At 40.2% G+C, this 243,793-nt stretch overlaps 14 protein-coding genes and 2 long non-coding RNA genes across 31 annotated transcripts; 5 read left to right on the top strand and 11 right to left on the bottom strand.

The window, feature by feature from the left end:
* Positions 1-9,243: 9,243 nt before the first annotated feature.
* On the top strand, positions 9,244-27,740 carry ptprc (protein tyrosine phosphatase receptor type C). The gene is made up of 32 exons (XM_051077256.1): positions 9,244-9,565; positions 13,731-13,757; positions 14,161-14,180; positions 14,770-15,046; positions 15,184-15,291; positions 15,514-15,546; positions 15,803-16,075; positions 16,190-16,429; positions 16,522-16,635; positions 16,927-17,064; positions 17,188-17,328; positions 17,780-17,932; positions 18,922-19,130; positions 19,236-19,296; positions 19,463-19,571; positions 19,822-19,856; positions 20,109-20,218; positions 20,451-20,541; positions 20,989-21,065; positions 21,258-21,294; positions 21,414-21,511; positions 21,901-22,026; positions 22,213-22,370; positions 22,973-23,108; positions 23,779-23,928; positions 24,315-24,405; positions 24,559-24,695; positions 24,976-25,110; positions 25,227-25,349; positions 25,475-25,623; positions 26,089-26,224; positions 26,879-27,740. The coding sequence occupies exons 1-32, from the start codon at positions 9,502-9,504 to the stop codon at positions 27,212-27,214; spliced, it is 4,092 nt and encodes a 1,363-aa protein (XP_050933213.1). The 5' UTR covers positions 9,244-9,501; the 3' UTR covers positions 27,215-27,740.
* A 2,395-nt stretch (positions 27,741-30,135) lies between these two features.
* Positions 30,136-40,105, bottom strand: abhd8b (abhydrolase domain containing 8b). Of its 2 annotated transcripts, XM_018695580.2 has the most exons (5): positions 37,624-40,105; positions 33,483-34,289; positions 32,752-32,922; positions 32,013-32,229; positions 30,136-31,355 (listed from the first exon to the last, which is right to left on the bottom strand). In XM_018695580.2, the coding sequence occupies exons 2-5, from the start codon at positions 34,277-34,279 to the stop codon at positions 31,071-31,073; spliced, it is 1,470 nt and encodes a 489-aa protein (XP_018551096.1). In that variant the 5' UTR covers positions 34,280-34,289; positions 37,624-40,105; the 3' UTR covers positions 30,136-31,070. The 2 variants fall into 2 exon arrangements, with proteins under 2 accessions (XP_018551096.1, XP_018551085.1); XM_018695569.2 differs by having other exon boundaries at positions 33,483-40,105.
* Positions 40,106-40,379: 274 nt separating this feature from the next.
* dda1 (DET1 and DDB1 associated 1) lies at positions 40,380-44,106 on the top strand. The gene is made up of 5 exons (XM_018695602.2): positions 40,380-40,713; positions 41,289-41,369; positions 41,567-41,618; positions 41,813-41,874; positions 42,072-44,106. The coding sequence occupies exons 1-5, from the start codon at positions 40,705-40,707 to the stop codon at positions 42,174-42,176; spliced, it is 309 nt and encodes a 102-aa protein (XP_018551118.1). The 5' UTR covers positions 40,380-40,704; the 3' UTR covers positions 42,177-44,106.
* Positions 44,107-44,218: 112 nt separating this feature from the next.
* ano8b (anoctamin 8b) lies at positions 44,219-81,742 on the bottom strand. 2 transcript variants are annotated; one of them, XM_018695465.2, is made up of 20 exons: positions 80,637-81,742; positions 61,986-62,096; positions 60,873-61,005; positions 57,300-57,438; positions 57,110-57,206; positions 56,710-56,826; positions 56,476-56,603; positions 56,203-56,364; positions 55,953-56,105; positions 55,519-55,645; positions 55,202-55,257; positions 55,029-55,103; positions 54,767-54,892; positions 52,433-52,680; positions 51,875-52,034; positions 51,365-51,778; positions 50,044-50,235; positions 49,649-49,780; positions 48,752-48,862; positions 44,219-48,317 (listed from the first exon to the last, which is right to left on the bottom strand). In XM_018695465.2, exons 1-20 carry the CDS (start codon positions 80,812-80,814, stop codon positions 47,574-47,576), a joined length of 3,603 nt encoding a protein of 1,200 aa, XP_018550981.1. In that variant the 5' UTR covers positions 80,815-81,742; the 3' UTR covers positions 44,219-47,573. The 2 variants fall into 2 exon arrangements, with proteins under 2 accessions (XP_018550981.1, XP_018550997.1); XM_018695481.2 differs by lacking the exon at positions 54,767-54,892 and having other exon boundaries at positions 80,637-81,741.
* Positions 52,584-98,592, top strand: gtpbp3 (GTP binding protein 3, mitochondrial). 4 transcript variants are annotated; one of them, XM_051077318.1, is made up of 12 exons: positions 52,584-52,614; positions 56,734-56,840; positions 84,109-84,380; positions 84,806-84,892; positions 85,757-85,839; positions 86,483-86,602; positions 89,524-89,596; positions 90,583-90,726; positions 92,855-93,020; positions 94,909-95,039; positions 95,584-95,770; positions 96,433-98,592. In XM_051077318.1, exons 2-12 carry the CDS (start codon positions 56,836-56,838, stop codon positions 96,662-96,664), a joined length of 1,500 nt encoding a protein of 499 aa, XP_050933275.1. In that variant the 5' UTR covers positions 52,584-52,614; positions 56,734-56,835; the 3' UTR covers positions 96,665-98,592. The 4 variants fall into 4 exon arrangements, with proteins under 4 accessions (XP_050933275.1, XP_018551057.1, XP_018551074.1 ...); XM_018695541.2 differs by lacking the exon at positions 52,584-52,614 and adding an exon at positions 66,519-66,632; XM_018695558.2 differs by lacking the exons at positions 52,584-52,614; positions 56,734-56,840 and adding an exon at positions 83,134-83,636 and having other exon boundaries at positions 84,112-84,380.
* Positions 98,593-102,135: 3,543 nt separating this feature from the next.
* LOC127143492 (uncharacterized) lies at positions 102,136-107,681 on the bottom strand. 2 transcript variants are annotated; one of them, XR_007814966.1, is made up of 5 exons: positions 106,712-107,681; positions 104,482-104,545; positions 104,200-104,274; positions 103,450-103,511; positions 102,136-102,720 (listed from the first exon to the last, which is right to left on the bottom strand). It is a non-coding gene; the product is annotated as an uncharacterized LOC127143492 (long non-coding RNA). The 2 variants fall into 2 exon arrangements; XR_007814967.1 differs by lacking the exon at positions 103,450-103,511 and having other exon boundaries at positions 106,712-107,653.
* Positions 107,682-108,937: 1,256 nt separating this feature from the next.
* Positions 108,938-114,789, bottom strand: plvapb (plasmalemma vesicle associated protein b). Its single transcript, XM_018695618.2, has 9 exons — positions 114,287-114,789; positions 113,876-114,052; positions 113,499-113,592; positions 113,067-113,268; positions 112,749-112,968; positions 110,636-110,785; positions 110,295-110,423; positions 109,781-109,882; positions 108,938-109,384 (listed from the first exon to the last, which is right to left on the bottom strand). The coding sequence occupies exons 1-9, from the start codon at positions 114,488-114,490 to the stop codon at positions 109,376-109,378; spliced, it is 1,287 nt and encodes a 428-aa protein (XP_018551134.1). The 5' UTR covers positions 114,491-114,789; the 3' UTR covers positions 108,938-109,375.
* A 1,933-nt stretch (positions 114,790-116,722) lies between these two features.
* Positions 116,723-120,740, bottom strand: babam1 (BRISC and BRCA1 A complex member 1). Of its 2 annotated transcripts, none has more exons than XM_018695655.2 (9): positions 120,609-120,740; positions 119,550-119,995; positions 119,388-119,446; positions 119,196-119,316; positions 118,998-119,076; positions 118,882-118,906; positions 118,658-118,787; positions 118,385-118,471; positions 116,723-117,780 (listed from the first exon to the last, which is right to left on the bottom strand). In XM_018695655.2, exons 2-9 carry the CDS (start codon positions 119,979-119,981, stop codon positions 117,580-117,582), a joined length of 1,134 nt encoding a protein of 377 aa, XP_018551171.1. In that variant the 5' UTR covers positions 119,982-119,995; positions 120,609-120,740; the 3' UTR covers positions 116,723-117,579. The 2 variants fall into 2 exon arrangements, with proteins under 2 accessions (XP_018551171.1, XP_018551156.1); XM_018695640.2 differs by having other exon boundaries at positions 118,882-118,909.
* Positions 120,741-121,387: 647 nt separating this feature from the next.
* ushbp1 (Usher syndrome 1C binding protein 1) lies at positions 121,388-131,437 on the top strand. The gene is given in 15 exon segments (XM_018695669.2): positions 121,388-121,607; positions 122,497-122,667; positions 122,669-122,726; positions 122,928-123,089; positions 123,354-123,517; positions 123,705-123,893; positions 124,131-124,378; positions 125,035-125,175; positions 125,373-125,461; positions 125,605-125,740; positions 125,908-126,142; positions 127,325-127,473; positions 128,058-128,162; positions 128,884-129,006; positions 129,117-131,437. Coding segments are annotated over 15 exon segments (2,142 nt in total). The 5' UTR covers positions 121,388-121,601; the 3' UTR covers positions 129,283-131,437.
* On the bottom strand, positions 124,245-148,036 carry LOC108896513 (uncharacterized). 3 transcript variants are annotated; one of them, XR_001963128.2, is made up of 5 exons: positions 147,041-148,036; positions 143,282-143,491; positions 125,586-125,701; positions 124,654-124,715; positions 124,245-124,384 (listed from the first exon to the last, which is right to left on the bottom strand). It is a non-coding gene; the product is annotated as an uncharacterized LOC108896513 (long non-coding RNA). The 3 variants fall into 3 exon arrangements; XR_007814964.1 differs by lacking the exon at positions 147,041-148,036 and adding an exon at positions 143,888-144,464; XR_007814965.1 differs by lacking the exon at positions 124,654-124,715 and having other exon boundaries at positions 124,261-124,384.
* On the top strand, positions 141,454-152,115 carry LOC108896480 (nuclear receptor subfamily 2 group F member 6). The gene is made up of 5 exons (XM_018695630.2): positions 141,454-143,481; positions 144,492-144,586; positions 148,045-148,379; positions 148,504-148,750; positions 149,568-152,115. Exons 1-5 carry the CDS (start codon positions 143,213-143,215, stop codon positions 149,840-149,842), a joined length of 1,221 nt encoding a protein of 406 aa, XP_018551146.1. The 5' UTR covers positions 141,454-143,212; the 3' UTR covers positions 149,843-152,115.
* A 107-nt stretch (positions 152,116-152,222) lies between these two features.
* On the bottom strand, positions 152,223-170,824 carry si:ch73-61d6.3 (occludin). Of its 2 annotated transcripts, none has more exons than XM_018695689.2 (9): positions 170,560-170,824; positions 165,787-166,382; positions 163,832-164,023; positions 162,860-163,027; positions 158,489-158,652; positions 156,376-156,594; positions 155,605-155,776; positions 154,738-154,779; positions 152,223-154,430 (listed from the first exon to the last, which is right to left on the bottom strand). In XM_018695689.2, exons 2-9 carry the CDS (start codon positions 166,360-166,362, stop codon positions 154,329-154,331), a joined length of 1,635 nt encoding a protein of 544 aa, XP_018551205.1. In that variant the 5' UTR covers positions 166,363-166,382; positions 170,560-170,824; the 3' UTR covers positions 152,223-154,328. The 2 variants fall into 2 exon arrangements, with proteins under 2 accessions (XP_018551205.1, XP_050933228.1); XM_051077271.1 differs by lacking the exon at positions 170,560-170,824 and adding an exon at positions 166,464-166,565 and having other exon boundaries at positions 165,787-166,347.
* A 757-nt stretch (positions 170,825-171,581) lies between these two features.
* Positions 171,582-183,057, bottom strand: mfsd12b (major facilitator superfamily domain containing 12b). Its single transcript, XM_018695704.2, has 9 exons — positions 179,746-183,057; positions 178,446-178,656; positions 177,017-177,149; positions 176,751-176,936; positions 176,175-176,267; positions 176,002-176,094; positions 175,581-175,754; positions 174,181-174,275; positions 171,582-173,191 (listed from the first exon to the last, which is right to left on the bottom strand). The coding sequence occupies exons 1-9, from the start codon at positions 180,020-180,022 to the stop codon at positions 173,056-173,058; spliced, it is 1,398 nt and encodes a 465-aa protein (XP_018551220.1). The 5' UTR covers positions 180,023-183,057; the 3' UTR covers positions 171,582-173,055.
* A 66-nt stretch (positions 183,058-183,123) lies between these two features.
* csnk1g2b (casein kinase 1, gamma 2b) lies at positions 183,124-218,277 on the bottom strand. 5 transcript variants are annotated; one of them, XM_018695742.2, is made up of 12 exons: positions 218,113-218,277; positions 214,031-214,831; positions 199,536-199,605; positions 191,898-192,046; positions 191,101-191,335; positions 190,321-190,406; positions 188,337-188,421; positions 188,089-188,234; positions 187,737-187,820; positions 186,174-186,275; positions 184,812-184,918; positions 183,124-184,320 (listed from the first exon to the last, which is right to left on the bottom strand). In XM_018695742.2, the coding sequence occupies exons 2-12, from the start codon at positions 214,256-214,258 to the stop codon at positions 184,266-184,268; spliced, it is 1,347 nt and encodes a 448-aa protein (XP_018551258.1). In that variant the 5' UTR covers positions 214,259-214,831; positions 218,113-218,277; the 3' UTR covers positions 183,124-184,265. The 5 variants fall into 5 exon arrangements, with proteins under 5 accessions (XP_018551258.1, XP_018551232.1, XP_018551241.1 ...); XM_018695716.2 differs by having other exon boundaries at positions 188,089-188,237; XM_018695725.2 differs by lacking the exon at positions 218,113-218,277 and adding an exon at positions 217,870-218,032 and having other exon boundaries at positions 188,089-188,237.
* A 388-nt stretch (positions 218,278-218,665) lies between these two features.
* On the bottom strand, positions 218,666-224,289 carry zgc:101100 (uncharacterized protein LOC445169 homolog). Its single transcript, XM_051077221.1, has 3 exons — positions 222,310-224,289; positions 221,445-221,620; positions 218,666-220,592 (listed from the first exon to the last, which is right to left on the bottom strand). Exons 1-3 carry the CDS (start codon positions 222,485-222,487, stop codon positions 220,074-220,076), a joined length of 873 nt encoding a protein of 290 aa, XP_050933178.1. The 5' UTR covers positions 222,488-224,289; the 3' UTR covers positions 218,666-220,073.
* Positions 224,290-230,465: 6,176 nt separating this feature from the next.
* Positions 230,466-242,357, bottom strand: rexo1 (REX1, RNA exonuclease 1 homolog). 2 transcript variants are annotated; one of them, XM_018695772.2, is made up of 16 exons: positions 241,983-242,357; positions 238,798-240,683; positions 238,552-238,653; positions 236,887-237,097; positions 236,612-236,751; positions 236,261-236,398; positions 235,869-235,992; positions 235,535-235,660; positions 234,693-234,833; positions 234,443-234,556; positions 234,192-234,265; positions 233,612-233,722; positions 233,303-233,418; positions 233,071-233,209; positions 232,789-232,909; positions 230,466-231,632 (listed from the first exon to the last, which is right to left on the bottom strand). In XM_018695772.2, exons 1-16 carry the CDS (start codon positions 242,170-242,172, stop codon positions 231,544-231,546), a joined length of 3,822 nt encoding a protein of 1,273 aa, XP_018551288.1. In that variant the 5' UTR covers positions 242,173-242,357; the 3' UTR covers positions 230,466-231,543. The 2 variants fall into 2 exon arrangements, with proteins under 2 accessions (XP_018551288.1, XP_018551300.1); XM_018695784.2 differs by having other exon boundaries at positions 238,798-240,680; positions 241,983-242,356.
* Between the last annotated feature and the right edge of the window lie 1,436 nt (positions 242,358-243,793).

Here is a 243,793-nt window from a genome sequence, read left to right on the forward strand (position 1 = left end):
ACACTCCTCCACCCCCATGACCCTGTGTGTGTGTGTGTGTGTGTGTGTGTGTGTGTGTGTGTGTGTGTGTGTGTGTGTCTCCCTCTGTCCACACACACACTCACACTTATCTCCAGCCCCTGACCCCCACAACAGAGAGGCAGTGAGGTCTGTACAGAGCTGCTGCTGGATTGACTGGCAGTTCATGTGTCCACAGAGAGACCGAGCCTGTGTGTATGTATTTGTGTGAATGTGTGTGTGCGTGCGCTATACAGGCCCAGTCTGGCAGCAGAAAGCAGGATCTCTTGGGAGGGCCGGATGTTGGGTCAGGAAGAGAGGAAAACAAGAGCGGAGGAGGAGAAGAGGGGTAGGAGAAAGAGATATACATGGACGACATGAATCCATCTCTCTCTCTCTCCCCCCTCTATGTGTGTGTGTGTAAAATGTAAAAAATGGATGCATCCTGCACCTCCTGCTGCATCAGGTATTTGTTTGGCATATGGGAATCTCTCACAGCCACATACAAACATATAGCATAAGCATGTATGTGGGGTGAATCTGCGATAGATTTTGATTTATACATTCATCTTCATGTGGTGTGTATATATATATTTTTGATATTATACATCAACATTTAATGGCAGCAGGAGGGCGGGAGCCAACACATTTTTTCACCCCGGTTTGAATGCACCAGATCTGTCACTACATGGGGGGTAGAGAGAATGTCATGGAGGAGGTATGTCTTTCTTCATCGTATCCATCCACATAGTATTTTAATTGGGTTTTCTCTCCTCCGCAGAAAAAAAAGAGAGTGAACAGAGGTGAGAGGAGGGATGAATCATGAAGGGGTGGGGTGGATGGGTGGGGGGAGAAAACACACTGCTCTGGGTTTCCATCTTCACCTCCCCAGCTATGCCGTCTTATCATTGTGGCCTTCACAGTAACCACACACTGACACACACATCAATGTAACTGCACTCCAACTAGCCCTTAGTACTATTGTGTGGTGTTGTAACGTGTTTGTATTGAACCTTATTGAACAATGGCGCAGCTGACATTCCTTCTGTGTTGGATAAGGCTGCTTCATAGAAACATAATAGTACTGCTAAACCCCGAACCGTCTCCCAGTGACTGTCAAACCCTCCCTCAGCAATGGACAAACTGATTAAGCCTGGGAAATGGGACAGAGAATGTCTGCAGAGATAGAGAGAGGATGTCTATGCGTGTGGATGATATTTGTGTGTGTGTGTGTGTGTGTGTGTGTGTATATAAATATGGGAGTGAGCGTGCATGTACGGGTGTGTGTGTGCGTGAGTTGTATGTTGATGGTTGATGTACAGGCCTGGAGGGCAAACGCTCTAGGCTGCTCTCGTTAAGAACCTGCCAGTCATCGGCAGAGAGGAACCAAAAGGAGTCCAAATCGCAACACTGAGCGGGTGTGTATGTGTGTGTACACGTGTTTGCGTGTTGTGTATAAAATGCATTCAGCCACTTGGCTATTCCCAAAAACAAGTGAGGAGAGAAATGTGTGTGAAAAGGGGAACAGCTGTGGTGCAACATGAAGCCACACTGCCCTCCAGTGGTTTTAAGTTGCCTCACCGCCACAGACACATTGTGAAACTCTGGAGGTGGAGGGATGACTTTGTTGTTCAAGCAACACAACATGAGGCCTGCTAGTTCACTGGTCACATTTGGGTGTGGGAAGTATAATATCAAATGCTGCTCTTAGACAAAACTTAAAATGATACAGCCAATAAAGAGGATGCATAAAGCCTGACAATCTCACAGTATGAAATGACACTGTGTGCTTAAGAAAGCAGACAGGAAGGAGAAAGGGGAAGTGTAAGAGAGGTTGTTCTGACAATAATCTCTAACTCTGAACGCAGCCTTACTGATAAACACAAGCTATATTTCTCAATTTAGCTTAACTCTCTAACAGATATCTGGACAGAATCAGAGATCACAGTGTGAATGTTTTTGTTGTGAATGCATTTTATTCTTCTCTGTGTATGTTATGGTGGATTATTTTAATCATTATGTATTACTCACTTCACCATACTAGTCACTTTCTACATTTTTATTGTGCAAGCACGACCAGTATTTTTAAGACGGGATTGACTCAGTGCGTCTTTTTAGTGTCAAATGGTGTTTGTCAGTGTGTATTTGTGTGATCAGTTAGAAGAGCTGGATGTTCAGTGCTATTAGCTGTAGTAACAGGCTACGTCATGTCCAACTTTTAGCAAAAGATGCCATTCAGAGCCGCTGTATATTTCTGTGGCCAACAACCGCATAGCACTTTGAAACAGATGAGTGCTTTTATGATTTTTCATCATCTTTGACCCAACTTTAATATGGTGTGCTTTCACTACACTAACTTTATCTAAAACAAACGCTTTCAAACTGAATAATGATGACTCAGTTATTGAAGATGTTTAAAAACAGTAGAAGGAGATTTTATAATGTCTGTATCTGCAGAAGACTTGAGAATGAAATTTTTGATAAAGATTTAATCTCTCTTTTTCAAGTTTACTCAAAACATGTTTTCTTTTCAGAAAGCTAGTTTAAACACAAATAACTGTATTACTGTAAAACACAGAAGGATTTCATACATTTGAATCATGGCTTTTATCTTTATAATGCCCATAAAAAACATCTGTAAAGTTTTAAACGTGTTCAAAAAAACAACAGGCAGATGTTGAAAAGTGTACACTGCAGAATGACAGTGTCTGAAACTCTTAACCCACATACAAAGTGTAGGTGCACCGTGCAAAGAGTGGAGGGAAAATTGCATGCATCTGGGTGTAGCACACGCAGAGGCAAACACATGCATCGCTTGCAATCCATTTTTATCTCACCTCCCTGTGGTCACAGCTGTGACTGCACAGAGGAACTATAAGCACAAACTTCAGTAGGCTGTCTGTGGCCTCCCTCCTCTACTGTCCTCACTGCCACTGTAAAGAGCCGTAGACATTTACAGTAAAGAGGAGAGTAGGAGAGGAGAGGACGGGGGGGACAGGAGAGAGGAGTATATGAGAGAAGGAGACAGGAGAGGAAGCGAGATAAAACTTTTGAGCAACAACCCAAAATTGTAGAAATTATTTTTTTTAAAAAGAAAAAAATGGGGAAGCTATGACACAGTTTCTCATTCAAACCACACCCCCTTCCTCAACCCCTACATAAACTTCCAGAGCTTAAAATAGAGGCCATAGATACTTTTACTGTTAATGCCAGCAATTACAATATGTTAATTTTCCACCACACAGAAGCTGAAAATCCATGAATATTGCTTGTCCTCACGCGATTTTCTGTCTCTGCTTATATGAGCTGTCTGACAATAGAGGAAGTTTCAAGTATACTTTTAGACTGATAATTTCAATTCTTTACACACTTGTAGTAACATGAGGAATGTACCCAATCTAAGGTAAGATCAGTGTTTCCCCCCCTGAAATCTTACCAAAGAAAGGAAGTTCTGTTATGTGGGAGGAAAGACACAGTCTAGTTTCCCTTCACTTTGTAGTCTCAAAGGTTTCTCTCTGATGGATGTGAAACAGGGAGATACTAAAAAGAGCTAACTGAGCCTAACTGGGGTTAATTAAGGTTAAATAAAAAATATTATATTATATTATATTATATAAGATTTTAGTTTAAATGCTCGTTTAAGTATACGCTGATTTCCTTGGTGTACCACAGTATAATTATAGTTTTAGGATGCTTATAAGCATAGCGTACAATTAATTGTAATGATTACATAGGATACAATGAGCAGTTTTTGTATCACAGCATGCAAAAAGTACATTTCCCATGTGACATTTGTAATGATTTGTATCAAACAAACAGTAAATGGCTAGTTAATGATTTGGTGAATCAATCCAACACAAAATCACAGTTTAATCACAGTAACATGTTACCCAAACAAACCTTATTCACTTGCTGACACATCAGTCACCTGTATATTATCTCTAGTTTGACCTGACTTTCACCGGTAACCTGTTAATGCAACTGTGTACCATTTCATGCGGAGGCCTTGTAATGACAACAGATGCACATATGGCGTGGGTTCTATTGTTAAAACCATTTATATGAGGTTAATCTGTGGTTTAACATGTGACAGCCTGCAGTGTAGATTCATCCACTTTACCAATAAATGACACTGAATTATCATGACAAATGAGCAAACAGAAGTAAGTTTTTTGTTTCCCCCCTCTTTTCATAAGCATGCACTGTCTCCTCTGCCCACATGTGCATGCTCTGTGTCTCTCGTTCTTGATATCCTCAGTGTTCTTTCTTTCTCTCTCTCTCTCTCTCTCTCTCTCTCTCTCTCTGTTTTTCTCATCGTTACTTCACTTGGATGTCCCACCTTCTGCAGAGTTTTACACTAAAAAAACTTTTTTCACAGTTATCTCATTAATGGGAAAGGTTTCTTTGCATGAATTTGTGACATCACAACTGATTTGGAAGCCAGTCATAGTTGAATATGCAACAAACATAAGTGTAATGAGGAAACAGGCAGCATTCAGCATGCATACATAGAGAACTGACTTTTCAGTGAGGCAGTAGAAATCTCATGGAGTAGATTAAGGAACTTTAATCAATCAAGCTTTTAACCAATCAAGACACAAATTGTTATCCAGAGAAGAGTATTTTTTATGTCTTAAAACATGTCTGGAGGGGAAATTAAAATCACCAAAGCTGGGAAATGTGTGTTCAAACCAGGACGAGAGGAGAAACAATTGTTGCGAAACCACAACCTTTCCCCTATCATGGTCATTGTTGAATTATTAATGTCAGAAGTGACTAATAGTATGAAACAGAATGCAAACCAAAGCTGGCAAGTGCTGATGTCACTGAAAACCATACACAACACCAAACTCAACATCAGTATATGAAGATAGATCAGAGAGCATTGGCATTGAAAACTGAGTTAATGAAGATGAACAGCTGATGCAGGATAGCTGTGTATATATATATATATATATATATATATATATATATATATTGCCCATCAGTCTACTTTCAGTAATCATTTTTTTTTTAAATAAAACCATTTGATTTTTTGCAAATGTATTAAAAACTAAAAACTGAAATCTCTTATTTACGAAACTATTCAGACCAGTTGTTGTGCACTCCAAGACATTATCAGGTCAGGTGCAACCTGTTTTCTTTAACTATCTTTGAGAAGGAGGCTTGAGTGGAGTCCACCTGTGGCAAATTGAACTGATTGGGCATAGTTTGGAAAGGCATACACCTGTGTATGCAAGGTCCCACAGTTCACACTGCATGTCAGGACAAAGACCATCTCTAAAGCTTTGTGTATTCCCAGGAGTACAGTGGCCTCAATTATTGTGAAATGGAGAAAGTTTGGAACCACAAGAAGTCTTCCTAGAGCTGACCGTCAGTCCAAACTAAGTAATCAGGCAAGAAGGGCCTTGGTCAGGGAGGTGACCAAGAACCCAATGGTCACTCTAACAGAGGTTCATTAATCCTCTGCAGAGATGGGAGAACCTGCCGAAAGGATGACCATATCAGTAGCACTTCAACAGCGTCCCTGGGTGGCCCAGCCAATGCCCTGACTTAAACCTTGTACAACATGTGTGAAGAGACCCAAAGATGACACAGATGCGTCCCATCCAATCCAACAGAGATTCTTAACAGGATCTACCAGGAAGAATGAGGTAAACTGTCTAAATCCAGGTTTGCAAAACTTGTAGCGACTCAAAGCTATTTCTGCTTTACAGCTTTGACGCTTAATTCAGTACTTCAGTACTGCATTGGTGGAAAGTACTGAATTAAAGGTCTGAATACTTTTATAAATTATATTTCGCTTTTTGATTCGTTTTTATAAATTGCAAAAAAATCTCAAAATATGTTTTCACTTTGTTAGTATTGATTATTAAGTATAGATTGATGGATAAAGCTGCCATTTTTGCCAGTTTTATCCATATAAAAGTAGACCTACAAAACCACACGACAGGGAAGTATGCAGAGAGTGAACAGGTCTGAATACTCTCTGACAATTGTATGTAATTCATGTGAAACTTGTTTGTGAGGCAACTTTAGAGGGGGGAGGAAACATTTTGAAAAAAAAAATTGATGATGTTGATAAAATGGTTTAAATCATGCAAAGAGACCATAAAGTTCTTGATTAAATCGATAACCATGTAACTTTTTTTCTAGCATCATTACCAAGAATGTATATGCTTCTCAGTCAAGTTGTTAGACAGTGGAGGCTGAGGGACCTGATCTATAGATTGCATCATTCCGTCTCTAGTTGCTCTTCTTTTGTAACATTGATGAATGACATCCAGCTCGAGTTTTAACTCATAGTCATAGTCAACTACCTCTGGACCAAATAAAACCCAGACCTAAAAGTGGAACATTGTTGCTTGGGGATATAGTGGTTAGCTGACTCTGTCCAGTGACTGAGTCATTTGTCACGCCATGTGACTTCTGTTTTCAATTTGTGGTTAGTTTGTAAAACGGCAGTGAGAAAACTAAATGGACAAGTACAACAGTGTGTCATTTTATCATGTGATTCAGACTGAGGAAACATATTCTTTCTGCATTAATAAACCTGAAAACTCATAATGGAGAATTCATTTAACAAAAAGTAAACAATAACATATGCAGTGTTAATGGTTAGTGTGTAATGGGATGATGAACAATTTCTCTGTTTGACAGTGGCACGTTTCTGTTCATTTCAGTTCCCTCTTGGGACTGAATCCACCACCACAGCTGTGGCATTTTTGTCAACTTTATATTGTTGGACCTGACAGTGACACATGGATCACCAAAGTCATTAAGGTTCATCCCAGGGGACCGTGCATGTCTGCACAAAGTTTCATGACAATCCATCCAAGAGTTTGGATCAAAGGTGGACTGACCAACCAACAATAGCAAAGTTTGCTCTTTAGACAGAAGGGTTTAAGGCACCAACCATGAACCCCACAACATCCCCAGTTTGAATCAGACTGTTTGTTACATATCTCCCAATATCCTGTTGTTTCTTTACTGTAATCTCTCTAATAAAAGCATGAAGTGCCCTGAAAATATTTTTTGAGATAATTCCAAAGCCCACAAGCAGCAGTCATCACACCCATAAAATCATAAAATACTGGAAATAGAGGGGGTTCAAAATCTGGGGAGCATGAACTTGCTATGCCAATTTTACAGCAGTTCATTTAGATTTTTATGTTCACTGTATACAAGTAGAACTTTTGGCCTGAGTGTGGTAAAAGAGATCAGTCATTCTCTGGGGAATACAACTATCATTGATTAATTTTATAGTAATCTGACACGGCAGTCATAGAGAGCATGTCACCATGTTTGTCGGTATGAACCCTGTCACTGATTGGTCAACAGCAGGTAGTTGACTTCTTTCCTCTTTCTATAGTAAGTTGAGTTTATGAACTGAAATGAACAACAAAACTTAAGGCTTCAATTAGACTGTAGATGATATTGAAATACATGAAATATTATATAAATTCTGTTCATATGGCATTCTGGCATTCTACTGGAGTACACTGTTATTTGTACATAATAACGACTTAGTTCTTAAGGAGGTTATCATGTTAACAGCCTCTAAGTAGGTTTAAAACTGCTGACCGGCTTCAGAAGAATTTTGGGTTGCAACATACAGCAATGAAGCACTTTGATGTTTGTAGTCTTTTCCATGAGAGTACATGCAGTCAATCAAGGCAGACACTAAGTAACTGGGCTTACTGCTCCACTGTTGTATAAATGTCTTGCTGTTCTTGTAGAGGTTAAGACACTGGCATTTCTAATCAATAAGTCAATGAAAGTCATAAACTTTTGCAGTAAAGCAGTGCATTAATGGTGCTGATCTTTACCTGTTTCAGTTCTATCCAATCTGGGTATTACAGTATTAAAAGACAGTATTAAAAGACAATTACTGTACACAGTTATGTGACTTGACTACGCTGAAGGACTCACACATTAAACAAAAAAGAGTAAATAAAGTTTCACTTGCATTGCATGAACACAATGCTGCTTGCTTCAGAGCCACTTCCTGATTACAAGAATCTACACTATACTCTCAGAAGTGGAAATAGCCAAATACCATGTGTTTCACTGGTTTAGGAGGAAATCCATATTTAGATCATCATACTAAAAATGTGAGATCTATGTCGGAAAGTAAGTTCAAATTAGGTTTCAGATTCAAACTTATTTCCAAAGAAACATTTTATGACCTAAAAAGAAAGCAACCAGTGTGTTACAAACACATTAAAAAAGGTTTGACGTGATTTATGTGTTCTTGTCTGTGTTTTGTAGTCTCATATATCACACCACACCGCATCAAGTCTACTGTATAACTGTGGTAGGATTAAGTTAAAACTTCTAACAGTGCCTAACTGTCTAAACTCAAAAATGGGCCTGCTTAGTTGCATGTATTATTTTCATTTAACTGTGTGAAATAGCTGACTGTGTTTCATCCAGATTCACATCAGCTCACCACCCTGTGTGTGAGGCTCACTCCCTGGAGAGTTTCTCTACTCCTCTCCTTCCTCTTTTATCCCCCATTTTCTTGTGTATGTAAACAGAAGTAAAGCATTTTGGGCTCCAAGGCAGAGAACGATGATCAAACACTGCGCACGATCAATGACTTTGAAGAGATCTAACATCCCTTATAAATGTATTTCACACAGAATGAGCAGCAAAAATGAAGAAATTCACTTCTGGAGCCAATGGCCACATGTTTTGTCTCTTTCGACTGAGAGATGAAAAATGTAGAGAACAAAGTTTAAGAAAGGAAAGACTGCATCTCTTTTCTTGCACACTGCAGTGCTAGCTTCTCATGTGTTTTGACTACACGGCCGAATGATTGTAGGCCTGTAAGCTTAAAAGCAGGGAGGAGTCAGTATGAAAGAAGAGGAGCTCTAAGAAGTTTCACTACTGTATGTCTCGTATCTGAGATGTCAGATTTCTTAGGAAGAGTCTAATTTTGAACAAAAAAAACCAACAGAAATTAATAAAGCTGAAAACATCAACCTTCAAGCCTCAATGTGTGTTAACATCACTATTTTCTTTCATTTCTGTGTACAGAGTTACTCTGTGAAAAAAGGACTAAGTATATGTCAAACACAACCCTTACATTAAAATGCTTCACTCTGAAACTAAACTTCACTCTTTTTTTTCACACTTGAGCAAAAGCAAGTGTAGATTAGATGAGAGACTTCCTGTTCTTGGTGGCGTAGCTGAAATGAAGCTTCCTGTCGCTAAACGTTAAGGTAAAGGCAGGCTCTTTTGGTGTGACATCACTCCCACTTGCTCGACTTGAAACCAGAGGCGAGGTTTAGGGTTTGGGGAACAAGTCCAGGAAGCTGTGTCAACCGATAAGACAGAAACATATGAGGCATAAAATAAGACAACGTTTAGACTTATTTCTCTCTTAGAATTTAGTTAGAATTAAAAATATAGTTTTAATTTGGCGTGATTATCTGCTTCTTGGTGCCCATTAGGACTATACTGTATGGTGTGTGGCCATACACACCCTAACCCCTGGATATGGCAGGTCTCTGTGGTCTCAAGATCCTGCTGCTCTGGGCCTGCATCATCGGATTGAGCAAATGTAAGTAATCATCTCCAATGTTATTGAGTGTTCTTCTTTATTAAGAGGTTGTGAGGGAGGAGGAGGTATTTAATGAAGTTGTGTCCTTGTATCTCTTATCTTTGAGATGTAAAAAAAAATCTGTAAATGATGCAAAACATGAACAATAGCCAGTTGAAGATGAAGTCTCTCACTCTAAACACCTAACATGGCTGTTTTTGAAGTTGTAGCATATGGTTGTTGATCGTGTTTAAGAGAAAAGGTGAAATAGCCCACCACGCTTGAGATAGAGACAAGAATCTGCCTTTGGAAAAGCTTAACAGTTTGCTTTTTTTGAACTGGAAAACATCACCACACTTTAACTGTAATCATTTAAAGTAAAAACGGAGGGCAGAGTTGACAAAACGTACAGTATATCACGTCTTTGAGTTGTGTCTCTGTCTGTGTCACTTTGCGTCTCTTAAACTTTCCAAACCCAAGAACACGAGACAGTACAAGCAACGTACTTTGTGATGTGAGAAGCCCAAAAGTGACAGGTTTGTGAGTGTGCCCTTTGGCAAAAGAATAAGCAGTTATGTTCAATCAAAGGCTGCTGTTAATAAGGAGAGTCTCCTTAAAACAACACTCTAAAAAGCTATGGGAATTTTTGCAATTATGTTTCTGTTCTGCTTTGACATTGCGTGCGTGCATATGTGTGTGTGTGTGAGAGAGAGAGAGATGGTGCAAGTGTGTATATGTATTTGTGTATGTGTGTAAGTGTGTGTGTGTGTGTGCAGGGGGGTGGGGGGTATGACTGTCAGAGATGAGAGTTTTTTTTGGGGTGTGTCCCTACAAACTCTTTACTTCTACTCCAGTGGCTGTGGGTGTTCTATAAGATATACATCTGAGTATGTGTGTGTGTGTGCGTGTGGTTATGTGTGCATGTGCCAAGTCAGACCCAGCTTACTGCCTCTAGCATCACTCAGAGTTCTGCTACTGTTCAACACATCAAGTATTTTCTGCTATTTTCAGCTTAGATGTCTGTACATCTGAGTTGAAATAAACCCCCTCACTCTATTTATTTCACCCTGTTGTCTTTATCTTCAGTCAGTGTGAGTACTTGTCGTTTGTTTCTAACATACAGAACTTCTGAGCTAGTGTGTGAGATGAGTCATCATGGTACACCGCAGTAACAGACACTTGTTATTTACGCATCTTCACTTTTCCATTGATTAGACATTATTTTCCATTATTAAAACACTGATGAGTGTTCCAAAAGCACCTATATTTTACAACCGCATTGAGTTTTAAAGCATTTTAAATTCACTCGATTATCTCAACCTTTACAGCATACAGTATAACCAGTGGTGGTTAGTTACAACATCTTCTCAAGTTCTGTACAGTAGTACCATTGTAATGTACTTTACTAGTACATTAGTATTAGTATTCTAGTTGTATAGTGCATCATACTACTACTAGTCCAGAAAGTAAATATTTTACAGTTTCTCTAGTTAGGACATGATGCATTTTTATACAGTAAATTAAAGCACTTGACAGTATAAAAAATATCTAGAAGTTGTTCACAACTTGGTGTTTACATGTAAATGCATCAGTAATATTTTCCAGTAGCATAATATATAACAACATAGTTTTGTTTTGCCTGATAGAAGTGTGTTGCTGGTGATTCTTGTACTTTTACATAATGTTCAATTCAAGACTCCTATCCTATGATGGAATATTTTCACAGGGAGGTAAAGAATATGTCTTTCACCACTGCATACAACATATGATAGCATTTAATTTAAGTAATTATTTTAACATATAACATATCATTAAGAGGAATACTTCTGTAGAGGGGGAATATTATTAATGCAGTGAGTGTTAATTATGTATATGGTGCAAAAACTTTTTTTCTTAAATCATTTAACAAGGTAAAAGTCTTTTAGTGGGCAAAGTGGGCAGCATTAAAATAAAAATGTTGAAACATACAATAAGTATTTGAGTCACATGAATGTGTCTAATGGAATTTTATCATAATGTCACGTAGCAGACCATAACAAATATAGCTTAGTCCCAACACACTTGTTTAAATTTAACACCATTCAATTTGTTTTTCCTTATTGCTGTTAAACAGTTGGAACAGACTCAGGGTCAGTGAACCCCACAGGCCAAAAGATCATGTGATCACAAGTTTCATTTACTTAAAGTGGGGTGAGAGCTGCGTTGCCCCGTAACAATGAAGATTCTCTATCTTGCTGTAGCTGCAGCGGGGCAAAGTTGTGTGATCAAAAAAGTTGACCACTTCCGTGTTCCATTCTGAGTTGCCTTCATTTCCTGGCAGAGCAGAGCAGATCAGCATGGGCCAAGCAGACTGAGACGAAGCACAAGTAAATGACTTGAGAATGCGTGGAGAAAAAAAAGGGGAAGTGCGGTGTCTAAAATGAAGAAGTGAGGTCAGAAATGCTAAACATGCTGCACAATTAAAGCAGTTTCTGGGAGGAGGGGGCAGAGTGCCTGTCACAAAGCAGGGGATGGTGCTCTGCGGTGAATGCAAAATATGAGAAGAAGGAAGAGATGTAAAAAAAAACACTGAGATAAAACATGAAATGTCAGACAAGTAGATGGATTTAGGGACAGAGATCTTGGGGCATTTGAGTCCTGATTGTCACAAAGCTAGAACTGCTGTCATCTTTGAGAACGTAAATCTCTCTTCCTCTACCTCTTTCCTCCTCTACGTCTGCCTCCCCAACCCTCTCTCTGTCACACTTGGGCAAAAACTGTTAATGTAAAGCTGGTACAACAGTGCAAATATCACAGCCTTGTTTTTTTCTCTGCCTTGAAGATAATGAAAAAAGTACCTAAAAGACCAAGGAGACTGACTTAAAACTAATTTGGCCATTTAAAAAAAAATATAAAAACTTTATATAGAGCTTAACTGGGTTTATTTTCATCATTACAATGGCAGTTTTCATCTCTATTGCACTTAATGTGGCTGCAACTAATGAAGTTATGATGCGACGACATCAGAGTTTGGATAAAGTTTTCTCATATCTGAAATATTCATAGCACAACATTACATCTTTCAAACCTTTCAGTGAAACAGTTCAAATTAGTCACCACAAAGCATGAAGAGGTTGCACAGGGTGGTGAAATGTCACTGCAGAGAGCATGCATCTCTGCTCGATGAAACAATAACGCGCCAAACCACATCCTGAGACTGTCTTGTTTGACTGTCCTCCATCACCTCTTCACTCATCGCTCATTGCTGCCATTACAGAGAACAAATGGACAAATTAATCCTTAAAATCAGGGATGTATTGACACACAGAAACTCAATTTACAAACCTATGTTTACACCATTTCACTAACTCAGTAATACTAATGTAATATCTGAATACACACAAAACACAATGGATTTATGAAGATGTAAATGATTTTTGGTTTAAATTGAGTTCATACAGCATAAAGCAGACATATTATTTAAACAATATCTTCATGACTCTTTGCTTTTATTTTTGCATTTTTAATGATGTAAAAATGAGGATATAATAGAGAAAGTCAGTATGAGCCATGATCTGTCCAAACTGAAACCAGTTTAATAAGTATTGGGTGGTTCTAAGTTTTAGTGCAAGGCAGGAAATAGTGGTTTGCCTTCTGAAATAGCAAGTGGCTCTGTCACATTGTCATAGCAACCAGGTTGTACAGTCGCACACAGACAACATAAGATGAAAATGTTCGCTTTTCCTCTTTTATTGGCCAGATGAAAGTGGATGCTTTTTTTAAAAAATTCACTGTTTGGGGGGCAAATGACATGAACAAACACACATACACCACACAAGGAAACATAAGGAAAAAAAAAAAGCTGTAATACAATAATTTAATGATTAACACATTTTTTCCCTTTTGTAATTCCAGGTCAAGACAGTAGTAGGTGAGTGGCAATACATAAGTCACCTAATATATAACATTTGATTATTACTGTCATGATTAAAACAAAATATATATATATGTATGTATGTAATAATATTTAACACATAGCATTTATGCATATTATGTTATAAAATGATTATTTGCTTGTTCACACAATGAAATGTATTATTTTTGTTTGTTTTCACTACTTTGTTTTTTCCCTGCACATTCATATACAGTATACGCTATTATTACCAAAAATGATTAACATCACATTTTTTCTCTTTTGAAATTCCAGGTGAAACTGGAAATGGAAATGGACCAGGTGAGTGGAAATACATAAGTTATGAAATGCATTTAATGTTTAATTCTGTTAATCATCCTCAAATCATGGGTTATTTTTGCTTGTTTTCACTTGTTTGTTTTTTCCCCTGCATATTAATATACAGTATACACTATTATAACAAAAAATAAACAAAAAAGAGCTGCAGTGCAATGGTAACCCTAACCCCCCCAGTACATAAGTTACCTAATATATAACAGTTAATTATTACTACAGTGAATAAAATGTTTAATTCTAATCATGTCATAAGCTCTGCTATAACTTGTGCCATAACTTCACCTCAGCCTACCATTACCTCATATTCTTCATATTGTCTCATTACTTCTGAGCCACAGCAGCAAGGAGTGATAGAAATATATATTCTCACTCGTTCGTTTGACATCAGACTCTGTTTCAGTCCAGACTGTTAGGGTTTTCAATGAGTCACATTTTACAGAGTTAGTGTGGTATGGAAGTAACTTTTCACAGTTTATTTCTGTGAGAGAGCTGTAGAGACTTGTTGAGATCAGACTCGTCTTTCAGTGTTCAGGCTGAGACTTCATCAATTCTGCTTTGATAGCAATTAGTTTATATGTTTTTTTTATTATTAAGTCAATGATTAGTTTATATATTGACTCAAATTTACTCTGTGAAGAAACTAAGCCAGGTAAGCCTACTGGAACAATGTTATTCCATCATACTCCTGTTAAGGTTGGACTGTTTTGTCAGAAATATTATGATAATATTTGAACTCACAACTACTGCCCACCGTTTTATTTTCCATCAGCTGTTGAGTCCTACTGAGCACCCACAGCTGGACAATGTCTGACTTCATCTGAGTATTTGCACAAAAGTGTAGTAGATGTAAATGAGGAGGAGGACAGATAAATAGCAGCACCATGTTTGTAACAAGAGGAAGTAGGATTTATGTAGTCCGACACATATCACCTTTAATATTGTAGGAACTAGTATTGTGATATTGTGTTTGTCCTAATTTTTTTTTCTTGGAATGCAGAAAATTCAAACCCCTCACCTCCACACACCACAGCAGTTTCCACTTCACCTTCGCTTTCCACTGTGTCTGTCATCTCCTCACCTGCAAGCACGGCAGCAAAATCTACTTCACCCTCAGTACCCATTGTATCTATCACCCCCTCACCTCCACACACCACTGGCAGCAGCTCCTGCCATGTCTTCAGACACTCCAACTGCTGCCGCCCAACCTCCATTCATCTCGTCAGCCCCCACCTCAGTCTCCCCAAATCAGACAAACAATTCAACTACCATGTCTGGTAATGTATTCAGCCTCAGTTTACAGTTTCATGAGTCATGTTAGTTAAATGGTAGTTAAGCATCATATCAGGTAAGACTGTTGGCAGTGAAGTATTTCTACCTGAAGGTGACCTCCAGCATGCTCTCCATCCTGCAGCCACTCCTACCACACACCCAAACAAAACCAACATCCAAACAGACTCTGACAACAAGACCTCACCTGCAGTCACCCAGCTCAACACCACAGTGACTCCTACCACCCAAGGTTGGAATTTTCTCATTCATTATACAGGACTGTGATAAGATTGTCTTATTCATATGAGTATAGACAATGGACAAAAACAGTAGCTCTGCAGAGTTAAGTTATGGAGTGCAGGTACTTGCTGTATATTCAAGGTGCTTTGGAAATTAAATTACTCATGTTGCATAATTATATATTAATGTTTTGTTTTACTCTTTTCTGATTTCCTTTAAATTCATCCTCCAGCTCCTCCAACCACTCCAGCTCCACCTCCACAGTGTGAGTATGAGTTTAAAAGATAATCCATTGTGCAGTTTGTTTTCAAACACTTGTTGTAATTATACTGCCATTCAGTGTCTGAGTTTCTCTTTTACTTTACAATGAATGTAATCAAAGTATATTTTCACAGTGAGTGTAGAGAATGTTTTTTATGGATCCTGTTCAGCATCAACATGAACAAACTCTCTGAGGTTATAAAATGTCACCAGGTGGTTCATCTCACCTAGAGATTTTTTTCTGTTGGTTTTGTGTGCAGGTTCTTACACTGTAAAATCCATCAAGTTTGGCTTCCAGATTAACATTACAAGCTCTACCACTGGTAACTACAACATAACCATTAATGAAGAAGGCCGACCAGATACTGAAAACAAATCCATGGTTCAGCACTCCAGTCAAAACTCATCACATGAAATCAAACACCTGAAACCCTGTACTGAATACGAGCACTCTGTGACATTCATTGATACTAGTGCTGGCAGAGAAAACATCCACTGTAACAGCACTGAAAAGGATAATAAAACAACCAACAATTGAAATGAGTGAGTAAAATTAATTCACATTGTTGGAATGCATCTTGCTTTTTTCATCTAAGAAATGAGACTGTCTGTAAACAGGGAGACATTTCTGCATCACTTGTGTATTTCAGGTAAAGACGACATTAAAGATGCCACCAGCTGCATCCCTGGATATGTTTGTTACCAAACTGATTGGAACATCACCTCTTTACAATCAACACCAAATAAGATTCAAGATGAGCGATGTGGCAGTAAAACACTCTGTGTCAAACTTGGTTACAATGACATTTGCACAGATTTTACTACAACTATCACATCAGAAACCTGTGGAAACTCTTCCTTTAACTTCACCAAAAACATCTCTATCGGTATGTATGAAAGGTCTGCCTTTATTTTGAAATTTATGTGCTTTAGACCAGTTTTACATTTTATGTCTGTTCTTTTGTTCATTTTTCTACAGATTTCTTGAATGTAAGTGAAATAAATCAGACTGCTCCCACTGAACTTCCTGCAAAAATAAACACAACATTACCTCCAAACTGTAAAAGCCTCTCCATTGATTACAGCTGTCGGGGTAAGTGGAAAGACTTGAAGTAGATACACTCTGTCTGACAGCTACATTATAAATGGATTTACATGGAAATAAGTAGAGATTTGCCAATTTCCAATTTTACTTAAAACTGAAGCAATCTGAGTTGACTGTGAACGGAAGGTATTACTTTGTGCTCTCTGTGAATCAGTTGTAAATAGAAGATTTTTTTCTGTCTTTCTGAATGAGTCCGAAATTGAATCTGATCAAAAATCCAAAAGAAAACTTCTCTTAGGCACTGAGGTGTAAATACCTGTCATCCTTCTGTCTCCTCAGAAAATGGCAGAGTCAATGAGTCTAAGACTTTGTCTGAGCTGGAACCTTTCACAGACTACAACTGTACTGGTCAGATCAAGGACAACGATGGCACCGTAAAAAAAACCACAGCTCCTGTTCGGTTCAACATTAAATGTGGTATGTTGATGTTCACTTCACCTCAATGCAATGAAAGATTTTATCCTCAGATACCGTGGAGTAAATTAATGTATAGTACCAGTACTCAGTTGTGTTAAACATGTCTGATGTGTTTGTGAACAGATTTTGATATCAACACAAAGAAAAGCTCAACCAATACATCCATTGAGTTGAGTTCGACCACAACCAGTAAGAACTGTCAACAGGTCCCTCAAAACCTTTTATACAACTGCAGTTGTAGCCGTCATCCCCCTGGTTACAAGAGTAAGTAAAATTCTTTAAACTCCCTGATTGTTTTATTCTTTTACAGAATTTAATCTTTGGTGGAAGTTGTTGGAGATCGTTTTACTAGTCAGTTTACCTGAACAGTGAAATGTACTGTGGACATTTGAGTCATTCATGGACCCACACTGCTCCATGCTAACACAACACAGTGGATGTAAAGAAGCTGAGATGATACTGTATATCAAATCACAGTCTGGTGAAAGAGATTCACAAAATCAACATGGAATATGAAACCGAAATAACACTTTAAGTAACTCAGATCATCATCAAAAATCAATATCAACTTCAGTTTTCATGTTAATTTTCTCACTCTGCTTTCCTACCATCACATAATGTTTACAATAGTTTCAGCTTGCTGGGTTCAAAGCTGGTGATCTATCAGTGACACATGGATATGTAATGGCTAACAGTTTGTGAAACTTTGCTACAGTTACAGCTAACAACCATCCACCAGGAGGAACATGTCATGTTACTGGACTACAACCATACACTAATTACACCTGTGAAGTCCAACCCATCTATAACAACAAGAGAGTTCCCAAATCAAAATCATATTCAGTTACAGAGAAAACTAAGAGTGGAAGTAAGTAACCAACAGACTCTGTAATCTGAATCTATATGACAAAAAAAATGATTCTGACTCTTTTCACTAATTGTATGTTCTGCACATACATGTTAAATATCAAGTTATATTGATATTTATAGTTATACTATGTTAAAATAAGTATCTTTATGAAACACTTTCTTAAGGTCAAACAGAGTTAAAAGTGTTTCATTAAAACACTGAGACCATGTGACATATATATATATACGTGTACAATGACTCTTAAAGGTCTTGTACAAGAAATGTGGTCACTAAATGAAAATTTGAGTTTGGAGCTTCAACACAAAATTCAAAGTAATTAATTACTTTGTTACTAAGCTAATTATAGTAATTATAATTATAAAAGCATTATTTTCTATTCTCTGTTATTTCAAATACATATACGTTATATAAAGGATATAACTTGTGAGATTTTTTATCCTGTCTGTCTAAATGACACTGAATAATGATAATCAGAGCACATCATTCCCTGATGGTAATACCAATATACTTAATGTAAAAGGAAATGTATCCATCACACACTCCAAACCATTGCAATAATGATTAGTTAGTGAAGTAGGGGCCATGTTCACAACATGTAACAGGAATACACAGAAATTATAGACTTTAAATTCCAACATCAGTGTTATTCTCTGTGACTCTGTAGAAATCTACCATCAGTCAGTCCTGACCTGTTTATTTATCACTGTAGAATACAAAGGCTAGAGTTTGGAGCCAGAGTAATTATTGACATTATTAGTGAAAAATCTCAGTTTGTACCTTGATAATTAAAAAAAAACATTGAAGTTGATTAATCAAATCAACAATCACATTAAAGGATGAATTGGTAAAAGGTGAAACAAAAATAATTACACATCATCAAACTTACCAATGACAATAATGTTGTTAATAATTGTTAAAACTGCTAAAGAAAATTGAAATATTGTACAGTACAGTACTGTATCTTTATTTTCTTTACTTTCTTACAGTACCAGATCCTGTTACTAACCTGAAGGTGACAGTTCCAGAGCATAATGTGATTCATGTAAAATGTGATCATTCTAAAAACTCTAAAGGACCTGAAAATAAATGCAGAGTGCGACTTATTACTGGTGGAGTCATTGTGGATAAGACTGACACACCAAATTCTAACCTTGAATTCAGAGATCTGAGCTACTCTACGACCTACACAGTGAAGGTTTGTGTAATTCTACTTTTTAGTTTCACAAGAATATTCCAGATTCATTCCTCTTGTTTCTTCAAATGCTGTAATAACTGATAAAGGGGTTTTCTGTCTTTACAGGTGACTGTTTTTAATGGAGACTTTGAGAGTGAGCCCAAGACAGACACAGTTCACACTCAGTGTATGTGTTGTTTTAATTAATGCTACAAATCATATCATGTTGTTCAGTGAAATCATTTGACACAATTTGTTCTGACATACTGTTCATGCATCCATTTCTATACACTGTGTCTTTAACATAAATGCCACACCTTTGATATTATTTTCTCATGATCATCATTTTACAGATAATGACAAAGCTGTGATTGGGTTTCTCATCTTCCTCATCATCCTCACATCTGTGGCTCTGCTTTTGGTCGTCTACAAGATCTACATTTTGAAGCGCAGGACGTCCCAGTAAGAATTATTCTCTATATATTTGAGTTTGAACATGAGATAGCCTTTCTGTGATTGGTTTTAAACAAATAAACCTGCAGCTTTAGTTCTACTGATGAGGCAGTATCTTTTCATTTACAGTACAGGAGTAGCATGATTCTTGTATTTGAAATACATTTGAGACAGAAACATCATTACTGTCATGGAGTCCTTCTTACTCTGTTCTGTATTCAATCTAATTTAAATTCTTTGAAACCAATTGTCTTTGCAGTGACCTGACTGAAAGCATGATGCTTATTTCACCAAGTGAGTAGTAGACCTTAAATTTCCTGTCTTGATTTTAGCTCCGGGCTACTGTTATCAATTATGATTGTTCTAATAATCGGAACACAGATATATTCCTTATTAGATAATGCAGAAGCACGTTTCAATAGACATACTTTTAAAATCTGTGAATATTCAAACATTTACAATATGGCTAATAATATTGATACGACCAAACTACAAGTTGCAGAATTTCCTGTTTGTATTAAAAATGTTTCCCATTTCTTTCTGTAGATGACGAGGACAATCTGATGCCTGTTGAGCCTATTGTAGCAGAAGTCCTGCTGGAAACCTACAAGAGGAAGCTCGCTGATGAGGGAAGACTGTTCCTGGCTGAGTTTCAGGTAAATTTATTATCTGGATTCATTTTTGTGTGGGGATTAATTTTTGGTATATTTTTCATTATTGGAGATAACTGTGTAATCTCCAGTGATGGTAACAGAAGTCCAGGGCTGGATTTGATCACAGTGGGGTTGGATGTGCAATGTGAGTGGCCTCGGCCAAACAGAGTTGCACTGTGTTGTTTTTTGTTTTTGTTTTTCACTGGCAAATGACATGATTTGTTTCTGCTTTCAGAGCATCCCAAGAATTTTCTCGAGGTACACAGTGAAAGAGGCCAAAAAACCCTGCAACGTCCCCAAGAACCGCTACGTGGACATCCTGCCCTGTGAGTGAGAGTGTGTCCAACAACACATGAAGCTTTTTAGATTTAAGTGTTAAAAGGACTAAGCAGACAGCAAACAGTTAAGAACGTCATTAGTTTGTATAATACCTTGTAACTATGGTACAGTGATATGATCATATATACTGGGTGATGATACACATCGTGGATTTTCCATACCATATATAATATGGAAGCTATTGTTTTATCTCTGGATGTTTTCAACCATTCCACATACTTAATTTTATGTTTTATTTGATATAATCCATAAAGAGTTTCTTAACTGAAAATTTATCATATAATATATATCAATATTCTGATATAAAAATATAAGTAATGTGTTACATATTTTTATGAATATCACCCATGGGTGTTGTGACATCTCTGCATGCCTCCACACACACTCATTCATAAAGGGTGTTTTAAGTTTTACATCTCTCTGTCTTGCACCAGATGATTATAACCGTGTCCAGCTGACCTCAGGAAATGGCGAGGCAGGATGTGACTACATCAACGCCAGCTTCATTGATGTACGGATAACACCCAGATCACACTACTAGTACTTTTCCTGTTAATGCTACCACTGTTGTAACTGAATGAAATATAACATTAATAGCTAAAGCAGCCATGTTAAAAGGCTCATTTGATTTTTAGGGTTAAATCAACCCATTGTTTGTGAACTCTTTCTGATAATACACATCTTACATGTTTTTTTACTGCAGGGATATAAGGAAGCCAAGAAGTACATTGCTGCTCAAGGTAAAGTCATGTTCTTTTATACACTCAAATCAGTTCACTCACAAAACTGGATGTTTGTGGTTGATAGAAAGTGTGCATGGCTGTTTGTATATGCAGTATATATTCTGTGTGTGTTGTAGGTCCAAAGGATGAGACTGTGAGTGACTTCTGGAGGATGGTCTGGGAGCAGCAGTCGTCTATTATCGTCATGGTAACTCGCTGTGAAGAGGGAAACAGGGTAAGAGCAGCAGTGTTTACTCTTTGTTGACACTGGTTAAGATGTTACATTGTTAGAGATGGTATATGCTTTTAAAATTACTGGTTAAAATGGTCGGCTATGTGACAGCATCAAGAGCTGACCAGGACGCCAGAGCCAAAATAAGACTGCTTTGTTTAATTAAAACTACACTTCTGTTGCCTTTCATATGTGACTTACTTGAGTCTAGTATAGCCACAGCAAAACCTCACACTCATGCGTGCACTGTGGTTTCATCTCTCAGAGAGGCTTTTAACATGCACTGACTGCCTGTTTGACTTTTAGTTAAAAGTACTCCATCAGAACAATTAATTTGTTACTGAAAACTGAGTTTTCACTCACTGTCTATCCTCTCTTATGTTGTTTCACAGGTCAAGTGTGCGCAGTACTGGCCGTCTCCTGAGAGAGAGACTGAGATCTTTGAGGAGTTTATAGTGAAGCTGAACTCAGAGGACCACTGTCCGGATTATACCATCCGCCATCTCAGCCTAACTAATGTGAGTCTCCATCAAAAATCTATATTATCTTATTGTAGACCACATTCTGGTGTTACTTTGTGTGCATGTAGCATGTGTAAAAGTGAAAACCAACATATCTATCTATCTTTATCTCATCAAATATACACATGGCATAACAAACTGTGTGTGTGTGTGTGTGTGTGTGTGTGTGTGTTGTGTCTGCAGAAGAGGGAGAAGAACTCAGAGAGGGAGGTGACCCACATCCAGTTCATGAGCTGGCCAGACCACGGTGTCCCAGGGGAGCCACACCTCCTCCTGAAACTGAGGCGGCGTGTTAATGCTTTCAAGAATTTCTTCAGTGGCCCAATCGTGGTCCACTGCAGGTACGTATCAGGTCCCATCCCAGGGTCAACTTATGTTCACTTGAGTGAGTTCAAACTATCAACGTGAACAACATTCAGTGGTAGAAAGTAACTAAGTACTCAAATACAATTTAAAGACACTTCTACTTGAATTTTACTTTTACTTTTTGCACCACTACATTTACAGATTAACAGATAGTTAATAATTACTTTTCATATAAAACATATCACAAGTGTATGAAATACAACTTACAATGAAAGATGAAAGCAGTGGTTGAAACAGGCTAATAGGGGCCTGCTGTCACAAGTTTTGTCTGTAAACTAATTAAAAGTTAATTCCCATCAGATGGTTTAATTTAAATAATTGCTTGAGAGATACAAATATCCAATATTCACAATAAGGGTGAAGATCAGAAGAATAATGAAAAAATGAAAACAGATTTATGCATCAGAATTTAGTTTTTTCTTCTTTCAGCTTCTTTCTTCTCCCACACCCCAGATTGGAAAAGCTAACTAAACTACTGACCTGTAAAAATAGTTGTAAAAATAGCCTCTTCCACTACTGACAACTTTTAATTTGCCATTAGAAATGTATTGACGCTATATCATTCTCTCTTGTCTAGTGCTGGAGTGGGAAGGACAGGCACCTACATTGGCATTGATGCCATGATGGAGGGTCTGGAGGCAGAGGGCAGAGTGGACATTTATGGTTACGTGGTCAGACTCCGCAGACAGAGATGTCTCATGGTTCAAGTAGAGGTAAAATCTGAATTTACTTTATAGAAACTGTTACTTAGAGTGGCCGAATATGTTGGTACATGCAAGAAAATAGACCCAGCTCTTTGCAGTTTTAAATATGCTCACACACACACACTGCAGAGAGCACAGAGGGAAGAAACTAATATACATACTTATATGCACAAGTTAGTGTAACTTGCATGTGCTAGATTGTGATCTAGCTGACAACTATAAATAAAACAACACAAACAGCAGTACAATAGAATGTGTTACACTATGACGTAATATAAGTTCATGGTATACAATATGTGAATAATGCAGGGTTATTTTACAGAAACTGAACTGACACCTGACCATGATTTAACTGTTGGTGCATCTGATGATGTATGGAGTCTTGTGTGTGTTTGTTGTGACACACAGTGCTCTCTAGTGCCTAGAGCAAGAGAAGGTTGTGCACTGTATGTGAATGAGTGCGAGCACGTACACTGAACATTGATGAGGTTAATATTCCATACAGTATTTCCTGCACTGAATCTATGCCAATCACAAAGGAGGAGACAGAGATTACAAGCTGTGGATAACTTAGAAACAGATTTGTGACCTTGAAAAAATCCATGATGTGTGTCCAAAGATTGTGCAGTATATTCTTTGTGTATTTAAGTGTGTATTATGTATGTTTGTCCTCACATAGGCCCAGTACATCCTGATTCACCAGGCTCTGCTGGAGCACAACCAGTTTGGAGAGACTGAGATCACTCTGTCTGAGCTCCACAGCACAATGAACACACTCAAACAGAAAAACTCAGACAATGAACCCACCCTAATGGAGGAGGAGTATGAGGTATGGCACTGTACAACATATTTGTAAATTATTTCTTTATCTAAAAATATATCATTTGTGGGGGCTAAAGTAGCCATTTTAAATAAATGTAATTGTTTGATGTAACCAAAGCAGATTAATGTTTTTTTAATATAAATTACAAGATTTGCATCTATAACCACAACACAATAGTGGATGAAGACAATTATTGTTTACTGCAACAAAAATGTAAATCATCTAAAATATCTTAGATCATGATTTCCAGTCCTTGTAAAATGTATTTAAAAACTCCTATCCTTTTCCATTTTTCCTTCTTGCCTCTTATTACTTAATAAGGAAGAAATTCTAATCCTTAATATATCACTATAAATTACTTAATGATGAAAAATCTTTATCTTGCAATTCAGCGACTCCCCGTCTATAAAAACTGGAGGACATTCAACACAGGGATCACAGAGGAAAACAAGAAGAAGAATCGCACTTCATCTGTCATCCCATGTGAGTATCAGCTCAACACAGGGACAAATATTGCATTTTATTCTACAGTACATCAGTGTGTGTGCAGTGTGTTTATATATGTGCATTCATACACCAGCATAAATGTGTTCAGTCTTGCATGTGTCGTAACCATATCAAACCTGCCACCCTCAGATGACTACAACCGAGTGTTGCTGAAGATAGATGAAGGACGCAGTCATGAAAGTGACCCTGATGAAGATGAGGAGGAAGAGTCATCAGATGAAGAGGATGAAGAATCTACTAAATACATCAATGCCTCCCACTTAGATGTATGTTATATCACTGACACTTTCAGCTTGTTTACTAACCTGTTTCAGCATAAAATTGATCAGGACGCCAGAGCCAAAATAAGTCTGCTTTGTTTAATTAAAACTACGCTTCTGTTGCCATCTTTCCTGTTGCAGCAGGTGTTATCTCATTAATTCTAAATACATTTCCCAGCTTTTATACACCCAGTTGAATTGTAAAACAGGTCTAATTAAATTTATCACATCTTATTTCTTTGGACTGTGTACAACAATAGATGGATGTGTTTTCTTGCCCACACAGGGCTACTGGGGCCCACGTGCCTTCATCGCAGCACAGACTCCTCTGCCAGACACAATGGCCGACTTCTGGTTGATGCTTTACCAGAAGAAAGTGTCCACTATCGTCATGCTCTCAGACATCAGCGAGGGGGATACGGTACCTAACCTACCATGCATGCTACAGACATGTCCCATGAGTACCAACTACCTTATATATGGAATACGGTACTCTTGGTACATAGGGTAAATACATGTGTTTTCTTGTGTTCTCAGGAGTCTGACTCTGTTTACTGGGATAAAGACAAGAAGATATTTGGAGACTTAGAGGTGGAGGTTGCAAGCACAGACATCACTCCAACTTTTATCACCCGCAACTTGCTGGTCCGTCACGTCAAGGTAACACAAGAGCCACTCACTCTGCAGCTGTAACAAAGGCTGCTCCATTTCCACATTTATCAGTATGTGAGATGGTCATTTCAACATCACAAGCTGTTTTAACCCAACACCACTTCTGTCAACAGAGGAAAGACAGTCGGTCGGTGAAACAGTTCCAGTTCCTGAAGTGGGGGAACAAAGAGCTGCCAGAGAACCCTCAAGATCTCACAGACATGATCAAGGAGCTCAAGAACAGCTGTGGCAGCAAACCACAGAACATGGTGGTCCACTGCAAGTAAGACAATCTCACAGAGAATCACCTCTGGACATCTTACAATATGGACAATATGTCATATTTATCATACGTGACCAGTTTTTTTTAAAGCTTTCAAAGCTTCATTTTCAGCCTGCAATCTCTAATGGAGGTTAAAAAAAACATATTTGTGACCATTAAGTAATAAGCATATTTTTTATCCTGCTATTGTACTTAATCCTACTTACAGCAAAGTGTAAAAGCCAAATAATGACATTAATTTACCCAACATCTGCCCTCTTGTTTATTCTTTTAAGAAAGTCTTAATATTCTAATCAGTGATATGTTTTTCTGGAAAATGATGTGGTCAAAAGTCAAATAGAAAATGTCACCTTTAGCAGTTTGATAAATCCAGGTCATGCTGCAGCCCACTGTGGAGAAGGTGTAGAGGGATTCATGGGGAAAATTTCTAACCATTTTGTGTTTGTGTGCTCTCCCTCTCTTCAGTGATGGCTCGTCCCGTACAGGGATTTTCTGTGCTCTGTGCACCCTGCTGGACAGTGCAAAGACTGAGAAGTTGGTAGATGTTTTCCAGGTGGTCAAAACCTTACGCAAGGAGAGACAGGAAATGGTCTCCAGCCTGGTAAGAAAGAGGAACTCGATATCTGTCAGTGCACATGCAAAAGCACCTTTCAGTGTCTGTCTATTGTGATAAGGGATAAGGGTTGAAATGCTTTTTTATTAGTTGTTACACTACACTGTAGACTTAACATTGATAAACTAAAAAAACATCTCTCCAGTTCAGTTCAGTTTTTTGCTCATAATGCAACGAAAAGGTTCATGATATTCACTTATTTCTGTCATTGTCAACAAATCACATTAAAGTACCAAAGCCAACAATGTGGTAGTTCATCTCCCAGTACTTTCTAACTTCTCTACCTTGTCTGTGACTCTCAGACCCAAGCCCACAAGTTCCTACTAAAGATGTAAATCGTCTTTTTTTAAGTAATTTACATTTTCTTTGATTTTTAAAAGCAGCATCTCTTAAATAAGTGGTTTTATGCTTTCTGATTTTTGTTCATCGTGATGAAGGAACATGTCACCAAGTGAAATGAGGAATCAGATAATATATAAGTGTTTGCCTACACTGATAATAGTAATAGTAGGATCAGTTCAGTTTTTTTTTTTTTTATTTGTTTTGTTTTTTTACTTATCACTTTTCACTGAAAGATTTGATTTAGGAAAGTGTGTGAGAGTGTGAGCTTAAAATCTACAAATCTGTCTGCGTCTCTCGCAGGAGCAGTACCAGTTCCTGTATGACGCCCTGGAGGGGGTCTTCCCTGTCCAGAATGGGGAAGTGAAAGCAGTACAGGCCTCTGCAGCTGACTCCGTCCAGATTGTCAATGAAACCAAAGCAGCGGAGCAGCCAGCTGAGGAAAAAGCTGAGCAGCCAGCCAGCGCTGCCAGCACTACCAGCAATGACCAGCAGGCGCCGGCAGAGAGCACCCCTCTGGTGGCCGATGCAGGGAAGGAAGACAAAAAAGAGGGGTCTGACAAAGAGTCCAGCACTCCCACAGAGACCTCACCACTGGAGGACACCAGCAACGGTCCCACTGTCACCGTGGAGGTCTGAGAGTGGTGGCAGGTGCATAGCTGTTTTACTTTAGGAAATAAGCGCTTTGAATGCTTTCTTTTGATTTCTTTGTGAATGTATAAACATTGTAAAGCTTTTGGTGGTTCTGTATGAGACTTGTTAATGAATTCGATCAAATATTTTCATGTCAATTTCCAAAAACAAGTTAAGACTAAGTTATAAATATGGTAAAATGTAAGGGTGCAAATAATAATCTGTGTGAGCAAAGTTTACTAGAACTGCTGTTATCAAACTAGGGGCCTTGAATTCACTGTATATTAAGATATATCTAAGAACTAAATTTTAAATATACAGTACAGTAAGTAAGTTGTTTTATATCCTAGTACAAGTGCATGTTGAATTTGAGTTTGCTTATGTTTTTTTTTTTTTTTTGCTAAATAAACAGATGTTATAGTCTCCTTTTATAAATATATATATATATTTGATATACCTGAATAATTTAGTCATTAAGTACAAAATTTGTCATGTGATACTGTCATTTCATTAAAAGAGACTTACAATAAGAGTCTTATTTATGCAGACTACTTACATAGTAACCACTGTCATTTTCACATTTTGTTTTTCAACATAGATCAACTTTATTAGACTGGATTTATTTTATTTTTTGCTTTAATTATTTCTTATCTAGATATTTATTGTCATAGAGAAACATCTTTCATGTCTCTATGTGCCTATCAATCAGTGCAGTTTTGAGCAGGAATGTTGCAACTGGATCCTTTCTGTTTAACCAGAGACAGCTGTTTTAATGCTACAACACTCCTTTGATAAAAGCAGTAATTTTACCTCACAGAACACGGGAGTTGCTGATCGACTGCTGCCTCGATCTGTTAATTTGTTTGCGTTACTGTGTGAGTTTCAGTGGTGGAGTATTTAGATCCTTTGCCCAAGTGCCATACAGTAACCTGGACTCCGCTCTCAGGTACAGTGTGAATGTCAAGAGGGCTGCTTCTGAAAAACAGGGTTCATATTCAGCAAACCCACAGTGGTAAAAAAGTAAAAATAAATAAATACATTTTTAAACAAATAAAACTATTGAAAATTCACAACATATAATAATTTACTTTGATAAATTGAATATTTCTATATCAGCAGTTTGTTTATGTCATCATTGTCAAAGGCAAACAGATACAAAATTTAAGACACACAAGATACAAAATGGACAGTTTTCCTCAGTTCAGGACAGTCACAGTCAAACAGCCTGTTGAATTTCTCTGATCAGAGCTGTATCTTCAACTGACTCAGTGAATTCCCTGCTACAGCTTCTTATAAATCTCTAAACATCCATCACAAATCAAAGTACAATGTATAAAAAAATCTATTCTAAGTATAAAAAACATTGAATACAATGAAACCTGTGCTTCGTCCACACCTTCTACAAATGAAACCTTTGAGTTTTGTGAACGTCATAAATACCTGATCTATTAAAGTTCTAAGAACATGTCAGCTACCGTAAAACATACCCACATTTAGTGGTAAAAACAGTCACAGAGGGCGTGATAGATCCTAAAACTGTCTGACAGCCCTGTAGAGTTACAGCACAGACATTCACAATAAACTGTAAATAGATACAGAGTGTGATGATACATGGACGCAGTCAATGCACTGCACGAAGACACTTACCCTCTGCCTAACCCTTGGCCTCTCATTTTCATACTTACAAATACTTACAAATGTGTCAAAATACAGTTTATGTACTAATATACTAATGCATTTACTATATTTACTCCTCAAGGTAAAAAAAAAAAAAAGATCATTGCAGTTTAGTATTATTTGGATGAGGAATGAATGATGATCATTTACACAGTAATTAAAATCTGCATGAGGCTGTTACCCAAAGTAAAACAGTGATTTATGAAATAATTATTTGCTGCATACATAATGTCTCTTCTCTACAGGAGCTTTTTAAAGTGCTAACACTGTAAGTAATTGTCAATGACCTTTTATTGTAGTGGGGATTTTAATGCTGCAGGAAATGGCTACATTAGAAAAATAATGAATATTTCCTTGGTGCACTTTATGTTGACTGTTAAATCCTGCTTTTGCACTTTTGCACCCCCGGTGCATCTCAACACAAGCCCTCTTACTATGGATTTAACATGCACTATCGTACATTGGATTTGTGCAAAATGTTTTGGCTCATTCTGTCAATATAAGGTTATGATTCACATCTGAGCCTCAGCTATTGCTAAATTTAACGGGACACACTTGACTGAACACACATTCTAGGAAGCAGCGAGTTTGCTTTCACTTCTGTTCTTATCAGCGCTTGATCATTCTTCACTTTTTTCAGCTTGACAAGTCACAACGCAGTCACCCACGAAAACACCCTCTTCTGTGTTTCTGTTACCCAGAAGCAGCTATTTATTCCTATGATGAGTAGGAGGAAGGGCTACTCCTTATCTTGTAGACTTGTACTGCACGGTGCAAAAATAATATTGTGGCTCACTTCTGAGAGGAGTGCTATTTTGTGTGTCATGGCATTTTCATTTTGTCATGTCAATTCATCACTAAGTGCAATGAAAACAATCTAGCTACACCCACGCACACAGAGACAGACTGACATTTTACAGGCGCGCGGTGAGGGAGATGTTGTGATGTTTCTCCTGGGGTTAATCTTCCTGTGACACAGTTGAGCGTGAGCTGAAGGGGGAGCAGACGTGACGGGGGGCGGCGAGGAACCAGCCCGGGTCGAGAGTCGAGACGAAGGGACGGGTGTAACTGAGGCAAACGGCCCCCCGGTGACCAGAGTACGGTGGCTGACCGCTGCAGGGGCGAGCACGACCGAGTGGGACTGAGCGGCCATCCACAGTCACGGAAGTTTGGCAGCAGACTGTCCTGTGATCGGTCCGACGGAGAAACGAGAGGCGGCGCTGTGGGACCTGCAGACAGGTGAGGTACGCGTCACCTCTCCTCTCAGATAGGAATCTCTCCCTAACCCTGCACGATCCCAGAAGTTTTGTGCTAGCCACCCATAGCCACTTAAATCTACCACATACGAGGGCCAAATTGCATGTTTTGTTTTCTTCGTTTGGTTGTGATCACATGATCTATGTGTTCCTGAATTTCAAGTGTCTTTCTGAATTCTACGTTAATTGACCTAGTGCATGTCACAGAGCTTATCCCCGCTGTGCTTTTGCGTTGTTTATTGAGTCACTGTTAGCTGCACTTTACTTGGACTCTCTACACCTGGTCACTACCTCCAGCTACTTGAACCACGTGACCACAGATTGAAAGAGACTCTAGACCTGGACTGCTTTAAGTATTATATATTTTTTTATTAGTGTTAGTGTATTACTGTTTTTTTAATCTGTATTTTGTCTGGCAAAGACACAAACCTGTGTGCTGTTTGTCAGAGTGCTCCCCAGCAGGACAGGCTAAGAAACACACGGGGGGGGGGGGGGGTTTGATCCTGTTACACATGACTGTATATGACTGTTTCCTCCTCCTCTTACTCTGCCTACCTTAACATCATCACCACACATCACGTCAAGGCACAACCATATCTTCCCTGCTGTATGTAGGACAGGGAGTTGAAGCTGAACAATGGACCATCTTTGTTTCGTTATATTATTGGAGCTCCTTTTCCTCTGTCCTTGAGCTTTGTTGCTGACATGACTGGAATCAAATTTGAACTCCCTGTAGTGTCCCATTTCCAGTAAGTCCAACCTTTTAGCTGGACCATTTCTGATAACTCTGCTTTATTTGGCTCATCATCAGGTCAACCACTTCCCACCAGCTCAGTTCCCCAGGACATACAAAGTGTGCAGTCAGCCATGATTTAGTGTAACAACCACTGGAAGTTTCAGCTTTAATCTGACTCGGCTTTAATCTTCAGTCATTTTTTGGCCTTGCTGTCTGGCTTCTCCTCTGCGCCGCCGTTTGATGAGGTTTGCCTGGCAGTCGCAGGTCGGACCTTGGCGGGCTCAGATGATGCCTTGGTGTTGTCAGACTGGGCTTTGGCAGTCTCTGGACGTGCTTTGGACTCTTTCTTTGGCGGTGGAGGGGTGGCTGGCTCCCAGAGGAAAAACTCATGCAGGAGTGTGTTGACAGTCTCAGGACACTCCATCATGATCATGTGACTGCCATCCTCCAGTAACTTGAGGAAGGCCATTAGGAGGATCTGACAAGTTAAACGCAAAAAAAAAAGAAGTTAAATTTTGCAGTCATCAACAAAACTGCCATTTTATATTTTGTGCCAAAGGTCTGCCTCCAGACGTCTGAATCTGTGCCCACATCAGCAGTTTTTTCATTTAATTATCATGTCTCAGAGGTACTAATGTAGCAGGAGGAAATTAAGTTGTAAGTTAGTATGGCTTGTCAAGTCAGTTTGAGAGGAACCCCTATAATTTTAAGGGGAGGCATGTTAACTTGTTGAGGGAACAGCTCTGGAGTCTTTTGTCTTCTCTAAGAAAGTGATTCTGAACAGGAGCCCCAAAAGCTCAGGTAGTTTTGAAATGTTTTAACCCATTAACTACATTTTTTCCTTTACTTGATGGTGTGCAGCTGAAATACAGAGAGGAAATACAGGGGGAGGGTGATGGGACTCAAGCCCACAGGATTTGTGTTAGTCTGTAGGGGAAGTTTTTTTTTACCTTTATACTTATTGACTACAGACTACTGTTGATTAAAGCAGCAGTTTTATTGATTTCTTATGTGTTGGGTTCTCTCAGGTCACTGTAACCAGAAGTTTGCCTTATTCTGTAACAGCAGTGTCTTTAGTAGGGTCAGTTTCCCAGCTTGCATCCTGAGCTTTAGGCAGCTGAAGAAGCCCCTTTACCTCAGCCATGCGCTGGTCTTCTTCAACAGGAACAAACTTGTCGTGCATGCCGTGAACCAGCAGGATGGGCACTGTGAGCTCAGCGTGGTAGACCTCGTCCCCCTCAGGCCAGTACTGCCCGCTCATCATGGCGCGCAGCACAAAGGACGACACGTTGAAGGCATTGTTCTCTTTCAGCAGCTGTTTCTCCTTGGCACCCTGCCGTGCAAAGCCAGCCCTGTAGGGGGCAGAGCAGAGGAGATTTACCTGAATTATGCATTACTGACAAAAAACAAAAACAAAAACAGTATTCTGATGACATCAAACTGTGGGTGATATAAACACACACAGTTCCACATGAAGTGGTACTGATGCATGAGACACGGTCAAGACGTCAGCCACAGAAAAACATAGTTTTTGCTCATTTTTGTCAACCAAAAGTAATTATTTATTTTCATTACTTCTAAATAAATGTTAATCTCAGAATCTTACCTGCTGCAGATTTTACATTCTATTGTATTTTATAATAAAACAATCAATAAGACACTTTAGTTTTAATTAAAAGCTGTCTCTGACCAGATTCTGCACATAAAATAGCTTAGAAGAGGAACTTTATGTTTATGAGAAAATGCATGGTAACTATAGTGGCAGGTAAAATTCTCTGTAGCAGTTCATTGTTTTTAGCCCACTAATTCATGGACACACCAACCAAAAAGAACATTTTTGTGTTTTGTTATTGCTCTGTTGCAGTGTGTCATACTTGAGAAAGCTCCAGGCCAGCAGTGGGGAGAGGCAGTGAAGCACACAGGTGGGCAGATTGAAGATGGAGCAGAGGCTGGGCTCCAAAGCTGTGGGACCACCTCCATTGATCATCACCATCTTGTGGATCTGATCCGGATACTCGTGGGCCAGGAACGTACAGAACGACACACTAGGGAAGCAGAACAGGAGACTGGTTACAGGAAGGCAGAAACAAGGTATGTTTGTTTTATGGTCCTTTAATTATTAATGTATTGATCTAGAAAGTATGTTGGGAGTGAAAATTCTGGCATGTTTTTTACAAAGTATTTGGTGAATACACTGTAGAGCATATATTTATTCTTCAGAAGAATACTGCTGCCAGTTCATTTTGTGCTATTGAGGGAAAAAAAAAGTTAAATGACTAATCATTGGAGCACTGTGACAAACCTTATCAATGTTTTAATTATACCTAAATAAGAAATCCTGCTATGCTCACATTAACTTTCTGGGCCTCTCAGACTTCTTAATACCAAGGGAAGCTAAACGGAAATGTGGGCAAGGGAACCAAAATGTAGATTTTTGTCTTTGTACAATATATCTTTTTATAGAGAGAGAAAAATCTCTGACTGAAAATGTTTAGAAGTCAAAGTGACATTTAACTACTTTTGTTAAGGACATCTCCTGAGGCCTCCTGCTCTCTTTCAGTTCCAGTTTCAGTGTTTTATGTGAATGTTATGATCTTCAATTTACCCATAAGAATGTCCTATGAGAATATTCCTCTTGCGTGCATATCTTTTGAAGATTAGTCTCATATCCTCTGCCAGGGCGTAGAAAGTGTATGCTGCAGCTATCTGCGGTGCCGAGCTGGCTCCGTGACCTGCCAGGTCCGGGGCAATCACTTCGTAGCCTAGCCGAGAAAAGTAGTCCAACTGGCTTCCCCAGATGTCCAGCGAGCCTCCCACTCCGTGGATGAAGAACAGAGCCACATCTGCATGCGTCCCTTTACAGGCTGTTATCTTCCTCTCACAGTCGATCACCACAGTGCGTTTGGGCTTCCGCCGGCGCTTCCTGGGTTGCTGGGACTGGTCGGCGTGTCCAGCAGCGGGTGCCTCTCCTCCTGCTCCTGTCTCGGATACCCCGTTGTTTCCAGCTGTGATGGAGTCTGACCTGCCCTCGGGGATGCTGACAGGCGGCGAGGAGTTTCCGCAGTCTGTAAGTTCAACCTCTACTGTGCTGTTAGGTTCTGTCCCTCCATTCTGGCAGCTTTTCAACTCTGCGCTCGCCCTGTCGCCCAAGTTCTCAATGAACAGCTGTCCGTTACGATACACTGTGATCTTTCGTTTGCAGCTGACACTCCCACCCTGCCCAGCGGGTTCCTCCACCACTGGCCGGTCAGGGATGATGTGTCGAACCCGCAGGACCCGGCCTGGTTTCACCTCCACAAACTCGTAGCCATCAGCGGGTTCTGAAGTTTCTACAGGAACCACAACGTTGGCAGACTTTGAGGTCAGGCAGCAGAGAATACCTTCCATAAAGCTGGTCAGCATGGCTGCCAGTCTGGAGGGAATACATTCACATAAAAACACACAAAAATCAGCAAAAACTTGCAAACATGAATGAAACAAGGTCAAAGCAAACCACAAGCACATAAATTATAAAAGGAACCACAGTTACAACCAAGCACACTATTAAATTAAAGCCATATAGACCACAAAGACAATAAAAATTGGTAAAATATGTCATGTCTAAACGACTACATCAGGTGAAGTGTCTGTTGAAGCCCCACTCATAGATATATATCTGTGTGCCTTGGATGTTTCATCAGAAGAAATCAACTTGAAACTTGCACTTAAAAGTTAATGCAAATTCAGGTTAAAGAAAAAAGAAGACAGCCTTTAATAGAGGAAAAAAAAATCTACCTATTTTATCAAAAATGAGCCCTTGAGAGAGTTAAAACAACATAGTGAATACATTGGTTCCCAGGTGATAGAGCTCAGAATATTTTAAGTTCAAATTGTGCATGTCTTTGTTGTAACACTGTTGGTGAGATGAAAAGTTGCACATCCATGTATACTAACTTTAAAAAAGAACATCACTTAATATATCATAATATTCTCATGCATTCAAAACAACTTTAACGCTCTACATTAAATGAGCATGTTTGAACTTTATCTGCACCATTCAAAGAGGTAAACAGGTTCTTGTGCCCTTACAATCTGGTGTCTAATTACAATTTAAACCCTTGCGACTTTCTGCCGGACGTAACTGAGCAGCGTCTTCCCTCGGCGTGGCCTTTGGAGGTATTAATAGACGGGGACAGTAATAGCTCTGTGAGTTAAAGCTGTCCACCATGTGATCACTCTGCAGCAGCACACACTGCCATACTGTTGGTCAAAACCACACCATGACCAGCAGTAATTAGTGGAACTTTATAAGTTTGTGGACTAGTAAGGATTGTAGAGATTAATATTTTGTAAATCTTATTAAAGAATAAAGGATTGTTAGGTTATTATAAAGGTTAATATCCAAAAAATGGATGAGACCATGTATGATGCATGTCTCATAAACACTACAGACTCAGTATCCAGTATATTAGGTTGTCAGTTGATTACCAGCCATGGCAACAGCAGAGCAGCCAGGCAGGGTCTGCAAGTTTCTCTGCTGGTGGCATTATCCTACCTTCCTGTTGCTCCCCTCCCTGCTGGAGGGGATTATTCTCTCTGTCTACACAACACAATCTGTCTGTCTCTCGGTGAAAACAGTGACACTGTACGGCGACAGTTTCACCCTCTGTGTGTTTTGTTGCATCTTTTTCTATACTTGCAAACCCATCAGCTTCTGCTTTCATCTGGGGATTATGGACACAATGTAATACCGAGTTCCTGCTTTGCTGGCTATTATACTCTTTTTGCTTATACTTGCACATCCTCTATCCAGACAGCAGTGTTGCGCAGTGCTGTATGTGTACTGACTGAAGGAGGCTGAGCAGGCCATTTTGATATCACTGGGGGGACGACACATTCACCTCTAATATCATCAAAACAACAACATCAAAATCAACAATAACCTGTTCATTTCCATGTTAACACTGGCATGAATAATATGTTTTACTAATATTTATCTGTCTCTCATCCATCCATCCAACCCCCTGTCTCTTTTAAAGTACTGTAAATATTTAAATCAACTTGAAAACAGATGGATTCTTTGTGATGGCATCCAAATACTGAGATGGTGTTGTATGATGAGATCCTGTTCTGCATGAATGTCATTTACCAGTATTTGAGCACAGTCTTTTTTTAATCTAGTCTGCATATATTATTTAATAAGGAGGAGGAGACATGGTGTTAGATGTTTTTGTGGTAAGAAATGCTTGCAGGCTGGCAAGCAGAGCAAAAGACTGGCAATGGCAAAATGGACCACAACTGAGGCTGAGGAAGTAGGCAACTGGATGCTTGTCCCACTTATAATACTGCATGTCATAATTCATTCAAATAATCACACTTGGAAGTAACAAGTACTGCTTGGAAGTGCTACCAGTGTTTCTGTGTTGGCCACTAGAGCAGTGTTTAATGTCTCATTTAAGAGCATCTCATTGGAGGGTGATGAGGGAGAAGCAAGTGCTTCCTGTCTAATTTCTGCTCAGATTTTTCAGGCTGGCAGCCCTGACTAACTGTTCAAACTGAATAAGTATAGAAAGCACTGTTTTGTCAATGTGTTTCATAATTGTGGGTGGTTTCCTCCTCCTCCATGACGTTTACCATTCACACATCATATGATGCACTGCTATCACCCCTATCTGTGGGTTTGCTTCCTGTTGCAGTCTCTACATGGCCTCTGCCATCAGTGGATGCAGGAGGCTGTTACATAACGATTCACAGGTCAGAGACAATCACAGTGGGGAATGATGCCCAGAAAAGAGCAGAGACTGTCATGGAAAAACAAGTACAGCACTGCAGGTTCAGAGTTGACAAGTCCCAGCTTGTTAAATTATTTATCACTGAACATTAAAATTAACTAGGTGTTTTTCTTTTAAAGATCCTTACTGTGCTCGCTTGGTAGTAAACTATAATGTCATCAGTGAATAGCTCTACCTTTTTACCTGTGAAATCTCTCTTAAGAACTTCTGCATGGAAAAAGATGCAGCAACTGAACTGAATTACAGCACTGTGTAAGACACATCTTAAGTCATATAAATCACCACTGTCTGGTTGTTGCTTTGCATGAGGAAAAATGATCTACACAGAACTAATGAAAAACACTATGGCTTTGAATGAGATAAGTCAGTTATGAAGCATTTAGCCACTGTTTTGTTAGAAAGCTGCGTCCTGTTAGAGAGTGATGTTCTGCACAATAGAATTTATTCAAAAATAAATATATTTTGAATCATTTGAGACATTTAGTGAAAAAATGTAATGGATTATTCAAAATGGAAATTTATAGTGTCCATTCAGCAAAATGTAAACGCGCACACGTGCCTAGTATTTGGTAATATGACACCAATTCAGGGAAAAATGAAAATAACTTTTCGTTAAAAGAATAAAAATAGGAGTAGTAAAGTAAAACATCTTTTACCTGGTATTTTCAGTGAGGCCCATGACCCAATCTATTCAGCAACAACAATGAAAGTGAGTTGAATAGGCCACTCACTGTCGTCTAATGCAGCAAATAAAGCAAGAGCCAGAATGTTGTCTCTTTTAGTTTAGACTGTCGCCAGATAAAATTCATTTCAGAACTCAATGCACTAAATGACCTGTTTGCCTTGGTTGAAAGCGGCAGAATTTATGTAGCGACCTACTTCATGTCTGCTGCCAACATCCATAGGCTGTGCTGATCAAAACAATCACAGTACAAAAAAAAACATTATTTAGTTGAAGTAAAGTAAAATACCTACCTTTATATTTGCGAAAACTCCGCGTGAAATATGATCAAATTGATGTGGTTTTCTTATGAGGCATGGGGGAAGTAGGAGAGCTATAATCTGTTGCAGTCAATCCAATAATCTAATTTATCTGGGTTCTGCTGTCGTGTAGGTAGCCTCCACATAGCGGCCACTGTCAGCCTGCTGACAGTATATCTGTCTATGGTTCAGAGGTAGATCCACATATCTGCCTGCTCCAGCGCTGGTGTGGTGACCGCGCTCGGAGACGCACCGGAGCTCAGCGGGACGTCAGGATGTTTTAATTCCATCAAGTGTTGGTGCGACTGAACCACTGTACTGTTCAGTTTGTGGGTGTGAAGAGCTGCCCCCTGCTGCCATGTGACGCCAGACAACCAGTGGGTACATGAGTGAAAAAAACGTGCTTAGTGTTAAAAAACAGAAACAAACAAAAGAAAAATACATTTAATGTATTTTTGGTGTTAAGTGTAGCCCAAGTAAAAAAACAACAAAACAACTTCAGTTTAAATAACATAAATAAGTAAACAACGAATGTGCAGCCTTGCTTCTCCAAAAAATAACCTTCCTCTGCTCTGTGATCTGTTCAGATGATGATAAGTCTGCAAACCCTCAGGTCACCATAATTAAGGCCCCTGTACATTCATTAATCGACCAGTGATTTTATTGGCTTTTACAGTTCAGTGTAGCTCTGTGTTCATAAACCTAATGGCCTGAGGTGTTGCCACAGTGCTGTTTATAACGTCTTTATGAGCTGTAATTAATGGCTTTATTGATGGTTAATAAATCATTTTGTGCTTTTGGCCAGGTTGTTAAAATATATATATATATAATTATTACAAATGAAAGGGGCAGGTGGGAAAACACCCCTTGATCGTTTATAGCTGCTGATTTAATGAATAATTGTGAAAACCCCAAATAACTCATGTAGTAACAAGTGGTTGACAAACTTTTTTAGCCCTTTTTATAGAAGTCAGAGTGGTTTGTTAGAGGGACTCTGTAGAATTTGTTTTAAAAAAAGACAAGCAAAGATGTGCTGGAGGAGGATTTTTCACAACAGTTGTTTAGAACTGAACTACAAAGCATTAATGCATGATATATTTACATAAATTCTAACTTATAAACCCTTTATAAATGTTGCCTTATCAGACAGTAAGTCTGTTAAGTGCGATTAGACTTAATCTGGTTAATTATCTTAACAGCAGCTTTCTACGATTTAGGCTTATAGGCTTGTAAAAGATTCATATGTTAATTTTTCTCGTTTCATGCTTTCAGTAAAAGTCAGTTGCATTTTGCAGCATTGATTTGGAAGACATATTGTGGTCTGTAGAAATGCATCTCCTCTGCAGGACTCATCATTATTTTGTCTTAAAATCTTCAGAATAGAGTCTGTAATCAGTTTTACCCAAAACCTCTCCAGTAAACATGCACTCCCTCCATCTTATCAGCATTTCATTCTCCAGCATTATAAGTAGCTGGTGCTGTGGCAGTTGCCATGGCTGTTGTTGCTAGGTAACTACTTGTAAGGAGTCCAAGCATGCATGTGCCAGGATGAGGTGAGAACAGACCACAAAAATCAAGACCCAGTAAACCCATTGAGCCGATGGCTGGATTATTTAGGTCTCCCTCCAGCTGTAACACTTCAAGGTTTATCTTTAGATACTTTAATGGCCATAATCTGTGATATATTGATATCAACAATACTATATCCTTCAGTTGTAGTGTGAAATAACTGCAAATAAGTGCATGCATGAGTTTAACACTAAAAGACTGTCTTCACATTCATCTGCTAAAGGCAGAATCTTTCTCTGTGCTCACCAAAAATCTAAGAGAGTTGAAGTGCACTTGAAGATATGATTCATGACCTTGCAACTAGTTTAGAAGCCAGTCCTGGTCCAATATGCAACTAACACAGGTGTGATTTGGAAACTTGAAGCCTGCATTCCACATACAGTACACTGAGAATGGTCTTTCAGTGATGTTCAAGACATCTTGTATGCAGTAGTTAAACTTTTGACATCAACAATATTTGCCACTTCATAAAGTTTGGATTTTTTTTTCAATGAGTGAGATGGAGTAAATGTAACTTTAAGAATTAGAACTAGATAATTGAACTTTGTTGAAAAAATATGTTTTAAATATCAGCCCATCTCCAGGTTTTAGCAATATAACACTAAAGCAAACAATGTAACTCTCTTCAGCTGTATGGAACTGCAGTGACTGCTATGCTCTTTCACAAGCTGACCTAGACATTCACAGATAAAACATGTACTGATATGGTGAACTCAACAGTAAAGTTATAGTGCTGCATATGTTATTATCTAATTCTGAAAACTAAAGAAAACCAAGGAAAAAAACTCCAGTTTTGACAGAATAGAACATAACTCCTTGATGTTTCACGTTTTGTGTTGTATTATTTGTAGACCAGATTTTTATTCCCTGGTCCTCAGAGAAATTATATTTCATTCAGCTGTACGTTTTGTATAGTTGGACTGAACTTGAGAATAAGAACCCATGTTAACTTTTCCAATGACTTCACTGTGTACAGATAAAGATCAGTACACGCAGGAAATGCATGAAGTTAAAGCACTTTCCAATCTGATGGAGCAATAGCTGCTGATGTTTTTTATAATGAAGCTCATCATGTGCAGAGTACATTACCGAGCCTGTGTTGTTTTTAATGATTGGCTGCCTGGTCGAGCTGCTACCACGTGGTTGCGTCAGTTGGCCAATGGGCGTTCTCGGGGCGTGGCCAAGAAAGCATCGCTACCATCATGCTAGCTGAAGGAGTCCTCTGTGATTAGCCTTGCTAACTCATGCCATGACATCTTGGGTTATTTTTTCTCGTTGTGGTATCCCTTTTTTCATGGACACTGAGATATAGAATGGAAACAACAACTTGTGCGTGAAGGTCGTTGTTTTCTTTGCCAAGAGGACCCGAAAGGACAGTTGCCTCGGTGAACTAGCCAGTAAGCTAGCGCGGCTAACCGTAACACACACACTGCCTGCCATCACGACCAGCACATCAGACCCCAAGTCAAGTCCACAAGTCGGCGTGTCGACGTTTCTACCATTATCATGGAGAAGGTACTTATCCCACACACGCCACATTTGTAACGTTATCTTAATAAACTGCATTACAGTTCACAGAGGACATATGTTAAGAGAGAGCTTGCTAAGTATGGGTTACAGTTAGCTGTTAGCCACACCTGCTCCTCCTCTAGGCATTCATTTACCAAGGCCAAGCCGGCATCGTTTTGTGCTCAGCTCTGACTTGCTAATTTGAAACCACTTGCCGTACACTCTATCTGATATCGTCACCTTCCGTTACTGGAGGTTACCGGGGACGTTACAGGGAGAGCAGCAGGCCCGTTGGCGTGCAGGGGTTGCTAAGATGAGGGAACGCCCAGGAGCGACCCAGTCACTGTTATCTTGCATCCATAGTCATTTATAGGGACACCTCCGCCTGTCTAACATCTCTATTAGAGAGTTCTTCACACTTAGACTGTAGTTATGAAATGCCACAGGTGAATAACAAGTCTGTTTGTTAAGACTAGAGTCTTTGTGGAGGGTACATCGACAGATGGCCTGAAACTTGCAGTCTCGTATTAAATGCAAAATGAAAGAAAAGACACTTGGCAAATTCAATCCTCTTCCCACAGGCTGATTTCTTGAAAGGACTTCCCGTCTACAACAAGAGCAACTTCAGCAGGTTTCATGCAGACTCTGTTTGTAAAGCATCTGTAAGTAGCTGATGATAATCTTTATTTCCTCAGACTGTCATTCATCCCACTCAATAATTGCTATGAATTAGATGTTAAATAATTGTCTAAAATATTTGCTCATATACCAAGACCAAAAATGCTGTGTCCATTCCCTCAAGTAAACACAAAAAACAGTACTTGTACAGTTGGAAATTGTAACTTCTCTTGTTTTACAGAATCGGAGGCCCTCTGTTTACCTCCCAACACGTGAATACCCCTCTGAACAGAGTAAGTACAAAACTCCCAGTAAATAGTATGAGAGAGTAGTTATGAATGGAAGCCTCTGTTATGGTTGATCACTGAGTTGTTGTCAATATTTTTTTGCAGAGTGCGTGTTCTCTAAACTAAGCAACATAACCTGTTATAATATATATATAATAATATATATAATATATAATATATTGGCTGTGTTTGTTCTGTAGTTATTGTAACAGAGAAAACCAACATCCTCCTTCGTTACCTCCATCAGCAGTGGGACAAAAAGGTGAGCATATAAAGTTCTTTGGAGTGAAGTCTGGCTTCATTAACTGACAGTAATTTTCTGAGTCTTTATTAGGTCTCAGTTAATTATGATCCTCATAAAACAATAATTAATTTCTGGTCTTTGGTGGCTTGATTATTATAGAAGGAAAGTGTGTGATTTGACTGACTGACTGTTGTATTATCCTTTGTGTCACACAGAATGCAGCAAAGAAAAGGGAACAGGAACAAGGTGAGGGCGACAGCCCGGCACCCCCAAGGAAGATTGCCAGGACAGATAGCCAAGAGATGAATGAGGACTCATAAATATGTGAGCGTGAATGTGTGTGTGTTTGCGTACACAGGTTATAGCCAATATAAACTAACAAAAACAAAGGGTAGTCCCACCTGAGTAAAGACTTCTGACCGTGCTGCTGTAGTGTGACAGGATGCCTTTCCTGGCATGAAATTAAGAATTGCCCATAAAGAATTAAGGGAAATTCCTGCAGACAAAGCAGCCGTTAATGGTGGAATGATTGAGTGTAAAGATCTCAAAGTCACTGTTAGTCTCTGACTCTGACAGATCAGGGCCATCACCTGGGAGGGAACCTTATACTGGAGTCTCTTTAATTAATGTTGGCTATTTCCTGTGTGGGTTAGTATACATGTATATGTTCGTATGCATGCCAAGCTGTGAGTGTGTGTTTGTTGTGTGTTGTACTGTGCGTGTGAGGTGAGTGAATAGTTGAAAAAGCGTCAGAGTAGATTAAAGATCAGAGATGGACTTGACAGATAAAGTCAGACACTACCCTTAAAATCAGTCTCATAACTGGTACATGACTTGTGTAGCCTTCTGGGGAGTCTGTCCTGATTTGTGCAAAGATAACATTTTGTTACTGTTTTAATTTTATTATAACTATTATTGTTTATGTATGGCAATGAGCTTCCTGCCAGCCACAGTGCCCGCCCTCTCAGTTTCACTGCCCACTCTGCAACCACAAGGGGGCATTGCAACATTTCTCCACACTGTTTGAATCAACAGAACCAAGAATGCACTGTGAAGAACAGCACAAAGTAGAAGCAACTCTTCCCCTTAGATGTGTGTTTATGGTGAATATGCATATCTTCATTCTATTCTGGGACTTGTGCTTGTAGGATCAATGTTGTGTTGGTGTCTCTGAGAAATATTTTTACATCTAGCACCACCCTCTGGCCAATCAAAGCCAGTAAGAGAGAGTTGGCCTTGAGTTTTAGCTTTTCCATCATCAAAGGATGTAAAAGAAAAAGAAGGAAGAAGTTACGCCCAAATATGAAAATGTTAATCATATTGTTGGATTTTCAGTTGCACAACTTGATAACAGCACAGATAGTGAAGAAGAATATGTATAGTAATGTATGGAAAAGGGAAAAAGAATACATTATGTTGTGTGTAAATACTTACCAATACCAGAATTAGTTTATCCAATGGAATATCTTTGTGTCTGCCTTTTTGTAAGATAATACATGCCCGTGGATACAATAGAAAATCACCCTTGTGAAAGTGAAGACAAGAGCCCCGTGCCCAGTGGATGTAATCTTGCCTTGCATGTTGATGTTTTCACGGCTGGGTCTTGTACTCCTGGACCTCTAATAAAACTTAAGGGGGTGTTGGGGTTGCGGTGTTCTCTCACATAACTGTGGAAGGTATTAGCCTAGAGGCCTTACAACCTGTCGTCATGGTTCGGACCCTTTTGCTCCCCCAGCTCAGGGCCCGGGGATAGCCGTCCTGTTAGCGCTGTCTTTGCGACGGCCCCCGCATGGTTTTTTTTGTCTGAGAGCTGGCTTAGATGAACACAGGGGGTTTAAAAGGGGGGGGTGTTGTATTTTCAGCCATAGAATGCACAATAAGCATGCACAGCAAAGTGCAGTCGCCATCCTGCCTTGTCCCAGAGATTCAGTTTGTATTGGTGTCATATACTGTACAACACTGAACAGAGCTTTTTATTAAATGTTCTTACCACTGCCCATCAGTCACATCAAAGCCTCCTGTCCTTCCCGTTCTTTTATCAGTCAATGCTGCAGTGTGGGTTGACAGTGTGGTTAGTCATCTTCCTACCTACAGTGTAAATACCCTGTCTGTTTCTGAAGCGTAAGAACCATGTTATGCTTCTGCTCAGATAGACTGTTCTACTACACCCTAAGCCTTGCCCCATCTCATGTGTGTTAGATAAGACATGTTCTTTTTAGCTTTGCTGAAATAAAACTGGATTGAAACTGGGTTTTTGTCATGTGTTACTGAAAATGCATGATTGTATGTTTGAAATCCTTGACTTCAAGATTCAGTGCTCAGTGATGGTTTTGTAGGAACAAGTTGGTCACAACACATAAAATGCATTTGAAATAGTTTTATTAACTATTTTTCAGGTCTTACAAAAATATGACAAAATAAATTAAAAGAAATAAATAGTCCCATTTCCCAGTATTTTTCTTTTAAAAGTTTTTTTCCCCCTTTTTTTTCTTTTTTTTTTTGTACAGTGGTACATTGGAAGAGCATATGATGTTCAGTGAGGCTTCCATGAAAATGAATTATCTTAAACTTTGAGGTTAGGGTCAGGTTTTAATGTAGCTGTGGTGAGAGTCACACCTGTTCACATCCACTCTTAAAGTCCATAAGAGAACCTTACTGAATCCACCCGGTCCTCTCCCACTGATTTCACATTACGCAGACTCGACTTCTAAAAGAACCGTTGCTGCTTTGATGTTGAATTAAAGGCGGCTGATGACTGAGTTGTCTGAGCTGCTGTCCTAATGTGAGGGACGCCTGTGCTTGGCCCGTGAAAACGGTGACTGTGCTGTCATCGGCGTGGGATTAAGTTTTAAAATGAAACCCAAAACTATTCAGCATCTGTTACTTTACTTCAATTAATGCTTATTTTAAAGACCTCCGTTATAACAATATGCAAAATTTGTTGCTGCTGCCAAAGAGTGCAAGGATGATAGAAGTGATAAGTTGGTTAATGGTTTCCATTTCTATTCTACGAAAGTTGTAAGTTTTCCCTGAATAAGGAGGAACTACGAACATGGCGGCAAGACCTAAACTCCACTGTGATATGCCAGTGTCGGCAAATGCCCTTATCTCTGCCTTCTCATTAAGTTACCTCTACCAGGACTCCAGCTTGCCCTCTCCACAAAAACTTTCAAATGATGATAAATAGACTCTATTGCATCAGGGCGTCATTCACCCCTGAAATCCAAGTGCTGCAAAAGGTTTAGATGAGACTATGTTTAGCTACGCTGCACCATCCTGATCTCTGTTACACTGTTGTTCTGCAGTGAAGTTTGCCTTTAACAATGACCAGCCTGTGAGAACGATGCTCAGACACTGTAGATATTAAATTTCTCTCGGCCTTGCACTTCTCATTTTCCATATACATATGAACAATGACTTCCAAGTACACAAAAGAACGCACCGTAGATTCTGAGTAAAACGATACTGTGACCACACAAATGTCCTATTTCCTTATTGCATTTAATGTCGCTAAGATCTTTTTGCCTTTCTGCGGAAGTATATTTTTGTATTTTCTTTAGGCATGTGATTGAAATGTGGACTTTACTTACTGTGAACAGAAAAGAGAGGAGCAACAGAACATAAATTTGTGTTATCATCACCCCTAGAATAGACAGATTCTGTAAACACAAAGCAGTAAATAAATGAGGTTATTGTTATTATTTTTAATTGGGTCTCAGGAGAGATTCGTCACATTAAATACGAGACGATGCTGAGAGAGCTGTTACTGAGTGGACGTTGTGGGGGCACAAAGAAAAGATGCATAGAGTCTGGCTGGGGATAATGCAGTAGGAATCGTTGCTGCAGGTGGGGAGGTTAAGTCTAGTCTCATAGTATTACATGCTAAGTCTCCTACAACTCAGTTATTGCCAAAATCCTTGCCAGAGGTGACGGTGTGGAGATGCATAGTTAATGTTTCTGTCTCTCAACATCCAGTACAGTTTTCTCACTGTATACGTTGTTTTATGACCCCATAATGCATTTCCCTTTCAGTGTGCTCTTCTACTGCAGCCACACACTCTTATTCTGCTGCCCTGGCTGTATACTGATGACTAGACACTGATGTTATGGGTAAATAGTCAACAGTGGTGAGACAACACATTTTTTTCTATGCAGATAAACTCTGGCACCACCTTGTGGAGACTCTGCAGAAGTGACGCACCGCTGCAGATGATGATGATGATGATGATGATGGGCATCGCTTTCTTTGTTGTTGCTGCTTAGACAGTGTTGAAGTACACGATTAACAGAATATACATACATACATATTATCTTGGGATAACAGTATAATCCGAAAAAATAACACTCTGTTTAAAAAAGGAAATCAGCAAATGGCGCATATAAAAAAGATAATGAGCTCAACACAAATAAGAGCAACTATTGTTTTTTTTAAAAAAAAAGCCTTGTCTGAATATTTAGGAAAACCCCACACTTGCTGAGAGCAGGGACGGGTGAGGAGATGATGTGTTCTGTGTGAAAGGAAGAAAACAATCCAGCTTTTGCATAATGTTATGAGGCAGGCTGGTGTCAGCTCTTTCTCTCTCTCTCTTTCTTTCTCGCAGAGAGAGATATGTTTCCATGCAGGGCGTCAGGGTTTAGTGCAAATGTTAACTTCTGTAACTCTCCGTTCATTTTGCCAAGTCTGGTTAGAGTGTGTGGAACGGAGCACCATCTGTGTTTACAAGGTGCTCTGTGGGTTTGGATGGAGAACAGCACTCAACAGGCTTCCATGCTCCATTTTTTCCCCCCGAATCACCTTTTGTCTACTTCTGCTTTTATTTATTTAGTTTTGCTTTTTCTTGTCTCTCTTCCACTTGCTCTCTTGGAGGGGGGGTGGGGAATACTGGCATGTAACAGCTCGACTTAGTAAGCCTGTTACTTTGTTTTGGAACAGATCTGATTCTGCCATGGGGAGGAAGCGTACAAAGCTCAGGCATCACCTCTGCTTTGAAAATAAAGCTGGTGATGTATCAGGGATGCTTATTAAGGAAGGGTTTATGTGATGATTGATAAGAATAATTAAAACACTGACTGATATTGCTTTTCCATTTTTCCACTTCAATACAAAAGTGAGGGGCCACCGAGAATTCCTCACGGTTAAAAATGCGACGGATATCTAATGATCACTTGTGTTGTGACGGCTAAAGAACACTCTCAGTTGTTATTTGATGATCGGTGATCCTTTCATACCACTGTATTAAGTTTTTAAAATCTTTTTTTCCTCCACAACAAGCTGTCCTGGCGGGAGGCCACCGAGATGCTTACAATTTCTGACTAGAAGAAATCAAGAAACACAGTTCTCTGCTTTAAAGGCTTAAAAATATTAGAAACGCAGCTCATGCATTTCTTTATGTATTGCAGACAAGGAAGGATTTGTATGTTTGTGTTCGTGTGTGTGAGGGAGTGTGTGCGTGTGTGTGTGTTGTTTTTTTTTTTCGGTCATGTTAGGAAGGCTTACGTCTTTCTTATAAAGCCTGTTTTGTGTCTCTCAGCAAAAAAGCAAACCAAAACAACAGTCACCTCTCATCTGTTTCATCTTTTCCTCTCCCTCTCTGCTTCAAGTACATCTACACATGGCCTATGACAATACAGAGGGTAGGTCAGGCCTTTCCTCACAGTAAACACATCACTTCTTCAGTTGAGATGTAACCAAAGACAAGTTTTGTTCTCTGGAGCTACTAGACTTTAGAGCCGGCCGAGTCCAAGTCTGTTGAATGTCCGTTCTCGGACTCTTCCCCTCCAGGCGAGGGGATCTCGTCCGGAACGCCATTCAAGTCAGACCTGGAAGGTTGCCTTTCTGATGTCTGTGATGTCGATCCCTCCCCGGATCTGGGCAGCGGGGCCCCGTTCACACACGTCCCTCCCTCGGACTTCCCAAAGTTAAACAGTTTCCCAGGGTTGAAGGCTTTGCTGGGTGACTGAGAACGCTCCTGAGAGCTGCTACCTGATGATGAAGATGACGATGACGATGCTGTTGCAGCGGAACTAGCGGCTGTGGCAGCAGCTGCCGAAGCCGCAGCACCTTCCTTCTTATTCTCAGGTGACTTGAGGAATTTGAAGCTCAGGAAACCGGGCAGCTTTGGCTCACTGCCGGTGGGTGACTGCGGGGAGCGGGCGCCACCCGAGGAGAACTTGCTCTGCAGTGGGATGATCTGTTTCAGCTTCATCACATTATTGTTGGCCAGCAGAGAGCTGGGCCTCTTGGGTTTGTCTGACCCACTGCCCCCTCCTCCTCCACCCCCGGGGCGCGATTTGCTGCCGTGACTTTTGTCGTGGTGGTGATCCCCGGAGGAGTCACCCTTGCTGTCGTCCCGCTCCCTCTCCCTGCGGGCCATATGCTCCGCCTGCCTCTGCCTCTCCTCCTCCTCCCTCTTCCTCCTCTGCAGCTGCTGGTAGTGCTGCTGTGCCTGCCGCTCATGCTTCTGCAGAGAAAGGGAAACATTCCCACAATGTATTTACTAGAATCAGCACTAACCCAGCTAACCATCACAATACTGCAGTGCTACCCATCTACCAAATCCCTTACTACAGTAAGAACCTTGCATTAGTACTGCAGAGTCCACCACTGTTTATGCTCCTTTCTATGTCCTACAAATAGTATTTCTCAAAAGTACTGTTGCTAAAACAGGCCATTAATCTCTAATATGAAAGCTGCAGTGCTACAGTAGAGTCTGTTTTCAACAGAAGCTTTGGCTCGTACATCTACAGCTATAGATCTTTTTCCAATATCACAGTACTCTGCAAAAAACGAAGCATTCTTTGGAGGGCCTGTTCAAACTGCCTGAATAGTTCTTGAATTTGAACTTTATCCCTCTCAAATGAATGTTTCTAGGTCTTACATTGTGTCAAAATTTACCTTAAAGGCCTCCCTGCGCTGATAATCCAGTTTAGCCATCTCCTCACGGACCCATGTAGGAATGTCAGGTATGGCCACATGGATTATGTACTTCAGGAGAATGGCAAAGTGCTGCAGAGAGATTCAAACAAAACAACAGCTGCCTGAAAATACAATCCCAGTCAGAAACAGTACACAATGCTTCAGAATATGTTACTTGAACTGATTCTTTGAATTGATTCTTGCACAACAGCATTTAGGCCGTGAAATTCTCCTTCTGATAGGCCTGACTTCTTTACCAGGTCAAGGCAGAGCTGTAGGCTGTTTACCTTTTTCCGAATATAGACAGTCACAGAGTGCAGAGCAGACAGAACCAGTATCAAACTATGTTACAAGTAGTGGGAGAAACATGGGGGGAGCTTCAATCTATTGCTTCAATTAAGATCCATTAAGATTGGCTCCATTTCATCCACATCATTTTTATCAGTTTTAACAGAATTTGTGGTTATGCTTCTTTCAGTCACTTGGATAGCATAAGAGATAGTTGTTGCAAGAAACCTTCTTGTTTAAGGATAAACCCACAATAACAGAAGCTAAAATGCTCTGTTATCATTACAATGTGTTCTGTAATTATCAGAGAGAAACAGGTGACGACATGTTTCTGTGTAAAACGGTAAAATATCTGTAGCATTTGATGAACCATCTTTGCAGGTAGAAAAACACACACACACACACACACACAGTAGTAAAGGTGTTTGCAGCCTAAATACCAGGCACTTTTTCTGATTAGCATAGATTTTGTGCTGGGTCATAAGAAAAAAGGGTGATGTTGAAAATGCTGGTGCCCAGAGAAAAAGTTTGAAGAAAGCACTGCTCTAAGCACTTCAGAGACTGACTAGCGGGAACAAACTGTGGTACCTCAAGGATGACGATAGAGATGATGGCCATCTCAGGGCTGAGCCACGGGAAGAGACGCTGCAGCTGACCACACTGACCAATCAGGTAACAATTCACTATGATGGCAATCAGGCCCATGGCTTCCATTGCCGTCTGTGCAGGAGGAAAAAAAAACAGGTTTCAGCCTTACTGTTTCTTAAAAACTGAATCATTTGAATTCAGTTCCTCTCATTTATTTCAGACAGTTATTAGCAACTGATACATTTAATGCCATTGTTAAATACAGTAGTAAAGGTTAATGCTGTTTACATGATCATTGACTCTCTTTGACTTTAAAAGCCGGTGAAATGCAACTTTCACCTGGAAGTTCAAAATCTAATGTACTTGTGTTAACTTTTTCAGTGGGCGTCACGAACCTGCCACTGGCCGATGCTCTCCACTCTGATCCCAAAGGGCCTCTGCAGACCAGTGCAGAGCTTAAAGGCATCGCTGCGGATCTCAATGATGTTGTTGATGAGTGCGCACATGGCAGCCAGAGGGAAGGCTGAGGAGAAGAGCACCACATATCCAAACTGGACAAACATCTCTTGGTAGTCCTGGAAGGTGTCCTGAGAGGGACAAAATGCATCATTACACCACAGCTCTGCCAGGTACGTACAGTCTGAATGCTAGGATTTGACAGCTAGAGCATAAGACTGTGTTTCTGTAGATCCAATCAATGTGCAGTGGTACCAAGTAACAAAAAAGATGGTGTTAGCTGTGTGAAGCTTTCATACAGTCATTTATGACTTTTTGGAACATAACCCAGGGTTATTCAAATCAGGCATGTGGGGTGTTGTGTAACTGTGAAGGCTGAGGGATTCTGTTGGATTCATGTTGCAGTGCTGACCTAAGTATGAGACAGTCAAGTGTATATGTTGCCAGACAAGCTGGCAACGTATATGGCTGAGTTGTTTACTTTCTACTATGCAACATTTTACAGCTATTTCTGATCTATTCTGACTGAACCTAAACCATGTCCAACTGTAGGTAATGAGATATGTAAATGGTTATATTCTACAGGGGATCTCTTAGCAAATCAGTCTGGGTGTTATTTGCATGCTTTTGTCTATTATGAGTACAGCAAATGAGAAAAAAATCTACTCATCCGTTCTGGAAATTTTGTGAAACAAGGACTCCTGCAGCAACTGTGTCAATCAGGTCTCCAAATAATTTACTTTAAGAGAAATCATCTCAAACCCCTTTTGGAAGCTGATGATAATGAAACACAGAGCACTCCCCCTGAAATCCCTCTAGCTGTTGCTGTGAATGTCACAGAAAAGCCAATCTACTTCCTGATCAACTTGCCAGCTGCCATATTCATGCACACACAGCAGTTTGTTTATAGCAGTGCAACGTTGTGTCTCACTCTCAATTTAGCCTCCGTGTATGCTGGAGAATTAGTAATGAGAGCAAATGAGAGTTGATGATTTGCAAGTTTTTAAATTGCAAAAATAAAATGACATTGTAGACATTGCGCTAGCTTTCATTGCCTGCCTCTTAACAATGAAGCAATGCTCTACTAATTGCTATACAAGCTCAAAGACAAGTGTTTGAGAGGATTTTATCATAATAGACAAAAACATGAGAGTAACACCCAGGTTGACAAATACTGGAATTTCTCTTCAAAAGGATGCAAAGTACCATCCCTTAAAACCCTGTGCACAGTTTACAGATTAAGTATTAAGTCCTTCTTACTGCGTAAGTCTGCATGCAGCTCTCCATCTCAGCCTGAGTGAGCGTGGTGCTCTCTCTCTCTTCTGGTGGGTCCATCCATGATTCCCTTTTTGTTTTTGGCTCGGGTCTCTCTGTGCTCCTGCCTCTTCTCCTGTGTCGCAGTGACGTGCTGCTCTCAGACCCAGAAGGCAGCGGAGCAGCGCTGGCGGTGGCAGCAGCAGCAGCGGTGGCACCAGCAGCGGCATTAATTCCCTCAGCCACACCTGTTCCTCCCCCACCTGACTCCTTCACATCATGGATGCCGTTGTCGTCGTCGTCGTCACACATTTCAAACACAGAGGCAGGGTCCATTCCCTTTTCCACCATGGTGGGGCTTCCCTCTTCTAGGAAGCTGTTGTCCAAGGGGGGGCCACTGCAGACTGGCCTTCTGTCCACCTGAACAACAACATCACCAATCAGCAACACCAAAAAACAGTATTACTACTACAAAAGTGCTACAGCATAAGTTTATGTTATCACGCTGTATTGTACCTTCTCTATGAAGCTGACTTTCCTCAGCTTCAAACCACAGTCGATCAGACTTTCCTCCTCCGTCTCTCCTTCGCTGAACCTCCCGCTGTCAGCCTCATCCCTCTCACCTCCCTCTTCTTCGTCAGGCACCCCGCATCCCCCATTTAAACACTTCTTCTCCCTGAGAGGAGTTGAGGAGACCAACAGACGTCAGACAAAACGTGCATGTTCACTGCTCACAGTGGTGTTCTGGCAGTCTGTTTGCTCAGTGTCTGACCACCATGAATCATAACTGCATGCAAGTGCACAGACAATGGCAGAGGCAGATTAAGTGGCTTTCTATTTGAACCCAAGCAGGGCTGTTTGTAGTGAATAGTGCTCTGAGTGTTGGTGTAGATGACAACTGTAAATGCATAAATGTCACTGTTCATCATACTGATGAGTGTCAGTTTCTGTAAAAGCATGCTTTAAATTGCATTAGCAAAGGAGTCATTTCATCTGTTTTTGACTTGCAAATGTTAATACTTGCAACCCTACTGCATTTATTAATCAAATATGAGTTTAAATAATGAGTTTGACCTTCTTTCTGGCTGTCCCACCCCAGGCCTGGTGCCCCTCAGTCCAGGTCCCGGCATGGACTGGTCACTAGGAGAGACCTGGGCTTTTCCAGCTGCCAGCCGGGCGTATTTCAGCAGCACCGAGAGCAGCAGGTCCCACACAGCTCGCAGTGTAAGCTCGCCCAGCTTGTGGCGCTCATACAGGTAAGGCTGCAGCACCTCCTTCACATTTTGAAGGAATTGGCGAATGATGAGCAGAGTGGCCAGCATCTGACAGGGGCAGACAGAAAAAAAAATTAGCTGACACACTGAGTAAACACAAGTTACTAATCCAACAAATCAGAGAAACGTTTCCCTGGAAAAGATGCAAACAACTTGGGGTGCAAGGGCTTAGAGAGAGATAGATGGAGAGCCAGAGGACCAGGAGGACAGAGGAGAGGATATAACCATAGGCTGAGAGAGCAGTGAGGTACACCCTCATAAAACAAATGCAACAAATCAATCAAAACATGATTATATATGCAGACCCACAAGCAAATCACTTAAGGCAGAAAACTGCTGTTGAACGGTTCCCAGTGCATTAAAAATTTCATGACTGGGATGTGTCCAGAAGTGCAATATGTCTGAAAGAACCAACAGGGAGCAGTGCAGCTGCAGTTTTATGCTCCATCGAAAGCACTGTGGTTATTCCCTTCAAGACCATTCAAACTACATTTCAGTGGCATATGATGCACTGAGGCAGATGACTGATGAACATGGGCACTGAAGGCCTTTCAGTAATACTCATACCTTGATGAACAAATGGAAATAACACACTTAGGGAACTACCAATATGCATAACTCGGATAATTCAGTTTTTACTACTTGGCTCCATTTTCATAGCTTTGAGCTTCATTACTACCCACACTTTCTATGGTAAAGAAGTCAGTTTGTGGACTGACTTCTTTGTTCAGCTTATTATTATTATTATTATTATTATTATTATTATTATTATTATTATAGCAAGTAAAAAAACATCAAAACCTATGAAAATAGAACCAACGTACACCAGAATTATCCTTTAACACTCAAAATCAAGCAGTGAGTACGTCTTCAGCCCTTTGATATTATACACAGCCATTTTCAAGAACTATTCTCCTTTAATCTAAAAGCAACTGTCTTCAAGTCAGATAATGCTGATGTCCAGGATGCAAACACAGAACCACGACAAATTCCTGACAAAGACACGGGCAGAAAGTTATTTTCAGTCAACGATGGGAGACCTTGGAAATGGAGAAAAGGAGATACTGTTCTCCCACTGCTTCATACTGGAACAGTCAGCACAGATACGTCAGAGTCAGACACTGGCAGAATCAAGCTGACAACACCAGATGGTTTTCATTTCAGACATTTCAGTGTTTTTGCATGTTTTACCAGGTTATTCTTATGTTTGAGGCAGCTCTTGGTTTCTATTTATTTGACGACGGTATGAAGATTAACTGAATCCAGGAAAAGTCATGTCTGCTCTTATTTTCTAAGGGTTTTTTTACTCTTAATGCAGCTCTGTAGTAACTGGACTGATGGACTCAGCCGGAAAAGTAAATACACTCTGACAAATACTTACAGAAGCTAGGCTGTATTAGTCCGTACTCAAACATGGGAAAATGATGAAGTCGGTGATGTTAACAGATTATGACAAGCTCAATGAGGTGGCACTCCAGCTGAGAGTGGAACAGAAACTGACAGACTGAGTGAGAAATTGAGGTACGAGTGGTGATAGCAGTATCGGAAAAATGATTCACACAAACTGCATGGAAGTAAAAAGCCGATAAGAAAATCCACATTGAAAACGCATACCCGTGCCGAACAAAAATTGAAAAGAAAATGAAAAGTACTCAAAGATTTTAACAAGGGATGATGTTCATCTATGCAGGTGAGGTGGCCCAATGGAAGGAAGATGGAAGGATATGGTGTGAGGTTTCAGTCGGTCAGAAATGAAAACATCAATCATTTAAACAATGAGACACTTCTCCATTTTAAAATATCAATGATTGAACCAGCCCACTGTCACTGCTGTCTGGTCAATGTCTCCAAAATATTGTGTTTTCAAGACAAAAGAAAAACAGCATCATATTTGACACAGTGAAATTATAGTTTGATGTTGTCAAGAGATATGTAATCCTTTAAAAACAATGACAGCTTGAAAAATATCAAATTTGGAGTTTCAGACTTTCACCAGACAGAGACAATCATGAGACAAATCACAATACATTTTACAGAGCAGGCTACTCGTCAAAATGTGGCATGCAAAAGGACGACGGGGGTCGTCAGAAATGGACCTTTGACCTCCCACATAGAGGATGAACAGGGGTCATACTTTGGACTTGAGTAAAGCCCGTGAGAACCAAGGAACAAGCATCTTGATCTTGAGGAAGAGGGAAGGCAGCACATTGACCCGGACCTGCCGCTGCAGACTCCTTAACAGAGACAACACCAGCAGCATCTTCCACAGATGGAAAAATGGACGGATGGTTATGGAAATCAATGCATGGTGAGCAGACAGAGCAAAGCATTTAAGGATGGGAGATTGGAACAACACGTGTGTGACGGAGAAACATTAGAGCCGGGACGTCTCTTACCTCTTTCAGGCGCTCCATGTCTTTGAGGTAGAATCCAATGTAAAAAAGGCTGAGATAAGAATTTACAAACTGAAACTGCAAGAGAAAGAAATGTTGGGTTTCATTAAGAAGAAAATTGTATGAAAAAAAAGACGAAGATGCGTATTTCAGATATGTAATAAAAAGCCACTCACAAGAACCATTTTGATGATGAGATTTTTCTCATAGGCACTCTGGAGTCTATAGTTTTCTGTGGAAACACAATATAAAATCATCTCTTATTCTACCTCCTGAACCACTCATAAACAATGTACTATTCTGTAAAATTAAAAGTAAATTGCTAATTAGAGTGATCATAATAGAACCATGAGGAGCATTATTCAGAATCAGAAATACTTTATTTATCCCTTGCGGAATCTTGGATTATAGTGATTTTATTGAGATTATGTGAGAGATGATGTGCTCTTAATGAGACTGTAGATTGGGATCAGCCCAGAAGCTTGAGTCTTACCCATGTCATTGAGCCAGCAGGCAATTTTCCTGTACACCTCGTCACATGCAGTCACAGTGATGGCGAGCATAATTTTGGGGATGAAGCGAGCTAGCCGAGGCATTTCCTTGATCCCCATCACAAATTCCTGCGGAGAAACAATCGCAGCTTTGTTCATCGCCTCCAAGAAAAACATCAAGGGTGTGTGAGCAGCTGTGTTCAGCTCTATGACCAGCATTTTGAAGGAGAAATTGTTTTCTCTCACTTTATTCACATTAGGTTCTGCTCATCGTCTGTGTAGTCTATAGTGCTGTTACGCTCATCACTACAACCATCCTTAGTAGAAAAACAACGGCAACAAACAAGTGTAGATGCAGGGAAAAAATATTTTTACCATTACTGTTACATTCATACAAGCAGCAGACATGTACAACAGATGCTGACAGCTGACTGACCTGCAGCTCAAAGCAGATGAGCATGACCAGGAAGACAAAACAGAGACAGAGGATACAGATGGGCAGGCTGACCAGCCACCTGAAAACACGCCTCCGCCACGGAGGATAGTAGAACTCCTCGCATCCTGTTATGGGACTACAGCGCTTGACTCCCTGCCAAGAGAGAGAGGGAAATAGAGAGAGTATGAAAGGTCTGAGCGAGGAGAGGAGAGGAGAGGAGAGGAGGACAGAGGGCTTTAGTTTCTCTCACCCGGAACTGAGGCCGTGGTTCCTCCAGGGATTCAGCAGGCGTGTCCAGTGTTCCCCACTTGTACGCCAGCTCAGCCCCCCTCCTCTTCCACCGCTCCAGAAACAGAGTGGCCCACACCACGTTGAACAGTGCAAATACCACACAGCAAATGTCACGGCTGGTCTGAAACACCCCAAACACAAACACACAGATGCTTAAGACTATCACCAGGACGTGTCATTTTTCAGTTTGGTGAGTAAAGCCGTTTCAGGCTACGACAGGATCTCTCCTCACCTGATCTGACTCAGTGAGCATCCACAGCACAAAGCCGATCACAGCAGGATACAACATAGAAGTGGTGTAGAAACCCAACCAGGCAAAATACATGGCAATCTTCACCCCAAAGTAGTCACAGATGTCATCTGTAAATATCATTGAAAAATAGAAATCAGAATGTAATTTAAGTGTCTTGTGGTTGTGTTATATTAATACAAGTGTGTGTCTGCATTCATGTTTTGCTGTACTGACCTAAGGGCTGTTTCTCACAAACAGCCTGGACCCAGGACTTCATCAGCTGACTGAGGATCCTCTGCTCATGGAGAGGAAACACCTGCTGGATCACACCTCGCGCACTCAGCTCTGGGACTGCACAGAATGAGGTAAGATGAAATTACTGTAAATTTAATTTTTTTCAAAGAGGGAAACACAGATAGATAGATCAGAGCAGGATAATAGAGTAGATATATAAAGACAACTAAAACTAAAAGTATCAACTGCAGTAAACCATGAGATTTGTCTCCTCATTATTTCATACCCAAAACAACTGAGGGATTATATCCAAAGCCTGCCAGGGAACTGCCCTCTGTTTAATGAAGACAAACATCACCAAGTGTCTGGTAATACTGCACTGATAAAAGGAACAGCTTACTGATTGGCTGGCCCTCCAGGAAGTTGATATTATGGAGCACCTCCCCATGTTTGGCACGTAGATTGTCCAGCCAGTATTTAATGATGCTCTGCCTCTCCTGCAGCAAACAAGGAGTGAGTCATTGTAAGGCCTCGAGAGCATGTTTTACCTGCATATGTGTGCACGTGTGAATGTGTGTGTGACTCTGAACCTGCGAGGTGAAGAAGCACAACTCGCTCTCAATGTTCTCATAGATGTAGTCCTCCTCACAGGAGAAGCTTCTTGTTCCTCCTCCAAACTCAGGCTTCACCGCTTTCCTCAGTCCCATCTCCTCAGCACCTCGCAGCAAACTGCAGGACAAAGAGAAACCTTTTAGAAACAAAAACACCCTCTCCACCATCTTTAGCTCAGATTTCTGTGCTTTACCTCAACTTGTCTAGATAACTTTTGCTTCAGTAAGTGATATCAACATATCCCCAATAACCAACAGATAATGTACCTCACCCTACTGCATTCAGCTGACAGTTTTAACATTCAGCATGTAGTTTGATATGGCAGTACCGATGATGATTGCATTTCCTGTTTAATGCTGGTATTAATGGGCAACTGTTTTAATAATTGTTTTATCTTTTAAATAATTTAATAAGCAAAAATGTCAAACATTTTCTTGTTACAGCTTCTAAAAATAATATCTTTACTCTTTTCGGGCTTTGGACTGTTGGTTTGACAAAAAACAAACTGAAGTGACTGTGTACTCTGGGAAATTGCGATTGGCATGGACATTTTATAGAATGAAATATTAATGAATTTCTCAAAGAGAAATGTTCATTGATTATTTAAAATAATTGTTAGTTGCAGTCCTATTGTGTATAGCAGAACAAATTTCTACAGAACTCAATTTTAGCTGTGTAGAAAACATTTTAGTGTAAACAGTTTATTTGGCCAGTTTCCACAGGAATAAGAAAACCTACAGCAAACAATAAAACTAGCAGAGATGGATGGTCCTTCACAGTGTTAAAGTCAGCTCAATTCACCTCTAATGTCTTAACCTCATCACTCTCTCTCATCATCTCATTTCCCATCAACCCCTCCTCCATGTCTCCTTTCTTCCTCCCTCCTCCTCCTCTCCAGCCATTCTGTTTCCTCTCCCCTCTATCCTGCTCTCTCTCTTCCCTCCCCCTTCACTCTCCATCCTTTTTATCTCCCCTCCTCCTCTCCTTTGTCTCCCTCTCCTCCTCCTCCTTTATCCCATCATCCATTTCTCCTCTCCCTCTGTCCTTCCCAGTGGCTTTGTGCTGAAATCACAGTAATAATGTAGCACCACGCCCTCTGTTCCCTACAGGCTGATAGCTCACCTCTCTGTCTCATATGTACGTGTATATATAGTCTGTGCACACACATACAGGAATTCGGCCTAGGTGGGCCTGTAACATCCATCCATCATGTAGCTCCAGGCACTTGGAGGAGCAGGACACTGAAGTATGTGCAACACTATGATGGATTACAGCAGAAATGTGAGGTGTAAGCTTCTGTATCACTGCTGAATACTGCTTAGTGTGCAGCACTTTCACAATAAAGGTCCTTTTCTGAGGAAAAAACAAGGCTGTATCTGTTTAAACCAACTGTTTAGTAATCGAAGCCAATAACTGCAAGGCCTTTCGGAGGTGTGCAGCTCCTGCCACTGCCAGGAATCTTAATGAGATTCCCCCTTTCTTATTTAATCAAAAACTTTATTGCCTTTTACACTCTCTGCCCAAATTTAAGGAGTCTTAATTTGGAGGTGCAGTGAAAGGCAGCGTGTGGACAAAGCTAACCTTGTAGGAGAGCAGAATACTGCTGAGAGGGAGCACTGCACGTAAGGTTTATGCTAATTTAGCAAATATCTATCAGGTGTAATGTAGGAACTCAGCAGAACAGGACGGCATGCTGTAAATTGCCCAGTCAGAGCTGAGGAGTGAGTAATGGATTGTATGTCAGGAAAGAAAGGAGGAAGTCACACTGGGTATGTTAATTGCCCAAAATTGTGCTCTCTGCTAAAGCTGTATTCAAAGCAATAAATGGAGCCATTCTGAAAATAAAATGCAAAACAGTACTGAAGCCCAGTCTCCAGCTGCTCTGATGCTGATCTCATACCCTTTAACAACACAGGATTTCTTCACTGGTTACTCATCTCTTTTAAAACAAGCTGATATTATAATAAAACACAAGCCTACATGCGGTAGATGGCACACCTGGAGCCCTCAGATGGGATTCTCACATAGCTAATAGAGGGAGGGAAAATTCTCACTGCTTCAATATGCAGAGGGAATGACTATCCAAGGTGAGAGGACAGAATAGTTTCTGGGTTATCGTTTCTATCACATAAAATGTAGGTCAACCTATCTAACAGCAGGTGTGTGTATGTGTGTGCAGAAAGAGAGAGGGGGAGAGAGAGAGTGTGTGCTTCCTGTCACACAGCAATCAGTTTTCCTAGAGCATTTCTTTTAAAACCCACTGGCACAGTTTCAGAAAGCACTCTCTCTTCATCCTCCCACCACATTACCTTTCCTCACTCCTTGCTTTTCCTTTCTGCCCTCATCCATCGTCTTTTTTTTGCTTATTCTCTCCACTTCTGTCTTTCTCTGTCACTCTGTTTCTCTCTCATTTCCTCCTGGCCATCTGTCCATTTCTGTTCCATTCATGTGTAAAAGGTTTGGTTGAGACTCACATTTTTTTCAGACTTAAATGCACAGTCAGCAGAGAGGCCTCATCGTTTGTCAAATGGTGAAATACAGTATGGAACAACGAGTGCCACCCTGATCTCCTGGATTGTATTTCTCGGTATTTATACACCAAAGTCAATGCTGAGATTAAAATGACCCTGGGCTCATCCCCAATTCCCCTGGGGATTTTTTCTTTTCTTTTTTCAAAATAAGACTGAGACTGTGTCTGGGCAGTATAATCAGAACAAATACAATCCACACAGTTTAGCCTGACTCTAACCTTCTCCAAAACTTTAAATAACCTGCAGCACAGCAGCCAGAAGCAGAGGAGTGGTGCTGATACACCAGGCATCATGGCAGCTTCGCTAATGATTCACTGTGTATGAGCTAAACTGCTGTGCCTACTGTAGCTGCAGCTATATATAAAACCGTGATAAACGAATGTACCGTTTTACCCCGGCAAAGAACAACAGGGATATTTTTGTCTCAACTTGCAGTCGTAGCATTTAAAAATAACTAAACCTCAAACTACTAGAGGAAGTGATACACTCTATTATTCATCAGTATGTTCATTTCCTGCCTCTCTGGAGGAAAGTTACAGATGTAACCTCTTGCCTGTCTGGGGTGACAGGGTGATTAACTCACACAGCTACAGTAAGAACAGCAGTAACAGCACTGATGTAACAGGTCATGGGAGCAAAGCAGCAGGTTATGTGTGGGAATATTGTGAGAAATGTGCTTATTCCATTTTGATATCTCTGACTGTCAGAGCTTAGGTGATTTGTTGCTTTTAACAATTAACTGATGGACAGAAAATTATCAAAAGTTGACTGATTAATTGTTGGCTTAAATCATTTATCACATAAAATTCTCAAACATTTACTTGTTCCACCTTGTTCAACCTGAGAATTTGTTGCTTTTCTCTGATTTATTTAATTGAAAACTGAGTGTTTTGGGTTTTTTTGACTGATAGTTGGACAAACCCTGACATGAACATCTTTCACTACTAGTTGATTAATCACAAAGAAATAATTGACAGATAAATTAACGATGGGAATGACTGGCGGCAGTAGATTTCTTACTTTTCATACGTAGCAGTGACGAAGAACGCGTAGACTCGTGTGTGCTTGTGATGTCGAATTTGGATGATGAGCTCTGGGATTCCCAGCCGGATGTGGTTTAGTAGCCATAGCAACGTGTGGTCATCTGTAGTGTCTGTGGCAGGAAATGAAAAACAAAAATACATCTTCAACCATACCCACGCATCACTGTACACAGGAGCTGCTGAGTACTCCCACAGTCTTGTACTATTTATTCCTGAGCAGCAGCTGGAGGTTAAGTGTCATAATAACAAACACTTAAGACTGACTTTTCTTCTCTGCTTTCTCGGCTGGTTCAGAGATTCAAAGTGATCGTAAGCCTGCCCCTCTAATCTTTAGGCACATAATCATCTGAAATCTATTTAAATGGGAGAAAATAAAGGAATAAAAGAGAATTGCTTTCTTCTTAGTAATCCTGACAATTGAGAAAATACATTTACAGTACATTTACAGCTTTGTAACTGCAGTAACACCAAGTTCACATTTTATTTTTAGGGCAGCAGTGAATGTTCAAATGTCAGCGTAAAAGGCTGTTTCATGTGTTAAATTGTGTAATTTTAACTTTGTCTGTGTGTGCTCTGTATTTCTAAGGAATTATATTTTAGTGTGAGGAAGCTGGAAAGTTGGAACATTACAGCCTGTCCTCATCTCTTTACAAGGCTGTCTGAGGGTTAAGAGCTGGTGTTAGTCAACTGAACAGAAAATTATTCTGCAGCTATTTCAATTCAAATTGTCTGAGTCACTTTTCAAGCAGCATTTACTGGTTCCAGCTTCTCGGCTGTGAGAATTTGCTGTATGTATTTTTCCTATCAAATACTACACTGATTAACTTTAAGTTCTAGGACTGTTAGTTGGACAAAACAAACATATCTGAATGTGGCTCCAACCAAAAATCCAAAAGAGTCCAAAACCCAAAGATATTTTTTTTACTATCTTAGAAGACCAAGATTATTAAAAATGAAAATTTCATAGCATAGGTTTTTGATCTGTGAGGCCAATAGAGCCTGTCTGAATTTGTATTTGACTGAGGATGTCAGTGACATCCTCACAAGTATAGAAATACAAGCGTGTGTGTTTGTGTGTTGAGTGCTTGACCTGCAAATGTCATGAGGACATCACAGTTCTCTGTGGGCACCGTTTTCATCCAAGACTTATGAGACATGATGTGTCTCCCAGCCTGCAGCAGCCGCTTTCCAAACAACTTATCTGAAAGACAGAGAAAGAGAGAGAGAGACAGACAGAGAGAGAGAGAGAGAGAGGGAGAGAGAGAGAGAGAGAGAGAGGAGAGAGGAGAGAAAAAAGAGTCACCTTTTCAAAGTGAAACAGAGTAAGAAGCAATGACAGCTCTAACATTTTCGACAACCCCCCCCTCCAAAACTCTTACCCCTGCTGCCCCAGCACACACACACACACACACACACACACAAAGTCATCCTTCTCGATGGGACAGATTTAAATGTCACGCCCCTTCGCTTCACAACACGAGACTGACAGAACTAATCCTGCCCTGCCAAGGCCAGAAGCCACACGTTGTCCACACTCTCTGAATTGTCACATACAGACACTCAGCTCAATCAACTCAACATGTTACTGCAGCTATTTCTCTGTGTAGTGATGTGTCTCAGGGACACTCACATACAAGCCCTCTGTAATAAAAGAATCACTCTTCAAGGTTTAAAACACAATGGATAAAAGTTTATCTATGTAGAATATACAGCCAAGCACTCACCTCCTGTATAGAATTACCTTGTCTCTATTCCTGAAGTCCACAGCGCTCCAAAATTAGCTCTACTGTAGCCACACAGTAATGTCACATTATAACACAGTCGCCCTTAATGCAGCAGACTGAAGGTAAATAATGCACAGTATACTGTATACGTCCTCTGTGGTGGATACTGTTACGTCATGGAAAAATTATATTTTTAAGACAACTGCAAGTTTTGTCTCTGGGCCCAAATGAACTCCATCTCCACTCTGACACCTCATTCATCAGTCACTGACCCTCTAGAGTCTCACATTCCCACCCATATGAATTTCAGAAAGGCAGCAGAGCTGATAGTTTAAACAGGACTAAGTGTTTCTGTGTCCAGTGTAAACCCCAGACCCTGTTCAGCTGTCAGAGGACAGCTTGTAGAAAAAACAGTTTTCCGGGTCCTGAATAATAATGACGGTAGCTGGGAGAGAATGCCCGTCCCACAACAGCCCTGTGATCACTGAGGCGTGGGTCGTCAGAGGAGACAGAAAGTGGGGCACTTTCCAGAGATCACACACAGGCGCGTATAGTATCACAACATTCATCAGAGAATACACTAATTGTTTATTTTCATGTAAAAAAAAAATAGAAGCAAAAGAACAAAACCAAATTCTAAAAAGCTAAATATGATTTCAAACATGATCTTACTGTATATCCGGTTGCTGGTTTAGGTATTGATTACAAAAGTGAATGCACACATATGAAGGTCAAAGCCAGGCAGGCTGTAAATTTAACCATGGTATCACCACTACTGGCACAACGCTGTAAATCACACTGTATCTGTGCTTGTTCTGTGGATCCAGTAAACACCTGTCACATAAAAACATCATTGTACTGCAGCTCACTGTGTCCCTCCACTTCCTGGAAACACAGCAGTGACTGAAGGACAGAGGGGAGATTCCCAGAAACATTATTGACGGTCCTTTTCAGAGAATATGCTTGATTTCTATGTTTACACTATGTATGCAGAGATGTATCAAAGCAACAACAAGCAACATAAAATTGTAGCACAAAGAGTAACTGTGCCATTTTCAACCAGTGCAAGTCAGTTTTTTTGCACTTGGATTTATTTTTAATATTTGGTATAGTGTGTTTTTAAAGCAGCATTAACTGATATTTTTAATGTAACCAATGGAGAAAATTACTAAGTGTAATTGAAGAGGGTCATTAGTAATTATGAACCCGCAGAGAATTATTACCCAACTCTGCAGCATCCTCCAGTTCTACTGAGCCTTTTAGTATATTTTGAATCAGTGTTTTGGTTTTCTGGCCCGTAAACTCCCTCAACCTAATTTCCAGCCACAGCAGGCAGCTGTTTTCAGCTAAAACGTTGTAATAAACCCAATCTGAGCTGCCTGTTCAGCAGCAAACAGCAGACAGGCAAAGTCAGCAACAAGCTAGTGAACCTATGGAGCATTTAGCTGATATTTTCTGCAGGAGTTGGTTAAAAAAAAGGAGGGTAAATATTGAATTTGCGCTCATCAGGTGGCCAGAAATACAGTTCTAATGAATGCTAATGTTGCTCTGTGTTCGCTAGATGTGTAAATAGGCAAGTGTTTGCTAACACAATTCCCCAAAGTAACTTCATTATGTGATCAAAGTCAATGCAGCATTAAATTTTGCCTCTAATCCCATTTTTATAGATCTGCCTAATAGTTTTTTCTGCTGCACAGAAGTCACATTCCTCTGGACTTAATGACAGTAGTTTAGAATCTTCTTTTACCTCACCTAAAGCTATTAGAGACACAGAGACAATGCCAACACAATAAAAGACTTGCCCGGTGTACTGTATCTAAAGACTTGTCTACTCGCTCTTAAAATTCAACTATAAACACATTTTGCTGGGGATATTTTCTGTCAGGATTAATCTAAACTTCCAAACTTGGACCTGCAAACAGGACTTGACTTGGAGGTAGCATTATTATTTAAAGGATCTCTCTTCAGTACTTACAAACAGGTTGTGACAACATTATCTGGTTCCACACTGCTCTTCCCCTCTGAAGAACATTTTCCAACATTGCAACAGGTCCAACAGGAAACAGAGCAAGGTATTTTTTGACTTTTTAATCTTGAGTGGTACTCCTAGGTACTGAAATCTGACTGGCCGCTCCAGTGTGCTTCGGATGAAATGCTGCAGGCTGTGCTGCGACATGACAGCAATTCTAATGAGTCCCGTATTCTTTTGCTTAGGGCAACACACACACACACACACACACACTCTCTCCTGGAACAGCCAGCAGATTGGTTTAAAAACTTCCACAATGCTTCAGTTTATAAACCCCAATACTGAGCGTGTGCTCAAATGGTTTGCATGCAGTTGTGTGTTTGTTACGTTGTTGAACATGGACAGTAATTCATACATCAAACATCAGGGCTTCACCACGCACACTAGCCCACTCTGTCAGGTTTGTGTCTGTGTGTTTGTGTAAGACTGTGCACCACACATGTGGAGAAAGGGTTGTTGTTGCTTCCAGTGAAACAGTATGTAGATGCCCACTGCATCTGGAGGTAACAGCGGTGAGAGTGAATCAGAACAGTGAAGCTGCAGGCCAGAAAACCGGGGGAAAAAAAGAGCTGAAAAAAGCTATAAAGCTCTGTATCACTGAGGTAACTGCAGAGTCGAGTGATAATTCTGTGTAGGTTCATCACTACAAAGTGACCTCTTTTACATACAAACAACCATGTGATCTGTTGTTATTACAAAAATATTATTTATAGCAGTTTTTTTCACCATATAAGCTGCATGCAGTTAAGTGAAAACAGAAAATATCAGGGGCATCTTGTTAATTTTGAGTGATAGTCCATTACTTCTAATCTTTTTTCACCCATTATCTCCATCTCTCCTCCATTGATTTAACAAGAGTAATCAAATTGCATTGATGGCTTTTAATTAATTTTACCTCATCAGTGTTCATCATTAAAAGAGTGATTGCCACAGATGATTACATGTAAAAGTATTGTCTTCAAAAGACTGATATAAAGTAGAGTTACAGGTCTTAAAGAGTTTACAAAATCCATCCAGATATGTGTCCTATGTGTATCAGCAACTAATTAGGAAAATGATCCCAAATGTTGTTTATGTTGGCAAAAATAAGACAATTTGAAAGCCCCTTTTGGCCCCATAACAGAAATCAGGTCGCTGTAGAGCAGGTTTGGCCCAGGACTAGCAGTGATACAGATAAAGCCTGTATTACTCACGGCCTTCACAGTCAGACGACTGTTCCAGGGCTAATGCTTATCAGACAGCAGCCAGGCAGTCGCAACAAGCAGGGTGTCTTTCTCTGATCTGAGTTGCTCTCTGAAGCATTTCTGTGGGGTGTTTATTGTGTGTGTGTGTGTGTGTGTGTGTGTGTGTGTGTGTGTGTGTGTGTGTGTGTGTGTGTGTGTGTGTGTGTGTGAGAGACTGTGCAGGTGTTTGTGAGCCTGAGATATGAAGTATGAGATTAATAGGGTGTAAGTCAGTTATGAAACTCAGGCGAAGCACTAAAATGAAGGTCACAGACACTTAAGGAAAGACTTGGTGATGCGTTCACTGTCTTCGCTAGCTGTGTGAGTCTTTTTGATAAGTGCCTGCTCTTTGTGCTTGACAGGAGCAACTTCGGTCAACAAAGATTTTACTTGGTCAGGGAGAGGTTATTCATTGTCATTATTTATTAATCTTACTTAAAGTTTTCTTGTCATGATTGTACATTTATTTCCTGTTTTATTTTGAAATCACTTTCCTTGTGTGTCTCTTGTGTATTTGCTTCCTGTTTTTGTGTGTTTCCCACCTGTTTTCTGCATCACCTGTATCTTATTAGTTAATCGTCTCTTGAGTATTTGTAGTCTTTTTCCCCCTTGACGTTGTGTTGAGTATGTGTTCACTATATTTCTAGGTTCCTGGTGTTTGCCTACCTTCCCCGTGTTGTGGACTTTTTGCTTTTTCTGGACTTCAGTCTGTTCCCCAGAGGATTTGTTTGCCTATCTACTATTGCCTCCTTCAGCAACCAGTAAGTCTTGTGTTCTTCTCCTGCCACTAACTAAATCACTGCACTGCTAGCTCTGTCTTTGTCTCTGTCTCTGTGTCTATATCTTCCCTGTGTCCCGAGCATCAGCCGTGAAATTTCTCCTGAATCTTTAAGCAGCTCGAACAAAAGTTTGGTTTTGAAGAATACATCATAGTTGCGAATGTCAGTCAGGTCAACGACTCATACTTTGAGTGAGTAAAGATAATTTATTTTATATATTTTTTGTAAACATCTTTTCTCTGGCTTAAATCAAAGGTCTTTATACATGATGTTGGTTTATTATTTATGTATGTGGATCTGAATGTGTGAATGTGAAGGCAGAAGGCACAAAAGATCAAATCAGTTGAACCTTGCTAAACAAAACAAACTAGATGATGCCTTTAGCATCAATGGTTTTTCATTATTAAAAGAAAACGACCCACTTCATGTAGATAAAGTAGTGATGCATGAGGAGGTGGCAGCAGAAATATGGACTGCTTTAATAATAAAGATTAGGATTCTTCACAAATTGATGAAAAAATAAGGAAAAACATTCAGTATAAAGTTACCATGGAATCCACAATTGCTTTAGGGTTTTGAACAGGAGCCAGTCATGAGTCTTTTCTACCAAATATACTCTGGTTCTTGAACCAGTTCCATTCAGGATTCTTGGAGGCTTGGTGCTACCTAGCAAAACTATTGTAATTGAGGATGTGTCATCAATGGACAGCACTGCATAATGCGTGGTGGATGGTATTAGTTACCATTTGTTCTGCTTTTACAGACATTTATTTTAATCCAGGAAACAAGCTGCTGTTGTCCCTTCAGTTGTTACAAAACACATAGTATCGAGTTCTTTATGAAATATTATATATACACCGGAGGAACTCTAGATTTGGACTGAGTATTAAGTTCCCCTATTTGTTTAACCAAATATCCAGTCATGAGATGGAAAGCGTTTGCTGAGTCACAACCAACAGTCTATAATTACAGGTATAATCAGGTGATCACTTTCCCTGATGAAAGCCTTTGTCTGTCACTGTGCACATGAAAGGACAAAAAAGAAGATTCATTCTTGACATCACAAGCAGTATGTGGGTAGAACAGCAAATGTGGAATTGATTTTTGCTTTGGTTCACTTCAGGTAAAAATAACAAAACACTAAAATACTTTTCCTTTGCTGCCTGTCATGGACCAGCCGTTAACAGTGGCGTCTTGATGCGTACAAACAGTTAGCATTATTTAGGAAACAAAATGTTTCCCTTTCTGACTTTCTGAGGCCTGCAGTGCAGATTTACCGTACTGATATGATGCTGAGGATTTGTACTTTCAAATACACCTCGAGAAAAAGATGCCTTTGCTACATATGCCTGGCAGCAGCATGTATTTCCTGGGAGGCTGCAGACTAGAACAGGATTTATATCTTTGCAGCACTGAGTCATTTTGAAGTTTGATTTTTATTTAGCCTGTCTAATAGAGAGAGAGAGAGACAGACACCAACAAACAGCCATAATGTAATAAAGGCAGAGAGACTGACAGAAGTCCCAACGGACAGAGAGGGCGGATCACAAATAATAAAACCGGCAGAAAATATTTCCATTGTCACATCTATTGAGTGTGTGAATGAAACAAATGACCCTGTTAGAACGATTACATCAGTAAGTGGGACACTGAGACTAATCAGGTTCAAACACCCAACAATTTCCGTAATTAGAATCATCTCTGTTGTCGTTTCTGTACCTCGTAGTCCTGTACAGACAAGTCCACACCCAGTCACACTACTAACAGTGTGTCCTTTCAAAAACCTGTTCCCAACTTCACGGCTGTCAACACACACACAGGCATGCAAACAAACAAAAAAAATATCACAGCATCCGTCCATACAGTATAGAGAGGGCCATCAACTGTATGCATACTGAGTCACCAAATCATGCAGCTGAAATGTCTGAAATAAATTCCAAATCAGGCCGTTCCACCTGTGAAAGATTATGTGAATCAAGCTGTGGATTCTGCAACTGCAGCCTACATGTCTTGAGGCAGAAACACAAATCATAACCCACCTCTCCCCTTATCTGTCCCTTTCTGTTTCTCCCACTTCTCCCTCTCTCTTGCTTTCTCCCAACTTCCAAACACTGACTCACTTTATTGCTTGTCGCAATGGCCACCTCACCTCTCCCTCCCAGTGCAAAGTGCTGTGCGCAGTCTGCATACATTCAGGCACCAAGTCGACAAACACAAACACTTCCAATTCCACACTGCATCTTTCTTCTCCACTGGCAGCTGCACATACAGATGTGTTTTTAGATGACATGAAAGCCCTTCTTCCCACTGCAGCAGAGCACTCCTCCTGTCTCTCTTTGCTTTCTTTCACCTCAGCCTGCTCCTCTCTTCCACACCATAGCCCTCTAAGTCTCTCTCTCTTTCTCTTTTTATATCTTTTTGCCACTACCATCCCTGCCTCTTTCTCTCATCCAAATCCTCTCTTTCAGCCCCCCTGGGCAGAGTCTTTCAGTCCCTCCTTTTCTCCACGCTTTCTTTTTTATCTCTGTCTTTCCCTCAGCTCTCTTCTTCCCTCTCACTCAGACTGTCTTGAGAGGTATTTGTCATCTTCGTGTACATGGAGCTTCTATGGATGATGTCTTCAAACTAGACAGAGGGAGAGAAGAGCGGGAAGGCTTGATAGTGACACAAATAAACCCTGGTCAATTATTGAAAGACCTGAAGGTAAACACACAGATCACCCTGTTAGTTTTCTTCTACAGACAGCAAGGTTCAATATCAGCTGTGTTATGCAATTTTCAAAAGCATGTAATCAAAACGGGTTTCCTGTAGGGTTCAAAGCTATACTGCAATCAGTCTGCAATCAGGACCTGCCTCTAATTAACTAACTTCTTTCTCCAGCCATTAATAAATACTGCTGAGACGGTCTTTGCATGACATTTATCCCAATTATAACCGACACAGGACAGCTTCAGTGTAGTCCTCCAAAAGAAACTGAATTGTATTTTTAATTTAAAACAGTAAAAGAAAGAGATGTCTACAGCCCTGCTAGTGACTCAGTGAGGTTGTACATCAGCATGCCAACATACTCACAATAGAGCTAGCATGCTGATGATTAGCAGGTGTGATATTAACTATGTTTACGAACTTAGTTTTAGCATGTTAGCATCCTAACAGTTGTGAATTAGCAGTGCATTTATTCAACACTGACATGATTAGAAGAACAGGGAAACATCCCTATGCTACCTCTGCTAGCCTTGTAGTCACACCAGATGAATATCTTAAATTAGCATCTTTTGTTGTGTTACATATTAGTAATTTTTTTGTGCAGTGAACTCAAATACAAAACAAGTGTGGCTCCTTTAAATTAGCTGACTGTTTGATTTTAATTAAATAGAACTTCCAGTAATGGCAGCTTTGCAGCCATGTTACCGGCTGTTTGTCGAAATGTCTTGTAGCTCTCGTAGCTCTCAGGAATTCCTCATAGTTGGTGGCTGGATTTAACAGTTTTCCCACTCAGATGCTCATAATGAAAGTGGCTGAGATTTCATTCGTTTTGCAGGTTTTTGTCACTAAACAAAATATTGGAGAGATTAGAAATCTGACCTAATGATGGCGCCAGATGAAAAATATAGAAAGAAGCTAGATGAAAACCAATGTTATTACAGTCTGTCCTGAAGGGGGCATGAATGTCTGTACCAAATTTCAGGGCAAATTATCTAATAGTTGTTGAGACATTTATCCTCTGGGGACTGTGAATGCAAAACATCATGGCAATCCAGTTATTGAGATGTTTCAGTATAGACGAAAGAGATGGACTGACATTGGCATCCCTAGAGCCATGCTGCTAATGTAGCATGGCTAAAAACATCAGTGGAGAGAGTTCTGAGATAAGCGAACCTGTATGTAACACAATTGAGATTAGGGCTGTTTTTCCAACGGAGGGAGATAGGAGGTGTCTGTTCTGCCTTTGTGACAAATGGGATGAAGATGTCAATGCTAGTGGATGTCAGAACTCTAGTTTCCTCATTAACAGGCGCAGGGAGGATAATAGGGACTCGTCCTTGGCTTCAAAATAACAAAGATTACATGTGACACCGGAGCCGCCCGTGGCTGAGAGCCAAGTGAAGGACGAGGCGAGACCATGTAGGAAGAAAAGAGCCACAGTGCTCACACAGCAGAATAGTTGAAGTATCACTTTTCCCCATCCCATCTTCTTTCTCTGCTTCACATCACTTTTTGTCTCCACTCCCCACTTAGTCTCACTAAATCTGCCTCCTACATTTCTCACTCTTGCTCTCTTTCTTTCTGCCAAGTAGGCTAATCGTGGTTCATTCTGGGTTAGCTGGTTAATTTGGGTGAGCTACCTCAATGAAGAAGCAAAGAAGCAGGGATTGAGCTGTCATACATGCTATAAAGGTGGGGTTAAATGAGGAAAATGATGTTGTGTACTATTCAGTCAGGTAATAATCATGAACGGAAGCCAGTGTTGAATCCTTTCATGCGCAGTCGATGCAGACTACTCCTTCAGACAACCACAGACTGGTTATCTAACTGGCTGAATTGAGCATTGTCAAGGGGAGGGATTACGAATTATGAATAAGCAAGTGGTGATGATGAATATAGTGGAGTGAATAGCAGCCTTTGTGGAGGAAACAGACCTCCTTGTTAAGCAGTGGGCAACTGCCAAAGTGGAGAAAGGGTTTTCTGATGAACACACAGAACAAAGGGACATGAATTGCCGCAACAATGCGAACGCACACAAGTGGTCAATTCAGTGTTGTAAGGTCACCGCAGCACCAATGACATTTTTGAAAGGTACCACATTTGGAAAAAAAGCAAAATTAAGATGGAATTCATGACATCTTAAAGGAACAGTCTGTTTCCAGTCATTATGCTAAGCTAAGCTAACTGGCTGCAGGCTGCACCTTCATATTGAACACTCGACATGATGACGTAATCAATCGTGTCATTTAACTCTCAAATACACAACATATTTCCCAAAATAAGTTACTATTTCTTTAAAGTTTTACCTAAAGGCAAGGAGGCAGGCCTGCTGCACTATAATGCAAATTTAGTCACTATGGCACAAATGTTTTTCTTATCCAGAGCACACAGAGGGTCATATGGAGGACCTACCAAGTCAGGCATTCAGAGAAAACAGACTCATACATTTTTAAGCAGCTTTAACAGAGAGCATTAGCGTCTAATGTTCCTGTTACTGTACATCTGACTGTACAAGGCTCAAACCTAGCATTTCAGAGAGACTCAGTCCTTTGTCTGGGAAAGTTGTGCTCACAACTATTTGGTGGAGGTTAATTGAGTTATGGCTGGAAATATAGGGGTGATACTGCTTTCATCAAAATTGAAGGGATTCAGGAGGTCATTCATTATTATAATCATTATAATCAGGCGCTCAAGTGTAGGGAGACAGTCCAACAAACGTCAGGCAAAGTGGGTATTTCTACTTGCGTCCCAAATTAAGCTAGGCACTACGGCAGTTGAGGAAGATAGGGTAACGGGAGAATGAATTTTGAGAGAAGATACTGTAGCAGTGAGTCAGTCAGTCTGATGGCTGTGGACTTACTGATCTGTGTGATGGTACGATATTCTATTCCTGGACAGGAAAGATGGGAGGGAGGCTCCGAGTCAGATCAATGCCCAAAGGAACCAGTGATTATTGTACATTACTACTCCATTTCTCCCATTTCCTTTCATGCTCAATGACAAGCAGATGAAGACGTTTATTAATGACTAAGGATTTGATTTCTCATGTCTTTCAAAAAGAAGATCTATGCAGTATTTCATCCTGATTTATTTAGCTCTGGAGTTGCTACAGAGTAATGTTAGGAAGGTCAGTAACACTCTCATACAAGTAACAAAACAGAAATAAGATCAGAAACTGATAAATTTGCAAGTACAAGTAGTAGAAGCAGTATAAGAAATGTAGTGTATTTATTTTACTAAAGTATACAATGAATGATTCATCTGACACTGATGCAGAACTTGAGCTACTGATTTTACAGTTTTCAAAGATGCTGCATCTTGAAGTAAGTGAAGCCTCTTCAGTTTAAAAAAAGGCTAAAATTAATTACACTACTCTTCTCCATGTGAATGGAGAAACTCACACTCAAAGACCTTCAAGCAAACAGCAGGCTGTTGACTCTTGTGCTTCAATAAACACCGATCAGGAGGAAAGTGAAAAAGTGGAGATATTTCTCTCTCAAATGCAAATATGGGTGTTAGAGCAGTGGCAATGCGGTTTATTTTCCTTGACAGCCAATTTCTTCAGGCATCATCAGAACACTGCACAATCACAGCCTTCTCACTTTGCCAAGGGAAATGAGCAGGAGTAAAAGCTGCAGCAAGAAATAAACAGGATACCAGAGTCATGATTTTCTGACCATTTGACAAAAAGGTGTATAAGCTAACAAAACAAACATGATGCTATAGGCACATAGAGTATATGTTCTTTTATATGGACTGTATGGTAAACAAAAAGGAGAGAACAGGAACAGGAGGCTAAAGGCAGAGAAAATATATGAGCGAGAACCACAATAAAAGGTTTTCATCAGTCAACATGGGCAATGTGTAAATATGTGAGCTGGAACAGAATGTTCCCCCTCAGCTGTGGACAGACTTTCACCACATTCAAATTGTTATTAAAGGCAGGAGCTTAAATCTGACTCTGAAATTTCAGACAAGGAACAAAAGATGCAAACCATAACTAACCAAAAAGCAGAAGAGCAAAAACTTCCTCAGTGCTAATTACACACTTCAGCCTCTTCACTGATTGGCCCATTAGTCAGTACAAGCTAATGCTGTGCAGCCAAGCTTTGTTTAAACCCACAGAGCTTTATTTTAAATTCTAGTCAAAATCCCAACGTTTTCAAAGATACCAAATATGTCAAGCTGCATTTGGGGGAAATGTGTATAAAATGAGGTACAAGACAATAAGAATATTTCCACTTGACAGAATTGTGTAGCCATAAAAACACAGAGTTTGGGGTTTGAACATTTCACTCAGTGTAAATACGACACAGCTTCATGATAAATAAAAGAAGAAAACTGGATTTAAAAAAGGGCTCATCTAAGGTGAAACAGACTCCATTAATCTTTTAGCAACATCATTTTTTCACTTATTAAAGTAGGTTCCAAGATGTCATTGTATAACCTTAATATTTTTGACACTGAACTGTTTTAATAATATAGAAATTGGAGGGGCATTTCAGATTAATTTATAGTAGTCATGAGTAGTTTTATAGCTCTTCAACACAGATCTAAAAACTACCTGTAATTAACTACGACTTTTTATACATTTTATGTATCACAGAGGTTTATGCATCGTTGATTCCTGACGTAGTGCCCCAAAGCAATATACTTTACAGCTATGACAAGGTTGGTCCTTGACTCCATGGCTGGTTTTTGAAGGTTAATGGCATTGACATTATAGAAAGCCCAACAGGGACGAATAAAAATGCAGTGCCTTGGTGACAGATGTTTACTCTGGCAATTGTGCTTCTCACATTGTACGAGATGTGAGATCTACATAAGCTACATCAACAAGGCAAACAAATTTAAATAAGAGGGCTTGAGAGGGGAAAACATAGGAGATTTACTGAGGTAAAAGATTTACTTTTCCTCCGTTGCAGAGCTACAAATAAGTCATTCTCTCTTAACACTTCAGTCGGCGATGAAGGGTAGAGGCTGATGAACACTGATTCTGTTCCTTATACGCACTAAACAAGCTCCCTTCCTGCCCTATGCTCTTCCAAAACAAAATAACAACACAGAGCCACGCAGCACAAAGAGGGTGAAAATTAGCTAAAAGAGAAAAGCAATACAAGAGTGACTCCTGAGTTATGTAGTCGCCATCAGAGAAAGCCTGAGTGCACTGCAGCATTTCTGCATGTGCATTACTTATTACTTACATACAGATTATGCTGCTTTCTACTAAGGTTTAACTTTGACATTCAGCCTGCTACAGAGGGTAATGAGGAGGGAATGATGAGGACTGATTGCACCTCTATACCTACAGAACAAATCTAACAGTATAGTGGCTAAACAAAACGAGTCACAGGAGGGTATTAAGAGGGAAACAAGAATGATAGAGAGGACGAAGACCTACATTACAGACAGCTGGTGGTTTAAAGCTCCCATGCTTATCATCGACCGGCTCTGTGCTAACACTGACATGGATAATATGTCTAGTTATTTGCTGCAGGAGAAAGAGCTTTTCTCCCCCATGTGTTGTACGTTACACTTTCATAGCCCCTTAGCCTTCTCTGGAGGCTGCAGAGTGGCTAATGTGGAGCAATTCCCTATGACTGAGGCTAAAAACAGCATTCTTCACCATGGTCATTGTATTTCTCCTGGCTTTGCTTAGCAACTACGGCGGAAAAAAAGAAGAAAAAAAATCAAATCCAGGCCTAGTCAGTGCAGTCAAAGAGTATAAAGGACAGGGTGACCGAATGCACTTCAATCCTACTTTTTCCTTCAGGAATGCAATATCAGTTACACACCGGTGGGGGCTGGTTATTGACTTCACTTTGATCACAGAGAATGGAGCCTAAACTCACCGATAAGGTCTCTGCGACATGTCACTGCTTCCACACAAGGCGGGAGACAGGCAACACCAAGAGCACTCTCTCTCTCTCTCTCTCTCTCTCTCTCTCTCTCTCTCTCTCTCTCTCTCTCTCTCTCTCCCCGTGCTTGGAATGCATTAAGCTCTGGAGTGTGCATTATCGTTTTCTGCTTACAGTTTGATAATCTTCATGGCTATAAATGGAAAAGTGTAAACTTCCAGGGGCCATGAAAGGGGATTTAGAAGATGGTTGGCTAGAGGCAAAGAGGCATTATGGGTGATATGATTAAACCATTTAAAACTTGAGAATCTAGGGCGAGTGAATCACCACTCACAAGACAGATGGTTTATCACAACTCAGGGAGTGTTTGTAACTTCCTAAATCATCCCACATTCAATAGTTGAGTGTACAGGTACCTACACAGCTGCATAGTCACGGGAGGGTACCATCCCCCAAAGGTTTTTGATAGGATCATCTCTGCATGTGGAAACCCAAGCCAGCAAGAGTCAGGTAACAAAAGGCACCGCAATTGGACAGAGGGTGCGGCCACACTGTTCCGTCGCTAAACAGATATAAATTCAGCCGAGCGTGCTGCTCTCAGTTTGCTTTAGAATTTAATTGATTCAAGAAGTACCTCCTATAATCAACTCACTAAAACACATTATGGCAACTGTGTTATCCAACCTTTCAGACCCCAAGACTCAGTTTATTTCCTGATACCAAGCCCTGATCTCATAATCTATCTTTCCCTTATTTAAAATCTACAAACTTGTCAACTCATTAAGATCATTTCTACACAAGGTAACATAAGACCAGGGATTGCTTTGGCTCTGAGTACTGAGTCAACAACCCACCCTGACTGAACGACTGTAACACTGAATCCTGACACTGATGGAAGAAACTGTATTTATTGTGTGTATTTATTCATGGCTGATACACAGCCTGCTTTATCAGATTCATCAGATTGGCATTGATACTGATCAAGTGTTTTGGATCAGTGCACTTTTAATCTTCGCAGCAATATAAGATGATATGATCTTATGTTCCTTGCAGCAAAAACATCAGTTTGGGTCATTAGCAAAAGCAAACAAAGCCACCATGAAACAAGTACCAACCACACAAATATCAACAACAGAAAATCAATGAAAATGATTGGAGCACAAACTGCAGTGTTTACCACCATCTGACCAACACCTATTTCACTGTAATGATCTAAAATTAACGCCTATGAAGTGCTATCACAGAGTAGAAATGGCCACAGGCCAACCAGTGGCTGAATGGTCATACTACACAGGCCCATACACCTAAAGCAGCAAGTCCCTGGCCAGCCCTACTGTCTTCCCCATCTTTCCTGTAGGCCTTTTCACTATCAGCTATAAAGCTAAAAAAAAAAGGAGTTGGTCACTCAATTTTATAAACTGATGGTCAGCTTAATTCTAGCATGAAATGTCATCCCCCTCAATAGCTGGTTCTAGACAGTTGTGCGTTTGACCAATCAGGTGAAGGTTAATAAATCTCTGGCAAGGTCACCCGACATAGAGGAGGTTTTCCTCGATCACTAATGCAGCTAACGTGCAGCTCAGCACTCACTGAGGCAGAGAGGAGAAGGAGGAACAGGACATATATCTCCGTGGAGCATGCAATGAGTAAGAGTGAGACAGGCAAAGAGATCCAGAGAGAGAAGCATTAAGTTCAGAGTCATTAGACACAACACACTGCTGTCATTATATCATACTGCATTACATTCATCAGCCCCTTCATTTATGAAGCTGTGGGAGGGCACAAAACCAACGGCTCGGTCTGTCTGCTGCAAAAAAACAGGCCTTCTTTTAGGGAAGTTCAGCATTATGCTTTTTCCCTCTCATCACTGTCCTGCCTCACACTGCTGTATTTAAAGCAACCTGTGTGACACTGAACCTGACTAAATCTGTCTGAAGCAAAGCTGAGGTATTCTACTTGCTTAAGAGGCAGTGAGAGCGAGAGAGCAGAGACCTGGCCAAGAGTCTATGGATGAGTGCAGAACCCTGCTTAATACATTTTTCTCATGCATTTTGCAGACTGCGAAGTGCATTTATTAATGTCAAGCATCGGAGATGGAGTTAAATAAGTTTACGTAGATAAAAATGGACCCTTCAGATCTCACCCGCTGTCTCAGAACAGACTCGCGCTTTCAGATCAGAACAGGGGTGAAAAAAGGGTTTCAACAGTTTTAAAAGCAAAGCCTGTTTAATCTTATATGTTTTATACAGTGAAGTCTAATTTGTTTTCTGTTGCAGATACAAAGCTAAAAAAAAAAAAAGATACAGTCAGTCAATGACACTGATTATCCTGGAATCACAGTGTGATGCAAATTTTAATCATGAAATGTTTTGTAATAGGCAATTAAGGGCTAGTGTACCAGCTGTTGTGAAGAGCACTCATACGTGAGGCTACAATACATTCGTTACTGAAGTATGTCCTGATGTGAGAAACTATACGGTCGTCGTCTCTAAATCTCATTAGGCCCCAAGTTGCAACGGCACAATGAAAACAGATTAAAACAGAAGTCATTTCAAGTATAAAAGGGAAAGTTCAAATCAGATCAGATGGGAATGTATGCAGAGATGCAAAATTTCAGGTTGCAATCCATCATCATCATCAAAGTGAGAATGAATCTTGCCATATCCTAACAAATGTCCTAAATCCTAAACCTCTGTGCTGGCTGATTGGGCAACCACAAATTACATGACCTGATTTCATAACACAGAATCTTATCAACACTGGCCTCAGAGGGAACACAAACTAATTGGTGAGAGTTTTACATTGCTTTCTCTAATGATGGGCGCTTAATTAATCTTTGAAACGCTGGCTTGTTGAGTGTTGGAGCTATAAAGGAAGATGGCTGAGAGGATCAAAGTCATTCCACTCTACTGTGGAGGGATTAGGAAAATATGGTGGAGGCATGGAGACAATCGAGCATCCAAAGCCTCCAGTGAGGAAAATCCTCACAGGCTGCAACCAAAATCTTAGCTGGAGAAATCACCCCGACTCGCTGCTGTGCCGGCTGACTGACACAGGACACGTGTGAGGGGAGGTTATGTGATATCATGGTAATCCCACTGACGTCCCCAAACCCAATTCTTCTCTCTCGTGACCCACGAGAGGGAATACGCAGACAAGTGGGAGCATGAGGGTTCAAGAGGGCAAGACAATCACTGCTCTTAACATTTCTTGACACACAGCCTTCTCTGACACTTTCAAACAGCAAATTGCTCAAATGTGATGTTGATAACTCTTATTGTCTGGGACATATGCAGTCCTTAGTGTCAGTTTAGATATTTTACCATCCCTAAGGTTGTTTACACGTTCACTGTCAGATATAATATTCTTCAAAAAAAAACAAAAAAACAAAAACAAAAAGCGAGGGAGGACACTATGTGTGGATCTGACAGTAAGCAAAGCAGGGTAGGCAAATACTGGCCACAAAAACCACAGTAGTGTATATGTACTGTATACTGTGCATGTTGTCATTATCTTATTATTATCTGCAAAATTTGCGCACATTCAGTTAATGATTACAGGTGTGATGAGGGTGCTAGACATGTGAGACTGAGGCTTGTAGTTATACTATCTACTTGTCTGTGTGTGTGTGTGTGCGTGTGTGTGTGTGTGTGTGTGTGTGTGTGTGTGTGTGTGACTGAAAAAGACCAGTGTGCAGTTAATACATGTTGATCCTCATGTAGCTACATGCTTTAAACAAAGCAGTGTGAATTCATTTTCTCTCTTGTGGACATAATATTTTTCAGTTTAGTGGTGGGATAAAACACAGTCTCTCAAATGTATTCATGTCACAGAAACCCAAGAGGAAACATTAATGTTGAATGTCTAAAACACATGCAGCCATACCAGACCATTGCCTAAATTAAATTAGCAATTTTTTGACTTTAAGTCAGGAAATATCTGACCAAGGAATAAGGAAACAGGATAATGCATTTGATCAAAATCAGTTTTCATTCGGTCAGCAACAGGAAAGTATTGAGGTTCGACACTCAATACATTTCAGACCACTAATCCCCACTTATTAAGAGTCTAGTATCAGTGGACTCATGTGAGTAAATGTTTATTGTCTTCCTCCACCATTGCAGGCGTAGACTCCCAGTCCCTCTCTTTGCCCCAGTACTGCTTCTGGCCGACCCTCCAACCCTGTAACCCATTCAAGGGCCTGGACTGGGTGCCACCCTCTTAACAGGATGACATCAAGCTGCTCTTCCACTCGCAAGCAGCCTGCTCAGGTTACCTCGACCAAGTGTGGAAAAGAGCGCTCAACCGCTGACAGCCCACTGCATCACTCTGCAGCAGTACTAGCAGGGAGCACAGGGGCTGTCTGTGCAGCCCGCACACAGGAAAACAACCCTGGCTCGGCAGCTGAGGCTCTCTCTCTCTCTCTCTCCCTCTCCCTCTCCCCAGGCTAATATTGTGGTCTGGTCCAAAAATAGCCTCACGCAATTCTTCCAATGAGACAACTATGATATGGCCTATTCAAATCCACTATCAGTGTCACAGAGTGTAAACAGAAAGCGTGTTTGTTCTGCTTACCCTTTCTAAGGTGTTTATAATGTGATGATTTTAGATCACCCCAAGGAATAATACAGGGACAACAGTGAAAGGAAAAATACAGTTAAATTTAAGGAGGTAGAAACCACACCACATACCAGACCGGAACAATTTAGGGGCATATTATTATGAGAAGGACAGCCTTTATGGCTTAACCCTCATTAAAATGACAAAACATGCACCTGCCCTGTTATTCAATAGCATGGCAACTGCTTCCGAGGCACTAAAGTAGAAGTAGACAGCGGGCTGTAGTAGTCTAGTCAGGCTTCAATAGTTTAGAAATCCCTGGATGGCATCATGAAGTTATTGAACACTTGGTTACCAGGAGGAAAGGCTGGCTCATCACACACATAATACAGAACTGGACTGAAGTCCCTTTGATAAAAACTAACAGCCAATCATAGCCTACAAAGATGCAGTGGGAAACTATAGCAGCAATGACTACAACTGCCCGTAGGAACAGAGTGGCTTGTGATGACAGGAGGTAGGCTAATATAGTCTACAATAACCGAGAATAAGGTCAAAACCGGGCACTGGGATGTGACAAAATGAAGCCATTTTTCTAAAGAAAGGATAAAACAACAGTAATTTCGAGTAGCCGCTGCCATACGAACATGCGATAAAAGTCAAAGCCATTATTTACAGGCCTGTGGTCTAATCAATTGGTAATTTTGGGACGCCCTCGTGGAGACAAAAGAACGGTGCCGCGAGGTGTCTGATGGTGCGGTGCACGTCTCGTTCCCCAGCATCACGTTCACCTGTTCTCTCTTCCAGTATACGCTTCCTAAACCGCGTCGTTCTAAGAGGGAAAGATGCGCTCCTGACTCACCCAGTACACCGGAGGAGGTCTGTGGTGCAGCGGCGCCCGGCTCCGGCCTCTCCGCGTCTCCCTGCTGCGTTCGGTGTCGGTGCCGGGAGCTCTCGGGGCCGTCGCCGACGGTGGTCGCGCCACCGGCGGCAGCCGCCGCGGCGGCTGCGCCTGCCGCTGCCGTCCCCGTGTCGGGCATGCTCTCTATCAGCGAGGAGCGACGGAAGATGAAGATATTCTCCGGGAAACTGTGCAGTGGTATCGCATCTCAGGAGGAGGGCAAAGCATGGGGGGGTAGTGCGGGGGTCCGAGTGAAGGGTTAAATGAGTGTGAAAGTGAAGTGAAGGTTGTCGGTGACGGTGCAGCGGCGGATCATCCTGTTAGTGCTCTGGAGCAGGATGCGCGGCTAGATGGAGAGCGCTCCTCCGACGACTATAGAGGAGGGACAAAGAGATGGAGGGCGGGGGAGGGGAGGGGAGGGCTGGATGACACACTCACACACACACACTTTACAACAATCCACTATGATAGTCTGATAATTTTGTCAGGATTGTAGCTTCAGCAAAATTGTTTGATTTTGGGGGGAAATGATCAGGCGGTTATTACATTCCCACACCGGGCACAGTGCACTTGAAGGCTTTCAAACCCCATAGGAGTTTCTTGGAAGCATAGTAGTAATTTTTCATACATGCATGTCGTGCAGTCTTGTCATCCCCCAGGAGAAATTTATATTTATTGCCCTACAGTGACCTCTGCCAGCAGCCAGGCTTCAAATTGATGGCAGAAATAGAATCTGCTTGGCAACATTAAGGCATAACTCAGACAAGATACAATTCTATGGCAACATTACCTGATTGGTAATATGCCAATTCATGTGGTCACACACATGCTAGTAATTCTTTTTCTCTTCGTCATTTATCATAAGAGATTTACAGACTGCACCTACCTTTAATTTCAAACGCAGTAATCCTCTCAGCAGCAGGTATATTAGGCAGGTTTCTGCAGTCCAGCAGGTAGACTGTTGCTCCCCTGTGAGTGTGACTGCACTACACCCTGTCCTCCATGATTAAATAGACTATGACTTATTTATTAATGCAAAAAATATCCTCATATTAAATTTTTAGTGACACTCAGGTCTAGGGACAAGTGATGTCTCCACTCAGTCCACCGGACACAATACACACTATGTATGCAGTTGCTGCATAATATTCACTTTTATTATTTAAACTGTGGCTTGATCTACTGCCATTTGATGAGAAACTATAAGCATGACAGCTGAGGCTACTTTAAAGTGCAAACTGTGTTGTCATGTCTGCTCACACTTGTCATATGTCTTTCAAAATGTGCAAACAATAGTCAGTCAATGCCAAAGTGAGTCTACACCCTACACAAACTCACATGTCTCAAAGTAAACACTGATGGTGCAAACTCAGTCTGATGATCCTCTGTGGAGGAGTTGTTAAACTGTGTGCGAGGTGTGTGTGTGTGTGTGTGTGTGTGTGTGTGTGTGTGTGTGTGTGTAAGGAGCCTAAAGATAATTTGTTCTTAACAAAGAGAATTTCATCATCTTTAATCAGATCCACAGCCTGGTTAACAGCCTTCTTGGTCAGAGGAGACAAAGGTGTTTGTGAATTGATGGTGCTCAACAGCTGTGAGGTGGCAGCTGTCAAGCTTTGTGCACATGCTGAGCAGTCTATAAATTATTGAGATCCCAGGTTAAAGATTGCTCCCCGGGCTTCAGGCTGTGCCTCTTTGGTGTGCACACAATCTATCTCCTTGCCTGGCCCTCCTGGATGTTGTGTTTCACTGTGCAGCCACACAGGCAGGCTGGCAGCCCTCCCCCTTCGTATGGCTCAGAGCTCAGAAGCTCCTCATATGCAAGCAGAAATTGTGCTTACTCACCACCCTCTGGGCTGACAGCTGCAAGAAGCTGCAGTTGAGCACACACCACGGTGCACATGTAGTTTATGACCTGTGTTTATATTCTGTAATATGTATAGTATGATGTATAGGTCATGAAGAACTGGAGATAATAGCATTGTTAATTTAAGGACAAGACAAAAACACACAACCACAGCAACAAAACAACAAGTTAATTTGTTTCAAGTAAATGCACTTTTTTCATGCTCTGTCATGCTCTTTTTTCTGCCCTGTCCATTTTTTAAATTAATTGATAATAGGCTACAAATTTAAACATCTGCCACTATGTTAAGAAAGAAACAGGTTGACATCTGTCCTGCACTATATATTAGATGACTGTATATAGATGATTCAGATTCAACTTAAATAAATACAAAACTAAGTGACTACTCTTTAAATAAGTTAAACTCAAACAGCCATTTACATTTGGGAAATACTTCTAAATGTTCAGCTCTACGCAAATGAGATTTACTAATTGAGAGTATGATTTTTTTTTCAGTTACATGACCACTTTTATTGAAAATAAAACAGATTTGTCCAAAACTTTACGTGATTAAGATAGATAGATAGATAGATAGATAGATAGATAGATAGATAGATAGATAGATAGCTGTAGCGTGATTAGCGACGTAAGGGCAACTGTAGCTACACGGACTAAATTTAACTGCGCACAGTGGGCGGGTCTTAGCTCAGATTGACGGGTCGCGAACAAATGGGATTTCAGAACTCGCCGCTGTTTTGGGAAACGTTAACCAATCACAATCAGCAGGGGGAGCAACAGACTCATCGTGGTCAATGCAAACGGTTGAAGAGTGAAGATGTAGAGGCATGAGTTCGTAGACGAGGCTTTCACAGAGAACAAAACAATTCACGGATAATTAATTGTCTTCATTTAGCAACTGAATTAATGTTCGCTGGTTATCCCGACCGTAAGCTCACAGGCGGAAAACTTAACATAATGACTGTCAAGGACAGAGCATGTTTTGCAGCGTCAGTCTCTAAAATCAGCCACACGTGTAACGTTTGTTAGTGTCCTCTAATTATGCTTCCATTCACCTGTCGTGGGATATGGAGAGCTGCCGTCCACACACTTAGGACAAGGTTTGTCACCAAATTTCAACCTCAGTTTCTGTGTACTGGCCTCTATGGCATCTTTTCCTTGTAGTAGCAGATGGTCAAATAGGCTAAGTCAGTACAATAAACAGTAAACAATAACACTGTAAGCAGAATGTTATTACTTCTACCTTCAGGCAGTTTGGAAACAAGCTGATAAAATATGTTAAGATTTCATGTGTTTACTCTTCTACGCATATCTTATACTCCCTATGCAAGTATAAAGTTTTATTGTTCGTTTTACACTCAGTTTTCAGTGACAGCATTATTTCTTAATCTGTTCAGTTACATTTCTTACTTGTCTGCAAACCTTTTACTACCCTTTGTCAGTTTTGTGCCACTATACTAAAAAGATTTGTCTTTAATAATACGGGTTGTAGGATGCTACAACACAATGGACTTAATTAGTAAAATATATAATCAGAGATTACAATGGTACTTATTATTTCCTTATCTCTAGCAGAGGAATGCCACCCTGCAGACTCCTGTCCACCTGTGATGGAGTCCCACCTGGCCTGGCTGATGCTGAGACCATCTTTGCACTGTCATCGGGTCATGGCAGGTGTGGGGTGGCAGTGATACGAGTCAGCGGTCCAGCATCGGCTACAGCACTGAGGTGTATGGCAGGGCTCACACGCAGCCTCCCTCCTCCACGCACTGCCCTGTTACGCAGCATCACAGACTCCCAAGCAAAAGAAGTGCTGGACCGCGGGCTTGTCCTCTGGTTCCCGGGTATGTATACACACATACACACACACATGGGCAAAGAGTGCATGAGGTGTTTACTTGAAAACATGCAAAAACTGTCCACTAGTGAGGGAATGACGTTACCTAAAAATGTGGTAAACACTCCTGTGTGAGCACCTACTCTAGTCAAACCAGACTAGCTTCTTTGCTCATTATTAATGCTAATGTCCAGTCTTTTAGTGTTTTAGATAATTTTCTGCCTCTTGAAATTACTAACCTGCAAACTAGAGCATATATGTTTTGTCCAATCACAGTATTGAGTCTCGTGAATATCTGAAGCTCAGATCACTGTCACCCATTTGCAGCAGCCTGAGCTTGATGAAAGTATTCCTAAACATTTTTCTCTTTGATTGTTTTTAAATGACTAAATAATATTCAGACTGTGCTGTTGTTTCTCTTGTGTTCATCAGCTCCTCACAGTTTCACAGGAGAGGACAGTGTGGAGTTCCACATCCATGGTGGTCCTGCTGTCGTTACTGCTGTCTTACAGGCTCTAGGTAACATCCAGAAGTCAATATGTGTATTATACTGTGTTATAAAACTTACTATAGTGCAACATAACGCACAGACACACAGTCTCATCTGATGCATCATTACTTTGCAGGGTGTTTAAGGTATATTTGTCTTCAGAGCCTTTAACTTCCTAAGCTCTAAGCCTGCATAAAAATTCTAAACACAGCATCTAGTTGAGTCATGTGACTGTCCATCACTGCAACTTAAAAGAGAAAACTGACACATGCGCTCCTGTTTCTGTGATACTTATAAGATGCGCCTGGGCAACCGTGGCAATCCCCCTGTGACTGACAAGTAATATTTTTACTGCAGTTCTCACTTTGACCTTCTAGAGGGCAGTATTGTATAAATCAGAGCAGTTAATGAAAGCTTGTCACCACTTCATGTAAGGTTATTACTAATTAGGACTAGTTAAATAAACAAACACAAACAAACACCATGACATACAAGACATTTTTTTAATTATTCTTATTTTTCAAAACTATATGAAAATTTTTGACAGTGTTGGTGAGATGATAACCAACCAACAGAATGTCAAATAGAATATTTTTCTCTAGTTAACAGATCATGACCCCCATTTGCCAAATGGTTTTGTGCTCACCATTGTCTTCCCCTGATGAGACTTGAAAAATGGTTTAGAAAACAAAGATAATATAACCTCTTTAACCTGCGCTGTTTTGCCTGTTTTCATTCCAAGTGAACCCTGAGTGACATGTTGACCCTGTGTTTGAGCCTCCTGTGTTTGTGTGTGTGGTTGTGTGCATATGTGCTTTGTGTGCATGATGCATGCCCTCCTCGTGCCTCATACATTTTTTCATGTTTGTATGCTGTGTGTGTGTGTTTCTCAGGAAGTGTGCCTGGCATGAGGCCTGCCGAAGCTGGAGAGTTCACACGGAGGGCCTTTCAAGCAGGGAAACTGGGTTTAACAGAGGTAGGTCTAGAAGAACATGTCAAAATTCACACAGAGAGACGTGCAGATTTGTGTATCAGAAGTCATTTTGCAGAGTAAATGTGGAATAAACAAGGGTCAGAAACACTCAGGGGTTTCAAGTTCATGAAATGCCCTTTAAATCTTTTGCACTTTGCACTTTTCTTTCATTGAGGTGTCAAACATTTATGCATGAATGCAGCTACTGGGCTGCTGTAGGGGAATTGCTTTTTACAAGTAGCCAAGTATTCAGCTTTAAGTATTAATAAGGGTCTCTTGTGGGTACTCTGTGTACAGTATATAACATTCTTTTATTATTCAGAGTGAGCATATATTATATATACAGAGTTTAGCATAGAAAATGTAGTTTTTATTTCTAAATAGGCAAATGTATTTTTTTATTTATTACAATTCAATAAATTTGCTCCTGACAATGATCATAATGCCTCCTAAAATCCCAGGGATCAAATATTTTTCCTCAGTAAAAAAAGAATAGAAAACCTTATAAAGTCATGTAATCATCTCTATAGATAATACAGAACTCACACACTAAACAGATATGTGAAGATAGATACAGTGCGGCATAAAATGCATGATTGGTACTTTTGTTTTATCAGATATTAACTGTTATTAATGCTACTTGAAGGTGGAAGGACTCGGAGATCTGATCCACGCTGAGACAGAGGCCCAGAGGAGACAGGCTCTCAGACAGATGTCAGGAGAACTGGGACGCCTCTATCAGGACTGGAGCCATAGACTGAAACGGGTACGTTGACTGGTGGTGTAGACGGAGGTTTTCATACGTGAAAGGCAGGTAGACGTGCAGACAGACAGATGTTTTCATCTGGATTGGAGCTCTGAGGTGAAGGTGGTAGAATGTGTGGCAAGAAGAGAAGATAATATTTGAGTGTCTGATAACAGATCTCTAACTTTTTACTTTAATTTTACTTTACTTATATATTATTTTTATATATACAAGTAATTTCATATGTACTGTTTCTCTTCTTGCTTTTTGGACTTGACCTGTAATCACACTTAATCACACATTTGCTGTGGCCTTCAATGTAACTCAGTATCTACCTCCTTTGGATCTCATAGCGGCTCAGACCCACCCAGAACTGACAGGTGAACAGGGGGCCTTTAGACATTCCTCTTGAAAAACAATGTTCTGTCCAATTCTGCGATAGCTTGACAGCAGAAACAAGCCAAAATCCTTTAGCTATCCCCGGAGAGACTTTGTCCATGTTCATGTCTGGCGTGTCTCCGAAAACAGTGTTTTGGAAAGTACCTGTCTGTTCTGTGCTGTAGGTCAGGCCTCAGTAGTTTCACAGCCAAACAATGCTCTCTGTTTTTTTGTATCTCTGCAGCTGCTTTGGCACCACACCGTTGATGGATTAACTTATGGAAATCTTTGGCTTCCTGTTTTCCTGTTACTGTAGCACGTGTAATGTGTGTGCCTTCTGTTCAATACTGAGAATCAAAATTCTAATGTGTATGGTACATGTCGATAATTCTCTTACATCCTGTTTAACACCGGATAAAAACATGTTAAAAAAGAAAAAAAAGAAAGAAACAAAAAAAACAAAAGAAAAATGCAGTTAAGTCTGAAGGAAAAGGAATAAATTAGATGTAATTTCACTTCCATCCTGGAGTTAAGAGGACACATGGCTAATATACTGATCGTTTGAGGATATTTTTTCTAAGGCACAAATATAATTTTTATGTCAAATACTTAACTCTATTCAGCCAATCTATCAATTTAGACTGGTTGGCATTTTTTGTAAATTATATTGACCGAAATATTATTACATCTGCTACCACTATTAGTAAGTAGTAACTAGTACAGTAGTTTTTAACAGCAAAATGTAATTGATCATAGAAGTGTAAATCCCTCCCCATAAACCCTCAGATATAGTTTTATGCCCCAGGAGATGTGAGAAAGTTTTTTTCTACAGCCATAATGTTTTTTCTCTACCAGTTCTACTAAAGGACCAAATGTATCTAATTTGTTAAGAAAGTTCAGAGGCCATTGCTGTTATTATGTGATGATTGGAGTGGCTGATGGGATCAGGTCAATGACCTCTCATCAGTGCTGTGAGTCTGTTTAGATAAGTCTTGTGAAACTCTGTAACTCTTTACTGTCTTGGCATCAGAACTGAGTCTCTGCTGCTCAGAGACCTTGTTGAGCTGTTAATTTGGACTTTCCTGAGGAAAACTGGTAGTAAGCATTCAAAGACGCATCTATTTTTGACTTTCAAAGAACAAGAAGCTTTAATAAGCATCTTCTGTGCTTTAACGTGCTGCTGCTCCACCTTCACTCAAGTGACAACTATTTAATGTATTTTCCATCTCTGAGCATCTGGCTTTGCTTTGTTTTGCAATGGATTAGGTGATTAGGTGAATTATTACCAGACAGGCACTCAATCAACATACTGATATGTTCTGTGCAGCAGTATTGTTTTTCTTATCTATACAGTATCCTGTCTACTGTACATATGAATAGGTATTAGAAAGTTGAGTCAGTCTTGACGTTAAGATAAATTAGAGTGGTGGACGAATGAGTGCAACTGTAAAATTCACATTAGGCGTTTGTGACATTGCTTTTGTTGGATTTTCATGTTTGCAGTGTGTTATACTACTTTAATGACCAGACCAGGACGCATGGTTGTCCTGCACCTCTTGATGTCTTAAGTTTACTTGAACCAGCTGTTCAGAAATTTCTTGCAGCTGAAGTTGAACTTTGTTGTGTTTTTCACTTTGCAGCGACTCAAAGCCCCCCTCTGTATTTTGTGGTAACTATCTGCATACAAGCTGTTTGGGAAAGACACCTTACTTGCAGCAAACTGCTGTAGTTTTGCATTCATTAAAATTCTGTGATCCTGCCAAGCTGTAGGATACTCATTACTCTGATGTGGATGGTATACGTGATCTTAGCTCTGTCTTATTTACAACTAATCCTGAGGCTGAGGTTTCCTTTCACATCTTGTTCAGAACAGCAGGTCACTGACCGCATATGAACACTTCAACTCAGTGGATTGGAGCCAAACCTTCCTGTACTGTAAACTGTTTTTGATATAGAATAATGTTCTTGCAACACTTTGGCACCAGATCACACCAACCACTCCAGGTGTTCTCCCTTGAGAAACTCTGTTAAGCTGCTTCCCAGCTAAGACAGTTCCATACCATCTGTATGATGGTATGGGTCAAACCCTCGTCTGACACCCAAACAATGCTGCTTTTTCAACCATTGGCTTCCCACTTTTGTGAAAGGATTAAAGTATGGGAATCTGACGCTTCCTGTTTTCGAACAGCTATACCACTACTGTGTTTATGCTCCGCTGTGTCAATCAAGATACTGATCGGTGGTGTAGTTCATACACTGACGCTTTGTAGTCTACATTCAAACTAATGTAAAAAAAAGAACAACATGTTTAGTGGACTAATTCATTAATTCATTTAAGTATTACCAGCAGCACAGTAATGTATCCATGTTTGCTACTGTAACGCTAGCAAGATATATGTTTCTTCAATATTTCAGCTCACAGATAAACTTTACAGCATAAATAGAAAATATGCAGCAAAAAATGTATTTAGATGTTTTCAGGGGGTCCTCTGTGTTAAGTGGTCTGCACACATATTTATTTTAGCCTCTTCTCATCTCTCTTCTCTGTATTGCGTGTCTCACAGTGTCTGGCTCATGTTGAGGCTTTCATCGACTTCAGTGAGGATGAGCTCATTGAGGATGGCGTCTTAAATCAAGGTATGCATGCAGTTTGTCCTCTGTGCTGTAGAAAAATAACAGGACAGTCATCCCTAGGGTTTTAGTGGGAGGCGTGGGGCTCTGGGGTCTCTGCTTCTCTCTAAAGAGAGAGGGGTCGGCTGCTTTCCTGTTTGGATCTTCAGCTGCCATCATGTGAGTTTGCTGCACAGTAGGGAGAAGCCATAGACATCAAAACTGCTCAAAAGGCAATTTCCTGTAGGAAGTGTGCATAGAAGGCCAGGGGGACAGTAGAGGCATTTGTCTTGCCTTCAAAGGCTACCTGGCATGTCACTCACAGGAATAGTGCTGTCAGCAGCATCGTCTTCAGCCCAACTGTTGCCTGTATGCCCAGGTTTCCCATGCTCACAGCGTATGCGAGGTTGAGTGTGTAAATGTGTGTGCACAAGGGATGTCCCCCCTGAGTCTGTCGCCTGCCGTCTGGCACTGGCAGAGCGCTTCAGAGAGCTTCAGATGTTGGGAAGTTTTGACACAATAAAGCCTGGGAACTCATGTTTGTTTTGGTGGCACGGAATGTTGGCTCACGCCTCCGAGCAGCAAATAATAATAGACTGTGGTCTGAAAATAGAAAATGTGGCATAAATACTTTCTATTGCCACCTGCAAAGATACAGCAAATTTCACTTTTTATGTTATATCTGAAGTCTTCTCAAATTTCATTCCACGTTTAATACATTTAATATGCTTAATACAGTCAGGACCTTTAAGGAGTTAAATGTGTTCGCTTGAAGAAAAATGTCTTATTATTGATGCATTGTATTGTCAAAAACATTTTTCCGCTTTAGTCATATGCGGAAACAGACAAGTCCATGACCCATTTTTCGTCTAGACGAAGGGTGTCACACGCCAGAGGACAGGCCTTTTTCCTTCAAAGGGCAGAAATTCCTTTTACAAGGCCATGAAAGTGAAGTTGAACACGAAACCTTCGTCATGTCCTGTTCCCTCCTCTGTCTTTATCTCCCGCCACAGTTGACAGATCGGTGTGCACTTTACAAGCGGAGATGGTGAGACACCTAAAGGATGAGAGGAGGGGCGAGCGGCTGCGCAGCGGAGTTCAGGTGGTCATCGCAGGAGCTACTAATGCAGGGAAAAGTAGCCTACTTAACACGCTCTGTAAGAGAACCTAGAAAACCAGCACGCACACACACAAACATGAACACAGTGAAGGGATCAATATTCAAATATGACTTACTGTCTTGTAAATACAGACCTTACGGTTGAATCATACCACTGTCAGCCATGTTTTTGAAGAAACATCTGTCATACCAGAAGCAGCAGAGACGTGCATGATTCTTTTAAATGCAAATACTGTGTTCCGTGCACAGAAGGTGAGAGAAGTACACGTGGTTGACAAGATGGGGGAGACAGATCTAGAAACAACCACTTTGAAATACGACAGATGTCAATGTCCATTAGCAGCTGTCCTGGAGCTTTCAGCTGAATCACACATTCTTCCTCAGCAGATGGATTTTGCCCAGTTGTCATGGAATTGTAGATGTTCAGATTTCTATTTTTTTTCTCAGCACTTTTGGGCTTTATGATCAAAAACTCCAGCTGCTAAGTTTCTAATGCACCTTGTGGTTCTGCTGCTTCCAAGGTGTTGTATTTGCCTAAATGTTACTATTAGAGAACAATTTTAAAAATGTAAAAGACAGGAAGACATCTATTCAGTAATAATAATGATGATCACAGAACACCGTCTGTGGTCATCTGAACCAGCTGAACCTGTTCTTGGTACAGATGAATTACAGTATTTTGACTTGTCCTGATACATATGTCATTGCTTCTGATTTTGATTCTTGCCATGCTCCAGATGGCACTGGAGTCAAAGTCTGTGAAAAAAGCAGCTGAGAATGTAGTAATGAATAGTTACTGTATATAAACATGGAAGCAAACACCTTATTCTCCATATATATTGTTAGAAGGTTTAAATTCTCTCCCTCTTAATCGCTGTCACCCTAATGATGCCCTTGTTTATGATGCAAGGTTGTGTTTGTTTATGATATTGTATCCTGAAACCATTACGAATCACATTATATAAACTATAGAGAGTGGAGCCTTGGCTGAGGCCCCACATAACTTCCTATCAGAATAATAGGAGTATTTATCAAACTTAAGATAAAGTTCTGTTATTCTTTCCTGTTCTGATTAGTCTTCCCTGTAGCCAGTCAGCACAGACAATAACGAGCTGTCAGGGACTCATTGGAGAGGTCAATCCATGAAATTCTTGAATAAAGAGTTAAGAATAATGAAAGGCTGACTTATGACTATTCTGTCTGGACAGTGCACAACAGCAGTGCAGTAGGTGTAGAGATTTCTATATCAGACAGTGCAGCTGATGTGTTAGAGACTTTATGTTCTGTTATTCAGTTACCACAGAAAAATCTCTCTTTATTAATGTGCAAAAAAACAACATAATGAAGAGAAAACATTTTTAAGTCAGTCTAAGGTAAGACATCAAAAAAGAGAGAGAATTTGATCAGGTAAGATAAGTGAGATTTTTTTTCCTGTTTTGAGATTTTTACTCCAACTTTTAAAAATGTCTCTAAATAAATGAAACTAGGGTTAGGGGATAAATGGGATGAATACAAACATAAACAGCGACTTTTTTAGAAGGATTAATTCTACAACTTTATTGTTTTTCACCATTAGCACCCCTTGGATAATTTTGATGTAACTTTTGTTTTTGTCTTAAGGGATGACTCTTGTGATAGTTTTTCTTTCTGTCTGCAGATCCCATAAAAAGACCAAAACCAACAGCAGGTTGATACTACTGCCAATGTCTAATATGGCTTTTTGCTCTGGCTCATAGAGTTAAAAACACCAGTGAGCCACACCACTGCGCTAGGCAACATGTTCCTTCATTATGATTAACACGGATGCTGGAGTTTTCAACTGACTCTGTCCAACTACCAGAAATACTCATTAGAGATTTGTGGAAAAAATGGGGCTGAACAAATAAACAATCTACTCCTGTTATACTAATATTTCCTAAAAACGACAGTGCTCTGCTGAATTTATTTATCCTTTTTCAAAAATTAAGCTATATACTTGAACTATTGTTTAAGATTAGTGCGAATGGATAGCTTTAGGAACCATAACCATAGACTGGCTGTGGAAGTCAGACAGTTTTGAGAGATTTACTAGTACATTGATGATTTTGGCCCTTTCATTGGATTTTTTGAGAATGACTAAAACACAGAGTATCACCAACCTTGTCCGCTAACCTTTTTAAATTCAGGCCAGAGACCTGCTGCCATTGTGTCCCCCATTGCTGGGACCACCAGGGACGTAGTGGAGACGGCACTGGACATCGGTGGCTTCCCTGTCCTCTTAAGTGACACAGCCGGCCTCAGAGATAGCCTGGACCTGGTGGAGAGAGAGGGGGTCCGCAGAGCTCGGGAAAGGTAGAGAACAGAAGCAACTAAAAACTTTTACTCAGTTACATAATTTTCTCTCAAGACTGAAATGAAGCAGGCCAGCAATTCTAAGAAATCAAGGCTAGTATTTTGAGTGTTTGACTTCAGGATACAGGACAGCAGTACAGAACAATAGTACACGCAGAATACTGCTTTGCTGCCTCAGCGACTGTTTGCAAGTGTATAATATAACACAGTAAAAATTAGCCTGGAGTGTATGTCATTGAAAACAAAGAAAGGAAGAAATAAGTCATTGCTTTTCCCCTGTACATAGTGCTGTATTTTTGTCATGTCTGCGCAACCTCCAGAGTTTATATTATTGCCATGGCATAGTTATAAATACATGGGACAAACACACTCAGGAGGTTGCGTAATGAAGAGACACCTTCCCTCGTTGTAGAGTTTTTACCCTGAAGATGTTCTTCATGTGAATGGACATATATGGCCATTCATTAACAGCTGCTTCCACTGTTTACACCATGGAAGAATAGCAATACTTGTAACACTCGTTATTACTGCTTTACCAAATACAAACAGAATGGACACTGTCTCATACACACACTATTAAATCAACTTTGATACACATGCATGTGCAGTGAGATCTTTTATCACATGATTTTAGAGTGTTAGAGAGCAGAGAAAAAAGGATGAGCCCAACAGCTCATTGATTATTAATTGATTTATCAGTGAAAGTTTCCTGTCTTTGTAGAAAATGACATAAAAACAACAGCTGTAAAAGTAAAACGGCTCCAAGTTTTAAGACAACTCTTAATGTAAATTTTAGTATGTAACCAGTACAGTGTGTTGCTGATACTTGGCTGAAAGACTTCAATTCACATAACTGCAAGATATATTCAGAATAAAGTAAACACAAATGTCAGGTATTTCCTAAAGTACTCTTGGCAGTTGGAAAAGCCTCAGACACAGTAATGATGTGTTAAATTATAACATACCAGTGAAATTTGTTAAGTGGTAGAGAGATGTAGAGTGAGTCAGCCCACTTTTTTGGTGGGATATGATATTGTTGGACATGCTTTAATTAATTTTCACATTTATTTACAAAAATAAAAAACATGTAAATCTGCTTACAAAAATACTATTTTACTGTTGTACTGTTCAAATGTATAGGAAGGGAGGGTAGTCTGCCTTCTATAGGGAGCTTTTTGTGCAGGTCAGAGGCTTGTGACCTGGGTCACTACAGGAAGGACATGGTAAGTACAAGCATCCGCTGCTGCTGCCACTGCTGCTGCCGCTGCTGCTGCGATCTCACAGTGGGACGGAGGTGCAGGAGTATATTTAATGTGAATACTGTTTAGGTAAATTAATTAAAGATATGAAACCCATTATTCATTCTGTTTGTGGAAAATACTACACAGACCTTTTCTAATGTGAGACAATGGAGAGCCAAGCCTCTGCTCTTAGATGTCTCACTGATGTACAACCTGCTGCAGTCATAGGTTTTGTATTTCTCAGGACACCACCACATGAGCTAAATATGATGATAGTTCTGCTAAGTTACAAAGTAGAAAACATACCCAAGTCAATATAAAAATAAAATCTTTATTCTTTGACAGCCAATGGCATCTTCTCCACGGTACAAAAACTGAGTATGGTTCTTCCAAAATGAATATAAGTAACATAGATATGATAGTGTTATTTTAAGCAGTTGAATGTGTTTAGAAAACTGCCATTTAACTAAATTATTACCTTTTAGACATCATGTATTATGTAATGATAGTGAAAATTTAAGATAATCTAATCTAAGATCATCTTATCTCCTGGCTTGTTCAAAATATCTATTTGAAAAGTATAACATTTTGACAAAATACAGCTGTTATCATATTTAATTACAGCCCAAAATGTTCCTTTTTTCCAGGGTGGAGCAGGCAGATCTGACTTTGGTTGTTGTGGACTGTGCTTACCTCCCTACTGATGTTCAGCAGGCTGCAGCCTTCCTTCAGGGACACCTAAAGAGTGTTCTGCAAACCCAGGAGCAGCCTGAGACAGGTATCGTATCTAGGCATCCTCTGCTTCTGCTTCTGTTGCACTTTTGATGAGATTTTTGATGAGACACTTGAAGGGAAATAACAATAAGACAAATATGTTTGACTTATAATTACCTCCACACTCCCTGACAAAACTACTGTGTCTGTAAGTGGCACAAAAACAAGTCACATTGAACAGGTACTGTGGCATTATATCATGATCTGAATTTTAACTGTTCAGATGATATTTGGCTCCAGGATGTAATGTGTTGTGGCAGCAGTCAGTCAGTTACAGCTCCATTTTGCATAATTAAATGGTTGGGTGGTAGGGTAATCCAGGTCAGAGCGTATAGGCCAGAGGGAGAGTTTTAAGTGATTAAGAATAATCAAATAGAAATCTCAGTGCCTGAGGGAGTCATGCTGAGTCACTGGAATTGATTAACAACTTTTTAAAAACCCTGTGGAAAATACTGTGGTGATTTTCTGCCCTGGGGCATTAACAATTTGACTTTTTTTATCATTATCATTCATACTCATTTAAATCTCCTTTTCTTCATTTGTGATAGCACTTCCTGCAGACAGGTATCTCCTGGTGCTGAATAAGACTGACTTGGTGCCTGAAGATCAGAGACAGAAGCTGGACAGGGAGTTGAGACAGGTCTCTGGGCTTCCTCCTGTCTGTCTGATCTCCTGTCACACTAATGAAGGACTGCAGGACTTCCTCACAGTGCTGCACAGCAATGTCAAAACTCTGTAAGTAGCAATAATTTATCATGTTCTCTTGTGCCAGGGACTACATGTTTCATTTTAAAGTTCCATCAGAAGGACTTATTTCTTGCGCAAGACCTGTGATGCATTTATATGACCTAAAATGAATGTTAGCATGGATTAATAATAACCAGTCATTGGTTGTGTTTATGAATGAATGGTCTTGGTAAGCCAGGTTTTCCAACTATAAAATGTGATTACTTGAAGTACATAAAACTTTGCATCCAAATCATTATATTTTTATGTGGATGCAGCATCTGCCTCACAGACGTTTTTGCACTGTTTGCACGTTTTTCAGGCTCATTGTTTTCAGTTTTAATTGATTAATATAAAGAATAGACTGTTTTGTGAAGTGGAGTGATTTAAACCGAATCAGTTGCAGCATGCATTGCTGTCTGCAGCAGTGTCTTTTTTGATACTCAGTCACCAAAATCAGAAATGTTTAAATCCTGCTAAAAGGGGCTTTAAACAAACAAAAAATGAAACAAAAATGTAGAATGTTTGTGGTGTAATTTCCTTAAAATCCTGATTTTGTTTTATGCCTTTTTGTAGAGGGTTTTAGGTCTAAACCAAAAACACAAAATAAAGCTCAAAATAATGGGAGTTTTATTGCTCTGGTTCATTTTGTTCTCCAACTTCCTTTCTAGGTGTGGCGACCCTCTGTCTGGTGCCCCCACCCTGACCCAGGCCCGCCACAGGGCCCACCTGCAGCAGTGTGTGGCAGCCCTGGCTCAGTACCAGCGCTACCGCGATGCCGATCTCGCTCTGGCAGCCGAGGGCGTCCGCTTGGCTCTCACCAGCCTGGGCCGGATCACTGGACGGGTCGGGGCAGAGGAGATCCTGGATATCATCTTCAAAGACTTCTGCATTGGAAAATAGTCAGATAAATGGGAGTGAAAACATGAAATCCATGTGTTAATAGCCCACTCGGAGAGGAAAGCCATGTTCTTGTGTCGTCCCAGAGTATCAGTAAAGACACAGGACAAAAGAGCACAGCCTCGGCACTGTGCCAGGCTTCTAGGTACAGCCAGAGTGAAAATAATAAAATCCATGTTCTTGGCTGCAGAATGTCTTCACTCCCAAGACACAAACATGTTTGTTTTCTGTTGATGCTTTTTAACAGACTGAAAGAGTTTCAGCGTGATGACAGGTGTCTCAGAGGTCTCATATGCTAGACAAGTGTTCGGAAAGTCTTGAGTCGTAATTTAAAAATAGAGCTCAAAACCCTTTGATAGGTGAATATTAGTCTCTTGGGTCGCAACATAACAGCCAAGATAATCTAAAATAAAGCCAGCTGCAGACCTCTGCAAGGCCATGTACTCAAAGTTTGGATGTTTACTTGTACTGCAAGACAATGAGGAATTTGTTTTAGGGAGCAGCTATCATTTCAGCCGTACCCGTTTGTGTGTGTTTCCACATGTGATGTGATGATCAACACAGTGACACCAGAAACTTGTTGCGATAACTCAAGATCCTTGAATGGTTTTAATTGTATTACTTTAAATGTTTGGACAGTTGTTTTATGCATAATTAATAAATGTCACATTTGGCGTTGTGTTTCAGACCATCAGACAAATTTAGGCCAGAAATGTGTTTTTTCCCATAAACCTAAAATATTACACATTCTTACTTACTACATTCTAAGATTTAATTGTTTAGGTCTGTTTTTTTTGCTATGCAGTAGCTGTTGCCACATAAGGTGCAGTCTTGTGTGGCAAAAGTCAGATCGACCCAGGTCCCCTCTCTGCTCTGTGGGAAAAGTATGCTTTTGGAGGCAATGCTGTCTGTGTCCTTTGTTCTCCTGTCAATCTGGCCAAGATCAAATATTTATGTTTCCTTGTTGAACTCCTCACCCTTCTTCCCCAGTTGGTTTTCTTGCCTTCCAGTCTCTGACGACATTTGCCCAGCTGTACACCAGCATAACTGCCCATCTCCCTGCCTTTTTGTCTCTGTCCGCTCTGTCTCTGCTAACTGACCTTTCCTCTTTCCACGCTGCTTCTGTAAGCCTTTTTGTCCTCTTTCATGTTCTTCTCTGATTAATTACTACATGAGGAGGGAGGGTTCCAGCTAAATGTGGCACTTGCTGTCATACAAATTAGAGGCAGTAAATTTTGGGGGCCTGCCTCATGTTTGAAGTGGTGCCTATGCTTGTGTGGTTAATATCCTGTGGCTTGAGATGTTTACCACAAATGAAAATCAGTTGGACACTAACAATCACTAACAGTATAACAATATACTTTTTAGAACCTTACTTTCAGAGATGTAATATGTTTTCACCAAATATCTCAGCAACTATTGGATGGATTGTCATGGAATTTTGCACAGACGTTCATGTTCTCTTAAGGATGAATTTATTTAACTCTGGTGTTCCCTCTACTTTTGGTCTTGCACCAGGGCAAAATTTTAAACTACCTACTACCTATGTGTTTTCCTTAGCAATAACTTATAGCTGTCATTACTGCTGTTCCACAGGGATTGAAGCCATTATTTTTCTAATCTTGATAATCTGTGTCAACACATTAACTAAGGTTGTAAGGACTATGGTAGTCTGTAGTACTTGTTGATTTTCTATATGACAAATTTGTAATTTTTATTATTTTGGGATACTGTGATTTTGATATACTGCTACAATTGTTGCCTTATCTATTGTACCTTGTTTTAAGCCAGATGAGTTGGCAGTTACACTTAGTATCAGTAATGCCTCTGAAGTTGTTTTTCTGTTCCTGTGCAGATGACCATCTCCACATAAAACAGCTGACAGGAAGCATACAAGAACTGTTAATTAAATAAAAAAGTCAGACTCTTCAGTCTGTTGTTTACATGTTCTTTTCACTCTGAACTTTGATGGCCACACTGCAAAGCAAGATGAAGTTATTCTGTGACTGTGCGCTGGCCACAAGGGACTCGATGGAGATTATGTTACAAAGGAAAGGAGCCATGTTACTAGTACTATTACCACTGCGTCCAGGCACAGTTTTACAATGCGGATGCTGAGTATAGCAACTATAATGACATTTTTATTGAAAGAATTTAGCAATTATCTGATACCTAAAGTTGACATGTAATACCAAAGCTATCATACTCTATATTGTGACTAAGGACTGTAACACCTCCACGCTCGTATATTCCAAGTTTACTCTTATCGATTTAATCAGGTGAGACTGAGACTAACCAATCAGATTTCGAGTTGACGACACAGGACGTCAGCATTTCCGTGTGATTTGATTGGATGGTCAGAGAGCATTCTGGCCAGAGCTAACAAACCGAATCTATAGCTAGTAGCGCAAGCTAAAACATGTTAGTGACTGTTTTTTTCAACCCACAATGGCTGAAGAAGGAGATAGCTAGTCAGCTGGAAGTTTATCAATCTGACACTGGATAGTTGGAATTAATTTTAGCTAGCTAGCTAATTCACTCAGATGAAACGAATTAGCCGGCTTTATGAGATATGACCTTCTGGGACGAGCGCAGAGACACGGAGAAACGAAGTCAGAAAATAGATTTAAACCAAGTTTGAATAGTTCTCTCGGTTTGTCAGTGCGGTGAGAAAACCTAATTACCGAAGAAGCCTGAGTGCTAAAACAAGTTTTGGGACTGCTTTTTTGTCGAACACGAGGGAGGCTGGAAGCTGAACACACCTGCGGCGCCAAGGTAAGGCTAAGGAGCAAACTAGCTAGCTGTTAACGTTAGCATCTGCGTCAGTGGCGAGCGTTAGCATTAGCATTTTCTTTTAATTACATATTTTGAGGGTATTTCCTTTTTCAGTCGTTTTTATCGCGTGGGTAAGAGTGTGTTTGTGTTTCTGTGACTGAGCCGTTCCTTTGTAACTTTGTGCTCCATCCTGGTCATTTTAACTCACTTTATAGCGGTTTATCATGTCGTTGTCATGTTGTGTCTATCTGTGGTCATTTTGTATTTATTGCGTCTGGTCCTGGTTGCTTTACACCTGGATGTCAGCGTTAGCATTAGCCCTGTCTTTTAACGAAGCCTTAGGGGCTTTCTCCTTTTTGGTTGTCGTTTTTATTTGCGTGGGTTAAAGTGTGTTTGTGTTTCTGTGACTATAGCATTACTGACTTGAGTTGTGGGCACCTTACGGAGGGAAAGTAACTGTTCAGTAGTCTGTGTATCTTATTATCACGTCGTTGAGATCGTTTTGTGTCCATTTGTTGTTATTGAACCATTTTGCTATCTTGGCTACATCTGTTTATGGTCAGCTTCTTTGTAGCTTTGTGGTCGTTCTGCGTCTCTGTAGTCCTGTGTCCATTCGTCATACGTTTTTTGTGGCTTTGTAGATTTATGGCAATATGCTGTCCATAGCTATCTTTTGACCCACAGTTTTCTATATTAGTATATATTAATCCGGCATTCAAGAATTCAGAAATTGACTTAACTGATAATGTTTATTAATTTTGTGCAGTTCACAGTACATTCTTGACTGTTTCAGTGATTAGTTGACAGACACACAATTAACAATCATTTTACTTTTTCCCAAATATTTGTTGTTAGGTCTTCAGGATGTGATGACAGTCAACTGTTCATTTTCTGAAACAGCCCTCTAATGTTTGTTAAATGTTGTGGTTCAGCTGTAATGTTGAATATTTATCTGTGTTTTCATGGTTAAACTGTTGATGAGGAACAGGTAGTAGTGTATTGATCATTTCCTTTGTATGTTTCTCTTGATTTCCACCAGGCGACACCACTTGGTCCATGACATCGTCCATGCTTCGTAGAGACCTGCGCAAGAATCGGCAGAGACTGGGATCACCGATTTGACAGTATTGCCCGTGTCACAGAGACGTAGTCCACAATCAGAGAGTCTTCGTACAATGAAGAAGTTCTTGTAGACCAGGACAGAGGCCTCCAGGTAATTCACAAACAGCTTTACATCAGCTGTCCAACAAGAGCACTGACATTAAACTGTTTATGTTTAGTATTTGATCTTCAGTCTGAATAGTTCATTATTTGTCAAAAAATAGACTTAATCCATTAGTGGTTTATTTACATAGTTCGAATAAAAGGAGGAATTTAAGGATAAAATGACTGTTACTGTAAAGTATTGGAAAGAAAATGACCAGTTATGCCTTGTTAGTAGTAGTTATTATTGATTAATGTTGTCTTTGGAAAAACCTGGTTGTAAACAAATGTTCTATGTGTTTCAGATGAATTCACAGAAACAACAGGATCCATGAATGGTTAAGGTAAGAAAATATATTTATTTCAATAAAAAACAGATCAGTAAATTTTTTTCTGAAACATCAAATAATTTATTCAGTTATAGAAAATATAATTATGAAAGTAAGAGACACTTGAACTGTCTCTCAAATGTCACAGAGCTAAATAAAAACCATGTAACAGAAGTACTAACATCAAAAAAATGTAACAATAGAAGTAATCTGCAACATAAAAATAATGAAAGTAATGTATTAGTAATCTGTATTAATAGAAGTAATGTAAATTAGAAATAATTAGTAATATTGGACAAAAGATGTAATAGTTATCTGTACTATAAGAGAAGTTTGCATCACTAAAACTTATCTGTAAATTTAGGAATAATATGTGATAGAAAAGTAATGAGTAATATAGAAGTTGTCAAAAATATAAAGGCATAACATGGTTAAATATCATGAATGTAAAAACAATGTCACAGAAAGGCCAGAAACCATCAAAAAATGTCAAAACATGTCACAGTATATAGTAAGGAGTAAGAATATGTCTAAAAATGTCATAGTATAGTGTATGTATTGTATAGTAAGGCATGAAAAACCATCAAAAAATTTCATAGTATAGTAAAGCATAGAAAAAAATCAGAAAAATGCCATAGTGTAGCAAGACATAAAATGTCAAAAATGACTCCTTATAGGAAGGTGCAAAAAGCATCAATAAGTGTCAAAGTATAGTAAGGCGTCAATAATCCTCAAAAAATGTTATAGTACAATAAGGAATTTAAAAAAAAAAATCCAAAACTGTCATAGTATAGTAAGGTGTGAAAAACCATCAAAACATGCTAAAGTATAGTAAGGCTAAAAAGTCCTAGTGTAGTATGGCATCAAAAATGATCAAAAAAATGTCATAGTAAGGCATTCAATGATATAGTGTGGTAAGGGGTCAAAATTTGAAAAATGTCATTCAGAGTAAAAAAAAAATCATAATATAGTAAAGTATAAAAATGTCAAAAAATGCCATCATATAATACAGAGTAAAAAAAAATGTCATAGTGTAGCAAGACATAAAAAATGACTCCATGTAGGAAGGTGTCAAGAACCATCAAAAGATGTCGTAGTTTAACTTTTGAGTTTCTCTATTTTTGAATTAATATCACAAAAGTGATTGTGAATTAATGCAAAAATGCCAAACATTCTCTACTTGCAGCTTGCAATTAAAATGTATTGAGGCTAAAATTCTAACCTCTGGCTAAAAATATTCACGCTCATACAATATTAAACAGACCAGCAAACTATTCAGTGTTTAGTATTAAGTATTTATTTGAGTAAGATCCTTTATCAGTCCCACAGCAAGGAAATTCAGTGTTGCAACAACAAAAATAGAAAAGGGTATTAAATTAACAAGACAATATATATAAAAATTATAAACAATATGAAAAGTATAAACAGGACTATGTACACAGTAATACACTGGATTTGAGTACTGACATTGCATTGTTTAAAATAGCAAAATACCAGAATGAAATGACAAACACAAAATCTAACTTAACCCACAAACACTGTAGAGGTGTCAATGTGTGTGTGGAAAACAAAGGTAGTTCCTATGTCTTAAGCTGCATGTCCTAGTATATAGTAAGATCTAAAAAAAAAAAAAAAAAATTAAAAATTTAAATAGAATAGTATGTCGTAAAAATATTTAGATTTACTAATCAGTTTCTGTGATTAATACTTGTTCTTATCTCTGCAGAAGAGAAGATGACAGCAGTTGAAGACCTGAAATGGATGAAAGAGAACAAGTGTTACAAAGCTGTTGATTAGATGAAAGACCTCCACCATCTAACTGCTGTAAATAGTGTTAGTTTCCTGTTCAAGTGAACTCTACCATCTATAATGTTGTTGTTTTCCAAAGACTAATGTGTGAGAAGAATATTCAACTGCTTGTGATACAACTGTTTAATAATTGTATCACAAGCAGTTAAATGATCACAAAGATGCTTAGTAGACATATTCACCTTTAGAAAATGTGCTCATAACTACATTAACCCTATCCCCTAACAAGTGTTTCCTTATGGTCAAATGCCTGCCATGATCTTTGCTGTGATTTGAGCTGAATTTCTATATTTTGAAACTGATGTCATATAAATCATTTTATTTTAAGAAAAATGTCAGGATTCTTGTGTTTTATGTTTTTAGATCTGTTATTTTTTAACTGGTTTTAATATTTAAAGGTTTTCAATTTATTAAAAATTTTATACTTATTTTTTTAACCTATTTATCAAAAGAGTTTCCATTCTATTCTATTCTAAACTAAAGTTTTATATTTTCTGGGGGGGTTTTGCAGCTACATTGTTGAAAAATACTAATAACTAGTTAAAACGGATTTTAACTAGTTTTAATTAGCTTTAATTTGTTGCTATTTGTTCCAGATAAGAGGTTTTAAAGTGTCAAACTGCAGCTGAGATAATGACAGACTCCGACTGAAAAGAATAATTTAACACTGACCTTCTGGAAATGTCTTCATGTCTGTCTCTTCTCTCTGTGATTTAATGGTTAAAGTCTGAAACCTGAAAACAACAATTTATATAAAGATGTGACTTTTAATATTAAAATAAAAAGCACAGCTCTTCTGGGTACTGAACTTCAAACAGTTGAAAGATTAAGGAGTAAGAGTGTAGACTAACTGTTTCTGGACTAATCAGTCCAAGAGTTGCATTTGTTTTTACACAAAGACAGAAGAAGCTGCTCTGACTCCACCAGCTCCTGATATTCACACCACAGCAGTGGATGGAAATGGTTGTTTCTCCAGTCAGTCAAAATTTGAACTAAATTTGGTTGATAGAAGCCAAAATGAAGAAAAATTAGTTTCTAGTGTGACCCTGAACTGAATAAGTTCTTCACATTTTTTTTTATTTACTGTACTTTGGGCTGGGCAATATGATTTTTAATATCATGATATAAATCAAATCACTATTTCTGTTGAACTTAAAAGTTCCTCTTAACTCTTACCATCAAGTCAAGAGAGAGAGAGAGACAGAGAACGAAAGGGGGGAGCAGGGTAGAGACAGCAGATGTTTAAATTCTTCATTTTCTTTGAACTGTACATTGATGAACTTTGTAAATAAACTTTACTAATGAGTGAAGTCTTTTTGTGACCAATCCAACTATTCAGACTTCAGATCAATTACTGGAGATATATAATTTAATGTCGGTGCTCTGTGTTGGACAGTTGATGTAAAGCTGTTTGTGAATTACCTGGAAGCCTCAGTCCTGGTCTCAAAGAACTTCTTCATCGTACAAAGACTCTGATCGTGGACGAAGTGGTGACACCTGGAGGAAATAAAAAGAGAAATATACAAAGGAAATCACAATCAATACGCTACAAGTTATTCCTCATCAACAGTTTAGCCCAAAAATACACGTAAATATTCAACATTACAGCAGAACCAGAACATTTTCCAAACGTTTGAGGAGTGTCTCAGAAAATAGGCTGTATAACAAGTTTTTTCAGACTGGGTAAATCTTCATTACACATACCTGTTTGGTTTGTAACGTGAGAGCTGGTGTTTCTGTCCCGGCTGCAGCAGCTGAAAGAGTAAACCTGGAAAACACAAGTACAACACATATATAAAAAAACTCAGTAATAAAGAATAGTTCACCTCCAAAACATGAACAGTGTAGAAGAATACAACACTGGAAAACTAAACAAGAAAACCTTGACAATCACACTTAAAGGTTTGAGGTGAATAAATTATATTACTAGAATATGACTTCATTGATCTCAGAGAGAAATTTTTGAAATAGTTTTTTCTAACAGTATTCATACATAGTGACCTACTCCTGAGGCTTAAAACTTGTGGATGAGCACAGACTTCAATCTTGTTTTCAAGCTTGTATTTAACACAAAACTGAGCTCAATAAAGTCAAGTCACCACAAACAAATTTCTAATCAATAATATACACAACAGGGAATCAATGGCTGGGTATGGACAGATTACTACCACAAAGCTACAAAGACACACAAAATGACAAAGAGACAAAAAACTGAGTCGCAAAATGATCACAATGAGATGCTTAACTGCCACACTGAAACACAAATACACGTTAAATGACCTGAGCAGTTTATGTTCCTGGTTAACTCGATTTTTATCCTACATAAGTACCGCCCCATAGGTGGAAGAACCAATCTATAAGACCTAAAGACCGTCAGTCTCCAAAAAGAAAAAAGAGTGGATGGTAGAGATATGTGGACCAAAGGTTGCTACGCTTTTTCCATTTCCAAATTCACTTTTAATTTGTATTTTTTTCTCACAATCAAGCGGCAGAATTTATCATAAGTTGCATACTATCGATTTAAATAATCCTTTAAACGGTGGTGGGGGACATAATTGTACCGAAAGACAATATAACGGGCCGTTGTAATTGTACACTAAATACCAAAACATGCAGTTAAACGATGGGAAATATTAAAGCGTACCACTTTATAGAATATACATTTCATCCTGACTTGCTGCCAGGTTCAGCTTTCCACTGAGGCTGCAGCTAAAATTATTGTTAAAATAAAGTTCATACTTAACAGTATTATATATACAGCCTGAGTGTTCTAGGCAGAACTTCATTAACAGCGGGTAACAGGTCATTTTCAGAAATATGACCCATCGTGTAAACTGTAATCCAAGTATCTGTAAAATGATCACACATTCTACGTGTCCTTACATCTCATATTACAAATTATAAATCCAGAGAACCTTTGACAAGTCTCCCTCGCTTTGCTGGCAGCCGCGGTTTTACATTTTGCCACTACAGTCTCTTTAAATTACTCCTAAACCAACGAACTCCTATTAAATTAGCGCCCACTCAATTTACCGCCACCTTAGCCACCTGTCCTACTACCGTTTAACGCAGATTGAGGCAGCCAGGGTCTGTCAAGCCGAGCTTTCTTTGATACCCCGTTTTAAATCAGAGTAGGTTAAACTCCCTTCGTAGCACAGGACTCAGGAATAGACAGCAAAACTACAAAGATGATGACTACCATATGATGCAAAACTACCACAAAGAATCTGACCATAAATAGGTGTAAACTGGCCAAGCGATGACGCAAAATGATACAGTACCACTACAAATAGACACAAAATGATCACAAGAAGCAGTAAAATGTCTACAAAGTAACTGTAAAGAGATGCAGACAGAGTTGTAAACAGATAAACAGACTACTAAACAGTTACCACCCTCCACAACTCGTGTCAGGGATGCCTTAGTCACAGATAAACAAACACAGTTTCAGCTCATAAGTAAAAACCACGACCACGAGTTAAAAGATAAGGCTAAGGCTAACGCTCGACGCTAATGCTAACGCTAACATTCAAGTGCAAAACACCATGGAGACACAAAATGATACACATGACCACAAATACCTCCAAACCAATGACAAGGACACGATAAATCACAATAAACTGGGTTAAAATGTCCGGGATGGAACACAAAATGACAAAGAGAGGCAAGTTGTCCTAAAGTGAAAACAAATATAAAACGGGATTTACACCGGTTGTGTTTTATCATCCGTCCACGTTAGGTGCCTACAACTCATGTCAGAGAAGCCTCAGTCACAGAAACATAAACACACTCTTACCCACGCGACAGAACGACTGAAAATGGAATTAAAATATATAATTACAGGGTAACTGTGACTAATGCTAGCGCTCGCCGCCAATGCTAACGCTCTCCGATAACGTTAATGCTAACGCTAACCGCTAACTGTTTGCCTTACCTTCGCGCCAAAGGTGTGTTCAGCGTCCAGTCTCACTCGTGTTCAACAAAAAATCAGCTTCAGAGCTTGTTTTGGCATCCAGGCCTCTTCAGTAACGACGTTTTCTCACAGTACTAGCAAAGAGAAGCAATGATTCAAACATGGTTTGGTTCTGTTTTCCAACTTCGTTACACCACCTGCTCGATCTGTACCCATTAAGTATGGTCGATTCTGCGCATGCGCTGGTTTTGGCGCATGTGCAGAATTGAACCTGTTTTAAGATTACGCCCGGTCCCACGCACGTGCTGACATATGTTTTAAATAGCCACATGATAGCTTACATTTAAACATCAATAACGCTCGAACGTTCTGGTCTAATAAATGTTATTTATTTAAAGGACGACTAAACTCTAAAAATGTCTGCTTAGACATATCGGAGTCGTGCTAAATTTTGATATGAGAGTCGAGCCAATTCACTTGACCAAACACTCTATGAATGAAACAGCGGAAGTAAAACCAAACCTTCGCATAATATGTTATAAGGGATAACTCCGTTATTTTTGAACCAGGATGAACCAGGAGCTGCTGCGGTGCACATGTCCACATTAGACTACATTACTAAATCCATCTACTCTCTCCTGAGATGTGGAGTTCATGTTGCCAGATTCACTATAGCCAGTCCCACCCTGTATCCGCGTGTGTTAGTGTGTCCAGGTCTATACATAAGACCGAAAACACTTCATGTTAAACAAAGGATTTCCTGAGGACAGGAGGGAGACTTACTCACCTGTAACACTCACATCCATCAATGCAGTGAGCCTGGGAATTTATCCTAATGTGCTTTCTTATGCAACATGGAAGGTATCTCAAATATATGTTTAGTCTAGATGAGGGTATAATTTTTCTGCCTCTGTCTCAGGCTTGTTACAAATTGTTCTAAGCGAGTGTTATTGTGACGAGTGTTATTCTAAGCGAAGATGTCAGATTTTCTACGGCATTGTAAACTTTCGTAAAAATTCGTTATTAACATAAAACAGAATCTTATATCATAAAGAGTAGTTGAAATATTACTTTGCAAATTAATTGTTGCAATCTTCCCCAAAACAAATGCTGCTCTTTAGTCACTGGCAAATGTGTGTGAACATCAACAGTTTTTGTAATTAAACTTTCAGATTAAAGCATGTTTGAATCTGTGGTCAAAATAAAATAATACATAAATCAGAGACACTGCATGAAAAAATACAAAAGTTGAAAAACAACCAATGAGTAGAGGAAGGGTGTATGGTTTGATATTTTAACTTGTGAATAAAAAGTGGTAATGAAAGTAAGTATGTACATAAGAAATCTACTACAACTAATTTCATTTGAGTGGCTTTTTATATGTCATGTTTTTGTAGAAAAGTTCATTGCAGAATGATTGCACTACAGTGACTTAAAAAAAACAGTTAACATAAATTCAGATGTTTATGTGATTTGAATAGCTTTTCCAACCCTTAATAACTACAGTCATTCCTCTCAGACAATATTACTGACTTTAATGGCAGTCACACTTGTATTAATATGAACAATGTCTACACAAGAAGTGATAATGATGCAATCTTCCCTTCAGATCTCTAAGACATAAACTGACATCTGGAACAGATGGAACATCTACCTCCATAAATAATAAAATTTTGTTATATTATTTTACATTTTTACTTCTGTTTTCTCTTTTTTCATACTTTGACATGTTTTTAGGAATAGTAAGTGAATAAATGTTTACATTACAGTTCCAAGAAAACACCAGCTGTCTGCAGCCACAGTACTCGATGTGCTCATCGCTTTGTGCTTATGAAAGGAAAAGGAAGTAGTAAAGTTTGAGAACAGTTCATATAACAGTGTCTGCTCTTGTAAAAGGCATAATAAAAGTGGTAATTAAACTTGCAGTCTAAATCTTTCTATGTTGATTTACCCACAAAATCTCTAACTTTTAGTCTAATTTATGCCAGATTTTTTTCTGACTTGTTTTTTTTCTATACTCTACATTGTTTAGGACTACTAACGACCCTGTGATGATGTGTTTATGACTTGGCGGATGTGTGTATTGTCATCCGGACTGTGATAAAAATTTGAATCACTAGGAAACATAAATGCAGCTATTTTAAGAGTATTCTGTTTATTGCAGACAAGTGAGCAGCTGCTGCCCAAAGTCCTGTCTGAGTTTTATTTTTAATCCCAGGAAGACACAAGAGACTGGGGTCAGAACAGTTGAGGAATTTCTTTGGTTCATTTAATCTTAATTTTATGATAATACAAAAGATCTTCCAGTGACGGTTCCCTAACTACGCAAACCACTGAGTGACACACAACAGAAAATATTTACACCAGTGTCATGGAAATTTTTTACATTCACCTGAGTATAAAGATACAAAGGCTTTTCACAGTAAATGTTTAAACTCAAACATGAGTAAAACACAAATGAATCTTCAGTTCCAAGTTCCAGTTCCAAGCTAGACAAAGCATGCACAAAACAACAACAGTAACTATGTATTAATATTAATATGGAAACGGAGTATTTACAAGTTGTGTTTGATGAAGTGTGTTGTATCAGGAATATTTACATGTCCTTTGAAAATTCTTTAAAGATAAAAATGTTGATCACTGGAGCACCAGTAGTGCCTTCAGTTTTTAATTTGGTGATTCTTTTCATCTCACCTGAAAGACAAAACATTAACAATTATAATTAACTATCAATGACAGCAATGAGGTGACAGAGAAGGTGTTCAGAGTAAAAAATTTCAATTTCAGATGTCCAAAATTTACATTTGTCCAATCCTGAATGACAAAACACCTTCAGCTGTAATTTGTACTGTGCTATTTAACAAATGTTAGCATGTTAAAATGCTAAATTACGACAGTGAATATGGTCCACATTATATCTGTCTAACATTTGCATGTTAGCATTGACATTGCAAGTGTGTTAGCTTGCATTAGCAATCATCAGCTGCTAGCATGGCTGCATCTTATTTCATAATGAGGATCACCAATGGACTATCCTATAAGATTGATAAATAGTGATATGATAGGTTTCTATTTTAAAATAAACTTTACCGTTGGAGTTTTGCCGATGCCTCCAGTAGAGGGCCAGTTAGCCACAGTCTGTTTGTCCTGCTGTGGGGCTGCTTGGAGGCCGGGAACTTTAGGAAAACCAGGCTGCAAAACAAGATTTATTTCAGTATAACATTACATACATACACCACATTTGTAGAGCCTTTTCTGACTATGCATGTAGTCTTTTGTTATAATGCCCATCCATCCTTCCTGCTGCTCCAGCCCTCAGATTCTGCACTGATATCCACATCATCAGAAGAGTGAATCTAATTTAAGAGCACAGGTGTGGATGGTACTCTCAAAGAGTCAAACACAACTTACTTAGATGGATAGTGCTTTACGAACATAGTTTGCCAGTTTGAATCCCCTCACTGACTTAGAGAATCTGGAACAGCCTAGATTTCTGTCCCAAGTGAATGAAGGTTACAAACCATTTGTAGGTTCTTCCTTTGTCTCATTCCCTTCATATGTCTGCACAGAGCAAATGACTGTGACGATGTGCTCTGTGTTTTACCTTAAAATTGGGTTGGGCAGGGACCATTTGCTGGAGCATCTTCAGTTCTTTGTCCTTCAGGGCCAAACTGTCTTCCTGTAGCTTCTTCTGTTCTCTCAATCGGTTCTGCTCCATCAGTAGTTTTTCCATCTGGGTAAAATATTCATTTGTTTTTTTTAAAGGGAAACAATATAAAAATGTTCCTCTCACACCTTCACTTCTCATATGCTACTGTATGATTTAGGCTCTTGTTAAAAAAGATTTAAAAAGGAGTAGATTGTCATATATGGTAAATTTTACAACTGCAGTCATAGTTTTATAACCAGCCACATACTGTACATCCCTGCTCAAATATGATCTACCTGGTCATCATGAGTCCTTTGCTTGAGCTCTAGCTGTCTGGCAGCCTCGGTGACTGTCTCACTGCGATTGCGTTCACACTGCTGCAGGTCGGACGTCAAGTGTGAATTGCGCACCTCCAGACGACTGGACAGGGCTTGGATCTCTGCTACCTGGAAGAAGAAAATAATTGTTTTTTAAATAAATGTAGAACACTTATCATCTGCCATGGTGGGACCTTTTAAATATAATATTGGCTTTCTTAGGCACTGCAGCAGCAAGGGGCCGGCATGATTGCAAAGAGTGACAATGAGCTGTGGTTGAAGAACGTGTCATACTCTGCTTTACCAACTGTGTTTCCAGATGTGCCTTTACATAATTGTACCTGTTTTTGTTTACCATGTGTCCATTTCTATCTGAATCTTGACAATGTCTTTGTTTCTTAATGTTCATTTTCCTCAACGTCATGCTGTATACTGAATGTCTCCCCCCAGGGACCGAGCCTATAGGTTAATGTTGTTCTAAATTAAACATCAGCATCCTCAGACACTGATGATTGCCATGATGTTTTACCAAATATGGAGCTGAAGCACAAGAATGTACATAGCCATACAATGAAAAGGTTTTATATGTTTTAATGCGTGGTTTGACAACTCATGTTATTTGGCTTTTCTTCCAGGGTTCAGCCCAAGTCAGAGGCTAAATTTAAAGATTAAATGACAATGTATTAAACAGGTTTCATTTGTGTAGATTCCGAGCTTAAATTTGAGAACAATGTTAAAATAGAGCGATAATTTTGGCTATAAAAACAAACTTAGCATATGTACATTTGAGATAGTTCCGCATTTTTGGCCTCCTTACATATTGATGAATAAGTATCAATAAACCAAAAGATATAATCTATATGATACTAGAGTTACTGCCTCACAGTTGTATGCTGATGCCATCATATTTTAATCAGTTCATCCCTCAGTCCAAGTGAATGTTTGCGCCAAATTTCAAGAAATTCCCTTAAGGCACTGCTGAATTCAGAAGAATGGGATGGATTGACAACCTAAAAACATAATGCAGCTGTCGCTGGCCTGGAGGCAAAAACAGTTTACAAGAACCACCTTACTTCTGACAACAAAGGAGACAAAAGTAAGGTCAATTAATTATTATTTAGAAAACTTTGCATAAGTGTCTGAGTGAACAAATTAGCATGAACAGCCAGAGATAAGATCCCTTCCAGCATTAAGGCAAATAATGATTCTGGACGCTACAGTGAGTCTGAATCCAAATGAAATATTGTTTTAAAGATACTTGCTGAGGGTGTGTGTTTCTGTCATCCTGCACAGAGCTGCTGTATCAGCAGACCCACACACTTCACCTCTGCTTTGACCCTGACTTCGCCTCAGAGGATGTCTGTCTCTTTAGCTGGATTTATCACAAATGATGCAGTGAATAAACTTCCTCCCTTGAGAAACTGGTTTTCCATTCAGTTTGTTCTTTGGAATATTCCATCAACTTTGAAGAGACAAAGAAAACTAAAGGAGTTTAAAGGAGGGTTATCAAGACTAAGTAAGTAGGCACATTAACACAAGTAATGCACTGTACAATTTCAAGGTAGCTTTAATTTCAAGTTTCCATTTTATGCTACTTTATACCTCTACTCAACCACATTTTAGAGGTGTATCTGACAGCTTCAATTTTAATAAAAAACACACAACAAGCTTATAATGTATTGTAAAGACTAAGCTGGCAGTTCCAAACGTTTTTGGCTTGTGACCTCTTACAAATATCATGTTTAAAATGTCTATGAGTTGTTAGCAAAGATCTTTCTCATGATCCCTCAGACTTATCTTGTGACCCTATGGAGGGGCCCAACCCTTAATTGAGAACCACTGGACAAGATTTCCTAACTGTATATAAAATAAAACTATTTGTAACCTCACCAGTTTTAGCAATTAAAAGCTTTTTATACACAAATGCATCAGTATTACTGAGACTTATGTATCAGAACTTATGGTTGTAGAGGAACTGAATCCTGAATCCTTCTTCCACCTCTGTATAGAAATACCAGTATACCTGAGCAGGTTTCCAATCCATCCAACTATGATTTAAAATGATAAAATCAAGTCAAAAGATCACACACACCTTGTTGCCCACGTTGTCCAGATACAACTGGAACTTATTCTCCACGTCTCTGGACAGGTTCGTGCAGCTGTTTCTTATCTTTTCCATTTGTTCCTGCTGGCTGTCACAGGTGAGATGAAAGGTCAGCTGGTGGGGAAACAGGTTGTTGATCCGGCTCAGGAAATCCCTGGTCACGGTTGTGATCCCATCCAAAGACTTAGTAAAGTCCTCTTTGCACTTCCTGGTTAAAAAAAAAAAAAAGAAAATCAACCAAAAACTTTAATGTATTTAATCTTTATATTTTCAGTTACACACAGCAAGCAGCAGACAGTACTGTACCTGGTGTAGCTGGTGAGCTGCTCTTTCAGCATGGTGTTCTCCCTGCGTAGGGTGATGGCATCCTGGTGGTGTGTGTCTCTGTCTTTGAGGGCGTTGTCCCTCTCTAGGCTCAGGTACTGAACCGTCTGGGTGAAGTTTGCCTGGATGAGATTTATCATAGCTTTCTGCTGAGCATTGAGGCTCTGCAACGTCTTTAACTCATCTGGAGAATTGAGAAAAAAAAAAAAAACATTAACATGGGAAATCTTACATTGACACTTAACTCTTTTATTAACTCCTTCATTTTCTGTATTTAGGCCCTTGGGCACATCTACTGTAATTCTATTTTACACATGCATTAAATATTGCCAGAGTAATCTTTCACAGGGCTTAAAACATTAGATTGGAGCATTACATTAAGTTTCCCACAAAGCATGGTACTGGAATACATACTGCTGGTAGTGACCAAAGCAGGGGCTGGGATCGGAGGGCTGGGACGGTGTGTCATCATGCGAAGTGTCGTCGCACTCATTCTCTCACAATTAGCCTACACGTGGAAAAAGATAGACGGGGTGATTCATGACTTGTGGGTTATATTTTATCACCATGGTGACTCAAAGGATGACTACAACAATGCCTAAGGAAATGAGGAAACAGTCATTATCTACAATTTGCACATTGTTGTTACCTTTTAACCTTGAGTTATCAATGATGAATAGAGATTTTTTTTGGAAGATGATTAAGAGGTGCTGACAGTTTTACAAAATGACCTCAGTGCATATTAGCACTATTCACTTTTGTTATCTTTTTCATGTTAATCTTTTACTTACTAATTTAATTTTTAGCTGAAATTCTGTGGTATTGGCATCAGTCTTCAGCTTCTCCATCTCTTTCTCCAGAGCAGCCTTCTCAGCCGTGCGAGCTTCCAGCTGAGCTCCCAGCTCGCCTTTCTCCTTCCTCAGCTGGATGTTGACATCACTCAGCTTATTGAAACTCTGCTCCAGATCCTTCAGAATAACATTCAGATTACTCAGCATCATCATGACTATCATATTGCAGCTATGAGCATGGTATAACAACATAATGCTGTGAAATAGTAATATGACGGTAAAAAATTCTCTAACAACACATAACTAGTGATGACTGAGGTTGCCTGCACAAACACTAGGAGCTTGATACAGGAATAAGTCCACCTCATTTTTTATCCTTATGGATTTTCTGAGCAAGAAGAAACCACTGACCTCAACTCTCTTCTCCTCTGCAGACTTCTCCGGCTGTCCATAGATGAGGAAGAGCACCAGACCGACGATGATGAGAGACTGGATCAGGGAGGAAAAGAAGAAGACGATTCTCATGTAGTAGCCACAGCTCTTTCCTTTATTCTTGTGCAGGGGCTCCCTTGCCTCCTGGCCAAACTTGGCCCGGGAGTAGCTGGAGCTGTACATGGCCGTTGGAGGTGAAATGGTGGCAGCTGGCTTTTGGAAGATCTAGACAAGAATTATTTGGTCGCAAAACCTCCAGAAGGTTTCTTCCTCTGATGTGATCTTCCCTTGCTGATTAGGTGCTGAGTCTTCAAGATGAACCGAACTGTCAAGCAGAGAAGGTAGAAACTCAACAGCGAGATGTCTGTTTCTCTCTCTCTCTCTAGCTCTCTGCTCTCAGGGAGCAGAAACATACAGTCAGAAATGGCACGTAAGGATGGATGTAAACAATGACCCTTAGGTGTGTAAAGGGGCCATGTTTATAAATGCTGCTGGAGGCACACTTCCAGTCCATCCTGGCCCAGCCCTCACCTCCCCTCTCTTCCCTCCCTCCCTCAGCGACCTCTGTCACAGTTACAGCCTCCAGCTGTACCACTGCCAAAATGTTTACAAATTTTCCTACTGTTTGGAACAAAAAGAGATTCCTGCGTGGGAAAAATACTCTGCTTGGAACAGTAATTTGAGTCAGGTGTAGTTTTTCCTTCTGTCTCATTGAAAAATGTTTAACACATAAATATTGTTCTTTATGTAAGTTTTACTGCTGGACAAAAAACATCTCTTACTTCTGAAAAGTCATTTTTTGGCATACATACAATGGGGAGGGACAGAGTACTGATATTACTTAGTCTTGTTTTGAGTATGGAGACTTGGCTGAATACCAAAAAAATGGACTAATCTCATGTTAGGCCACTATGTGGGCTAAAGGATATTCTTCTTAGAGCTACAATATTTCTTTTGTTCAAGAAAATCACTGAATTTGTTGAAGAGTTTGCATCACTAAAATACAATGTTATCTGAAGTGGGTTCTGTATTGTTACCTGATCTTTGTGGACCTGTCTTGTGGAGGGGACCTGGTGTCAAAATTTTGTTTTCAGACCTAATTTTAGTTAATAATGTGCTTCCACGGGGCCACATAGTACTCCAGCATAAGGGCAGTTGTGAGCAAACAGTGAAGGAAGGGCCCAAAAACAGATTTCTGTCACGGGGCCTCCTCACAGGAGGTGATAAGACAGGCTGTTGGGTATTTTAATCCTTACTAATGTATCATATAATTTAGATAATCAAATGGTTCAAATGTAACTAGTTACTATAGAATCGGGTAACTGTAGTGGAGTAAAAAGTACAGTACTGACCTCTTGAAATGTGGTGGTGAAGAAATCTAAAGTAGCATCAACAGTAAATACCCAAGCACAGTATGAGTATCACAAAACTGTACTTCAGTACAGTACGTGAGCAAATATGACTAGCTAGGAAAATCACCCATTAGTGTCACATTTAAATATAGCTTCTACAGACTGTTGCAGAAATCCTGATCATATTCCCCTGGTGCTGGATGAACAATGTAAACCATGCAAGGAGTAAAAGACGAAAAAAAACCAACCAACCAAAAAAATTTCCACCATATCCTGTTCCAAGCAAGCACGGAAGGGAGTCATGGCAGTGGAGGAGTGAAAAAATGAAAACAATAGGGACCTGTCATTCTTCAGGGATGAGGGAATAACAAGTTCTCCCTGCAGCACAGATGAACTGGATCCCCCCCCCCCCATGCCATTATCTGTGGTGATGACGCGAGGAACCATCGACTCTGCTAGGGAAGGGTGTGAAAGGGGAAAGGTCCTCTGAGCCCGAGGTTTTCCTGCCCCCCATTGTCCCCCTGACAACCTGTCCTCACCGGAAAAAAAACTAATTTATGAAGGTATGTTAGAGTGACACAAGATGAGGCGTCAGATAAACTTCTGAACAAAAACAGGAAACCTAATGGTTGTAGACTAAGATAAAAAAAACACCTCTTAAGTCCAGGCATCTATGAGGAGACAGGAAAATATATATTTAACACTGAAGTAATATCCCTGCTGTAGGTAGATAAGAGATAAGGTTTTAACAGTAGGTGCAATAACTGCTCAATCATGCTGTCATGTGGGCCTGTAAATTCAGAAATTAGAGTGACAGTGATTATAAATACAGGCAGTTTTGACTTAAATTGAAAAGTTTAGCTAAATCAATTTAATACTTAGCCATTTAGAATATTAAATATAGTATATATATATAAAAATATGAAACTGCTCCCTACTCTGACAGATGACAGTGGCACTTTGACGAGGCCTTTGAATTGAGATGTAGCTTTATCTCATGAGGGAATTTGCTGCCATCTCCTGACAAAAAAGTGGAAAGCACAACACAAATCAACATGAAAAATATGATTACACGTCTTTTTTTAATACTCAGAATGAGCTTCAAAATTCAGTTAATCTATATAATCTATTTCAAGTGCAGCTCGGCCAGCCATACGAGGGGCCTTTTCCACAATCAAACCATTGACTCCAGGGGGATCATTGTCAAGGAACATATTTAAATCAAATGAAGCCTCATCTATTTTACTGTACATTCTTTCTTTCTTTGTGTAACACACAAGAGTGACAAATGAACAAATGATTGAAAACAACCCCTCAGAAAATAAAAAAAATACATTAAAAACAGGCAACAAAGTTGGAAATTATCAACTAAAGAGGGAAGGGAATATTACAGAAGTTTTAACCTCCATCATACAGTATGTTCATTACTTCATCATCCCAAAAGGACCTGGCATGGAAAACTGTCATAGCTATTGTCACTTATTTGATTTCCCCCTTTAAGACTTCCAGAAAGATCAGTGTGTAGAAAAAACAAATGGCAAGGGAGTAAGTTTAACAAAGCCTGATGCTTGTGTCCTTGTCTGGACTCACTCATATCCAGTTCATTACCAGGAAACTTCCAGCAGTTTTAACACTTACAACCTAGATCGGTTTATCACTTCCCCAGATGAGGACAATAAATGGCTCATTCATACTCTTACAGGAAATCTAATAATTCAGTTTTAACATTGTCCTCCTGAATTCATATTTTTTCTTCATAACTATGACAAATCTTCTTACCAATTATTGCTCAATAGCAGGGAGTGGAAATAAAACATCAGTGATAAGGTGTTCTTGGAAAAACCCCCTTGCCATTTTTTTCCCATAAACTAAAGTGTGCATATTTCACAGAGAAGCAGGGCTTTGTGAGTGAGATTGATTTTAGACTGTTGCCTCAATGTCCTGAGGGTCTTCCCCCTCCAGCAGGCTGTACGATGCATGGCTCTGGAAAGGTCTCTGCAAAGGGTGAGCCAGAAGTTTGGCCATGCAGTTGTGCAGCTCGATAGCAGGTCCACTCAGGGAAACCTCAAAGCGGTAGCACATGCCCTTTGAGTCCAAGTTGCAGAAAGAGGTATAGTTGTCCTGGACACAGAAAATGTCAAATCAGTGAGTGCCAGAGAAGCATAGGTGCAAGGGGAGATTGATACTAAGGTAGACAGTACTGACTTGCAATTTTCAATTACTTGAAACAGAAACTCCACAAAAGTTAACTTTAAACTCTCTGCATAATCATGCAAAGATATGAACTGCACAAGTATGTAACAAGAGCTGTTAATTTATCCCCCTCTACCTTAGGCCACAAACGTATTAATCACCCTTTGTACCATAAAACACCTGGGGCAATATTCAGATTAAATCACATAGAAAAAAAAGCAGTAACATTTAACTCCACTCTTAGAAGGATGGACACAGCCACAGCCACAATGTAAAGTGTAAGAAGTAAAAGCCAAAAAAAACCAGCATATCCTGTTCCAAGCAAGCACAGGGAACAGAGTCATGGCAGTGGAGGAGTGAAAGAGTGAAAACGATAGGGACCTGTCATTATTCAAGGATGATGACAAGTTCTCCCTGGAGGAAAAAGTGGACTAGTCCCCCCCCACCACTCTTATCTGTAGTGATTTAAACAACAGCATTTTGTCATATAATCACAGTACATGAAACCCACTTTATTAGCTGTTCCACTCACCCTCCAGCTTGTCTCATCCCCCTGCTCGTCCATGCCATTGTGTAGATAGACCACATCAAAGAAAAAATAAGGCGACTGCAGCATTTTCTGTTGCAGGACACAAGGACAAACAAGAGTTTCACTTCAATGTAAAGTTAGAGTGCTGTTCATAGCAGCTGTCAACATATTGAAAGAAAAAAGTGTCATTCAGAAGGGAAATCAAATGCACATTGAACAAAACAACTGTATAAAGCTGATGCTAGGTATGAAGTATCTATGCAGTGTTGTACTTACACTAACAGCCTCAGAGGGGTTGAACTGGAGCTGTCCCGCATGTCGGCTGTAGATGAGCACGGTCCGCACCACATAAGGAGGTGGGATGGTCTGAACGTTCTCCATCAAAGGTAGCTCAATCTTCTGGCGACTAGAGATACAAGAGAAGAAGAGATGGCCCTTAGTGAAGTAACTTTTCATGTGTTTTATGGGGTCAAGAAGGTCTGTAGTCAGACAGTACTTACATTACATTTAGAAGATCTTCCAGGTCTACAGAGGACAGTTAAGGCTAATTCTACAAATCTCTTCATGGTGTTCATGTGTTATGTTTTCACTGAATTTGTTGTAAATGAAAGGATACTGAAGGACTCGCACACATTGGTCTCCAGATCATATAGACAGCTGCATAGCTCCCTGGGATCAGACGTGAAACCTGACAGCTGACAAATACATGTACATAAGACAAAAGTATTCTAAAAATGGGAGACATGTTGCATAGATACATCATGCAGACACTGTATGTAATATTTGGAGGAGATTAAAATGCTCCTGGACTCACCCATAGGGCATCATCATTGACTACAACCAGGGCAAACTCATGCCGTTTGTCAATCTTGTGTTTAGTTCTGACAAACATCTCAATCATCTTCTGAGATATGTTCAGGGCATTTGTTTTAGACCTAAGTGAAAAGACAATCAAATCAGGCCATGATGACAAACATGAAATCTGATTCACTTAACTGTAGCTTACCCATTAAAAGACTCTAACTTTGGCAAAGACATCTCCTCAGAAAGGTCTAAGCAGATAATCTGTGTAAGAAAGACACCATCAGATGTTGTAAACCTTAAGACTGAAAATACATTTTGATTGTAATGTGGATATGGATAAATCAGAACTGTCATGTAGGCCTACCACTTTCTCTGGGCAGTTGACGCGGGGGACTCGCAGCTGGTACTCTGCTGGTGGAGGGATGGTGGTTGTCAGTGTGGGCTGTTGCTGCGTGGGCTTTGGCCTCTCTTTGGCTGCAACAGCTGCAGTAGACAGAGGCACCGTGGCACTGCCTGCAGCCGCCACCGCAGCTGCAGCGGGAACTACAGTCTGAGCTGCAGCCGTCGAGACGGTCGTGGTGGTGGAACTTGAAGGACTGTCGCTGGTTGAAGCCTCACCCTCCCCCTCCACACGGCTGCCCACTGCAGGCTGCGACATGTTTGGGTTACTGTTGCCTCCCAGGCTGCCCGTGCTGCTGCGACGGTCCTCAGCACCCTCTGGGTTGGAGCGTGTTCGAGGTCGCAGCTCCACCAGACGTTCCTCTCCATCTGCTGGACCAGGCTCTGGTGTCTCCATGGATACAGCAGTCTCTAAGGAGGCGTAGATAATGAGTTGATGAGTTAACTTGGCCACGCAGAGAAACTTTTAACCAGAATTTCCTTAACATAAACTCTGGATCACAACCACTAGTATTACAACCTAATTTACAACCTTCAGAAAATACAAACATCAGCTGCAAGTACAAGACAGTTGTTTTTTCATCCTCAACAATAGCTACTTTTAAATCACAACACACAAGATGCATAAATTACCCCAGGCCACTCAGTCTATTCTAACTTCATAATCATACTTCTAATTTCAAACACATGTCAATGCACAATACATAAAAGTACACACTAAGGGTGCGAGTCTGTTCCTGTGAACAGTGAGTGTAACGTGTAGGAAACTGATGTAACAAAATCTGTGGTAAACTTTACATAAGGCACTGAAGAATGCGTCCTGAAAGTCTGACGTTGAGTCTAAGTGGCAAACAAATATTTTGTGCTGAAAAAGCTGGGGGGACCAAGCGTATGATGTTTGGTGACAGCGCAGTACTTAGCTGTTAGCATTAGTTAGCTTTAATATACACTAGGCGTTCAAGCAGACGAGTAGGGAAATACGAAACATGTTAGCGTATATGTTTAGACAAAGATTCAGACTTACGTGAACAACAAGCACGACACTTCTAGTATTTAAGAAACGTTAAACTCATTGAAAGTTGCAAAATATTTAAACGAAGAGCTAGTATCTGTTTTGAACGGACAACTTCCTAACCGGAAATGATCCAATCCGGAACTACGCGGTCTCGTGGTATTATGGGAAATGGAGTTTATGGGGGTTGTATACTTTATTCTTGCTCCTCCTCTTCCACTTTATTTTCTGCTATTACTACTACTACTACTGTGGTAATTACAGTAGGAGAAGCAGCTGTAGCAGTGGGAGGATGAGTAGAATATGAAGAATAAATCTACCCATGAATGATGCTAATTCACTGAATTCATTTGCGCCATATTGAGGCATTCTCTCTTTTGTCACGACAGATACACCAATACAGTTTCTAGGGTGAAGAAATTTAAAGCAGAGATCTTATAAAAAAATTTGTTATAATAACATATGATAGATCCTGGAGCAGCTAGCTCCAGGATCTGAACAGAATTGGTTTAACCCAAATCTTTACAGCAAACAGGCATGTCCAATATATCATTATCTCCACTCCAACGTTGCTGTAAGTCCGTTGTCATGGTCCCTACCGACTGCCACTTCATGCATGTTTCAGATTACATCACATTGCATATTTATTATTTTTGTGTGCAGAGCAGTTTCTGGATATCCAGAGTTCACAGCACTGGTCACAGTCTACTACTAAAAAGGCACAGACTGTGGACATAACAGGAAAGGACACGACGTGACAGGGAATGGGTGGGGATGACTTTCCAAGTGTTTTCCACTTACTTCATTCATCACACTAAACAGGCACACATGCAGAAAGCAGACTGTCGCAACTACTGACTGACTACTGGAAAATATAATTACAGCAGACAAACAAACTGGCGCAGAAGAAGAAAGCACTGCATCATTTTGTCAAATGTTGAACTGTAGGCAGTAAACAACAAAACAGGAACAAAATCACAGTTGTAGGCATCAAGATCAAGAAGCATGGAGGTAAGTTATGATGAAGTGTCTCCTTGTTTATTACCTTGAAAATATGTCACTTAAGAGGTGTCGCATGACCTGGAGCACAGTAATCCCTGTAAAGTTGACAAAGTAACAAAATCGATGAAGTTCAAGTCTGTCACATTGTGAAATGTCTTAGTCAAATGCTGCCTGTTGTCCTACCATAATCTATAACAGAATGACTATATATATTCATAGCAGAATTATGGCATTTGATATTAAAGTCATAACTTTTCTGACAAGTGTGAATTAGTAGCAGGATTTTTGATGCAGTGATATTTCTGACTGTGAGGTTTCAACAACTGGTTTGCACATGAATTTGAGATGTTAAATCACCAGAAATTGTAAAGTAAGTGTTTATCTGTCAGACTATCCAAGGTGCTTTATTTTTGCCCCAGTGCATGTTACGATAATAATGGGAATAGCTGGGTGTTAGGTGTAAGGAATTTGAAGTATGTTGCTATCTACTGTCTACACAACTTACTATACATTAACATTCATGTGATTAAAAGATGAAGCAAACTGTATCATTTTGGAATATTTAGTTATCATATGTAGTTTATGGCGGGGTATAATTGAGACATTTTGTTCTTATTTCATGTTTTGTATTTTAGGCTTTTGGCAACCTTCTTTGTGTAAAACAAAAGATGGTTTGGTTCACAAATATTTGCTGGACAGGAAGTCGGATCTCAGGATGTTTTAGCTTCCTCCTTTTCCGCTGCTCAAAACAATAGCCGCTAAACAGTAAAGCAGCAATGTCTGGTTCAAGAGCATAACAGACTCTTAATGTGGCTACGTACTGAAGGATTATTTTGTTTAAATTTAATGATGAGCAGCTCTTTACTGGATGATTATTCACGTCCTCATGTTTCGGCAGGACTCCTGCCTGGTCAGATGCGACAGCCTGGATGCTGGGTCAGCATGTGACAGGGAGGTGATTGACCATATGACCTTTGACCCTGAGGGCTCTGACCCCACAGCAAACCTTGAGCCTTCACCGGCAGAACTGGCTCAATGTGAGGCTGAAGTGGGCACGCTGCTCAGCATCAATCGCTGAACTGAACAAGAAGATGGGGTCATTAAAGGCACCAAGGTAACATAAATGAAGTGTCTGATGGGATGTGAGAATTTCCAGCACCGATGCATCTTGGACTCTAATAATATCAGTAAAACTGGTCTGAAATAATGTGCTTGGCTTCTTGGCTTGGCTGAATAAGAATGATGATTGAGTACTTTCCCTTCACTAAACAACATGTGGTTCAGCTGATAGCTTGTCTTAACATAAACACACAGGTATTTACTGACAAGAATGTTTTCTACTTTCCTTCTGCAGTGACCCAGGTGACCTGAGACCACAAGGACCATCCAGACCTTTGGTTCCTGACCTTCTGTCTCACAGGCTGGTCCGAAGCAGCCCAGAGAGACACATCGCCTCTGCCATCACATCTAAAGCACCACTGGCTGACCGAGGTCACTGTATAACTTTGTCTCTGTTCAGTAGACCTCATCTTTTGATCCTGTGCACCTGCACTGTATGTAGGGTGATCTTTCCTCCCACCAAGCAAGACAACAAACAATGTTTTGTGTCCATTGAACAACTGGTGCATTATTTAAAATATTCATTCAAGTCTGTATAATACAGCAAAGATATTCCAGCATGTAAAAAATATTAAACTGCCTCTCACTTTGTCTCAATCACCGCAGTTGACCGCACCTCTGCTTTTCATCCTCTAGTGGGCAGTGGTGTAGTCTGGACAAAACTGCAGGAGGTTTTATCATCTGTGGAGGACTCCATCAGCTGTAGAAGAACCTGGGCTGCCCCCATCACAGCTTCTGACCAGGACAAGCACAAAGAGCATCTGAGAGCAGCGCAGGAGAGCTGGGTTAAAGCCACTCAGGTGTTAAAGCATGAGTAAATTCATCATGATTCAATAATGTGTTTGAATTTTTGTTATTTCCTCTCTAAATTCAACAAAAAACTAATGTTGGACCAACTTGATCTTGTTATTGTCTGATTAAAAAAAAAAAACACCAGGCAAAGCTGTGTCTGTCTCAGATTTAATGGATCGGTCTAACTGATTGCAGATATTGGAGGAGATGGAAAGAGATTTTGGGATATCGTGCCCATCTGCTTTGCCAAAGGACCAGTATCAGGGGGACATCCTGGATCTGGAGAAACACGACTCTGCTCTCAGAAACACCTTGCACAGTCACCAGGAGGAGCTGGAGAGAGCACAGAACTCAATCTGCCAGATGGAAGAGGAAAAGAGCAAGGTGGGAGTTTGCCATCAGTTTTGTTTACGACGGGGGAAGGCAAAAAGATGAATCAGTTTAAGACTACAAATTCCTCTCAGTTTATGGAGTCAAAGAGTAGAACTTATAATATAATTAAGTATAACCAACCTGTGTTCATTGATGGCTAGGAAAGTGAGTCATAGTGATGTTTGATGTTTGGTTGATTCTGTGTGTTCAGACAAGAATAAGTGTAATACCTCCACTCTTGTCTTTCAGCTGGTGGGTCTCCATAAGGCCTGGAGGTCAGGCAGTCGCTCTCCTTCCTACCGACCCACTGCCGGGACTCTGAGTCCAGACCTGGCCTCTCCTCCCTTTCCTGGTTCTCCTTTACTCCGCAGGAGGACAGCCAGAGGTCTAACACCTCTGTCCACTGGTGGGGATGGCTCCCCATTGGGCTCCGTTCACTCAGGCAGTCCTTGTCCCAGCCCTGTCAGCCCGGAGTCCGAGACAGAACGACTGAACAGGTGAGTCTGAGGAGCAGACCAGGATGAACAAAAGTCAGCTCCAGCACACTGTGGAGACTTACAATAAATTGAATGAATGACTATGTTTTGGTCTAATGACCAGTGTCAGGTCTTTCACTTGTAAATAAGTCAAAAAGTAATGACAGTGGATGGGAACTGATTTTTGTTTCTGTCTGTATAGAGGTGTGCAAAGATAAATTGTCTTAGCACGGGGTTTTTAAAAACTGTATTCATATAACCAATTAAGTATCCTGAGTTATTGACGAGGCACTCACACAAATACTGTGTAAACCATGTGAACGGGTAACCGCCTGCAGATCTTAGGGCAGAGTAAGGCCTGATACAAAAAACATACAAAATAGTAAAAGTTTTACTAGTTGGTCCAAGTGACCATCAAATATTTATATCATGGAGAAATACCAAAAGTAATTTATTATAATGCAATTTATATTTTGACCTATTCAAATTTGACAGTTAATTGACTGGAATAATTACACAGAATATTTACATAGCCAGAAACCTGACTACTTGAGGCTTAACTCAGCCAATAAAGTGTTTCCTCCTCCACAGCAGCTTTATTATTTGTATAATTAAATCTATTTGTGAAACAAAGCAAGTGCTCTTAACCCCACACATCCTCCCTCCTTTTATCCCAGGTACATCGAGAGGCTGAAGGCCAGAAATGAGCGTCTGACTGCAGCTCTGGAGAGGAGGAAGGGAGAGTCGGAGCAGATCAGTATCACGCTAAACAGACTTGAGTCCGACTGCTCTGCCCTGCAGATGGCTCTCAAATACTGGTACACACATAAAACACACCTGTCACACCAGTGCAAAAGCCTGTCTGCACATATTTGTATATTTCTTGTCAGTGTTACAATGTTGTCTGACATGCATCAAGATAATGAAAGTGCACAGGTCAGCAATCTAACAGTATTACTCTGGGTTCTGCTCATCTTGTGAGGACATATTTTCTCTGTGTGGTTGTGATTGACAGTGAGGAATGTGAAGAGGCCTACAGCGAGCTGCTGTCAATTTATGAGGCCAAGAAGCAGCAAAGCATTCCTCTGCAGACAGACTCAGCAGGTGTTTGAATACCACTTTTTAATACCACTGACAGCTCAGTGCACTCAGATACTTGTATATACAGAGGGTATGCATGTCATTCATTCACACACACACACACGCGCAAACACACAATTGTACTCACTGTTTTTTCCTCTCATCAGAGGCAGCTGGTGACAGGCAGCAGCCTGACAGTCCATCATCTCAGCTCAGGAACATGGGAGGTGAAGAGCTGTCCACCTCCTTCTCAACAGCAGGGGTCTCAGAGGTGACGGAAAAACAGAGTTACACAGGGCAGAGGTGATGTTTTAAAGCACCCTTACACAATCAAGCAACATAATAGGAAAGGCTTGAAAGGAAAATACGTCAGTGATGACTATAGGTCAGACTTAGATTGCAGACAGAAAGAGTGGACATTTCCTGGACTGACTTTTATGTCGAGTCTTTCACTGTCCGTAACCCAACAGGACACCTGAGCCAGTGAATCGAGAGGCCGTTCTCCGTCAGCAAATTGAGCGTCTGAAGAGGGACCGGGCGGCCATTTGCCTCCCTAAACCAAGTCCAGCAGCAGAGACCAACCTGAGCCCTGATACCGGTCACCCAGCTGGGTCAAGAGGGGGACATGTGACTAAAGATAACGTCAGACCTCCTGATGCCAAGAAAGAGAAGGCTTCCCTCTTCTATGAACTCATCTCTGTCAGGGTAGGAGCTGTGTGTTCACGGCCCGTATGTAAAAATGACAAGTCATGCCAAGTCCAGAAAATGAAAAAAAAAAAAAAAAAAAAAGCAGCTAAAACCTTGCTGCAAAGACATGATAACAGAAAAGGTGACATTTGTCCTGATGTCATTGTTGTGTTTTGCATTATCTTTACTACATAACACTGACCTTAGCCTACAAGCCCAAAACACATTGTTTGGAGTGTACATATAGTAAAATGTTAATGTAGAGTCACTGCTGACAGATCCCTGAGGTCAGTGAGTTCTAGTAAAGCATGAACCTGAGTGATCCTTTATTATCAGTTTATCAGCAAAGGCCGGACATTGACAAACATATATTTCCTAAATTATTTAACCCTTTAACAGCAACCCCCCATTGGAGATACCATATTTATAAGGTTCAGTTGTACTCTGCCGTGCATGATTGTTACAACTGGGAGTTCTTGTGTTTTTGGTTTTTTTTAAATAAGAATCTAACATTTCAATCTAAGTTTAAGATTTCAATTATTTTCTTTCTTTTTTATACTTAGAGGCAAGAATCAAAATGGGAAAATGCCAATCACAACACTGTTAAATTGGCCAAAATCACACTGTGTTTAATATAGCAGCCTATAATTACTGGAAGTCATTTTATTTAAGTGTCCGAATACTGAGTGAATAAATGTATGCACTATATAATGCCCTGAGTTCCCACAATGCAATGATGACATGCATCATCTTCTGTTAACAAACAAACAATGTAATGTGTCACATTTTATAGATGCAAACATTATCATTGCATGACATTACACCTGTGAATAATGCCAAAACCTTGATTTACTCCTCACTATGCAAACTAGTGAGTTTATATTATATGGGAAGAAGTGAATACATGAATCAATGAATTCATATATATTAAATACTTAGGGAGACCAGTACAGGATTTAAAACATTTTTTGGCTTTGGTGAGTCCTCACAGTAGTATTAAATCAAAATCATATAAAAATACATGCAGTAGGGGCTTTGACCTTCCACAACAGCCTCAAAAGTAGAGATAAATCTGATAGTTGTGATCAAATTTCTACATCTTGTGCTTCTACCACATTCTTCCTGAAAAGCTTTACTTATGTTAGTCCTGCGTTTAAATCTTAATAGACTACGGTCTATGGTTTAACTGTTTTGGTTCAGGAGGAGATGTCAGATCTGCGAGCTCTGATCCGCCTCAAAGAGAAAGAGCTGAGGTGTCTGGAGTGGAGCTTAATGGCCCAAAAGGCCCAGGAAGCTGCGGGAGTTTTCATCCCAGAAAGCGTCAGAGAAGAGCTGGAGGATCGGAAGACCTGAACAACAGGTAGGACAGGCTCTTGCAGCAGCACAGCAACATAAGCTTTTATTTTTTTAATTTTCAAATAATTCAAAGTCAAGGTGAAATGAGCAAGAGGGAGCAGGACTTTGGTCTACTGTGACAAACCCGATTCAAATCTGGGTGTCCCACACGGGAAATCACACATCTACCAAAGCAGAATCCCTCCAGGCCAAGAAGGATATTTTGGTTCCACAAGGTCTTCTGCTGGGCTGTCCTGTCGCTGCAGCACAGATTTCCACTGCACTACGCACCTCAGTCATTGCCAAATGACGGAGAACAACTGCTGTAGGTTAACACAGATTTCTGTCGAGCTCTCTGTCACTTCAGACCCCATGTTAGGTCTGAAAGCTACACATCCTTTTGCATAAAAATGTCCCCCTAAAATTGTCTTCTTTTTATCATTAATATTTCTTTAATATTGTTTTATCTTGATGTGAATGGTCCTGCTCCCTTCCTGATTTCTAATTTGTCCTTGGGAACCACTGCTTTAGATGTCTGTGTATGCCATGTTCTCTAATAGATAAAACTGAATGGAGAGGGCTCTTAGTCAAATGTTATGTTTCAGAGGTTCTGTGAGACAGCAGCCAAACTGGGCAGTGACAGTGACATCGCTGGACCTCGAACCAGGCCCATTCTGAAAGAGCTGCAGGCCGTCCTGCAAAGGTGAGTTTTCTGTATGTCCCAAATTGTGCGTTCACATTGGAAAAGTCACCACTTCATTACTTATACCAGACAGCATGGATACTAAATGAAGCCGATGTGTGGGAAAAGTGTCGACACAAAGGTTGCAAGACACTTTCAGAAAGATCATGGAAAATGAATGTAAACAATAATGTTCTTACGCTATAAAATACTTTCAATTAAATTATCTATCAGTGGGAAAGTATAATAACACATTAGCGCTCAACAGTAGAGAATAACTGAAAACAAGGTGATGGATTACTTGTAACCACTCCAGATGAATACAGTGTCCCCTGGTAAAATCTAATTAAGATTTGAAAAAGGTACCCAATGAATGTAGTCATTGTTAAATGAATCCTTTAGGCATCTGTCGCCTGGTTTCAGTGGACACTGTTGGCTTTGATCTGTTGCTTAGGAACCATCTCAGCAGAAATGAAGACTTTGAACATAAAGAGCTTCTAGTCCTTTCTCTCCATCAGGTGCTTCAAAGGGCGTCCTTTTTCTCATCTGATCTTGAGTTGTGAATACTTCTAAATAAAGTAATGTGTGTATATAGGGTCAAGGACACACCATTAAAACACTTATGATTCTTTACATAGATTTTATATGATTTCTCTGAGAAAATATCTTTAATGCCTCGAGCAAAATTAATATCTTGACTGGTTCTCCTCTCTGTTGCATCTGATCTTACTTTTGTTGTCAGGGAACAAGCCCTGAAGAAGAGGTTAGCTTTAGTCCAGGACTCATTGAACACAGCTCTCTCAGACAGTGCCTCACACAGGAGGGACAACGGAGAACAGATTGCACGACTCACACAAGCTCACAGGTAAAACTATGTTATTGTCTTCGTTCATCAGCACCCCAACATCCAACCAGAGGCTAAAAAGCAAATGCAGATGTGGTAAAATGGATCTCATGTGTGTCTTTTCGTTCCAGTAAAGCCTTGAGCTCGTACCGGCAGATTCGCAGGAAGTACCGGGAGCAGGTGTGGAGGCTGGAGCAGAAAGTAGCGGCCATGATCGAGAGTCACCACGACCAGAGCGGAGCACCAAAAGCTGCAGGGGAGGCCTTGGAGTGGAGGAGGGAAGAAACTGTCCTGTGAGCCTGAGATTATTCAGTCAGAGAGTAGGTCATCTATCAGCCATACATCTCCGCCTGTATGCTTCATCATTGCTGCATGTCTGTCAACCTTGCAATGACATCAGCAGCTGTCAGTTCAGACATTCATTGGCTCTTCAGAAGTAAAAAATAGAGTATGAAGGGCAGTAGAACATGGAAAACATTATGAATTCTCCCTGTTCAACCACTTGTGAAATAGTTGCCAATAAACTGAACAGGATTCCAGAGCTTAACTTGTCTAACAGGACTCACACATCACAAGACACATTCCTTATTTCAGAGAAACAGCTGTCACGCAGTCATGAATGTGTAAGGCTGACTCAAGGACTGAACCCACTGAGGACCTCAGGACTGACCTCGACAGCGCACATGTCCTTTTTCCCATACAAGCAGACGCAATAAAAGCCTCCCCTGGCTGGCCGAGCTGTTGTGAAGGGGGGTACTCCGAGAAGGGGGGATGGGAGGTGGGACAATGGCTGATGTGCACGCAAAACGTGCCACTAGCCCATTTTTCTTTTTGCATTTTCATATTTTCTCCATCTCTCTCGCTCTCTGCCTTTCACACCACTTAGGTTTCTCTTTAAAGGGTCAGTTCACCCAAATTATTTAAAACAAATTAACTTATCTGAGTATTTTTGAGCCCTTGGCTTTGTCAGAGGTTGCATGTCTTTGAGTCACATGCAGTACAACTCTCAGATTCATGTAATGTAGCATCATTTTATCACAATAAAGAAAGTGAAGTGATTTGAGAAAAGTCTGACAAAGCGCGGTTGAATATGTTTATTTTCAAATTTCCAATCTTGTTAATAACCTCAAAACCACATAGATTTAATATGCGACCTTTTGACCCCACATTGAGAATCACTGCAGTAATACTGGCTTTGGTGATTTCAGAAAATATAGAAATGCTGTGAGCACCACAAATGGCAAATTACATTCACCTTGGTTGTACTGGGTAGGATGCAGATATCTTAACATATGGACAAATCCAAAAATCTCTACACCTCAAGAGGTATCTAGACTTTAGCTCATTTGTTTGTTTCTTTCTTTTGGGTGAACCAACCCTTATCTCCTGCTTTCTCACATTACTTATCTTTTGCTCTTTACATGCCACTGACACCTCTGTTTCTCTGCCTTTACCGTATTCCCTCCATCTTCTCCCCTCACTCATCTCTCAATCATCTCTGTCCCCTCTCCCCTCCCTCCAGCCGACCCTGTGCCCTGACCTGCCCGAGCCGGTCAGCTGCAGCTGTGACTGGCGGTCAGGAGGTTAAGGCAAAGGTTGAGTGTCACACCCACAGGGTCACAGCGATGCCTGGCTGTTGTGTTAGCCTGTGAATGGAGGGTTCAGAGCGCCAGACGAGGTGGCGAGTCCCTGACGCCCTGACTCTTGCCTGAGCTTGCCCTTTCCCGAGCAGAGGTCACCGCGGAGGGCCTGTCCTCTGCACTGCCCCCATACCTCCAGGTCACCATCGCTATTGTTGTAATAGCTGCCATTAGAGCAGATGATACAATTATCGTTCCATTTTGTGTTCCCTCTCTCTAAGGTCTATGTTGAGCCTCTGAGTTCATCAAAGGTTTTTTAGATGACATGATTCTTGTAACCTCAGGGTGACTCTCATATCAAAGGGAACAAAATGTCTCACAGAAAGAAAAAAGGCATTTTAATCATGACTGTCTCAGTGTTTGTGCATCTATACAGTGGTGGGAGAAGTACTCTGATCTTTCATTTAAGTAAAAGCACCAATACCAATGTATTAGTCAAATAGTCAGCATTTTATAGTTGTAGTTTGTTGACATGGTGCAAACTGTAACTGCTTCATATACAGTTAAGTAGTTTAACCTGTAACAATGTACTGTATTTTATAAGCTCATTATGATTATTTATGTAAAATCCTAACATGCAAAGTAGCTTGTAAGTATAGATGTTGAATGAATCCGAGTAAAAAGTGAAAAACTGCCTCTGAGTTTTTCTCAGAGCAGAAAAATGGCTACTGTCTGTGTGTGTGTGAGAATGAATGAATATGGATTATTTGATTATTACTACTGATGAACAGATGTGTAAGCAGCATTTTGCTGTTTTGCTGTAGGTGGTGGAACTAATTTTAACCATATTAAAATTATGTATTTTTATGATACCTGCCTATTGTTTTTACCATATTATTCTTTGTTGTCTCAAAAAAAAAAAAGAAAAAAGAAACAGAACAAAAAAAAAAAAAAATCACTCCCTGACCAGAAAGAAACAAGAAAGACAGAAAGAAAGAACAAGCTGGCTAAATTCTTAGCTAAATTGGCTAAGAATAGCTAAATTCTGTTAAGCTAAAGTTGTTGATCACTATTCTAATAAAAATTCTGCTATAATGCTGATTTATACAATGTTTGGTTATTTAATTTATGACAATGCATCATATTTTATTAACTTATCATTTGTTTAGTTTGTAAAACTACATTTTATAAAGAAACTGAAGCATATATATATATATATATATATATATATATAGTAATAAAAATAGAGTACCTAAAAATTGTACTTCAAGACAATATTTGAGTAAATGTACTTATTCCACCACTTGAACTCACTAAAGTGCTACACCTTGGTTTAACCTTGATCCCACATGAAAGTGTAAAAGGTCTAATCTAATCTTGCTCATGATTAGGTTCCTGCTGATATATCTGTGATGAAATATGCACTGAAAGGCAGTTTTGTAAATGTGCACTAATGAATAAGATAAGAAAGTTAAACAAAGCACATGAAGTGAAGAAGTGAAACGACTCTGGTATTTAAGTGGGTATTTTCGGGGGTGGTATAAAGGCTGTAACAATCTCATCTGTTAACTTTTAAAGTTCCACATTTCTGGACACGTCTACCCCCACATGAAACAGCCAGAGCTCGAGCCTGTGGATAGGGGAGTTTTTCAGTGCCTGGGAAAAATACCCAAAGCATTATTAGACAACGACAGAGGCTGTCAATCAGTGTGGGGGTGGAAGCAATCACACACACACAAGCACAAGCAGGGAGGGGGTCAGTGACCCAGGGGTTTTAGGTCAACTCATTTACTCTCTGCATCCGTTCCTCATTTTAATTCGTTGTCCCTCTGTAAGCTGTATAAAGAGATCACAGCCTGTGCCTTCATCCCTGCGTCCTTTCTTTCTCAAAGCCATTAGCTCACCTGTCACAACCACTCCATATCCCCTCTCATCTCCTCATCCTCTCTATATAGCTCTCTGTTCCCTGCTCTGTGTTGTGGGACACTGCCACGCTGACCTGACACCTCTCTCCTGAGCTTTCTGACAACAGTCTGCCCATGGGGAGGTCAGGACGATGGGGTGCTCTGGGCATGGAGAAGTGCGAAAAGAGATTTGACCTCAATCAAACGGCCTATCACATCCGCTTTGTGCTCTCACCCACTCGTATAATAACAGCAAACAGCCCGAACCAACAGGCCACCTCAGCATCACACTGCCTCCAGATTGAGCGTGAAACCTTGCTGCATATCATTATTGTCTGGTGAAAATGCACAAGTCCAATTAAGGTGATTTCCATGCTTACAGGATTGTGTGCACGCTTGTCAGTGGGTTTAGAAAGTTGTTTGATGCCTGAAATTCACCCTGTTGGATCAATGCTAGAATTAGCATCTTTAAAAAAAAAAAAAAAAAAAAATTCCTGAAACATTGTCATTTTAAGGTAGACTATGTGGCGCGATGACATGGGAAGTCCCTTCCTAGTCATTAATACTGGCATCCATGAAATAAGTTAATCAGTAAAACTAAAAAATTGACATCATATATAAAGAAACTGATGAATGAGATTACCTAAAAAACAGTGGAAGAAATTCCTCAAATAGATTTAAATCTATTCTGATGCAGGGCTTATGTTATTTTATTAAGAATATAGAGGGGAAGCTTACTGGTCTATATTGTATTTATTGACAGGATAGTTAAGGACATTTTAATGTAGTGGGTTTGTTACAGGACGTTTGATTACATTACAGTTTCATAATGTACACCATTTATTTATTTTACAGTCTTTTAATTAGTATCTGTTTTACACATAAGTGTGTCCATTATATGTGTGCATATATACTGTACATGCACATGTATGTAATATTACTTTCACTTTAGGTGTTTCTTTTCTATGAATTTCAGGGATTTTAGACAAATGGGCAAGAAAAGTTTAAAAATCTGGAAAATGTGGGGAAACATAACAAATGTCCCTGTGCTAAAAGCACAGGGGATAATGTGTTTCAGCTATGCCTTTTTCAGTATGCAGCAGTTTCATGGTTGGGTAAATTTTCACCAACAATGAGTCATCAACAGGTGCACAAGCTCCAGTCAGAGGCAGGTGTCCTCAGATCCGCCTCACTGAAAACCTCACATGGCCCATGTGTGTGGAAAACCTTTTTGAACTTTTCAGAATCAAACTGTGGAAATAATCGTTGATCATCTGCACAATCACATTAAAATAAAACAGCCTATAGTCTTTTGCAGGATCCTTTACATGTGGCTTTCTCCAAAGAACAATGTCTCTCTTTACATGCCTTTAAATAAGCCATACTTCACAATATTGTTAGTCTTTTAGATTTCTTCTGACATCTTATGATTTCATTAGACACTCTGACAGTAGGAGAACAGTAAGAGAATGATATACAACAGTGGTCACCAGCCAAATTCAAAGCAGGGATGTTGCAATATATAAAACTCCTTCACCTTCAGGGCACTCCAGCTTTTCAGAGGAATGTATGTTTTTCCATCTTACATGCATCCACTGGTTCCCATTTGTTGAGACTTGCTTCAGATAGATTTCTATTTAGAAAATTACCAAATTTGCATTGGAAAGTATTATTATTTGTAAGTTTTCTCTGCTGCCAAATGTGGTTTCTTGCTGGGAGTGGGTGGTGGTGATGCTAGCTGGTTGGCATGCTAACTTCAGTAGAAATGAAGATGTAAATAGATGCAAAACACTGGCATTGTTTTCCACCACTGCAGACAGAGTAAAGGGCAGGCGAGTTAAGGAATAAAGTTTGTGATGAACTTGCAACATACTGGTAAGTGAACAGCTGTTAATGCTAACATTAGCTATGTAGAAATAGCAAAATGCACATGTAGCACCTTTAACATAAAGTTTATGTTCCTTGCAGTAAAATCAACTGAAGCATGCAAAAACATTAAACTGTTAAACCTGACAGCCTGAACTCACACCTGAATGAAACTTAGCATTTAACTGTGATGAATCTTACATAATGAAGCCCCCCTGTCGTAGGAAACTCACTGTCTGGGTGTTTTCCACTGCGAGCTGAACACACCACAGATCTGTGTCCGAAACAAAAAAAAAAAACAAAAAAAACCCTGCAGAGCAGATGAGCTAATGAGGTCAGTCAACTCGTCAGCTTGAGAGCAGTAGCTTACAGCAATAAGGTGTTTAGAGGGGAAAGATGTCTGTGGGAGTGGCCTTGACCTAATCCTGTTAAAGCATTTGAGTCGTCTTCACTGAGCTGATTAGGTACATTTTCTGTCATCCTAAGCACCTTAGATGACCAATAGGCCATGTCTAGCTGAAAGCAGAGGGCACAATCAGGGAGCAACAGATTGGACACAGATTTACAAGAGATTGAAGCTGGCGATTGGGAACAAGATCAAACTGTTGTGGCTGCAAAAAGCGTTAGGTTAATGCCCTGTCTGAAAATATCAGGCTTCTTGGATGCTTAAAAACAAAGAAGTTCATCTTTCAAATGGGCTATCCCGCCAACAGCATATTGACAGTCTGTCAATGGTAATCATTTTACATCTGGAGCAAAACCCAACAGATCCTTCAGCTCATCCATGGTCACAAATATTGCCTGCACAGTCTGAGCTTTATTTCTAGAGATACCAGAGGTCATGTTGAATACACCTGCACTGAAAGCAAAGAAGGTCAAGCCTGTGATTATTTTGATGTATTATTCATAACATTATGTCACGATAAGAAAACAAAGCATTAAAGCAGTTATTACCACTGTGGCATTCCACACAAATCAGGGACACATATAAAATGACAGACAAGTGACCTCCAATCTTGCACTTGACGTACTTGATGGGCAGCCATAGGAAATCTGCATTTGAATATTTAAAACTCTATGTTGATAAGTAGGAACAATAGCATCACAGTAGACAGAAGGTCAAAATTTGCAACTGGAGTCTGCTGAACTTTCACTTATGTTAGGCAGTGAACATATGTGCTGCCTGGTGATGATTCAGTACTTCTTTCTGAAGGAGTCTGCTAACACTGGTAAACAGTAATTTTGTATTAATAATGGGCCAAATGACAAAGTGTTTGTGTGGAGTGAAAAGTGTCACTCATGGTGAAAAAACCCAGAGTGTTATCACCTGACTCTGCAGTTTCCTCTCTACTCTGAGTATTTCAGCGTCTTTCAGCTCGTTCTGTTTTTGTCACTGCTCATTAGCTTCTCTTTTGGCCACAGCAGGCAACTGTTTTGTGGCCAAAAATCACCTGCTCAGCACCAAACTGCACACAGAAGAAAACAATTGGCTGGTGAACACAGGATGCACCAACCAATTCCTGCCACCAAGTCATCACATACAGATGCTTGTACAGGAACCCAGTAGCATCACGTTTTACCACACCGGGTACTCCCCTGGTGTCATTTTTCAACATGCAGTGTAGTCTCAAAGACTTGTAATGTTTTCTTCTCTGACGCATGATTCAAGCAGACTGTGGCCTGTTGTCTGCTGACGTATATGGGACAAGAGCACGTTATGGTGACAGTGAACTTTCTCTGTAGTAAACCACACCACAGTCTTTCCCTGAACTTAACCAAGTAATGTAAGTGTCTACACTAACCACGGACTTGACTCATTCATTAAAGAATATATAAATAAATAAAATAAAATAAAAATACCTTTCTTCTGGATGTTGAAAAATGGTACTAAAGTGGTACCCAGTGTGTTCAAAAGTGACGCAAAACAGCAAGAAGTGAGCTCTTGCAGCAGTTTGGACAGCAGCACTCCAGATTCCAACATGACAATACAACATCAAGCAAACAAATAAAACAATGCTAAAAACCAGGAGACATAAAGGCTCAGTAAAGCTAAGAAAAAACTGTAAATATTAAGAAAGCTAAAATGAGCTGTGTGTCTGCTGGATGTGTGAATAAGCAACTGTCCAAAGTTCAAAATGTTGACAGCCTGAGTGGTGCTGCCAAAAAGTGTGGAAAAAGACATAAAAGTGGAGTACTGTGAATAACAGGGATCATGTGGTTGAGTCGGAGAAAAGCCAAGGCTTATTTTGTGTTTCAGTTTAACATTAGCCTCATTCAATAATGTATCTTATCTTTACAGCTAACACACAGGGAAAAAAGGCTCCGCTGCCATTACAGTAAATACTTCTATTGACTCCTCTACAAACAATGGGTTGATACCTCGTTCAGAGCGAACACTAGAAAGCTGATTTGAATGACAACAACACACACCAAATGGGAAGTTTCCCACCACCTCCAGCAGGTCCTGGGTGGAGGAGGGCAAATATTGATTGGACACCATTGGTGTTGCTCTGGAGTCACCCCAACAGATGTTTTTCTTTGGCAGGTTCCACTGCCCTGTTTATTTTAAATTGCTCCATCATTCACTCGAGGTCAAAGGCCCGAGGATGGAGAGAGTGTTGTGAGAAGGAGGGTGAGAGGAGAAGATGACTTTTTCTTCTGGCCTCTGGGCCAAAGGGCAGCGGGGCTAATGAGGAAGGAGCAGGGAGTCATGTGCTCTCGCTCTCGGAGTTCACCCGGAGTTACTCCTCAGAGTTAAAGTTTAACCCCAGTTTTCAGATTCCTCTGCACTTCAGCTAATGCAGTTAACACACTTCCACACTAATATTCAGTCCAACATTTACAGAGAACTGATTCAGTCATCTTAATCTAAAGGAACCTACAAAGAAAAAAAAAACAAAAAAAACATGAAATGCCAGTGGCTGTTAAATTCTACCCTGTTTTACTGACTTACTTTTCTGTCATTCTCTAAAAGAAAACAGCAAAGAAGTGAGCTCTTGCAATAGTCTAATCTTAGCAGGGGCGGACGAGTTACCGTTTTATATACTGTGGAGTTTAAATATCAACCTCTGACACAAGCCTCCTCTTTTCAGTTGAGATTATAGAAGCAGAAACGTGAATCTCTGCTAAACAGGTAATCGCTGTGAAGCCTGCAGGGTTTGAACTGGTTAAACCTATCGTATCACAATAGTATGTCTGTCTCTGTGATGTATCATGTTCTGTTGCCATGTCTACAGACATCCTGTATCTCTGAACAACAGAAGCTTAATTTTCACTTCAGTCCTTGATAATATAAATGCACAATTTTAGCCATTTAATTACTTATATGTGGAGTATTTTAATTCCCTGATTCTGCTAATACCCATACTGTACACTGACAGACCGAAGGTGACAGCATCTTTACTGTATGTACCCAAAAATAGTATTCTAAACAGTGTTTCAGTCCAAAGAGCGCTCATTTCTGATGCATATTTAATCCACATTGACCATCAGTTCTTAGCATAGCCTGGAAAAAGTAGTTGTAGTTATTGTTTTATTATGTTTTATTATTATTCCAATATAATAGCATCTACACTATTTTCATTTGATGTAAATGTGCAGCCACAATTAGTTTAACCATCATATATTATAACTCAAGCAGGAACAAAATATTATGAGAAAATTATTTTCTTTTTACATTAAATAAACCTAAGGAGAAATGTAGGCAGAAAGTTTGGATTAATCAGGTGTATGTTCAGGTCTCTGTGTAGTGTTAGTGTGTGTGTGTACATGCATTGTTCAGGTGAGTGTGGTGAAGGTTAATCTGCCTCACTGTGACGGCTCTGGACTCCTGACTGTGTTGAGAATGCACAGACTCCACCACAGTCGACTTCACGCTGAGAGCAGCTGCATTCCTGACCTGCAGTTCAAAGAGCAAAGAACACACACACACATGCCAGAGAGACACACACAAACGCACCTACTAACTCCCAAATATGTAAGGCATATGTACTCAGGCACAAGGGCACATGCACACGCTATGCCACAACATTCAAACACACAGCGATACTTGTGCAACTGCTACAACACACAGTCACACTCAAGCTCATGTCCAAACAAACGTGCTGTGTTGTTCCTTCAACAAACACTGCAGCTGACATAAAACATGAAAACATGAACACTCATGTTCTGATCTCACACTCCAAAGCTGCAAAAAAAAAAAAAAAAAAAAAGGGCAGGGAAAAAAAACATGTGAGGACAGAGAGGTCAGTGATCTGACCTCTAAGAAAGGTGGTTTTCAACTTACTTTCTGTCAAGGGGACATAATGTGGTCTGCTTTTTATGGCAATCACACCGGTTCTCTCAGGTTATTGCCAGCAATCATTTGACTTTATTCTACAACCTACTCATTTCATTTTATTCCACATGTCTCAAAGCTTCAAAAGGTTTTGTTTACAAAATTCAAAGATTAAAGATTAATGAACTCCGGAGCACAAGCACAACAACGCAAACTTTACAGGATCTGTGCTAGTTAATTAATAGAAACATATCAACTGTGTTTATCCACAATTAACATTTCTTGTCAGTGAATGTCATTTTGGTATATTTGTCACTTTTAATGTTTGTTTAAATCAGTCATCAGAGCAGTCTAAACCTGAAAGGAGTTAACTTTCCAACATTTATCCAATCAATCAGTTTGGTTGTTTGGTTCCAAAGTTTAATTCTGGTTACAAGGAGCGTTACACAATTTTATTCCAGGCTATAGCATACTCTCAGTGATAAACATGTATTGAGCCTACCTGGCAATCCCTAAAATCCCCATAAAATAAACATGTTCCTAATAAAGAGTTCCTATAATGGCAATGGTGGACATATTAATCATTTTCTCAGGACAGTGTTCACATGTGATTTGGAGCTGTTCTAAAACATGACAGACTTCAGATTAAAGCTCCACCCTACACACCTCTGCACATATTTAAAGTCTTACATGTTACTATTTCATCAGGAAATATCAAACACTCCTCCATGTGGTCTGACCTCTGCTAATACACATAGACAGAGGCTTAAAGGAAAGCACTAATTCAACTTACAGCAGCTTAGCTCAGCCCCTGATAACCTCTTAACCAAACAAAAGGCCTATCCATGCACAATGAGTCTCGCTGTGACGGATGTGGGTTAAAGTTGCCTTGTGCTCACATTTAAAAGGCTGCATTAACCTTACTGACGAAACTTGTGTAAGACAACTCCTTTCCAACCTTTTTTTTTATCAGCTTTTAACTCTTTGCTTCTTTGATATTTCTGCATTTTTGTGAGAGGGCGAACTCTTTTGAAGCTTCCTGGGACAGAATGTTTTGTCATTCAGGGGGAATTCCTGTAAAACCATGTGATGAGCAAACAGTTTTTGGTACATAGAGGTTCTTTTAAAGCAGACGTGCTTATAAGCAGCAGTGAATACCTCCTCTGTGGGTTTTTTCCCCCCTGCGTTTGGAGGCTGTTATTGGAAACCTTGGTTGCAGGCTCCGATTGTTTATTTTGTCCTCCCTTTTTTCGTGGAGACCTTCACATGACAGTGCTGTCGGTATGACAGACAAAGCAGGCCAGAAATTCCACAGGAGCGCTGCCTACTGCCAAGACGATGGATGAGTTACACAGCAAATTATGACTGGGCTTGTAAAACAGAAGCAGTATACATGTACATACAGTATTACAATGCTTTTGTTTAGATCATGAATAACTTACAGTCTAAACTTACAGTTAAAGGGCCATTCCATCAGTTTTACACATGAAGAACAGTTTTCTCGTCATGAGACGTAGGTTACTACACACTGTCAAAACATAATTACACATAAATTATTTATACATAATTAATTTGCAACAGGAAATATGTATTAAAGGAGACATAATGCCATGCCAATGTTATGTTAATTTGAATTAACATGCATAAATATATCTGCAAAATGGTTCCGGACAATGACACTTCATAATTAAAAACAGCTTGCGATTGTGTTTAGGCAAGTTAAAGCACATATTTAAGGTTAGTGAAAGACTGTGGGTATGGTTTGACACTGAAATGGTGGCTTAATGGTGTTTTTTTTTTCACAAAAAACATGATCTTTCTCCAGTCTTTTAAGTAATTTTGATGCCTAAACCTACAATTAAAGTCTTGCACTTAGTATGTTCAACACCCCCCACATCTGTGTGCAAAAACTGACACAACATGGAGGAAAAAAGTGACAAAAGGTGAACATTTCTGGCAGTGTACAACATATAGACGGTGTAATTCTATGGACATAAACAGGCTATCAGACTGGCTTTAGATCTGGTTATAACAAGAAAGATTGTGGTTATGGTTAATTCCCTACCCCAATCTCCACATGCTTACTTTCTGCCTCACTGCATGAAGAACAAACTGTTTTCTGCATCTACACTGAGCATTGGTATTTTAAAAAAAAAATCATGAAATGTAGGATTGTCCAATACATATGTAAGTTCTACAGATGGGCTGGTCTAAAAGACGTGGACTAAAAGTTATGATCGATCTCTGCTTCACCAATTTTAACTCTTTCTTTAGTTTCTTTTTTTAAAATCTGTCTCTTGCAAGTCCAACTTTATGGACATACAATACTGACTCACAAAAGTACATTCTGGTCATACAAAAGTGTAACCAGTCCCATCCAGGACCCAGCAGTTGACCACGCTCTCTGGCATCCTTAACACTGACCTGTGAGTATGTGCAGCAGGTGTGAAAAGGAGCTGGTGGCGTATCATGTAACCTTCTGACAAGCTGCTCAACAACAACAGGCCCTCCCTGTTATTATTGGGTCAACAAAGTCGGAGGAAGTCTTACAGATTAGAGTGGAGTGGAGAACATGAGCGTGAGTGCCATGCGCTTGCTGTGTGTCGACCCGAGACCCCCACCCCTCTTTGTTGAGGTTAACTCACACACCCCCCCCCTTTGCTCCCAGGCTGGCCCGAGGTCAGGGGGGAAACAGGCAGCCAGTCAGGCAGCCAGGCATTCTTTCTCTGTGTGTGTGTGTGTGTGTGTGTGGCTGCAGCCCACTCTGTGCTCTTTGACTCCGCTGGCCTTATAAGGCATCCAGTGTCATGGCAACGGCAGGGCTTGAATAGCAGTGTCAAATCCCTCAGCACACAGACACACGCTCACTCTCCCTAAAGGAGGGAGCGAGGCAGAGACACAGAGAGGGGATTGAGAGGAGCAGAAGAGGAGAGGCTATCTCCGGGCTGCTCTCCACTGCAGCGTCTGGCTTTCACTAAAAGGTCCGTGACCGTGTTTTTCCTGCGCTTGTTTGCCTAATTTATTCCTGCCAGGGCCAGCAGAAAGAAAGGCGGAAAGAAGAAGAAGAGGAAAAAAAAAAAAAAAAAAGGACGGGCAGAATAGTAAAGAGTGCAACAGTACACCCTGACTCGCTGACAGGGAATGCAGAGGAGAGGTTCTGGCCTCTGGTTGTTACTGCTGGATGGACAAGCACTGACAAAACAAGAGAAGAGGGAGAGGGAGACAACACTTTGTGGAGCTTTGAGAGAAGAGAGAGAGAGAGAGGCAACTGCCACTAAGGAGATTACTCAACAGCTTTTGTTTTGGCTTGTTTTTTTTTTTTTCTCCTGTGACATTTGAGCCTCTGACACCACAGACTCTGAGGACTTGGACGAGCCACAAGAAAAGCATAATTTCACCGCAGACAAGAGAAGAGGACGACTTCTTTGATGAACTCTGTCGCTGCACAAACCACATTTTTCTAGGAGTGAAAAGAGTGTATTGTCTTTCTAACCACTCTTCTAATTTTAATATCAAGTGTGGGATCAGTGTCTACATGCGGTTATTTTGAAGACACAAAGGTGTTGCTGAGCCAAAACGCTAGTTGTGTATAAAAGCTGAAGAGACACTGAACTCATCTACTCTCAGAAAACCAAAGAAAAAGGACAAAATCCAATTCCAAAATTACCTAGACGTCTTCTTTTTTTTTTCTTCTTTTTTTTCCTTTTGGGACACGTGTATGACCATTTTCAGAGCAAAATACTATCTTATTTTCCTCTTCATCACTAACACCTCTGGTTCTGTAACAGCCTCGACAAGTCAAGAGTGCGTCTGGACTAGAACTGCCTCAGATCAGCAGATAACACCTCTGCACGCCAGGAACTGGTTGGACTAGTTTATAAGTTGGAGGAGAGGGCAGGGCAGTTTAACCCTGCCTGAAGGAGAGTTGTGTTTTATTTTCCTCCCACTTGCTTGTCCTTTTGGGAGAAAGTCGTGCGCTGAGAGAGAGAGAGAGACAGAGAGCGAGAGAGGGGCTGAGCTTCTTTTTTATTTGGAGAGCGACTCTACTTTTGTCCCCTCGCCACTTTGCTTAAGGATAGGTGAGGTATTTTTTTTTCCTCACTTCTTCCAGTCAGGGAGACAGAGAAAGTGAGAGGGAGGCAAGAAAGAAAGAAAGAAAGAGGGAGTCAAAGTGTAATTTATTGTTTCCTGTGAAAAGAGCAAGGCTGCACCCTTTTCTCCTGCTTGAACTCTGAACCACTAAATGTGTGCCAAGTTTTCTCAGACCTTCGGAGCCATTGATCGGAGGTCAGGGCAGAAAACGCACGGGTGAAAGACAAGAACAGAGAGCAGAGGGATTAAAGAAGAGAGAAAAAAAGCACTGAGAAGGGCCTCTGGGTCAGTCCGAGCAGACGGCAAAGGGGAGAAAGGTCAACGTGTTGGAACCCTGGACAACTCGTCTTCAGATTTCTGGACAAAGCCTGCCTTGAATTACAAAACCTGGAGTCACTGTCTTTTGAGTCTGGAATCAGTTTGTTAAGACTTTGAGGGTAGTTGGGAGCTGGGGGACAGGGCGGGTCTGTGTATGATCCACTCACAGGACTGCGTGTCTCAGAGAGAATATGGCCATGGTGAGCGGGGGATGGGGCAACCCCAACGGGGACACTAATGGACTAGGGGAGAAGGCTTACCTGAGGAGGGAGGAAGAGGACGGATCGCCCCAGGCTGGGAGCAGTGATGTGGACGTCGGGGATGAGGACAAGGCCTGCGTGGTGGACTGCGTGGTGTGCGGTGACAAGTCCAGTGGGAAGCACTACGGCGTGTTCACCTGCGAGGGCTGCAAGAGCTTCTTCAAGAGGAGCATCAGGCGAAACCTCAGCTACTCGTGCAGGTAGGGGCTGCTGGGAGATTAAAGTTTAAAGTTTAGTTAGAACAGTATATGTGGAGATTAATGAGGCACATTTCATTTATTTTGCTCACTTTTCTTGTTGAGCAAACTTGTCTTCTTGGTCACACTTTACTTTAAATTTGACTTTGACTCAATGTATTTGACAACAACTATAATTCATAGGGGCACACATAACCAGATGCAGCTGTACAAACAGAATGGGAAACAATATAGTAAAGCACAGGTGTAATAACATAAAATATAATCATATATAAATCTGCCCAGAACTACATAACAGTGTGTTATTTAACATTTATAATAGAGTTGGCATCTTTTATATACACATTCACATTCATGAAGGAGACAACAGATTAGGTCCATTTCTCTCTCCAGAACGATTTGTTCCAACCTTGGATGTGTCTCGCAAACAGCCCTAGGAAAAAAAATAAAAGAAATGAAAGCCCTGAAGGTCAGTCATGTGAGGATGGATTGCCTCAGAAGGTCAACGTTCCCATTATTCCTCGCCGCAGTCAGGGAACACAATGTTGCAGCTCAATTCTCTGCTCTTACACATGGCTCTCAGCTCCTGAATATAGTTATTTCTTCCATCTAGTAATGCACTAACACTGAATGGAAGGTGTCTTTGTAGTCACTTTGCTACATCCAGGACTGAAAAGGGCTCTCTCTTTGAAATGTTGGCAGACCTCGTTCTGCTGTAAATGGCAACACAAGGGCGTGTAGGGCTGATGATTTACAAAGGTCACAGCCTTGATAGCTTTTCAGCCACGCCAGCTCACACAGTTCACTCATCATAGGGGTCAGTGAGAGAGGGGGGGTGGGAGAGGAGGAGGGAGAGAGGGGAGACAAACATGCAAATGAAAATTTCACTTCCTTATTGGAAGATACTCAAAGCTCTGTGAGCATTTTCCAGATTGCTATCAAGAAGTATTACAGCATATCAAATGTTTTTGCTCTTAAGCTTAAGTGTTTTATCTTTTGTTTCCTTTGTGCAGATCAAATCGAGAATGCCAAATCGACCAGCATCACCGCAACCAGTGCCAATACTGTCGGTTGAAGAAATGTTTCCGGGTTGGGATGCGCAAAGAAGGTAACAAAGTCCTGTCGTCCACATACACAGCAGGGTAAAGGTGTTTTTTTTAGAGTTAGCAAACGTCTCATGAGTATCTGAGGTTACTGTTCCGGGTTAAACAGTGGTGGAAGATCCTTTAATAAAAGCTGCATTAATCAATATATTTATATTAAGAGTGGGTAAAATGTATGTAAAGGGGATTGTTCACAGGGACAAAACCACAGGGAGTTATCACCTCACTCAGCTTCCCTCAGCTTCACTTAGCTCTTTCAACTCATGGTTTTGGTTTTACAGCCTACAACTTCAGTGCTCTAATAATGCCATTTTCTTCTGTAGCAGGCAGCGGTTTACAAGAAAAAGCTCTAAAAATGTGCTGTACACTGAGACTAACTCATGAACATAGTGGAGCATGTAGCTGCTGAAGAGTCAGATAATTTTCTCAGTTGGTAGAGACCAAAAACTGAGATTTTAAAAAAGGTGAATACTGGGCTTACAATCATCAAGTGGCCACAACCCCAGATGTCATTCCATAGCTGGTGGATGTGTAAATAATCAACTGCTCACCAACACATAATGTGTCAGCTTGCACTGCCAACAAGTAGCCAAACATTAAAAAATAAAAATCAACTAATGTAGGTTTCACTAAAAGTAAAAAATACTACAGTGTGGAAATATTACATTTCAAGTAAAAGTTCAGCAATATGTCACTTAAATTATCTCAAAAAGTACAGTACTTGGACTATGGTTTAAAACAGTATCCTGTCCTTTACATACCAACAACCAGAAATGCCCAAACACCCTGAGGAAAAACAAAACCACACAAGCTCGAATACTCAGAAACACACATACAAATAAATATCAGAAATGGGTAATTTGCATAGAAAACACCCTCTCTGAAACAAACAGCCACTGACATTTGCTAGTGATCCAAGCACAATATTTATACTGTCAACCTAAGCATGTTTTCACCCCAGTGCTCGACTCCCTGCAGCTGTTGGGCCTCAGGGACGAGGGAGCCACTGGAGGTGGCCATGTTTGATTTGCATAAGAAAGAAAGAAAGACAGAAAGAAAGAAAAGAAAAATATCTGCAAGTTGACAAGTTTGGTCCAAACACACTGAGGTGTTGGTACTCTGGTAACCGATTAATTACAGTGTCTAATTTTTCTTAATTTCATCATGGCTGATTAGGATCACAGAACGACGATTCCCATTTGGCCTGGTGTAATTATTTTCATTTCACCAATCAAACCCTCATTATCACATGACAAAACATTTCAGCGTTTTAATTTACTGCCATGTTCAGTGTGAAGTCTGTTGACAGTGAAGTCTGTAATCATATTCTAGTGTAACCTAACCCCTCTTGTATTTCAGTCTGTGTCAGTGGATACCACAAGTTCTCCCATACATAATGTGCACTGAGGTGACCGTGTGCCAGAGGTTATATTGGGCCTGGTTATTAATGAACCATGCTGACCGTGGCCGTGACGCAGGTCACACTGTTTCCACATTACCTGGAAATGTCTGTTTCTCCTTTAACCCAGTCAGGGGAGCGAGCTGAGCATGATTTCGTAACTACACTCAATGCTCAATTTAAGATTTAACAGCACTGTTCACTAAGATTTGGGACAATAAAAGCAGCTGTGCATTAACTTCAGCAAGAGCACTCACAGACAGACAGAGAGAGAGATGTTCCTGTATGGGTTGAGAAAATGTTCCTAATTCTCAGGTAAATCATTTTTTCATCTCAAAATGAATTATCACATAGCTGCTAACATTTTTTTTAAATAACACAGACGATATGTTCTTGAAGAGTTGGAATGATAATGAGCTTTTCATTCATTTTATGAAATGTAAACCCATTTTCCACAACCTTCAAAACACCATTCAAATGAAACATTTTCATATGTACTTTATTAAGTCCTTGAATCAAAACTGTAGAGAACCAAGGGCTTGTTATCACTTAGAGAGCACAAATCTCTACCAAGGCTGCATAATCCACTAAATGTGATATTTCTTTTAATTATAAAGGATGATCAGACATTTAATTATCTGGGTCTTCAATGCAGGACAGACTGTAACATGTATCATTTAAGGTGGTGCTGTAATTACTGAAATAAGAGTACAAGTGTGAAGAGAAACCGTCTGGAAGAGTAATAAAATGATTTGTGTGACCCAGTGCTGGAAGGAAATGTATATGTAACAGCAACAGCCCCAGTTCATTTCTAGCTGAGGACCTTTGTTTCTTCTCACATGTTTGGTGTCTATCTATGCTAATGATGGAAACCCACACAAGTATTCACTCACACCTGCATCAAAAAGTAGTCATGGATTCTGTGTCACTCTACATGCTGGGAGAACAAATTCCGACACAAAGGCAGGAACAGGTGCAGTGCTAACATCAGTTTTCAGGCTACATGGCTACTTAGCTCCTCAGCTGCAGCGCATCAAGCTGCACGTTTAACGTAACCTACCTGCAAACGTCACCTGGGCCCGGTGAGACGCCGGTGCACCACCTTCTCAGTTCCACCGAGAACCATACAGTCTATGGTGAGAGCACGCTGCCTGCCCGGAAGTTTCTTTAGTTTGTCTCGTGAGCGCACCTGCTGTCAATCAAACACCGACCCGCCCCCTGCAAAAGGAGCATTTCTAATATTTTCTCAGACTTTTTTCTGTATGGTAATAATAATGTCCTATGAACAGAGGACTAAATAACTGTCACACCCCCTGTCCACTGCCATTGTCAAAAATAGCAAATTAGGGAATATCTTTTTTTTTTTTTTTTTTTTTTTTTTTTTTTTTTTTTACAGCTACTGCATGATTTATTTGTGGGATTTTCAACACACAAAAAACGACAGCAGCAATACAGCTCATAAACCCTCATAAAATAAAAGACTCAATGAGAGAATATGTTATGGAAGGGTGTTTGTTCCTCCAGCAGAGTTACAGAGACTTGTAGAGTTTATGCCAGGGACCATTGTAGCTGTTGTGGAGGTTTACTGAGACACCACATGCTGCTTTTTCTTTTAATTTGTCACCCTGTCTGTATGTCTGACAAATGTAATGGCGTAAAAAGTACAGTATTTCCCTCTGAAATGAGGAGTAGAAGAATGAAGTAAACACGCAAGTAAAGTATAAGTGCTTAAAAATGTGCAGTACATGAGAATCCATATGTCAGAAACACCTTCAGTGAACAGTCTGGATTTATGTGTGTGAGAGGTTAATGATCGGTGTTGATTTTCTGCAACCATGTGTGAGCAGGCTACTTATGCCCTTAACACAACACACCAACACACCCAAATGTCTGCAGAAACACTGATGATGGAGTAAATTAGACTGTAATTAGTTACCTTCCATCCTGCTTCAATAACGCAGGAGTTTACTCTGAGCTTTTCTTTGGAACAACAAGCAGTTGTAGGAGACGTCAAGTGTTTTTCAGGCCCTTCATCAGATTCTCATTCTGTTTCCTCCTCTGCAGCTGTCCAGCGGGGTCGGATCCCTCCATCTCACTCAGGTATCAGTCCAAACTCCCTGGCGGGTGGAGTTGGAGGTGCAGGGCCCGGTCACATCGGGACAGATTATTTCAACGGGCAGCCGGTTTCAGATCTCATCTCCCAGCTCCTCCGGGCTGAGCCGTACCCCAGCAGCCGTTACGGGACCCCTTACAGCCAGGCACAGATGCAGGCATCTGCGAGTGGAGCCTCGGTCATGGGCATCGACAGCATCTGCGAGCTGGCCGCCCGGCTCCTCTTCAGCACCATCGAGTGGGCCAGAAACATCCCATACTTCCCAGAGCTGCCAGTCTCAGAGCAGGTCAGTGAAGACATACCTTTACTTGTTTCCTTTGGAAAACCAGATTAAAGTTTCAGTGCAGATTACATTTTAATGTGAAAATAAACAGTCAGTTAATGACCCTTTCCCAATTTCTTTCCCACAGGTGGCACTGCTTAGGCTGAGCTGGAGCGAGCTCTTCATCCTGAACGCTGCTCAGTCCGCTCTGCCCCTGCACATGGCACCTCTGCTGGCAGCTGCCGGGTTTCACTCGTCCCCGATGTCTGCTGAGCGCGTGGTGTCCTTCATGGACCAGGTCAGGATTTTTCAGGACCAGGTGGACAAGCTGAACAGGCTGCAGGTGGACTCAGCCGAGTACAGCTGCCTCAAAGCCATTGCGCTGTTTTCACCTGGTGAGGATTTTCATTAAGCTATCTGAGTGATGGGAGCTACTGTAACTGGATGTCCTAACTGTAAATTAGACCCAAGTGTCCTTATAGAAAACCAGAACAAAGCTGTGTGAACTTTTAGGGTTAAATCCCTACTGGTTCTAGGGAACCTTTGAGCGTGTGACCTCTGACCTCACTGAAGGAGGAGAATCACCTTTGAAACAACAGTTTAAGGTGCTTACTTGCTTTCTTGCTAAGAGTTTTGTGAGAAGATTGATACATGATACATGAGCTCATGTCTGGAGGCAGTTAGCTTAGCTTAGCACAAAGACTGAAAACAGGGGGAAACTGCTAGCCTAGCACTGTGCAAAGACAACAACATCCACCTACTATTGCTAAATCTCACAAATTAACACATTATATCTGAACTTTATGAAAAGTAAAGTTGAAAGACAAGTTGTGGTTTTAAAGGAGGTTATGGAAGTACTTTTAGGCTGACCAAGTTCTGGTGGGGGGATATTAGCTTTGGACAGAGCCTAAGTTAAACTAACTAGCAGCTGGTTTCATTTTTATCATACAGTCTTGGAACTGGGATTGATCTTCTCGTATAACTCGCAGCAAGAAAGCAAATAAGATTATTTTTCCCAGAATATTAACTATTCCTTAAAGGGATCAAATATTAAAGTGTAAATTTAGCATTTAAATTTTTACAAAAGATTAAAGAAGACACCATGGTAAAATAGACATTTCTAAGAGACAGGATTGAAAATATAAACATGCACAAGCAATGTAACATAAAAATTTAAGTAGTGACAACATCCTGTGTGTCTTTGCTTTACAGATGCATGCGGTCTGACAGACCCAGCCCACGTAGAGTCCCTGCAGGAGAAGGCCCAGGTTGCCCTGACAGAGTACGAAAGGTTGCAGTACCCCAACCAGCCTCAGCGATTCGGCCGCTTACTGCTGCGCCTCCCTGCTCTGCGTGCTGTGCCGGCCAACCTCATCTCCCAGCTCTTCTTCATGCGGCTGGTGGGCAAGACGCCCATCGAGACGCTGATCCGAGACATGCAGCTATCAGGGAGCTCCATCAGCTGGCCCTATGCACCGGGACAGTAAACCCCAGTGACTTCCAGAGTGAGACGAGACAGAGATCAGATGGGGAGGATACAGAGCTCACAAAGATCACATACAAGTACACACTGAATGTTATGAATACAAACTAGGATCCTATTTGTGAGTGTAGAGGTCAGTTTTTCCCCACATTAGCCCTGTAAAGTTTGGTGGTAGTCACACCAAAGCTGCTTTCAGGGAAACAAAAACGTATGTTTGTCTTTATGTTTGCTGCACTTGACAGTTTTCTCTGACCTCCTTCTGATCTCTCTTCGTCTCATTCTGGACAAAAAAACAGGGCTTGAATTGAAAATGCAGACTCTAACATGAGGCCATGTGCCTGTACTACCTCCTCCCATCTCACCCCTTATGTGACTCAGTTTGAACCCAGGCGCTGTGTGTTTTCACTCTGCTTTGTTTTTGAGTCAAAATGAAGCCATAGCAGTGCCACTTTTACAGACAAAGCTTTATACATCATCACAACTGGGACATATTGTGCACGTTGTGTAATGTTTGATACGTGGGATGAAATATCAGACTTTGTTACCAAATGTATTTGTGAAGACTGTAGTCTGTATCACCTTGTACAGCATTAAAACAAAGAAGAGGCATGAGCATTGCATTGTATATTGTACTATATGAAGTACAACCAAGAAATATTTTGTATGTTATATACTTAAAGGGATAGTTCAACATTTTGGGGATTGTGCTCATTTGCTTTCTTGCTGCAGATTGATACAATTTTTATGACTGTGCAGTTAATATGAAGCTAAAGCCAGCAGACACTTAGCTTATCTTATCTTAGCTTAGCTTAGCTTAGCATAAAGACTGTAAACAGGGGAAAACAGCTAGCCTGACTCTGACTGATGCTAGCAAAATCCACCTTCTAGCAATTCTAATGCTGTTAGTTAACACGCTCTATCTCTTTTATTCAGTGTGTACAAAAACCAAGTTGTGAAAACAACAATTTACCGTTTTAAACAGGGTTATGTGCCAGACTATTTCTTGGCTCTGAGCAGTTGCCAGGAAACCAGTGGAGACTCCAGAAAGTTACTGGTACATGCCAAGAAATAGCACATAACACCTGTAAACCACTGAACTGTTGTTTCCACGCTTCTTGTTTTTGGTCAGAAATATAACCCTCACAAACAACCTTCAGCAGAGTATATTTTACCTTGCACAAAACCAGGCTAGCGTTTTCCCCGTTTCCAGTCTTTATGCTAAGCTAAGCTAACAAGCCCCTGGTTCCATCTTGTTATTTACTTTCCAGAACAAGTAAGCAAATGACTGTATTTCAGAAAATGCTGAACTATTCCTTTACGATAGAAACAATAACTTTCTTGCAGTAGGAATCAACAAGAAGTGGAGGTGAACGTGTTCAGACTCACCCTGGCTCCTCAAACAGTCACATCCCTGTCTAACATTATTACCTCATGTTTTATACATCAAAGATTGTATCGCGAACTGTTCATGTACTAAAGTTAACGACAAAGGGATCAAGTTATCATTATCACAGAAACCATAAATAATAATATTCCCCTAAAAACCTGTCTGTCCACCAGATGTTGGCCAAAATATATTTGAAAATGTTTTAAAATGTAAAGTTTGATGTAAGAGGACACCTCAAGTTCAACAGATTACTTACAGAAAGCTACAGAGTCAAATAACTCTGGCTTTGCTGCTTAATCTCTGCAAACTGGACGCTGTTTCTTTTGCTTTTATAAGGGTAGAGGTAGTTCACTTTGATTTTTTTTCTCACTTTTTTGATCCTCTTTTAAAAGCACATCCTAACGGACAGAGGTCACTTTCAGATCATTTCTACACATATGCAAGGTACTCTGAGTGTTGAGGTGTAAAGGTTACGGTGTTTGTTGGTACTGAGATAAAGGGTACTAAACAGTTCATGAGTGTTGGTGCCATGAACTGCAGGTCCATGTGACAAACGTTTGTCTTGCCAAATTAATTGACTGAAAGACAATGTCAGGATAAACATGTTTTTTCGGTTTAAATGTATGTATTGCCTGTCATTACATCATCAAAATGGCGACAACCACCATGATCCCTGATGCTGTCAAACAACTTCGTCAGCAGCTCAACATGCTGTCCCTGAATCACTTTGTGTTACTTGTTGGGATATAAACTATAGTGATTTGACTGTGTAGTTTTATGTTGTTTCAATGACCATGCCAAAACTAAAAAAGAAATTACAAAAGAAGTTCATATGGCTGACTGGTTATTTTTGCATTATTGAAAATAAAAGTATGCACATTCCTTCTGTGGATGACTTGTGTATTTAAGTGTAGAACCTGTGCACATCACTCTCCCAGAAACAACTGGTCAAATAAGAAAATTAATCTGCAGGAATTTTAATAATCAGTTCTTCAAGTCTTTTCATCAAGCAGCATATATTTTCCAGCTTCATGACATAATGAATATATGATCTTAAATATTTTTGAGTTTGAATGGTTGCTCAGACAAAACGAGGTGTCTCAAGACGTGGGCTCTTAGGACTTAGGACTTGACATTGGACATAAATACTGCATTAAACACAAATGTTTACAGTGACATTAGTTTTTCCAAACTGCCATAAAAGCGTCTGTTATTCTTCGTTCACTATCAACTACTTGTTCTGTGCTTGTTCAACACACAATACTGACTAACTCTTGTTTAAACTTGAGAGTAGCTGAGGCACCCATTAATACTTAAAGATCAGACCTGGTTCCCACACTGGCAGAAGAACATTTGCTGATTATTTTCTATGTCATTAAAGCGTTTAAAGAAAGTGCTACCAGTGGTAAAAATGATAACTTCAAAAATTAACATCATGACTTTTTGTGGCAAATCCTGTAGACAATTAGTATGATATGGAAACTAGTACAATAGTGTAATATAACATGGAATTTGACCTGAGTGCTGAGCAGCTTTTGCTCAAGGCTTTCAGTGATTTTTACCAAAAGAGGGCAGTAACAGCTCACCTTCAACTCTCAGGGATCAAGAAGTCCTCCTGCTCTCCCTGCTGGGTGCACACTGCAGATGCACAGAGCTACAGATATCTATAAACCAGGAAGGCCAGAAAAGAGGGGTTTAACTAATTTTTAGAGAATTAGAAATGTTTATTACTGACTGAATTCAATACTTTTTAGACACCATACCATATGGAAGTATACAGTTACAAAAAATGGTCTTTTATAATAGCATCGAAGAAAATAAATTCATACAAAAATAAATGGCTCGCAAATGGTTTGTAAAATGACAACAATGTACTTCATAAAAATACAAACGCATGAGAAATCAAAAGTGTGTCTGAACAATTTCATCACGTACAGTAGATCGTAACACTTTGCACATGACGTGGATTAATGCAAAAATTACTGATGAGGGTCTTTTTCATTGGTGAAGAATCAAATGAAAAGATGAGCTTAGCTTATAGACAGAAACAGTGACACATGTTTTCCAGTTTGTTGAGAAGCGTGCATGATAAACAATATAAAAATTGTCTAACTATTCTGCATAGCTTAAGCATATTTTGAATGACCACTGATTAAAAAACAAGCCACTATGGGTGGTAGTATGTACAAATAACAGACAATGTCACAAATACTAAGATATCTGCTGATTCTAATAGACTGATACGTACTGTAAATTTGTTCTTGGTGCATAGTATGAACAAGATTCATTAAACGTATATACAACACAATAATGTCACATGTATCTCATTGGCCAGTTCATCCCCTTTTTGGTCTCGCTGCATCTACGACAATCGGTATCAACGTCTTAGCTCAGACACAAAAAAAGCCAGTATGCGGGAAAAATACACATGGTCCCAGCAGAGAGCAGTTAACTCCACTGACACTGAAGTTAGTTACAAACACTGACGCAGAAGATGAGAAAAGCACGACTAAAAGTTCATTTGAGACAAAGATAACATCATGCCAAGGGTTAAAAGAAACTGCATGTTTGATCCCAGCGACCTGTCTCGCCCATTACTACATTCTCTACAATACTGTTCCACCTCTTTATCTGTGGAGAGATAAAACAAAGAAAAGTTGCCAATCTGGAGAGCAAACAGAGCCGCAGAAACCAGGCACAGTGTTATCACAGGTGACTGAAGGTCAGGTCACTTTCAAACAACCTTTCAAGTGGCTGCACCCTGCAAACAATGAGCTGGGCCTTTTAGAGAATGGCAGTGTTTGCTGTGGCTACAACTGAGGGTCCTGCTTCCATTTTCTTCTGTAAAAGCAGTTATTCAGAAATTTCTGATCAGGAAATGAAGGAAACACAAGTTTAGATCATTATTATCAAAACAAACAGTATGTTCCCTATGTGTGTGTGTAAATGGGGCCCTCTGTATCCAGTGTGTGTTGGTGCTGTGCAGGTAACTTTGGTCTCAGCATGTCACAGAGTCTTTGCAGTATTTTGGAGTGTATCTTGGCCCGTGTCTGTGAGTGTTTGCTGTGTGGATTATAGAGCTGAGAGTCAGGACTCAGTGGATTCACGAGTGGTTCCTGTCGTACTCCTTCACCATGCGTTTGATGTGGAACAGTTTGTGTCTCAGCCTGCGACACTCTCTCTTCTTAGACTGGTAGTCTGACGTCTACAGAGCAGAGACAGCACCAATGAGTCATTTAACTCTTACACAGCAGTGTATACATGCACATTCACTGCCAATGGCACGGTGTTATTCAATAATACTAGAGAGTGAAAATATCAGGGCAGGGACAAGGTTAGAAAGAACTCAAAGCAATTACAGAAGATCTATGAGCAAATGGAAAATGGAAAATAAATTAAGTGACATTTTGAAGCTGAATGTTTCGCACAAAAACTGTAATAATAAATCCACACATAATAAGTCTTTATTAAGTTTAGTTTAGAGAGTGTCATCATCAGAGATGTTTCCTCACCTGCTTCAGATCCTTTAGTTGATTATATTCCTCTGCTACAGCCTGAGGAAAAAATGGGGAAAAACATTGGTTATGATCATGTCTCCTTTACATCCATCCATCATCTATACTCCATATCTGTTCACAGGGTCACAAAGGTCTAGAGCCTATCCTGTAGGCAGATCGCCAGTCCATCACAGGGCCAACACATACAGACAAACAACCATTCACACTCACATTCATACCTAGGGGCAATATAGAGTTACCAGTTACCCTAACATGCATGACTGTGGGAGGAAGCCAGAGTACCTGGAGAGAACCCACGCAGGCATAGAGAGAACAAACCGGGACTTGAACCCGGAAGCTTCTTGCTTTGAGGCGACATGTCTCCCTTACATACAAACAAAAATGTTGTATTTTACATGTGTTTTTTTGCACATGTTGATCAATGATTTTTGGACTAGAACACTGTGACACTCAGGTCAAAGTGGCCACATTTGACTTTTTCCTGCTGCTCATACCGCACAGACAAATGATATTTTTTTCATTAAAGGTAAAATAATAGCATCTCAGTTTCAGTGGGGGAGGGGAGATCCCCTCCTTTGCTTGCTGGCCTCATTTTTTATGGATTAAAGCTCATTATGCTTTTTACCTCCACCACACATTAAATTTTGGTGTGGATCTTGTCAAAGGGACGGATACATCAAATAAATAATCAGCTTACTTCCTTTTTCCCTCAATTTTTCTATTATAAGAGCTGGACAGACATGGAGGATTGTTTGGTTTTGCCATTCTAGTATTACAAGGTTTTTATTGGATAGGGGCAGGAGAATATTTGAAAACTAAAGCTCTCGTGACTTTCAGAGGTGAGTGCTGTGCATATCTGACCTGGTATTTGGCAGAGGTGTCATCCAGTGTGTCCAGCTGCCGGCTGAGTTTGTTCATCTGATCGTTGATGTCGTCCATGTCAGCACACAGACGCTTGTATTCCTTCAGGTCGGCATCAAACTCTCTCTTATAATCGTGACGCTGAGCATCAGAGGTTATCTCCGGATACATGCTGGAGGAGGAGGAGAGCGAGAGGGGAGGGGGAGACATCAGCATCAAGAGATAAACTTGCATCAGTCACTAGAAAGACCTGAGGTTATCAGATTTACTGCTGAAGCACGGGAACACACTGCAGAGGTTAGGGAGGTGTATGCTGTAAGTGCTTGGTTTAATAATGGTGAGTCCAACCACGGCCAAATAAGAATACTTCCTCATAAACTACACTGACTCCCATGTTTCATACCTTTGGCCCAATTCTCTCATTATGCCTCAGCACAGTCCATGTGAACCAGCATGCCTCAGAGGATTAGCTACTCTCCTGGACAGAGCAAGGGATATACAGACTGTAGCATTTTCCATCCTCTGTTGTTTAAGCATCTATTTACTCACAGTTTTATGCTTGAAACTAAAAGATATTCCAGCTGCTTTTCTCTGTGAGTTAACTCATGTGAGCTTGATTTTCTGAGCTTACAGTTTCATTCAGATCAGTGAATTTAGGTCTGGTCCTGAGGGAGCGACAGTATTGACTGCATCTACATTCTGAGTTCTTGGTTAATGACATTTCCATCTCTAATCCAGAGATACAGCAGCGTAGTTGTGGTCAATTCTCACCTCTCCCACTCTTCTGTGTCGAGTTCATTGCCTGTCTCTCCTCCAGTGGTGTACTCCGTCTCATACTGAGACTCGTCCAGCTCCGGGTTACGTCTGCGTCTCTTGCCCCTGTTGGCGGAGGGCTTGCGTCCCCCGCCTGTCTCCTCTGAAGGGCTGGAGCTGGTCCCTCCGCCATGGGAGAAGACCTCCGATGGCCGGCTGGTGGTTCTCTCTGAGTACCTGCAGGAAAGCGACAAAGACATCAGAAAATCATTAGAGGCAGCTTCTTCAACTGGTCTACGATAGGACCAATGAAAGAGCTGATAATTAACTGGTGATAAGTCTTGTTCCTGGAATCAAGAGAAAGACTGAGGTTAAGTTTAAAGGCACTGAAAACATATTTTTACGATCAGCTTTTAACCATAAGTGACATAAACACACAGTTAGGGTTACTTCTCAGTAGACATTTCTGAATTTGTGTTTTTGACCTTGCTCTTCTTTTCTTGTTTGCCTATCTTTTTCTTTGACTTCAATTGTTGTTAATCATGAATATTTAATGAGTGATAGAAATACTTCAGTTTCCAAGGACATTACAATATATTCTTCTTCTAAAAAAAACAAAAAAAAACAAATAAACAACATTTTTTCTCCTAGAAGAGCAAACTGCTCCTCTTGAGAGCTGCTAAACTACTGGAACCATCAATTACTTGGTGTTTTATGTCTTTACGTGATTTTCATAGTGTACAAAAGTACAGTTAAAGTACATTAAACCTCTTACAACATGTCACACACAACTTTAAATTTGACTAAATAAAAGGAATAAATAAGAGGAAGAAATGAACCTCCAAGAACATCATGACCCAAATAACACCAGGAAGTGTAGGAATGGCCCAATGTGAGAGGTGAATAAACAAAACAAACATTTACTGATATGGCCCAGACAGATGCCATATGGGGGAAGGTAGACACTTTGAACCACTAATGATTATTGTTGTTCACACCCTACAATTTGACTCTGTGCCATGTGGGACACCTCTCAGTGACCAGGAGGCAGGTACAGCTCTTTCATAACAAGAGGGGGAGACATGCTCAATTTTGTAGGTTTGCAGGGATTTGCAGAGGAATCTAAATCCACTGGAGCAGATATTACAAGTTCTTACAAAAAAAAAAAAGGGGGACCACATTATGTCAGCAGCAGAGGACAGGGAAGGTCTTCAGGCTTACATTCTTCAGCTTATGAAAATGCCAGCTTTTGTTTACTTTGTGAGGGAGGAAATCATCAAAATAATGATATTCTATGCTTAGAAACAACTCTGAATCTCAGAAACTGTACACTCTGTTCTAAGATCTTTCTGAATATATCTGTCATGAAGTGAACTTGTTTTTCAAAGGTTAACAAACTGTAAAGAGCGGTGTACTTTAGACACATACACACACACACACACACACACACACACACACACACTGAAGTGCTGAGGATATTAATGCAAACGAAAACAAGGTCCTTCAGAAAATCATTTCTAGCTCTGAAGAAAAGCAAATACATTTGTTCACAAACATCCTGCTTTTTCTCCAGAGAATTCAATGAACATGAGAAAAAAAGAAAAACAAGGGAAAGTTAATCCAGTGAAGGCTCAAAGGTCACACGCACACACAGGGCAGGACAATATGGTTTTGTGGGCTTTTAAACAGAGCAGTGATTAGATATTGCTTGTGTGTGTCACATGTTTGAACAGTTGATTGTGTGGATCTTTGCTTTACAGTGAACAGAATAATATGTCGCAGTCTCTATCTTAATAGAAATTTAATTAAAAAAGACATTTAAAAAACACCTGTTGGTGAACCTTCCACACATCTGTTTGACATTCATTCATTGCTGAAATATCTCTTAAAAGATAACGCCAATATTTTATTTTCCCATGTTTGTGGGTGTAAATTATTGATAGGGAATCAGTGCAGCACTGAGCAAGAACAGTGTACCTGGACACCGCAAACAGCTGCTGCAATGTAATCCAATGGGCATTTGTCCACAACAAAATATGTCACTACCAGGCTCCATTAAGAAAAACATACACTTTCAACAATTAAAAGTATAAAAAAACAGAAAAGGGGCTGAGAAAACAGGGTCACCCACTCGTTGTTGTCAAAGGTGTCTCCGTTATAGGAGCTGCTGTCCACCTTGGCCGGGGGGTAGGAGATGACGCTGTTGGCCGAGGCGTTGAGCAGCCCGCCCCCCTTCTCCGACACCAGCAGGGTAGGGGCGTCCTGAACACTGCGGCTTTCCTCCACATTGTTCACCTACAGCAGGCAGGAAAACAAACAGGAGGAATGGACTCAGCAAACGCAAACAAACAACCGAACAACACTCACAAAGAGCAGGATGCACCAGCAGGCTCATTCGCTGAGTGACATCCTGTTAAAGAAACCATTAATATTCTCCTGTCTTACTTAGCTCTTAACCTTAGGAGGGGAAAAAAGCTATCTCGACACCAGAAGCAAACATATGGTAATTAGTGCTTAAAGTTTGAGAGAGCAGTGAGGCATGTAATTGGACGGTAGAGTCCAGCTCCTAAGTGAACTGTGGGTTATCTGCTCGGTTCACTGTGCTCGAAAAGGTCAAGAGAATCAAAACAAGGCTGACTAAAGGCTAACTGTAAAAATAAACACATTGAGATTGTAATATAATATCATTCACAGTTTCTTGTTTACAGCATTTGATAGTTTTCCCTTCTGCTTCTGACAGCCTTATAGCCTAAAACGATTAGTTAGAGGAATATTATACACACACAGAAAATAACAGATTCCAGCTTTGCTTTCACTTCTACTTCTATTCTACGTCTTCATGAGCACCTGGAACGGATGTGCTCCTCCTTTCTTTCTTCAAACAAAAGGAAACAGTGTCTGTCATGTAAATAAGTTCGCCTTAGTCTGTATTTCCAAGTCCTTCCTGTGAGGTCAGATGGCCCACACGAGGGAATTCCTCACAATGAAGGCCACAGGGGTGGGCAGTGTTTCTTCCAGTAAGTTTATCAATCATTAGATGCCTTTTACTAAACCGCTACATGAAGCAGAGGAGTCGAAACTTCAAACAAGTACTATTGTTCTTCTGCTACCTGGAACATTAACTGGCCTGACTCTTTGAGTGTGAGTTGTTGATTATTAATTGTATAAATGACTAAGCAGGTTTTAAGTGAAGCTCAATATGTACAATATCTGCCTTTGTACACAAAATAATCCTGAAAATGGTTGGTATGTGCAAACTGTGCAGGGCAGGAGTAATGTACATGATTATTTTCCTCTGAAATAAGACATCTGACATCTACTGCCTTTGCACAGGGACGCTCCAATGTGCATTCAGCACTAGCCCTTGGCCAGTAAGGAAAAAATTTCTTTTACTATTTCCCCGCCGTTCAGAAGCCTTCCAACATTCTCCTCTTCTGGTTTCTTGGGTGGTGCATTAACTGAGCCATCTCCTAAATTCCTCACAGTGCAGGAGCAGATCTGTACACCAGCCTAGCCCCCCAAAAAACAACAATCATGGTGGGTGGGGTGGGTTGCGGGTTTTGCTCTTGTTGCAGCTGCAGGAGAATCCTGTTTGAAGAGTGCAGTTCATACAAGAATCTCAACAATGCCCTCTCAGTGTGCAGCACAGCAGCGGGCTGCACTGTGAGCAGAGCATGTAAGCACAGTAAGAATGTCTGAGAGTCTCAGACCTGCTCGAGCAAAGTCAGGAGGCTGAGAGAGAGTCATGGAGACTGAATGGTGAATGAAGCAGAGAGGAATGAAAAGTGTAGAGAGGGCAAAAGGAGGGAGATGTACAATAAAAGAATAATTAGAATGAAGACAGGTAGAAATCAAGGAGAGGTGGTATAAATGTGAACATGAAGCACTGTTAAGAGTGGAAAAAAGCAAACATCAAGATTTATATAAGCTGTAAAATGTCTACTTGAATACCAAAAACCACTCTTAATTGGAGGCATGTGCTTCACCAGAGATGATGGCACTTGGGTGTTGTGAAACTGGTGTGAACACTTATAACAAATTAAGATTGGATACAGTGAAACTATTGGAAACAGCTCTAAGCTAGGGTTGAATGATTAACTGCTCTTGTATTGAAATCATAATTTGGAAGAATGCAATTTTTACATCACAAGTGGCAGTTTTAATGTTAATTAACGTCATTAATGTCTTCACAGACTTTTAAAAGTTTACTGATGGATGTTCTACTACTGATTAGAACTGCATTTGCTCTCTCTACAGTAAATGGATGTTTTAATGCACGTCTATGAAACCAGTGCAGGATGCTTTCATTCTACATCTGTGCAGCACTCCAGTGTTTCCAGTGCAGACTGCCCTGCAGAAACCGACTCTGATGACCTCATGCAGCAGACACAATGCAGCCCACCCCCCCTCCGGGTGGGCTGAATGAGGCCAGTGTGTGAGGTCATCAGAGCGAGCCAGACCTCCCCGAGCTCAGCAACAGAGACGGGTCCAATCTCAAACCAACCACTGCCTTAGACTGTCACTGGCCTTGTGTTTAAAGGAGCCAAACAAGCCCGATGAGTCATTCTGTGGCGCAGATGCAGGTAGCGCAGCAACGAAGGACAGAAAAAAAAAAACTGCAGAGTGGATTATTGGAAATATGAGGAAACTGAGGGCAAGGTGGAAACTCTTTCACACCAAGAACCCTGTTTGTTTAACCTGTTACAAAGATAAAAATATGTATGTCGGCCATACAGTAACATGACGATGCAATAATGACACACTTTGGCTGACCTGCTTTTGTGGAGATATCGTCTCCAGGCAGCAAAGTCATATATGTTTCACAGCCTACACACAGCACATGTTTTAAAGTTTGAATAAACGAGTATCTGTTTACAATGATCTTTTCTCCAACTTTTATAATCCTGAGCACATTTCAAGGTTTGTCAAGTTTCTAAATACAGCAGCAGCGTACAGTTCATCACTACAGTAAGTCTGACGACGTCAGTGAGCATGGCTCCATTATTAGACACCAGTGGTAGTCATAGGCTTCACTCTGAGCTTGTCTCATCTACTCTGCCCTGCCTGTGCACCTCTGTGTGCATGATGCCACGTCCCAGACAATGACAACCTCTCTAAAAAAACAAACAGCTCTATATAATCCAACATAACACCATGCCTGTTTAGTTTTTCTTTAGTAGAGCTAAGCTACAGATATGTATAACTCCCTGGCTAGAGCAGGGTAGCTTAGCCTTTCATCAACTTTATAAAATCCTGAAGAAAAATCTGCTAAAAGTTTAAATGTTTGAACACGTAACAAGTATCAACTTAACATTAGCAGTTAGCATGTTAGCATGGTTAAATAGAAGGTGTTCTTGAACTCACCCGCACCATGTTTGAACAAACACTGGATGTTGACACTCTATTGGGGACGATGCATCATTGTGTGCTCTAATATATATTATAATATATATATTCATCAGACACGTTTTAGGTTACAAAATAATAAATATTGCCTGGAACAAAGTGTACACAGTGTTTATGACCATTGGTTAAATTTCAAACCTAAGCCTCTGATGTTAACTCATTGTCATTCACAGTATGAAACAAGCATAATTTGAAAAGAGGAAGGTCAAGTCTCAGTCCATATCTCAGGTAACAGTCACAGATGACTAGTGTTGACCTAAAAAAACAAAAAAAAAACATAGGTGGCTCTCTAGAAACCAGCCTGCTTACTATCTTCTCAGGTGGTTAATGATTACTCAGAGTGAAACCAGGTGGCAGGCCACGAGCAAACAATCACCAACTGCTATCAGCCCTGACCCTGAACAAAGTCACTCAGTCAGAGGAAATGCTCTGAAGGCAGTGTGACTGACGAGGATCTGCACGTATGATGATTCTTTTGGACTTTCAGCTCATAAAGATGAGCAATAAAAACATATGACAGATGTAAACTGGTGCACAACATTACAAAGTCTATTCGGACACACAGCATGGTTACATGTTAAAAATAGCAGAACAAGAGATGACCCAACCATGGGAATGTGCTGGTCTCAGCTTGGGCTATTTACTGCAGCTGCATCACCACAATCACCCAACCTGTCTTTATATAACTGATGACTACTCAAGTGGGATGACTACCTCACTGATGACCTACCTACTTACCTACTTTGTCTTGTATAAACGGGTAGAAACTATCCTGAGATACAGCAGCAAGTCACGCAATTTGGTGACAGAGGGGGCAAAGCTTATGCCAGGAGAGTTTTGGTGGCTGAATTTTCTATGCAGAAAGAAAAAAATCACCAAAGAGAAGTTGATCGTTCTGCCATCTAATCAAATCTGTCTGTGAACATTGTTCCTTAGGCTGGATTTAAACTCTCTGTGACCCTGTTCATTTGGCTGCAAGCTGTGCATGCACAAACTCCAGGTCAGTTTGGGTCGAAACATGATTTTTTTTTTTCTTTGTAAATCCCATGTAAACCCAGTCTTATTAAACTGTGACTACCGTCCTGTTGTTGCTTACCCATTCCTCTACATCTCTGCCCTCTGAGGCCTTCCCTCCGACCAGAGGCTCCTCCCAGTAGATGTTTGGTTTCCCATAGCGCCAGATCTTCCCTCTAGTTCTGTGTGCAAAGAAAGCTGCAACACCCAGAGCGATTACAACCAGGAATCCACACACCATGGCAACTCCCTAGAAAAGCAAAAACATGGGAATGAAATTTGAAAAAGTTCTGCAGTAGATAAGCTCTGAGATAAAGCTGGTTTATCCTGGTACAAGAAGTACGTATGTGAGGTCACTGAGGAAAATACATATCACAATGTGTAGCTGCATGTACCACAGATGTAGCAAAAGCTTTGTAACAGAAACCATTACAAAACAGTACAGAACAAATCTCACATCTCCATCATTGGAAGCAGCTTTACGCAGTACTTTTCATAGATTTCATACACATAGATTCCAGTCATTTTAGTGCTGAAACAATTAGTTAATCAACAGAAAACTGATAAATAATAAATCATTAAAGTAAATAATTACGCAAAACCAGAGAACTTTTCCTTGTTACATCTTCTAAATTGTCAGGATTTGCTGCTTTTCTTTGTTTTACTTACTGTATGTTGAATATATTTGGGTTTAGGAGTGTTTTTCAGACAAAATAAACAAAAGTAATTTTGTTTGAAGACATCACTAATACTTCTAATAGCCATTGTCTGACAATTTATAGACCAAACAATAAAAAATAAGTTATTGAAATTGATACTCGCAGTCATAATTAATCTATCTGTAAGCGTTCACCTTGCAGTCTATAATAAATGCATATTTTGTGGCCTTTAATGCTCATTCAACTAATCTTCCATAAAACTATGACAACCAGAGCAACATGAATTTAAAACAAATATTCAAGTGAGGCCAAACTACTACATGTAGATGATTATCCTGGAATTATCCTGGAGATTACACTCATCCAATCTTCGATATGTAAACAATATTACAAACCTCCTGTGGGTCCACAAAGCAGTAATGGTAGAGGTACTGGTTGTACATGGGGAAGCCTCCCACTCCTCCCATCTGTGAGTAGCTGGTCTGGTAGAGGTTCTGACACATCATGAGCATCGGATTGTACATCATACTGGATGAGCTCTGGGCCATGGGGTTCACTCCGACGATGTAGACGATGTTAATGATGCCCTGAGGAGAGACGTGAAGTTAATACATTTTCAGTCAAAGTGATATTTACAATTATAAAATCTGTCAGTCTCTTATTGAAAAAGAATTAAAGTTGTGCTCCTCTGTATTCAAATGTGACTAAGACAACGCTGTAAGATCAGCAGCAGCAATCATATCACCTCAGTGAACATACTGTCAGTGTGAAGGGTACAGTACAAAGACTCTGCATTTTGCACTAACAAACCTCAGATGAATCTCTAGTATTTTCTATTCGATCTGTGATAAATGCTTTGTTGGAGCTTAATCAGCTGGAAACATCTGAAAACATCCACATTTTTACAGAGGCTTGGTGTGTGGTACATTTATCTACACTGAATCTGATGATGTGCTGAGCAAAAATAAACTGTAACAGCCCTGCAGGGTAAAGAAAAAATATAAACTCTATTTGAATTAGAACTTACAAACAGGCTGGAAGTATTTAAGAGCAGCAGAAAAGAAAAACCCTCACATGCAAAAACTAACAACCAAAGTCCTGCTAACTTATGAAAATTTACTGTAATTAAAATCTCTCTGTCCATATATATATATAAACTCTAAATCCCAATTAGGTTGGAAAATCAACAGATTAGGTCCCGGAAAGACCAGTATCTTTTCAAATTTGGATCTACAGTAGTATTATATACTAAACATAGTATAAACATCTGGCTGTGGTCTTGGATGAACATCTGTATGAATGTGTGCTTTAACCAACTTCGCGAGTCGAACACTGAGATCTGACCAGAGTTCAAATGTGCACACAGACTTCTGTTTCAGATTATATTTCTGGTACTTAGGGTTTTTGAAAGCATGCACATTTAAATACCGTTCATAACAGAGCTAGGCGTTAACCACAGTTTTGACTGTTAGTTGGGATGTGGGACTTTAAAACAATCTCAAATATTGGACATCAGTGTGAGATGATTCAGCAGGAATATGCTCATGCTGCTAATGTAAGGTACAAACCAAGATTTTCACATATTATCATAAAAAAGCTACAAGAGGATAAAAAGGTAAAATTGAAATAAAGCCCAATATGTGTGCAACATGTGATTTAGGTGAGACTGAAAATGAACTGCGTGTATTGTCCTCCACCTAAATTTCCTTTAGATGGATGATGATAAAAAACTTGTTTTAGGGAGTGGGTATCTTTTGGCATATTTGGTGTCTAAAGGTCATTGGAGGAGATAAACTACTTTGTTATTTTGTAATGTGGTAATCTAAATGCACTGTATACAACATTTCTGAAGGGACAAGTACACAGCATGGACCAATGCCACGATCCCCAGCCTGAGCTGAGCCAGAAAGGAGCAGCACAAAGCACAAAACTTGACAATATATACACACATTAAAGCATGATATGCAAAACTCAACGAGAAAATACATACACCAACAATTTACAATGACATGTTAAAAGTACCATTAAACAACATTGTTGTACTGTGACAAGCTGTTCCATTTTAAATGTCTGTACTCTTTTGTTTATGTTTATGTCATTCACCTGCTCTGGCCACATGGGCTCAGTAATATTTGCACTATTGATCCCCTGTTGGGAAATCTTTTTAGCTCTAATGACTGAGTCACCACATTACCACTGTCATGTTTTATGACATGTTATGACAGCGCAGCCTGATACCAACAGTGAGGCCAAATTATAGGTCAAATTATCCTTTGACACTAAAACTGGGCTCACTGCTACATGAGACGACTCCATTAGTGATGGAAATGTGGGAAAAGCTGGGGTTTACCTGCAGGACAGCCATGATGATGCTGGTTATCAGGAGGGCCAGAAAGAACTTCCTGGTGCGCACCATGTTGGATTTAGAGAAGCTGGCGATGAAGAACGCCAGCGCTCCTATGAAGTTAATAGCTGCCATGGCAATCATGGCAGTTTTGGCTGAGTAGGGTGAGATGTAGGAGCCATAGTAGTTGCCATAGCCTCCATAACCCCCATAACCTCCGTATCCCGAGCCGTAGCTGCCCCCGTATCCACTGCCGTAGCCCATCCCGGAACCATAGTAACCCATTCCCATGTATCCGTACTGGTAGTCCCACATGAGAGTGGAGGCCACGCAGGCAAATATCGCCACGCACAGCACTATCACCACAGCCATCATGGCCTTGATGATCCCAGGGGGCGACAGCCATTTGTAGAAGTGCTGCGGTCTGTCCTCAATGTAGTAAGATCCCGGCGGAGGCGGATACGCGTTGTAATCGCTCTGAGGGCCATGGAAGCTGCCTGGAGGGCCAAAGCCGTTGTTGGATGGAGGGGTGAACGGAGGGCTGTAAACAGGCGGACTCTCGTAGTGCTGTTTGTCAAACATCACTCAGAGATGTCAGGAAACTGTAAACAGAGACAACAAACCAAAAAAAAAAAAAAAAACAGTTTATGAATAGCCAGGAGAGCAAAGTGTACCACACAAACCTGGGAAGAGCTGTCCAGCTCTGTGTTTTCCAGCAGCAGTGATATGAGTAATCTCATTACGTGCAGAGATATGGGAGAGTTAGGCGTGACTGTCTTTGGTAATGAGGCTTAGTAACAGACCAGTGTAAATGTTTACTTTTTCCAAGGGAGTGTGATTTAAGAGGGCACATGTTAGGGCTGTTTGTGCAATTTTCTCTTTCTGTCAGGTTGAGTAAATCTGGTTTCACTGAGAAAAGACAGTTCATCACTCATCATATCATAACTTGCTTTCCTAAGTTAACAGGTAACAAAAATATTAGAGGAATGACCTTGGCCTTGAGGTCTGAACCAGTAAAATCAGAATCACTGTGGAGACGTCGGCACCAGGACGGAGAGCGCAGCCAAACAACAATACTTTCCTTTTTGCCTCTTCACAGGCTGTAGGAGTCTCTCTCTCTCTCTCTCTCTTCAGCCTCCACAACATCCAGCCAGACTTTGAACATTTCACTCACTCCAGCTAAAAAATTTGTTTTCTTTCTGTTACAAATCTTGCAGAGGGACATCCAAGGCCACAGTGTATACGACTTAACAATGCCCATTCTTCTACACAGAGCCCCACAGAGAGTGGGCTGCATACATGCAGGCATGCAAACAGCAGGACAAAGTTACTGTTAGAGGACACAAAATGAGAACATTTGACGTTTTCCTTATTTTCCGACTGTAATCTCAGACTGATATGAAGTCAATGCTGTAAACTGAAAACAGACTGTAACATGTTAGAAGAACTGATTCATGATTCCTGGGCTGCACTTAACAATTATTATTGTTGTTTATTCTTCCCTGATAAAATATCACTTAAAATATCAAAAACTTTAGACACTTGAACACTTTAAATAAAAATTTTCACTGCAAAATTTTCTAGTTCCAGCTTCCAAAAAGACATTTTTATGTTGCTGTTACTTCATTATCTTTCAGGTCTTAGACTGTTGGTTGGACAAAAAAGTAATTTGAATTCATCACCTAGGATCCTGTGAAAGGCATTTTATATTGTTTAAAGAAATTTTATAGACAAAATGACTGATGAAGAGAACTGACAAGGGTTTGTTGCAGCCCATAATGTATTATTTAATTCATATCTTTTTAATTTAGTAATGATTAATTCATAAATTAGTTGAAAAGTAACCTGCCTACTGAAGTCTATTTTCCAGTGGCATCACAGGTCTGATTTTTAAAGCCAAAAGCACATCTTTCATCTGCATCTTTCTCCTCCTAAGGCATGTTGTGAGGGAGGTAATGGCCATTCAGAAGTTTAAAGGCACAGTACAGACACAGAGAGAGACACAGTCCCTGGCACTGCCCACAGTCTACAGTCCTGGGTAATAACTCTCCTGTCTTTATGGGACTCTGGCACGCACTGCAGCGGAGGTCTCGCCTCAGGGCCTCCATCCCAGACACCTTCCCATTATCCCCTCCCTCATTCCTCCATATCCTTCATCCCCCTCCACAATTCCCTTGTCCCCCAACTCTCCCTCTCCCCCCTCCTGTCCATCCCTCCATAACTTCTTGCCTTTGTTTTGGGAGCAGGAGGGGCAAAAAGTCAAGGCTGCTCGTCACAGGAACAGTGTTGCCATGGAGTCAGGGTAAAAAAAAAAAAAAAAAAATTTGGGGCACTGTCTAGGGAGGATCAAACAAGGCTTCCTCTGTGCTGCTCCTGAGTGGAGTAAGACGGAAAAGAGACAGAAACAGGGGAGGACAGGTGGATGGGTCACATGTGCGCAGTGGTGTCAGGTGTCTCTTATTGTTGATCAACAGCCTGTCCCCTGAGCCACTGGAGTTTATTTCCTTCTGCAGTGTTTGATTATATCGATAACTGGCAGGAAACAATCTGGGGGTCAAGGTCTTTTGCAATGCAGTTCCACAGATAAAGCTCAAAACCTCACAACTCTGTTCAACACTCAACACATTGAATATTTTCTACTTCATTACACCAGGAAACGTGCAGTATCTCAAGCCTAACCTGTCTGTTCTTCAGGTGGCTTTTCAGAGGCTTTAAAATCTTCAAAATCTAAATCTTTAACTCCTCTAAACCTGACAAGGACAATGAGAAATTTGGGTTCAAAACTTTGTACTTTTCCAAATGAAATCAGGTGGGAATTTTTAACAGTAAAGTGATTTTTTTTAGAAGGAAGAAATCACAGATGAGGTTTTTCTAAACTCAGCTAGAGCTGCAACAAGTAATGGTTAAAATCATTTATCAACCAAAAATGATAAACATTAAATAGTTCCTGTTCATTGAATGGAGAAATTTGCTCTTTCTTTTTTGTTCTAAAATGATAATAAACTGAATATGTTTGGGTTTGGGACTGTTAGTCGGACGAAACAAGACATCAGATGACATTAACTTGGGCAAAAACTAAGATGCTGATTTCTCATTGTTTTGTGATAATTTATGGACCAAAAGATGAGTCCATCAGTCAAAATAAGAATCAGAGGCTTATTTTACAATGAAAAATACCACTTATACAAGAAATTGAGGAGAAGTGTACTGTATTTTTACTCAAAACACTTGTATCATAGTAATAATAGCAGCAGCAGCAGTAGTAGTAGTTGTAGTGATTGTAGTAGTTGTAGTAGTAGTACAGTGATGTTTGTCTCACAAAATTCATTTTCAAGCTGGACAGAAAGCTCAGCGCTTGGACGACCGTCACAGGTCAGGTCAGACACCCACCAGCCACAGCCTGAGCTCCACTACAACACAGAGACTCTATCATCTGCTGCCGACAATGGAATTCCAGTCATACAGTCACATGTCTCACATCTGTCAAAAACAATTAGGCCCCTGCCCCGTGTAGGCCGGGACCCACTGGCACACACACACAGGAGTCAGCCAAGACTTCCTGACCCCCAAAAAAACAACCCACTGAAAAATCTCCTGAATCATAAAAAAAACACAGTGAGATTTGTGGAAATAAACACACGGATGGACATGGTACACCTCTAATAAAAAACAAAAAACAAACTGAAACTGTTTTAGAGAAGTGTTGATTTGACTTATTTTGGAGACTTGAGTGTGCGGAGCTGTTGACTTGTACCGAGTTATACGATGCAGTGTTTTAACAGTTTGTAGAGCTGAAACAATTAGTCGTCTAACTGATTAGTCAATTGATGAAAAAATAACCTGTAACAACTTTAATAATCTGTTAACCCTAGATTTTAGGTTGTGAATAAACATCTTTGGGTATTGGACTGTTGGTTGAACTAAACAGTGTTAATACATCAGTCTGGACTAACTGTGATATTACACTATTTTCTTTGACTTTCTTTCTCATAAACACCAGGCGATTAAATCAAGAGAATGACAAACAAAATATCCCAAATACTTTGCCCATCCAAATTATACTGACATGCAGAAATAAACAGAAACACCTATCAGTATAATGTAGTGTCATAAAATTAAGCAAAACCACAAACTACAGCCTCCACAAAGCTGGATCAACACTAATAAACTGACACCTGAGTGTCTGTAACACATCACAAACCTCTGGTCTTTAATGTCAGAGGTACAGTGATGCCACACTGAGTCCTAATCAGTCATTTTTCTGACCACACACACATAATCTGACCAGTTTTATCTGGGTTTACAGACACGTTCAACACCATCATCTGCAGAAAGCTTCAGGTTGTGAACCTGTGTTGTGATTTTCGGTTGTGGGACTACTCTTTTGTTTATTGTTGCTTTAAACGTGAATTTGTCACGTTACATTGTATTCAAAGCCACAATTAATTCAAAAAGACATCAGATTTTGTAAATAATAATACAGGCTACAACTGTTATGATCTTTTTTCTTGGTGTTCTTCGGGAATAAATCGTCTTAAACTGATTCCTTTGTGATCAATAACAAACGGTAAGTCAGCAGCCAGTGCGTAAAATGATTTGGAAACAACACGAGGAATCCACCTGTCGAAGTTACCGTTATTAAAGCTGTGTTTACAAAGATATTTCAGGATGTATCAGGAGTACAGTTTAGTAAAACACATTCATGCAGGTTCAGTTTGATAGAATAAGTTCACATGCTGCTTTTAAAATAACTTGTATCCACCTTCAGTGTTGTCTTACCTGAGAATCGCTGAGGGGAATGAAGACTTGAGCTCTGCACGTCCCTGTTTCCTGTGAAAACTTCCCAAACTGTGGAAGTTTGGAAGCAGCTGAGGAAAAATATTATGTCCGTGAGGAAAGTAGCTACTGTTTCTGATTTAACTTCAGTGTGAACTTCTTTAACGTTAAAAGTCGTGACTCCGCTTGGAGATCCTGTCCCGGGCAGAGACAGAGACAACGGTTTCCGCACAGACCAACAGCCTCTGAACAAGTGCTTTGTCCCGCCTGTCCGCGGTGATGAGGCCCACCGCACAACACCACCGCACCGCCGCGCTTCAGCCGCTAGAGGTCGGCCTTTTTGCGGTTTACACATGGACGGATTATAAGACGATGGGCCCCAACCCCTGCAACATTAGAGTCCCTTTTTATATTACTCCTGAGTATCTTTTTAGTAGTTTCATATTTCTGTATATTCATTCTGAGTCTCCTTTAGGCTGATTTTTTGTCTTTTTGTGGTCATTTAGCATCTTTTTTGTGGTTGTTACAAGTCTCTTTGTTGTAATTTTGCATCTCCTTGTAGACATTTTATGCATCTTTATAGTTTTGAGTCTCTATGAAGTTGCTTTGAGTATCTTGGTGAGTGTTTTGAATCTCTCCAAGGTAGTTTTGTGTCTCTTTGTGGTCATTTTGAATGATATTTGTTTGATTGTCTTTCTAACAAGAAGTATTTCAGTCACTTGAAACAGAGGCTCCAGCACAGTGATCCTTTGACCCCTTGGCCTGTGCGCAGTGTGCATTATGTAGACAAAAGATGATCAACATGTTTTATTATGTTAGCTTTTCAGTGCTGAACTCTCATCTTTTCTAAATCCCTGGCGTTTTCTTTCATCCTCACTGATCACGAGCCCTACTTTTTGTTTCTTTGTACAGTTTGTATTTATTTTGTCACCTCTGTTTCAAAACAAAGTTGCAATGCAGTGTGATTAGTTTGTTTCGGTGTATAAGTACACAGTTGGTTCAGAGACAAAGAAACTGAGCTGCACTCTGATTTACTCCCAAGCAGAACAAAGAGGGAATTTATTTCTTAGTCTTTCTATTTTGATTTTCTCGGTCAAACTAAAACACTGAGGCTACACAAAAACTAGTAACTCATTAACACAACATGAAACCTGAAAATCTACAAACCTAGCATTAGATTAATTGTGGTTCTTATTGTGGTTCTTAAAACCTAAGAGTAAAATACAAACTCTTGCCTAAACTACAGTGAACCAGTGAGTCTTCAGGAGCAAACAGGACTCACAGATGATGGTTGAACCTGCTAGCATTGATTTTAAAACAATTTCCATGACAATAAGAATCTAAATCACAGAAGTGTGTAGTTTACTGATGAGGTACATGAGCCACACAACAGAAAAAAATAAAGAACAAAGATAAAGGTGAAGTGTGTGAGCATTATCAAATGATTTTAAAATTTAAAGGGATGTGGCATTATAAAGGAATTAATACAGTTTCTCTGCTGCAGTTTTCCCCTCAGATACAGTATGTGTGCAGTATATTTTCAAATTTACTTTATCCAACCAACCAGTGTTTCTCCTGCAGCACAGTACATGATCAAAGCAAGTAGTACAAATAATAATGGTCAGGAAGGTATGACCTCTCATGCTTACAGTCTCTCTCACTCTTTCTCTCTCTCTCTCTATCTCTCTCTCTCTCTCTCTCTCTCACACACACACACACACACACACACACACACACACTCAAATAAAAGAAGTCAAGTTCACCCAGTTCACCCTGGAACAGTGCCACAGCTGCTGTCAGGTCAACTGAGATATTTGGCTTCATTCACAATAGAAAACTAAAGCAAATTTTCTATTAATTTCCAAATGTGAATATCATTATGAAATATTCTAATGTGTAGTATTCATGAGTCAATGTGTTTCGATTAAAATATTTCAATTTCTAAATTCTCCATGACATTTAGTTCCATTCAAGGACCTTTTCTTAGTTCAGTTTTTTTAGTTCCATTCAAGGTGAATGCAGTTGTTAGTAAATTAGTCATGCATCAAGTGGAATCAGAATCAGAAACCTTTCACATGGAGCTCTTAATATACTGTAATGATCAGTTTTAAGAAACTTTCCAAGCCCTTACAGTAAGGCAGTGTAGTTACATATTTACCCACTAGATGGTGGCATGGCTCTGCACCATATCCCATGTCCAACAACAAAACCTCTAAAATGAGTAAATATTTAGAAAAAAAAAAAAGATCAAAAACATTTTTTTATATTGATAAGTCTCGTGGAGCTTAAATACAACTTTTATGACATTTTGATGCTGGTTTAAGCAAAAAATACACAGACAATGTCAATAAAAATCCAAAATACACCTGCCTTTAACATCATGTAGTGAGTCATTAAATCCCTGATAATGTGAGTGTTTATTTTTCTCTGTGTGTGCAGGTATGAGGACAATAAAGACAGATGAGTACGGTGTATATCCTTATATATCATTCTTGAATCCTAATTTTTCCGTATCCTGATTGGCCAGATGAGAATTGTGAGCAGGCACAGTGCTGCAGCCAAAGCGACGCCCCCGGTAACTGTCGCCATGACGTCACGATAGAACCAAACGCAGGCCGGGCAGCAAGACTCTGTGCTGTTGGAGAGAAAAGAAAAGAAAATGGCAACAGCTTTTGTTAAACTGAGATGGGAAAGCAGGAAAAGTTACTGCGTTTGAGAGGAGAAAGTTAGAGTAATCTTTTCACATCTTCAGATTAACAAAAGCTGCTCTGGGTCAAAGGATCCCAGTGGTTGATCCTCTGCTCCCTCAGATGTTGCACTAATATCCCCAGCAGGACCTCAAACTGTCCCACCAACATCCTAAAATATGTCTAGAACTGACTATGGTAGAGCTTCAGGCGAATATTTTGTGTTGTTCATTAGTCATGACCCCAGTGTGTAAAGGCCTTTACTGTCAACAAATCACACGAGAAGTTAAATGTATGTGCAACAGTTCATTAGTCTCAAATAAACCAAGTCACAAGTATATAGCCTCTTTTTTTAAAGGCTCAGTAATTCCTTTAAACAGCTGGTTGCTGTAGCTTTTAGTAAATATCATTGATGGGAGTAAATACTACATTTGTCAGGGACTATTTTCAGCTGCGGATTAATACACATTTGGTACTCTAGTGAGTATTTCGCGCAGCACGCCAGGGTATGTAGCATTAAAAATAAACTACAGTGCCCATGTTCACCCCGTGTGAATGTGGCTCTTTTATGTGTTTTCAATGGTTTCTGACAACAATGAAGGTCTGTGGCACAGAGGAAGTGAAACAGTCAAACAGGAGAGAATCACTCTTTGACTGAACTACTCACAGCTTATGACAAAGGGTTAGACTGAGATACTGCTTCATATTAAGGAATCAAGAGACTGGGTGAAATATCCACATAAATTGATTCTTTGTATTCTGACGAGGTGGAAAAAGTCTTAGTCTGTCTCTGGGGGGAAGTGAAAACTGACAATGTTCTGTGGTTGATCTGTCTCTGTGGGAAAACACCAACATCTTCTGGGAGGGTTTCCCCTAAACTTTCATTTTAAGGGAGGGTCAGTTAAGGCAGCTGGGTTTTAGCCACAGAGAGACTCACCTGCATGGTCGGACGCTCTGGATGATGATGACCCCCACGCCATTAGCCACCTTGTCTGTGAGGCTCATTGATCCATAAACAAAGGCTCCACTTTGCTGCCAAACAAGATGGAGATCAAAAGATTGTTACAGTCACTGCAGCAAAGCACAAAGGAATGAACTCTATCTAGAAAGCCTCCACAGTTCACCACAGCTTTTTTTCTGTAAATAAGATGCACAATCGACCCTCTGTCTGCATCCATCCTGTATTTTCATTCATCTCTTTTCAGGCAGCGTGAGTGAAGAAAGGCAGACATGAGAAGAGATGTGACAGCGGTAAAAAAACATTTGATTCAAACAACACCACAGCCCCAGTAATACTCTCCTGTGGTTTGACATATGATTTTGGTACTCGTTCCTCAAAAAGCAGCATCTGTCATGCTGAGTGGACTGGTTATAAACTTTCACAGGTAACACATTTAAAGGATAAAGCAACAAATCAAAAAAATCCCAGGAAAAGGCCAAAACCAACAATATGTTTGTCTGTGGCTCTCAGTCCTAAGCCCATTCATTCCTACTGAAGATATGTGACATTATAGAAAGTCACAAATATATAGTTTCATTTTTAAAAAGGCTGAGTAATTTTCTTAAACAGCTGGGCACTGTGGTTTTTAGTAAATGTCACTTAAAAAGAAGTAAATCATGAATTTGTAAAATTGACAGTGTTGACAGTATTTTTTTTTCAAGTCAAGTCAAATTTTATTTATATAGCGCCAATTCACAACAGAAGTTATCTCGAGGCACTGTACATATAGAGCAGGTCTAGTTCCTTTAAACCAACAAAATGTAACTTTGCTGAGCAACAGCTGCCTCTACAGCCATGACTAGTAATGAATTCTGTTGGCCTCCAGGTCCGAGCAGTTAAGTAGTTTTCTTGTAGAGAAAACAAAGCCTATCAGTCCCTTGACTGGGGCTTCTAGTGCATCTCACTCACTGTAGTGAAACAAGGTCAAGTGATATATATTCCCCATGATCCCCGGCTTACAGAGCCAGAGGTGATGTTGCTGTAACAAACACCAAACTCTCTTCATAATTCTTAGTGTTTTAAAAGCTTCCTTTCTGGATATTGGAGACGAACCCTGATTTTTAATGACATCTATGTCTTTTTAAGTGATCTACAGTTTCGGCATTAGTGTTGAACATGCTCGGCCTGATTCTGGCTGGAGATAGTACCTCCTCACCAAAGTGTAAGAGCAGGCGTTCACAGGGCGTGGAGAGGGAACGACAGAGGCTCCATTCTCCCTATTACAAGTCAGAGTAACATCAAAATGATTCTGATATTTTAAAGTAAAATTGTTCCATAATGTTGTTTTAAATTCCTCCATGCAACAACTACAATGCTGTCAGCTGTTAGTTACCCACCGTCTGCTCTCCGATGAGCGTGGCCGTCATGGACAGAGACATGACCAGGATTGTAGCTGAACCGGCTCCCAGCAGCACTGCCGCTCCATAGATGCTTTCAGCTCCCATGTGTTTGTCCACAAACACCCAGGTGGCAAAGCCAAGCACCAGCAGTAAGCCAAACAAATAGGTGATCTGAAAACAAACAAATACATCTCAGTTGATTTGTAACTTTTGCTGTCAAATAACTGATTTATCTGTCATGTAACAAATATTAAATTCATAACACAGAACTCATACACTCACTGCTTTAATCCACTCATGTTACTTCTATAAACTAAAGAAACATTCAACTGAAGGAGACTAGAGATTCTCCTCACTGCCTGCAAATCCACAGCCGGATAATAAACCAAGTGAAATCCATGAAAACCGAGACACTCACACTGATGCCGATGCGCTTGCTGACTGGTTTCATGACCAGAGAGCACACAAAGCTGCTGACGTAAATCACCAGAGGAATGATGGCAATGAAGTTCTGCGGAGAGAAGCAGGAAATTAGAAGAATTTCACAAACAGAGGCAACATAATGGCTGAGTATAAACAGCGTGGCCTTACCTTTGGTAACATCAGTGAGTTGGTGAGGTAAACGGAGATGTAGGTCTGAGACAAGTTGACTATTAGTCTGGTGCACATGTACAGAAAAGCCACCTGGTTCAAACACAGAGGCAGGAAACACGAGTTAAAAATCATTCAACTGTTGTTTGCTTTTGTTTTTTAGCAGGTTTGAGCTCGTAGAAGAGCTATGATACTTGACAGTTCACATCTTTATGGACTGTTGTTCCTTATATGCAACTAAGAGCAACTATGACTGAAACATCTCAACTACTGGATGAAGACCGAAGCACCACTGTGCTTCACAGAGCTGCCAGGATAACCCTTAACTCTTGTTTCAGTTCCTATCACTGAAGAATATAAACATTAGATCATATTACTAATATTACTTTGACAAAAGTGTTCGTGTTCACTGTGACTGATCACACAAATTCAGATATATGCAACATTAAGTTCCATTAAAAACTATAACCAGTGCTATTATGCCACTTCAGATTTCACTGTGAGAAAGAGGAAGCAAAAAGGAAAGGAAACTCACAGAACAGGCAAAAAGTTACCCAACAAAATTTTAGGACTGACCTGATAGAAGGAGGGCTCCTTTAACCACTGCTTCCACTGAAATACAGGACGAGTCAAAGGCTCCTGTATCGAGGAAGATTCAATCAGCCGATTCTCTCTCTCTGAGGCTGAGGGACCCTCTTTTGTACCAACATGGAATATCAGGGAGAATAAGGCCCCGATGCCCAGCACAATGAGGGCCAGCATCTATGGACAGAGAGAGAGCTCTGGTGAAAACACTGATTTCGCTGAAGTGATTTCATCTCTCTTCATCTCTCTCATCTTACCCTGAACAGAGGGATGTCCTCCTGGCTCAGGTTGTCTGCAATGGACGGATCCACACTGTGCTGAGCCTGGAAGTGAAAGAGGAGCCAGGCCACAGTGTAGACCGTGAGGTTGGCCGCCACAGTGAACGCATACCTGCACAAGGAGTAATATGGTCAATAATTTGTTTTTTATAATAGTTTTAGAGCAAATATCACAGTGGACTGAGGGCTGTTTGTCCTGATTGTGCAGCGCAGCAGATATCTACTTCCCTTTTCTTTGAAATACGAGTTCCTCTGTTGTTTTTTTAAACCAGGAATTTAGGTTCTATTTCTGCCCAGTTTTTTTACTGACATATACTCTCTGAGAAAATAATCACCTCTGACATCAATCTGATGTTGCAACTACAGTCACTGAGCACAGACACTTTCCTCAGTCCTCATAACTTTTTAAAGATGGGAGTGAAGCCTGGGTTGCTCAGAGGGGGAAAAAGAGAGATTGGGAAGGAAACTTGACAGATGAGAAGAGCACAGACAACAGAAGAAATAATCATATTGTGTATATTTTCACATCCAGTCAGAAGACTATAATCATTACTTTGAACAAGGATCATTTTGCTGACAACTGCCGTAACATGTTTCATATTGATACTGTTGCTCCTCAGTAACTGTAACGTTCACTACGGTTTCTAAAGACTGTGAATCATCAACAGGATTTGTTTTTCTCAAATACAGCATGACGGTCATTTTATCTGTGTTCCACTAAAGGAAATCTGATCAGAGATTGAAAATGTTTTTGGAAAACATTCTGGTCACACCAGCTCTGTTTCCTCCTGTGTTCAAGAGGGCTGAATGGGAATATGTGACTCAGAGCTCCGTAACAGCGAAACTCTACATCAGAGATTCCTCGTAAAGACACAAGCAAAAGACAGCAAACACTCAGTGACTTGGTGGCAGTGTTGGCAAGAGAATGGACCTCACTTTAAAACAGAAATTAATGTTGTTTTTATCAAACTGTGTCTAAATCTCTACTCAGAACAAACAGCACAGAGACAGTCTGTAGTGATCATTTCATCTTAAACTTATTATGTTATTTTATGCTTTTTATTTGTAAGTGGCCGTGTATAATATTAAACATGAATGTTGGTATTTGATGTATTGTGCCAGAGATAGTTTATAAAGCAAATTTTCATCAGCAGGTCACAGTTAAAACACACACACAGTGGCAAAACACCACTAAATAATCAGGCAAACAAGAAACATAACAAAGTTACACAGTAGGACATCACAGGTGTATGTTAGACAAATCAAGATTTTTAACAGAGCAATGTAAAAGTGTGAGGGCTGTGACGGCACCAAACCATCATGAAAAAATAATCAGCAGATTAATCGACAGTGAAAATACTCACTAGTCGCAGTACCAGATGTGATGTTACTGGGACAATCACCTCACCTGTACGCAGTGAGCTCCACCTTGGCGCTCTCACTGGACACCAGCTCCGGGATGAGAGAGAGGTGCGAGATCTGAGTGGCTGCCCAGCCGAACTGGAAGATGATGATGAAGGGAGAGAAGTAGAGGATCTGAGCCCACTGAGGAGTGTTGTCGGAGCAGGCCAGGCACGGGGTGAAGATGAAGGGGAAAGACACCAGGACGCAAACGATTCCTGGAAAACAGACAAGGAAATGTTTGGGAACGTTGTTAAAAGCGGGTGGTGGTACGCTGTGGCAAGTTTTGGGACATGTTGAATCAATGATAAATCACATCAGTGCTATAACATGTTTGTAGTGTTTTTAACAACGATGGCAAGTAACAGAGTAAATTTACTCAAGCATCTTATAAGTACATGTTTGAGGTACCAATTTCTACTTAATACGTCTGCCCTACTGCAATTCAGAGGGAAATACTGTACTGTTTTTACTTCACTACATTTATTTAACAGTTATAGTTACTGGGATTTTAGATACAAAACAATTAATTTATAAGGCACTGTATACCCACATATGTACCCATTTATCTTGTTGCAGAAGATAATAACTTGTGCACATAAAAAAATAATTAACATTAATTAATTCACACACTGATCAGGGTGATTATTCATAATGAATTACTTTTGTTTTTGATGCTTCAAGTACATTTTCCTGGAAACAGACTGGAAATATATACTTTTGCAAAAAGTTAAAATTTTGACTGCAGGACTTTGACTTCTACTGTGTGTTATTATTAGTTTTACTTAAGTTAAGGATCTGAATACTAATTCGACCACTGATTTAAAGCACTTTATGCTCTGCTCTGAAAGGGTTTAGGTAAATAAAATTGTCACTATCACCATTATTATTGTCACATTTCCACTAACTACAACTTATGATGGTTCATTTTGGACTTGGAATCAACTAATAAGCCACAAAAACATTCCTGTCAGGACATTTATCATCATATTTTTATTATATTCCTTTAACACCAGCAGGCTACAAGTACCTAAACATCTTTACTGTACAATTCTGAGGTATTTCACTGAAGTTTTTCCATTTTTTTGTGCAATTACTTCTAAGTCTACTACATTTATTTAGAGATACTGAATATCAAACTACCCAGTGGTATAAAAATTAACTCCACTTGGATCAGCTACCTTAAAATAGTGCATCTCAACTTTTATTTCCAAAAAGAGAAGCACTGATTTAAATTTGTTGCAGGACACACCTGCATTCACCTGCGTGTTTTCTCAGTCTGATGAGAAACACACTTAAACACTTACCCAGGAGATGCCAGGTTTTCCTCTTGCCGTACCTCAGCACGCCCTGCGTTCTGTCGGACTCATACCCAACCAGAGGCGTACACACCCCGTCCGCTATCTGACCAATCAGCAGCATCACACCCGCGTAGGTGCTCTGGAAGCCGAGCACGGAGTGGAGGTAGACCAGCAGGTACGTGAACCACATAGAGGCGCACAGGTCGTTCAGGAAATGTCCCGCTGCGTAACATACCCGCTTGCAGACTGACAAAGACCGATCAGGAGACACAAACTGCTCCATGACTGACTCGACTCCTGTGATAAAACTTGCTTTATTCACAATTATAGATCTGATGTTGTCATATTTACAAGTACATGAGGCAAAGAGTTACACTGACAGATGTTGAGCAAAAATAAAACTCAGTGCAACCCTGGTCTGAGCATCTCTCCACAAAAATCTCCCCAGTTATTATAAATCATTATGAACGCAGTAGTAATGGATTACGGGTCCCAACGCTGGTCAGCTGAACCGGTTTAACTTTCAGTGGAATAATTTAAATGTAACGCCAGCTAAAGCTCTGTCTGAGCTGTGCGCCTCTTTGGATACACCGACGATTTCACGCGTAAAAGCGCGCCGGAGCATCTGGTTATCTGTTTTCTCTTTAGGTTCTTATACAGCTCCGCAGTGTGTACACGCCTCCGATGTATCCAGTATATATTAGATGAATAACCGGGCCGTGGTTATGAGTGGTTTTAAAACTCGTGAGTTACAACATTGTTGCCAAATGTAGCTGGTTCTTCTTTTCTGTTCTTCACATGGCGAGTGATTCAAGCAGGGAACCCACTTTAGTCTTCCGAAAACAAAACTGCACAAACACCTACTACCCTTAGGATTGTAGAGTTTTCAGAAGCTAAAACATGAATTTCATAATAGCTGACTGACTTACATGCATGCCAAATGTCTCTCAATGAGATGTGATTTAAAATTGCAACTATATTCCTCGGTTTTACAGTTGTGTTTGGATGAATTGTGTTGAAACTGACACTGAAATTACATAAAAATCATAAAAAGTTAGACACATCAACTGGCCTCTGCTGCCAAGTATTTGTTCCCAATCTATCATACCATATGGATTTATACATTTGCAGTTATTGTTTCAGAGCCAAACCACCTAAACTTCCTTTTACTGCTTCATGACACATATGTTCACATGGTAATCATCACTCACATCATACACTGGTGACATGCTGGTCACTGGTCAGTCTTGTATTGACACTTTAAAGTTAAACATAGTGGCCTATATGGGGGTTCACGTGAGTTTTTAAAGGAGCACTCCACCGATTTTTACACATCAAGATTCGTTCAGTCATCACCAATGTTTGACCCATACACTAGGGACTAAAGTTGAATGTATGCAGCATCCAGGAGTGCCACATTCAATGTCCACTGGAAACATTTCAGACGTAGAGCATCTGTCCTTTTGTGAGCACATTAATAAAACAGTTCAGAGTTGTTTTGCTGACATTTTTCATGTTTAACAAGCAAAAATACAGCAGCTCAGTGGTAACAGACGGGTTTTGGTTCTGTTGCTCCTGACCCTCTATCATCGCTGCACAGCTGTTGTCTTTGACTTGTATCTGTTTATTTTGTCTGAGAATGTTGTGACCATAAAATAAGATTTTAAATGTTCACATGTGAGAAGCTGGTACAAGTGAATTTTTGGCATTTTGTAGTGACTATGATGACTAACCAATTATTTTTAAAAAATACTGCCAATTAATTTTCTGTCAAACAATTTATTAAGAAATACTCTGGATTTCTGTTGTGCCTGCAGAGAGAATAAAATTGCCATGTATAATGGAGGCCAATAGGGACCAAACAACTAAATTTTTTCCCCTGGGGTCCTCTGGGAAATTAATCCAGCCATGCTGACAACAAACAGCTTTATGTGTGAAACAAATAAAATGCTTCATTAAACATTAAGTCAACTTCCAATAAATAAAGGCAATTTAATACATTTGAAAGTGAATTTCACGCTTTAGATGCAAGCAGCTGTCGTGGAACCATGGTGCAAAGCAGCTGGATGCTATGGACATTAGCGGTTAAAGTCCGGGCATCTTGGCTCTTGTGGCTGTGGTTTTGGCATGTGTTCTTTCTTTTTATCTGCTTATTAAAACTAGAGGACTGGACTCTGAATGGACATCAATTACCTTCAAATGAAATCTATCAGCACCAGGTAAATCCCTCTGTACGCCGCACTATACCAGAGTTTAAATCTGATGTCTGTGGAGACACTGGTGCACTGGTAGCAATGTTTTTGAAGTCAACCGGCAACAATTAGTTTGTAAACAGAGCTGAAGAGGAGAGCAACCACAGCATTGGAGAGTATGGAGGAGTCTATGGCTGAAAAACCAAGGGAGCGTCCATGAAAAGTTACTGATGCACCAGATTAAAAAATCTCAGTGGTCAGAGGAAGGATTACAATCTAAACAAAAGAGAGTGATCAAAGTCGGGAACACAGATAACCATGGCTTTTCCTTTGCATTTGTGTAGTTATTCTCATGGCCAGAGGGGGGAGACAAAACTTCCACACTGCAGCTTTAAGGAAACAAAATATTAAAAATCACCAGAGTGCTCCTTTAAATACCTCAAGGCCATAAAAGGTGAAATCTCTGATGACCTACAAGCTTAAGGGGAGATTTAAAACTGGCTGCACACAACCCTGAACACAGCAGCAGCAAGCTGTCAGACATAAAGGACACAGAAAATAAACCACTCAGAGAGAAACATGAAACTACAGTTGTTAGCAGCAGCAAGGATTTCAGAAAAGGAATATTATTGTTGTTTTTCCGATCCTGTGCTTGTTGAATTAGGGAGGGATTTTTTTTTTCTTTCCAGGCTCAGAAATAGAAGCTCATTCATTTCACAGACACGACGTACCTTATAAACAAGTAAACCTCAATGAGCTGCGTGTCTGTCTGCGACCTCCTGACAAAATGAGACAATAGTTCAAACAGATTTGGGTTGTTGTCTGTTAGATGTCTGAGCTACACGCACACTCACACACACACACACACACACACACACACACACACACACACACACACACACACACACACACACACACACAGTCCTGATCTCTCTCCAAACACCACCACTGTACAGATGTGTTGATTGTCACAGCAGAGGGTCGGGGAAACGGATGCACAGTATACTGCTTATAAGTGATAACAAGAGATGTGTAGTCATGACACATGTTCGCTTACAAAAATCTCCAAATTCTCAAGCAGAGACACACACACACACACACACACACACACACACACACACACACACACACACACAGTAATCCAGTGAGCATTTGGGACAGATTAGATAAAATGTCATTGCGGGACACTCACTTGAGCTTTAAACATTTTACTTAGAAAGGCACAAACTATGATTTCCTGGTAAATTATTTTGATGTAAGAAATAAAAATCGAAAGACATATCTTTTTTTTTTCATGTAAATCGACAACATTTTTCGGCCATAACTCAGATATAAGCGTTGTGAAGGACTCTGCCTAGATCAGTCTTTATTAAGTTGTTTTCTTAATTGTTAATTTCAAACCTAAAGTTTTCCACTGTAATTTTCTTTTTTTCCCAAAAGTGCAATAATAATAAGAGAGCTTAATATCTGTTTCTCTCGATCTTCCACAGTACCTGAGGCCAGTGACTGTGCTACAAAGTCCACGTTGACAGACAAAAAGAAAGCCAGAGTGAGGAAAAGACTTGAACTCCAGAACACTACAACATAAAAATAAGTTTTCAATGTGGGGATTTGACTTTGAAAACTGAGGATTCAATTACAAAAAAAGAAAAAAGAAAAAAGACAGAAAAAAAATACATAAAATTCTGTTTTATAGATGAAATGCTTCCTGTGTCTCTCAGATATAACATCAGCATAGTTCACCTTTTCCTCTTTACCTTGATCCCAAAACACACACCAAAGGAAGAAGAAAAAAAAAAAGAAAATGAAAAAAAGAATAAAACAATTTCCTATGGAGCAGATTTCTTTCACTTGAACCACTTGCATGGTTCCCCCTGATCAACAGCTGACTGTTGGAACAATACACGTTCTTTATGGAATCTAGAATACAACAACTGTTTCAAACAGTATCTTTTTTCATATTCACGCCACGGTACTCGAGTTTCATTGTTACAGCTTTTTTAAACTTTGTCTCAAGCCCCCCGTTGTAATGCAGGTACGTTTTATTTTTCGTCGATAAAGGAATCAAGAGTCTGTTGTGGAGTCAGTAGGACTGCAACATTCCTTTAACTCGCCAGTAGCTGGGGGAGCACTGAGAACGAGAAAAGAGAGAGAGCGCGAAGGGGGTGGGGTGGGGGTGGGAGGTGGAGGAGGTACAGAGTGACAGGGGGAGTAAGGTGAGAGGGGTAAAGACGTGGGGGTGGGGAGCTTGAAAGAGATAAGGGTCTGTGTAGTTGCTTCCATTTAAAACTTGACAGTGACCACAATGTTTCAAGTTCTCTCCATTCTCTTCTTTCACTTGTGCCTCTGGAGGGCTTTCCTCTTTCTCCTTTTGAAGAAACAACAGCACCTGCAGGAAAAAAAGACACAATATTGTTGTATTAACACAATGTTTAAAATAATATTTAAACATTGTTGTAAATAGGTTCTAGTTTGCTTAGGTTACATCCATGCTAATATGTAATCTTTGTTCTGAATGACCATTCGCATACACTGGGCGTACGCCTTCAGGTGTAAACAGGAAGCAGACTGTCTACTCTACAGTTGGTTGCTTAATTGCATAAAGTACCATTATGGTGAAAAGTAAGAACAGAGATTTCTTTGCTTGGACCAACAATGAGGCAGAAGTCATACTCGAGGTAATATGAGTATTAGGCGGTCATGGTGGCATGTTATTCTTCTGTATCAAATACATTTTATATCTTCTTTCATTAAATTTTAGTGACTTTCAAAACTAGATTTGGATCTAATAAAATGCCAATGAGTCCAAACCCCTGGAGCTAATGGCACTGGTAAAGATCAGCCAGATGTTTTCTGTGCATCTGGACAGTTGTTTCATACTTGGTTTCATCAGCCACTTCAACCTCAGTGGGAGCTGTGATGGGAGCGTTGGAGTGTCCGGCTGTGGGATCATCAGTGTTCAGCTCGCCATTCGTTGAACTCATCACCTGCATGAATAGAAAAAGACACCAGCCTGCTCACACACACACGCACACACACTTTAAGCCACTGACTGCAGGGTGAAGATGAACATTCACATAAAAATATGTAACCTTGATTATCTATCAGCCCTCTCAGATAAGGACAGGAGTTTAATGCGTAAACCTGGAATGCCCAAACTAAAGCAACTTCATAGAACATTAAAGGATAGGTACACATTTTTCATGTCTGTTATAAAACAGAAGTCAGGTGTCAAGTTCTGCTGGCTGTAGTTATTCATCCTATTTATAGTGGCTGTTAAGTTTCTTCTAATGTGCTTAAAGTGAGGGGAGGCAAAATGCACAGTCCATAATCTCTGAAAAAATACATTCTGAAGTTTAGCTAATGTGAAGTTTCAGAGGTCTATAACATCAACTTAGAAACACCAAGTGACAAGCTTTCACAGTTACAGTCTTTTTAGTATGAAGGTCCCTCTCTATGTTACCATCCTTTCACTGTAACTCAGCAAGGAAACAATGTCACTGGAAACACAAACAGGGAATTTCTAGTTCAGAGGATTTGCTGCAGGCTCATTAAATACAGATGAACTTTGGAATACATTCATGTCTAGATGGAGGACTGTGAACTTTATCCCCCCATTGAAAGCATATTATGACAGCACACGAAACGTGTTTCACTGTATTTATGGGTATGAGAATGCTGTTTTCAGAGACCTGAAAAATGTGACCCTTTCCTTTAAAAGCTGCAATTCCATTACCAAACACTAGGTGGCATATCTGTGCCACATTTACTAAGGAGGCCACTGATTTTTGGTGCTACAGAAATGGCCTTTTTGACATAATTTATATAAGGGAAATAGAAAAAAGATTTTAATTTACAGCTTGGATTGCTCCTCTGTATTTTTACTACTAAAGATCTACTGGCCATTCTATTAGTTCCGTGTTTTCCGAATGAGACAAGAATCTGTATTTCATGGGGTTTGCATAACAGTTGCTGCTGGATGTCATCTTTGCATGGCCCTTCCTGTGAGTAGCAAACAGCAGATGAGGCGAATGAGAGCAAACAGAACAGGCGGAGCACTGACACACTGGGATTCAAACAGTCTGATGCAGACACACAGAGAGACAGAGCACCTGACAGAGCAGCTAGTGTGAAGTCAGTGAGAAGAGGTGGTGGGGGGGGATGTAACATCAGACACATACAAAACTATGTGGCTTCATGCATTAGCCATCTGAGCAGCAGCAGTCGCAGCATCAGCAGTACCTGAACAGAGCCCCCCAGCCGCTCAGCTGTGAGGTGCGACCCCAGAGTCTCCTTATTGGTCACGGGGGTGGGCTGAGACTCACTTCCTTTGGGCTCAGGCGACTTGACGCAAAGAGCAAAAAGAGGTGGAGGCAGGTGGTGGTGGTGAGAAGGAGGAGGGGGGAGGGGAAAGAGGGTTGTAGGGTGAAGGGGTCGGGGAAGTGAGGGTGAGGCAATGTGGTGGGAGGGGGGTGTGAGGGGGTAAAGGAGGGACAAGAAGGAGGGGGAGTGAATAAAAAAAAAAAGAAACAAAAACAAAAAAATTATAGAAGACATCTCCCAAGCAGAAGCAGGCTTGTTAAGACAAACTATGTTAATAGAGGAGTAGAGGGAAGCAAAAATTCATGTGAAGCACAGATCAACACACTAATAAAGTCATGCAGAAGTAAAAGAAAACAGCCTTGATCACCTCAGCTAGCACTGCATAATAAATACAACACACACAGCTACCTATGGTACCAGGTATTTGCATTAAATGGAGGCTTTACGATCCATAATACTAATCCATAATGCTGTTTTATAATATTTCCAGTCTGCAGTATATGTCTTTATTTTTTAAATGTAAAACTTTTCCTTCTCTCCTAATCCCTGCAAATATAACCTGTCACTGCAGATATTTATTTTCATCAATATGGCCGACTGTTTTAACCAGGATGTTACAGTTTTTTTTTTTATAGCCACAGCAATAAGAATGGTACAGGGGGTGGTGCTCTGTGAGTTTCAGAAGGTGGCAAGTTGTTACCAAGCCAATCACAATAAATAGAGAGCAGTAAAGAGGCTAGAGTCCAAAGTAATAAGTCAATCATAAAATCTAATGCACTCCCGGTATGGCTTTACGGGAAACAATGACTCATCAAGTACCACAGCACGACTTGCACCATGATTTCTGTCCATCAGAGTGATTTCATAGTTGTTTTTATATAATAAAGGTCTTGAATTATTTCCCTCTTAAAGCTAACAACACAAGGCTCGGATAGCATGCTAATAAAAAGGAAAAAAAAAAAAAAAAAATCAACTCTACACTTTGTCACACACTAAGCATGTAGCTTGTCATTACTGGTATGAACAATGCAATTTTTTTTTGCATTTTCAACTCATGCATGCAATGACTGGAGCTTAGAGTGGCAAGGTGTTAAGAATAAATTGAAGCCAAAAATGGTGCTTTGTTTCACAGCCAGAGCCGCAGATCTGCCTCTTGACTGTGCATTCGGTTAATGTACTACTAAGGCATCAATTTTCTTTCTTTCTTTTTTTTTTAAGTCTTATTGTCTAACAAATACTTTTTGAGGAAAGATGACGTCACTGTGAAGCAGTCACACTGTAGACAGGAACAGGAATAAGGGAGAAGAGGAACTGAATGGCAGCCATTTTCTCCAGGAAGTTGCTTACAGTTGGGACACAACAGCAGTAGCCTGGCAGAGGAAGTTGAATGACAGGGTCGGCCTGTCGGCTGGTTGGTCACTCGGTAGGTGGATTGGTAAGTGGGTGTGGGTGTTTGTGGTGTTTTAATGCTGAGGACCTCACCTGGTTTTTGGTCTGCTGTTGTGCTTTGTCTCTGCTGCTCGGCTGCAGGGGTGTGTCACTGGGGATGGGGCCTATCGGTGTGGGCTGAAACATGAGGGAAAACAACTGTGGTGTCAAAACAAAGACGATTTACAAGTAATGAAATATAGCAAAAAAACTATGATGTTAAATTCCAAGAAAATATTTATGACCAACAACGTGCAATTTCAGATAACAGGATTGACAAAAACTGTCAAACAATCAAATCAGTCATGATCTAGTGACAAATGAATGCAGTGAGAACAATAAAGCAACTGCTTGATGGGCCAATCAAGGAGGGGGAGGACGAGTCGATTCAGTAAGTGGCACTCACAAGAGATTTGCCGACCCAGTCATACTCATAGTCAAAGACGTAGCCGTTCCTATCAAACAGATCAGTGAAGAGCTTCCTCAAGTAGTCGTAATCAGGCTTCTCGAAGAAGTCCAGCCTCCTCACGTAGCGCAGGTAGGTGGCCATCTCTTCTGTAACCAAAGAGAACACTTTGTCAAATGAGAACAAACTGGAATTCAAATAATAAAGAAAAAAGAAAAAAAGAAAGGAAATTGGTTGGTTTTACTGACCAGGGAAGCTCTCACAAAGCACTTCAATTGGTGTTGCTCGTTTGGTGTCCCCAATTTTCTGATACCTCTCCTTCAAAGTGTCAGCCTAGGAAGGAAAGAAACACATTATACTCAAAATTGTGAGTGAATTACATGGCTGCAGGTGGTGTGAATGAATAGGTGTAATATTCAAATGTAATTTGTATTGGGCACTTGAGTTGCAGACAGATGCAAATCTATCAGTTAGTCCATCTGAATTCTTGAGTCACTATTACACAGATATGTCCCGCACTGGAGTGCGGTGAAAACCAACACAAGGCTCCAGTGAATACTTGTTTTTAAAGCTATGTAAACAATGATGCTTTGTACAAAAATCCCCAATGTTTTCACATCAGGGGATTGTGAGGGTAAGTTCATATCCACCATGACACCAAATGGGTTCTCCACCTTCCCAGGATGATTCTCGTATTACCACAGGGAGCATTTTCTTGTGGAAAGTCCCACCTCCTCAGGGACACATGATGGCAGTGAATGGATATTTCTTGTGTGTTTTTCAGTACTTGGCACCAATGAGTCAAGCTATAGGCATTAAGAGACCCACTGTATTCCTGCTGCATGCCCTTAAAATGCTTTACATCACCTCAGCTGTGGCACCTCATGGTGGATTGTCGTGTTGTACTGTTTAGACTGAACCAACAACTATCAACTTCTAACCTGGATTAATTAGATAAACCTCTTCCACTCATCAGCTCCTCAGTGCTGTATTACACCTATCAAGAACCAGGCACTCTTCAGGGCTGTATCCATGTTTGATGACTGCACTCGTTCATTGTATTTTGATGATAACTGTCATGTTGTGTGTTGGTGAGAACTTGTTTTGGCCTGAGCCACACAGCATCCCCCACATTCATCCATCCCTCACATTCATCCACCAAGAGCTTCCTCCTACATAGCAAATGTTCAGAATGAGGCGTCCTGTCTTCTAGTCTGTTCTATGCACACCTTTAATATTGATGCCTTTAAAAAAAGGCCCATCAGGTCTGCAGCCTGCTATATCCTGCCCTCCTGGCACCTGTGATCACACCTGTGTTTTTTCATGCTTTAACTTTGTTCCCAGTAAACTGTTCAAATGGATAGCAAGTGTGGCAGTGATTATTTTATGGCATGTGACTGTTTCTTTTGCAACATGTTTGGAAGCAGAGCTTTTGTTTCTCAAGTAGCCATGTGTATAAACTTGATTGTCAACATCTAGTGTGGATGCCAATTTTACAAGAGAAACACAGCTAGTGTGACCTTGATATACAGAAATCTATGACAAATTACTTTATAAAAAGGAGGGATGTACTGTAAATTTGTAATGAAACCCAATTTTAAAAAGAGTTTAAAGACTGAGTCAAACACTGTGGGTTTGGGGTGATTGTGAGGACCAGTTGTACCCATCTCTGCCATCAGCTGTTCTAACATGAGCAGAGGGAAAGTAGGAAACATATTTCATAAACAAGTGAGATCAGAACTTTGTTATATAAAGCAAATAAATTGATGTGATGACATGTGACAGTTTGTTGGCGAGGGGCTATGCCACAAGTGGGACAACAACACACCACACTTTGTGTCTGGTGGTTAACCAATGATAATCACTACATAAGCAAAATACAAAGTAAAAAAAAATCTTTTCTAAGGCGCCACAGGAGACAATACTGAACTCCAGGGTTCAAATAACTTACCCGGTTATCCCCTATGTATATGAACACCTAAGTATTGTGAAGTTCATTTGATGCAACAACAGTGAATTACACAAAGAGTACTGAATATTTTCAGTACAGAAACAGACACATTCAGGGAGAGACCTTCATGTGAGGCCATGTGGATAATAGGCATGAAGAGATGCTGTACTGACGAGTGCAGCAAGAACAGGTTCATCTCTGTGTTAGGCATTAAGAGTATTACAGCATTCTAATGTAAATCATATGTGCCAACATGTGGATGATGTCAGACACTTCAGTACCTTTAGGCCCTGCCACGGGAGGCTGCCTCGGAGGAAGTACATGAACATGTGACCCAGTGCCTCCAAATCATCCCTTCTGCTTTGCTCTGGAATTAACAGAACAAGACAGAAAATTGGGTTAGCTGTGAGAAACAAATTCATTTTTTAACCAACTGGCAAGAAAAACAGGCAGCTGGACAGTAGACAAACACAGCACAAATGCACAATTATCTGGGAGTTGAAACTGGCCATGTACATTGTAAAAGGCCTCGATTAATCCAGAGCAGGTGATGGCCAAATCATGTGCCATGGAGATTCAACAGTCTGCATGTTTTCATTCCAACAAAACACTCGACCCACTCATCACCACTCCTTCAAAAACAAGGGAAGAACTAATCAGTGAAATCACCTCCTGAGGTGACTGATTGGATTGGCAGACTGTTCACTCTCCAGTGACACGTGGTTATCCACCGCTGCCATGGACGAAAAATCACAGAGCAAATGAAGAGAAGGTGCTCGAAAACACCCTAGAGATGAAATTCTACATCAATAAACTCTTAACAATGTACGAAAGACAGATGAAAATTGACAGCAAGCCCAAGCTGACGTTGCTGAACTCAAGAAACACCTTCTGTGCAGTAACTTCCAGACAAATAATCAGCTTAACAGTCTTTGTTTACAGTGTTGTCTGCATGGTGGTGTTGTATTTGTAAACAGAGTAGAATATGTCCATTAAACTGAATGTAACTATGACGTAAATTTGGCCATGTAAATTCAAAAGGCGTCTCAAGACTTTCTCACCCTTTCCCAGGTGTGTGTTGATGCTCATGTAGCGTGCTGTCCCAGTCAGACTCTTGTGCTCCCTGTAGGGGATGTGTTTTTTGGTCTCGGGGTCTATGTACTCTTTGGCCAGACCAAAGTCAATGATGTGGATGGTGTGCTGCCTCTTGCTTCCTGGCCGCCCAACCAGGAAGTTCTCTGGCTTCACATCTCTGTATATCAGACTCTTGGTATGGACATATTCCATCCGCGTTATCTAGACAAGCAATAAAAAGATCAAGGTTAGCCTTTGGGAACTTTAATCACTCAGTTATCCAGTTTTTAAACAAGAGGACACAAAGTATTCTGAGTACAAGGGGGATAAAAAATTAGATTACTCAGCAAGATTTTACCTGAGGTTACACTAAAGACAGACTGATAAACATGATAGATTTATCACATTATTACTTTCAGCTACAGTTAAAAATATTTTTGATGACTTCTAAATTCAACCATTTACTTACAGTAGAGTGAAAACTGCAAAAAAAATTCTGGGAAGAATATGAACTAAAATTAGCATATTTATTGTCACTGTTCCAAAACAATGAAACACCAAAAACTTCTGTTCTTTGGTTTGTGTATTTTTTTAACCCCAAATCATCCAAAACCCATAAAGACCTGATGTTTTCGCTTTGCTTCATCGACATCATCTGAGCATTCCCTCCAAATAAAAAATAAAAAATGTATTCAAAGTTGCACTATATTTTCTGTGAAGCTTAAAATCACAAATGCTCGCTTATCGAAACGTAGAGCTGCTGTCACCCTCCTGCAGGCCTTACCAGCTGTATGGCTATCATGAGGACGGTCTTGAGGGAGAAGGTGCGGTCACAGAGGTCAAAGAGGTCCTCTAGACTGGGTCCAAGCAGCTCCAGCACCATGGCGTTGTATTTCCCGCAAGGACCAAAGTAGTACACCTGAGGGATTCCCTCTGTGTAGAGAGACACACACACACACACACACACACACACACACACACAAATAAAGTTAGATCTATATACACTTATAATTAGAAATACAATTGCTGTTATTTCTTACATAGAAAAAAATCTATAATACATTTTCTATTTTAAATGTTGACTCACTAACGCGTTTCACTATAATCTTGACATCGTATTATGAATAAACACTGAGGTCACTGAGACTTTGTCATGCAAAGCTGTGGTCAACGCAGTGTTTCTCAACATTTTGTTGCATAAGCTCCTTTTTCTTTTGCGGCATCTCTGCATCATCTAAACCAAACCGGATTATCACTTTGTAATTCACATGGTACAATGCTAGTGTAATACGTAGTCAGAAACACCACGAGTCATGTGAAAGGTGCCTCATTTTCTGATCTGAATCATCACTCTGGTGTGTTGATAAGAAATGCATTGTGGGTGGAGACCTTTCACTCACACTGCACCAGTTCTTACAAATTACATTTCAGTTTGCTTTCCTCAACAGGTTTGTTGGAAACAGGTGTGGTTTGCTGTTTCTTTTGCTTTGAAGCAGGTTTAAAGGGAAAGGTGTCTTAAAAAAAACACAAAAGCACAACGTCAAAGAGCCTTTGCTACTAGAAAGAATGTGGATGGATCACCCTGGCAGTATGTACTATCTTTATGCATATCAGTGTTTAGACACTGGGAAAACTGGGGTGTCTCAAAACACAACAATATGTCCTTCTAATGGAAGAACAATGCACATACTAAGAGTGATGGTAAAATATTTATAATGTTGCAAAAGAAATATCAGAGCTTATATTTGAAAGTCAGCAGGGCAAATTATAACTCCTTAAAAATACCATGGGTGGTAACAAAAATAATTCAAACACATGCAAGAGTAACAAAAAAAAAACACCACCACTTACAAGGATGCCATCATTACGCATTTTAAAAAAAATATATAAATGCAATACAGTCCAGAACATCCACATTAATAATCACTTTGAGCACAGACAGGACAGAAACTGAAAGTCTGCTCACTGATTCATCTGCACTGTTTGTGTTGACAAGACATCAGCCTTATATCTACACACAGCTGCTAGCTAGCCTTAGCTACCTGGCAGAGACAGACTGGATAAAGTAGCATCCACTGTTCATTTGACGAGATAGCCAGAGTTAGCTAATCATCCTGAGTCTGCCTAGACTTAGGAATTATTCACGCCACCTTCCACAAGACCGTCAAGACTCATCATTTACCATAGTTTAACAACCTTTTGGGCACATTATAAGACTTTTGAACTGAATCACTACACATTCACTGAAAAAATGGCAAAAATGCAGAGACCAATTGAGATGAATTCCAAAATGTATTGTTTTATCCATACGTACTAGAAAAAAACTAAAAAAAAAAAAAAAACAGCTGTATCACAGTGACCTGAAATTGCTGTTTCCTAATGTCTGCTGGCTACAGACTTAACAGCTTTCTCACAACAAAAGGAACTGCTGAGGCCTTAGGAACCAGCGTCATATTACACAAACACTCTTGAATAACATGCAACATCTCACTGGAAAAAAAAAAAGATAAGTCATGCTACGTAGACACAAAACCCAGACTCATTTATCTGGTATTTTTGTCAGCCCTCCCCGATTGAAATTTCAGAGGTAAAGGGTGTGTTTGCCTGAGCATGTATTCGTTTCAGATCCACTGTCAGAGGATTTGTAGCCTGTAACTTCTGACACAGTCAAAACAAAAATGGACAACCTTCTGGCCCAGTCCCCAGGTTCAAAGAGTTCTGGGTCAGGCTGTCCGTGATGAGTTGGTTCTGTTGCCAGGCAGCCATCCTGGGACCTTTGAACCATTCTGTGCTGCCAAAGGCGTAGTACAAACCAGCCATATCCCTGAAACCCCACTAATCGTAAGATACCACATCAGTGCTGCTGCGTCTGCTGTGGTAGCAGCACTGATGTGGTGTGTGTGAGAGAAAAAGACAGAGACACAGACAGAGAGAGAGTCTGAAAGATTAAAATGCAGATTAAAAAAGGAAAAGAGATTGAGAGAATGGGTGAGCACATTTCTACTTGTTTGTAATAAAAACTAAATAAATGTGAAATAGAAATAAATGAGTTTTAGCACAACTCTGTGTGCACAAGTTTGGACTGAGTGTGTGTGTCAGAGAGTTTAACCCTTAAATGTCAGTCCAATAGGGTGACAAGACACAATGTGCATGAACGCATACAAACATACAAACACACAGACACCTGTCTGCACTTTAGTCTCTAGGATTTTCCCAGTAATGACCATGACAGATGAGGCACTGACAAGAGATCACTGGGAGGCTGACTCATCAAAGCTTGGCCCAAATCTAGAGGGCATTCAAAGCATAGTCATCAGAAGAGGAGAGCACACTGTGTATTATAATCTTTGGCTGGTGGATGTGAGTAAAGATTGGTGCTTACAGAAGCTGTTAGCTGGTGGAAAAAAGAAAAAAAAATACCCAGAGCACATTTTGGGGTGATATCTGTCTGAAGTTGCCAAGAATAGCTGTGCAAAATAGGATTTGGGAGAATTTATACGACTGTCACTAACTCAACCGTAACAACAAAACAAAACGCTAAATTATTCTCCTATGCAACACATTTTCTCTCCAACTGGAAACAGTGAGCACTTCAAAAGCAACAGAGTGATGAGGCATGACTGCCAATCATCATTTTGATCGGACAATAGTTATGTTCTTTCCAAAAGCTAAAGGCCAAACAAACCATTTCAACAGAATGAAACACAATAATCAAACTCGATCACCTCTGTCAGGCTAAATATCCGTATTATCAGCTATTACATAAAGTTGTGTCAAAGCATTGTGGGAAATGCTCTGCCTTTTACTGCAAGCCAACGTAAGTGATGCTCTGACCCCTGCTGTCTTGACAATTTGAGACAATCCAGCCTATTGTATCTGCAGGCGGGCCCTCTCAGGCGACACAGTGTAAGAGGGAAGGCTGCATCATGGCAGCTGAAGACAATGTAGCCCCACAGTGAAATGTCAGAGTTAAGGGCCAGAGAGGAGAAGGCTAGAGTAGAGAGGGGACGGCTGGAGAGGAGAGCAGAGGAGAGGGAATGCGTATTAAAGATTTAGATTATGGAGTGGAGTGCACTGAGAGGAGGAGGAGGGGGAAGAGGAGGAGGAGGAGGAGGAGGAGGAGAAGAAGAAGAAGTGACTTCCATTAGGCCCAGTGCTCTGGAGATGTTCTCACAAGGCTGAAATGTGATCAGTGCTCAGGCTTGCACAGACTGAGCCTGGAGCTACAAATGCAACATAGCTCATGAGCACAACACTCCCACAAAACGCCACAGGGCTGTATGCTACTCAACAAAAAATAAATAAAACAGCTATACTGCTTTTGTTCTTGTTAATTGTTAAATGTTTGCAGCTTTTAACATCTGTAGCTCCACTTCACTTAAGCAATGATTTGTCTGATTTCAGAAAAACTAGGGCAGTTGTTCTATTTTTTCTGACTCTACACAGCACTCTCTTCATTCATGCGTGCGTGTAAACTGGTAAGAAGTAGGCTAAATTAAGTTATTAAGTCTTGTCTGTTTGTCTTTAAGATTAGTCATGAGAGAGCTCTTGTCATTCTCCACCAAGCAGCACAGTGGTTTATGTAATGTTCCCCAGTTGGCCTAATTTGCTTTATTACATTGCATCCCTGTGCAATGTGACCACTGGACACACACACGTAGATGCTGATATTATCCATCATCCAGCCCTATGAACATACACTTAAAATTCAGCCAACAATAACAATATGTCATAGTAAAATAAATCAGTTTTAAAAAATGTTATCATTTATGTCATCATTTATGTCATCTTGACATAAATGTCAATATAATGAATTTAAATCACACACATTACTCTGGGGAGCACATCATCAAAAAATGTGCGCAGGTTTTATTTCTATGACAACAATATCTTGACAATATATCACCATCACTGTTGTATGATAGACTAGAATAGCCTCTTTAATTTTTATTACTAGTTATTTATTAAGTTAAAAAAAATTCTAGAGTCACATACACTCTCTACTCATTGAGAATATTTTAAAAAGCACTGGCATTCAGGAAAAAAAAAAACAGTTACATGGACACATGCCCTTAAGAGTTGAAATAATCTTATCAATCCATCCTAGGATAATCCAACAACAGCAGTAAACACACCAACAGTAAAAATTATCCACATGCCATGGATACAAGAGCCCATGATTTGCATGAAATAAAAAGACCTACATAGATCCCATGTCACTGGCACATCATATCATGCCATCAAAAGCCTTAAGGCTCATGAATATTCTAAGGCACGCCGATACCCATCAGTGAATAATATTCAATTCAAAAATTTTATTGATTGTATGACAAATACCAGTAGTACTGCTTTTGCTACCAAGACCAACTAAAATACCAGGTTTATTGTTAATTTTCACAAAAATTTGTAGAGTGGAAGGCAGTATTCCCAACAGCTGGGATGTGTTCAGGACAAGAGAGAATTAACAGTGTGCAGATAAGCTCCTCCTGGGCGTTAAGCGCTGAGTAGTCCACGCAGTGACATATTTGAGGCTCCCGGGTTATGCAGGACTAACAGGGTCACATGTCCCCATTTAGCCAAGTTGACAACATAAGTAGATTTAATCTATCGCCTTGATTCCTCCCATTCTAGACAGTCAAGTGAGCTTTCCTGTCATAGCATCATGTAGTGACCGGGCATCAGCTGGAGACAAGGCCTCTGCACAATTGTTTATTATAGTTAACCTACAGACAGTGGTTCTCTCTCTGGCTCACAAAAAATCTTTACATCAGACTGACTCACAATTGGCTGAATCCACTGTAAATTATTTTGCTTTAAAGATTAAAATAGCTTCATTTTGGATGTAAAATACTGACTCCATGACAAAAACAAAGTGGGAGGGACAGGTGTCATTAATTGTGTCCCTTACTCTGTGTGAACATCACACCACCTGTTGAATCTGTTTTCATTTTCTGATGATGAAAAGAAGTTAAATCTGACCAGCTGTTTGATCTGCACTGAACAGGTCTGATCAGAGATAAAAAACAACATGTGCGTCTCTATTTTTAGAAAACAGAAATACAGCATTTCATGTCATGGTCATGTAGGCGTAGCTTTAAGTGGCATACGTGACCACAGGAGGAATAGTTTCTGTTTCAACAAAGCTAAGATCCTGATAAATCAAATGTAATCACTGTGATACAGGGTGTGCGCACATATGTGTTACCTCTATGGATTCACAGTAAAGTATGATAGAGATATTAGATACTTTGTGTTTCAGTAGAAATATCATATCCAGTTGAGTTAAGGCTGTGATCTTTATGGCATTTTTTACATTTAGTAGGATGTTCCTACCCACCCATGAAAATCAGAACAAGTTAGGTGACTTGCAGTATACATCTGTAAAAGCTTTCTCCATTATCCTACCGAAACAAAATTTTACACATTTAACAACCAGACCTCCTCAATACATGCAGAGCTGAAGGCCAGCAGTGGTCTCAGTGGAAGAAGAGATGGCAAGAATATATTTATTAAAATGGAGGAAACAACCAAAGGCAAAGAGAAACAAGCCTTGACTGGAGGAATCCTCTGCTATAATCAAGGGAAATGGCATGGGAGATGACAATTACAGTTACTGCTGGGTTTATGTATGTGTGGGCATGCATTGTGTGAGATCAGCTTGCAGATCAGACAGACCAGATTAGAACAAGTATAGCCATACAGAAAAATAAGCCACACCCTGTTAGCAAGGCATGTTGGAAAGTGTCTCGGCACTCTCTGCAGGCAGCACGCAGTCAATCGGGGAGGCAGAGGATACTGTGGCTAGGGAAGCTATCCAAATAGACACACCATAACGGCCCAACTGCTTGTAGAGGGCCATCTATAAATAGTCAAGGACTACCCTAATGCCCCACCTCCTTATCAACAGTGGAGGCTTTTGCTCTGGCACAAGGAGCCAAGAAGCTGGCACGTGTCACTAAATTAGACCATGACAGACTCACTTGTCAGAGGGGCAGGATCGCTGCAACAGGACTTGGTCTGGGATCAGGGACAAAAGAATAAGTGATTGGGACATGTGGGTGTGGGTGGGTGCAGCACAAAAAGTGGTGGCAGCAGAAGACAGCACATTTTGTCTGTACCTTATGCTCTTGTCAGTTTGACTAAGTGGTGGTGATGTTTGCATATGACTCTGAATTAACGACTGAGCACGGCTGACAGGTGAGCCTCTCCAAACAGCCAGCCAGGAAGTGCTGTGAAACAAATCAAGTCTCAGTTCCTCCCAACCATCTGACTCTGCCACCTCTCTGACCAGCCAGACCAGATCAAAGAGCTGATGCCCTGGAGCCACAGCTATGCATCACAGCACATTAGCATGTTTTGGGCAGTGCTGTAGGAGAATCAAGACTTGGGGTACTGATGAGGAAGCAGGTTTCCACAAGATCCACTGGCTCCCATAGATGTAGAAAAGATAAACAAATCTGAATGGAATAGAGGCCCTATGGCTGTTTTCATTTGTCTGCGTCCCCAATGTTACATCCCTCTCCATTTTTGCTTTCCATCCACACAGTGCTGGTTCCTCTCCTGAATAAATATTGTAAATCTTAAATAAAAGAGGTCTCACACTGCAGTGCAGACGAACACAATCTGTGCTAACTGAATGACTACAGAGGAAGGTAAACAATTAGATTTGTGCTAAAAATGGAAAATCTTATTGAACAATAGCTGCACAACAACTAAATTGCAAACCTGGCATGTAAAGATTAAATTAAGTGTTCACCCCAGCCCCTTTTTTTCCAAATAAGAGACAGAATAGAAGGATTATATTTGTTGCAATATGGTATAAAATCCTCGATGTAAACCAATCATCTCACACAAGCTAAATACCAGTGGCATGGCATAAAAAAATCCACTCACCCAAGTGATATCAACATACTTAGCCACCTCAATATCAGTGTCAACTCTTTTAGGGATTAAATCTTTGTCCTCCTCTCTCTCTCTCTCCCTCTCTCTCTCTCTCTCTCTCTCTCTCTCTCTCTCTCTCTCTCTCTCTCTCGTTTGCGTACTTACTCTCACAAAAAGCATCCATTTCTATGCTGCTATTATTCCTTGACAACCCGAACCAGCCCTTTCACAAGCAAACCAGTCACACTCACAAGGCCAGGCGAGACTACTGCAACCTGCTCAGTCTTCCACAAGCTCAGAAATAAGAATCATTGTGATAGTAGTACTGTTGCCTTCTTTAACATCTCCATCAAACAAAAACGACCTGAAAACATGAGTGGAAGTCATTTTCATATGTATACAGTGGACACGATTATCCGTCTATTTCTTAATATAGTATGAATATGAGTTTTTCTACTGTCTAAAGGCCCATTCACATTCAACTCATTATTATGTTGCTGTTTACTGGTGAATAATAATCTACAGCTGGCATCTCTCTTACCTGAATTTCCCAACTGTTTGTAAAACCTATACTCCAAATGGAGCTGTGGTGCCCTGGACTTTATAGGTTCCTGAAAGAGAAAAAGACAGAAGGAGAGTGTTTAATATTACATAGCACACAAACCAGTTTACGCACAACATCAACACTGTTTACAGGGTTCAGTGCTCTTAAAACTCTCTTTATCTACATGACACATTGGCTGTTAACCCTGGTTAACCCTGCCAGGAAAATTATTTTCAATGTAATAAACATAACGTGATGTATTTGTTCAAAAAGAGCTTGTGTGAAGTTATTTATAAAACATCAACACTTGCCTGGTTTTCACACAGTGAAGGGAAATTAGACTCACCATAACAGTGCACAAATGACTGTGTTAAGAGTCTTACCCTTAGGGAAGAAAGCATGTTGTGAGTGACAACCTTGCACACACATCATTGCTATTACATCAGCCTGCAATTAACTTAAATATGTACAGTACAATGTTTTCCTTATTTCAATGCCTAATAGAAGTTTAATTAAGTCTCAGACTTGTGGGATGTGAGAGGATAAAGAGCAGTTCCAGCTGGTGAACAGCAGGCTTTAGTGATGACATGGCTGATAATCAACCCACCAGGACATATTGTTCATTATATCGCTAGCTTCAGCTTTACAATCTAAAATGTAATCTGATTAGTCCCACTCTCATGATGACAAGGGCATTATAGACAAACGTGACGAGGAGAGAACAAACACACATCCAACTTAATTCCTCTCCTTAATCTTCAATAGCTGTGCCACAGCCTGTGCTAAAACCCTTCTCCGCAATGTTAGTATGCAGTCCCTTTACACAGTCACTGCCAACCAAAACTGGCTTTACTAGTCCAAAGATATACAAGGTAATGTACATATCTGGACTAATTTAAGCTTGGATATGCCTGACATTATCAAACAGTCAAAAACAGGATTTACCTCTGTTATAGGTGAGTAAAATGTAAATGTTGATGTTTGTATTAAAGTGAAACAGTGGGACACAGAGCTGAAATAATTAATTGAATATTTGATAATAATCGTTCATTCAATGTTTTTCTTTGTCAGCCATAAACTGAGAATTTTCAGGTTTCGGCCTGTTGGTCAAATTGAACAAAACATCTGAGGACATAATTTTATGCTGTGGGTAATTAAAACAGAGATTTTTTTCTTTTACCATTTTCTGACCTTTAACAGACAAAACAATGAATTAATCAATGTAGAAAATAATCAGCATATTAATGAATGAAAATCATTAATTTCAGCCCTCTGTGTTTTCAGGTTCCTACTTTGCATACAAAAATATTAAATTAAAAACTTTATTTAGCCTAGCAACTTATCAAGAGGTGCTTTGAAGTGACATTTAATCTTAAAACTTGTTTCCCATGTGCATCTAATTCCAAAGCACTTCTATTTTAAATTACATAAACTGAAAGCCAAAAAGGCTGTTAAGCTCCCACATTCACTCCATTAGGCCTTTATCAAATCAGGATCATTTTCTCTTCTGGTGCCCTGCTTGTACGTAGGAGTTCGCATACAAAGTATGAGCCGTGTTCAACACAGAGAACACCTTTCCATCCTTTTCTAATGAGCGTTCTCAGTCCGATATAACATGTTCTGTGTTTTTTGTTCAGAAGTCCATTGGAACGTGGTTTAGTAAAGGTGGTAAAATTGACCGACCTTGCTTAACTGCATACCCCCGTGGCAAAATATCCCCCACATAGCTGCTGATTTTAATTAGTGCTCTGAATTGTGGAAAAAAACTATTCTCAATTTTCTCACTGCCTGCCGTCTCCCAAACAATAACAGCTGATTAATTGATCAAAATTATTGATCTACTAGAGAAAGACGGGAACAGAGAGCCTCAACATTTCTTTGTTTTTCAGCTGGTGATCAGTTTTATGTAACCAGCTGCTATTTTTTGACTGCATGATCCACTCTGGATTGTGGCCACCACATATTTCTGTGTACACGCAGGTTATCTGCTGTGATGTGTTTATCTGCTGTTAATCTACTATGTCAACACTATAACACAACACAGAATAAATGTGAATGTAACGGTAGGCCGACACAGAGAAGTCATTTGGGGAAATATTGACAGAACCTGCAATCTTTGTTTATTTTACCAAAAGATGAATCAATGAAGTTTATCCAAAAGTAGTTTTAGAAAATTTCAATACTTTTTGTCAAGTAGGCACGAGTCAAATAAAGTTAGAGCTTATGAAAAATGCCAATACTCTGACAAACACTGGAGGAACTACGCAGGTTTTTGGTTTTTAAGCAAAAAGAAGAAAGAGTAGCTATACACCGGTGATGTAGTTGGATAAAGATGTGCATAATAATTTGAGCAAAACCACAAAAAATTAATAAAAGATGACCAATGAAACGACATACACTGGGTTTTTTTAGGTGCAGCACCTGAGCCATTTTGGGTGCTTCACCTAAGCCGAATCAATGTAAGATAAGATTTATCATCTGTTCTAGTTTTTTCTAATTTTTAGTCACAGGTATGTTTTTTTAATTGAAAAACATAAGTACATTCAAACCCCCTGCCAAATACATGCACCTAAGTCTTTCACAAACTTAGGGAAATGCTGCACACATGCTTTTCTACAATTGATGGGAGAACAGATAAATGCTCTTGTTCCCACGTGATGTGAAGGTGGAAAGTTTAGAGTAAACTTAGTCTCACATACACAATACAAACATGTTTTTCTACAATCTATGGAAAAAAAAAATATTTCATCCAACAAGGAAGACTGCCAGAGCCACTGTGCATGCAAGGAGGCAGAAACGGAAAGCAGTGGAGAGGAGGCAATAAAGAGGAGTAGAAGCCGGTGGGAGGAAGACACGTGACTGGTCTGAGAGGCGGAGCGTGGAAACTGCTGTAACGTCAACCACCACCTCCCACACGAACACGGAGAGCGAGCATGTCTCACACGAGTCAGGCCGTGCCAGGGAGGAAAGGGAAAGAAAATATAAAATATATAAATAATGAGACAAAGCAGATGGCACCAACCCGCAGGACCCTTTAAAACAGCTTACAATAGGAAACAGAGGCTTATGGCAGCTTTACGTACTTAAGTCATCTCTATTCCCAGCAGATGGGCTAAGCTATGGCTGTGTAAATGACCAGGGCCAAGCTGCAAATGTCTGACATAACATATTTGCATATGACAAGGATTTTTCTCAGCTCTTGCACATATCTGATAGATTTTTTGATCAGCTCTCTGGGCTGGCGTGGCCCAAAACTGAGAGCTCTCCCCCAACATAGCAGGGTTGCACCCACAGAGACAATACGGTCCAAGGGAATAGTGTTTAACGTTTGTTTCTCCTAAACCTATACTCACAAATTAGAGTCAGTTACACCCTTCACCTCACTCCCTTAGATCATGAAAAACTCCTGTTGCTCCCTCCATGAAGACAGTCCTGCAACATTTTCCAGACAAAGTGGAGGCAAAACAACTTTTTCTTAAATCCTGTCATTACCTGGCCTTGACATCACAAGTCATTTTTCAGAATAAAAAGGCCTTTTGATGGCTTTATGATTCACCTGTAATGTCAGCTGGTTTGTAATGCTTAACTGAAGTGGAGTAGAAGTTGTGGTCACTCTGTGTGCTGGCCTGTGTCCAGGACAGCTGACCCCGCAGGCCAGAAGGGCCCTTCCCTGTCTGACCTGCTGCTACAGTAACCTCTCCACCTCAGCTGTTCCATACCACAGCCGTCTGTGTTTCTGCACAGCTTTGATTCTGTGCGTCAGAAACCAAACTGTCCTTATGTGGTGGATCTCTGCATGAGACTAGCGACAAGACGTGTTTTGAATCAAGCAAAATTTGAATTCCAGCTTTGTGAGAACCTATTTTCGAGACCACAATAATATGCTCCAACAAAAGTTGCAGCTGTTGTGCTCTGATGGAGTGACTCAGTTTTTCTAGTTTATTAGGTTTAGGAACTTAAATGAACCTTTATCAGGTACTGCCATGAAACTAACAACTAGTACTGGAAGAAACAACCAATGCAATAATACTGTATATCCTAATTTACCAATTGTGATATATTTTGTTGCAAAAATAAGGCTTGGGTGTTTCATTAAAACAGACATTTTAACTCTTGTTTTCAGGCTGTACAAGCTTTTAATTTGATATGACAAATAAAATCAGCTAATACTCTGAAGCTAGAGAATATCTGGCATTTTTCCCCATTTTTTTGTATTATATGATTGAAACAAGTAATTGTTTATCAAATTAGCTACATCTTATTTTTTATTTCAATCAACTAATTGACCGATTGACTAATCACTGCAGATCTACATGTTACTATTGCTTGTAATCTAGGTAATTTATTACATACAATTACATGTGAGTTGTCAAAGACAAATTGTTTATCTGTGTCTGTGCATCCAATTTTTGTTTGCCATTAAGTCTGTTGAGCCAATTACAGTTACTTTTTTAAAAAGTATTTTTTGGGGTTTTTTTGCCTCTATTTATAGGACAGTGAGAGAGAGACAGGAAACAGGGAGAGAGTGGGGGAATGACATGCAGTAAAGGTCCGGCCGGATCGGGAGTCGAACCGAGGTCCGCCTGCTCAGACCACTAGGGCCCACATGGTACGCGCCCTAACCATTTTACAGTTACTTTTAACTGCTATACAAATCAGGAACAAACTTAGAAAACTTAAAGGCTGCCAGAAGTGTGGTTTTGTGCATCTTTATCCCATATTCACATTTATGGTGGACGTAAACAGGAAACATTACGATCAAAAATGTTGAGCCAGCCTTTTCCAAAGCACAAAGACCATGCACCATTACTGGCTGGCTCAGATTACAACGACTGCAGCGACAATGGACAAGAGGGGCACAGGAACAGTGATAACTGATTTCCAATAGCTGCTTCTCACAGTTAAAAAGCTTACAGATTTGTTGATAATAGCACTCTGGTAATCCTGTCGCTGTGGATGGGTGTGAGATGAAATGTTACATGCCATTTCAAGGATCCCTCTTAGAGTGAAACACTTGTAGCTTGTACACATATGTGATTATGTCATCTCGGATTAGGTGGTGGTTTCTGTATTTTACCCGGTGGCATACCCTGTAGACTTGTGGGGATGGAGCGAGCCATCAGCGCCACATAAAGTCCTCTTCCTGGGATTAACCAACTCTGCATATGATGTCATCTCGGCTAAATCTGATCTCTGCTCCAACACAGCTGAGAAAGATCAGAATTGACCTCAGTGGCTGGATAGAGTAATGACCACCAAATGAAGAGGGAAAAAAAAAAAAAAAACAGTAAATGATAGATGTAATCAGAGGGGTGGCAAATAACAGACCTGCTCAACATCAGTGAACCACAGTCATAGACTAAATACTGTGTGTAGCACATCTAATATCTGGTCTAAACTCAAATTATGAATTCAGAACAAAAAAAATCATAGAAAAATATAAATCGTGTTGTATTGCTGATATCTGATTAAAGTGCACTGAGCAGTCAGTGTTTATATTCAACCAACAATTACTTGTGAAGGAAGAAGTTCTAAAAACTTTATGTTTTTGGGCCATGACCTTCAGTATTTGGATCAAGGAGCTCATGAATAATAAGGTGTCTGATTTAGTGAGCTACAACTGTTATTTCAAAGTGTCAGATAAATATTTAATCAACATTTAGATAAATGCTGGATCGGAATCAGACCAGGGCTGAAAAGATAACAACAAAAATCTTAATTGGGACAATAACCACAGTATTTAAAATGAATAAATTTTGATATTGTGTTTATAACACCCATATGATCACCAGTTCATCTGGTTGCCTTTTCGCTATCCATTAAGTGTAACTGTTCTTTTTGAAGGTTCTTGTATAGTCTGAGATCATAATTCATTTGCCAAAAAAAGAGCCAAAACACACAATAAACAAAGATGATTAGATTAAAGATGATTGTAACTGATAGCATCATTAGTATTTCCCAAATTTTCTATAGATATTGAATTCATTATTAATCAGGCAGTGAAAATCTGGTATCATGACAGCCCTAACTGGGTCATAAATTTAAATAAGTCATCTTAGATTCTGGCAACTTGAAAAGGGCATTTTCAGTATTTCAGTATTTTATTAAAACAAAACAATTAATTAATCATGACAAGAAAAGGCAGTTTAATCAATATCACAAATAATTGTTAGTTGCTGTCCAACAATTAACAATTTAATAAATGATTACTATTTAAAATTAGTCATAGTAAAAAAACTAAAAGACTGTACTTTAACAGTACAGTAATGTAACAGTACAGTAATGTAACTCATAAAAACACATTTGTGTTGTTTATTAAAAGCCAGTGTGACATTCAGCGTGTGCATATGTATGCCTATGTGTGCCACGTCCAAGGGAACAGACCCAGCATTATGCATAGGGACCAGAATAGACCCTGACCTTTGCCTGACTCCGAGTAAACCATTTCATAAAATGCAACTGGCAATGTGACTCATCTCATCTTAGACAGATCAACTCAAATGTCAACATAGTGCATCTCTACTTGGCAGTCCTCATGGGAGTATTAATGATGCTAACTGTAAGACAGAAACAAATGGACAGGACTGAAGTGTGTGTAGTACGTGTGTGTGGTTCTCTATTAAAGCCGTCTTTATGATCTGAGGTGTCTATGGTTGGGAGGTGGTGTTAAGGAGGGAGTGGTGTCGGAGAGCAACAGCTGGCCTGTGTCCAGCACTTCTCCAGTTTCAGCTCAGATTTAACGCACCGAGATGGAGCCGTCAGCTGCCTACCAAAACCCAGTGTGATAATCAGTGACTGCTTGAATTAGCCAGAATAAGAAATCAATTGTACTGTATGGTCTACAACATTTTTGTACATGACTGCAGTGGGTTAATTTTGACCTTTGACCTCAGTTCACATCATGCCATTTCAGAATTGTCACGATTTAGGCCAGGTGATTAATTTTCTTTGTGTAGGCTGTGGGAGAGGTGTGGTATGACTAAATGAATGGAGAGACAGCATCAGGACAATTAGTGGTGTATCATGTTGTCTCATTGTCAACTCTGGCTCCACAGCAGTTGGAATACAATGTATGGTATCATTACCAAGCACTGGGTACATTTTATGGCAGCAAGAGAGTTGCCATGTACCTCTAAAAAACTGGATTTATTCACATTTTGATGTTATAAATGGAAACAGGTACTGACTAAAGAAGCCTTTAATGTTTTCCCCAAATTTATTTCCATGACAGTGCTACAAAAAAAAAAAAAAAAAACTTATAGCAGCCATCTTACATGCACCCGTGTAGTTGGCAGGTTTCAAAAATTCTTTGAAAATTGGACTGTTTCTTTAAAACTGTGCTGAACTCAGCTCCTACAGTCAGAAGAGGGCAAACACAGCAACACAATGTTGCCAGTGATCCACACAGTCATGGGAAGTTCCACTGACATGAACCCAAGAGGCAAGTCTCCTTTGTCATTTAACAGAGGAGCAAGGCGTGGTTTAAGTATAATGTATTGTATTGTGCACTCCCTGATTTGTTTAACTTCGAGCCTGTACCCAGTGTAAATTGTTCTGTTTGGGTCCTGACATAGCTGTAGTAATGACACAGTGCAGTCACTAAACAGTAGGACAGCAAGTTATTCCCATTGTTTAACATCATATATTAGGTTAGGTTTTTAGCAACAAGGTTAGGGTGCTCATTTTGTCACATACAAAGAGGATGAACAATTTATGAAGAGAAAAAGGTCTTGAAGCAAGCAGGAATGCAAGATGGCTTGACAACAGGCCTGGCAGATCATCATCAGAGAGGATACTTCCGGTCACAGATATTCATTATCTGCATTTTCAAGCAAATTTTAATGAGTCCAAAACATGCTGCTCCCCTTAAATTAAGGTGTAAGGGCATGACAACCTACTATTCATCTGATGTGGCTGAAGACTAAAGCTGTCTGTATAGTCACAGGATTATTTCACAGCAGAATTTTTGACTTGCCATAGCAGGAGAAGCACAGGTGTAATTAATACCATTAATGGAGGCTTTGTTCCTTTTAAGTGTGTCAGCAAGCCATGTCTGTGAGCCAGCATGCAAAATAGTAGGTCTCTGGGGAGGGTAAATGGATAGCAACCTTTACTAACATCATTAATTATGTTACCTATTGTTCAATTTCAAAGCTCAGATGCTAAACTAGCGTCAACGCAGCAACAACAACAAAAAAAATAATAATAAAATGTCACTGTCATATTCACTCTGTCCTGTCCTATCCCATCAAACCCAGGCCATGCAGCAGCATATTTTAATTTCTTACATGGTATGAAGCTGCTTTAATTCTAACCTCAAGCCTTGCCATTTTGTCTTGCGAAGCAAACTCTCAAAATAGACCTGAGGTCAATTTGGCTTCAGCTCTTTTTAAATTACCATCATCTGATTCTGGTTTGGTTCTTTTGGCTCTAGTTTACCACTTCAATTACGATGCTATAAAGAAAGTTAAAACAGAACAGTGCAGTGTAAAGTCATGGCAGTCACCATGATCAGAAAAAGAGACAATGTGAGAAACCAGTTAAACTCCTGCTGAAGCCTTGAACATTACATATAATTTAGAAAATACAAGACAGATACAGTGTCGGTGTAACTCCTCAAAAAAAACATGACCAGTGCTTTGCCATGAAGCAAGATGTACACTTAGAAGATACAATTACACAGCACGCACTCCTTTACAGGCACACACCCTACACCATATCCAAACCTATCTTTTGTGCAGTCACAATTTACACTCATATTTCTACATAAAACACTGACACGGCTTTTGTGGCTATTCCAACATTTAGACTTTCCTGTGCAGGTTATATGACTGCTGCTAAATCATCCTCAAAGGAACAATGAGTGTCTGTGTGAACATGCTGCTGGCTACTGATTCATTTGAGGATTAGTTGGTTGACTGAAGGTAGGCTTTTACATGCAGTTGACATCCAAGGATTTATTCATTCAGCCTGCCCAGCATGCTCTCTGGAGAGCCCGAGCAGGGTAGGGAAGAACTTAAATCGTCAAAATGTCACTTTAATTCCAGCCAAACATGCTGATAGAGCTTTTGTGCCTCCACAGTCGTTCGACAACTGCCTCGTGGCGGGCTGGTGTAAGCTGCTGAGTTAGACTGCAACAAGAGCTGCTTATCAAGCTTCAGTGGGAGGCAGACAAGCGAGTTGGACACAACACCTCAAATTTCCTTTTGAGAATCACGACTGACCAGCACTGTGAGTGGTTTTGCTCATATGAACTGCTTTACTCTTGTGCCTCTGCATCAGTGACTCAGGCAGAGAAAACAAAAAATCTGCCGGAGGCAATCTGCTCTTCACCATACATACAGTACAATTACATACAGTGTGTAGGTTCTATTTAAAAACAACACACGTATGAAATACTTGATCTTTTTTTCCTACATGGGAAAATCACAAAGTAAACGCTGCAAACATGTTTTATATAATGCCTTGAAATGTTACTAACATGTAATGAGTACCAGAGTACCAATAAATATACTCTAAGCCCAATTTTCATTCTTCTTCTGTTTAGGTCTTAACCAACTCCTGAGAAACACATCTGAGCTCCACTATGTTGGAAATAATGCTAATGAGAGTGGTGATAGTGAACAAAATGGTAAATTCATGCACCATAAAACCAAAACAATGAGCTGAAAGAGACTAAAACAATTCAAAGAGCTGAGGGAAACTGCAAAGTTGGATGATAATTTAGTAGGTTCAACAATACAGGTGACATCTTTTACCTTACACATTGTTATATGACCTGATGCTCACATTGAAACATTAATTAGTGCAGCTTTAAAGATTTAACTGAAATTCTAGTTATCTTTTATTAGCCACCAGTGGTCATTCACACATGACTACAAACTTAGCTAGCTAATTAGGCTGCCTCAAACTAATGCGATGCACTCTGCTAGATCATTTCCCTAACAACCTACTCTATTTCTTTTCCTGAACAGAGAGATAACAATCCAATATCTAAGGAGTGGTGTTTCTTTGTCTTTGTAAATATGCTTGCAAGTGTAAATGGAACAGACATCAGCAGACAGTCAGTCAGACAACAACCAAGACTTTAATTTTGTATTTTGGCCAACTCGTAGAATTACCCTTAATTAGCTTTGGCGGATAAAGTCCACCTGTGAGATTTGTCATTTCAGCCGGAGCAATTGAGGTCACGGGCTAAAAATAAGATGCCTGGACTATGATTGTATTTTTGGGTGGCAAAGGACAATCTCATTTTCAAGTCTGAAATCTATCCTTGCTTTGAACAGACACTGGCAACACACGTAGGGTAAAACACTGCTCTGTATGTACATGGCTGGCACACAGTATACAGGGAGTCTTTGTGTTTACTGTGTTCATCTCCCTAGATGGTCACTGCAGTATCAGCCCCCTCTCCCTGAGCTATAGGGAGGCACCGTGTTGTACAATAAGTCTCAACACTATATCATAGACTTATTACTCTCCTACCATGTAGGGGAAATATTACAGCCAATTGTCATGGTCAAAGACAGTCATCACAACAAAGAGGGGCCTTAAACTGATTTATTACTTATTGCTGATAATACTAGCTTTGCAGGCGCTATGTCTCACAGCCACCTCTTATCTGTCAATAAATGACTGACTACATCAGAAGGGGTCGTAATGAAATACAAGCTGTAAAGTTTTCTAACTCTTAGCGTTAACAGTGAACTGGTGCAAACGTCAGTGAAAACAGATGGATGATGGGTGTGTGTGCATGTCCTGCAACTAAGACAAAAAACAATGATGGGGTTAAAGAGGAGGTCGTTGACCTTGGTAAGACAAAACCCTGAAGATAGCAGCAGAAAGTAAGAGCAAGAGAGAGAGAGCACTACACAAGATAGCAAGAGTGTTAAAATAAAAATAGTATAACGCAGTAATGTGCAAAATGTTTTTTGGGAAAAAAGAGGATTAATTTTTTTTCCTGAGTGGAAGAGTTATGTCACCATGCCAGGGAGTGTACTGACAGAGATGGTGGTGTCCCTTTACCCTTTAAATGAGGTTGATGAGTGCTAGTTTCTACAGTGAGCCTCGACAGCAAGCAGACATTAAATGCTGCTGTTTCTTTAAGGCACTGGGATCTCCCCTTGGGTGTAAAGCCTGCAGTGTACTTACAGCAGTGGCTATACGGTCCTGCCTCCATCACACAGGCGTTTGTCAGTGTGAGAAAGCACCCAGCTGAACCAAAGACTGAACCACTGTGTGTCGACATGGCCTGCTAACAAAGACGACCTTTCAGCTCTCAGCAGTTTCCCCCTTCTCTCTTGCTTTTCGCAGCAACATTCACAGCAGTTTCTGATCCACTGACAGAGGATCTAGTGCACTGGCCTGCCATGCATCTTTATCTCTGCTATCACATGGTGATGCAGGGTGACACTGGCATTCACCTTTGTCCCAGGTGCAGGCAGGCACCATCCAAACGCCCAACTCGTTGAGTCTGTACACAAGACACTCAGCACATAACGCACCAGCTCAGCACTTTGGAATCACCAAGTGTCGTAATTTAAAGCCAAACATCTACAGTTCATTAGAACAAGTGAGAGATTAAACTAGTCTTAACAAACCAGATATCAAATTACACTCTGCTATTTAAACAGAGCTAGATTTTTACCATTACACTGCCTTATTAATTTCCTGGTAGATCAACAACCTTCATTCAACCAGTCACAAAGTAAAGCTGACATACTTACTTGGAGTTTCACTGAGACCAACAATTAGTCAGTTAAGAATTTATATTGACCCTAACTGCCTGTCTACAAGGGCTGCAACTAACAGTTGCTTTTACAACAAAACTGTTACTACTAAACTAAATTAATTATTTAGTCTATGAAACAGGGCAGAACAATTTATCAAAATAGTATGTAAATTGTGGCCACGTGCAATATCCATATCGCAGGAGCTGCAATTTGATATAAAGGCAAAATACATCACAACATCCCATTATAAATGAAGTATTGTGGTGTTACAGAGATGCCCTGGTCTACAAATCATAATCTCCAGATGTGAAGGAACATGCTTATCCCAGCAAAAATAACATCATTATTTTTTTTTCTCCACTGAACATGAAATGCAAAAATTACCATTCCCACTTAAACTGTGACCCATATTGTAACAGCAGTATCTGTCCAAATAATCACAATGAGTTTTTTTTCTCTTTTTTTGGCATATTCTTCAGCCCCATAATAAAATGTTGGTCGAGAAAGATATTCTGTTAACTATCTTAAGATGAAGAAAAGCATCAAACCCTCACAAAAAACCAAAAATGTCAAACATTCTTTAATTCCAGCTTCTCAAATGTAAGCATTTGCTGCTTTTGTATTTTGAATACAATTATAAATTAAATATCTTTAGGTTTTGGACTGATTGTTAGGGGGAAAAAAACAATATGAAGACATCATCTTAGATTCTGGGATATTGTGATGTGCACTGTTTTACTTCTTTCAACCTTTTACAGACTAAATAGGTTATGAAAATGAAAACAATAATCACTAGATTCATCAATAATACACATTATCATAAGTTGCATTAATATACAACTTTTCTTACTGGAAAATGATCTTTGTACAGTGTATAGTAATATATTTATTTATATTTATATTTATTCCTATTCTTATTATACGTCTATAACTGAGCAGTTACAACTAAAGTGGCTGACAGACAACAGAGGCGGCCCTACTCATGTCCAGCATGTGTTAGCAGGTGGTCGGTAGATAACAGGGCTGTTATTTGTTTTAGTCCATAGGCAGGAGCTCAGTAACAGCCTCTGACAAAACAGAGGCCCCACTGGACAGGCAGCGACATTCACTGGGTTACCCCGGGGAGCTGCGAGACCAGGGACAGACAGAAACATGTGGACAGGCAACTGTGCTAGAGCCTGGGATAGCCCCGAGAACAGACAGGGGAGAAGCCATCTCCATGTAAGGCTCAGTAACACCAGTACACAAGTCAAAATCTACTTAAACAGTAAGAATCCAGTTTGACTGGTTCACGTCGAAAATGTTGCCTAAAAGTGACAATTCTTGTGAATAAAGAAGCAATTGAGTTATCATTGTAGTTACAAAAATATAATAACAACAAGAAAAATATGAATCTCCATTTGAAATTAGCCCTAAAATTAAATCCTTAATAACCCCAATTCCTCACAATCAGGTCCTACTATTCGCCAGGCCTTGTCAAGCTTGTTTATACCATTAGTACACTTCCTCCTCTCACCATTATACATTCAGATAAATGCTGGGTCCAGTGGGCCACAAGATCCATGGAGCAGTGTTATGGTCCTAATGCCAGATCCAGATATAGCTGGACACCATGTGGATAAAAATACCCAAACAGATGGGAGGGTTCACAGGCAAGGGGGGCAGAGGCAGCAAGCACAACTAAAGATTTCAGAGGAGAGGAGAACTGCAATTACAGCTGTTTGCTAACCTCTGCCTTCTATGTGGTTAGCAAAGCCTTCAGTGGATGCCCATTCAGAGATAATGACCTCCCTGGGAGATACAAATGTAAGGATAATCATACACAGACCGGCGTAGCTGTGGTGGCAATGACGCCTTGCTTCCATCAGTTTCAGCATGACTACTTAACTAGAGTCTGAGTTAGGCCTTGCTTACATTGAGGCATTGTCACAAGTGCTACAAGTGGAAACACATTTATAGAAAAGAAAGATGTGAAGGTAAAGGTTTACGTGCAGAGGAAATGGTTGAGCAGTTGCTGGCTGCCCTAGAATCAAACATCAGTAAACAAACAGGCCTTGACATTTCATGTGGTTTTTCACAGTCTAAATGCTACTAAACCAGTCGCAGTGGGAAAAAAAAAACACTCATGCTGACACAAAACATAGACACAGTAAATTATTGATTGTTCATAAGGTCTGGTGTGAGCTTATTAGAGGAGGAGTTTCCACATGATATAACATTATCTCCACTGACTGAGGAAAATTTTACAAAGAAGATTGTGTTTGTTTTTTTTTGTTTTTTTTTATAAAACCTTTAAAAGGCATCAGTTTCACCCTAGAGGACAGCAAGTAAGCCTTATCACACTTGTTTAGACCGAGTTCAGGGAACTAAAAATGTTAGTGCTGGAAAAATATTGTTTACTTTCAGTCATGTACAGTTTATACATATTATATAGTCTATTCTGAACTTACTCTTCTTCATCTCTGATAAACACAAGCAGAGCATGGTTGACTCATTAACAGTACATGAGACCAAACTGTGGGTGAAGGAGTGGGTGGGGGACAGTTCCTATTTACTTCCTGTGTCTGTCACTCTTAGGTCAAAGAGTCTGCTGCACATTAAAACAAACCTTTAACATAACTTTAACTGCTAAAAGTGCATAATAAACGTCAGATATGTAGGATTCTTCATATCGTGGACTGAAGTTGGAGATGTAACAACAGTGGTGTGGTGCATACATGTCATTTTGAGTTCATAAACCAACCATGAGGATGCACTTACCAATTTGATGGCCACATATTCATTAGTATAGAGATTTTTTCCCAGCCGCAGCTCTCCAAAGTTCCCGCAGCCAATTTTTTTACCCACACGGAAGTTTGGGCCAACCATAAGAACTCCAGAATTGGTCCCTGAACTCCGGCCCCCATGTCCAGTCCTGCCGCCTGCTGTCTTAGACATCTTTTTCCCTTCCTCTGTCTCTCCCTTGCCCCCTCTCTTGTCAAAATCCATAAGCTTGTGATACCCTGGCCTCTCCACGGTTATTCTCCAGCCATGCAAACCATAGAAACTCCAATAACAACGACAGAGGATGCTTTAAGGAGGGGGAGGGAGGCAAATCTCAAAGGACAGAGGAAAGGTGGTGCTGCTAAAATGTGCAGTGGTTCACAAGACAGTTAAATGAGCTGAAACTACAGCTGATGTGTGTCAATCAGACAGCTCTTTTGTTGAGTGCTTCCCTTTTTTCTTTGTGTTCCTTGTTTATCAGAGGGGCTCCTTGCTTGTGTGTTTCTCCAGCTCCAGTCTCAGAGTAGCATGCCCCTGCCTGAGGAATAGGCAGGTTGCGCTAGTATGTGCCCACAGACGCACATACAATACTAGTCATAAAAATGCACTCTGAAACCCAGCTACTGCATCCACAAGGCCACTTGGGAACATCTCCTGGAGTGCCTCATTCCTTCTGGTCAGCCTTCAGTGACACAGTGGACAGACTCCATGTTGCAGGGCCACAGCATACGAGGCAACCCAGGGTTACGAGAAAACAGCAACGAGAAAAAAGCGAGATGGGCTTGATGTACTGGGTATCTGCCAAAGCAAAAACAGACAGAAATCAAACCATAAGTTATGATGCAGAGTTTCATGTGTGGTGTGTAGAGTGTGGATCATCTGTCACACTAAAGTTTGGCAGACTAACCTCACTCGTCACTCAAGTTTACAATATCTTGCAGCTTGTTTAAGATTTTAAAACAACAAAAACTCATTATATGCTTCATGTTTACTAACTGCAAATGAGATTACCTCTTCAGTGCCTACCATGTTTTACATGTTCTTGCAATGAAATGCACTGCCAAATACTATATATGCATCGTCTGGGAAGAAATTGATAGAAGTCAAAATATAGAAAAACCAGGCAAAACAATCATTATCTGTTTCCATAAAACTTCATGGCCATTAAAAGATTAAAATTGTCATGAAAAAACTTAAACCTTTTACTTGAAGATCAAATTATGTCTACTGTGGCCGTTCCTTACTACAGCTGAAATGAGATCTTGCTCCAGACCGGTGCAAAGCAAATTCAATAAAGTAATCAATATGAGCGGAAATATTCCACAGTGGACCCCAGACATGAGAAAAACAATATCTTTTACAATTAAACCTATTTTTTGAAAGCCCAATGCATAGTGCCTTACATAGATTTTGTAAATTACAAAGTTGTGTTTTAATATATAAAACTAATGTATGTAATGTTATGAAATGTTGAGATAAGTTTCCGGCTCATCCGTCAACAGCTTTTGCAGATGTGTAGATCCTCAGATAAACAGATAATTACAACAGTGGAAAGGGATCGGCACAGGCCAGGATTAGAAACAAATACATCTAGTTCTTCACTTAAGTGTAAAGATATGTAATGATGCACAAAGTGCTTGGGTTAAAAAGTGACAAGATAGCAGATTACACTATTATAGAAGCAACAGCAGGCACAAACAACATCAACCACAAACATAATTTCAGTTTTCATTGGCCATGTAATTTGACCATCTCTGTGCAGCTTTTCGCAAACAATCACATGCAGACGTCTCCGTCCATAGCAGCTCTCTTAACTCCCACATGTCCATGATCTAAGATGTTGGTGATGCTGAAAAGAGCAGGTAATGCAAGCACTAGCAATGGGCAGCTACTCTTTCCTATGGAAAGGCACTTACATGGATCAATGACTGCTGTAATGCCTCATCTCATCATAACATTTGCATCATTGGGGAAGCATATTATTGGAAGGATCTGGATACAGTCTAGTCTACAGCTAGCTCAGCTGCATCTGACAGACCAAGAAACTACTATAGTCATCACAGGACTAAGATATACCATTATCAGACATGGGCATGTTGATGATGAGTGAGCATTGTACCATGCTAAATATTTATCAAAATCATGTGCTCATATAACACTTTTGTGAGTTTCATCTGCTCTACACACGTTTATTCCACAAACAATGGAAGAGACACATTTCCTCGAGGAGACAAAGCTATATCAAAATAACACTAGCTACCAAAACTTGAAACAATCTGACATGCATGTATGAGTAATTGACAAAGCCCACGAAAAAGAAACCAAAAAAAAAAAAAAAACACTGAAAATGTTGTGCATGTCTACATTCTGACTACTGCAGTCAGCACGCCTGAGAGAAAGAGCGCATTTAAGAGCCAGGTATGCAGTCAATCATTAAGCTCTCATGTCTTCCTTGTATCATGACGATATTATTGGACATGAGAAGAGACTAGCCCTACCTGGTCACAAGATTAGCTGTGAAAACAAGGTGGGTAAACAACAACAACTGAAATAGCAAAGTACACTATGCCAAGAACTTCATTTCTCAAGGTGACCTAAAAAAAACAATACTAGTTCGTGCATATAAAATAAAAATATGACCATGTTGGAATATACAAAAGCATAAAAGGTATACCTCGAAACAATATAGATCTAAGTAACTTACTGTCTTAGGTGCCTTTTTTGGCAATGCAGGCGAAATGTCTAGACTGTCTCATTTCAGGAAGTTGTGTATTGTTTTTCATGTCAGCTGTTTGGTATAGCTACCAAGCTGTTTCAAACATCGAAAGTGAGAAGCTATATGTTTCAAGCATTAAAGTGATCTTTACAAATGCAGAGCTATAAAACGCTACGAATGATATCTCGTAAAAACTGAATTTTGAGGCAGACATTGGCTCAAACGACAGCTCGTCACAATCATCGTCAATACAGCTAGCTAGCACTAACACGACGCAAGACGATTTCCAGCGATCAAATATGAATCCGACCACAAAAGGAAAGCTTCCAGTTGATATTTAATAGTAGTACCCAAACTAGATGATAAAATTTTATTCGTCCGTGGTGTAAAATACCTGCCTTTCCAAGCTTATGTTAAAGATAGCTGGTGGCTAATAGGCTACGGAGTAGTACCTGGCAGCTGTCATTTCGCGTTAGTTTCGGGTGATCACCTGAAACTAACCTGCTTTCTCTCAGTGTTAGCACCGAGTTTGTTTCCCTATACGAGACGAGGGATGGAAAATAAAATCTTCAAAAGCAACACCCCGTCGATAAGTGTTTTCAGAAAAACCAAGCGGTAACGTTACACACTGGTTCGGCGGACAAGGCCAGACACTCTCAGGCTACCCTGGCGTTAGTTAGCAAGCTCAAGTCAGCTCGGTATCGTTCAATCGTTGCCAATTTGCTTCTGTTAAACCGCTTTATTGTGTTATATATATGCAGCATTAATAGCAAATTAATCTTAAGTGGAAGTTTATGTTCGTGTTGTAGCTAAGTCGACATGTCACATAGCTAACCTGGCTAGCACCTACCACAAACACCGTTCCTCTCGGCCCAACGCCTGATAAAAACTGACGAAATGTTAACCAGTCTGTTAACAACACAAGCAACCAACGGTTAATGAACTAATGTTAATGCAAATTGAACAAGTCGATGAAGGACAGAGCATAAAATATTCATTGATTGACTTTCCCTACGCTAGCTGGTTAGTTAGTAAAGGCTTAATAACAACGTCTCTGGCGGCGTTGTTACTAATGCTACCAACTGGAGTAACATTATAATTAAAGGGTTATGTGTTTCACCTGAAAGTATCGCTTTTGAGTTCAGATCCCAGCTGTATTCATTTCCCCTGGCCACTGCCGGGCAACTCCTTAATCCTAAACAACCGACTGCTCACCAGCGGCAGCCGGGGATCTCTTACCGCTTAGCTCACTAGCTTAGCCACTTAGCAAGCTAGCACACGAAACACCAGCGAGAACGTTAATATGGCGAGAAAAACCAACTGCTGTCGGCTGAATTTCTGTCACCAAAGAAAAGTGTGTTACCTTTAAACGTTAGCTATCGAAACGCAGTCGAAGTCATGGTTTTCCGTTGGCAGGTATCTTTCTCATTTCGCTTCTCTTGTCCTCAAGTTGCTATGATTTCGCTGTTGTCTCTTTAAGCCTCCCGATACCAGGACACAGCGTCACTGCGCTACGCTGAAAAACTGACGCAGCTGGTTTGGAGAATAGAACAAAACATCAGGCGTGCGTAGCTCACCGCGTACCTGCCTCACACTGATAGATTGTTTAACAAATTAGCAGTTTTCACACACGTGAATTAAAGATGGTGTGAAGACATTTAAACATCTACAACCCAGTGAACGTGTGTAACGCAATTCTGTTCTTTAATTTGACAATATAAATATAATATCCACAAACATGGATGTTTATTCCACAGGTGGATCTTTATTGTGGCCACAGTCAATGTTTTGAGTCAAGTGTTGATAAATCAAGTATTAACAACTGAAACCCTGATGTGAAATTTAAACCAAATTTATTCAACAGCTATTGAAGTTTTGTTCATCTTTTGCATCAGTTAAATAAACTGAAGATTTCACCCATGCCACAGAAAAAATGTCAATGAAATCATTTGTCAATAAACCAGCTGATCGACTGACAGAAATTAACAGATAACAAGTTTGGTAACTGTTTTATTGTTGAAGTCATGTTTTAAACAAAAATGCAAAGAATGCTGGTTTGGTCTTGGCCCTCTGTGTTGAATGTGTCAGCTTTTGATGAGCATTCTTTCACTATTTTCTGACAGTTTATAAACTAAACTATGAATCAATAAGTTCATAAAATAACTCATAATCATTAGTTGCTGCCATAACTTAAGTCATATCTCAGACTAATAACAGAAGACAGGGATTTTGACCTGTATCTTCTATATAATCAAAGCTCATTCATTTCTCACCTGCTTCCTGTAACGTTTGAACATTTTGGGAAAAGTACAGATGTCTTTCGTCTCTTCTGTCAGCTCTTTGCTTTCTTGCAGCTTATGAACTGTACCACAAAACAACAAAATCCATGTAAAACTTCTATAAGCAGATAAACCTTTTGTTGCTGGTAACACTTCAAAGTTAATTTCTTCACAGGAATCAAACTGTTGAGTTGGATTATATGGTTAAAATCAATGTCATAATAATGACATTTTTCCACTATTGATATGTATTATGGCAGAGCAAATATGTACAAAATCAAACATAAAAGTAATCAAACTGACTGAAATGATAACATGTTATGATTGTGTTATTGCAATACAGTTCCACTCCCAGTACATGATAGTACTCAATCATCCAGCCTTATATCAAATAATTTGGATCTTTTTCTTGAATGAAACATTCTTAATGAGTAGCTACAAATATATGATCTTATTCTTGTGCTCTAAATGTGTTCTAATGTATAATTTAAGTGGGTGAAACACATCCTACCGTCAGTGCAACTAAGAAAACAGAGAATTTAGGGAACAAATAATTTTATTTTACATTTCTATGTTGCAGTGCTTTGTTACAATAAGGAGCTTTTCTCAAATGATTTTACCATTATTATAACCATGTAGCTATATGATGCTAAATGATGCTGAAGGAGATAATAATATCTGTAAATGTGGTGTTGACATTGATTCTTCTCTGGAACCAAAACGTGATGGAATAAACAACAGTGTCCTTCGAGCAAAAAGCACTGGCAAACTAAAACCAACCTGTAGATGTTATTTAAAGCAGATCCAAATTAGACTTTGTCCACTATAAAAAAAGTATGTGACTGTACAGCTTTACATCATTTTAGACAGACAGGGGTTCAATAAAACTCACAAAATAAACATTTATGTTCTGTGCACTGTCAGGTTTACAGGAGCAAGGCAGCAGGTGTTTCTCTGCCTCGATGCCACACAGGATTTCCTCAGGTGTGCCACAAGAAGGGGGCAACCTCTGACTGTATGTGTCAGGTGTATAAGTCCACATCAGTTACAGCCCCAGGTGAGGGTGAGGCATGGCTTTACTGGAACAAGCAGTCTGAAGGGAGAGGCTACAGTTTTTAGTAACTGATGATGGAGGAACCCCCAGGGCAGAGCTGTGCTGCTGTACGAAGGGCCAGAACACCGAGGGGAGGGCGAGCTCCGTCGACAACACTCCTACAACAGGCTGGTGAGGCGGGCGGCTGTAGCACTCCCCCGTCACGAAAGGGAAAAGCGGGGGTGAGTGCAGCCGCAGGGGAGGGCACCGGGAGATATCAGAGTCTGGAGGGGTGAGAGGAGGGCACACATCTCTGACATGAGGAGGAGGAGGAGGAGGAGGAGGAGGGGGAGGAGGAGGGGGGATGTTGCTGTCAGTGCATGATGTGGTGACGTCCTGTTTGTCTTCTGTCCTGACTTCCTTCTGCCCCACCTTCCTGCGATGTGACGTCTCCTCCAGACTGTTGTCTCTGGAGAGTGGGGGGCACTTCTGACCTTTGCGAAACTTCGCCCTCCTGTTCTTGAACCACACCTGGAGGAGAGAGAGTAAACAGCCCAGGTGAGGTTATTTATTTGAGGCAGTTTCAAAGTGCTTTACAAACATTTAAACTCTAAAAGGACCTGGAAACAAACTTTAAGAGACATGTGTGTACATATAAACATTTGTAGGCAAAAAAACAAAATGAAATCAATAAACATAACAGTAGAAGGCAGAGGAAATAATGAAATACTGTGGCTGAATTTTAGCAATACTTGATTATTAGCAGAAATCAGTTCATTTGAAAGTCATAGTATACAGCAGCATATATGGCATCGTCTCCCTGGGGTCCACACAAACACAACAACAATGAAAACAAACAACTTAAAAACGGACGGTCAATAAAAGAAGAAAAGGTAATACCAGCCAAATATAAAGCTCTGAAAACAAGTGAAGTAACGCTACGTTAACAAAAAAAAGGCTGAGAACAGAAACTTACAAGGAAAACAAAAACAAAATGGTCAAAATAAATACCAACAAAAAGAAAATAAAAACAACCCAAAAGCAGCAGTAACATCTAGTTGTATAAACTGTATTATGTATACAGTTATATACAGTATACTTGTACCAATGTGGCACTTTGCTTCATTAAAATGACTCAGATGAGTGTTAAAAATGACTGTACACCAAGTCTATATATACACATAAACGTACAAGTATGTATAGATTTGCTGTACTGAATTATTTCTGAATATAAGAGGTATCTGTGCTCCTACAATTCATATTATCTATTTTCTCCACCTCATTAAAGTTACATGGCTGAGTGACTACATGTTCCCCACAGCTACAGTCCTGCAGTGTTGGTTTCAGGTTTACAGTCAGGTGCTGGGTGGAGCGTGCTCTCACCTGAATGCGAGCCTCAGGCAGGTTGATGCAAACAGCCAGCCTCTCTCTCATCCCGACGTCTGGGTACTGTGTCTGTTGGAAGGCTTTCTCCAGAGCCTGCAGCTGGGACACCGTGAACGCCGTGCGGCTGCGGCGTTGCTTCTGCTGGTTCCCGTAGCGAGCCTCCAGGATCAGCTCTGATGGGATGGAGAGAGACAGCAGAGGGGTCTGCTTTAAGTTGACAAAGAGCATCCTGGGTAATTTGTTATTTTAATTGGTTGAGGTGGATCTAGTTAAAGATGATATTCTATATGATATGATATTCTATATGTTGATCACAGTTTTGTAGGGAAATTGCTAATTTGGAACTAATATCTAAAGCTGTCAAATAAAGTTGAGCACCTCCAAATTATATTTAAGTATAGTATTTGAGTAGCTTTAATTTATTAAGTTCCACCACTTCCTATTTATTATAATGTCACTGGGTATTATGGTGAGACAATGAAGGTGAATAGGATTTCAAAAGATTTACTCATAGATCTCACCATGAAATGTCCCCAACTGACTACTTAGATTAGGATAATATATATATATTTTTGGAGTACGATGTTTCTGAATTTTTAAGTAAAATATACCCCAAAAAACAAAACAAAACAAAAAAAATTATCTAATTAGATATCCACTCATTTGCATACATTTCCAGAACAGAAAACTGAATATTGGAGAAAGCCAGATTCAAAATTCTCATTTGATTTTGTTGACATATTAGAGTCAAAGACTTTTACAATCACTCCACAGGTTTTGCCATGTTTTTAAAAATAAACTATACTGTTTAGATTCTATATGCTCACTCCAGGGTGCGTACGGGACCCTGATGATGACCCACCTGCCAGCCTCTCAGCCACAGACAGGGTGTGCACTGTGGGACCTGATGCTGCAGAGTAAATGTGGTACTGCTCCGCCATCTGGTGGCGCAGGTCGAACAGCACAGAGTTGACACCGTGGAGAGGATACACACCACCACCACCACTGCTGGATGTCCCACAGAAATTCAAGGAGTTCATACTGAATCTAAGGAAACAGAAAGATTAATTTAACAGACTGAGGGGTGCATTTTCAATATGGATATTATTACAATAAACTGAAGGAGACATTTAGATTTTTCTCACTCTTAAACCTTTGGAAAAGTCTCCCTATGAGCGACTGAAGCTTTTAAAATACTCTTGCTAACAGATAATTTCATTGGGAAAAGGCAGAAAATTATTGAATAAAGAATAAAAAAATATATTATTAATTGTTAATCTGATAAATTGTTGATCTGATAGGAGAGAATTAAAAATCTGAGGTCTGATCACTCCTTTCCACAACTTTCTTTATTATTGTCCCTTTTCCTTTCTGGCTAATTTATAACTCGCTGCTCAGACTGTTCTTTATAAATTAATGAAAAAGTCTGCATAAATTTGTAAAGATTATGTTTGGGAATAAGGATTAAATATATTACATTAAAATATACGGGGTTAAATTGAGTGTTCACACCCTGCATCCAGTTATTAGCATCTTACAGCCATAAAGCAGCATTTTGAACTCAAATGTTACAACAAAATAAATCACTCCCACTGATGAAAAAACCGTGAAAACATAGTGCAGGGTGTTAAGTTTCCGTGGGTATTTTACCTGAGATCCCGACCCTGAAGCAGAATGCGCGAGGATCCAGGTGCGTCTCCCTTTTACGCACAGAGGTCGACCCTGGTGAGCTGTAGTCCAGTATTTCCTACTAGTCCTAGTTTGGGCCTTATATCCTCGCAACACCAGCTCTCCCTCTCTCTGTGTGTCTCTTTGTCGTGGTACGGATCTCATTCTCCGAAACCATTCTCACCCACGACTATTTAAGAAGCATTTACCCAGGCTCCCCTCAGCCATTAGCCAATAGAAAGAAAGGTATTAGCCGGGATTAGGTGGGATGAGGGAAGAGAGGGGGGCTGCGAGGGGCTCAAGTTTTTTGAAACTATTGAACTTGAGAGATTTATGCCAGGGATCCCCCCCTATAAGCGAGCGTTTCATTCCCTCCCGTTAAAACAATTAAAACAATGTGGTCGGCTAATCTCCGAGGCAGGACAGATTAAAATAACAGCCTTTGATTGTCCTCTCCTTCTCAGCCCTCTTTCTCCCATACCGCTGGCTCTGACAGAGGGGGTTTTCTCTGAGGGTTTGTTTTGCTAACAGGCGCCATATTTTGCCTGTAAACTGTCACCGTGTGAAGTTAATCTGAACCCTGCTCAGTGAGAACTAGTTCTTAAGATGCAGCTGAGCTAAATGAGAAATCTGCACAGGAGAAGAGAAACACCAGATCAGTCCTCTCATGGTAATTCATCATGTTCATCACCGGCACTTACACATTTTAGAAACCATACATATTAGTGAAAAGTAACAGCATATAAATTAAAACACTGTACAGCTTTGAGTCTTTACTTAAGTATTTCTGCTTTGTGCTGCTCTACACTTCACTTCTTATATTTCAGAGGAAATAAGGGTGTTTTTTATCACAATTATCTCAACTATAGTTACAGTTATTTTGTTGATAATATTGCTGTGATTTTATTTTAAGTAAATTCAGAATGCAGAAACTTCAGAAAATCAGAGGCTGAAACATTTATTCAGTCTCTGGTAATATGGTTTAGGCTTCAAAAGCACTCCTACATGTCCCATGATGCAACTCAGTAGCATCTTTCATTTGCCGTATTCTGCCTCCTGTAAACCCACTTCTTTCAAACCCCACACTTCTTGTTTATAAAGCAGGTTTTCTTTTATAATTTTGTCATTTCAAGCTAACGCTACTTTGACCACTGCAATACTTTGACACCATCCAACTGTCATGTATAGTTTAAGGACTGTCAGTAAACTTCCCTGAAGTTCTGACCAACCTTGTCCACTCACACAGATGATAGGAAAAATCATAACAATCATTCAAATAATAAAATTATACTTCTGGTTAAGAGAATTGACTTTTGTCTCTAAAGCTCCAAATTACAAATTTGTGTCAGAGGGCTTTAAAGTCTGTGGAAAATACAGCAGGCTCTGTCCTTAGCTGCTCAATTTGGATTTGAAAAAACTCCACAAAAAGCCTGTCATGGGAAAAGAGAAGAAAGGAGAAACCAGAGAGGAGATTAATCTTCCAGGATATACGTGATGTAGATTAGACCATTAATAGTGCAAATGGTAACACAACAAACAGGGATACTAAAGAAGAAGTAGATGTGACTTAAGTCTGAATTTCAAGAATGAACATAATAGATGCTGCGTGATAAGGATTTTCCAGACAATTGAAGCAGGATGGAATACAAAATGTGGAATATAAACATTGAACACTATAAAATCTGAATATTTGATCAAACTTTAAAAAAAATAGTTTCTTTGAAAAAGGTAGGAAACCATTAGTTGCAAGGTGTGTTTACTTTATATCTACTTGTTAAGTGTAGTAGTGGAAAAGGCTTGATAAAGTGCAGTAAAACAAAAGACTAGATAGATATCTGGATTTGGAGTGTTCAGGTGTCTAAAGGGATATTTAAAGTGTCCAAAGTAGGTATAAATAAATGATAATATATAATATAAATAATTTAGTCTCTAGTTTCTGGGACCAAATAAAGTGTGACAGTGGTGAAAATAAACGTTCTCAGCCAAAACAGTAAAAATGGTGGAATCTCACATGAAACCACACTGCCAGTTTTTAAAGGTTCTAATGTAAATTTAACTTGTTCTTTCTGACTTTAAAGTTTTTTAAAATAATGGTTTGCAGTGAGCATCGTACAACTTGCTGTGTATCCTCTGGTATAAAGCACTGCAGGTCACATCCTCATCCAACAAACATGCACAGTACGATGCTACAGGTACATTCCTGCACCGAAATCAGCTGCATAGGAAGAAATTGTTATTTTAAAAAATATGTATATTCACAGAAAAACATGTGAGACATCTCCACTGCTGTGTGTTTTGAGGGTGTGTTGGCCAATAACCATGGTTCACTTCTTCCTCTCACACAATCAACAGCTCAGACTTCCAAAATATGTGAAAATGTTTGTGCTCTTTTTTTTTCCCTGGCTTTTTTTTTTCCTCCTCCTTTCGCTGTTCTTGGCTGTCAAGCTATATTAGTGTCCGATAGAAATAAGTCATTTAGAAGAGCCTCTGTCGGCCAGCCCCTCAGTCCCACTAAAAGCTCCAGGATTAGGTCCCAGAGGCCTTTGTCTCCGCAGCCCGCAGGATTAGGGGAGATTTACTGCGAGGAGAGAAAAAAAGTAGTTATTTCATGGCACTTTCATGATGAAACCTGGCCAAAGCTGTGTTGGCTGGGGGGATTAGAGGCACACAAAGAGTGTGGTTGTGTGTGACCCTCCCCATCCCAGAGCCACCCCCTCCCAACTCCTCCAGATCATTTCCCCTTCTGCGGGCCAGTGGGGCTCGGTCGGGTTCACCTTCCTACCCATCAAGACGGCCAGGGTTCAGTGGAAACGAGCGGTGGCCTCTTCAACTAGCTCTTCATCCGCAACTTGCTGACTGACACAACAACCCTAAACAAGGCTAACGTCATATTTTGTTAGTCCTTATGAAGTGAGAGCCTTGGTGCAGCAGGTCTAATCACCAGGATGTGAGTTACGTTGCATTAAAAGACTAAGGTGCAGCAGTAAATGAGAAGTTACTGGATTTTAGTCCCTCCTGTAGTGTTTAAAACCGCTTGAAAGGACTTATCCTGCTCTTAGAGGATCCACTTACACATGCATGGATTACAGTGAATAAAAGACAAAAGGCTAAGCCACATCACTGACAACAGTCTCACCGCTGAACAGGTGAAAGCTCACACAGGTTTAATAACTGCTGTCACATAGCAGAGGGAATTAAACAGACCTCACCACTCTCCTCAAAGTAAAATAGTCACTGTCAAAACATCCAGAGTCTTTGTCCTGTGTGACATCAAATAACATGAAGTTATTAAAGTACCTTACGCAAACATATAGTGGATCATATTTAGTTCAAAATGAAGAGTTTTAAAGGGGCAGTGAAAAAAGCAAAGTGGCAGTTCTAACTAGAGACATTTGTTTGCTCTACTATTTTTGGTTACCAGGTTATTTGATCATTTTATTATTTTTGGAAGCTTATGGATCCTACAAAATACCTTGTATTACAACTTTTAACAAGGCATCCTTTACTAAGGGTTTCACAAGCTGTAACTCAGGGTTTTATTAATGGTTAGTAATTCACATTTTCACCTCTGTATGGGCGACATATGTAGTGTGTTAAACAGAGAGAAAAGATGAATAAACTGGATCAACTGTTGAATAGATCTGGAGCTTCAGCTGTTCGTACCCTGGCAACATATTTGCACCTGCAGGAAATAATTTGACTGGTGAGAATGTGGCAAAGTGGGAGCTGTCGTTTTGTGGTTTTAGAGTAAATATGTGGGTGCTGGTGACACATGGACTGACTCAAAATATTGAGGAAAAGGTCCATAGCCTAAATTGAAGTCGTTTATGATCATGTAAAACAAAGTAAAGTGACAAATTCTGACAACTGAGAAACTGGATCAGAGAATTTCTGACATATTTGTGTGAAAAATGCTAAAAAAAATTGATGACTGAGCTCTAGACTTGATACACCTGTTGTTTCATTTGAAGTGTGTTCATTCGTGGAGTATTTAGAAAGTTATTGACGGAAAATGTGAGGCTGTTAAGATGAGTGAGGGTGCAGGGGGAGTAAAATTTCCTCTCTTTTTTGTCATTAGGAAGTTTTTGTTAATGTCTCCTGTTTAACAGATGTTTTAGAAAGCGAAACCCCTTATGTTCAGGCTTTCTTTAATTACTTATCAATAGTGGAGATTTGTATTGACAAGGGCCTGTCAGGAGGGGACCTTTGTAGTTGTCAGTTATCTCAAAGGAAGGCCCCCTCGGACACCACCCGGATCGATCGGCACGCAAAACACAAGCGAGAGGCCTTTCGGGGGCCTCGATGTTAGTCCGTGAGCATGTGGGCCGAAGAGGGGAGCGCAGGCGGAGGAGCTAAAGACTTCTTCATTGGGGGGGGAATCAATAGGGCCGGCTGGCCTTTGACCTGAGGGAGACAGGGCGAGCGAGCGGCAGGTCAGTTGGTCTTCTTAAGCCCCTCTGAGTGCCAGGATCACGCTGTGAGACCTGACACTGGCTATGACACACTCAGGGCTTAGAGTGACATTGACCTGGCTGCAAACACAGCAAGTCCACACAAAAATCTCAAACATACACACACACACACATGAAGATGGCTTCGGTTCAGAGTGAGGAATTTAAATGAGAATATCATTTTATGACAGCTGGATGCAAAGTAACTTTAGGTGAACAAAAGAGTCCATTAGTCTGATTTGATCGATCATCAGACTATAAAAATTCTGCCAATTAGCTTCTTATGATCTACTGCAGGGCTCTTGGGAACACAGGCAATAAGCAGCTACACCAGCAGATCAATATGAAGGACTGAGCAAAGATCAGTCTCTTAATTGGGCGAGAGTGCTATAGATTAAAGACAGAAAGAGAGGGACAGGCAGCTGTGGGTGTCCTTGGGGGTCAGGGGGCACCCACAGTGGGTTAGACCGGGGTGCTCACTCAGACCACAGAGAGAAAACAGGACCCTGGGCCTTTCAAAGCCAGGCGATAATACAGACTGTGCAAACAACGATTTTTGTTCCACTTCCGAGCAGGTTTGAGTTTCATTCAAACTAAAGAGGAGCAAAGTTACACAGGAAGGAGCAGAGGCACTGAATATATTAAGTGAGAACTGATTTTTTCTGTCTATTATCACTGATCTCTGTGAGGTTTCTCAGTCAGGACCATGTAGATCTACAACAAAGTCCATGAAGTTACATATTTATAATGTCTCATGTTCTCCTCATTAAGTTCAAAGATTCTTTAAATGCATTTTCAATCATTTTCTGACATTTACAGTTAAATGTAAATGTCAGAAAATGTCTGAGATTACTTGCTGCTTTTCTTCAACTTATATGACAATTGGGATAAAACAAATCATTTCAAGATGTCAGTGTCAACTGTGGGAAACTGTGAAAGGAATTGTACAACATTGACAACAGGATTTAAAAAGTTTTGGGTTCAAGGTGACGCCAGATGTCCAGATCTCAAACATATTCAGTTTATAATTATAGAAGGCGCCAGAACAGAAGCTGTGGACAATGAATTTTTTGGCATTAATCAATTATCAAAAACAGTTGCCATTAAATTTGCGGATAACTAATTGATTAGTTGTTTTAGGTCTAGTTAGGATTAATGCAGTAGTAGTGAAGTGTTTATTTGTTCAAGCTCTCACAGAGATAACGCAGCTCTCCGTCTCTCCCAGCATGGGGTCAGTTATGGGGCCCCAGCTCGGAGCTTCCCCCTCGTAACCCCCACTAGTCAAAGGTGATCACGGGGGAGAGAGAAAGAGAGGCACTGATCGAATTTGATAATGAAGACGACCTCTCTAAGCTGCTTTGCTCCACATGTTCAAAATCTCTGCAACACTCAATAAACACTAGGAAGCCCCCCTCCCTGTCACTGGAACATTGTGTAGGTATTGATCCCGGCTAACTGGCTCTTTTAATACCTGGGGTCTGTGGCCCGGCCTGGGGAAATGCATACTGACATGTGACGGGAGGAGCTTAATAGGCAAACACACCGAAGAAAGGATGGGCCTCTCAGTTTAGCATTTCTCTCCCATTTTTTCCCAATTTACACATCTGCTGAAGAAAGGAGAATTACGGCCGCCGCACCTGCTGTTAAAGGCACATATAGACCACAAGAGGCCCGGCACTGTACCGAGAAAAAGCTGTCACACTGTCAAAAACTATTTGTGCAGCAGAGGTGGAAGAAGTCTCCAGATCTTACTTTTATTGTAGTGAACGTACCAAACAAAACTGTGTAATTCATGTGGAAGTAGCATTTTACTTGTTGTAGTTGGTTGGGTTGGAGCCAATTTTCACTCCTGCTTTGTAAAACATCATACAGGAATTTAGTGAAACCAGCTGATCTTTTCTAATTCACTTAATATACAAGTCAAGTTTATTGATTTCAAGTTCATTCAACCATAACATTCATCCTTTTTATTTTCTAATCAATCAGAACTTATAAACCTGAGTTTTTACGACTCGACTTCACCAAACTTGCTAAATTAACTTTGTAAAGAAACATGATTCAAAATATATTAGCTTACTTCCCAGCTTGTTAAAACTCCCCTAACACTCGTCTTTTTCATAGTTTAGTTTACAGCTTACAGTGTACTGGGTTTCGGTACTTTAGATGTTTGGATTCTTATCCATTATATAACACCACCAGGGAGGCATCTGATCAGTCAATTAATCAACTAATTCTGCAGCAAGACATCAAGTCCAAACATACAGCCACAGTCATAAAGAACTATCTTCAGGGACAAGAAGAGTCCTGCAACAGATGGTCTGGCCCCACAAAGCCCTGATCTCAGCATCATGGAGTCAGTCTGGGATTACATGAAGAAGAAACTGAGACAGAAGAGTTCAAGACCCGGTTCACCCGGTGCGTTTCTGTGTGGAGTTTGCGGAGTTTCCTCCAAGTACTCTGGCCTCCTCCAACAGTCCAAAGACATGCAGCTTAGGTTAACTGGTGACTCTAAATTGCCTGTAGGTGTGAGTGGTTGAGTGTCTCTAGGCTGGCCACCTGTCCAGGGTTTATCCTGCCTCTCACCCAGTGTAAACTAGGATTGGTGACCCTCATCTGCTAATGGATGGATAGCCTAATGTAAGCCTAATCTGTAATAATGTGTAATATTTCATACACTGATCATATATTCTATATGAAACATATTAATAAGCAAAAGAACCAGTAACAAAAGCTGCCGGATAAATGTATCAGGGTAAAAAGAATCATATTTACCTCTGAAATGAAGAGAAGTACAAGTATAAGGTACAAATACCCAAAACTACACTTAAGTAAATATACATAGTTACATGGCACCACTGTTATGCACAGAGAGGTTGAGACGTAAAGAGAGAGCAGCATCTTCTTTTAACTAATACCTTTTAATAGAAAAAGATAAACAACCAAAAATACAAAAGGAAACTGCATATTTACAGCACTCTGGTATTTTTTCAGTCATTTTCAACATAAAACAGCACGAGTTAGCTGATACACACTAAATGATGTTTTTAACTAATAAACCAGGCCTAATTCAACAATACTGAACCTATTTGTCTTTATGGAGGAGTAACATGTCATACCTGCTATCACCATGATTCCTGTAGTTTTATATTTCATGCAGTGCACGACATAGAGACAGTGGTGAGTATAATCTGGATTTTGTCTGAACTATATAAAATACAGTGATATCTTCCACCAACTTTACCAAATAGGTAGTAGCAGAGACTTTACACGTCTGCTGAGGTTCTTTTTAAATGATCAAGTATTATAGGATTAGTCAGGTTTGAGAGCCAACCAACAAAATTAACTTGATAAGAGAAGCTGTATAAACAGAGCATCAGTGACAAGAAAACGAGGTGCAACGTGAAAAGTGCATTTACATAGCAACGCTCGACAGACTAAGACATCAATGCACTTAAGTGTAACTCAGAAAAAGTAATGTGTTATTCATTAGAAGTGAATGCATCATAACACAGATGAGGTACTCAGACTTGGGCCCTATACAACAAGAGCATTTCTATAGTGCAATTTAGGCTGAGGACACAGCCTGGCATGAGTATCATATTTATCATTGTCGTTCAGCGGACAATGCCCTGGCATTTTAAGTAGTTCTTCTATAGAAAGGTTTTACTCACAAACTGTTTGAGGCCTTAAAAGACACCGTTCAAATAAACAGAAATACTTTTAAACTAACAATATTTAGAACTGAAATACCAACAAAAAAAGAAAACACTGTTAATTCGGGCTCCTATTGCTTTTGATGGGGTTTACTTTTCTCTTCTCAGATACAGTGGGTAATAGCAGCAGTCAGCTCTGCTGAAAACTTTCCACCGTGCTGAAACACCCCCCCCCCCCCAAACTCTGACCTCAACTCCTCTGAGAGCAGGTGCACGCCTCCTGAACTTCCCTCTCTCTGTTACCAACATGAAGGGGGTCGGAGGTCATCTTTTGACCTTTGCGTCCTCCTTGATCTTCCAGATCATCAGCTCCATGCAAGCAGTCGCATCTTCGCTGGAGTCGTGGCCCTCCACTGGAAACATGTGAACAAATGACCGTAGAAATTATTCATTGACAATTTAAATTTGGCTGATAAAGATAAATGGTAACCTGTAACAATGCACAATATAAACAAATTAAAAAGAGTGTTGTTACGGATGTTTTAAAATGATAACAGTCCTGCTGTCAGCTGCACTTAGATATTTACTAGGATCCTCAAACCACCTGAAATTTTAACTTGATTATGGTGGTGAAATACAATTCATCCTGAGGGAGACATGAATGTGTGTATAAATGTAACCACGATCCGGTGACACACGTGATAGAACAACAACAGAGAGACGTTAAGGTTGAATGATGAGGAGAGGAAGAGATGAGAGAGTGTAATATTGTTTAAGTTTCCACAAATCATGTTTTCACCAGTCTTGGACAGACCTTAAAGGACCAGTCTGTGGACTTTAGTAGCATCTAGGGGTGAGGATGTGAACTGCAACCAGCTGAATATGATGTAAATCACCACACACAAACACATTTTTGAGTTTTAATTTATGGTTCAGTTTAGTTTCTTCTTTTCTTTTTTTATGTCAAACATATCTGGGGGTTTAGTGGTGTTGTGGGCCAATTAAGTCTGTCCATTAAGTATAGTACTGGGCTATAATTTGGCAGGACTAATTCTGGCTATGCTTCAATGAAATGTGCTCGATAAATAAAGATTAAGTGATGCTGCCTGATCAGTCTCTCTTTAGTAGTTGTTGTCTTTTGCATGTAATTTGACATGAGTCTGTTACAAATGGAGATTATGTGGTTATGCAGAAGGGCATAAATGTGGTCTGGATACAGAGGAGAGGGTTTGTTTGTGTAATTAAGGCTATTTTAATGTCACAGGGGATTATGTGGTGTAATGGGAGGGGGGTTACTTATTTAAATCCTAGAAATTTCACAACATGCTGGTTAAGAATTCCTCTGAGCTTAAATATCACTCGTCAAGACAACATCAATCTGTTGAGCGTGTGAATGCAAATAATCTTATATCGTGCACTAGCATGGCTTTAGTGTCTATAATCTTTGGACAAACTAATGCATCGACACAAAATTTAATATATAATAAAACACAATTTAAACAAAACTCTTATTATGGAGCTTGTAAAAAGCAACAACACAACTGATGCTAGTTCTGTGTGTTTTCTTACCGTTGTCCTGGATGATGCGTTTAAGGTGGTCAGCCATCAGGTTCTTCAAGGCACGTTTGTAGGGTAAGCCAAGGCGGTGAGGGAACACAATGGCTGTGTCTATGACTGTACTGTGGATTAGCTGGAAAGAGAAGGGGACAGAGAGTGGATAACATTAAGTGTTTTTCTTTTATTTCAGTCCCAAACTCTGCAGTGTGGATGGTATCATAGCTAGTATCACTTACAGACAAATCCAAACTGCTACACAGAGTGTCTTGAAAATGAATGAAAGCACCACGGTACCTTCAGAGCGAGGAGGTCGCTCTCCAAACTGTGTCCTATGAGAATGGATTCAGCACTGAACATACTGAGCAGCACGGCCTGAACATCTCTCAGGGTGATGGTGGCGCTCTCTAAATCCTCCTCCGTCACACCTGAAAATCTGTGAATCGTGTATGAGCCTTTACAAAACTGTGACTGTTTCAAAGAAAGTAACAGCAGACAATTATCTCCAATACAAGCTGCACAAACTCACCGTGTGTTGTAGTCGACCACTTTGCTTTCGGGTTTGACAAATGTGTCGTAGATAACTTTCATCTCTGAGTCGATGACCGTCACCCTTGTCAGCTCCAGGCCCTGCTTTGTGTAACACTGTTTCCAAGGAGACAGATAATTTCTCACAACTTAATTTCACCCACTGGAATGATAATGTGCAGTAATAAAAGGATGAGCTACGTCTGAAAACAGACCTACAACAAATTACCTCAAGGACGAGGGTTCAAGGCCAATTGTGCAATTACATTAGAGCTTTTCAGTGAGTAAACATTCTGTCTGTCTCACTCACCATCTCACAGTCCAAAGCAAACACCCCTCCGTTACCGTCTGGTGGAAGAGATTTACTGAATGTTGATACATAGCCGTCTAATGACTCTTTACGCCCGTCCTGAACATGTTGCTGTGGGAATATGAAACGTTTGAACTTAGATAATGATCATCAACAATTAAAAAATATATATATATAAAAATATATATATATATATATATATATATATATATACACACACACACACAACAGTGTCTATCAACTGGAAGGCAGAGAAATAAAAGACACAGACTGACCCCTAGTGGTTAAATGGCAAACTGTCTTCAGAACAGTCAGTGACTTTAAGTTACACAGAAGATGTAACTGTATTTCTGATATTGACACACATGCCATAAACCCATCCCACTGAAGAGAAAACAACATTTCGCAAAGAGAGGTAAAAAAGAGGGAGAAAGAAGAGACTGAAAATAATAGAAGTAGCTGCTGAGACCCAGCACAGTTCAAGGTTTTATGAAATCTGAACGATTCAAATGTAACACGGCTCAAAGAATGCTTTCGCTAGCACGTTGTCATTTTATTCTGTGCTATATTCTGATGATACCTTGGCAACCTGGCAACCCGGAGAGCCCACAGCAGCAGAGCAGCAGTTATAGTTGGTCTCCCAGCCTCCAGCGACTGGCAGAGAGGGACAGAGACGACAGACAGGAGCAAATAACAAACAGACAAATAAAGGCAGAGTGAAGTAATCGAAAATGGGGAGAGGCTGATTTAGATTTGACATTTACGACACAAAAAAAGAATAAAACACACATTTATCAACCTTTTACACTAAATAAATGTGGACAGACTTACCTTTATGTCTACGTAAACGTCCCCAGTGAAAACTACACTCCTCTTTCCGTACACAGTTGCCATTGACATTGATCTTATATTCTGTTCCACATCGGCAACATATCTTGGTGAACGCTGGAAAAATATTACAGAGCCTGTCAGCTGCAAGTCAAATAACCATTAGACTGTATACTGTATATCCATTTTATTATAATTTAGAAATGAGTAATTATCAACAGTGATAGAGCTGTGGGGACATGCAGATACTTACGATCTGCGATGACCTTTTTCTCTGGGAGGTTGTATATGACTGCCTTGCCAGCAGCCTCCGGGTGTGTTCTTGGGTATCCATGCTCCTGGAGCTGCTCCTCTGTCATCAGGTACGTCTTCAGCTTCCTGTACAGTGTGGCTCCTGCAGAGACACAAAGCAACAAGTAAAACAAATGCTGTCTTTAAATGATAATAACACATGAAAAGTGCACTGAAATTCTTAAAATGAAGTCTTTATCTTGTGTTGTTTAAATTATAATCAATCTGTTCTTTAAATTCCATGTCATGTCATGTCAGTGGTTTTACTATGAAAAAATCCCACTGTATTTCATAAACCGTTAACAGTTAACTGACATTTGATGGTTAATGTGGCTGACTATCGATAAGAAAATTGCGAAATATTTGTTTCCCTAGTTACACAACTATTTTTGTCACTTTGTCACTGAGTGCATCAGACTGCACTGTCATCTCCATATGTGTAAAACAAGTTACAAGAGCCAACAAGACAATGTTAGAATCTTTAAGTTATTTCTTTTGTTTGGTCTGCTGTTTTGAATTTATTATGACATAAATAAGACAAAAGGAAGCACATCTTTGCTTTTGAAAAATGTTTAACGAGAAGGATTTGCCTCTTCTGCCTGATTAAGAACAGTTAAAAGGATTTCCTCTTGACAAATGAATGGCCTTTTCACCAATACTAATGTCTTGTAAACACGTCTCCTCTGACGTCACGTAGTTTGCAGTAAACAGACCTGAAAGCACTGAAAAAGAGATCCTTTGTGTCACCATGACTAAGGGGTTAGTGCAGTACAGAACAAAAGAAAAATGGAACTTATCTCTCACCAGTGAGTTTCTCCTCCTGCTGTTTACCCATCCTGTTGACAGTGAAGCTGGTTGTAGCAGCCAGACGACCCCCCAGCACTTCCTCATGGGACTGGGCCCTCCTGTTACCAGCTGACCCCGGTTCCTCTGGAAACAACACAGATACATACATACATTGGTTAGCACTGAAATTTAGTCCATTACATCTCTTTTCACATGCTTGAAACTAGTTTCCATGCTCAATCTGATAGCAGCATGATCTAATGTGTTAATGTTCAGTGTCTCATAAATATCACAATATGCTGGTCTGAGATATTGATGCAGTTTCTGTGTATAAGAGACTGAGGTGACGTACTGGTGACAGGTGACGGACAGGAGCTGCTCTTGCTGCGCAGCTTCTTCAGAGTGTTGACAGCTACGTTGAGGTAGATGTTCTTACTGCTACTGCGCTCATACACCAGCTTCTCCTCGTCAAGTGCCTGAAACAAGAATTACACTCCTGTCACTGTCTAAACTCCAGCTTGTTCAACTGGAAAACAATCAAGTCCCTAAGGAATAAAAGGAGAGGCGTATTTAACGTCTGATTTTTTTCTGAGGAGAGATCTTCTCTCAAACAATTTCCTTTTAGTTATTAGATGTGTTAAGACAGAAGAAAATTACTGATAAGAAAACAACAAATCACTCTGTTAAACAAAGTCAGATCACAGTTCAAAGTGCAGTTGCGGTAAAGTAGGTGTTCATTCATACCATCTGGAAGGCAATTTCCTCTGATGGGCAGAATTTGACACATTCATCTATGAAAGTGGTGAGGTAGCGCTGGCGGATGTTGGTGGGAACTTTGGCCCCGAACTCAGTGGGGATGACGGGACGCTTCATCGAAGTACTCTGAAAAAGTCAAAAAAACAGAGGCAGTGTTGACAGTAAATCACACTTTATAGATCAAAGGGACAAGAGAAGAAGTCCGCCTCTGCCAGTTAATGGTCAAGGTTATGCAGACACAGAAACACAAATAAAAACACATGCAAAAAAAAGATGACCATGAGAAAAGAGCACTAACTAAGTGACAATAATAGGCTATAGAAACCTCTGAATACCTACCTTCATGGAGGGTGTGTGCGCCACTCTCTTCGACATTACTGTGGACGTGGTCTTGGACAAAATACCAGCTGTAGTTTGAGCCTTGACGGTCTGATGAGTTTGGCTGGGGGATAACCCTCGACTGACAGCTGGTTTAGCACCTGCAGAAGTTAGTCAGACAAGTACATGCACGTAGATGTGATTTCAAAATGCGAAAGTCAAAACAGCTCTACTAGCGAGAGACAAAAAACACAGATAAAGCTGAATTCTGCTCTGAGTGGTGGAGGTGCTCATACTTGTTTTAGAGGATGTTATCTGTGGGTTGGGACGGTGAGCTATTCTCTTCCTCTCTCCAGAGAAGCTGGGGCTGGAGCTCTGCGAGGCAGCTTTGACTGAAGCAGAGAGCTGAGCAGCTTGCTGCTGCGCCATCTGCATTCGCTGGTAGCAGACCTCCTGGGCTGTGGGTCTCTTGTACGGCCGCACCACAGTCTTAGAAGGTGCGTCAGTCTGAAAAACAGAAACAAGTTTTATTAAAAAGTGACCACTGTGCTATTAATTTGAAAAACATGATAATCAAATGGCATGAAATGGAGTCATGAAGTCATTATTTATAAATATCAAGACATTAATTGCAAGACGGTTGTAATGGGAACACACAAAATTTGCATATAAGATACCTTCCTGTCTCTGTTAGCATACAGTATAAGCTACCTGCCTGAGGCATCTCTGACTGAAAGTCAGTAATATGCAAAAGTCAGTCATAGTAATGAAAATCAGAACATAACTTTATATATCTCCTCTTTGACAATGCAAATAATTGGTTACAAAAGCTTACACAGAACTGTACAAGAGTTTTAGGGCACTGTAGATTTTTAGACTCTTACAGATTACACAATACCATCAGGGAGGTGTCTGATTGGTTTTGAATTCATTCTGCAGCAGGACAACAAGCCCAAACACACAGCCAGATTCATTAACTTGATTATATGATAAAATAAAACCTACAGACTCTGCCTTTAATAAAGCTTCTAATGATGCAGTCTCGAAAGGCCACACACCCTCAGAAAGTACTACCAACAGCTCACAACTAGCTCACTACCCCTTTGGAAACACCTACAGCTGGTTGTTTACTGTCAAGTCAGATCAACTGGAAAACCCCAATGCCGCCCCAGCACTGCCTCAGCTTACAATAATATCATATCATGCTTCCTTGTCTGTTGTAATGCAACGTGCATAAGCTTTTGGCAATTGTTTTTCTCTCTTTATAGATGTATTGCACATTTTCCATTACATTCAGTGTTAATGATGCATTATAGATGCAGAAATACAACATTTCTTTCTTTTTTTTTCCCAAATGCACTCATATAATTCATTACAGAACAGCAGCAAAACTAATCTGTTCGGTTTTTAGCGTCACTGAGCTCACAACAGCCTTGTGACCAAAAAATAAACGGGGAAAACTTGTCAAGTGCAACAAGGATCATATACTCACAATAGCTTTACTCAAGTCAAACCACGTATGTTATCAATCTAACATCATATGGAGTCAACTTAAGCCAACTTAACTTAAGCATCATAGCAAATAAGAACATAAACTACTCAGTGAGCTTTTTACAGCCTCTCCCTCCTTTAAGGAGAATGGCAATCGACTAAACTCTGATGAGAACATGTCACTTCAGTCACCACACAACAACAACAAAGTTACAGGTTAGAGCTAAGAGCGATGGCTCATTTTGTTCCTAAGAATCAGGGCTATTGTCATGTTGACTGACAAAACTGCAAAATAGGCCAGTAGATTAGTGTACAAACCTCACTTTAACACTGGGACTAATTTACACAAGTGCTGTATAAATGACTGAACTGTGTGCAGCTCCGGGCAGATGTTTTTCCTCACGTGATTAAGTTGGATTTACATGGTAACAGCATTGTGGGGAAGGACAAAATAAAAGTGGCAAACTTACATTTCCTTTGGCAACAAAATGGGAGACTCTCTTCTTTTGACCAGGGAAGAGAGTAGTTAAAGTGCTCTCTGTGCTTTTCTCCTCCTCTGAATCCCTAGAGGGCTGAGAGGGCACGACATTGCTTATGTTTACTCAAAGTCCACTGACTGACATGAGCAAAATATGAATCTAATAAGAAAAATAGCATGTAGTAAATGAAGACAATCACTACAGTGCAGCAGTATGGCAAGAAATAAACGCCAATACCTGTTTAATTTGCCTTCCTTTGTCTTCCCTCTTCACGTCCTTGGATTCATTGAAGATCCGCAAACACTCCTCCATGGGATCTGAGTCAAAGTCCAGATCATCCTGGAAACCGGAGAGGTCGATTCCAATGTCGTTGACTTCGTCCTTACCTGTGCTGTTTCCCACCATGACGCAGTCACCCTCATCGTCAGAGGAAGACGGCGTCAGTTCTGACGCTTTCCTCTTGTTTAGACGTCCCCTCTTCAGAGCATCAGCTGATTTTCTTACCAGAACTTCATCCGCGTCATCGTCGTCATCCACCTCCATCGGCTCAGCCTCATCTGGACTCTCATCTCCGAACAGATCGGCGTGGCTCAGACTCAGACTTTGCCTTTTGTCCTCAAGTTTTTTCCCATTTGACGAGTTGATGTTTTGCTTCACCTTATTGCTGTTTGCAGAACTCCCTTTACTGTTACTGCTACTGCTCCCGCTACAAGAACTGCTTTTACTCGTCTTCTTCACATCCTTTTCTCTTCTACTACTATCAAGTTTACCGTTTTTATGTTGGCGGTCCTTATACTTGTTGTGTTCCTTTTCCCTGTCTAATGTTTTGGGTTTCTTGCTTTCCTTTGCACCATTTTCTGACTCTTTATCTCGTTTGCTTGAGTCTGTTTTAATTTTTTCCACAGCTTTAATTTTACCATCACTTCTCTTTTCGTCTCTGCCCTCCCTATGAACTTTATCACTTGTCTTATCCTTCGCTGCATCTTTTCTATCATCTCTCTTCCCAAGACTCTTGTTCTCCTTTTTTGCAGAGTCCTGGTTTGAGTTCGTTATTGAACCTTTGTCCTTACTACTACTGCTGCTACTCTTACTACTTGATGTTTTGTTTCCGTCTTTTTCAAGTTTATGCATTTTCTCAGATTTGACACCTTTCTCGTAGCTAGTTCGACTAGCCACCTTCTTTTTCTCTAGATTGTCCTTTCGTTTAATATCTTCCTGGAAGTCCGTGTCCTGTGCCAAGTCCTCTTTATTCCTCTGTGTCAGTGCATTTAGTACACGCTCAGTTCCCTCTTTTCTCTCTTTTCCAAAAGCGTTACCAGCTGAACCAGTGTTGCCTTTTTTCTGCTGGAGATTGCTAAGAGAGGTGGGTCGATACTCTGTCCCAGAGCTCTCCCCATCAGAGTCAGAGAAAGTGTACTTTTGTGTGTCTACACTCTGCTGCCGTGGCTTTTTCACAGCCACAACATACTCCTCGTCTGACAAATCAGACACGGGTGGTTTGTGTGTCTTGCTCCCGTCTGTCTTAACACCTCTGCACACCCGCGCACCATCGACCCTCTTGCTTTTCGCTGCGATTCCTGCCGAGTAGTTAGAGAGTGGGTCGTACTCCATGTCTGTAGACGGTCGTGAATTATCCACAGTGTATTTACACTTGGAAGAGTATGCACTGTTTGAATACTTTGGGCTAGGGGGAGGAGACGGGAGCTGGTGAGCGTGTGTCCGATTGGGAGGCTTTTTCACTGCAGTGGGAACATATTCCATGGAGTTACTGTTGTTCCCCTGGTTGTCTGAATCCAAAGTGTACTTGCTGCAGCCAGGGGTGGGATTATATCCTCCCGTTGTTATCTGATAACTCCCGGGATCATAGGCCATGTGTGAAGCTGCTGTTTTACTTTTAACAGCACCAGATGAAGACACACTGCTACTCTCGCTGGGATCATATGGTTCATCCCCAATCCGAGAGAGCTTCCTCTTCTCCCTCTCCACCTCGCTGCGGACCTCCTCAATGGCCTTGTTGACCAGCTCCAGAGCCCCACTGAGGTCTCCAGAGGCAGCGGGCTTTCCATTCTGCTGTTCCTGGGGCCTCACTACTTCTGGGTTGAAGGGATCATAGCCTTGTTCTGCTGGGAAACAAGGCAAATGGTCATAATGAGACAGAACTAAAGCTCCACGTAAGATTAGAGCTTTCAATTAGGGAAGCACCGATCCAATTGGCCCCTTAAGCTGATTAGGTATTGGGTATGATGTGACTGATGCACACTAAATTATTTTATTTGTCCATTATAAAATTTGCTGTTCCTGTTATAAGTTACAAACATTCTGTGACAGTGGACAACAGAATTTGGGAAAAAGAAAGAAATGGTATTGGATGTGTATGTAAAAAGACACCCTAAATTTAGGTGCCATAATCAGTATCCCTACTTTCACCCATCTCACAGTCCCTCTCAGCAGATGGAATTTAATCATCACACAACTAAGTACAATATCACAAGATACTCTCAGTTATCTCCATGACAACTTAGCAAACTCCACCGTCTGCCATTGGCTGTGATTAAATGTGTTAAATGTGACGAGGGTAGTTAAGCTTCGTCACATTTAACAACAGACTTTCCCACTCAAACTTTACAAAGCAAAAACGTACAGCAATCATGCAACTACAACAGGCTCAGGTAGTCTATAGAGAAGTTTTATAAGGAAATATTCTACTTCTAATGTTGGTCACAAGTCTGGGAAGAAGCAAAATAATCCAGGAGAGATTTTTTTTATAACAAAGGGGGAGAATACTCTGCAAACCAAAACAACCAATGGAGAACAGATCAATCACAATGCTGCCTTTGCATTTTAACACATCATTCAACCTTATGTCTCGCAATACTGTTATGTGCAGACACAAGATACGTTACTTTAATTACAACTTCCTCGTGTCCTCACTTTGTGTGTTGCCTCAGTTGTCAATTTATTAGGTACACCGATCTAAAACTAATGCAGTCTAAAACAGCAGTCTGCAATAAATCCTACCCTCATCACGGTTAAAATGTATATTGTTATAATGAAATGCAGTGCATGTTGGTGCCTACAGAGTCTGGCACCTTTTATTTTAGTCTTCGTTTTGTATATAGCAGATGTTTAAAGCTTTCTATTTGTCTTTATTTAACACTGTACTTTAGTATCCTTGAGTGGGAAGTACAGTACAGATTACCTTGTACTTCCAAGCAACACCTCGGTTTACAGAAACCTTGGGAGGATAAAACTGAAGGTGTGTCATTTGAAGATATTTGAACAGTACAAATACAGCTAACGTTTTGTTTCGTTTGGCTGTTTCCAGTCCACATACCGTTATTACCACCGACTCTGCGGGCTAAGATGCTAAAGCATTAACGTTTAACTCTGGGTTACATGCAAAAAATAATAATGCTAAACACCTTTCTGCACGGAGTGGAGGTCCCTTTGCTTTTTAACATCTGCTGGTGCTCCGTAGGACGGCCGTCTCTGCTGGCTGTGCCTGAAGTGACAGTACGGTCTGTTACACCCATTTCGGCTGCCTTTGCCCTCGCTGTACTCCGTGTAAAACGGGCAGTCAATCCCTCGGAAGAAGCCGGTGGATCTTAACATTATCTCCAGCTGTTCCTCTCATGCCCGCATGAACCCACTCGGCCGTATTTCAGCGTAGTTGTCGTCGTACTGCAGCAGCTTGTAGGAGCGACGGAACAATAACAACGTCCCTACGGTGCCATGTTGGATTGAACGGGAGGGGTTGAGGGGGCATGAAATCTCGCGTGAAGTTCCACGTGTCTCGTTCTCTGACGTCACAGAAAAGAGTAACTGGTTAACGGCTCAAGCAGACTTAGCTGTAACAACCGTACGCCTAAACCTACTAAACTTAGCTTAACAAAGCCTATAATAGTTATGCGTTCATACAGAAATGTTCTTTCAACAGAAGGTGGATATTAATTAATCAATAAAACATGAGTTGCTGGAGATTTAAGTTCATCTCCTTCCAACTTTATTCATTTTTTTCCCCCCTGTGGTTGTTGGTGGTAAGCACCTTAGCAAACCATTAGCATTAGTGAGCAGAAACACCTGGGTGTGTTTCTTATAGCATAATTGTGATTTTAAAAGGCAAAGCTTTGGCTGGTTTACAAAAATAAGAGACAAATGTTTTAACGTTTTTATTTCCACTGGATTCCAGAGATGGGTTGTCTTGGCCTTGGCTCAAATGGTCTGGAAAGAGAGCCCCACTGTCCTTAGATCCCTTGTCAAGTCTCCATAGGCCTAAAGAGTCACATGCAATTTGCTGACACTAAACAGTTCAACATTAAGGGAAATGCACTTATTTTCTCTCTTGCCAAGAGTTAGCAGAGAATCTCAATACCACTTTGTTTCCATTAAATGTGAAGCTGCAGCCCACTTCAAAGTTAAAGTAAATGCAATTTCCCCAAATGTCTAACTATTGCTTCAAATGTCAACAGATCAAGTAATGAATCAGGTTTGCCTGAACACAGCCTAAACTGGGCGATGCATTTTTAGCATCCAGAAATTAGGAACACATTGGATAGTATTTTAATGCTTAAAATAAGTAAATCATTAAGCTTCCTACATTTACATCAAATCTTAACTTCTATTAAAAGAACCACTGCTAAATAAGCCAATTCCTATTATAAATTACTGAATCTGAACAATTATCCTCTTTTTTTCCCCCTTTTTTAAAAAAACAACCTTTTTTGTCAACAGTCAGCAAAATGTCTTAATTCCTAGTTTTTAAATCAAAACCAGAGAGGTCTTATAACAAGAAACAAAACAAACCTTTCCTAAAATGCTTCATGATACCTACCTCCAGTGTGACTCTCAAACTTCAGACTACCAGGTACTCAGGCCTTTTGTGCACTCCACACAGACATCTGATCCAATCAGATCCAGTCCCATTCATCATCATCCTCAGGTGTGCTGGGGAGGTAATCACTGACATAGTAACTGGCCCTCTCTCAGCAGGTAATGCTTTATTTTCAGATGTTAACTTCTACTACTCCTACCCCTACTTTTCAAGCCTCCAGACATATCTTCTGTCATTTTAACACACAAGTTCTACTGCACAGGTTATTTGTTTTTGTATCAATGAAATTTCTTCCTTTCTTTTTTGTTTTTTCCAGCTCTTGAGGTACCAGAACACATGAACAGAACACAACCATCATTAATGTTATTAGTGACACCTGTGCTTTTATTACTACGAGAGGGT

This window comes from Lates calcarifer, linkage group LG17 (genome assembly GCF_001640805.2).
Source record: "Lates calcarifer isolate ASB-BC8 linkage group LG17, TLL_Latcal_v3, whole genome shotgun sequence".
Lineage (NCBI taxonomy): Eukaryota > Metazoa > Chordata > Actinopteri > Centropomidae > Lates > Lates calcarifer.

Excerpts from the sequence above, each read along its gene's own strand:
- mfsd12b (XM_018695704.2), bottom strand. The coding sequence starts at position 180,022 with ATGGAGCAGTTTGTGTCTCCTGATCGGTCTTTGTCAGTCTGCAAGCGG. Across the intron at positions 177,150-178,445 it reads GTGGAGCTCACTGCGTACAG|GTATGCGTTCACTGTGGCGG; the intron begins GTGAGGTGATTG and ends CTCCTTGTGCAG. Across the intron at positions 173,192-174,180 it reads CAGAGCGTCCGACCATGCAG|CACAGAGTCTTGCTGCCCGG; the intron begins GTGAGTCTCTCT and ends TCTCTCCAACAG.
- LOC108896480 (XM_018695630.2), top strand. The coding sequence starts at position 143,213 with ATGGCCATGGTGAGCGGGGGATGGGGCAACCCCAACGGGGACACTAAT. Across the intron at positions 144,587-148,044 it reads GGTTGGGATGCGCAAAGAAG|CTGTCCAGCGGGGTCGGATC; the intron begins GTAACAAAGTCC and ends CCTCCTCTGCAG. Across the intron at positions 148,751-149,567 it reads CATTGCGCTGTTTTCACCTG|ATGCATGCGGTCTGACAGAC; the intron begins GTGAGGATTTTC and ends TTTGCTTTACAG.
- abhd8b (XM_018695569.2), bottom strand. The coding sequence starts at position 34,381 with ATGTGCTTGTGGTTTGCTTTGACCTTGTTTCATTCATGTTTGCAAGTT. Across the intron at positions 32,923-33,482 it reads CTCATAGGACATTCTTATGG|TGTGTCGTTCTGTACGTTCC; the intron begins GTAAATTGAAGA and ends CTGCTTCCCTAG. Across the intron at positions 32,230-32,751 it reads CTGGCCTGGAGCTTTCTCAA|GGCTGGCTTTGCACGGCAGG; the intron begins GTATGACACACT and ends TGCCCCCTACAG.
- rexo1 (XM_018695772.2), bottom strand. The coding sequence starts at position 242,172 with ATGTTAAGATCCACCGGCTTCTTCCGAGGGATTGACTGCCCGTTTTAC. Across the intron at positions 234,266-234,442 it reads ACGTTTACGTAGACATAAAG|TCGCTGGAGGCTGGGAGACC; the intron begins GTAAGTCTGTCC and ends CCTCTCTGCCAG. Across the intron at positions 233,723-234,191 it reads CGGGTTGCCAGGTTGCCAAG|CAACATGTTCAGGACGGGCG; the intron begins GTATCATCAGAA and ends ATATTCCCACAG.
- gtpbp3 (XM_018695541.2), top strand. Across the intron at positions 90,727-92,854 it reads TAGCCTACTTAACACGCTCT|GCCAGAGACCTGCTGCCATT; the intron begins GTAAGAGAACCT and ends TTTTAAATTCAG. Across the intron at positions 93,021-94,908 it reads GTCCGCAGAGCTCGGGAAAG|GGTGGAGCAGGCAGATCTGA; the intron begins GTAGAGAACAGA and ends CCTTTTTTCCAG.
- ptprc (XM_051077256.1), top strand. The coding sequence starts at position 9,502 with ATGGCAGGTCTCTGTGGTCTCAAGATCCTGCTGCTCTGGGCCTGCATC. Across the intron at positions 22,027-22,212 it reads GCCATCTCAGCCTAACTAAT|AAGAGGGAGAAGAACTCAGA; the intron begins GTGAGTCTCCAT and ends TTGTGTCTGCAG. Across the intron at positions 25,624-26,088 it reads AACATGGTGGTCCACTGCAA|TGATGGCTCGTCCCGTACAG; the intron begins GTAAGACAATCT and ends CCCTCTCTTCAG.
- babam1 (XM_018695640.2), bottom strand. The coding sequence starts at position 119,981 with ATGGAGACACCAGAGCCTGGTCCAGCAGATGGAGAGGAACGTCTGGTG. Across the intron at positions 119,447-119,549 it reads TCAACTGCCCAGAGAAAGTG|ATTATCTGCTTAGACCTTTC; the intron begins GTAGGCCTACAT and ends TTTCTTACACAG. Across the intron at positions 119,077-119,195 it reads TCAATGATGATGCCCTATGG|CTGTCAGGTTTCACGTCTGA; the intron begins GTGAGTCCAGGA and ends TGTATTTGTCAG.
- csnk1g2b (XM_018695716.2), bottom strand. The coding sequence starts at position 214,258 with ATGGATTTTGACAAGAGAGGGGGCAAGGGAGAGACAGAGGAAGGGAAA. Across the intron at positions 190,407-191,100 it reads CAACACACACCTGGGAAAGG|AGCAAAGCAGAAGGGATGAT; the intron begins GTGAGAAAGTCT and ends TGTTAATTCCAG. Across the intron at positions 186,276-187,736 it reads AACAGCAGACCAAAAACCAG|TCGCCTGAGCCCAAAGGAAG; the intron begins GTGAGGTCCTCA and ends CTTTGCGTCAAG.
- zgc:101100 (XM_051077221.1), bottom strand. The coding sequence starts at position 222,487 with ATGAACTCCTTGAATTTCTGTGGGACATCCAGCAGTGGTGGTGGTGGT. Across the intron at positions 221,621-222,309 it reads TGTGGCTGAGAGGCTGGCAG|AGCTGATCCTGGAGGCTCGC; the intron begins GTGGGTCATCAT and ends CCATCCCATCAG. Across the intron at positions 220,593-221,444 it reads TGCCTGAGGCTCGCATTCAG|GTGTGGTTCAAGAACAGGAG; the intron begins GTGAGAGCACGC and ends TCTCTCCTCCAG.
- plvapb (XM_018695618.2), bottom strand. The coding sequence starts at position 114,490 with ATGTACAGCTCCAGCTACTCCCGGGCCAAGTTTGGCCAGGAGGCAAGG. Across the intron at positions 114,053-114,286 it reads CAGAGGAGAAGAGAGTTGAG|GATCTGGAGCAGAGTTTCAA; the intron begins GTCAGTGGTTTC and ends GTTATTCTGAAG. Across the intron at positions 113,269-113,498 it reads TGCTTTGGTCACTACCAGCA|ATGAGTTAAAGACGTTGCAG; the intron begins GTATGTATTCCA and ends TCAATTCTCCAG.
- si:ch73-61d6.3 (XM_051077271.1), bottom strand. The coding sequence starts at position 166,520 with ATGAGATTACTCATATCACTGCTGCTGGAAAACACAGAGCTGGACAGC. Across the intron at positions 163,028-163,831 it reads GCTTTGTGGACCCACAGGAG|GGAGTTGCCATGGTGTGTGG; the intron begins GTTTGTAATATT and ends TTGCTTTTCTAG. Across the intron at positions 154,780-155,604 it reads ACACCTCTGCCAAATACCAG|GCTGTAGCAGAGGAATATAA; the intron begins GTCAGATATGCA and ends TTTTTTCCTCAG.
- ano8b (XM_018695465.2), bottom strand. The coding sequence starts at position 80,814 with ATGCCCGACACGGGGACGGCAGCGGCAGGCGCAGCCGCCGCGGCGGCT. Across the intron at positions 61,006-61,985 it reads TGTCCTCATGACATTTGCAG|ACACTACAGATGACCACACG; the intron begins GTCAAGCACTCA and ends TTCCTGCCACAG. Across the intron at positions 56,604-56,709 it reads TTGTGAGAAACAGCCCTTAG|ATGACATCTGTGACTACTTT; the intron begins GTCAGTACAGCA and ends TGATATTTACAG.
- dda1 (XM_018695602.2), top strand. Across the intron at positions 41,370-41,566 it reads ACTCTGTTTGTAAAGCATCT|AATCGGAGGCCCTCTGTTTA; the intron begins GTAAGTAGCTGA and ends CTTGTTTTACAG. Across the intron at positions 41,619-41,812 it reads TGAATACCCCTCTGAACAGA|TTATTGTAACAGAGAAAACC; the intron begins GTAAGTACAAAA and ends TTTGTTCTGTAG.